The following is a 244,686-nucleotide window of genomic DNA, read 5'->3' on the forward strand; positions in this document are numbered from 1 at the left end:
TGGAATTTTACCCTCCTTTGAATTTGTTTAGCAAGTTTCTGGAGGAGAGCTGCTCTTTTAGCCAGGCAATTCTGCATCACTAACAGCTTGATATTGTTTATGCTGAAATTAGGTGCTGAAGAAGCAAATCAATTTGCAAAAAATGTATCAGCATCTACAAGAAGAGGCAGAAAGAGTAAATGGGCTTAATTAGTCACTAGACAAGGAACTAGATTAGTATGTTCTTACATATCTTTAAGGAATGCAAGCTCTTCATCCTACCCAGAACGCTTGATTCCTTACGCTGGAGAGCTCGTCTTTATAAAGACAACTGTTGGCACAGCTGTGTGGGTCAAGGACTATCTAGCCCAGCAGCTACAGCCAGAGAGCAGATGCTGGACAAGAGCATAGCCTGAGGGAAGGCAGCAGTGGAGCTTTTCCCCTGCATGCCGAGCTTCCCTGGTGCACTGATCTCTTGCAAGCCCCTCCACTGGCTTTCTGCTAGGTGTGAGATTAGGAAAACAGATTTATGGAGTTAAAAAAGAAAGAAAAAAAGTTGTCAGTGAGGATGCAAGCTTGAAAGAAAGCTCCTGGCCCAGTCTCTGACAGCTGACATCCTCATGTCACCTCTTCGCTGCCTTACATCGCAGCACATGGGCTTGCCCAGGGACATCAGCCAGAGCCCTGCGATTCTGCGAGGGACTGGCTCTCCCCTGCGAGAGGGTGGGGAGGGTTTTGGCAAGAGGGTGCCAAAGATACGCTTGATAGCTCCCCACAAGGCTATCAGATGGTCTTATTTTCCTGTTGAACGGAGAGATTTAGAGAGGGAAACTCTAAAAATAGTCTGATGAAGGCAAATACCATTCTTTCTCTCTTAGAGGAGAAGGGGCCATGTGCACAATTCTGCGCGTTTCGAGTGAATCAGGATGTTTTCTGCTCACTGTAACCTCGCTGGTTATTTACTACTATTTTTCTTAACCATGACCCAGGTCTCCACCACAACCATCCCCGCAGGTCAGGACCACTGAGGGCAGGTGTAGCAGCAAGAATGAAGAAGAATTGTGTAAGAATTATGCTGTTTACCATGACCTGGGAATTGTGAGCAGGACATCTGGTTTCTCTTCAGGGAACAGGATCCATGTGCAAACTGACTTGCAGTCATTTGAGTGTGCGATATTGGTGCAAGTGTCTGCAAATCAGTCACAGAATTTCCAGAATTTCTCTGCTTTCTCTGCACCCACTAACGACCATTTCAGCCAAAACAAAACAGGTTAGGGCTGCACAGACAGTCTGAATATTCCTTAAAAGGAAATAACCTAAATTACTGGGAAGTTGGCACAGGGTAACGATAACATCAGGAATCAATTCTCACAACTGGATGATCATCTGCTTTCTGGTGGCAACAAGAGTCTCCATTGCAAGGATCCTTGTGGCAGCATCTTCACCTCCATCAGAAGAGATTCCTCAAAGTACTGTTTTGTTCAGCTCTTGGCATCCAATCGGTTGTGGTCCTGTGACCATCCTTCCACACGCATAATTCACTGCTATTGAGGTACCTTAACCACATACAAAATATCCTTTAAATATCTTATCTACCTACAAAAGACTGTTCTGTGCAACCAGTTTTGCAGGAACAGTATCTATCGACTATTTAGGAATGCCTGAACTGCACACGACGGCCCAGGCAGGTCTGTGACTGAAGGGACACTTCACCCGGGATGTTAATGAGGGTGCACAAACTGGGTTGGACACAGCAGGAGTTGCCTTGGGAAAAATTTCTATCACTATCCAAAATTCCCACCTGGAGTCAAATATTGAATTGTGAAGGTTCAGTCAATCGCTTCATTTCAAGTCAGCCCGTGGGCTCCAGCCACTCCATCACCTCCTCACTGCAGAGAATGGCCTGGGGGTGCCTGGACCACCCAAGGAATGAACCATTTCATGCGCTGGGTGCGCGTACACCCAACTTGACAGTCTTGCAACTCTTGTAACTTAAGCCCTGTAACTCTTGTCACCTTAGTCAGAAATGGCTCCATGGAGGGTTTAAGAGGCTTTTTACCACCTCTCACGTTACTCATAAAAAAAACCACCCATGAGAGAGCAGGGGTGACTGCCAGGCTTTAGCCGCTGTGTCAGTCTGCCCGGGGCTGGAAGCCAGGACAGAGCTCGCACTGGCTCCGAGCCACAGCAAGGCACACTTGCCCACCCATGAGCAGCCCTTTTATTGGCAAGTCAAGACATCAGTTTGAAGCACATCACCGAGTTTCCGAGTGCCACTGAGAATGTACGGGAACTGACTCACCTCATTGCTAGGGGAAATGATTCACATTAGTACTTGCTTTGAGAAGGGAACACAAAGTTCTCTTGAAAACAAAAACAAATCCCAGTGTTTTCCACAAAGGCCTGGTAACATCCCCAAATAAATAAAAACTGTTCTCAGGGCAGCGGCATAAAAAAACCTGTAACCTGCTGAGATGCAATTTGTAAGACATTTGTGGGGACTAGCAAGCTTAAATTAGTTCCTATGCTATATTCATTAACTTTTACTGAGTTCATGCAATAAAACCAAGTTTCATTTCAGTATAATCAAATACAATTGGTGGGAAGGATCACACAAGTATGGCCGTTAAACATAGATTGGAGGAACCCCTTGACTTCTTTATGAAGTACAGCACAATGTATATATAAATGGACTTGCAAAAAAATGAGCCAAATTCCATTTCACCGTAAGCGTGATAAGCCCAAGCACATCAACACTGGTAACAGCAAGTTCAATTTACAGCCTGTACTTACACATGGCTTTTTCATAACAGCTTAGGTTTGGCATCAGAGGGACAAGCTGTGCATGAGAGAGAGGACTTCTGTAGCCGCGGAGAGGCCATAGCCAGGAACATTATCTTCCTCCAGGATCCCAGATGTGATTAGGAGAACAACACTCATTAGTTTCCTCTTAATGCAGCTGAAATCTCAGCACGACTACTTCTCAACTCGAACGGATTTCAAAAACTGCTCAACAAAACTAATTTAGTTTAATTAAACTTATCTATATTTTATAGACAAAACACATCTCAGATGATGTGCAAAACTTATAGACAGCATCTATCCAAGAGATTCCACTCCTGGGTAGATCCGCCAGCTGGTAGCACAGTGTAATTTAAGCAATCATTTTTACATGACTGAATCTGATGAATAGTTTTCTTTGCAAAAAAATGGCTTCTGGCCAGACATGGACAAAAATAGGCAACGCACAAGGCGTTCTTAGAACAGACCAACTTCTCACCACTTATTCAATTGTAGCTATACCTCTGAACCGGCCTGAAAAGAATCTTCTTCTGCATTAGCCTTTCTAATTCGTTGATGTTCTTGACCGACTCGTTTGCCTTTGAAGCTTGAGGAGTACTTCATTATAAAAGCGTTCACTTGATTTAGACTAAAGCCTTGATAATAGTTTTTATGATTTACGAAGATGACGACAATGCAATTTTCTGGCATCTAGTTCCACCTTTTAAAGATAAAACTTGCAGATCCTTCTGTGAATAAAAAAATTAATCTGAAGGGATGGGACTAAATTCCAAGGAGCTGCAAACACCAGAGAAGAGAGCAATGAAACAAAGAAAACTAATGAAACATGGTCAAAAAGTGAAGGCAATAGTCTTTTCTTACTAGAGCTGTTGATTGGAAATGCTATTTCTCTCGGAGTTAAGATGCGTTCTGGATCTTCTAGCTCGAAGCACGCTGGGTGCAAGGTTTGCCTACGGTCTGCTCAAGGTCCCTATCAAACACACAGCGAAAGCAGCTGCTGGACAAGAAAGTGTCGGTGTCCCTCAGCTGCCTGTTACCAGCCCTCTGCCCAGGCAGCAAAACGGATGGCGTAAGGATTCATCTGTTTCAGGACAGAACCAACCAGTTCAATTTAAACCTCAGGTTATTAGTCAGAGGAAGGTTCCAGCTCAAGAGGTGACCTCCAGCATAAAAGCAGCAACATCCCGAACCACAGCGGCCATTTCTGCAGCAGCAGCCTCCCCCAGCTGAGCATCCCTGCTACAAGGCATTCTCAATCTCTCCCAAGAAATAAGCATCCATCAGGTCAAACTAGAGAGCAGCATGATAAGGAAAAATACCCATTTGCAGCCTCTACTAAGATGCATCTTCTTCTTGTGTTTTATATCAATTTTACCATAGGTATCCGGGATTATAGGGACCCACAGGGTCACTTCAGTATCTTCAGATCTTGTACTATTTTTTATAGTCTGAATTGAATGTTCTCTACCACAGCGCTCTGGTTTTTAATGTTTTGCTTCAGGCATTTCTCTCTCTTTATGAGTCTGGCCAGAGAGCAGGACACACCAGTCAATGCTCTAGCTGGACTCAGACAGTTGCAGGAGAAATACAAATTTTTTTTTTTCTATTCATATATTATTTAAAGGAAAATACCCATTTAAAATGTTAAATATTAATTTTCAGCCACTTATGTCAGAGCCTAAATTTCTTATACTCTTCACACAATTTAATGTGCTGCATCAATATGGTCTTTACAAAGTAAGCGCCTAACAGATTTCTATGATGCTGAGGCAGAACAGCATCTTTGCAATGACACGTTTTATACGTCTCATGAAAATACTGCAAGCTGGACATCTTTCAGGAGCACATTTAGTGCCAGTCTATTTAACTAATCTAAAAACCTCAAACTCTTCAATGCTCTCATGACTTTTACCTGACTTCCAGTTTCCATCCAAAAAATGCTTCAAACAAATTGTAATAAATTATCCAGTAAACAAATGTCTCTATTGTTTTGTATGCAATAAAGAGAAAATTTGACTCTGAATAAAAGCCCACTAAACTATATCATTATATAAATGTCTAATGTATGTCTTCAGAATTAGCTAAACGTACTGGATTTAGTCCTAGCACTATACTCAGCTATAAATCAACACACCGGAACCATTCTAGCATCAGAAGGAAATCAACCACTAATAATCTAAAGTACAAATGCAAACTATATGACAATTCAGTATTTAAAACAAGATTTCCTGCTTGGCCATTTAAGGACGTCTCCTAGCCAACTGGCCTTGGAAAACACTCACCACCATACTCAATCTTTCCCTCCCCTCCTCGTGGAGGGCTACAGCCTATGGGAGTTAGAAGCAGCCTGAAACCCATTCTAGGGTGCTCACAGCACCAGACACAACACCTGAAGGTCAGGGTCCTGCACAGAGGACAGTTCAGACGCCAAGTGGGAGGCTGCTCTTGCTAAATCACAAGTGATGTAGGAGTTGTGGATTCAACTACATAAAGTCATCAATGAAGTCTTTGATTACAGGCAAGCCAAATGATTTCCACACTTCCATTTCTCCTTTATACAGCTGGGATTCTAATGCATGTGAACAACAAACTTGCAAAAGCTTGGGATTTGTTCTGATGCTACAGCAGCACATGCCATAGCTGGGACCAGGAGGGAGGGAGACAGCAGGTGGTGTCCCCAGCTGGCCCCACGCCACTCACCCATCAGCCTTGGACACGCATGCCAAGTCTTTTGGCAGCAGGTCGAGAGGGCCAGGGGTGTGAAATGGAAAGCTCCCTGGAAAACACTCTTCAGTCAAGTCAATCCTTGCATTTATGAGATTAGTATTTGTTTTGGGTGCTCTGCATTTTTTTTTCTTACCCAGAAGCACAGGTAAAAGCAGGGCTGGTCAGGAGCCTTTTAAACCAGACCTACAGCTGATGGGAGAAATAACACAGAACCACAGTCACTGCCTCAAAATACTGAATCCTGCCTTTTTTTGTCTTGTTCTTCCTAGCACATGTAGCAGTTCCCTGTTGTTAGGAATACTCATGGCACAGAGTATCTGCCTTAAGCCCCTTCCTTCTACTTTTTGACAAGGCTCCATCCTCGTGGGAGTTACACTCTATACACACGCCATCCCCTCAAGGACAGCTACGTTTGAAGTAGACGGACAAACTTTGTGAGGATTCAGGAAACAATGGCTCTTTATCAAACAACACAAATACATTAGAAACTCCATTATCCCAAAACACAAAAGAGCACTTGAAAAATTATTTTATGCGGACAACAAAAACATCACAAGAATAGAAGTGCAGCACAATCCTTCCAATATACCTAATTTAATTTTTAGCCTTTTTGCTCACTGAGTAAGATTATTTCTCTGACATCCCAGCATATGAACAAGAATGTTCCAGTAAGAAATGGTAAATAATCTGTTTTTTTTTTTTAACTTACCTGTCCCCAACAAACTCTGTTCTGCCTTCTCAGAGCAAAGATTTGCATAGAGAGATATCAGGTGATGCATAAGACAACTGATCACCACAAAGTACACTGTGAATCTATGAATGCCTCTGAATAAGATGTGTACGCCACCATACGCATTACCATCTACATCCAGCTCATCTTCAAATAGCTTTCTGCTGTCGATGCTCCTTATAGAATGACAGAGTGGTTTGGGTTGGAAGGAAGCTCTAAGATCATCTAGTTCCAACCCCCCTGCCACGGGCAGGGACACCTTCCACTACATCAAATTGCTCAACGCCTCATCCAACGTGGCCTTGAACACTTCCAGGGATGGGGCAGCCACAACTCCTCTGGGCAACCTGTTCCAGTGCCTCACCACCCTCCTTGCTTTGTTTCTGTGAGTTTTCCACCTTCCTCCATGACTGCAGAAGGCCTCTGTTACCGCAGTGCAGAGGCATTTGTTGACACCACTCATCACATTCACTGCAGCCGTTTGCACGATGCAGCGTAACCACAGTCACAACAGCATCATAGCAGATCTTTCTTCATTAATAGATTCATCAGCAATACTATTTCCAGACCACAGTATTTTCCAGGCCCACTGTGGCACCACAGACCAAACACGACTGTGCATCAGCTGCCAAGCAGGTCCCATCTTTCATGTTTAGCTGCTCGTGAAGCTTGGTGATTTCTTCTCATTCCATGTTGTCAAGAAGCAGCAGACAGCAGATGTGCTCTGCCTATGATATTGTCTTGATGATGCCCTGCCTGCCGCAGAACAGTGGAAGCAACATTCGGATACAAGAATTTGCAGTATATTTTCAGGTTTTTGGTAACTGAGCTAAAAGACAGCATGGGATACAAGGAGAGGAAAAAAGGCTTCTACTGAGTTGGTGCTGATAAATTTCTGTAATAAAAAAAAATGGAATAAGTGACATTGAAAAAAAGAAGTATTTACTTTAATATGTTCTTTGTATTGGTGATGGGAAGACCAACAGATACAGCTTTTTGAGACAACGTGTACTTTGTGATTTATTTGCTGAAGGGAAGCAACAGGGGAAAGTCTGCAGGAATCTGTACCTACTCAAGTGTTTTGCTCTCTACTTTGCCATATAAACTTCCCTGAGACGCAGGTCTGCTGAAAACAGACAAACACCACTTTACATGACCGTTCACTGTCAAAACGCTTGTGCCAGCAAACAAACCACCGGATTTTCCTGCTCTCCTTCATTTTCTCACACAGCAGCCTTCCCTTTGCCTAGCTCATTTTGGAGATGTGTAAAACTCTCAGCAGTTTTCATCGTTCTCCATATTGCCTGCAAGGGCTTACCATGCTTGTTTCTGTGCAATACGCCAACATTCTTGAGGGGGTAATCAAGAATGCAAGCAGAAGAGAGTGAATTTGGCTCACAGCTGGCACTTGGGTGCAAGCAAGAGAAGAAAATCTACTTAAAGAACTAAGAATTTAGTATTGTATTAATATTTTGTTTTGCTTCAGAGAGAATGCCTGCTTCTTCCCTTCCCCAGGAAAGGACTCTCATAGCATATTTCTTGTTGCTGTTCATCAAGGTGCAGCAGTTATGGGTAAGTACAAAATCTGCAACAAACAACCATGGTTTGATGGGACAAAACTGGAAAACATGCTCGAAAATAAATTATTTTTCTTCATTATATTTGGTCATAGCAAAAAAAAGTAGCTTACTTCCAGTTGTAAGTCTGCAACAAAATCTACCTTGTAACCAATTTTATTAGGTGGTGTTATGCTCTACCTTTTTGCAGCATGACTGTGTTCTCATTCATATGAGATCCAAATGCAAGATTCAAATTTTGAGCTTCTAAAAGTGGTTTTCTTGCCTAGCAGCAGTGACAGAATCATAACAGAAATGGCAAGTGGAGGATATAACGTAACAGTTGTAACAAAACAGTTCTCCCAACAAAGCTGAAAGAGACATCAGAAGTTTACACCAAGGCTTCAGAAATTTTTATTAAAACATTGCTAAAATATGTGCATGATACAGAAGAAAAAATTAATTTTATTCTTAACTAATATGATTTGAGCTGCCAACAGTATGTCTTCTTTAATAATTTTAGTACACATTTATCTTCTAAAGTAACAAGCCTGACATGGTCAAGAACGGAGCATTGTGTTTTTATTTAAAGCAAGATTAAAATAAAAAAAAAAAAAGAGATAATTGCTTCAAAACTAGGAAATTTTAAATTATGAACGTGTTACTGCAAAATGACATCTGGGGATTTACGTTGGAAAGTTGGTTTAGAAAGCCTTATAAATCAAACTAAATATTGTCTATAATCTATGAGCCAACCTAAACCAATCCCATTTCACGTAGAACTCATTTATCTACGTCCACTGGTACCCAGCTGCCCAGATGCCAAATTCATCTTGTGTAGACGACTGACAAAACTGCGAAGATGTCCCAGAAAAGAAACCTGCAGAAAAATAATTAGCTACGACCGCTGAGCAGATGTAGCACGAGCTCTTCGTCCTCTGCCAGAGAAAGCCCAGTGTCTAACGGCAAACAGGGGTCCTCCTCTTGGCTGAATTTCACCTTCTTTCTTTTCGGTGGCATTTCCACTGCTGCGTTACTGTTGCTGTAGCTTCTTTTCTTTCTTCCACTCTCCTCCTCACATCCACTGCAGAAACAAATCAATTAGTCTTTTTAACAACTGTGGTAATCAATATCATCCTGTAATCAAACAATTCATTTTAAACAAGGCAAATTTACGTCAAGATAAGAACAAACAAAATTACAATTCAGAAGGGTGAAGCAATAGAAGCCGATGAACTCTGAATGTCTAAATTAGAACTGCTTTCAGGCCGAGGTGGTGGTGGATGTTCTGCTGTCTTAATTGATTATAGTATATCAAGATATTACTATCTGCCTTATCTAATATTTGCTGCCTTATAGAGTGACAGACAACTTGACAAAACTGATTTAGTGATATGTTAGTGGCCCTCGACATGCATTCAGGATCTTGTCTAAAATAAATATGTGACAAAAATAAAAATACAAGAACTGTCATTTCATTGGCAAATCTTACACTTAATACAGTTTTGATCTGGTTCCATCTCATTCAAGCCAATCTTTTCCCTTCTTTCAGAATCTTTCCTTGGAAACTATTAACCACCTCTTCGCCATGAGAGGAAGAGAAAAACCCAAACTCGGTTATTTTCCCTGGTGAATTCCCATTTCTTCTGCTCCTTTTCTTAAGACTCAAATGAATTGCCTTTTGCAGCCTTCAATCTGGACAAAACAGCTGCGTATTCACTTTTATACTTTAACTTCTATCCCATGGCCACGTGACAGCAACAGGAAAAAAGCACGTATCTTCATGTGGATTTTGTCTGTAACATAGAAAATTCGCTATAATTCATCTTACCTAAGATTAAAATATTCTAATCTAACAAAATCTATTCTAAGATATAATATCCATGTAACAGAGAGCTGGCTGTCATATGCTGTAGGGTAGAATGAGAATTCATACCAAAAAAAGCAGAGTGCAACCCCTCACATCCCAAACCATTATCTCCGAACAAGTTAACTGAAACGAAATGACACTCTCAGTTTTTCATGTTTGTATTTTAGAGAATGTAACAAAAATTAAAATGGAACTTCAAAGGCTGAGTTTAGGCTTTTCTAAAACAGTTGGTTAAATTCAGATTTTCAATAAAAATCTGGCAAATTTATACCCAGAAAATTCAATTTACTTCAAAAAGATGTTTCAATAACAATTTTTTTTAATTGCCTCAGTTTTTATAATTGCTTAAGTGTTAAGTGTGATGTTTGTGAAATGTTTCATTCAGAAATCCCGTTTAGAGACTTAACAATTAGGAACAGCTGTTATAACTAATAGCCCGAATTGGGGAATGCTGTCCTTTGAACAGGAACCCCATGCCCAATTCAAACCCCCTTCAGCTAACCACCTTGTTATTGCACTAATAGGACTAGTTACCAGTACATGAAACGCTGGTTTCACCACTCATTGGAAACCAGCCTAACCCACACAGCAACCCCAAAATCTGGCTGTTTCCAAGAAGTTCCCGAACGCTCTCTGAGAAGGATCTGCAGCACAACGGTTCTTCCTCTTACTGGCTCACACAGAGTACTTTCTGGCTGTCTCTCCATCAAGATGAAGGAGTAACATGAGATCTGATGGCCTTGCACTGGACTGCAGACGTGTGACTTGCCTCCCTCTATTGTCCAACCAACCTTTCATAGCAAAATAGTGCCAACTCCTGTGTACTCATTACAAGACAAGAGAGGAGGGAAACGCTGTGAGAAACACCTTGCATTCCCGTAATTAAAACAAATGAAACACTCTACCTTTAGATTGTCCTTCCCTGTCTATCCAAAAGCAACCTAATCTAGTAGAAGGTGTCCATGCCCATGGCAGGACAGTTGGGCTTGATGATCTCTAAAGGTCCCTTCCAACCCAAACCATTCTATGATTCTACCAATAGCTGATGACTGTGCACCAAATACTTTTCCTAAAATTGAGACATTTCAACGGATATAGCAACTTTGCCGGCTTTGAGCTGTCATTTGCACGGGGGTGGCTTTTCAGCGCTTGCTACCAATGTTTATTTTATTCCTTTTCTGGGAAAAGCAGTAAGACTTCTTGCTTTTCCAAGTGGCCAGTGTGGGTTTGGGCTGGAGTTTCATGCTGTTCGCTTTGATTAGGACAGAGTATGGGGGTTCACTTTAAAAGCATAAGGCTGAAATCTCATTAAGTAAAAGCATTTTAGCTTGTTTGCAAAAGAGCCAATTATTTCCAGCATTTGAATGGACTCGGAAGCCCAGTTTGCATTCATAATTGACTAATGTTTCATCTAGGACATTAGTTCAAAACATCTTTGCAATTAAAACAATGAAGACATCTCACAAGTTATGAAATAGCAGACTTTAAATACCAAAAATGATACTGAGTTTTGGAGTTTCAGAGGCCCACAGGCCTAGATGTCTGTAAGGTATAACATTTAAACATAAAACACATTCAGAAGGAACTGCGAGATTTCTAATTTTTTCCACAAACAAAAGCACATCAACACAACTGTGATTAACTTTCATCATAAGCTTTGTGAGAAGATTATGCTGAGTCAAGCTGTTCCTTATTATTACTAAGGGAGCATGGTGCTCGATTAGTAGTGCAAAGTAACGATGTATCTACACGTTAGCAGGTGTATTTTCACACTAATTTGTCCGCTACCAGGCTGTAAGCTGGAGAGGTGAAAAAGGAGAAATGTAAAATGCAGGAAGCAGCAGTAGCAAAGCCACCGAGTGATGAAGAGAGCTCAAGGCTTGTGTATTCATGATGCACAAAAAGCAGAAGCAAACCAGTATGTGAAAAAGGAAACTTAGGAAGGAAAGCAGAGAGTCATGTGGAATGTATGAATAAGATGTTCATAATTTTGAGATGCAGAAAAGCACCTGTCCACAGAACGGTTTGGGTTGGAAGGGATCTTTAAAGATCAGCTAGTCCAACCCTCAACCCCGTTCCTGCCGGACGGATTTTTACCAGCAGCAGTCCGGGTGGTATAGAGAGGGGCTGTACTAATCCAGAGTAGCAGTCAGAGTTGTAGCTTTCACAACGGGTGAAAGTGGCAATTTTAAAAGGAAGCAGGAAAATCACCAGGAGAGATGTCTGGCATCATAATGCCAAGGGGTATCCCGTACTCCATCTGGGTGCTTCTCCTTAACCGTTTGGACAGAAAGCTCTTTGGAGCAGCTGTAATAGGTGTAATTCTCAGGTGCCATGTATAAGGGCTGAGTGTGTGAAAGCAGCAATACAGGGATGACTCCTGTGCTTACTATCAAATGAATTCATTCTCGGTCTCCACTGACCGAAGGCCTGTCAGCCCACCCTGCAGAGCCAATCTGCTTATCGTTGGTCACCTCCCATGGACATAAATGGCCACTTCTTCCTCACAAACACACCATCTGATGCACTACCAGCTGGCGTCCACAAATAGCCAAAACAAAACAGAGTTATTCTAAGGTGAACTATTTTCCAACAGAACAACGCAGTTAGAAAGCAACCCCACAATTCAGATCCAAACTGAAGCCAGTGCATCTCTTCATTTTCTATTTATAACACTTAGAAAGTGGCAGGTGCAGCTGGATTACAATTCCTTCCTTTGACCATCTGGTGCAATTTAGCTTTTCAGCCGCCTGAGCGACCCGCACGGTCTGAAGCTGCCTGATGGAAGGATTTACTGGGATGGGCTGTGCTTACACAGGCGAGGAGGTACTAACAGCCGACTTATCGACAGGCACAGTAATTTCTGTGGTCACCATTTGCACAGCTGTAACAACAAAGGCAGGTACTATCATTTGATAGGTAATGTTTACTACTCAAACACTAAAGCATGGTCTATGAATCCCGTACCTTAAATAAATGCCAGCATACAGGAATGGCATATGGGAAACCAGGGATCTAACTATGATGGCTGAACTAATAAAATAATCTCACAAGTGTGTTTTGAGGTGATACCAGGAAAAACCAGAAAGTTTTAATTGTTAGTATTTAACTCACTTCTGGGCTTCAAGGTATGTCTTGACAAGCTGTAAGGTTTAGATTTTAAGTGCTTGAGAGTCAGCCATTTGAAACGTGCGGCCACGCAGCCGTGTTGCTGCTGTTCAAACAACGTGGTACTGTGAGATCTCCAGACAGGCTCTGCTTCAGTTAACATTCACCAGAGCTGGCTTTAGAGCCCAGGTTTAATGGCACCGGCTCCGGAAACGAACCACCCTCGCCACTGAACTGCAGGCCATAAGTCACGTTTCCAGGCTGCAATATAGCACACATGAGCTCTTGCCCAAAGAAATGTACAGGAATAATGAATGAATCTGCTAATAAAATACAATTCAGAGAAGTTATGAATAATTTATCCCATAAATATTGGCATTTTGCTAATCAAACATGCTGTGCCACAAACCTTTTTCCATGTAATAAATTTTAATTCACAAGGCCATGGCAGCAATCCTAATGAAGATTAATTACTGCAGTCCCTTCCATAAAGCCCAGTGCAGCTTCTTTCTTAGTTGCTGTCAGAATGCTACAGCACATAGAAATGGTAATGAAAATATATCGTATTGTGTTATTTCCCTCACTGGCCATTCCACTGATGTAAATCAAAACGGCTCTAAAACTAGATTTACAAAAAACAATTGCAGGAAAAGGGATGAATAATCTACTTGTAATGAAATACCAGTGTAATAGTTCTAAAAGCAAAAGACAAGTCTGTCTTGGAGCTCAAGTACCATCATCTGGAGGAAGAAAAAAAAATATTTAAATGGAAATCAGACCAGCAAGAGAGTACGCTTAATATTTCTTACTACTGCATGGGAAGCATACAGAAGATTTGATGGGAAAAGCACTCAAACTAACCATCAACATCTCGCTTCTACTGAAGTTACCTTTACTTTCTTAAGGCTCTAGTGGACAGGTGGTAGTGGACTCAAATGAGATGTCTGAAGCTGTAACAGCACTTTTCTTCCCCATTCCCACTGCAGACATGGCTGACCATAACGTAGTAGTACCTGACCCAGACCTGGACCACTGGAGTTTCCGTTCAGTGTATTTGGGCTAAGCAAATTTAGCTTCTCCTTATATACCAGTCTGAAAACTGAAATCACTCAGGGGTTGATTGCCATATGGATCAAATGTCACTGCTCTGGGTTGAAACAGCTCCAGCTGGAGGTGACCGTGGCTTCACTTTGATTTCCTGTATGTCCCTCTGTCAGAGGTTTAACCTTCTCTGAAATGTGCTGCTGCCTTTGGAGATTCCACTGTAGAAAAATACCAGAAAATGGGGGAAATGGAAGAACACTGTCCCCTAAAGTTCAGCTTATATTTTACAATAAGCTGTAATATTAGAGCAACTTTGAGGCAAGATTCAGTTGCTACTCCAAGCAACAGAATGCAGTTGGCAAGGACAAGGCCTGCTCTGGCTGAGTGGAATGTACAATATCCTTGGAATGCAGAGTAGAGCAGTATAAAGGTACCACAGCTCATCCCTGTTATCAGGGATAGAGAGCGACTGGCAGAAGATAACCGCATAGCTATCAAGGAAGATGGATTGCAACTGTTGTCTCAGCAATGATGGTGAAATCGTGTGCTGTAGTTGAACTTTGCTCATTATAATGTCATTATAATGCCAAAACACACCTCCACCTCAAAAGCTACCTGCTGCAACCAACTCTCATGGAACCTGCGCCCTGAAATTTTTCTAGTCTATACCTTTAAACCAAAGTAAGGAAAATGTACACCAATCTTAACAAAGGTATGTATGACTAGAGTCACTCATGCTCCACCTAAAAGTAGAGAAATAGTATAAAATGGCAAAAGAGAAGGGAGAAGCCCTCCACCAGAACATCTGGGACCAGTTGACGGGCTGGACCTCTCGTCTCCCCCACATAGGGACACCTATTGGGTAAGAGCCCTGTGTTATGCGCACTTAGTTACTAACATCTTGCTAGCTACTGAAAATTATCACTGATCAGTTCTGTTTATCTATTGTTCCAAACCCATTTTCGCAGTCAGTATCTTATCACTGGCTATATTTCATAGATTCATAGATTTCTAGGTTGGAAAAGACCTTAGAGATCATCGAGTCCAACCATCCCTAATCCCCATTAAACCATATCCTCAAGTAGATCATCCACCCTATTCTTAAACACATCCAGGGATGGGGACTCAACCACCTCCCTGGGCAGCCTATTCCGGTGGCTGACAACCCTTTCAGAGAAGAAATACTTCCTAACATCCAACATGAATCTCCCCTGACTAAGCTTATACCCATTTCCTCTTGTTCTATCACCCAACACTAATGTAAAGAGCCCTTCGCCCACCTCCCCACCATCTTTTCTCAAGTATTTATAGGCTGTAATCAGGTCTCCCCTCAGCCTCCTCTTCTCCAGGCTAAACAGCCCCAACTCCCTCAGCCGCTCCCCATAAGTTTTATTTTCCAGCCCCTTGACCAGTTTAGTCGCCCTTCTTTGGACTCGCTCCAGGAGCTCAATATCTCTCTTAAAGCGAGGGGCCCAAAACTGGACACAATATTCCAGGTGCAGCCTCACCAGTGCCGAGTACAGGGGCAGGATCACTTCCCTGCTCCTGCTGGTCACACTAATCTTGATACACGCCAGTATCCCATTGGCGTTTTTGGCCACCTGGGCACACTGCTGGCTCATATCAAGCCGGTAGTCAACCAACACCCCCAGGTCCCTCTCCGCCAGGCAGCTCTCCAGCCACTCTTCCCCGAGCCTGTAGCGATGCTTGGGGTTTTTATACCCCAAGTGAAGGACTCTGCACTTGGCCTTATTAAAGCTCATGCCATTGGCCTCAGCCCAACGATCCAGTCTGTTCAAATCCCTCTGAAGGGCCTCCCTACCCTCAAGAAGATTTAAACTTTTATCCTGTCACAAACATATATAATAAAATTTGTTTAGCTATAAATAGAAGTTTCCAGAAACTTCAATAATTGATCCAGGGGATATGATGGATTTTGTCTCAGTGTCGCTGCCCGTGAGGGTCCCTGAATAGGTTAGACAACCACCCTCCGACCTAGCAGGCTGTTCAGAGGGATTTGTCCCAGTGACGCTGTCAGCCTACGCCTGACAGGTCGGTCAAATTGCAAAGGGTTCGAGGAAACCCCCCTTCTCCTTAAACAGAGTGTTTTAGGCGGGTCGGACACAAGGGTCTCATCTGTCTTGGGAAACTGGCAGGCTGGTCAAATTGAAAAGGGTTCACAGTAGCCCCCCCTCTCCGTTCTCTTATTGACACAATATCATGTCTTATTGTGACAGTAAAATTGGTGTAGTTGGCAGGATGGCCATGGATAAACTGCTGCAAAATGCATAAATGTGCCCCTTCCCAAGCTGGGAAGGAGTGGGCTCAAAAGTATTGCAAAGATGAAGAGAAAGTGGTAGAACGCATTGAACAATGTCAGGCTGAGCAGCAACTTAAAGCAGGTAAAGGTAAAGGAATTATCTGTGGGTGCAGTACTTGGAGCCTGTTTATCTTGTGCACAAAAAGAAGCTAAAGATTTCCCTTGTCTCCTCCGAACGAATTGCTGATGTAGAGTATACTGCTTTAAAATCAGAAAATGAGATATTGAAATCATCACTAGCCTTTGAGAGGGAGACAAAAGAAAAACTGGGAATCCAGGTTGATAAACTTATGATTGAAAATGATCATCTTAAAAATGAAGTGGACCACCTTAAAACTCTGCTTGCTGCAGCGGAGCACAGAGAGAAATAGTTGTTGGAAAAATAATCCTTGGTCTCAGTCAGACAGATCCCCCAGCTGGTACATTACACAGACCCCGAGTCTTGGGACGGGGACATTTGGTGTGACAGTGATGATGATGATGAAATCATGGGGACCCCCGATCCCAACTCTCAACCGCTTCCTTTAGGACCGTTAGTTAAGACCAAGACCGCTGTTGATAACGATGATGAAATTCACACCACTGTGCATACAGTCCCCTGGACTCGCCCTGAATTGGCAAAATTACAAGAAAAATACTCCAGATGCCCAGAGGAGTCAGAAACGGAATACGTGTGGCGAGTTTCTCTCACAGGGGGAGACTGGATTTGACTAAGTGAGGAGGAGGCAGGAGATTTCTGAGGTCCCGGCGTGTTTTTAACCACTACACCTGGAGATCATCATTACTCCTTAACTGCATGGGCGGCATACTGGGCAGGTGGTACAGATCCTCCAGAGAGAGGCAATCCGCTGGGAATTACCACCACGGGGTTCCTTGATTTGGCTTCCTCAGTGCAAAAGGCGGCATGCGTACAAGCAGTGTATGAGAGAGACCTGACAAGCAAATCCTTGATGTTGGCTCCCATTGATCCAGCATGACTAACGGCACTAACCCTAATTCATGGTCTCCCTGATAGTTTAAAAATGTTTGTGGTAAATAAATAAGATCGCTTGCAAGCCGCTGTGCAGCGTAATGCAAATATCTGGCTTGGGCATAATCCAACTCCTGTAACTGCCTGGAGCAAATTTGTACAAGACATAGTTAGTTATGGGCGCCGAATGGGCTGGATCAACATGCCCACAGAAAAAAATGTAGATCGTACATGGCAAGTTCGCCAACTTAACAATTCACAATCTAAATCTGAGAAAAAATTCCAAAACAGTGAAGAGTGGACTTACTTCTGGCATCAAGCTCGGGAGCTGGGAGTACCTCAGTACTGGCTATATGGCACTACCATAAACGATCTCTGCAGGTTAATTCAATCCTTAACTGCGGCTAAAAATGGTAGTAGCAATGAAAGACAACCCCACAAAAAATTGCCACCCCAGAATGCACATGTGCCTTCTGCACTGAGACAGGACCTCATTGATCCATCAGAATCTCAGTCAAAAAACGTGTGTCCCCGGGGAGGGCAGCGAGCCCCTCTGCCCGGTGGACACTAGCTACACATCGGCTCCTTGAGAAACGTTTTGAACCAGTTGTTTCTATCCCCATTGGGCCAAGAAAAGTTTATGCAGATTTTCTCGTTGACACAGGTGCTCGAATGTTTGTAATAACTGAAGAAACTGCTGAGGATCTAGGCGTAAAGCCCAGTCGCCGCAAAGTGAAGGCTGTTGGAATCGAAGGAGTTGTAAAAGAACGTCCAACAGCAGAAATAACTCTGTGACTTCCAGGAGAGGAAAAACTAACCCATGCTGAAATGCTGCTTGGTGCTGCTGGTGCTAACATATTAGGCTTTGATTTGTGGCATGGCAGGTCATGGAAATTACCTGATGGTTCCTTAAGGAGTTTTGCGGGACAGGACAATGGAGATAGGGTGTGGGTTGACTCTGATTTTATAAACCTGAATTTGTTAGAAGTGTCCATTCCTTTGTCCCCATCCTGGATGACAAATACAAAACAATATCCTCTGCCAGCTGCAGCACAGACAGGGATTGACGGGGCAGTGAAAGACTTAGAGGAGAGAGGTATTATTACTCCTACTCACTTTCCCCCTATAATTCTCCTGTCTGGCCAGTTAAAAAGCCAAACAGGCAATAGAGGCTCACCATCGATTACAGGCAATCGAATGCCAATACTGCACCTTTAACTGCAGCCGTACCAAACATTGCAGAATTCAGGGAGCATCACACTCCTGGATGGCAGGTTTAGATGTGAAAGACATATTTTTCATGATTCCCCTCAAAGAGCAAGACAAGGCACAATTTGCTTTCACTTGGCGGGGAGTACAATACACTTTCAACAGATTGCCCCAAGGGTATAAACATTCTCCTGCTATTGCTCATAATACACTGCCAAAGGTTCTAGCACTGGTATTAACCACTCCGAAAAATCTCTATGCTTGGGAAGCTAGAGATCATTCAGGAAAAACAGAGAATCAGTACTTGGTGGATAATACCCTCATTTCAATTAACATTGCCAGTTGTATTCTCAACTGAGCACGTTTCCTTTTTTTTTTTTCCCTCTTTTACAGGAATTTTGAATGAACTGCACGTGGACATGGTAACCTGGAAATCTAAATTCTAAAAAATAGCTAATTGACAGGTTGGGTTTGTGATGTTATTCCACATCTTACCCTTGATTTGTTAACCAAAAAGAACCAGAATGACCATGGTCTCAAGCTCTCGTCCAATATACAAACAGTATGGGATAATAACCCCAGCAATAACCTCCCAGAATTAGTCACTGTAGTGATGCATAACACTGAAGTATACCACCCACATGAGTGGAAATGGGACAGAAATGAATGGATTCATGTTCTGACAGGAACAAATGAAGAAAACATCCAAATAGGATGCAGAAAAATCAATCGGTCGACACATGAAAAAGCTTCCCAAATTACGATCTCCGGCAATCTATTAGAGGTAGAATGGCCAAAATTCAATCCAAACATCACAATTAAATCTTGTCCCATTAAAGAATGGAATTGTGTCAGACGTGACTCCGCTATAACGTGTTGCTGCCAACAGCGGAGCAGCAGCAACACATCAGACCCCAGAACAGTAAACGCTGAAGTCACCAAATCTTGTATCAGTGAACAAGGGAACTATTGGCACAATTTTACCTTGATTAAACCTGTCTATGTGACATGCCTTGGCAGCAAAAGCAACTTGCTCCGCTGGGCCTAACATTTAAATTTAAAACAAATGCTGTGGCCAACCCCTTAATGATGATTGTTGCAGTAGTCACATACCACGGCACGGATACCCTGATCACCCTGAATAGTGAAGATGGAATTATCTCCTTTTTCACTGTAGCACATGGTAATTACATTACTGTGTGATGCAGATGGATTAGTGAATCTCCTGTTGAACCCGTAAATAGTTATGTAGCTGGACCACAAGGTTCTACCATATTATGTCAAGACCAAACCCGAGAACATTGGTTAAATTTGACCTCCATACAAGATCCTTATAGGGTCACGTGTAACAACAACCACAGAAAATACCAGGGAGAATTCAAAATAAATGTTACAGCACCTAGTACCAAACCACTCATCATAAACCAACCCAAAAATTGGACCATATGTGATCAGAAATACAGGTCAGCAACAAATGCTGTTTAACCCACCGTGGTCTCTCAAATGAGTTGAACTACTAACGCAAAATGTTTCAGGAATCCAGCTAGCCTGCTCACCATTTCTAAAAACCTGTTATAAGGGGTGGACAAGCTGGCTACTGAAACGGACCCTAAGGCAAACAAAAAGAGACCTAACTAGCATCCTGGGAACAGGATTGGGAATTCTAAATAGCATGCCCTACTGGCTTTAGGAACTAACCAATGGCTTTTAACAGATACACTACCAAAACAGGAAAAAGTGAACAGGACTGACCACGAACTGATTGTAGATGCACTTGGTGCAGTCCAAAATAATGTCTCTTTGGCTCTTAGTTGTATCCAGGCTCAACTGTGGATGCAATCAGTAACAGCCGCTATTATAACAGAAGGTGAAGAAGGCACCCTACCCACTGAAATTAGAAAAGTAATTTGAGACAATGCAATTGACTTTGAAAAGAAATTCCAATCCTGGTGGTATTTGGTAAATTTTACTTATGATTCCACCACTAGCACGGTCACAGCTTTTGTGCTAATCATATAAAATGCTTCAGTATTCACAATATACCAAATCATTGCGTTAAGACTGAATCACAATGGAACTGTATTCTATCCCTTAGAGCACAGACTATGGGCCCGAAAAAACGGAAATAAATGGCAAACAGTCGATGTCAATTCATGCATTGTGCAAGAGCAACAAGGATTCATTTGTGAAGGTAACACCGTCCAAGCTCAAGACATTTGTCTTGATACTGAACAAAATGTTTGGCATTTTGAAATTCATCCAGATGAGAATCCTGAAACAATACTTGTATATATTGGCAAAGGTTGTATGTGTCTAAGAACTTGTTGTGATTCTATATTCATTGACCATGTCATTGTAGATGCAAAAAATTATTCAAGTATTTTGTTTGTAATTTCACTGAAACTGTAGGTTGTGATTTTACTTAATCAGCACCTGTCACATCCTATCAATTGTTGCAAGCCAATCACACACCGATTCATGAACCATCACCTGTATCTATAGGAATGAATGTCACTTTAATGAGGAAGTTACAACGCCACCAGGATTTGAAGTAACTACTGAAACAAGTTCAGGACAATGGGAAAAGGGCCCTGATTATCATCCGTCATGACACAGATGAGATACACCATGTCCTAGAAAAAAGATATGAAACACCGATGGTGGGATACCCTTTTCGGATGGTCACCCACTGCCACAGGAATTCTTTACAGTATGCTTCACACTGTAATTGTTCTTCTAATACTAACTTCAATATGTTTTGTTCTGTTAATAGTACTATATGCAAAAACCTGGAAAATAATGAAATGGCTAATCTATCTGATATCCATATCTAACACGCATAACACACTTGATGTTCCACATGATATAGACATTCCCAAATCTATTTAAATATCATGAAGCTTGAATGACGATAGTTATGAGGTGGATTATGTGGAAAAATAACAGAAAATGGAGAGACTGGAAGAACACTGAGCCCCTCTCTCTGTCCTCTATACACATAATATTGTGTCTTATCGTCACAGCTGCTAACGACCTACCTAACCCTCACATCTCTTCACTCCTCCTCAGCTTCATCTGACACTGACATTCTTCAATCTGTTCCTGTCCTTTTCTTTTGTGTGACCACTATCATCCTCCAATTGTTGACAGGTGATTTCTGAACCACAGAGTTTCAGTACTCATCCCATTGCTCCTTCATTCATGCAGGCACTTGCTGATGACGTACTACATTTTTTTTTTTTTAAAAGGTAATTTCTGTAGTTGACAAGTTTACAGGAACCACAGGAATGATCTAGTCTGACCTGCAGAGCATAAGTCACCAAATTTCCCTAGGAAATTCTACCACCAGGTCCATTTCATAGTGAGCTACAGAATAATTATTAGAAAGACTTTTATGGTGTTAAGAGCATCACATCTCTAGCAACAGTAATCCAACATCTCGATGACCATTTTTGCAGCAAAACAGCATGATCAAGCCCTTAAACAGAGACATTTTACAATGTCTGTCTTAAGGCGCTTTTCTGGCCATCAAACATTAAGTTCTGGCCTTCGCAAAGTCACTGATATGACCTGAATAATACATGTTAGAGGGAGTACCGCAATTTGCAGATGAATTATCTCAACAGACCATATAACGTCAACCGCACCAAGAATCACATAAAACTTAGCAGGTCACATCAGCATCCTGTTAGAAGAAGAAGGTATAAGCAACTGCAGTTTGCCCGTAATTTTCACAAATAAAAAAAGGTACACAACCAAGCAGCACTGACTGCTGACTTGCACACCTGTCAGCTGGTGACTGGCCATAAAACCACAAACAAAACTGTACCAGAACAAAGACATTTCTCCTTTCGCCTCATATCCAAGATCTTTTCCATGCTGATCTAAGAGTCAATGCAATCAGTCGCACTTATTAGAGATTTAAATAAGGTAACGGTGAGGTCAATCGTAACTTTGTTCTTCCTCAACATTTTTATTTAAAGAGGTTGAGATATTAGAAATATCAGAAACTCAATTTGACTGCAAAATTAATATCTAAGAAATCCAGCTGCTTTTATTCCACCCTATTTGACACACTAAAATTTTTTACTTCATTAGCACTTTAGATTGATGGCCTTAAACCAAATATGATGAATGTTGCTAGGTATACAAAAATTAATCTCATATTATATGCTTGAAGTCATTAATTACTCTGCTTGTAGAGGTATAGCTGGAAGGGAATTTTATTCAAAGGCAAATTTAACTCATTATTTGTATAACTCCCCTAATTTAAAAAAAAAATGCTGGGAGGGAGGAAGAAAAGATTAACAACGTTTTTGACTTCTTGAACTATGGACAGATGGTCTATTTTTAAAGACTGTTGAAGGAAGATACCGTAGGTCTCACATACTTGCTTTGAATTATCCCTTTTTGAAGCATTTTCTCCCCCTCAAAGCAAGTAGCAGCTAGTGCAGCCCAACACATTTCTATGTTAATTCAACACTTTGAGCAAAATCTCTGAATTTTGGAAATATGAGACAGAACAGAGTTGTATTTTCTAATCTCAAAGCCTAATTTCACTGTGTGCTACCATCGGCTGATTTGGTTTTGTTAAGATCATTAGGTCAGTATTTCCCAGCCCCAACAGCAACTCATCATACAGTTCAGCGACAGCTCTAAGAGAGGTACATGAGGCACGAGTGCTGATTTAACAGAAAACCCTCCTTCCTACTGGCAGCAAGATTTCTTGCTTGTTCTTGCATTTATTCTTCTTGACCTGTCAGATCCCCATCATCCTACCTCCTCCTTTCATGGATACATCCCCTCCACCTCTTTCCTTCCTCATGCAAAATCAATACCACTTCTCCACAGCCTTATGCTCACCACCAGTCTCTTCAGTTATCACTTTTCTTTACCCATAGGCTTACTGGTCATTTGAATTCTCTTGCTTTTCTTGATTTCCTCTTTCTCCAGCCCTAAATTAATTTCCTTCACTGCATCTTCCTCTTTCAGTTGTGCCTCTGCTTTCACAGAAGCCTTTTAAAGAGTGCTCAGAGCACCGCACAAGTCTCCAGACATACTGACACTGAGCCTCAAAGCTGACTTCAGAGACAGAGAACAGATCACTACAATTTTCACTCACACACACTAAAAAGAAATGTGGCTTCATCAACACTGCCTACTGGAAACAGTCCTTGGCCTGTTCTACTGCACCAAAATACACTGGGACGTTGCCCAGAAGAGCTCTAGTTGTTATCATCCAAAGTCACAGCAGTTGTGGACAACACAGACAATCACATGCCAATACTTAAGCCCGCACCCTGGCCAAATCCATTTAGCCTGTAAAGACATGACTGGTGCTCCCAAGGCAGCACGGGATTAACCACCACATGCTGCATGCACACCAGAGCCATCAATGGCTCTTCATTTTGACACACTTCTTTCAGGCACTCCTAGAAAGGTAATTTTGTCCTTGGACCCTGTCATCTTCCAAATCTATCTATTGGTATCTTGCTGCCCACAGATCTTGCCCTCGCGAGCATCCCACAGTTTTTCCTCTCCTCTTCCTTTTGCGTACCTGCCCTGGCTGTTCTCACCACTCACTTCGATTTAACTACTACCCTTAGCAATGACTGATGACTCCACTCCTGGCCTGTCCCTGGCTATAATACCATACTGGTGTCTCTGCTATCTGCTTCTGGAAATAGCTGCTGATAATAAACTCAAAATAGTGGTTTTTGATGTTGTAGAGCCAAAGAATCATAGAATGGCTAGGGTTGGAAGGGATCTCAAAGATCATCCAGCTCCAACCCCCCTGCCATGGGCAGGGAAACTTTCCACTACACCAGGTTGCCTCATCCAACCCGGCCTTGAACACTTCCAGGGATGGGGCATCTACAACTTCTCTGGGCAACCTCTTCCAGTACACTTCAAAATCTGAAATATGATTTTTAGACAAATTAGCTTCTACATATGACTAGGTTCCAAAGAGCAAATAAAATCCAATCTTCCAAATAAATGATCCTTTGCCAGGCTCAAGGCAAAATTCATAATTTAAAAAAAGAAAATTTCATTGGAGAAACCTTTCTAGATTTTAAGTTGTATTTCAAATACACGCATACAATGTATATAGCAGCGTACCATAGAAATGTTCCAATGTTGCACTTTGTTCTAAATTCACCTCCAAACACAGTCCAAACAACTTATTTACAGTACACTCAGTGAATTAAAACCTAACGAGCCTTAATGCATGGCAGAAAAAAATCCTTATCACAAGCCCAGTTGAGTCATATATATATAGAGAGAGAGAGCGTATTTTTTGTGCTCAAAGTTACTCTCTTCAGCCCAAATTATATTCAAGACTAATCTCCTTGGGATAACTGAAATACTGTAGACATCAAAGTTCCAAGAAAATATTCCCTGAAAAAGTAACTCAAGTAAGGACAAGTTCAATAAAATGGAAAATCAAAAAGGATTAAACTGTGTCTACGTGGTATTAAATTTACATGTGTAAACCTGGCATACTGAAAACAACAAAAATATTTTTAAAAATCAGTTAACACGTGATTAGTTTTAGTTTCAAGGGGAATGCTATATTTCTAGTGGACAGAGTACTCAATAGACCCTCTCAGAGCCTGTATTTTACTCCCAGACCTGTCACTGCCATGATCTTAGGACAAGTTACTACGTGACTCAATATTCCTGCCTACAAGAATCAAACTGACCTCCTTTGTAAAGCATCTTGAGATTTGCTGAGGAAAATACTTTGTCGGAAATTATTACTACCTTCCTGTTTTCCTTTTCAGTATGTTCTTTCTATTCCAGTCTACTTCATAGGAAAGGGAATGACCAAGGCCATAGACCTTCTTTGAGTCCTAGCTCTCCCTGAGAGCAGACACTCCGACTCCAGGGGGCAGAGCAGCCACTGATTCCATATAAATCTTCACCGACTACCACTGCCAAAAATCTGTCCATCTCTGTCAACTGTTATTTTTAAAGCTTAGCTGACATCTTTAGGGAAAGGATCAATACAAAAAGTGATGGATTAATACATTAAAAAAGACAGAAGTGATCTCCTCTAGATAAATGGTTATTAATAATACTGCAAGTAAACTAGACGAAATTCCTAATTTTAAACTGACTGACCCCATAACTTTTTCAAAATACTTATGAAGTAGTTACCCTACAAAACATTTTATTGTCAAGACAGCTAAGCCTAGTTAAGGCTACAAGTCGAAATAATGCAAAATCTTGTTTAAGAAATGCAGCACTAAAATACTACCTTTTCCTACAGGAAGTATGCAATAATTTAGCAGTAATTAGGAAATGCCTGAGGTAATTAAATATTTAATAGGTAATGTTGTGACACTAGGTTTCCTGTACTCAGTTGCTGGTAACTCCTTCCCACTAGCTCAGTTGTCCCTCAGCTTACTGGATTCCAGGAATCTGTCCTTCAGCAGCAACATACACACCAAGAAAGAAGGCAAGTTGTTGTTCAGTGTCCTACCACTTACCAAAGCTTTACTTCAGACTTTCCCAATAAACTCTTAGTTTTACTCCTCCCAAGAAACAAACCACCAATAACTATCAAGATTCCCTCTCTACTTTGTTACCTGCAAAATCTTTTGTCCCTACAGAAGTCAGCTCAGAATTTGGTCTTAAAGACAAAATGACAGAACTAGCACTGCCATGATACTAGATGAAGTGTTAGTATCCTGAAATACTTCTCTTGGCACCTCCGTTAATGTCCTATGTAAATGCAGAATTGCTAAATACACTTTTCTTCCAATCCTTGTCTCGTAGTTAATATTAGCCCAAACAGAGATGGCCCTTTCCAACAAAATCAGGTTTTATAGGACCCTGTAGCTCAAATCGCTGCCTTTTAGCCAGGTTTTACTCATCAGAATCTCATATATTAAAAAGACAATATTAATCATATTAAGATGTTACCTAGGGAAAGCTGAGACTAAAGTTTCATTGTACTAACGTGGTTTCACTACAAGCAACATAGCGCTAGAGGATGCATTTATCAAATATGGAAAGACATATCTCAACTCTAGTAAAATGAGAAAAGCAACCTAAAAAAACTCTTATATAGCCCTCCCCAATAAATATCAAATCTTAAACGCCATTAAAAGAGAACTTCTTTAACAAATTATGCTGCTTCCCCCCCCTCCCCCCCCAAACTTGATGGGCAGAATCAAGCGGTCATAAATACAGCAGGAACTGGAAGAATCTTGTTTAAGAAAGATGGGTCTTATATTCTGCCTGTTTTTTTTGGAAGCTGTACTGACATTTTACACAGCTTTTTCATTCATTTTACATGGAGTGCAGATACTGAATCAGCTTAGGGAAGTGAAAAAACAGAAAGAACTATAATTGATTTATAGTTACCCTCTTTCTCCCCCTTGCACAAAGAACAAGCAATTTACTGCTGCTCAGAAAAAGCAATGCGTTTCCCCCATCCTTGTCAGTTGTATTGACCAACACACTGGTGAACATGCTACAGGGGACACGGTCACTAGCCTGTTAACTTAGGGCAACCCAGTTCTTAAATCCATGTCCCAAAACCCAGTCCTACGTACTGGCCCCACAACGTGCAGTGACATGGGGCTAGGGACAATCTAGCCACTAGGATTTAGATGATTCAGATGTGAAAACAGAGAGATTTATGAACCTAGATATCTAGAAAAGAGCAAAATAAAGATCTGTTCTCCTATTTAAGTGTCAAGATCATGTTTCTGAACCCGTATCACAATAGGCAGTTTATCAGAAACACACAGATGGACTTCTTGTTGCGGTGAAGCCAATGACAAAAACCGCACAGGACTTCATGCAGCCTCCCTTTCATCTTCCTGCAGTATGCTGCCATCAACTATGGATCCTCATCTCCACCCTGTGCTTTTCTGTTTAACTACAAGAAACAAAATCTTCTGGTTTATATAATTAAAAACATTGTTTCAAATTAAGATGAAAAGCTTAATAGCGTTAATTTTATTATATATTTACTTCTAACTCAGATTCCACTTCATTTGTAGTGTTGAAGAGTCTGAGCAACACTGAATCATAAAATTTATCAAATTTCACTGTTCACGAGTTTATTTAATATAGCACAAGTACTAAGGACTCATCCAAAAACTCAAATGACTTCAATATTTTTCCTTTCAAACAGAACCTGTAATATGACAGTAGAGAAATGTATTTCTGAAACACATGACACCTCCAGGGAATTAGTCAAGACTTTTGCATGTGGAACAGTCTCACTGAGAACCCTTCAGCACTGACTCAAAATAATCTTTCTCATACAGCTTCACAAAAGAAAATAATAGCCTTTCGCACAGATTTCTGTTCAGTACCTACTTCACAAACAAACTACATACTAAGTCCCAGAAGCAAGAGGATGACTGTAAAATGAGTTCCTAACATCTAAACAAAACTGTTTCTAAAAAACATGAAAATTTCAAGATGAACGTGGAAGATGTGTACATACCTAGAGCTGTCTTCGCTTTCTGATTCCTGCTCTTCATCAGAATCTTTGAATTTATCGGGATCTGGAAGAGTACTTGGATCAAACTCTTCTTCACTTCCACTGTGAGCAAGAAAGGCCACTGTTTCCTCTTCATCCTGCCAGGTGAGAAATGGAGAGTTACAAGACAAGCAAATGAGTCCATGTTACTTGCCACAGCCCAATTCATAGGCTTACTGTAACAAAAACCATTGCCTTCAACCGCAGTCAAGGGCCACCGCTATTACAGCCAGGAAAACAGAATCGTTTCTGTCATCATCGGTGCTCTCCTCCACAGCTGTTTGTTAAAGGTTGAAGAAATATTATTCAAAAGCTAAGCACAAGGATTTACATCCAAATTCTACCTTCCCAGTATCATTATATTAAATCTACCAGATCCAAGAGAGATTTAGGCAACAATTAATCAACAGTCATCTGAGAGCAAGAGTTTAAGTAATATGAAATTTTACTGTCTCTCAGAAACACACTGGCAAAGAGATACGAGCTTGCGGACCCATTCATCACTGCTGTAAAGCGTATTTCATGAAATACTCTGATTTAAAACTCATCCAGGTGTCCTTGCAGTTGAAAATCAAAATGCTGCTTAAGCTGAATTAACTGCTCTAAGGGAGTTTCAGCCATCCACCACAAGTGATGCACGTTCTTCAGGCTTCATCCCAGACTCCCTCATCCCTCCTCTCTGGGGCTCAGCCTCCCTCCAACCCTGCAGCACATCCTGAGATGGGCTTATGGCATCAGCAAGTTTACCACTGGCCTGCCATAAGGCTCCGGGGAGATCTTACAGCAGTCTTCCAGTACCTAAAGGGGGCCTACAAGAAAGCTGGAAAGGGGCTTTTTACAAGGGCCTGTAGTGATAGGACAAGGGGCAATGGCTTCAAGCTGAAAGAGGGCAGATTTGGATTAGATATAAGAAAGAAATTTTTTACTGTGAGGGTGGTGAAACACTGGAACAGGTTGCCCAGAGAAGCTGTGGCTGCCCCATCCCTGGAGGTGCTCAAGGCCAGGTTGGATAAGGCTTTAAGCAACCTGGTATAGTGGAAGGTGTCCCTGCCCACAGCACGGGGGTTGGAACTAGATGGCACCACTTTTGTAAATTTTTGCTAACAGGCATGAAGAAAGCAGATAGACTGGAGAACATAAGGAATTGTATACGCACATGAAAGCACAAACAAAAAGCTTACAGGCATTTCTAAGCAACAAGAACCCTAGATCCATGCATATTTATGCTGAAAAGCAAAATCAAATGCAAGGAAACTATAATTAAGGACATCGCTACCTTTTGTTTATGTATCTAATCAACGTGCACACAGCTGAGTTTCCAAACCACTACTCATTTAAATGATTCTTCATTCTATGAATAACTTCACATCATTAAATATTTAAAGTTCATTTTTGTTCTGATTTTTTCACTATTTCCATCTACCACCAGGTTTTAATAGAACACTGTACTTATGTGCACACACCTCACCACAATAACAATATATTTAAAAAAAACCACCAGAACCAAACAAAAAAACACACCAAAGGTCCCTTTCATATATGCATATAGAGTGAGTGAAAGGAAAAGAGCTGCTGAAAGGTAAGATTAGTCACCACTGCAAGAGTCCCTTAATGCCTGTCCAGTGGCACTTCTGCTGTGCACTGAAAGCAAGCAGAAGAAAGGGAAAAGCCAGGTTTGCAATCAGAAGGCAGAAGAAAAACATACTAAACACACGTTTTGTTCTTGACTATTTTGAAATACTAGTATAGGTAATTGTATAGTTGAGTGTATAAATTCACTAAAAGCACCATCATACTCAGCAGCACTGTAAACTGCATAAGGTAACACAATCACCAACTAAAAAGCATTACCGGGAACTGCAGATGCTACTTCACAACAAAGTTGGTTTTGGTTTTGTGGTTTTTTAAGAAGAATTTTAAAGAGAAGTAGTATTTAAAGCTGTTGTATAGAACAAAGTATTTTTTAATATGTATGTATGACACTATGCAACAGAGTTCTGTAACACTAACGCTTATTGGCAGTCATCCTTTAAGACTTGGGCTGTTCATTCACATTCTCAGTTATTTCAGTAAAACGTTGAGACTGTATTGTTTCCTAAATTTTGTCATTTATATATGCACACATAAGACAATTACACATACACAGATCAAACCTTCGCTTTCATTACACATTCGTATCCATTTTTTCCAGCAGAAAATTTGCAGAGATGTGTTCATGGTAATGCTTACTATAACAAAAGAAATAATTGGCAAAGATGCCTCTTTAACTCATCAGGAATCATGAGGTTGTATTTCTTATAAGTATCATTGGTTACATATTCATTAAAGTATTCGTAAGATCCTGAAATTGTTAGGAACTTGAACATGAACATTTATCATCCACAGCTGAACAATAGAAGCTAATTTTTCCCCCTTTTGTTTCAAATTTGTATCAGTCAGTCAGGAAGAAGAAATCTTGTGACTTCACGTTACTCACCGCAAGAGCTGGAGAAAAAAAAGCAAAATCATAGTTCAAGATAACACTTGCAGAAGTTCTTGAGATACAAATAGGATGCAACGTACAGACTCAGGACTAGACCCTTCCTAAGGCAATCGCTATCAAAGAAGAGATTAACTGAAGGACAGATTTTGACCATCTGTACTTTATGTCTAAGGTCAGCGACAATCTGCTTGGGAGTGTGTATTTATTACAAAGTCCAACTGTGGAAGGAAACCCATTCAGACATCAAATCGGGCCAGTCTGGAGAACAGGATTCAGTGGCAATCACCTTGCTATTTTCATTCTTCTCAGAAGTGACAAGCTTTCTCTTTTTTTAAGCCAGATTGGCCCATGTATTTTGCAATCTAGTTCCACAAAACTTTGCACAAAGACTTTCCGTTTGAACATGGCATTAAGATGAAAACATTTCTGCATTCACACAGTCTTCCTCTGAGGCATAAGGAGATTCTGTTTATGCAAACTCAATACTTTAGAAAAATTCAGCAGAATTTCTGTACTGCAGGTTTTGGAAACCTTGTTGACTTCAACTCTCCACAATGTAAAAAGTCAACAATTATCACCCTCTACCTTACTGTAGGAATTTTGGAAACACACCCTAAATGAGGCAAACAGGGCAGGTTCCTCTAGAGCTTCTGTCCCGCCTCTCGACAGAATACCTCCAAATCAATTTCTAGTTGTCTCTGTTACAAGACACAAGGACAACTTCCTCTCTTCGTAAAGAAGGGTGAATGGCTGGGGGAGCTCAGGTAAACATGTTAGGCAGGCTAAGAGAGGCTTAAAATGAAGAAATTGGTGTACCTCTTTAAGAAAAGAGACACTCAAGGGACTCAACTGTGCAAAAGAGCAGAATGATGTCTCATTTCATTAGGCACTCAGGTGAAAATTATCTACCACCACGAGACAAAAAGGGAGAACTGAAAAAACATACCATGAAAACCTGCACACAAATCAAAAATATTTTATTTACCAAGATTTCATTTATAGAATACATATTTATTAAGGTATTTAATTTATATCTAATTTAATAGGTATTTTTAGAAATCCAATTAAATTGTCCAGAGTTGCAATTTTTATGTTCAACCGTTTAAGCAATTTATCAGTTCCTAGCAACCAGGTTGAGGCTGGAGAGAGAATTGTTTTGGCATTATCAGTTCTCCATTTAGTACTTTACAAAGCATGGTGAGGGAATATTTCTGATCAGCTAAAACTAAAATCTTGAAGGTTTGTTTAGAAGTTGATCAGACTTGATCTGAGTCCATCAACAGTCATACTTACACAATATTCAGTTCCTTTTGAGCTATGCCACCCTTTAGCTTTTGCTAATAATATGGCCTCTCCCAGTAAGTGCTGTTTGTCATTTTTACGCTAAGAAAAGGTAAGTTTTAAATACTGCTAGGAGGCTACTCTACACAACTACACAAGTTTTTTAAATTTAGCATATTACAGCTCATATAAAAGGGCATTTAAAAATATTCCTAACCTAAGCATTCAAAATTTTATTGATTTTCTTCTTTTTGACAATTATTTTTCAGATTAAAATGGGAGTTGTTTCTGTATCATGTTTATGATGGAATACATTCACAAACAGAGAGGTTTCCTTTAAAACCTCTTACTCTGGACTCACCTGGCCACCTTGCAGTTTGCCTTTTTTTCCCCACAGCCTGTGTCCCCAGCCCACAACACTGTGTCCCCAGCCGATGCATGGTTGCTCTAATATTTCATCATCTACATTGCCCCAGAGGAAAAGAGCTATTCTGGCAGTTCACAAATAGAAACACAGCTTTGATGTAGCTGAGTGTTTGATCCAACAGTTGCTTTGAAGCTTAAGACCAAAGCCTTAGATGATACTGAAAATGACTGGGAGCCAGTGGAATGAACCAAGTGCTGATCTGATATACGAAGAGCTACCTAAACCATGCCGAAATTGTAACAACTACACTACCTACCATCTAATGCACACCAAAAGCTTTCAAATCCAAACACAGAAAACACCACTTCCACTGAGGCAAGGAAGTTGCAAGCTAAGAGAGAAAAGGCCACCTTTCCACCACGTTTCCAGGATGCCTGCAGTCGTGTTTAAGGTTAACCTTCATGAACTGTGACTAAGTTGTGCGAGCCGCCTTCTTTGTTGTCATCTACCCTTTATCACCTGCATCAACATTGAACATTAATTCTAACAGGTGACATACATGTCATGTCCATTCCACAATTGGTTTTGTCACTCCTTCTAGGCTTGTTTCTTCTTACGGATAAGTAGGAAGTGATATACAAAAGGGTGGGAAGAGGAGAGAAGAGGTTGCTGTTGCAGGACTTTCTGTTCTCTTGGTCTGAAGCACACATGCATTCAAGGCACGCCACAGAAAGGAGATGATGTGGACACAAACGGGGTCGACTATTTCAAAAGGATTGGCCAAGTTCCATGGGTCTGGCCAGAAAGGCTGGTAACCAAAAATTGGAGAAACCAAGGTCGCAGGTTAGTCAGATAGACATAGTCTGCGCACTAAGATGATCTAACTCATCTTCAGGCTCTGAGAGGAGACAGCCATAGCTCCTGGTTTTCACACCACTTCATAGAACATCATTCTTGGTTTTCAGTAGAAGGGACAGATAACTCCTAGTTTCATCTTTCCAATCGCTAGCAGTCACACCAAGGTTCAATTTCATCCAGTCATTCTTTAGCTCTCTTTAAGCAGTCTGCCATTTTAAAAAATATCAATAATCTAGTTCAGTCAGCAGAATCTTGCTTTTAGCAGCGGTCTCAAATAATGTACATGAAAGTACCTAATTTTCTTTCTTGGCATTCCCAAACACTCCACATTTTATGATCAAGTGAATGGGTAAGCCTGTGTTCCAAACCAGTATACACTGATGCCTATATACTGACATTCAAATCTTTGCTGTGTAACTACAACAAAGCAATCTGTGCTAGAAAAGGCTCCTGCCACCAGCACAGTTCAGGATCACCGAAAACACAAAAATCATAGCAATTTCCACACATTCACTTCTGACTTTTTTATATTAGTAAAGTTTCTGTCGTTTTCATAGTAGTAAGTATATGTTTTATATGTAGACTTGGTCTCTACAAAATACTTACAGTCCATATCAGAATTAACAGCAACACAGTGAATGCATGTAGAGAAATAGAATATAATTTGTTAAATTTACAACTACAAGCTCACTCAAAATGAAATGTTGAGACTTCTAAATCTACTCAAACATTTTTTTTTTTTTTTAAGGTATTTGCTCTTATAAGACCTACGTGAAATACTTACTGTAAAGATAAGATTTTTCAAGTTCTTAACTAGCCACAATTATCAATGTGATTTTTAACAAAAGGACAGACTAATACAATATATAATAATATATCTATACTGTTAACTTAAATATAATTCATGTTACAGAGACATGAAAATACAACTTAAAAGAGACGAAGTTACTAGGTGGGTAGCACCAGAAGCAAAATACACACTGGAATATAAGAAATTTTGACAAACGGAAGAGTTTAACTCTACTGCATATATTCTTGATTTTAGAGATCGCTTGTACACAGCTTTCACAGGAGGACAAGTTAATAGATCCAATGTAATGAAATATGGGCACAAGCACACAGTTGTTTTATTTGCCATAAAAGATCAGCCAGGATCTTTTAGTACCATAAGCAAAGTCTCTGGCATTTGAGTTAACAGAGTAGTAGCTTCATCTCTGGCAAAGTATAAAGGTTCCCCCAGCCACCATGCCAGCAGCTAGACAGAGATGCTACCATGCACATTGAATCCCTGTCAAACAAAATTGATTTAAAGCATTTAATAATGCAAAGGCTTCAAACTAGAAAAGTCCAAACAATTTTTATTTTGAAATATTTCTAATAACTAGTTGTCAGATACCATTTTGCTTGCAAGTGAGCAAGAAGTACAGGAAAAAAATGGGTTTTATTTGCTGTGCCTTATAAAAAAAATAAGTAAAAAACGTCTGGGAGAATTAAACATGCCAACGAGTCTAAATTAAACATGCTCAAAAGTCTAAGGCACGCTCAAAACATCTAGAAAACTACAATGCAGAACACTGTTTTTAAACTTATATTCTCCACATGTAATCATTGGACTGTCTCTTTACACTCCCTCTTTCTCTCCACTTTTAGGTTCACAGCAGTCATGGCTGTCAGCTCAAATACAGAAAGTAATTCTCCAAAGTAGTCTCTGTGTTCAAACATGTCAACACATCAGTCTTCTCCAGGGAACCTCAGCATATGTCCACAGAGACAGTGCCTACACAAGAGATTTTTCTCTGTATCACTTTCTGGCACTTTTGAACAAGCCTGAAGGAACTGCGTCCTCTGCCAGGACGCGGCAGAGGTGTCCCACCACCACCACCCACAGCGAAGACTGGGAGCGGAGATCACTTTTTGCTCTGTGACTGGCGTATTTTTCAAGAACAAACAGATCAACGGCACCGCTGACACAAAATAATCAGAATGGAAACCTTTTAAGTCACGTAATTCTGTAAACTGGTTAGTTCTGCTCTTCTTCTTGAAACAACTGATTTGTATTCAGCGCACGAGAAACAGCAACACTGACACTAAGTGCTTGTCCCACGACAAGACTTCTATGTTTTCATTGTAATGCTTAAGTCACGTACTCTAAACGCTTGTACAAAATAGGTATGTAAATGGCACATTTACAGGGAGAAAAACATGAATCGAATTAATTCCTCACAGTGAAAGTTATTTTAACTGCTACTGGTGCTTCTACATACAGAACTGAGGAAAAGAAACTCAGAAGTAGCCTTGCTGTCACAGCACGAACTCAGCTGCTTGCTGTGAGAACAAGACCTTGTCTGTCATCATTCAGGATCTATTTAGCAGCAACAGATTCACATCTGTTCAAATATGCAAACAAGTAACTGGTAAATCAGAAAGTGCCTGACTGATGCTGTACGCTCGCAGAGTCATTTATTATTAATCTTTTTGTTGTTGTCGAGTCCGCCTTCCCAAGCCCTGAATCTGTTTACAAAATTTTGCAAAAGACAACTCCTGGCCCAAAGAGTGTAAGGGTTACGTAGAAGACACAAGAGAACGGAAGAAAACAGCCTGATGGGGTACAGCTCTGGGGTCCCCAACACAAGAAGGACACGGACTTGTTGGAGCAGGTCTAGAGGAGGGCCACAAAGATGGTCCGAGGGCTGGAGCACCTCTGCTATGAAGACAGGCTGAGAGAGTTGGGGCTGTTCAGCCTGGAGAAGAGAAGGCTCTGGGGTGATCTTATAGCAGCCTTCCAGTACTTAAAGGGGGCCTAGAAGAAAGCTGGAGAGGGACTTTTTACAAGGGCATGTAGTAGCAGGACAAAGGGTAATGGCTTTAAACTGAAAGAGAGGAGATTTCAATTAGATGTAAGGAAGAAATTAGTCCCTCTGAGGGTGGTGAGGCACTGGAACAGGTTGCCTAGAGAAGTTGCAGGTGCCCCATCCCTGAAAGTGTTCAAGGCCAGACTGGATGGGGCTTTGAGCAATCTGGTGTAGTGGAGGGTGTCCCTGCCTGTGGCACGGAGGTTGGAACTAGATGATCTTTAAGGTCCCTTCCAACCGAAACCATTCCATGGCTCTATGAAGGACAAGGAAGCAAAGCTGCCTGGGGAAGATCACCAGCAATGGGCATGCATGACACAGCAGGAGACCTGCCCTCTTGTATTTCCACAGGCATTGCTGCAAAGGGAATACTGGATGAAAAAATTGAAAAAGCTTTTGAGGTAGACTGCCAGCCATCTACCAGCAGCTTTTGTTAAGTGTGAGGAAAAGCTGAGGCCAAAAAAAAAATATCCAAGTGGTGGCTGAAAAATAAGCAAGCAGGCAATAACCAGTGAGAACTAAGCTCTTTATAGCAACTGATACATGAGAGGCCATGAAGGGTACTGAAAGTTAGGGTCTGTGGAGACACATGGAGAGAGGTAACTGCAGCAGCAGCATTTTGAATAGATACTAATGGAATAAAATAGCATTCATAAAGGAAGGCAGAGAAGATGCTGCAGAATTCAAGACAGAAAATCATAATATCCCTTAGTAACAATTTTATCTATGTGAATGAATAGGAAAGGCATGTCTTAGAAATGCCAAGTAGGAAGAACAAGAAAGATTTATATGAGGCAAGATCTTTTAGATCAACTAATCGAATGAAACACAATTTTTCAGGTCTAAAATAACATAAAGTAACTTCAAAGCAAAAAAAAAAAAAGGAATAATTGCTGAAAGCATTACTCGGGGAATTGAGACAAAATGTAACATCATGTGCGCAAATAGGGCTGGGGAATGTTAGTACAGGGAGAAGTTACAGAAAGGTTCTCTTCAGGAAAGAGACAGCACATAATTTGTCATCTGTGAAAAATGAAGGGACAAAAGGAGAATTAAGAAGGATTTAGATAAGCACCAGAAAGTGCCCATGGCAACACTAAGGCATAGGCTAAAGTGAGAGACAGCAGTGATACTCACAGTGACCATGAAAAAAGATAGCAAAGAACGTTGAACGTTTTTCTTGACAATTGCCTAATCCGTGAAACGTCAGCTAAGATTTTAATTTGGACAGAAAGGGAAAGCTGGAGCAGAGAGAGTGAGATAAGACTCATTAGTATAGACATAAATTTGTGTTCACGGACAGGATTTCTCCACAGATAAGAGGAAGAAAAAAAGCAAAACGCAGAGCTGTGCAGAATGGTTTCATAGAAGGAGGTGGAAGATCATGAGATTCCTGAAATTATGAAGGAGGAACTACTAGAGCAGACAGACACCAGAACAGAGGGCAGTCATGTCTGCAAATCCCCTAAAAATTGGAGCAGATAAAGGTCAAGTGAACAACCAACAAGTGAGAGGAAGGCTGATTAATGTCAGGGCTTTCAGAGAAGGAACTGTGTAAGAGGGAAATAAGAGAGCAGTTCCTAAAGAGCAGGATGGATTATGTCTATTGAGTAGAACTGCAACATGTCTACACATGCAAATGAATAGAAGGGCATGAAGAAATGTGGCAGCTTGAAGAGTACGAAAGGTCAGTGCAGAAGTGGGAATCAAAGATGAACAGGGAAGAACCATAAAGCAAAGATGAGAGGGACAATGAGAGGAAGCCTATCGAGAGAAGATCTGATGGAGGTGATAGAGTGATGATGAAGGGAACCATGGTGGAGAGAAGAGTTGACTGAAGCTATTTAAAAAATAAGGATGTGTAGGAAAGGGGAGGAGTAAGCAGGCATGAGAATGGCACTGGAGCTGATTGAGAAGGTAGAAAAACAATGAGGAGGGAGAAGAGCTAACAGGAGGTATAGAGGAATTAAATCAACAACAGCAAACAGAACTAGGAAACGCATGGCTGAACACCCGAAGGCACCTCTTCACGTGGCAAGTGGCAAAGCCATGAATGTTTTCTCAAAGAATGCAGAAGGTATTAGGAGTTTACATGGGCTCAAAAAGTAGGTAACAGTAATAAAAATCTGTCAAGAGCTGGTAAGCACGGCAGTGCTGTGCCTTCGCCCCTGAAAGTCCCCGAGCTGCTGATCTCTTCAGCCAAGTTGTGTAGCAAGATCACAGTTTGAAAACTACTTTGTAGGTACAACTGCAGATTTTCCTGCTAACATACTAGAAAGAACTGCCAGATCTGGCAGGGAGAAGGGGACAAGGTTGCCCTCATTTCAATATGTAGCCACTTATGGAAGGACTTTTTTTTCCACTGCTATGTTTTCTCTGTGTCTTTCAGGGCTTCTCATACAAATACCACAGTTTATTAAATGAACGTTGTGAAGAAGACTATCATCTCATTCTCAGCACAAGGACAAAACGTTTGAAACAATGCAGAAAATGGAAAGTTGAGACAACTTTCCACCAAAAGCCTAAGCCTGTGCCTAATTATATTCATCAAATACATCGGCAGTGATCATACGTAACGGCTCATTGAGGAACCCACGCTGTACTACCTCAAACAGACTTTGCGTTTTGTACTGCTGCCAAAATATTTTACCCTATTTCCAGTGACTGAGTAACAACTTTTGGGTTTAGTAATTGAAATACAAGTGGTATACAAATACTAAGACGAGAAGGTCTGGCACTGATCTGGAGGTGAATGAGCATACAGATTTCTAACCGACTTCTCGCTGCTGCCCAAAGTCCATACTTACAGCAAATCAGGCTCAAACATGCTGAAAGCATTGAACGCATCTTCACAAGTTTTAACCTGGGAAATTGCAACTTTCAGTTAAGGACATATTACACCTTAGAGCTGTTCATTGGCTTGCCTGTTCATTTCAACAACATCTGAAAAATCTTTATACTGCATAAATAATGTACTATATCCATAACAACAGGATACAGTACACTGTATGATTGATTACCTTGGCATTTAGCTCTTGCAGGAATAGTTTTTGTGAAACATGGCTCTATTGAACTCCCAGAAAATTACATTTTGGTAAAACTGTCTGAACAATCAAACTTTGGTATGGCTAGACATAACGTTATTAACATTGCACAGGCAGGTACAAACTTGAACTTTTCATACTGTACCAAAATAATGCTATTTTACATTTGTTTCTCGAGGAATCAGAGATAGTAAAGCGAGGAATCAGAGCTAGGAAAGTCAAGGTGGATCAATTTAAATCAGTGGTTTAAATTGCTAATTATCATGCTGATTAAAATCAGCAAATGTTTATTTAGCAGTGGTTTACACAAGTAACCACTGATACTTTTGTTTTTAAATCAGCATTCTGAAGCACAGTTGGTTTACAGTGGACTTTACACAAAATTTGGTACTATTTTATGCTAACTATTTAAAATCTTGAGTTTTCCTTTTCCATTTTTCTCTTCCATAATGACGTTAGCAAATGACAAAAGAGCCATCACTTATTTGTCAAGTAATTACTACTCATTTTTTAATCTCGGTTAGTGTCAAGCTGACCCTTATTCCATCTGAAATTGAAACTATTTCAACCAGAATTTTAATTATTTTCTAAAATATATATGTTACTTATATTATTTGAAAATACAGCAGATACACAGAAGAGAAGTTCATCCAAGTAGGTGCTGTATTGTAAATTTAACATTTATGAAGCTATACTTTCTCTGTTGCTAACAAGATTTTCTACTTCTGAGCATACTATCTTATGAGATTTTGGTATGGCTAACAGCCTCAAACCTAATTTATATTCACAGACTGAAAGAGGACAGTAAGAATAAACAAACACATCCAGTTCCTCAAATCCTAATATGTTTTTCAACCTTTAACTGCACATTGAATTCAACTTACCAAATATATCCAAATGAAGAAAATATTATTTCAGAACCAGGAAAGGATACAACTTGTTATGAAAACACAGTTAACTTTCCCAGTTAATAATTGTTCTCTAAATCACATCACTATCTGAAACTTTATCAGCAATTTTGTTTCTTGAATTGCTTATTTTTAGGTTATTCTAGTAAATTTCTTCATAGATCATTCCTTAATATCTTCACTTTACCTACTGTTTTTAAGTTCTCAAAGAGAAAAGAATACATCTAACAAATTAAACTATGTATTTAAATAACTGTTTTGGTCTTTTTAATGAGCTGTTGATTTTTAGCTATCATGTTCTTAATAATTATAAGATAGTTCCCCCCTCTATTTCTCCAAATACTTGCGACATACATACAAAACGTCAAGGAAAGAGGGAACAAGAAGGATAAATGTTAATCTCATTGATTTAAAAATAAATCATTGCATGCTTAGAAAGCTGTCAAGAAAAGTAATTTTAGCCTAACTTTACTGCTCATTATGAACTCCAGTGCAAACAGCTCATTTACTCCACTGACTTTTTGGCATTATACAATCTGCTTGCAATTATGATCTGCCATACATCAGTAAATACTGGAAACAGAAATAGCAAACTGAAAACAGGATCTACTGGCCTTAGTGTAGACATATTGCCAGTTCTCATTAATTCATAAGCCACAACCGATATAAAGGCGTAAGCTTTTATTGCCCTAATAGACCTCCACCAACAGAATTTAGTACAGCTCCATGACACGATTTCTCTATAGGTCACACTGATGAAAAGCACTATCTTCACTACAAATAAAAATAAATACACCATATAAAACATAAGCCTGACATTATGCAATATTCATGAGTTCATACAGTGTTATTCTGTAAAGTTTAGGCTCTAACTCTGCATTATATCGTCATCCTCCAGAAAGAACCTCTGCTTGTGTTAAATTAATAAAATGAATTGATTCCAGATTTCAGATTTGCCGTAAGAAGGTCATAGACAGAAACTGGCTGAACTGCTGCAACAATAACTCCTTAAGACTGACAGCAACTGGATGACTGGTTAATCTCACTACACCGGTAATTTCAATATCCACAGACAAATACTGTTAAGTGCTCTCTGACAGAGGACAAACCCAGTCAACAGCCATGTTCCAAAAATCAAAAAAACGTGTCTCTCGTCTTCCTAGCTGGGGCATCTCCAACCCTGACACAGAAGCCTCTCTGACACATGCTGCAGTGCAGCTGTGTCAACAGAAAACAAAGACTTCCAGAAAAACAGGGCTGGTACCGACTCCATCTCCCTTCCTGCTGAGTAAGGTACAATTCCATCATTCCCACCTTTGGTTTTGAACCCTTAAGTAAGGAAGATCTCTCCTCACAAACTTATTCCAGTATTTAGATAATCTCACCATTGGAACGTATTTCTAGAGCCTATACTGAATTTCCTTGTTAGAAACCTGCTACTTTTTGCACCAGTCTGAGAACAGATTGCTCATGTACTTTTCAAGTATTTCACCTACTTCCTTAATTTCTCTTCTCTAGATCACATTAACTAACGTACAAGCTCACCAGCCTGGATACAGGTTTGAAGAACACTTTTTTGGCCTGCTGAAAACTGAGATGCAGAGCTGCTGCTTGTCTTGCTCAAGGACAAAAGGACTCTGCAAGTCCACTTTCTGAACGGATCACCAGTGAAGAAAACAAAACATATCTCCCAGCTGGTTTGGCTTCCAACCAGCAGACAAAGACAGCCTGACTGACCAGTCCAGGAAGTGCTCATGTATGAGGAGAAATGGAGCAACTGGAGAAAGAGAGAAAAGCAATGTGCACCAACGGAGCGTGGGAGAGGAGAGCTGCTGCCGAGCAGTGACCTGCATGGGAAGTCGTGCGAGATCCATGTCAGCCACCCGCTCCAGCTGGCCTCCCCTGCTTGAGGCAGCACTGCCCACCCCCTTCAGCCTTCATGGAGCACTGAGAACCCTGATGCAGCACAAAATATATAAAATAAATAATGGAGGAAGATCCACTTTATTTGTTTTCATATTGAACAAATTCAAATCATACAGCAAGTTTGGTTTCTCTGCCATAGAATCATAGAATGGTTTGGGTTGGAAGGGACCTCAAAGATCATCTAGTTCCAACCCCCCTGCCATGGGCAGGGACACCCTCCACTACACCAGGTTGCCCAAAGCCTCATTCAACCTGGCCTTGAACACTTCCAGGGATGGGGCAGCCATAACTTCTCTAGGCAACCTGTGCCAGTGTCTCACCACCCTCTGACTGAAAAATTTCTTCCTTATATCTAATCTAAATCTCCCCTCTTTCAGTGTAAAGCCACTGTCCCTTGTCCTATCACTACACGCTCTTGTAAAAAGTCCCTCTCCAGCTTTCCTGTAGGGTCCCTTTAGGTACTGGAAGGCTGCAATAAGATCACCCCAGAGCCTTCTCTTCTCCAGGCTGAACAGCCCCAACTCTCTCAGCCTGTCTTCATAGCAGAGGAGCTGCAGCCCTCGGATCATCTTCGTGGCCCTCCTCTGGACTCGCTCCAGTAGCTCCATGTCCTTCTTGTGTTGGGGACTCCAGAGCTGAACACAGTATTACAGGTGGGGTTTCACGAGAGCAGAGTAGAGGGGCAGAATCACCTCCCTCAACCTGCTGGCCATGTTTCTTCTGATGCAGCCCAGGATGCGGGCTACCACGAGGTTTCAATGGTCTTGGCTATATCCCCTCACTGGAACACCCAACTTGCAGGCACAGGCCTCTGTGCTAAGCTACGCACCCCTGGCAAGCTACTGAAGAAGCACACCTGTCCTTTACTGCATCTCTGAGGTCCCTATGGGATTCCAGCAATACTCTACTCAATGCATCAGACTGTAGGGTGACGCTTCATCCCATAATTTCTTTTTTTAACATAAATCACCACTTCTTCAGTAAAATAAACTCACTCAACCAAACTCAGATTGATATAAGTGTTTTACTACTGGCAGAAATAAATGTGGAAAAATCTTTCCTAAACTGCTGAAGGGGCATACAGGGCCATATCAGCACCTCCCAGGAATCCGTCCTCAAGATTTATTCGGGTCTTAGAACCTACAAAGCCACATAAAAGATCAATTAGCAGTCATTGGTGTTTACCATTTCCATCTCAACAAGAGTCCAAATCCAGCAACCGTAACATACCCCATATGTAAAAATTATATTCAACTGCTACTTTCTCCACTACCTGTCATACAATGATTTAAATTTACATAATTCTTCAATTTTTGACCTAATACGTAAAATGATAGATGAAAACCAAACCTTTTTTTTTTTCTTTGCTTAGAGACCTTTTTCATCTTCTATGTTGAACAAACAAACAAACAGAAGAACTGTGACTTTGCAACAATGTTAAACATTATTATAATTTTATAGCAGTATTTTTCTGTCTGAGAAATGGTGGACCCTAAGTGCCTGGCCCTCTTTACGTAAGTCATGTATCTTTGCACAGGGAATCTTTTATCTTGAAAATAATTATTTTTGCTTTCTTCAGGGCTACTATTCTCTGCTACAGGCAGGTTTAGGATTTCAGCTTTACGGAGTAACTAAAATGATTTCTGCCTCAGTAGAGTCACCTGATCACCTGATTACAAAATGCAGTTCTGATTTGAATGCATCCACAAACCTATTTCCTCACGCATGTAACTCAGATGTGTTACGATTCCTTTTTAAGTTCTTGCAGTTTCCCAACATTTTGAGGATAAAATGCAATGACCTATTGAAAATAAATAAATCACTTGTTATATCACATTCTACTTGGCATACAATATAATAGCACAGAGAACATTTGCTAGAGGTACTGTTAAGTGAAAATCCTTGTTACATTATGCATGACTTCCCAAAGCACTGAGTACATAATATCCATCATGAAATTCAGAATATATAACTAAATTTAGAAAGAGGTACATTCAGACCTGTGATCAGCATTCTGACATCTCCAGTTACGACTTTTAATTAAACTTGCTTTTTGTATTAAGTCTATTTTTATTAAATAGGCACAGAATCATGTTTTATACATTATGCATAACTAAAAAGAGATTAAAAAGTTATTTGTAAATGCCTTTTCTTAAAGGGACTTCATAATTCAAGTCACTGTTCTATAACTCCTCTTCACAGTCGTGATGAAGAGGCATCATCGCTGAACATAATCTAGTGCTTCGAGGGCTTCAGCCACCTCACTGGCAATCCGTTTCAGCACCCCAAATACTACTTACTGCCTGCGACAACAGGCTGATAAATGAGATCATTGGATGATACTGAGCATGGATTACTTTTTTGTCAAGAAGTAAGTTATCAAAAAACAGAAACAAAAAGATCCTTGGACATCTCCAATGCATCAGACTAATCCTCAGATTCCACAATTCCTGTCCTTTGGATCTCTCACCAATCTGCAGATGAGGTCTCACTCTCTCTGTATTTTTCCACATGATAACATCATATTTAAAGAATCTTCTTAACTCCCTAATATCACAAAGAAGAAACACAAAGATGCACCTGTTCAGCCTGGAGAAGAGAAAGCTCTGGGGTGACCTTCTAGCAGCCTTCCAGTACTTAAAGGGACCCTACTTTGGGTCCTGGAGGGGGAGGACCTCCAGCTGGAGAGGGACTTTTTACAAGGGCATGTAGCGATAGGACAAGGGGCAATGGATTTAAACTGAAAGAGGGCAGATTTAGATTAGATATAAGGAAGAAATTTTTCACTCAGAGGGTGGTGAGGCAGTGGAACAGGTTGCCCAGAGAAGCTGTAGATGCCCCATCCCTGGAAGTGTTCAAGGTCAGGTTGGATGAGGCTTTGGGCAACCTGGTGTAGTGGAGGGTTTCCCTGCCCATGGCAGGGGAGTTGGAACTAGATGATCTTTGAGGTCCCTTCCAACCCAAACCATTCTATGATTCTAGATGAAACTCAGAAGGCTGAAGTCCTGACTGCCCTAAATGTCTCCTCCTTCTCAGAAGCTGCATGTCCCAGAGCAGAGACAGCAGAACCGCATAGCAGCAGCCCCGTAAGCTATCAGTTACTGCCCTGAGCATGAAAGCCACGCGACCTTGAATCAGGACTGTGCCATGGGTTGTGGTGTAACCCACAGCTGGTTCAGCTTCACCTCAGCTACTTCTACGATGAAGGCAGAAACTGCCAAGAGAAAGGTGGTTCCCCCTCCAGCCGCAGGCAGGAGAAATCCTTTCAGCAGGCTAATCCCACTCGTGTTCCCAGGCCTTCCCCACTGTATATGGCACTTACTACAAATTTCCAAGAAGTCAAGATTTTGTGCAGAAAATAAATTGAAAGATGAGCCTTCTCATAATATTTGACTACGTCGTTCCTATAACAAACAGAATGTGTGCACATCCTGATGAAATGCTGCTTATATGTAAACAGCACAAATAAGAGGAAGTAAACTGCTTTAAAAATGCGTGCGGATAAACTGAGAACTACCATTAAATAATTAGCATAAGAAGAAATTCAAATATTGGAAAGCTCTTTTGGTTCTATCTTTGCTGTTTGTGCTTCATTGCTAAAACATTGCTAAATTCATTTTATCGCAGGCATGCAGCGTACTGCACTTTCAAGATCAATTAATTTCATTTTGCAAATGTGAAATACCTAGAATTTCAATCTAGAATTTTCCTGGAGATAATTCTGGACAACCAGTTTGTCAAATTTGTTCTTAACTTTATTTTCCTATTCCTCCTCACCTTTTCAATTTATTCTGTGCTTTCGATATGGCTTGCATAACGCACACTGTGGTCACTTTCATTTTGTTAAAGAACACTTATTTGGAAATGAAGATGCACCAAATTATATTCCATAGAGTTTGGAAAGAATGAGAAGTGAACAACAATAAACCTCCTGCATGCTAAATAGAACCACTGACTGCAAGACATACAAGAACTACTGTGCCAAAACGTTCTTGCTGCTGCTTCACTGACATCTCTGAATTTGAACAAATGTGGCTCATTAAGCTGAGGCAGAATAAAGACAAAACTGAAATGGAGAATTTCCAAAGTGCTCCACTTGCAGGTACTTTATTTATGAATTTCATTTTCTTTCCAATATAGGTAGAATGGCCAGAACCAATGTATTGCACATGCTGTAGTAAGTCTGAAGAGGTTTTAGCTGATCAGTCTTAAATCTCTGGATTCTTCAAAAGGTGTAAAACAGTTAAATGAAGGGTCTAAAGAGAACAATTCTATAGATGGATAAAACTGGCATTTTAGAGGAAAAAATAAGAGTCATCATTGTACATTTGTACAAAATGCAGCTGAAAGCAGTTAATTCTGGAACCTTTGCAACACTCAGAAGATGCTGACTTTTTTTTTTTTTAACTGAAGGGTAATGCAGCAATACTGTTAGACTGTGTGAATGTTCAACTCCCTGTACCTTATTGACATTGTGATTTAAAATATATATATATTTATTCATTTTTTTACAATACAATTCACAAAGAATAATATTATGTATGCATTTTTCAGCAGGTCATAGACATTTTTAAGTGAGACCTAGTGCTCATTATTTTTCTCACTTTTAGAAGCAAGCATTAAACGGGAATTGCTCAATACCGGTACACACACACAGACTGGGATTGCTAAAAATATCAAGCACTGGAGAGAGAGGGTCAAGTGAGGTTCATACTGTTCCAAAATCACAGCCTCTGAACAGAATACTAGTCCCTCACAGATGCCATATGGAAGCCTGACTTTCCCTCTTCCTCTGCACCCTGACCAGATGAATTTTCCAGATGTTAAAGAAAAATAATTGGCTAGCAAAAAGTGAGCTGCACATATACTGAGACCTTTCATGCTTTTATAGTTTAACAAATGTTTCACTAACCTCTCCAAAATTATAATCACCAATTTGCTTGTCCTTTGAACAAAAATAATGCATGTTGGTATATGCCATTTTCAAGATTTCTTTATTGCTTTTAATTACCTGTTCCATTATTCTTTTCATTTCAACTCATTTCTGTTTAGTTTGTTAATAAGAGCAATAATTTAGTCTGTCATATATCAGGTATTTAGAGAACATTTGCATACCTACACCAATTAGATGCTTTCCTATAGTCATGAATTTATAATATTTAATGCGAGTATACAAAAGAAAATCCAGTAGGCTACACTGGAAGGGCTGAAAGACTGATTATGTCAATGAATTCACACATAAGAAACAAAACTTAGGTTATTACTCACTGTAATTTAAAATCAGGCAAGCTTATTTCTCCAGGAGTGCTTCCAATTAGAGGAAACAAACAAATCTTTTCATAGAATGTTTTACCCTATTTGAAGCTGCCCAGTAAGAGAGGATCCCCTATGGTTCAATGCAGAAGAATATTGGATCACTTCAGCTACCTTCGGTCAATAGGTGAGTTTTCCTCACACTACCGCACAGTCTAGCACTCCTGTGGAGATGGCCAGCAGCAATTTTGCATCAGATTAGTTCTATATCTACCAACTCATTCTTAATTAAATGAACTGACATCTCTCCATCAGCAATCAACACTCACAAGGCAAGTTATGAACAGAAAGCAGCCAATTTCGAGTTAGGATTGGCTCAGGGGAAACAGGCATATTTGCTTTAATCAGCTCTAAGTGAAAGCATAAAACACAGTCGTGTGTTCCAAAATATGACGGTTGTGTGTCCACCTTCTCCTAGACGAAGTTAATCCCGATCACATGCTGTTAGGTTGTTTCAACAATAGCTTCTTGCAGCATTTCAGGATCTCACAGATAATTTTGAGTGCTAAAACAGGCCTATCGACAATCGGGTATTCCACACGGCTGATCAAACTCCCGATCTAAACACATTCTAAAGTCTCGTCAAGACAAAGTACTTGAATTTTAGCATGTATCACACTGACTGGGTTACAGCTCACAGAGAAGCCTAGAACGTATCTGCCCGCTCTGTGCCTATTCAAGAAGTGTTTTGCCTGTAAAATTTTTAATAAACGTTGCTATCTGTAGTGCTCTACCTTTAATCCTAGCTTAGATGATGCTCAAAAGAAGACTAAGCTCAATTGTGCTTAGCTAAATATCTGAATAAGTACAGGCTTTAAAAATAAATCCTAATTACAAACGTTAATTAGTAGAATATGTGGTTATTCACAGCTACTTAAAAAACACTGGCAGGCATCTTTAGGATCAAACAAATTTCTCATGGCTTTGTAACAACTTATTCAAGTTTAGCATTTCTTTTCCTAAACATTAGGCCAGTTTCATAAAATAAAGGAGCCACTTTAATGCAAACAATACACTGACCTGGTTAAAGGAAACAATTAGCTACATTCCTAGAAGTCAAGGTACAACCTGGCAAATGATGGGCTACTTGCAAATGTGTTGAATTTACAAAAAAATCATGAAGTCACTTTCTTAATTTCAGTCTCCTTACTGGGAGATGAGAAGAACACTATAAATCCAAATTTCTAAACTCATCTGGAACATCCTGCCCCTGTACTCGGCACTGGTGAGGCCACACCTGGAATATTGCGTCCAGTTTTGGGCCCCTCGCTTTAAGAGAGATATTGAGCTCCTGGAGCGAGTCCAAAGAAGGGCGACTAAACTGGTCAAGGGGCTGGAAAATAGAACTTATGGGGAGCGGCTGAGGGAGTTGGGGCTGTTTAGCCTGGAGAAGAGGAGGCTGAGGGGAGACCTGATTACAGCCTACAAATACTTGAGAAGGGATGGTGGGGAGGTAGGGGAAGGGCTCTTTACATTAGTGATGGGTGACAGAACAAGAGGAAATGGGTATAAGCTTAGTCAGGGGAGATTCAGGTTGGATGTTAGGAAGTATTTCTTCTCTGAAAGGGTTGTCAGCCACTGGAATAGGCTGCCCAGGGAGGGTTGAGTCCCCATCCCTGGATGTGTTTAAAAAAAGGGTGGATGAACTACTTAGGGATATGGTTTAATGGGGGATTAGGGACGGTTGGACTGGATGATCTCTAAGGTCTTTTCCAACCTAGAAATCTATGAAATCTATGAAATCTGAGATAGGCTGTGCTTCCAACCATTTCTTTTGAATGCACACTGGACATGTGAGACTTGTCCCCTTTAGCTGTTCAAATGTTATTGGCTGCATTCTTAAGTCATTCCTATTAAATGGTCTGTGATTTAATATTCAACAAAAATATTTAAAATAGAAGGATATATTACTTCATCTTAAAAAAAAAAAATCTTAATTCTTAGTCTGCCACCATATGGCCTATTCGACTCCCTACTCAGATGGTGTCAGGTACAAGTTTTCCTCCGAGAAAGTCCACTGTGTCTCACTGAAGAGGTAGCTACATGAATCAGTTAATGTACTATTTAATTTGTAACGTTGCAATACTTAAAGAAATGTGCTATAATAGGGTTTTTATGAACTCTCCATTCAAGAAACATAAATTAAAAACTGTTGCCAGTATGCAATTCTTAAGTGCAACTATGATTAACGTAGCTGCCATAAGGACATATGAAAAAAAGATGTTTAATTTATTCAAAAAATATTCAGGATAACATTGGGATGGCTGGAGGCTACACCAGCACCTCCAACTAAATACATTTGCATCAAACCACTTGCTTTACAGTTATGTTTCCTCTTTATTTCTACAAAGTGCTACTCCACAGATCTGAGAGTTCTGCACTCTTTTCAACTGGAGTCGAACTGAAACAGGTGAAGTCACAACTGAAGAAACAAATCTTTTCAGAGCACTCAGGTTTACAACATCAACAAAAACTCACCTACCAACATGCAAAAATAATCTAGGGATTAATCATTTCAGCTTTTCTCTTGTCTGATAATATATGTAATAGGGAAAGAGAGAGATAAAACCACTAGCTCTGAGTACAGTTTCAGGTAATCCACACTACAGAGTACAGAAAATTTGAGGTGACTGTTTATAATTTTTATTTAAACTCTGATACCACCCAATCAGTATCACGTCCAGAGCAGCAGTATTTACTAGCAGTACCATACCAGAAATGCCACTACATCGACAAATATGTGCAAGGTATTTCAACTTGAACAAAACTACAATTTTATATATATTGACATGCTTAAATTTCCTTTTTGTTTGCCATCTTCACTGTCATTTGGTTCACTGAACCTCTTCCCACAACTGCCCTTAGGTAAGTTCAGACACAAGGAATTTCCTCTAAGCCAGCAACAACTTCTGGAAACAAAGAGTAGAGAAAAATAGCGCAACACAGTCTTTTGACATCTTAACCATTTATTATTTAGAAGTAACAATTTAATTGCTCGAAAATAAAATCTAAGATAGCACCAAAAAGTAAAGTAACGCAAGAATGGTAGGAGCTTGCCTTGGTCACTGGGTCCAGCATCTCCGAGTTGCAGGCAACGACTCCGTAATAACCTTGCTGCAATATACTAAAACACTTCCCAAAACTACAAGAGAATTCTCAAATCCAATATTAGCACCAAAACCCACAACTACAAAATGCCTCTGAAAGAAGATCTTTCCTAGTTCCTGTGAAAGCTAGGAAAATTTGTAGAGCCTGCTGTACCTCTAATTACAGAGCAAAACAAAAAGTAACCCTCAACCCTAATGATGCAGAGGGAAAAAAAAACCCAACAAATAAATAAAAAAACTGATAACTGGTTAAATCCGAGTCCAAGAGCAAAATGCACCCATGAGGTATCTAACAGACTTTAAACCATCCTCAGCAATATATTCTAAATTCAGCTTCCAGAGAAAGCAGAAAGAAGTCATAAACAAAATTAACATTAAAATGTAGCATTATTATATTAAAATGTATTAATGTAAAAGATATACAAACAACTGTCTTTTAATTTTAGCCCTAACTTAATGACCTGACCATAGAAGCCGAACTAATGAGAATATCTCATCATGATTCTTTTAAATGCAGTTTACTGATGCAGCTGTTGACAGCCTCTCTAACCACTTGACCATGGAAGCAGATGTCATTGGTATGAATTACTTTAATTACTTTGTAAAACCATTTCAACCTCATAAATCAAGATTTTTGTTCAGTGACAGCAGTATTATTAGTATTAAGCTACTCTAAAGTACTTTTTGTACAAAAAGAATGTATAATACCAGAAGACTTTTGGTTTGAAAAAAAACCCAACAGCCTGCTACTGTCCAAACTAATATTTACTATTGATTTCTCTAAAATTAAAGTCTATCGTCAGATATATAAAAAATGGAAAACTATATTCAGTTGTTTTTGAAAATGCTTTTAAAGAGTTTCCATAAAGTCAGGACCTTGGCTCCAACAGCAGGTTAGGACAGAATCTTTCACTTTAAATAACCCTCAAAGCTACAAGAGAAGGGGTAACCAACAGATGAATAAACTTACAAAATCTATATGCAATGGCCCCAAAGAAAAAAAAATATTCCAATATTCCGAGCATTCCTAGACAAGATGACTCAAGAGGATGCTTCACAAATGAGAAAGTACCACAATTTCAAATTATATGATTTCTCTGAAGAACTTCAAAGAAGTTCTTTTCATCTTCCGAATGAACAGTCCAGAATGTTTCAGGCAAAGCAGCCAAGGAGAAGTTATGGCCCACCATCCTTTATCTCCTCCTTCATATGTACTATGGAAGCTGCCTCTCCATGGTACATATGGCTCTCCAGAGCCTCCAGACTATTTGTTTCAAACCTTGCAGCAGCATTTTCTACATTTCTGCAATTTAAGTCCCCAAATGAGACTTAATTACAGGGGTTAAGTACCGTGTTTTTTTCCATTTTGCTGGACTAACACTGTGATGTGCAAGCTTTACTGCCACAACTCCGAGAACAGTGCCATAAAAGCACTGGCAATCAATTTTTTGAAAGTTAAGGCAGCTATATAATATTCTACCTGGAAAGGATTACATACGTTTACAAGAACATTTGCTGTTTTCAAGAAGTCACCATAACTCCTATCTGCATTTTTACTTGTCATCTACACACATCTGAATGTCAGTATGGTTTGTTGCCAAACAGTTGACAAAGCTGCTGAAATTCTGATACCCACTATATGACAACATGGCCCAGAAGACACTTTTGGAAAGGCCTCTCAAAAGGAAGATGATGTTATCAGCAACTGAATCAGAGAGTAGTGGCAACTACAGAGAGTAGTAGCCTAGCCTACAGTTACTAAGAAGAAATATTTGTATCAGCTGGAAGAAATATTTGTATCATCATCACATCATCATGTAGGCATTGTAATTTTTTTAATTCCATCTTTACATTTTCTCTCATTTTAAAAGCCTTGTCAGATAACAGAGAGAAAGGACCGTCATGTAAGCAAGCAACTAGCCTGACATCTGGGAAAACTGAATCAATTCTCTGCTGCAGCCCAAAGCCAGAAATAAAAGTCCAAGGAATTCACACAGTATCTCCCTCTGCTCTTTGCTTGCACATATAGAATAGAGGTAAATCTTGATCACAGACTGCTGTGAGGAAGAACACATTAAAAGATCATGAGGCACTCAGCACTTTTGCAGACATGGTCTGCAAAATTTAGATAGGCTAAAATACTTGGTTACAATTTATTAACCCACCTAGGCAGCACGCACAGGAATAGCATTTCAGAATTCAGAGTGAAATGACAGTTTAAAAGTTCAGCCCATGAAGACTGACATGCTACTATTTTAAATGAGGCTTACATTCACCAGCAACGAGTGTCCTAGAAATACCTTCGCTTGGACTAAAGGCAGACTCACTTCGTTTATCAGCTTCTTACAGTGGGAAAGCTGTTCTAAGGCCAGTTTGTTATGTATGACTAGAATTACAGAGGACATCTCCTGCTCCTTCAGTAAGTCAGATGGTTGTTGGTCCTGCAATACAGACTTATATAGACAGTAGTTTATCACCAGTCTTCGTCACAATTTTCCCAATAGGCAACTCAATATCTTTGCTTACAAATATCATACTTAAAATGCGTGTTTGTAACAACAGAAAAATTGTAGCTGTAATGGTTGATGGGCAAGGAGCCTCTGTGCTGACATCTTCAGCATTATACAGCTGTCTCAAAGCAGTGTGACATGCAAAAACTGACGGGCAATACTTCCATTGAATGGTGAGGGTTACAGATGAATAACTCGAGCAGCTATAGAGCTATCTGATGTTTCAAGCTGCCAATAATTAAGAGCTACAAAGAGATTAAAACGTTCTGAAAAGATGCTGTATGATTTTGTTTGACAACGAAACACAAATCAGGGCAAGTAGCTCATTTGCTTTAATACTGTTTATAACACTATTTCACTCTAGTCTAGAGCTTGTGATTCAAATATCTAAAAAGCACTTGAGCTAAAGGTGACTTTCTAAGGATGGTACTACATAAAGACAACTTCAAAGATACTAGGCATCTTACTATCAAATGTCATTTTAGAGGTCAGTATGCAGAGGGACAAAGTAAAAGCTCTACTCAAAATCACCACAAAAACAGCAGATCAAACAAACAAAGAAATAAAAAAACCAAAGCCAAACCTGAAAATTTCAATTTCTTGCTATGTGTTTGAAAATATTCTCTTGTGCATATTCTGGATATAATATCAAACACCTTCCACATTGAAAAGCTCTGCAGTTTGTTTTGAAGTCTAGCTGATAAACATCAAAAAAAGATAAAACTGCAGGACAATTCTATTTACAACATAAAACTTCCACCGTGGCCAAATCATCTCTGTTCAACAACACACACAATTACAAAATACTCTCCTTCTTTGGAATACCTCCAAACTTCAGCAACCAGGAAAAATCTTGCTGCCTGTACTTGTTCAGGGAACAGCATACTCTTCCTCGCCAGACCCTGCTGCTCAGGCTGTATCCAGAAGGCACACAGAATAGGTGAGACCACACAAAGTGAAAATGTAATGTTCATGAGAATTGGTCATTTTTTATGACTAAAATTTGTAACTTCAGGCTTAAAAATGGGACAGCAAACAACAACATAATCTGCAGGAGTCACTGGACCGGATTAGAGAAGGAACTAAAACCCATTATACGACAACCCAAGCTGGCTAGAAAGCTTACACTGTGCTTTGCCTTTCTCTGGAAGTTATTAAGCAGAAGCTAATAACAGAACAGCAACAAGGACTGAGCAACAAGGATGAGTTTCTACCTGTTAATTAGAAGTCCTCCAATAGGCCCACAGACAACCCTGGTGAGACCAACGCTGCTCCTGCTCTACCCTGGCCAGGAGCTTTCCCTGCCCCCTTGTAAAGTCACTTTGCTCTACCTCATTTCTCCACAGGGGCTTACAGAGCTGCTCCAAAACTGGCATACCATCCGTAGGCTGAAAAAGACTTCACTAGGCATATCCGTAAGCGAGTAATGGGCTACCAAGTCAGCCATCACCTTTGTTCTATCAGAAAACAGATCTGAACAAAATTTTTCTGATGCCTCTTGCTAACATCAAAAGTTAAAGATAGGAAGCAGAAATCATAACCTTTAACACAGAAATCCGTTCTTACATTCACAGATTTTAACATAAGGAAAGCCTCTAGAAGAATATAGGTCTCAGACAGTCACAAACTGATCCTTGCAGTAAGTCTTTATCTGCTTATTGAGACAGACCAGAGCCTTAGATTACACAGTAATTTATACATACTAATACACTTTTAACCATCTTTTAACAGGTGCAGTAATATTTTGTTACATATCTTCTAGGTAGTCACACAAAGTGAGATCTTTCCAGAAGTCTGAAATATTTTGATGCTACTGTGAATGCCCTCAGTGACCCAAAAAAAAACCCCACACCAACAAACACAAAAAACCCAAAACACTTTTACATATGCAGGTTGTATTAATCTTTTAAATACTCTTCTGTGTTTACCAAGAAGCCTTCTAGGAGTTTAATTCACTCAGTGTCTGACAGTCAAATGCAATCAGTGATATGTAAAACTATGAACAATTTCAAACGAAGACTGTTTTTGAAATGCAATGCCTAATGAATTATACAGGGAATTGTCTTTCAAACGTCTATCAGAAAAATATCATACAGCAGATTTTCTTTAACACCTGGAAAACTATTATCATGGATTTGTAATAATCAACTATAGCAAGTATAGTATGTCAACACCTTTTTAAGCAGAGCTAATTAACAGAATTGGTCTTTTAGTTAGTGGATCAGAAGCCACTAATATTATCTGCACAAATCTCAGTCTTTGTCTACATTGATGTGTTTTCTGAATGTTTTCAGTATCTCTGGCATTACCAATTATGAGAACAGAAACATTACAAAACACTGCATGGTAAACTAGAGCGTGAACTCGCGACGAGTCCCTGCCAACTACCCATATAGTGCCTTCACTCCACGACAATCAAAGTAGACCACCCTCAGCAGACCAATGGCCATCCAGCCTTTTTATGGATATGAATAAACACATTCGCACAGAGAAGCCAGCATGCGGCAAAGTATGACCCCAAGCTTATTCCTGACCTGTGTCCATATGGCAATTCCTTAATAGGGAAATTAAATACAGGAACCTGTCTTTTCTGCCATGGTACGGATGAACTCTGCATTCAACAGCAACAGAGGGAACTGGATGGAAATCCCCCACAAATACACTTACCAGAAAATTCCTTTTTGCGATGCAACACTATGATATCAAAAGTCCTTTCACCGACTATTCAGTGCATCATACGGTTGCACGTTTCTGGAAAGCTTCTAAGTAAATAATTTTCACAGTTCATAAATAATCTGTTTTCCTCTCCCGAGGCTCAAACAATGGCCCTCCCTTCTGCCAAAGGCCAAATCCAAACATCCTGGCCTTACCAACCAATTGTAAAGACATGCTGACTTTTGATAGACTTCAATAAAATTTTAAATGCATGTTTTTCAGCACGACACCTTTTTCTTTTCCATGAACTCTGTCTGAGCTACAGTCTGACCTAATAAACATAGCAGACCTAACTGGCAGAATTCAGCATAAATTTGTTGCTGATAAGATCATTCAGACAGCTTCCCAACCTCTATTTTTACCTCTTCTAATTTTAGCTGTTTCTTTGCTTTACATCTGTCAACTGGGACCTTTATGTAAGTTTTGTATAATTTCACTGGGAAAAATGCAACTATTTAAAGAAAGAAAATAGCATATGTAGCAGCACAGTGCTAAGACATGAGTTCTGGAGGAACAAGCAGGTGGCACAGTCATTTTTTCAGTGCCAGATTTAGCTACTGCCTGCTATCTGCTCACCTCCTACTGACTGCAAACTCCAAGGTCTAACTCTAGAAGTAGAAAGATTGGAGGAAGGTCCCAAAACTGAGTATGCTGTTTAGGGAAGAGATGGAAAGGTAAGCGGAAAGAGATATTTGGAGATCCCTAGGCCAATTTCCCACACAAAGCGGTATTATCACGAACACCAGATCAGGTCAGCCGAGGCTTTGTCCATCTGAGTCAAAAACCTCCAAGCAGGGAGGTTCAACCTCTCTGAGTGTCCCAGTTTTAGCTGGGACAGAGTTTTTTTTAACAGCCAGAAGAGCTCCCTGTTTTGGTTTCACTCAGAGACTCACTCTGAGAAGAATGTTGATAGCAAGCTGATGTTTGTGGTTGGAAGTGAAACTCCAAGGACTTTTCAGTGTGCGGAGTACAGAAACACGGCAGGATAAGGGGGGAGCATAGCTGGGACAAGGGGGACACGATTCCCCTTGTCATTTGTGTGGAACTTAAGACTGAGGGCCAAACTGGCCAATTAGCATTCCATATCATGCAGCGTCATGCCCAGTATAAAAGCGAGGGTCAGCCGGGAAGAGGGGCTTTTGCGCTTTTGCTCTTTTTTGCACTTTTGCTCTTTTGCGCTTGCTGCGCTGTTGCTCTGCTGTTTTTTTTTTTTCTTTCTCTCTCTCTCTCTTTCTCTCCCTCTCTGCCCCTCTCTATTTCGGGGCCTCGCGTTCGTCCGGGATTTGCAGTTTTCGGGACGAGACGGGCTTCGCATACGAGGGGTGGTGAGCACCTACATTGTATTAAATCATCTGTATTAAATCATTCTTATCTCAACCCACGGGTTTCACGTTTATCCTTTAATTCTCTCCCTCATTCCTGGGGGTGGGGGAGGGGGAGTGACCGGCTGTGTGTGGGGTGGTTCAACATAACCCACGACAGTCTTAATTGGCGCCCAACGTGGGGCACGAAGGGGTTGAGATAACGATGTGGCTGGCCGGAATGCTGTTTGTTATGCTTGCGTACATGTTACCGGACATTCATAATTTATTGTCTTATCTACCCTATATGATGTTAGGCGGAATGTTTATGCGGTTTTCTGGCTCTGGGTGTTGGACCGGCATGAAAAGTATGTTATCGGTAATTAAGGGTTTTGCTATACTGTACGGTGTAACTCTGATAAGATCATCGGTGCTGGGTCCGGCTCAGTCTTTGTATTCGGCGGTGCAGAGGGGGATGGTGATGTGGAACTCGTTTATTAATTTTGAGCGTCACCTGGCGGATATCATCGCCAATTATACCGGTGACTTTTCATTCACAAAAGCTTACGTTGATTTTGATAATGCCGAACATCATTGGAATAATTTAACCGGTTTGATTGTCCTGCAAGGTCTACTGAATATATGTTTAATTATCTATATATTCAAAATCAATCGGCCATTTAGGGGTGTATATCAATTTATTTCTCGGGTTATTGTGCTTGCCATCTCAACTCCCATGACAAGCACTATAGCTACTCAGACTACAACGTTATCAGTTGCCCCCGTAAGGAAAAGAAAATGTATACAAAAGTTAGACGACGAAGAAGAGGAATCAGGGCCATCACAACAACCAAATGAGGAAGAGCAACCAGGACCATCAAAGCAACCAGACAAAGAAGAACAACCGGGGCCATCACAACGATTGGAGGAAGAGAAACCAAGGAAATGTCTGCGAAAGTCAGAACGCAGAGGAGAGGATGATGATGATGATGAAGAGCGACCAGGGCCATCACGAGAAATGAAGCGGGAGCGTTCTGTTTCGCCCCAGAGGAAATCTCAATGGAGGAGGAGTGACATCATAGATGAGAGGATAACCACCAGGTCTCTAAAAATGAGCGAGCTGCGAGATATTCGAAAAGATTATGGCCGCCTTAAAGGTGAGCCCATTGTCTCTTGGTTGCTCAGATGCTGGGACATGGGAGCCAATAGTCTGGAGTTAGATGGTAGTGAAGCTAGGCAGCTGGGAGCCCTTGCCATGGATGGAGGCATTGATAAAGCAATTGGAAGGCAGACACAAGTCCGCAGCCTCTGGAGACGACTCCTGGCAGCCATAAAGGAAAGGTACCCCTACAAGGACGAGGTGCCATGTAATGTAAGCAGGTGGACCAACATAGAAAAAGCTATTCAGTATCTGAGAGAACTGGCTGTGCGAGAGTTGATTTATCTTGACTCGAGAAGCGGACCAAGACTCGAAGATCCAGATGACGTCCGGTGCACACGACCAATGTGGCAGAAGATTATACGGAGTGCGCCAGCCGCATATTCCACCTCATTGGCAATAATGGACTTCGGGGACGATGAAGCACCACTATCCGTAGGTAATCTGGTCACCTACCTCCGACGATATGATGATGACACTTCTATACGAACCTGTGTTGCGGCTGTGGAAAAGCTGTCTGAAGAGGTCCGAGAATTAAGAGAAAAAGTAGATTTCCCACCACCCGAACGTTCTAGAATTTCAGCTGTCAGAACCAGGCGTTACCCTCCTCGAGAGAGACAAGAGAGACGGTACAGATCACGGGGTGAGCTATGGTTCTACCTCCGTGATCATGGAGAAGACATGAGAAGGTGGGATGGAAAACCCACCTCCGCTTTAGAGGCCAGGGTACGCCAGTTGGGAGGAAGAACCAACAGGAATAGAACTTTCTCCAATTCCTCCAGGACAGCTGTTGCCCCAGTCTACAGTGAGCAGTCCACTAGTCAAAATGGGAGGGCTGATCCTCCTAGCCATCCTGACTCCAATCCTGCTGATTCCTCTGATGAATATGATAACAGGCATTAGAGGGGCCCTGCCTCCAGCCAGGTGGAGGAGAGGGATAATCGAGTGTACTGGACTGTGTGGATTCGGTGGCCTGGCACATCATACCCTAGAAAGTATAAGGCTTTAGTGGATACTGGTGCCCAATGCACTTTGATACCATCGAACTTCAGAGGGGCAGAATCCATCTCTATTTCTGGAGTGACAGGGGGGTCTCAACAACTGACTGTGTTAGAGGCTGAAGTGAGCCTAACTGGACAGCAGTGGCAAAAACACCCTATTGTAACTGGCCCAGAAGCCCCGTGCATCCTTGGCATAGATTATCTTAAGAGAGGGTATTTCAAAGACCCAAAAGGGTATCGGTGGGCTTTTGGCATAGCTGCAGTAGAGACAGAAGAAGGCAGGCAGCTGTCTACTTTGCCTGGTCTCTCAACGGACCCTTCTGCTGTGGGGTTACTGAGGGTCGAAGAACAGCAGGTGCCAATTGCTAATACAACAGTGCACCGACGGCAATATCGTACCAACCGAGACTCTCTAATTCCTATCCATAAGTTGATTCGTCAACTGGAGAGTCAAGGAGTCATCACAAAGACCCGCTCCCCTTTTAACAGCCCTATATGGCCTGTGCGTAAGTCCAATGGCGAGTGGAGGCTGACGGTAGACTATCGTGGCTTGAATGAAGTTACACCACCATTGAGTGCTGCCGTGCCAGACATGCTGGAACTTCAGTATGAACTGGAGTCAAAGGCAGCCAGGTGGTACGCTACAATTGATATCGCTAATGCGTTTTTCTCAATTCCTTTGGCACCGGAATGCAGGCCACAGTTTGCTTTCACTTGGAGGGGCATCCAGTATACCTGGAATCGACTGCCCCAGGGGTGGAAACACAGCCCCACTATTTGCCATGGACTGATCCAGACCACACTGGAACAGGGTGATGCCCCAGAACATCTGCAATACATTGATGACATCATTGTATGGGGCAACACAGCAGAAGAAGTTTTTGAGAAAGGTGAAAAGATAATCCAAATCCTTCTGAAAGCAGGCTTTGCCATAAAACAGAGTAAAGTCAAGGGACCTGCCCAGGAGATTCAGTTTTTGGGAATAAAATGGCAAGATGGGCGTCGTCAGATTCCGATGGACGTGATTAATAAAATAACAGCTATGTCCCCACCAACCAACAAAAAGGAAGCACAAGCTTTCTTAGGCATTGTGGGTTTCTGGCGAATGCATATTCCTGACTACAGCCAGATTGTAAAACCCCTCTACCAAATAACCCGAAAGAGGAATAATTTTGAATGGGGCCCAGAGCAAAAACAAGCCTTTGAACAAATTAAACAAGAAATAGTCCATGCGGTAGCCCTGGGACCAGTCCGGACAGGACAAGATGTCAAAAACGTGCTCTACACCGCAGCCGGGGAGAATGGTCCCACCTGGAGTCTCTGGCAAAAAGCGCCAGGGGAGACGCGAGGTCGACCTCTTGGGTTTTGGAGTCGAGGATACAAAGGATCCGAAACCAACTATACTCCAACTGAAAAAGAGATATTGGCAGCATATGAAGGAGTCCGAGCTGCTTCTGAAGTGATTGGTACAGAAGCACAGTTGCTCCTGGCACCCCGATTGCCAGTGCTCGGCTGGATGTTCAAAGGGAGCGTCCCGTCTACACACCACGCAACTGATGCCACATGGAGCAAGTGGATCGCACTGATCACACAAAGAGCTCGGATAGGAAACCTCAATCGCCCAGGAATTTTGGAAGTGATCACTAACTGGGCTGAAGGTAAAGACTTTGGAATGTCACCAGAGGAGGAGGAGGTGACACGTGCTGAGGAGGCTCCACCTTATAATGAACTATCAGACAATGAGAAGAAATACGCTCTGTTTACCGACGGGTCCTGTCGCCTTGTAGGAAAACATCGAAAATGGAAAGCTGCTGTATGGAGTCCTACTCGACAGGTCGCAGAAGCTACCGAAGGAGAAGGTGAATCAAGCCAGTTCGCAGAGGTGAAAGCCATCCAACTGGCTTTAGACATCGCTGAACGAGAAAAGTGGCCAATGCTCTATCTCTATACCGACTCTTGGATGGTAGCAAATGCCCTGTGGGGATGGCTACGGCAATGGAAGCAGAGCAGCTGGCAACGCAGAGGTAAACCCATCTGGGCTGCCCCGTTGTGGAAAGACATTGCTGCTCGAGTAGAGAAGCTGATTGTGAAAGTAAGACATGTAGATGCCCATGTACCCAAGAGTCGGGCCACAGAAGAACATGAAAACAATCAACAGGTGGATCAGGCCGCCAAGATTAAAGTGGCTCAGGTGGATCTGGACTGGCAACATAAAGGTGAAAAATTTCTAGCTCGTTGGGCCCATGATGCCTCAGGCCATCAAGGAAGGGACGCCACATACAAATGGGCTCGTGATCGAGGGGTGGACCTAACTATGGACACCATTGCAGAGGTGATCCATGAATGTGAAACGTGTGCTGCAATCAAGCAAGCCAAGCGGTTGAAACCTCTTTGGTATGGAGGGCGTTGGTCGAAATATCAATATGGAGAGGCCTGGCAAATTGACTATGTCACACTTCCACAAACTCGCAGTGGCAAGCGTTATGTGCTTACAATGGTGGAAGCGACCACTGGATGGCTGGAAACCTATGCTGTGCCCCATGCCACCGCCCGGAACACGATCTTGGGCCTTGAAAAGCAAGTCTTGTGGCGGCATGGCACCCCAGAAAGAATTGAGTCGGACAATGGGACTCATTTCCGTAACAATCTTATAGACACCTGGGCCAAAGAGCATGGCATCGAGTGGGTATATCACATCCCTTATCATGCACCAGCTTCTGGGAAGATTGAACGATATAATGGATTGCTAAAAACCACACTGAAAGCAATGGGTGGTGGAACCTTCAAACATTGGGATACGCATTTAGCAAAAGCCACCTGGTTAGTTAACACTAGAGGATCTGCCAATCGAGCTGGTCCTGCGCAATCAGAACTTCTACGTACTGTAGAAGGAGACAAAGTCCCTGTAGTGCACATGAGGAATATACTCGGGAAGACAGTTTGGGTTATTCCTGCCTCGGGTAAAGGTAAACCCATTCGTGGGATTGCTTTTGCTCAGGGACCTGGGTGTACTTGGTGGGTGATGCAGAAGGACGGGGAAGTCCGATGTGTACCTCAAGGGGATTTGATGTTGGGTGAAAATAGATGATAAAATGAATTGAATTGTGTGATATTAATTGCTGAATAACCCTGTCCCTGCATACCATCATCACTATGGTTGTCACATTGTACCAATGTCATTATATTAAGAATCATCCAGGTTAATGAAGAATGAACTTCGTCAGAATCAGAACTGATTCCAAACAACCAGCAACTTCTTCAAGATCAACATCTTCAACCTGCAGACAGCGGCCGGATACACCAACTACGAGCTCCAGGCGCCACACGCAACAAAGACTACATGTCATCCGTTCTACCGACTGAGCGAATTCCACGTCATCTTTCCTGCCCTGAGAGACTGCTGTAACAGATGAAGACACATTTTGGAGGGATGACCCATGGCTAAGGGAATAGTATATATGTAAGGTTTGAGCATGACATGCATGGTATGGAATAAGGGGTGGATACTGTCCCAGTTTTAGCTGGGACAGAGTTTTTTTTAACAGCCAGAAGAGCTCCCTGTTTTGGTTTCACTCAGAGACTCACTCTGAGAAGAATGTTGATAGCAAGCTGATGTTTGTGGTTGGAAGTGAAACTCCAAGGACTTTTCAGTGTGCGGAGTACAGAAACACGGCAGGATAAGGGGGGAGCATAGCTGGGACAAGGGGGACACGATTCCCCTTGTCATTTGTGTGGAACTTAAGACTGAGGGCCAAACTGGCCAATTAGCATTCCATATCATGCAGCGTCATGCCCAGTATAAAAGCGAGGGTCAGCCGGGAAGAGGGGCTTTTGCGCTTTTGCTCTTTTTTGCACTTTTGCTCTTTTGCGCTTGCTGCGCTGTTGCTCTGCTGTTTTTTTTTTTCTTTCTCTCTCTCTCTCTTTCTCTCCCTCTCTGCCCCTCTCTATTTCGGGGCCTCGCGTTCGTCCGGGATTTGCAGTTTTCGGGACGAGACGGGCTTCGCATACGAGGGGTGGTGAGCACCTACATTGTATTAAATCATCTGTATTAAATCATTCTTATCTCAACCCACGGGTTTCACGTTTATCCTTTAATTCTCTCCCTCATTCCTGGGGGTGGGGGAGGGGGAGTGACCGGCTGTGTGTGGGGTGGTTCAACATAACCCACGACACTGAGTAATATAGTTCACATCAGCACCACTCTCCCTGTAAACAAGCTTTTCCTCAGCGTCCACTGTGAAACTTTTGAGTCACAATTTCTGGTAAATCTACATCACTTGCCACTAGCAAAAAAACGTGGCTCCACCATCTCTGTAACTGCCCTTCAAACATGCTATTAGATTGTCCTTTAGCCTCCTCTTCACCACACTGAACAAGTCCAGCTCCTTTACCCTTTCCTTATAGATCATGTGCTCTGACTCCAGTCCATCTTGGTAGACTTCACTGGACTCTAATCACTTTCTCCATGTCCATTCTGAACTGGAGAACTCAGTACCGGACACAATATTGTGGATACAGCCCCAGAGGCAGAAAAGTAAGATACTGACTTTCCTCATCCTGCAAACCGTGTGTCTTTCTGTGTAACCCATTTTCATAGATTTTCTAGGTTGGAAAAGACCTTAGAGATCATCCAGTCCAACCGTCCCTAATCCCCCATTAAACCATGTCCCTAAGCAGCACATCCACCCTTTTTTTAAACACATCCAGGGATGGGGACTCAACCACCTCCCTGGGCAGCCTATTCCCGTGGCTGACAACCCTTTCAGAGAAGAAATTCTTTCTAACATCCAGCCTGAATCTCCCCTGACTAAGCTTATACCCATTTCCTCTTGTTCTATCATCCAACACTAATGTAAAGAGCCCTTCCTCCACCTCCCCACCATCCCTTCTCAAGTATTTGTAGGCCATAATCAGGTCTCCCCTCAGCCTCCTCTTCTCCAGGCTGTTTAGCCGCTCCCCATAAGTTCTATTTTCCAGCCCTTGACCAGTTTAGTTGCCAAATTTTGCCTTATTCATGCTTGGCTCATATTCAGCTTAGCATTCACCATAACCTCTGGTGCCTTTTCAGTATGACTGCCAGTCAGTCCTCAGCATAAGCACTTCTGTTGGACTTCATAAGCTTCAACAAATAGACTGATCTTTCATTCCATACCTCCACAGCTTTCAAATGAGAAATTTGCAGGAGGCAGGGCCAAAAGCCTTACTAAAGTCAAGGCAAATTGCATGCATTACTCTCCGCAAGGATCACTTTGCAGACACTTCATTACAGAAGGCAAATAGGTTGTTGAGCATGGATTCCCTGTTATAAATTAACACTGGCTGTTCTTGATCAATACCTTCTTGGCCATTACATGTTTGCAAGGGACTGGGTGAACATAGTCAGCCAATAGACACCCAAGTCCTCTTCTCGCCTTACTTAGGGAGGAGTGTAACATTAGCTTCTTTCCAGTTATCCATGACCTCTCATGAATATGTCACGCTTCTCTAAGTACTCTGTCCCATTGTTGGCTCTCTCATTCTTCCTCCCAAACCATACTTGTACACCCAGAGGTCTGGGATAATACTTTGCTCCAACACAAAAAAAGGAGTTGAGTACTTCATCTTTTCCCTACTGTCCATCACGAGGCCAATCTCCCTATCAGTCATATTTTCCTTGAGCTTCCTTTTGCTCTTAGCGTACCTACAGCCTTTTAGATTTTATGTCTCCCTCTAGTCTTAGCTGCAGATGGGCTTTAGTCCTCCTTTGCCCCTATATCTCTAAGGACTGAAGCAATACCTGTGCCCCTTTTCCACTTCCCATGTACTCCCTTGTTTGTTTTAGACACTGAGATGCTCCTTGCCTGCTATGAGGTTTGTGTTTGGCGTGATGTTTGCAAGCACTGTGCTGTCAACAAGCTCCTAAGCATACAGTGTTACTCATCCTCTTCCTTCTGCTTACTCTCCATGAACATCCAGTGACCACGCTCAAGTCGTGCACTATCTGGCCAGGGCTCTGTGATGCTGATCACACCACAGTCCTATGATTCTGCTGGGATTTGCAACTTTTCTTGTTCCTCAAACCATGAGCATTCCTGTTCAGAGCTCTAATGAAAACGAAGGCAAATCAGAACCAGTAACAATACAACACTGAACCAGTAAAATATGAAGACACTAAATCTGATAGGGGGAGCACACATGAAAAATAAACAGATCCTCTGAACGTGTCCATCCCTCATGTGACCAACACTTTAAGTATCCCTCGGATACTTTTCAGAAATTAACTAACAATGTCTGTTAAGAAGCGAAACAGTGACCTTAGCTCATAATCAAGAAAGAAAAAAAACCAGAGATCTCAATAACATCCTGTCTCTCTTATTTATCAGAGGAAATAACAGTTTGTAAACAAGACAGGAACAACCACCAAAAAATTCAGTAATTTCCAAAAAAAAAAGAAACAGGACAAAAGATCATTTCAGAAACCTAGTAGATAAAGCTGAGCCAAATTCTGCAAGAGAGAACCTTCAGAAGGGGGCTTCCCCATTACACCTTTCCAGCTTCAGTGAGTAGCAGATGAGGATGTCCTGAAGCAGAGGCTGCATTTGGGCAGCTATGGAGCACTGATGCCTCCCTAAATTTGTCTGTTCTATTTTTAAACACAAATCAAACTTTAGATTTCTCATTATACAGTCACAATATGATCTAAAATGTCACTATTTTTTTTGCAAAAAATATCTGTATGTATTTACAATTTTTTTGTCTTTCGATTTTTAATTTCCCTGTTTCAAACCTTCTATCAGTTCCTCCAACAGGCTGCAGTAGCACACGTGCTCCTGTGGGTTTAACTGTCCACATTCCAAGACAGAATGTTTTACAGAAATCATTCAGTACCTTTGTGCATCACCTTCTGCATCTGTCCCACTCACTCTACACCCTTTCACAGAGCGGCTGCCCAGAAACGCAGGGTTGCAGACACGTCTTGTTTTATTCTGTATTTCTTTTCTAATCATTCCTTTGCTGAGCTCAACTGAACATTGAGCTGACGTTCTTTAAGAAAATGCCATAACTGCTTAACTTCCAGAACCATGACTCTGAGGTGCAGTATCAGATCGCATCCTGGTTAAGATGAGTAGCTCCCTTTCCTTAACAATTTAAGACATGGAAGTAACATTTCAAACAATATCAAACAATTTTTTATTTTAAAACTGAGAAGTTGGAAGAGGTAAAAAGCAATGCTTTCAGCCACTTTCTGTCAAATTAGCAGAGAATCAGTCATATTTCTATGAAACTCTATATTTGAATAATCAACTGACAAGAGAAAACAAAAAGAGGATTCCATGAGACAGAGCAACTCTGTGCAGGGACCACGAAGGGAGAAACAGAAATGAAACAATATTATGTTTTTTGTAGAGCTAAAAGAAAATTTCAAACACAGAAAGAAGAAACAAAGCGTACATCAAATGGCACAATCTACTGACATATATTGTTGAGGTCCCATCAGTCAAAAGTTCTTGAGAGCACAGTTTCATCGCTCCAGATCAAGCCTCAAAATGTCTTTTTTCCATAAACTCCCTTCCTGCAGTAGCTTTTCAATCTCAGAAATTCGCACAAGGACATTTAAAAATTAGCAATGAAGAGGGTGCATGAGCATTCCTTTTTTTCCAGCTCCAGTCACTGGCAGGGCGGAATCAACATCTACTTCTTCACTTGTTCAGAAAGAAAGGTTAATTTCTTCTGCTCTTGTGTATCACTCTCAAAAGGTAGAAATTAATAGTGATGCTCCACAGGAGTCATCAAAAAGTGTACCAGGTCAACTCTAACACACACCTCAATTTGATCTACTCACAGCCAAGAGAACTAGTCTCAAACTGTAAAGTCTTTGATCCTCCACCATGGGAAGCCTCTGAATTTCGGTTAAACTTGCTCATACTTTTGCTGCTGTGCTTTCCTAATTCCTTTGTGGATAGTTCTGTTGAAATATTTAGAGTCTCTCCAAGGTCTACAAGACTGGTAATGGCTTACTGAGAGGGAGACAGAAGAAGAAAAAAAAATCACTTTTCTTTTTGGTAGTGCCTTGCAATACACCTATAACATTATTTTACTTATACATGCAACTTTAATTTTTATGATGCTTGTTATTATGGCAGCAAGGTGCTCTTATAGAGCCCTTTCACATCATACCTGAAAGATTTTGTTTTTAATGAGGTCCTGATGGAAGTCAAGGAAGGACAGGCGAGTGCCAAAATGTTCAACAAGCCTCTTTTTTCTTTTTCCCAACTCAGTGAAGCCAGTTTCCAATACTTGTTTCACCTCTTTAATGCCACAGCATCCTTCTTTATGCAGTTCTACTGGGTATAACGATAATATCACAGTAATTTTGCCACTGTACAAAGCTGTGCTGCTCAGGAAGGAACGTTGCAAACAGGTACCAAAGTGAAAAATCTGCATAATTGTGACTAGCAAACTTCTCATAATCTTTGTGGGTCCAAGATATGGCTAGAATCATTACATAACGTTTCTATTTGGCAACTGTTCAGTAATACGGTCAGAAGTAACAATAAAAGTATTTAATGTTACTGAAAACCTAATACATAAATAGAATTGTTCCTTAAAGTAAAACTACACAAAAATAACCTTTTAAGATAGCACACTGGGACACATTTTCAGATATTGCAAATGGATAATTAACATGCTCATATTTTACCATAAATAAAGAGGAAGAGCAGACTTGACCTGGGAACGTCGTACTGCATATTTGTCCAAAATAGGTATGATGAACACATGACTGACGGTCTAACTGAAACTCCATACAAAGTGATTTAATAAAATGTTCATACCTCGAAGGAGATAGAATTCATTTGGAAAAAAACAAAAACTTATATGTTTACACCTAAAAGGACAAGATCTTTTGTCAGAAATTAATAATTGAGAGCAAAGCTAAATCAGCCACACTCAGGTAGCACTAAGCACCTACACCAGTACTTCTTATTTTAAAGCACTGAGCAAACATTAATTCTTAGAATACCTCCACTTTTATACACACTATCTTCATTGTACCTGTAACAAAGCACAAGAATAGCTATTTCAAGCCCTGAGCACAGTTTTCTAGTGCTGTACAAAAGCAAGCAAGAGCTCTCAAAATAAGCTATAACTAAGACTAAGCCTAATCTACAGAGCTGTGTTCTTCCCTGGATCACGTAATCATTCAATCCACCTATTCAGTTTTCCTTGCTGTTGCACAGGAAACTAAAAACTAAGCTCTAGGAGTATAAAGTATCTTCTGACCAAAGTCTGACAAATAACACTCTTAGAAAGATACATTCACCTACAGTCTCTGCTTTGAGAGGAAAACACTTCCCAACACTCACTGCATGCTCAGATGATGATCCTGCCTAATAACTCACTGGTCAAATCAGCTCAGGGATAATTACTCCATTTGTCCTTCTCATCAAGGGTAACTAGACTTTATCCAGTTTAACTTTCTAGAGGTAACAGCATCACAGAAACAGTGGCAAGTCCTAAAGAGATATCAGAAAAATAATACCAGTGAACTTGAAAGTTCTTCTAAACGAAATATGACAACAATAGCACATGAATTATTTTTAAAATTAAATCAGAATAATATAGTATTAACCAAAGAAGTGGGTTATCTTTCCTATTATTCACAGAATTTTGCTGCACAAGTGCCTGGGAAGGATTAATTTCATAAACTCTGTGCATTTCCTAAGTTAGTCAACACCTTGAACAGTGATAATTACCCTAAGCACTACCTTTGCGGACATGAGAACTGCTAGAATACCAAATGACAGCAACTAAAAAACCCTAATAACTTTCAACATTTTTAACAGCACATGAATTATCAAAGAAAATGGACTGTTTAAGACTGCGATTTAAAACGAAGCCTAATGATCTTCATGAGCTTTCAGCTCAAACAGCCACTCATATTAATCATGTAAACGCAAGTTGACTGTGACTGTAATTAATCAATCACCTTCCCTTGTCCACCCGCAATTTCTCTCGCTGAAGATCTCAAGGCTTTGGCAGATTGTCCAACAAGAACAAACAGAGGAGAGCAATACACTTGTATAAACGAAGTCTAATCCTATTACGTGCTACTGACTGATTTTTTTAACTCAATTCATCCTTATGAACATCCATTTAAAAAACTGATTTTTTGATATAATATACTGAAATACTGTACAACAAACTAACGTAAACATCATATATCAATGGAGTACTTCATAAAACTGCTGTGTTGCTATCCATATAACTACATATAGAAAAAAATCAAGTAGCAAATAGGATTAGAGATGTTCTTTCAGCTTTTCATGGAGATTCTTCTCCTTACTGACAAATGCTTAACCTACCTTTTTATCTGTAGTAACTGTTTGCTTTGCACAACTGCTTACAAGGCAATTCTACTTATAACATAAAGCAAGAGGAAGATCAGTGTCAATGTACCGTGAAAGTGCAGTAACCCATTTCAGAAGATATGGAACCACTTTTTCACCCATGTCACAAACAGAAGGAGACTTGGTGACCTCTCATCAGTCTAAAGGCTCAGTTGACTATATTTTATATCTACCACCACAAAGGCAATGGCTGGAAAGTTCTGCACAAGAGAAGCCCAGAACAAGTACAAAACCTTGTAACTACAAGGTCCCCTTCCTGGCAGTTGCTCTAAATGGAAAACAATGAGACAAAAAACCAAAATCTCACATTATTATAGATACGGTTCAATTCTGCAGTAGTAATTTAGAAAATCTCACGTGGAAGACACTAATTTCCCCCTTCCTCAATAAAATGGAAGTTCAAAGACAAGGAGAAATACCAAACAAAAAAGGAAGAAACTGCACAAACACAAAAGAGGAAATGAGACTACAGACAAATACAGTGCAAACAGCAAACCAGGCTGTGATTATCTATGAAACAGGAATCATCACTGACACCTGGGCATCTAAGGAGCTACCAGAAAGCAAAACTATTTCCAGATTTCAGGGAGTTTCAGGTACCATGAAAAAGAAAAAAGATGGGTAGGAATGCCACAACACAGTTTTGCAAGACCTGCGTGTAAAGTTTGGCATGAGCATGGTCACCCCAGCTGTGCGTTAACTCATACACAAGACGCAGTTCTCAGCTGTCACAATATAGCAAACCACATTTCCTAATGACAACAAGGACAGAAGCCATACTAGGCAAAGACCCAAGCTAAGAAGCCCAATCTCAAACGTTTGGCAAACAAAACACTTGCAAGCCAATCCTTCATGGCCTTTGATTAGCAGCTCTTAACGTTTAAGTCTAAACTTTGGAGAACAGCACCCTACTGCTCCATGTTCTCTGCGTCCAGCTTCATGTACATGTTCTGCCAGTTTTTAACGTCATTTGCACAGGGTGGGGGCGAGGAGAGGAAGCTGAGCTCAATCCTGTCGTTGGGCCAAATCCACTGTGCCATGCGGTGCAGCATCAGCTTGGTTTCAGAAGGAACTTTATTTGGGGGACTTTTCCCTAGGAAGAATAACGAGCTGTACTTTCTTACTTCCATCAGTCAGGAAATGTCTCTGTATCTCCCCTCACTTATCTTTTTTCTCCATTAACATCAGGCTTTTTGAGTTTTTCCTCATGTTTTCTGGATCTCTTTCTACTACATCCTTTCTAGGCTGAGAGAGAGAACAGAACAGCACATAGTTCCACAACTACACTGAGGCTCCCTGGATTTACATCTCTTAGAGATAATTTAAAAAACAAACAAACAAACAAACACACACCAACAAACCAACCAGGAGTCATGTAAGTCCATGCTTGTTCTAGCACAGTTTAAAAGACAATTTACGTATCACAATTTCTAGTCCAGAAAAGAACTTGGGTTTCCTGGATCTAACTCCGCTTTGCAAAATAAATGTTAGCAAAGAACGAAATCAAAGTATTCTGGGAAATACAGACAAAAGATTAAAAAAATAATAATAAATTAAAAGATCAGTAAACGCTAGAGATAAGGATGTTAGCAACAGTCCAGCTCACAGTTTATGTGCACTTCTTTGTCAAAGGATTTTTAATCCATTTATCTAACAGATGGCACTCACATCATAAGCAAACGTAAACACTGAATACCTGGAAAGTGCACAGTCTCCTCCACTCATTACTACACTCTAAGCAGACCCCGAGTTGAGGATCTGGCTCAGCTGGAAGTGCAGGCTGGAGAGAGAGAAACAGAGTCATCTCTCTTGGTCTGCATCACTGTATTTATACAGCAAGGGACAAGCACTGACAACTTCAATTCTGGCTTTTCTTAGCTTACAAGTAATTAGCTTGGAACCCTTACTGATGCTCTTTTACTAAAAGGTTTCTCATGAGAAGATAAATATGTGCAAGGAGTAATAAAGACAACCTCTTCCAGCTCTCCCTACAATGACGGAACTGAAAAAATCATTTACCCAGCAGTACTGGAACTGCCTGGCCCAGCAAAATATAACCAGTATGTATTTATCTGAAGGAACATCAGGAAAATATGACACAGTACTGAAAGAAGAAAACAAAACAAAACAAACAAACAACCAAACACACACAAAACTTTTCCCTAAAACTACTAAGCACATTTCCTAAGGCTTTGCTCCCAGATGATGCTATTACCTTTCTTCCTGCTGTTTCCCATTGCTTCTGCTCTTGGTTTCCACAAGGCAGAATGAAAGTAACCAAATAGAAGCAGGAGCAGCTTGAATTTAGCTCCTTCAGAAGAAACAGAATAGGAGATAAGGAAATAGCAAGAAATAAGAAACCTGGAAATCCTCAAAAAATTTCATAGAAGACCAGGGAAAGGAAACATTAAATGGAGGAAAAACAAAAAACAAGAATTGTGCATTGCCTTAAGGAAAAGAAACCTCGAGGGAGACCTGGAGTCAACAAAGGAAGACACAGGTCCTAACGGATCCCTCCAAATAAAAGGGAGTGCTCCATTTGGGGGAATTACAGGGCTTACCAGACTCCCCATGCCGTCTGTTAAATAACCATATGTGTTAGTTACTAGTTTGGCATTTTCTAATAACAAACTGCTTGGTTTATCAATGCAGCTGATAGTATTAAAGAACAGAAAACCTTATATAAACACTGCACACTGCGGTAAAACATGGGATACTGCACTACTCCTGACCTAGTATATCTGGCAAAGGACGACTCTGACAAAACACTAAATCGTTAAAAACTGTCAGGAAAAAAAGAATATTGAAAGAGTCATTAAGAGCTTTTTCCCTTTTTTCTAATGCTCACATAAGACTCAGCATAAAGCAGCTGGAATCCTGGTGACTACATGACCCTGGACTATTCTGAAAACAGTCATCAGAAGAATTTTAAAATGTTGGCAACTGCAGCATTATCAGTCAGAATGCAGATAATGGTTTTCTGATTGCACAAATCAATTTTCATCACCAGTAGCAATTACGACTGCTGAGAGTAGCTACAGCAGACTACGTACAACACTGCAAGCAACACATTCCAAGAATATAAACAGGAGAGACGCTGAGAAAACAGAGCTGCTTAATTTAAAGCTAACTATGATTCCTTATTGCATGAGGGTGTCGGCATCATCAAAACACATTTGAAAGCCAATTAACTCATTCTTCAAAACCTCATACCTGAGATATGCAACAAAGGAGAATCCCCACATTGAAGTCTATAATCTAAGTTTCAAACACATAAGGAAAGCTCGGAAGTGGCTCAGAGCAATACCAGAACAAATCAAGATGCAAAATAAACTAGTTTGAACAGGAACAGTCTGATCCAGATTACTTGTGAAATGCAACCACAGAGAGAATTGAGGTATGTGAAGACACACGCTTTTCACAACAGAGGAAAACCTACCAATCGAGAAAGAACTTCCCCTGCCTAAATAAAAGCTTTGTGTGAGAGCTGCTGCAAGCTTCACATCATTACTTATGGATTGCTTGGAGTTTCCCACATCTTCAGAACTGAGGATGGAGGCAGAAAAGAGGGTTAAAATCATCAAAAGCTCAGTTCCATGCAATTCTACTGTACTATATTGGTTAAGGCATCAAAGGACTGTGGTGAAGCAAAGAGAAAAATAATGCACATTAATAAACAACTTGGTTTGCTGCTCAAAACATATACGGAACACAGGAAATGAGCTTGGTACAACTGATTCAAAAATTGTGCTTTAGAGGGAGAGAAATTTCAAATATTGGTTACTAGACACTATTAATTAGTAGCATAAAGCAGATTAACAAATGAAATATCATTATACTTAATACAGTGAGTCTGTTTACTAAGGCTAAAATGTCTAAAGGATAGTTACAACAATGGAGAGTGTGATTGAGTGCACTCTCAGCAAGATAGCTGATGACACCAAGCTGTGTGCTGTGGTTGACAGGCTGGAGAGTAGGGATGCCATCCAGAAGGACCTTGACAGGCTGGAGAGATGGGCCTGTGCAAACCTCATGAAGTTCAACAAGGCCAAGTGCAAGGTCCTGCACATGGGTCGGGGCAATCCCAAGCACAAGTATAGGCTGGACGGAGAATGGATTGAGAGCAGCCCTGAGGAAAAGGACTTGGGAGTGCTGGTGGATGAGAAGCTCAACATGAGCCGGCAATGTGCGCTGGCAGCCCAGAAAGCCAACCGCATCCTGGGCTGCATCAAGAGGAGCGTGGCCAGCAGGTCAAGGGAGGTGATTCTCCCCCTCTACTCTGCCCTCGTGAGACCTCACTTGGAGTATTGCGTCCAGTTCTGGAGCCCCCAACATAAGAAGGACATGGACCAGTTGGAGAGGGTCCAGAGGAGGGCCACAAAGATGATAAGAGGGCTGGAGCACCTTTCCTATGAGGACAGGCTGAAAGAGTTGGGGCTCTTCAGCCTGGAGAAGAGGAGGCTCTGGGGTGACCTTATAGCGGTCTTCCAGTACCTCAAGGGGGCCTACAAGAAAGATGGGGAGAGGCTGTTCAGGAGGGCCAGTTGTGATAGGACAAGGGGTAATGGTTTTAAAATAGAGGGAGGTAGATTCAGGTTGGATATTAGGAAAAAATTTTTTACCATGAGAGTTGTAGAACACTGGAACAGGTTGCCCAGAGAGGTGGTGGATGCTCCATCCCTGGAGACGTTCAAGGCCCGGTTGGATGAGGCCCTGAGCAACCTGATCTAGTTGGAGATATCCCTGTTCCTTGCAGGGGGGTTGGACTAGATGACCTTTGAAGGTCCCTTCCAGCCCTAACGATTCTATGATTCTATGATTCTATGATTCTATGATTCTGCCCCTCTACTCTTGTGAGACCCCACCTGCAAAACCACATTCAACTCTGGGGTCCCCAACACAAGAAAGACATGGAGCTGCTGGAGTGATTCCAGAGGAGGGCCACGAAGATGATCCAAGGGCTGGAGCACCTCTCCTATGAAGACAGGCTGAGAGAGTTGGGGATATTCAGCCTGGAGAAGAGAAGGCTTTGGGGAGACCTTCTAACAGTCTTCCAGTACTCAAAGGGGGCCTACAAGAAAGTTGGAGAGGGCGTGTAGTGATAGGACATGGGGTAATGGATTTAAACTGAAAGAGGGGAGATTTCCATTAGATCTAAGGAAGAAAGTCTTCCCTCTGAGGGTGGTGAAGCACTGGAACAGGTTGCCCAGAGAAGTTGTGGATGCCTCATCCCTGGAAGTGTTCAAGGCCAGGCTGGATGAGGCTTTGAGCAACGTGGTCTAGTGGAAGGTGTCCCTGCCCGTGGCACGGGGGTTGGAACTAGATGATCTGATCTTTAAGGTCCCTTCCAACCCATACCGTTCTATGATTCTGTGGTAACACTGTAGAACAGGGTTGTTTTTTTCCCCTTTTTCTCCCCCTGCTCCACTCTTCATACTGGTGGACATGCTGGTCCAGCACTGTCCATTGCCTCTTCCTCCTTGGCCAGAGTCAGACGGGGCAAAGTGACCATATGTGTTCTTCTCAGAATGGGACTGTTGAGGAGTGCATCAAATCAGTGAAGAAACTGAACAAGGAATTTTGGAAGCCAAGATGAAAAGATGCTGCCAATTTACATATAAATTCCAAACCAGATTGAAGTGGCTAATTTTGTTTAAATTGTACACTTGCCACCTTTAAAAGTGAGTATATTCAAAAATGAAATGCTTACATATTGATGGACAGTGATCACAAAGTTCCAGTGGTCTCTTCTTCACCTATTTAAGTTTACAGAACATGGTGCTATACAGTTAGCAAGAAAACATTCAATCAGTGCTGAAATGGAAATCTGAAGCTCAGGTGGAAAGGTCTTTGCTCTTGAACATATGTCTTTGCACTTTGCAATGCACAAAGAGTTATCGCCTTGTTTCTTGCATACCTACTGTTTTTCTAGATACAGGTATTGAGCTGAAATACGTTGCCTGAATTGATGAAGTGTGTATTCCAATGGAAAAATGCATATAAACTTAGCTGCTGGCGTTTAATGATTAGCCTCGGAAAAGCATCTTGTGCAAGGCTAACAGAGATCTCGTATTGCTTTCCATGTGCTCCACCACACTGTCATACGCAGGGAGGAATCTGATGGTGGAATCCTGCTCCTAATATCCATAGAAACAGGCAAAGAGGAAAAATAAATTGGAATAATATTTATCTCCGTTGTTCAAAGGAGAGACAGAGCTCAAGCAGCGACCCAGTAGCCACTCAGTTATTTGCTGATCCCCATTCAAGAGCCTGGGAGGAGCAGTGCCAAAGCACTCCTTAATCCCACGCTACCAAGAGTTATTCGTAACTATATGATTCAAATAAACTGTAACAAAACCCAGGTAGTTCAAGAGGAAGAGAGAAATGCATATATATTGCTACATACTTATTTCAATTCACAATCTTGCAATTTTGATAGCCTAAGCATTCAATAAAAAAATTCCTGAGTTTTCTTCCCCCCAATGCCAAAATATTGTAGATTCTGAAATAAACAAAAATGTTTAGTCTTTAACATGTCAAAAGCTGTGACGCTCAGCAGTAGAAGTCTAAGATGGCTTCAAAGATCTTGTTCCAATGCTATCAAACTTACATGAACATTCTAGAAACAAAAAGTTCCCTAAAGAATAGTGAATTAAACAGTGTAATCTTTCTGGAGTTTAACTTAGGTACTGGAGAAATTTCTTCAGTATCGCCTCAGAAATTTAAGAAAATCATTTGCAATCAAAGAAGACAATAACCATCGTGCTCCCTAACATACCAGAAATCCTGTTCCTCTGCTCTTACAAATCCTTATTACATGGAGCATCAAAACCTCTCCTAGAACTGCACCCCCCAAAAAAATCAGAAAAACAACAAAAGGTTAAAGAAAAAAGAAGTTTCCTCTCTTTACCATAAATCTGAAAGCACACAAAACAAAGCGCAGGGCATAGGTATGTCAGACACTGTAATGAAGATGGATTTGTGTTGATCCACTGTGCATCCACCTCATCCCAGCAGACCTTCAGGGGATAAGAGGGCATACGGAAGGTCCATGCGCTCCCTAATCTATGCTTCTGCCACGACTGTGAAGAAATCACCTCGGCAATTGGTAAAGCATCAGCTTGCTGTGTGTAGAGCAGCAGACTGACATCACATACCACATATGATTAAAAATAACAGTTGTGAATATTATACTCACAAAATTGAACTGCTATGGCCAATTATTTTAAACGGTCAATCTGATAAATATATTTAAAATCCTCAGTGCACTGGTGGTTGCAATGAAAAGGTTCACAGAAGCGTGCATAATTGGCAAATCAATCCATCAGAATCCTTCCTTGTTACTTGTTCAGGGCTATGACACAGGAATATTAGTTTAATCATATATATTCTTAATTGCAGAAAAGGCAGGACTTACTACAGCTTCAGTTAAAGCAATTCAAGTGTTACATTAACTGCAATCATCAACATGTTATGTTCAAAAAGCCAAATACAGGTAACATTTCCATACAGGCATGTAATACCTGTTTTCAAATATTAACTAAAGTATTGTAGAATACATTGATTTTTAAAATATTTCAGCATACAAGTAGTTCAGAATCAGCAATTTCTTTATTTTCCATTTAACGACTTGAACTTGAAATCATGATTTGGCCTTAAGAAATCTGTTTGAAATTACTAAATTAGTAGGTTAAAATGTTGATATTCCAAATTACTCTGTTTATCCACAGAGCTTCCAAACAATACAAACACAAAATTGTAATGAATAAATAAATAAAACTACTTACAGTTTAAAGCTTTAGCTTTTACAGCTAAAAAAACAGAGCTACTTGTAAACTAAGGTTAATTAAATCGTTTTAAGTAAGAAGTTCGACTTAATAAAAGGGACCTAACTCATGTGGCAACTTCAGTAGTAAGTTGCCCGCACAACAGATATTGAAAGATCTGGAGCAGAGCAGAAGTATCATTGCTTCATTTTTTGCTGTTCTTTGTGGTTCGCAGAATCAAGAATAATTATTGAAGAATAACAACTTTAAGCCTTTGCAACTATCAAACAATAGAGACAAGATGTACCCTGTCCTGAGGCTGTATCAGGACAACATAACCCTCTCCTGAGGTCTATGAACAAAATAAACTCCAGAATCTCTACATCCTCCAGACCACCAGAAGGATCTAGCCCTGAAACCCTGCTCCAGCTCCAGAAATCACAGGGAGCTAAAGCAATGGCTCCTCAACACCATCCATGAGAGGGTCATGAGAGGTGATCCAGAACCAAAGCACCTTCACCATTACCCATCAGTATGCAGGGGGGCATCTCATGAGACTTTCCCAAGAACACTCAGTGATAAACTGATCAAAGGTATTTGGGAACCTGTACTCACAGGAGGCACAGACCAAATTCCTCCTTCACTCCTGTAAACCCTTTCCACACTGAAATTACTGTTCACATCCACACTGAATCTAGAGCTTCCAGCCGACACAGCAGGTCGCGAGCTAGATCTCAAGAAAGTTCAAGGCAGAAGCTGAGCTGTCAGGTAACAGAAGTCAGTTCCAGTAACCACAGGAACGATACACAGTGGATGCAGAATTTTAATCACATTTTAAAGATTATATTTTTCCCAGTGGATTATTAGCAATAGCTACCCAAGAGATATGACTTTGTCCCTTTCTTGTTTGAATTTTGCCACACGGTGCAAAGATTTCTTGAGCTACATTCAACGTGCGTATCTCAAATCCCATGGAGAGTACTGAAGACTAAAAGGAAATGGTGTTTTTAAGTATTTTTCTGTTTAAAATCTCAACAGATCATGGCATAAGGTACAGAAAACAGGATGCTATACTGAGGATTATACCCTGCAGTGACACGATACAGGCAGATATCAATGCCTGAATCTGTCATATCTTTAAGTATGTGCCTCCTGCTCACCCAGGTGTATTTTTGTAGATGTGCTCACATAAATCCTTTCATAACAGAGTACAAAGACTCCTAACTTCACTGTAACTCCGTGAAAGTCTTTAAATTATAAAGTATATCAAGTACATATTTTGTAAAATACGTAAAAATCTCATATACAAGTATTAATTCCCCTGGGAATAGCGAAGTATGTTGGGGAGAAAGCAGAGCAGAAAGAGAGGACCTGAGAAAAGTTAAAGCATACTTATTATACTGCTGCTGATCTTTTAATGGTCTACAATTATTCAGCAAGAAGTCATTCCTATGAAAAAGTGCCCCTGGAGTGCTTTGATCTCTCTCAAAAGAGGTCAGTTTTCTGACCTGATAACAATTCCCATGCTCAACTTTATTCCAATGATTTGTTCTCTTCATTCTTTCCCAAAACAGAAAAATCCTCTCACTAAGGAGCATGCGTTCACACTGGATTTCCCCAGGTTTTCAGCAGGCTACATTTTTCTTATGCACCTTGGGTAAACAGCCTCTGACCTGCTAGTCAGCCCTTTTTCAGGTCTTTCTGTTTTGCTTTGGACAGCAGCATGGTGTAACTGCTCTAGAACTGCCAATGGCTGAATTGATGCACCAAACTGTCTTGATTGAGCAAGTTTTACCTCCTGGCACTGCTTACAGATGCTGCCTGAACTACTTCTAGCAGATGCTGATGCTTTCTTTTAGAGGCTAGTTGTTATTTCTTGCACGGTTGGGAGTCGATAGCTGAGGATCAGAGAGCCAAGGCAGGAAACAGCACCATCTCCTGACTTCTGCTCTGCTCCCCCACCTTGACCCACAGATCTGTTCAACTGCTCCTGGAAAATGCCCTTCCTACAAAAACAATTTTCTTTAGAAGAAACCAAAACCTTCCTCACTTCATAATTCTTAACACATCACTACTGCTCTAATGCATCAGGATAGCAAAACACTAAACTCACTAAAGGAGAAATATAGTCCTGTCCAGCTTCATTGTAGCTAACAGCAGCTTACAGAGCAAGGACCTTTAAATGCTGGTTGAAACCTAAAATAAATGTCCTTTATGCCCTCGTGAGACCTCACCTGGAGTATTGCGTCCAGTTCTGGAGCCCCCAACATAAGAAGGACATGGACCAGTTGGAGAGGGTCCAGAGGAGGGCCACAAAGATGATAAGAGGGCTGGAGCACCTTTCCTATGAAGACAGGCTGAAAGAGTTGGGGCTGTTCAGCCTAGAGAAGAGGAGGCTCCGGGGTGACCTTATAGCGGTCTTCCAGTACCTCAAGGGGGCCTACAAGAAAGATGGGGAGAGGCTGTTCAGGAGGGCCTGTTGTGATAGGATAAGGGGTAATGGTTTTAAAATAGAGGGAGGTAGATTCAGATTGGATATTAGGAAAAAATTTTTTACCATGAGAGTTGTAGAACACTGGAACAGGTTGCCCAGAGGTGTGGTGGATGCTCCATCCCTGGAGACGTTCAAGGCCAGGTTGGACGAGGCCCTGAGCAACCTGATCTAGTTGGAGATATCCCTGTTCCTTGCAGGGGGGTTGGACTAGATGACCTTTGAAGGTCCCTTCCAGCCCTAACCATTCTATGATTCTATGAAAGCAGTATGTGATACATCACTAGAAGTAAAAAAGCAAAGTCACAAGTGGAGCACTGCATGGATCAGGGATGGCCTGCTTGAGACCAGAGCTGGCTTCACTAAATAACACCCAGCTACTGCCTCGGAGCAGCTGTCCATGTTGCTGTTGCTTCTGCACAATGCTTTACTTCTTGGTCAAAAGACAACATGGTTGCCTAATTGTCTCTAGACCATCTTCAAGCACACAGTATCAAAATTTGTTTGAGGTACCTAGTGAGGACAAAATATTTACTTTTTTCATCTTGAAACACTGCATTTGTAAATATCTAATCAAATTCTCCTAAACTGAGAGACAATTAAATACCTGATGATCAAACAAAACCCCAAAAAACTAAGCTTCAAGTTTTTCTTCAATAGGAATCTAAGAGAAAACTTCTTTTATCTGTTTTCACAGCCTTTTGCACTCAAATTTAATTAATGGTCCTAAATTCCAAGAAATACTTTCTCCAAAGCATCTTTTAAGAGCCCTCACTTCTTATCCAGTTTATTTATTGCATGGGGATTTATCCAAGGTGGAGTCAATAACACTGCAGCTACCTAGTCATCTAATCCCCTGCTCAAGCATATTCAGCAGAGCGCGCCAGAATTTGGTTGTTCAATTCCAGTTGCAGGGAGCCTGCCCCGTCCCAGCACAGAAAGGGCTGAGAAAAACCTTCCCTGCAATTGCTCCTGTGACACCAGAAAAAAAAAGCAGGAGGCCCATCTCTCCTGTGATCTTTCCTTTTTATCGGCATACAGACAAAAAACTGCGCTCATGCAAGGCATCAAAGCTGTAAAGTGAAGTGTGTGTGTGGGGGACACACTCAAAATGGAGATGCTCCCCAAAACAATATAGGGGTGTAAAACTGAAGGAAAGTTGTTAGTAAAAAGGGTAGGCCATGAGTTAAAAAATTATAGGTAGAGACAATGAAAAATGTCAAGAAGTCAAGATTTCTGGCACAGGAAAGGGATGAACACGTACAGGACACAGAAATCCTAGAACTAAGTGTATCACAATCCAAGAATCTAAGATTAAATTAAGCCTAAGATTAAATCCCACAAGTTTATGGTTTACAAGGGTGAAAATAAATAAACTGTTAACTATAAAGTTTTAGTTCCAAATAAATTCTCTTTTCATTTTGGAAAAACCAGCATACATTAAGAACAACACGCCAGGCTCTGTCCAGTCAGCAACAGGGCACGACCAACGAGGACAACAAGAACTATACCAAAGCAGAGATGCAAAAGTCGTATTTGATGAATTATTATTTAATGTTTAGAATGGGAAAGTAAATTACCATTTGGGTCATGCCAGACATGGTGGGCTGCATACTAGTGAAAGATACTAAGTAATATCTCTGTTACTCAAGGAGTTTATAATGTGAGAGACTTGCAGTTAATAAAACAAACAAGGGGAATAAAGTAGGTAGACATGGAACAACAAATTATGACCACAGGTGCTTTAAAGTGACTGGCTGCTCATAATTGTTGATCTATCCTTTTCTCCACCTGCTAAACTGCACTAATATAACTGAAAATACCTTTTCTGCTTTTTTGGTTCTCCTTATTGCTTTCTCTTTTAAGAAAACGCTATTAATTGCCAAAGGATTTGTATATGGCAGAGTAAGCAGGTCACAAGCCATATTCTGAAAGTGTTAATGAAAATGCAAACATTTTTGAACTCCTGACTTAGGCAGCATATATTTTCTAATCTAGTTTCTGTTTCAATAGTTTCTATGGTTTACTGTTTCTTTCTTTTTTTTTTTTCTTCCCTGGGTGTCTCCTAGGAGCTGCTTGAGTCATATCCCACATGGACTATGGAGAAGTTCAGCTGCTGTGGCTTCATCTCTAAGATTCTGTGAAGCAGGGAGTGTTCTTAATTAATTCCTCAGACACTCAGCAGACGGAAACTGCCACCTTTATCTACTGTCTACTGCTCCCTTCCACTTCCAGGCGTGAACGGCCCAGCTCCAAGCTGGCAGCCTTTCCCAGTGGAAGCATTTTCCCTTCAAATGAGTCCTACTGAAAATGACAGGACTCGGCTGCACACAGTTCTGGCAAAAATAGCCTCTAAACAAGAGAAAAGGCCCAACAGTTTTCATCAAGGAGACATGTCAGCTCCTGAGGCTTGCACCTTCCTGCAGAGAGCGAGCTAAGCGCTTCAGGAATAAAATTAAGTCAAAGTAATAGCAGGTTCGCACAGTTGGTACTCTCACACTAAGCATATGCCAATCTCACACTAGTCTGGGACTAGTAAATCGGCTTTCCAAGTGCAAGTGTTGCACAGGAGAGGGGCAGAAGTGCATCAAATCGTGGCTTTATCTTATGGAGTTTTGGGGCTGAGGCTCCACATTTAACCCACACTGTGCCCAAAAATACACGCCCCCCACATGGACAGATCATTCCTCAATAGAGATCAATTTCATTCATTTTCCAGGAAGACAGAGACATTCATATGCTAGGCAAAGAATAGGACAGAAGTACATCAGCAAGCAGATCCTTTTGAAAGGAATGGGTTTATTTCTCCAGCTGTTGAAAAAGATGACATTGGGGTTTTTTTTTATTCCTTAAAAAGAGGCAAAATTAACAAGCAGCATTTACAAATGCAATACAGCCTGATTTGATCAATGTTTTCTCCTTAGGTTAAGATGTTTGTTAATCATTCATTCCATAATTTTCCTAAAATGCTTGCTCAATATATTAAAAAGCAGGCATCTCTATACATTCAATTACATGCAGAAAATTTCTATTGCTTGATTGGGGAGTCACGATGCCAACAGCTCTCATAGCTTGCCATCTCTGAAGACAGAATCATACTTAATACTTAGTATAACTAGGCTTTTCATCTTAAACTGTAATTACTTTCCACTTCAGAACTACAGAATGAAGCATCTTCCTACACTTAATCCTCCCAGCACACGGCCGGCTTGCAAAAATCGGACAAAGAACAGTATCGATTTTCTCAAGGGAGTAAGTTATTTGTTAACTGCCAAGAACAAACCGTAACTATTCATGTGTAGCATAAGGGGATTCAGCGTGAGAAACGACACACGTTACTCTGTCCATATTCTGGAAAAATCATTGTGGCTGAATGAAATCTCAGTTTATCACAAACCAAGCAATACAACAAACAGCCTCTAGGAAATTAGTAATGTATAAAGAAAAGGACAGCATATGTTTTATTTGTGGGTCTAACAAGGGGACGGTATAAACTTCAATGTAAATACTTGCTGTTTAAAGAAAAGGTTCAGCAGAAACAGGTTTAAATGAGATTTGACCAAAAAAAAAAAAATCTTACTGCCTGCAAGTTATAAACAAGACCAAGTATTCAGGAAAAAAAAAAAAAAAGGCATAAGCACTGCAGCTGAAATTGCAACTCACTTGATATACAGAATAAAGAGGCTGCAATTCCAAAAGGCTTCCATACATTTTATATATTTATATACACGCACATATTCATGCTTTCTCAGTATTCTTCCACAGCAAGTCACTATAACCACATGATGGCAAGGAAGTAAAAGGTAAGAAAACTAATCACAACATTGCATATTAAAGAAAGGAATGAAATAATTAAAAACCAGTTTCAAATCCACAATCAGCAGTTTGATCAAAACAACAAAAATCCATACCTGTGCATTCTTATTCCTGGCTTCTCTCCTTGCTGCTTTTTCTTTTAGCCTTTTCTCCTAAAACAAAAAAGATGCACAGTTTTAAACCAAACTCCTTTTTTTTCTCTTTTAATATTTTAAGATGAAAGCTGAGCCACCTAGATATTTTTCAATGCACACATGCTGTACTGGTGGTATTCACCCTACATGTTACTGATGAAAAATGATAACCAAAAAGCTCTGATTGAGATATTATTCATTCTTATTGCTCTTAAAGAAAATAAAACTACCAGAATGATTCAAACTCACGTTTTATCTTCACCGAGACTTGTTGACTAAAGGAACGATGCATTTTGACAAGTATTTTGACAAAGTTAGTATTTGTCTCTAAAACAAGGTAGTTAAAACGGCACCAAGAGATCCAACTTTTCTTATTTCTCAGTGGCTTAATAGGAAAATCCAATCTTTTTAACAAACTAAAGTGATAATTTTCCTAACTTCAGAATTGCTATAGCAACTGGGGAGTGAAAGCTAAAACATGTTGTCCCTCGCTTTCGTATCTCCATTATTAACAAACATTGTACAATAGCATTTGCTTAGTAATTGTATCAGTTCAGAAACCACAATATTAAATTCCGTCCACCAAAAAGATTCTGCTACAGGAAAATGAGCAAAACGCAATGAAAAAATTCATTCAAAGCTGTCTGCCAGATTTCTGAGCATATGAAAGTGGCCAAGATATTTTATTCAATTGACATATATATTGCTGCTTTTTTTTGGTTGTTGCTCTTATGGGGATCAGTTTATTTTTAAACCAATTGAAGGATTATCTCTAGTTTAGACTCTGCCAGGTCCTTGCAATTGAACATCCTTTAAATTATCTGCTTCATGAGATAAGGACAGAAATTCAGGTGAGAGCACATATCCCTTAGAAAAGCAAATCACTCCCTCTTTTTCTTTTGTCTTAGTGATGTTGACAACATTGGTGTTGAAACTTTTTTATGCTAGCATAGAAGTATTTGTGGAATACAGCTCTCAGATTCTTCAAGCAATACAGGCCATTCCTAGCATCAGCACATTTAGAACCAAGTCCACATAAAAGATGACATTAACATCAGTCCAGGGACAACATCTCAGCACAGAGAAGGCTGAAGACCAGTCACATTTTAGCTCACTTGTGGGAGTAACGAGAAAGCTACAGCTCCCGTAGTCCTGGAGCCATACCATCACGATGATGCTACCAAAGCATATTGGTAGGTACCACACACAGTTGCTTGGAAAACCAGTGTGTTTGAGTGTAGACCTGGGAAAAGGAGAACATGCCTGCCAAGATTTTCAAAATTGGTGTCTAAATTCAGTTTCTTTTGAGTCATTTGTCTGGTATATGCCATTTTCTATCCTCCCAATTGTGCAAACTACAGAAGTGTTAGCTTACTTTCAAACTCTCTTTCTAAGTAAGGCAACCTCTTCTCTCCAAATCAAAACTAAACAGATGGAGTTCATCCCTTCCACAAAAGATAGGGACAAAACTGCATGAGGTTTGTGTCTCTCTGCTTTCCACAGTTCTTCAATGCTGTGTGCAAAGCTGTTTGGTACAAACATCTCAATATACTCAGAGCTACATGTCAGGGCGTTCAACGCATGCTACGAAATAGAACAAAAACCTCCCTACTGCAGACAGGTATAACACAGCTATCTTCTTATTTCAAGTTTGTTAAAGTAAGAAAAAGCAATAAAAAATAATAATAACATTTAAGGTCACAAGGACATCATATAGGGGAAAAGAAGCCACAAGTACTGTCTGGTACGGACACTGGCAGTCTGTTCTCCAACAAGCTAGACTCAAGCGTCGTGACCTCAAGGTCATAACATGGTCAAGGTCATAACATGTTATGATTCTTTCTTTTCCAAGTCAAATTTGTATTAATTTCTAATCATTTTTACTTATGTTTTTCTACTGATTTTACTTAAGTTTTCCACTTTTGTCCACTCTGTTTTTAAAAATGTTTTAGTTGTGCATTCTTTGGTCATTGGAGTTCTCTCAATTTTCTGTGAAAACTGATCCTTTTCAAACTTCACTGCTGAAAAAGCCAAAGAAAACAGAAATAGAAAGTAACACATCAGATATTATAAAGCAGGCTAAAGCAGCTTTTAAAATGGGTAGTCCAGAAAATTTTAGATGGAAAAATTCTATGGTATATTAAAAGACAGTGTCTTAACTACAGTCTCAGGCTTAAGCCAATATAGCAGCAGTCAAAGTTCCTGCTCAAGGGATTTACAACAGAGACAGCTATGAAAGCAGGAGATTGACATAATGCCATAGACGAGGAGTATGCCAGACAGCATAATATACGTAAGTCTCTAAAGAACAGTAAAGACACAAAAATATTCTGAAGTTAACAGGTGCAGAGATTGAAATCAGGAGGACAAAAGAAAAAAAAAGACAGCAGCAATCAACGAGATGTCATCAAGACCATTTTTTTCTTTTTTTTTTTTTTTTTTGTTCGTTGGTTTGTTCGTTTTTGGGGGTTTTTTTTGAGATTGTCCTAGTTTCGGCTAGTATAGAGTTAATTTTCTTCCTAGTAGCTGGTATAGAGCTGTGCTTTGGATCTAAGATGAGAATAATGTTGGTAACACACTGTGTGTTAGTTGTTGCTGAGCAGTGCTTACATTAAGTCAAGGACTTAGGGAGGTGATTCTGCTCCTCTGCTCTCCTGAGACCCCACCTGGAATACTGCGTTCAGCTCTGCAGTCCCCAACACAAGAAGCTCTCCCAGCCTCCGCTCGCAGGACCACCATCTCAGTGACCTCAGCCGAACTCACTCGAGTTTGTCAACACCCTCCTGTACTGGGGGTAGCGGTGTGTAGGATGTAATGAATATTGAGTGGAGGAACTACTTCCCTCAAAGTGATTCGGTTCAAAGCACCAGATAAGAGCTAATCCAGTGTAACCCACCACCACACAGCACGCAATCTGGCTCTCAGCACCATCTTATGCCCCAATCTTGCTCTTAACTGGGCTATTTTTCTCGTTAATGCAGGAATAGCAATCAGGCTTCAATTCCAGAAAACAATCCTATTAAGGCACTCTTTAAATTTATATGCAGCTTCAAGCACATGTTAAAGCACATACAGCATGCTGAACAAATGCTTAAATACTTCTCCCCAGTCAGGACCTTATTTTCTGTTACCTAGAGGACAACTGTATATTCTACTGTGCCAAGGTAATACCCCCACATAATAAAGACACTCTTTTGTACGACTGCATAAAACACAGAAATTAACTACCTTGCCTTAGGTTACAAAGAAATGCTACAAGACAGCCAGAAAGACAGATCTCCAAAGACTCAGATGAGGATTTTAACTATGATGTCATTCATTCTCACATTGCTACTGCTGGGAAGAAATATGGGCCCACGCAGAACACACGTGTGCAACATACTGTAAGAGAGCTGTAAAAAGTAATGAAATGAGGCAAAGTTGAACCAGTCAAAGAGTTGGATACTGATGTATTTCATGTGAATAGATTCTGTTCATCTATGGATAAACCTGTAACTATCTGTAACTACTAAGCTGTCCAACATTAGTTTTTACACACAGGAAAAAATAACAGAGAAGTCTGGATTTTCTTGGAATACCTTAAGTGTAACACAGTAAGCTGTAACACAATAAGAGCACTAGATTTTATCACTGTTCTATCAAGCTATAAATCACTACTTGTAAAAACAGCACATAATTTAGAGATGAAAAATCCAATTTACTACAGCAGGAAAAGAAAAGATTATGTTTCGAGGTATGAATTCTTAATTTTATATATTACTGGTTGACACTCTTATAGTATAACTTCATAATCATGAGGCTATCAGATAAAGTCATACAACATCACGATCTGATTAAACACTCTTTATCTACAATGGTGAAGTCAAGCATCCATACTTTCTCTTGCATTTATACTGAATAGCTTTCCTTTGCACCCATATAGCACCTTCTTCACAGCTGTCCTTTCCAGGCTATCCACACTAAGGATGAGAAAGAAGTTTAACCAAAAATCAGTGCAATGATTTGTTGCAGCTTAACTTCTAAGAAAGCACTTCCAGCCCCTTTAGACCACACCCAAGCAATCTCACCTTAAAGGTAGTAGCCAGAACATTCATTTATCATCGTTGGTCAGCAACATAACGTACGCAGGCTTTGAACAGTGGCTAAATGCATATTATCTATACATCATTTAAGGAGCAGTTTGGATATATCAAGAACCACAAGTTCATGGGCTTATGAAACAGGAGAGGTGATGGGATCAATGTGCCTGACTAGCACAAGACAGGCTGCAGGACTGCAGTGATCATATTCTGGTTTAGAAGAACATTCTATCTAGATTTTAAAGCTTTTCACTGAAGGACAGTACCCCACAATCTTTCAAAACTAGCTACTGTTACTAGTTGCTGTTGCTACTAGTCTGAGCCTACTTATTTTTTATTTTCAGATCCTGTCTAAACTGTCTAACTGGTCTCTCAATCAGTTTGAAGGAACTTGCATTAACAATGTTCAGGTCTTTACGTAGACATATGCTGATCATGCTTCCTCTTAACTTTCTCTTTTGCAAGATGAAGAAAATCAACTCCAGACTTCTCTCAGCCCTTAGGTCTATTTTCCTAAATATCTCACTATCTCCCCAACCCTACCAGTCATTTCTGTTTGTATATTCAATAATTCTATCAGTCCTTTTGACCCTGCCAGAAAAATCCCACTGCAATAGTCCACGTTGACCTGACCAACCACCACATCATTCAAATCTTGATTTCAATGTTTATATCTCTAGAGGAAGAGCTCTCAGTCCTAAAATTCTATTCTAAATTTCTTCTTCCTAGAAACCTGTATTTCTGCCTATTTTAAAACACAGCTTGCTTTGTTTCAGTCCAACTGAGCAAGAAAGCTTTCCTCCATTTCACTAAAAAAATCTTGAAATAACACACTTCCCATGGAACAAATCCCATGCGCCCACTATAAACACCTACTCAATCAGAAACCATTGGTTTGGGATGTTCCGGTTACTGAGGTTTTGGTCCATTTAATTTGTGCCATGTTTATTTATTAATCAAAACACTTAGGTGAAATGCCTTGCAGAAATCTCAGTGTATTCCACAGATGTATTTACAAACGAGATTCTGCTCTGATAAAAATATGTATACACACACAGTTCACTACGCACCCACTTTCCACAAAACCACACTGGTTAGCATTATATTCCTTTCATTTAGTTCTTCATCAAGGCAGTCTTGTGCCAGTCATTCTACCACTCTGGTGTGGACTAGCAGCAGGCTGAGTTACCAGCTTATTTTCCTCAAGAGTATTCGCATGGTAGTTCTCAAACTCCTCCAGAGCTCTCCTGCTGTTTCGAGACCCTTTTAAAATCAACATTAATGGTATTAACAGCTCAAAGATCTTCTTGATCAGCTTTCTAATATTTGCTGCAAATCATCTTTTTGTTCTCCTCAATTACATATCTAGGTTACAAGGACGGTTAACAAGCTCAGTAATCACAGGGTTGAATTTTTTCAGTCATCATCACTGATGATGACTGATCATTAGTAATATGGCTAAATCATTTGGCGTTCAACTAAACAAAGAAGAGTTATGGTTATTGAACCTTTCTACATTTCCTGCATTAGAAGCGACAATAGAACTAGCTCTGCCTAAAAAGGAGCCAAAACCACAGATAAAACTCCTTCTAATATACAGAGAAGCTACTCGCTGTTCTTAACTCGGAAGTGAAGAAGTCTGCACTGGCTTCTTTTCACACTCACATTTCCTCTTTCTTTCACTCTTGGGTTTTAAAACAAAAAACTCACACCCCTTTTACTTCTCCCTCAAGATTACAATACACTTATTAAAAGGAAATATTCTAACATTTACATTCCATATTCTCAAGTTGAGGAAAAAAAACCCCAAACAAACAAAAAATACACCAAAAAAACCCAAAACACAATCGCATGGCAGCTCTCTCTCATTGGTGAGGTTAGGAATATGTGAAAGATAACACACATAGACAGTTTAAAAGCCAAGTTTTTAGTTATAAAAAAAGAAAATCCAGCAATTTTGAAAGCTGGATGCTCTTCCCCAGGCATCTCCTCCCTGGAAATCCCCACTTCCTTTGACTCTCTCTACAGTTGATTAAGAGTTCATATTACTTTGTCCAGAGGGCTAACTACGATATTAAAAAAATATAGTGTTTATTGTCATGTATTAACAGCTTTGTTTCATATAGTAATTTATTCTTTCAGCTTTTTAACTTGTAAACAATTAGTACAATAAAAGTCTCCTTTCTTTCTCTTAAAGAACTTGTACATAGGTCATAACTGCTCAGATTTACATTAATAAATTCCTTTAGTTGATGATACACCGCAGTTTTACCAGCCTAAAACGTCACTGACCTCTTCTATTTGCTTACCTAAAGGCACAAAGTAGTTACACTCAATGTAACTAATGGATCTCATGGCACATTTAGCCCTGAGAGCATTAAAAAAGCCTATGGCAAACCTATTTCCTGTAAAAATTTCATGTTCATCTGAGTCATCTGAAGTCCTTTTATTTAAATGCTCAAGAACTCCCACAGGTTTTGATCAAAGACTTTAACACTGTGTTTTTAATAATTGATCCTTTGCTTACTGATGCAGTAATTTGGAGCTACCAATCAATTCTACATATCAGCTGAGGTATGGTCTACCACACAATAGTTCTTAGAGGTAGTCAAGATCTGGAACAAATCACTCTGTTGCCTGGAAAAATCTGTCATTTTCAAATACATCTTGGTTGATACCAGTACCCAGTATCATTTCTTGGTATTTTACTACCTCTTGTTATTTTAGTGGGATACAGTTAGGGACAGTCAGCTGTGCTGCAGAAAATGTACACACAGCTGTTCAAAAGTTCATAGCATCTCTTATATACTGGCATCATCGTATTCAAGAGCTGGTTTCCATCCAATTTTGAAAGCACAGATGTGCTCTGAAAAATGACTTAATAACTGGCACTGTGGTATCCCACATTTGTCTTCTCCCAGAGTTCATACCAAGTTTGTGCTGCTTACATGCAAAATACGGGTTTATTATTATTATTTTTAACTGCTCAGCTTGCAAGCAACTTGGTCTGAAAATCCAGCTCTAATAAATATGGCACCAGCCCATAAAGCAAGATTACTAACTTTTAGCTAAACAATCATCACACACATGAGCCAACACAGAATCAAACTGTGCCCTCTTCCATGGTGGTTTTGCTCTGCACAGGCGGATGGAAGGAAAGCTAGAATTAGCGAGAACTATTTATTAATTGCTTAAAAATAAACTGAATGGGGGAGGACTAAATACACATTGAGTAAGAAAATTCTGTTTCAGCAGTCACTTTTTGGCCATTGCTACATTTTATATTGCTATGTAGTTTAATATTTGTCTTGTTATCCAGATTAACACATCATCTACATGCAAGCAATGCTCCAACCGCCAAAACAAACTAACACTACCAACTGAAAGATAAAATTTAATCAACTTATTAGTACCTCTTTTAATATTGTTTTTTTTAAAAAATCTGGAAATTAAGTACAAAATTGGTTACTATTAAATAAACAAATCTTAATACCTTGAGGGAAAAAAGCAAAAGCTTTTTGATTATTTTGTGTTTGTTTTGTTTGGCGTTTTTTTCATCTCTTAACATTTGGTTTTAGCAGTCTATTAAATAATCTCTTCAAGCAACAAACTAGATAAACATAAGGATGCAAACCTCATTGTTAGAGCTGACGTTTACTTTATATGTAGGGAAACTGAATGACATAGGTCTAGTATGACCTATTTAAGACAACATAGGAAAAGTGTGGCATCAAAAGCATGTGAAAGACAGCAGAAGGACAATCTCAAACATTAAACAAGCACTGGAAAAAGTCTTAGAAGCAGTTGGAAAGAAGGCATTCTCATTTAAAAGAAGAAAACACAAACTAGCAGAAACTGGCCCTTAAAATGACATTGTTAAAATAGAATCAACACGGGAAATCAGTTGACAAAACTGAAAATCATTCCTTTCTCATTTAATATCTGAACACATTGAACATGTTTTAAGGAGGGAAAAATTTTTTTAGAAGCTTATCAGTAGCCCATCTGGTTTAAACATATGTATATTTAACATATATGTGTTGTCATAAAAGCGATTTGGGATGTTCATCAACCGAGGAAGAAAAGGACACAAGGTGGGACACGTATACATACAGTTTGTTTCTGACAAACAGCCTTCCAATAAGAAAGAGATATTAAATTATAGTAATTAAAATACAGAGGCAGTCTAGTAACTATCCTTTTTGCGTGCAAATAGCGTCTGAGCCAGATTCCAAACCTATAGAAGACAAAGGGACTCTTTCAAATGAATTCACAGACCCCTCCATCCCACCCTGCATATACATACAGAAACACACAGAGAGATAAAGGCACCCCCAATTCAACTCAAAAAACAGTTTTAAAAGAACCACATCAGGAATTAAGTTAGCTAACAGTGTTTAAAACTAACATTCAAAGCTGTGAACTAAACTCTTCATGACAACAACAATGGGAGTTGCCTGCAAAACACGCTAGTATTTTCTAGAGAAAAGTAGAGGAAAGAGGCCGACGAAGATGCACTTCATCTGATTCTGTGGCTGCTTTGGGCTTTGAAGAGATGATACCATTTAAGAGTGGGAATTCATAATCTAGATAGGTCACAGACTCTTGAGCTGTCTTAATGCAGCCACTCTTAAGGAAACACCCAGGTCTCAAACACCAGATCTGAGAGAAGGCAGAAAAACCCCACAACTATCCGCACCTGCTCATACAGACACAGGTACCCAGCAGTACCCGAGTCCTCAGCAAGAGAAGGGTGCAGCTCCCACCAGAAGCTGCTATGTTGCCTCGAAGACCCCTGACAGGTAGAGGTCAGCATTCTGGGCAGTTGTGCCCAGAATTACACCCTGGGGCAGGACAAGCAGCCTGGCACTGGAAGCTCCCTTATGGCACTAAGGCTGCAACTCCACCTCAGCTGAAGTGACGTTAAGGCTGCGCTACTTCAGCCTCCACCTGCAGATGCGTTTTCTGATTCAGGTGTACACAAACAACCTACTCGCAGTTATTTCATTTTCTTATTTTGCACATCAACGAGATGAGGCAAAGAACTCTGATTTTGCTGGAAAACTCTTAGAAAACATTCAAGGGCACTTGAAGCTCTACATGTAGCTCATCCCGCTGTTGAAGTGAAAGAAAAGCAAACAAGGAGCAAGCCCTTGCCTCCGCCAGCAGCACAGCGAGGCCGGACCGATGCTGCCACTAAGACTGAAAAGGGATGTCTGTCACCCCTGTGCCAGTGTCCATTCCTCCTACCTTAATAGCTCTGCACTTGGAACATAACAGCGGCACGGCCTGCACACAATAGCTATGAAAAGGCTTTCTAACAAAGTAATACTCTCTTGATTTATTTTACACATCTCTCCATCTCCGATACTTTTCTTCTTTGCCGTTCAGCTAAACGCTCCTCTCAGCAGCAACCTCTTCCCTTTATGTTTTGCTCCTACACTGGCACACTCTTTATGTGAGAGAGTTTTATTGTCCTCACTCAGCAGCACATTAAACCAACTGTACAATTACACTGAAATCTGACAAATTTCACCTCAAAGTGAAGGACTATTCAAGTGCTTTACTTAATAAAGAGCATAATACTGCACTGAGATTTTTTTTTCCGCTTCAGATTATTTCCTTTGAAATATGATGCAATCTCTCTTCAGAATTAATGTACTGATTGATTTCAAACTACAAATACTATTTTGCATGGGTGCATTTATCTTCCAGCATACTGAATGGTTTCCACTGTATAGCATCTATTTTTCTTTTTATTAATTGCATACAATTTTTTTTTTAAATCATGAGTAAAAATTTTGTAAAATAAGAAAATCTCTGGGTTTTTTTTCTGATTCTTGAACCGTTATACACACTCAATGATCTATTACAATATGCTACAAGTACTTTTAGCATTATTTTATAAAACTATAAATGAAACATGTTTAAATCATAACTACTCTGTCATCAACAGAAATAATTTGTAAAAGCTGGATTGGGAGCAAGACAGACACTAGAGCTCCAGGTGGAAGGGGGCTGCCAAAGGCCTGCCAAAAGAAGGGGCAAGGTGCAGGGCGTTCTCCCCTGAGAGCTTTCCATGGCTCAGCCAAGGCACGGGGTGGCTCAGCCAAGGCACAGGGTGAGGATAGTGGCAGGAGCCAGAGGTAGGAGAGAGACAATGCCTACAGCATTACAGCAGGAAGTAAACTCCAAGGAATCCACCATGGCACAAGATATATAAAAGAAAAATAATCCATATATATAAATTTCATAAAAATATAAATTTCAGCTGACATCTTAACTGATTTGGTCACACCATTCTTCTCCTAATAATAAAAATTACCAGCATTACTGATTTTAAAAATCAACTCACAGTTTGATTCTAACCTTTAGCCAAATGCAGGCTGTAAAGGAACTGAATTCTTCCCTCATAAGTGAACCTATATTTCTTTTCCAAGCTCCTACATCAAGTGCATCTTTCATTAGATCAATTCAACTCATACAGATTTTAAGTCATCATGAGGTGAGCATAGCTCTCCAAGCACTCTCTTCAAGTATTCTCTTCCAAGCATGTCAGATATCCCGTATAGCTGTACAGCACCTTTTCTTCCCCTAAATGCCCCCAGAAATCTCCACGCTTTTCAAGCATCAGGTCTAAACTCAGTACTGAGGCTGTTTTATCATCTCTAGTATTATAACTCCATTCTTTTTCCTCAGAGGAAGCATCTTTTCCAAATTTTCAAGAACTGTATGTAAATTAATATGAAATCAATAAGCTTAGAGTCTCTCTCCTACTCTCCCTCCTATATACTGATGCAAAAATTATTAGAAAATACTCCTTTTCAACTTCATGTTTAAAGCTACCTGGATGGACTCCCTAGGGATACTTTGAATGTAATAATGTGGTTTGTAAGGATATCCTGTTAACAGTGAGATAAAGACAAGAAGGAGAAAAAGTAACAAACTGAACACCTAACACACTAATTCTAATAAGCAGTAAGACAGCCAGTAGCAGAGACCTGAACTCCAAAGTCACTGATAGATGAACACTAAAGGAACCACACAAGAACAATCTTGAGAAGGTTCACATAGAACTTCACAATTGATTGAGAACAAGAGAAACAAGGTTATCTATGTTTATTACTTTCATAGGAAAGAGTAAACTTATTAGGGAATATTTGAAAGGCACTGTGAGGCTGTGTGGAAAGACCAGCACCTGGAAAGACCCAAGGTCAAGGCCAGTGACTGCGTAAGGGCTCTATGGCACGGGTATAGATATTGGACACACTATTCTTCAAGGGATCAGTGAAGGTAAGTGTGTTTGCGAACCAAGGTGTCGGTAGTTCTGCTAGAAACTTCAACCTTGATCAGCCAGCAAGAAGGAATAAGCTTGTGCTGCCTGTGCTGTTGGTGCTCATGAGAGCGCTGCCTGCGTTTATCTTCTCTGCTTCTCTTGTCTCTGTGGCCATCCATGTGCGTGTTGCGTGTGTGCATCAGTGCAATACCTGTGCAGCCTTGCTAGCACTGGGTCTGTAACTGGAACAGCAGCAGTCTCCATCTCACAGACCTGCAGAAGAAACTTCCTGGGTTGAAATCCCTTACCAGTCTGCAATTTTCTATCTTCAAAAATGAATTTTAATCTGAAAGTCACTGAATAAATTCACTGGGATAAGTATACTCTTCCTGAAACTGTAAGTTTTTTATTTTATAAAAATCTTTCCACAAAGTCTGGTATGGAGAATTTCCTCTTTTAGCCTTGGAGTTAATTAAGCAATAATACTCAGGAGAGCAAATACACAAAGAGGGAAATATCACAGTGTGCTCTCCTCATTAAAACTATCCAGTCTCCCATTAACAAATGCGTTTGGGGAACAGGAGATAAATCAAACAGAGGTACTCTGCTTCAATACAGTTTCTAAAATAGTTCTATATTTTTTACGGCATTAAGAACAGCATGAGCAAAACTAAGACACCACTTAACTCTGAACTTCAGGTGGCACAAATCATCACCATTTCAGTAGCACAAGGGCCACAAAATATCGCCAGTTTCCTCCTAGCAAGAGCAGTGTCACTAGAAGACTCTGCAAGCAGTCTCAAAAATACAAAATATGGATTACATTTAAAATGCAGACTTGTGGTACAATGCTTACAGTGCACCATTTTCTGAAAGATTCCCCTGTGATCTGAAGTCTAACTGCTGTCATACCTCTAAAACATTGTTGTTTAATGTCTTCCAGGGAGGTATAGAACTACTGCATCTTGCAGTATCAGGCCCCTGAAGACAGGCTCAGCTTGTTTGCTACTAATACCTCCGAAATAAAATATGTTTTTAAACAAAATATTTCTAGCCATCTTCTCACGTTGATCACCCCAAGTTCACAGCATATCTTAGTTGCTGGAAAGTGAGGTAAGAAATGAAGCTCCTGTACATTTTTCCTTCAGCACCAATGGGCACTTTACTGAGTTTGGGTTAATGTACAGAAAGAGAGGTTATTAACAAGCGAGATGAATCCCTCTCTGCCACCATTTTCCACCTCACAACAGTGCATTTTCAGTTGAAAACTTGAAAAATGGAGTGCGAAAACATGTTCTGAATACTTTATTCACATCTACCTTTATTGTTGTTTATAACATTTTACACATTTCAAAAGAGCTCAAATCCACACCTCTCGCTGGGCTGTCATTAAATATCCATTAATGCAGAATTCTTTTCACATCATGTTGATCTGTGTTACTGCCCTTTCCCTTGTGCTCAACAGCTAAAATTTACTTTGCTTCCAAAACTTCAATAAGCATTAATGACATCACAATTATACCTCAGATTTTTATTTATTTTTATCCATCTGATTTTCAATTCTTCCCCATTTGCAGAGGAAGGAGAGGATAACTAAATGTGAGATTCATGAAGGAAACCTAATTATGGTGTAGATGCTTTGCAAGTTTCCACAAGCCTTAAGGCACTGCAACACACATCTCATCTAATTCAAGCATCTCATGAATGCACCAAAACATTTTTCTGATCACACTGAAAACTCTGCTCATTTAAATGACATTCACGAATGGATTCAAAAGCAATGGCCTGTGGATACTTTCTGAATAGTTTTGCTCTTCATCAGAAATGGTTTTTCAAGGAAAGTTCATTTTAAGCTTACAGGCCATATTCACCTAAAAAAGTCATTTTGTGCAAGTTCTGTTTTTAAGAAGCTCATTTTTTTTCCCCCCAAAGATCTTTAATCTTCAAGATTATACGGAAGAAACCATGAGAAGGATTCTCAGTGGAAGATGATCAATAAAATGACAAGCTTTATAAAAACACTGCTTTTTCTAGATCCATTCAGTCTAAAACAAAATCTGAACCCACGTGCAAGCTATTAAAAACTAGATGAAACAATATATGCTTTCATAGCCTTCCGTAAATTACTTTGTCACCATTTTAAAGCCAATGTAGAGACTTCAGGTATTAGCATACACACAGTTTCACAGGACTTCTTCATTACTGATGTACCCAATCATGTAGCAGACTGCTACATTTGGTTTATACAAAACCAAAACACATTTGTCTCTAGTGGTCTTCTAATCTACTTATATAATAACTTTAATAGAGTTAGCATGTGTCAAAAATTGATTTAAAGGAAAAAATAAAAACTGCCAAACGTAAAACCCAGGAAACTACACTAGGCATCAGCTGCAGTAGGAAGAAAAGGAATTAAAAGGAAGAAACATGAATCAAGACACAGACATTTGAAACTTGCTGAAAGTGAAGGAACAGAAGGTTAAATTAATGAAAAAGTTAAGCAAAGGAAAAGTTAAGCAGAGGAAAAATTCAACCATGGCTTTTTCAAAAAGCTAGAAAGGAGAAAAAGTTGTAGGAGAATTCCATAACCAAGATGGAAAAGCGAGAGAGAGAGTTGTCACATCCAGCTGCTAGAAAAATGTCAAATGGACAAAGAAAAGATCTACAGCAGTCTGCTTGCAGGAAGGAAATTAAAACAAAGATGAGAATGAAATAATTAGCGTTATTGAAGAAAGGAAAGGTCAGACGACAGAGTTCGTGCTATGCCATGATGTATTTTGGCTGATAGTGAATATGGAGGATTTTAAAAGAAGCAATGACAGTCACGAGTGATGGATTTAAGGCTTTGTATAAAAAGGACTGCTGAATGCCAGCGAGGGGATGTGTAAGATGGGATAAAAGTACCTGACTTTCGAAAGCTCCTTTTTCAACAACACAAGAAGGGGCACTAAAACACCTGTACTCACACGAAATCTGAAGTCATGAAGAGAAGAAAGTCTCCTAGTCTTTCTGTTGCTTTCATATCCTTTGTTGGTAACACACTTGAATCTTTTAGGTTTCACCCTCTCCCTCTGAACGAGGCTAAGACATAACTTACACCACTAGCCCATCAGGCTTACACACACAACCAAACTTTTAACAGCAATTTCGGACAATGATCAGGCACTTGATCAGGCTTCTGTAGTACAGTCATGACACATGGACTTGGGTACTTCTTCTTCACATCACTGAGATGCCAGCTAAAGGTTCAAACTCAACTAAGTATCTGCTGTGGAGTGATTATGTTATCTCTTGGGAAGGGAAACCTTATGAGGTGGGTAGTCACTGTGAAAGTGGCCACGTAATTCCTTATTACTGTGAGGCAGTTCAAATTTTTCCCTAGTGTTCTTTCGCTAATGAAGAACTGATGAGGGTAACTTCTTAAGCCAGGTAACAGACAGCCCTGCCAGAGGGCATGTGATATGGGACCTGATGGTCACCAACGCAAGTGAGCTCACTGGTGACGCAGAGATTAGAGGCAGCCTGGGCACTGGTGGAGTTTGCAGTAGTGAGGGATTTGGGTCAGGTAAGGAGTAAAGTCAGGATCTTTAATTTTAGGAAAGCAAACATCCAGCTGATCAAGGATTTAAGTCAATAAGATCCCCTGGGAAACTGCCCTCAGGGACAAGGGAGCAGAAGAGAGCTGGTGGATCTTTAAGGATGCTTTCTGTAGAGCACAAGGGCTCTCAACCCGCACACGTAGGAAATCAGGCAAACAAGGCAAGAAACTGGAGTGGGTGAGTCAAGACCTGTTGGTCAAACTAAAGGGCAAGAAGGAAACGCATGGGCAGTGGAAGCAGGGACATAGAACTTCTCCCTGTAGTGTGGATTTAACTAATCATACATCTTCTGTTATGAAAAAATTGAGTACCATCTGTCCCACATAACAACAGTGTCGCTTCTTCATGGGTCACTGGAAGAGTGGATCTTCTGATCAGTAGATCAGCTTAATATGACCCAAGAGAAAGGAGCTACTGCTTGTCTCTTCTTGGATAAGACAAAAAAGGAGGACTTGACATATTTTCCCAACTATTAGTATTACAGCTATTTCCTAAGCAGCAACAACTGACTGTCAAGAATCCCAGACATAAAGGATAACTTAGTAATAAGGCAGAGTAACAGAAATACATTCAATCTGTGTCGCAGCCTTACCTTATATAGCCTGTACTAACTTATACATAAAATGAATTGGTATCTCAAACTTGAATATCTTCTGAAATGAGGGTGAAGGATCATCTTTAACCACAAGGTTAGTCAGACTATGGGAAGGCAAACGAGGTTCTACCAAAATGAATCTTGAACTCCCATCTATCACCCTTCTGTCCTTTTAAGTTTCATCTCCTTTAAATTTAGGTAAGTGAAAAATTAGTATAGTAAACAGTTTGTAAGACCACTGCAAAAATTAAATGATAATCAGGAAACTGAATACTTCATCATGTACAGAGAATTTAACATATGAAGCATTTTCACCTTAAATTGTCAAGTTATAAATAAAAAATCTGAACATCCATGCAATGACTGAATGCAGTAATGCAGTCCTAAAAATTCAAAACATATTTCACAGTACCTCAACCAGAAGCATGGGTTTCTTTAATATAGTTCCTTTTTTTTTTTTGTCATACTATCACTTATTTCTTTTATTTCATTTCATAAAGGATAATAACTAGGTGTAACGTGAAAAACACTCACGCAGTAAGGTAGGTTACAAAAAACTTGACACCTTCCCTAATTACAAAAAAATTCAATGATATTGATGATGTGGCCAGTCTTGTTAATTTTGTCTGCCTCGCTTTTGAAAAGAGGTATTTTCTTTTCATAGTATCTCCACAGTTGAATTTATTTTTTTCAAACGCGAGCAAATATCTGATCAATGTCATTTGTCCTCCTCAGCATTATAAAGATGAAGGGGTGTTAAGAGACCAATTGATGAAGTATTTAATCATTGAAGCCTGATGTTAAACATACAACAGCATCACTCAAAGTATATGAACTTGCTAGTGAACAGCAGATTGATTGGAAAGTCGTAAATCAGTCTCTCCTTCCTTATTTATTAAGCTGCAACCTTGAAATTTGATAGCATTGTTTTCTGTAAAATTGACTACGATTTCACACATAGCACAGAAAAACTTCTTTGCAGCCTTCAAATGCAGCATGCCACTAAAGAAAAGGTGAGATTTTTTTGTAGATGTTAAATGACTACGAGAGGACTACAGGAGTAGACTTTTAAATTAAACATGTGAAGTACGCTTTGACTTCAGCTGGAACACTTCAGTGCCCTAATGCAACTTGAAGCTTTCACAAATCCGTTCCAAATTATTTTGTTCAAATACAAAACAGACACTAGAAAGTGTAGCACTAATCACTAGCAATCAGTGGATAAAGTCAAACTGGATAACGTCAGCATTTGCAGAGCAGGGCAATAAACAACACTTTTTAATGCTTTGGAAATTAGAAGCTTTGAATATAAACCAGGCCTTTAATAACACATAGTCCTGGGATCTCATATTTATCCCTTATCTGGAGAAATCCAAACCCTTCTCACAACGACTAACAGAATGATCCCCGAACTTAAAGACGTCCAGCTGTGTTCCAAACGATTGGTATGTGACAAGGTCAGAAAAGTCTGCTTTGGTTCACAACTAAAGAAGCAGTTTGCAAACTTACGGTCTGCAATTTAAAGGTTTTAAATGCCAGACAGAAGCCAGACTGCAGATACTGAAGTTTTCAAATTACAGCCAAAATTATATGAAGTTATTTGAATAATTAATGAAATAAATTCTGATAGCCCTAATAACACCGATGCAAAAAGTTAGCACTTTAGCCTATCTGCAATGTAATACTGAATGTTGAGCAAGTGGTAGTTTGAAGACAGTTCAGAGACACTCTTTCACTTCCCCTTCCTCCTAAACATCTTCAGCATTGGTTAGAGCATGTATGCCAAACACCACTTTCTTTTTGTGAAACAAGCCCTTCCACTGAACGCTGCTTAAAAAAAAATAATGCTCCCACTAAACTGTTACCAGATTTTAAAGTTGTAAGTAGAGCTCCACTGTTACCAATAACCAGTACTGCCTAAGGCTTTGTGTTATCCAGCTACTTACATCAGAGCAGTCTTCCTGTGTGCAATGTAGTCCTGAAAAAACTGATGAATTTAAATGAACTTCTATTACACTTATTTCACCATATATTTGAGTATTTTTCCTCTCTGACCAATCCATATCACAGTATCTGTTTCTGCACTTCAGTAACTGAGGTAGAAATCAACTTACCCTATGTTTTTCCTTTATTTTCTTCCTGTATTCTTCTTTGTCAAATTTGTCTTCTTCCCGCAGTATCTCTTTTGCTTTATCTAAGTTGATTCCGGTGGTATCATCTTCCTCTTCTGCTTTTGCCAAACTGGATTTTTGCACAGGTGGCCACTGCTGTACTAACTGAATTATACATGTCAACAAGAAAAATAATGGTTAGAATAATTTTTTCCACATCAAAGTTTTGATGCCCTACACATTCCAATATGTTAGCTTTCTAGATTAAGTTAAAAGGCTATTTGCAAAGGAAACAAACAAACAAACCAACTTTTTTCACAATATAAACTCGGATACCATATTTAACATCACATTCAGCCAGAAATTAGTATTTGAAAATAATGTCTCCATTACACCGTATTACTGTTTAATGGATTCACTTGAACTTCTTCCCCTATTTTTCTCTCTTTGCCTAATGGAATAAATAATTTATAATCCTGCTAGTCATTTTGGGAAAAAACCCTATATTTGCTTTCAAGAAATGACTCTCCAAAATACATGCAACAGAACAAAACACCAGTAAATCTAAACAGTAGGTTTGTATGGAAACAATCAATATTCCAACATATTAACTGAGAGAAAAATGAAACAAGCCTTCATCACACAGTACACAAAAAACCACAACTGCAGGTTCATGTTTTGAGGGAAACAAGGAGGACAGATATGAAGGGTTTTATTGGTTATTGTACGAAAACTGGATTGGAAATGTCTGATGATTCAAGTTTGACTTGTGGATGATACTTGTGATGACTGGATACATCCAGCTTCCCTTAAGTATCTAAAGCTCTAAACTGAAGACGAAGACCATATATTCACCAAAAAATATCCCCACCTATCTTATGACCTCTTGGTATGAGCAGACATCATCTAAGGGTAGTCTTTGCAAAATGATTCTTGCTTACGGATTGGTAAAGTAGTTAACTCTTAAAAAGAAACTTTATGGAAGAAAACATAGAATGTCTTTCAGATACAAATGCAAAATCAAACATGTTTAGGGCTCCTTAATGCACACATGGTGTTACTCACCTGGATACTGATAAACTCAACCTACTGTTTCCACTTCCTTTTGTAAAATGGAGTTTGTGTACTTGTATTTTCTAGGAAAACACGTTCCTTAAAGGAGTCTTATTTTATCAAGAAGCAGCATGTGCAGTAGAACAGTAAAACTTTAAAGCACGGTTTTACACAGCTCAGAAAAAAAGCAGGAACATCTAGAGATGCAAACTTTATGTTTCTTTAAGTAAGCCACCCCTTCTCTAGCGTGCTACTCTTCCAACTATAATATTTGTGCTAATTTTTTTTTCCTCCATCCTCACTCCTTTTTGCTTCATGGCATAGACACATAAAACATTTGCATATGTATTTTAAGATGAGAAAACAGTTTTTGGATATCTAAAACTATCTGAAGATATAACTTCCAGTCAATGGGGCAATCTCTAAAACCTTTTAAATTTTGTCTAGTGTCAGTAATTAAATGGTTACACCCCCTTCGCGTGCAATATAAAATGCTTTATTTTATTCGGTCACAAAAGCAAATTATATACTTGTAAAGGTGACCTCTCTTTCAGTTTACGCCTTACTGAAACTAATTTAGAGTTTTAAAAAAAAAAAGCTACATCTTTCTTAATGCTGGAAATGGAAAAACAACATACATATCATCTGAAGCTGTGAAATCAAATGTTAGAAAAATTTATGGAGTGCAGAGACTTCCTAGTGAAGTTATCACCACGATGAAACCCTACAGTGACCACCATCCACAATAGTTCCTTTCTGTGTGAAGTCAATACATTTTTCCAGGGGCTGATAAAAGCTCCAATTAAATTACTAGCAAATTTCAACGCACTGCTACAGCGCATCAGTAGACAAAGATTTGGTACTTCCTCAGGTTTCCTAACAACATTTTCAATCTAGAAATAGTGAAAACGAGGGACTTCCTCTAATTCCAGTACATTAACTTAAGGCTTGGGGGAGCTTTGGCAAATACGTACAGGAAAATTGTGTTACATTTCTGTAAGGAAAAAGTAGGCTCTTTATTCCACCTGAAATTGAAGATAATAGGCAGAAAAGTCGTACAATTCTGTACATCCACTGAGGCTCTCGTACAAGTATCCAACACGTACAAAGGTGCAAAGAGGTCAGTGCTCAGCATTCCTCTTTTTCCCAGTGAAATTGAATTCTAAATGGAAACCAAACAGTTTTGCAAAACTTAACACCATTAGAAAAACCACACACTTCTAAAAAAATGTATCTTTTTATGCAGATATAAACTATTTTTGCCTTTATAGCAACTACAACTTCAGTTCCCATCAAAATACAGTTATTTTGAATTGACCTTACCTCTCCATCTTCGGTAAAGACTATTTTTGTGTTGACTTTAAATTTCTTCTTCAAGATTTTTTTGGCTTCTTGGGTTTTAGTTGTTTTTTTCTTCATCTTTGATTTTGATGCATTCTGTATAAAAGAAAATGGGATTTCTTAAGGATTTTTTTTCTAGTCACAGAGTATATGCTTCAGGCTTTCAGGTGTCCCTGCCCATGGCAGGGGAGTTGGAACTAGATGATCTTTGAGGTCTCTTCCAACTCAAACCATTCTGTGATTCCAAAATGAGTCAGCAGAGATTGTGAAATCCAGAAAATAACATTGCTTCTAAGAGGCTGACATTCTTTCCTGGCTACCACTGAGAAAACAACACTGACCAGAAAAGTCAAGCATCAGCAAAACAGTATCACTGTATAAAACACAGCAATACTGAAGTTACATTTATTTTTCTTGCGCGTAATCTTGTTAGAAAGAAGATGTGAAGAGGTCACTTCTGGACAGAGATCGAGGATTCATCCAGATTATTTTCACATTTTAGAGGTAGTTTGCAACTCTGGGAGGATTATTTTAATTACTCCTGTAAAATGCAGTTGAAAACAATTTGTCACATCCTCAGATGGCCCGCATAGGTTTCACAGAGCATCTGGCGGTAACATCATGCAACATAACGCGGAGATTCCCGATCTCTAGCTCTTCTTTTGAGACCTCTCCTTTCAAGAACAAAGGCTGTATGTGTCCAGACACAATACATACAGAGGACATTTTAAGCAATAACTGCCTTCGCAGGATGTATTTTACAGGAAAAGATATTCCACAGGAATATGTGCAGACTCCATAGGAGAAGACCCACAACTCATTCATCATCTTGTAAAGACTGCAAAGCTCCATTACTGTGGAAAAAAATCCTGAGAAACAGTTACTAAACTGTCTAAACTTCTGATAGAAACAGAAAGTCATCAAAGCAACCAGAGAGAAAAAGGAAAAACTGAATTACTTTCTCTCACTTTTTTATTTTAGTCATTTTAATCAGTTTCATGTTCTATACCAAATCCACTATAAAAGGAAGCAAAAAAAAATTAACTCAAGAGAGTCACTGTCATTATGGTCAGCACACTAATGCACCGAAATATGAACTATAAAAGAGAAAAATTACAGTCTTCCTAACAGGAAAAATGGTTTGTGACAGCTACTGTGCTGTGTTATCAAGTAATGATCACATCTATTATAGAAAATAGTAACTGTAGCAGCACTTATGTCCTCAGTATTGTCATATGATTTTTGTTGCACTATGCAGCTACTACTGACGAGCCTCAGGCACACCTTTAATAGCTCAGAAAGCTGTGCTACTGCCTCCCTCCTGTTGATTATCCCACAAACACAGATTGTTTGAGACTCTGCATAAGCATAAAAACCTTTCTGCAAAATATGGACTACTTAGTAGAACAGCAGGAACTGTCCAGAGGAAGAATTTAAAGAGAGAGAGCTGCTTCAAGGTGGTAGGACGACACTTCTCTCTACCACAACATTTTCTTTCACTAACTTTTTTTTTTTTAAAAAAAAAATCTTTCATTTCTGCATTGCCAGTTGTCCTAGTTTTAGCTGGGACAGAGTTAGCTCTTCTTTTTAGCAGCTGGAAGAGCTCCGTGTTTTGGTTTTACTCAGAGGCTCACTCTGAGAAGAATGCTGATAGCAAGCTGATGTTTGTGGTTGGACGTGAAACTCCAAGGACTTTTCAGTGTGCCGGAGTGCAGAAGCACAGCAGGATAAGGGGGGAGCATAGTTGGGACAAGGGGGACACGATTCCCCTTGTGATTTGTGGTGGAACTTAAGACTGAGGGCCAAACTGGCCAATTAGCATTCCATATCATGCAGCGTCATGCCCAGTATAAAAGTGAGGGTCAGCCGGACAGAAGGGCTTTTGCGCTTTGGCTCTTTCGACGCTTTTGCTCTTTTGCGCTTGCTGCGCTGTTGCTCTATTGTTTTTCTTTATTTTTCTCTCTCTCCCAGTACTCCCACTCTCGGAGTACTCTCTCTCTCTCTCTGCCCCTCTCTATTTCGGGGCCTCGCGTTCATCTGGGATTGCAGCTTCGGGACAAGACGGGCTTCGCATACGAGGGGGTGGTGAGCACCTACACTGTGTATTAAATCATCTGTATTAAATTGTTCTTATCTCAACCCACGGGTTTCCCGTTTATCCTTTAATTCTCTCCCTCATTCCTGGGGTGGGGGGGGAGGGTGAGTGACCGGCTGGTGGGGGGTTGGTTCAGCCTAACCCACAACACCAGTATTGTTGGTACCAGTGTAACATGCTAATGTAAAAAACAGGTGACAGCTTAAAATTGGTACATCAGTATTTTGTAAAATTACACTTAAACGTACATGTCAGCTGTTTACGTTTCTTGGGGGGGGGGGGGGGGGGGGGGGGGGGAGTTTTCCTGGCTAAAGAGCACAAATATTCAATGGGCTGTCTCTGCATGCATACATAGACAATACTTCCAATTGTACCTTGCTCCCTCTCCTTCCTCTGTGTGATTTTGAGAAGTATTTCGATTCTGCATAGTAGCATGGAAAAAAATGGAATAGGACAAAATTTCCAAAGAAGAGCGACAAGAGGAAGAGGAAACAAATAGGAAGCTAAATTCCCTCACTATACACCTAAAAAGCATAGTTTAAAATCAGTGTATGAATTTGGCAGATTTACAGTATGCAGCATTAAGAAAACGTAAGAGATGAGAATTATAAAAAACACACAGGAAAGAGTATTAGTATAAAACTCTACACACCCCATACGTAATAAAACTTTCTTATTAGGATGCTTTTATTGCGTTACTGAATGGAACACATTTCAAAGACAACGGCTATCCAGGATTCTTCAGCTTCTGACACCATATCCTGACCAACTGTCACAGTTTAAGACTGAAGAGCATGGAGACCAAATCCCCCAGGAGGGAAGCTGGGTGGGTTAGTGCAGTGGGTCCTCTCACAAGGCCTCCCGGTCCCAAGGAGAAGGCTACACGATCCAGGAAAAGAATGAGGCAGGTCAGCCGTGTGGCGTATACAGTGCTGGGGCCACCACGGGGCCCCCATAACTGCTGCTTTGTTCCTATCCTAGGGACCTCTCACATTCTTCTGGGGTCTCTACATAGTCCTAAAGTCTCTCTTTTCGGTCATCTAAGTCTCTCCCTCCATCTGACTCCAGCGGCATCTTTCAGTGCATCTGCACACCACATCTCAAGAGCCTCTCCCCAGATCTCGTGCCCCAGTGGCTGACGCTCTATCTTGAACATCCCTGAGCCAGGAGTTCCTCCAGCCGGCTGCAGTCTTGTTGCAGGATGGGTTGTCTACATTCACCTCAGCTCATGGCCTCCTGCCCCACCCACGCTACCCCTCTGACCCCCTCACCCAAACACCTAACGTCTACACCCAAATTTCTAATGCCACCGCCTGCCTTTGCTTTGACCCCACATTTGAACAGCTGTATTGAAATATCAGTTCCTTATCACACAGGGGTCTGATTCAACCACTGTAAGAAGTGTAACACCAATAGATATGACCTCACACCTTCCTAATCTTCAGTGCCATCCCCCAGCTCCCTGTGTTTCCAAATCATTCTGCTTACTCAGGTCCCATTTTCATCTTTGTACTAGAAGATACCTGACAATTTACAAGCAACCAGTTGGCATTTAATATTCATTTTCCACAGTTTCCTCTCTTTTTCTTCACAATGAGCTCACCACACCAGCAGACAACACCAGCTGCTGGACCCTGCCAAAAGATCACAGAATCATAGAATGGTTTGGGTTGGAAGGGACCTCAAAGATCATCTAGTTCCAACCTACCTGCCATGAGTGGAAACCCTCCACTACACCAGGTTGCCCAATTCCTCATCCAACCTGGCCTTGAACAACACTTCCAGGGATGGGGCATCTACAACTTCTCTGGGCAACCTGTTCCAGTGCTTCACCACCCTCAGAGTGAAGAATTTCTTCCCTAGATCTAATCGAAATCATAGAATCATAGAATGGTTAGGGTTGGAAGGGACCTCAAAGATCATCTAGTTCCAACCCCCCTGCCATGGGCAGGGAAACCCTCCACTACACCGGGTTGCCCAAAGCCTCATCCATCCTGGCCTTGAACAACACTTCCAGGGATGGGGCATCTACAACTTCTCTGGGCAACCTGTTCCAGTGCCTCACCCCTTCTTTCAGTGTAAAGCCATTGCCCCTTGTCCTATCACTACATGCCCTGTAAAAAGTCCCTCTCCAGCTTTCCTGTAGGCCCTCTTTAAGTACTGGAAGGCTGCTAGAAGATCTCCTCCATCTGTTAACCTCAAGCGCTGCAAAGAATCCAACTGCAGCAGGAGCAATGACTGCTCTCTAACTGCTCAATACACAGCTAAATCTGGGATCACGGACATTGCAGCAGAAGCAGACATGAGTGAATGGAGGGTTTCTGCTGACAACCAGATCTTGCCCCTCATGCGAGAGCAAGACATGGGCCTGGGCATTTTCAAGTGAGCTGAGAGGGCGCAGCAGCTCCCCACACTGACAGGCTGACTCAAAAAACACTGCATCAAAACCTGCTCAACTAATATTAACTCAGTAAGTCCATTTCTAAAGCTCAATTATACCATCAAATAAGCTGTTGATCTGAACAAAGTGAGCGTTCATGGTCTGGACACAGGTTTTCATGTTGTTGCTAGATATTAAAGGCACTCTGCAGTTAACTCAAGCTGGCAACACAAGTCAAAGCACCAGCCGGGGCACGCGCACCTCCCTGGCCATGGGAAGAGGCTCCCTGCTGCTCACCGGCGCGTATGTTTTGCCCTATGCCAAATAAAATAGGCCCTCAAGTCTCATCTTTTCTTCTATGAAGATGCAGCAACAGCTAAACTGAGCAAACAAGATCAGAGAGATAATCAATCTCTTTGAAATGGTACGTAACAGTTAAGCATCGAATGTTAAAAGTCACGCAAGTTTATATAAATTTCATAAAACGTAGGCTCAGCTGCAGGGATGGGGGATTTTCTATTGTTACTAATCAAAAGCCTAAATTTCTTCTTCCTTTTGCACATGCCAGATGTCATGCTGGATTATTTAATGAGTTAGAATAAAAACTAGCTCTCAGAAGCACAGAAAATTCAGACATTTGAGATATCATCAGAAACAATACAGCTAATATGCAAGTTCTTTTCTATTTTTCTCAAGAAGGAGCAGGCTTTTGTTTTCTGGCATAAAAGATCTGATATTCTTAGCTGAATCTATGACAAAGGTTTTCTAAATGAAAATACTGACAAGTTTAAGATAAGATTTATTATTTTTCAATTATATTTTTTCTGAAATGACAAGGCATCAGAAACACAAGCATCAGTAAATTTTGCTATTCTAATATGAAATATTTTTTTATATTAACACAATTTTTAAAGTCAGTAGTTTAGACTATGTAATCCTGAGTAACTCAGGATCAAAGCACTTAGAGTCTCTTAGCATAACCAAGACAAACACACTTGCTTTGACCTTTGAAGTGTTACAAATCACCGAACGTAAAGTTTCTTTGCTTCTAACTATAATTTCCTCTTTAATTTCAAGTCAACAAGCCTGTGAAAGCAAGCACAGTATACTCACTACAGAAGCTGTCTAAAGCAGGCCTACATTATTCTGGCAGGGTAAAACATCAGTAGGAAAAATAGTTATAATCAATTTTCCAGTCACATTAGCTATAACAAGCACTACTGCTTTTCTAGGGGTTTTGTGGGCTTTTTTCCTCCCCCTTCTTATGCCTTAAAATTCCTAGGAAGAATGGTGCTGCACGTGGAAATGTTTTTCAGTCTCTCCCAATGTTATTACATTATTTTACCCAGAATTCAATAGAAACCTGCCTCTGAGAAACAACAACAACAAAAAAACATCGATGTGGTACTCAATTTCAAACATTTGTTTTGTATTCCTTCAAGAAACTGCCCAAAACAGGAGCAAATATTATCACATTTGTATTATCACTAAGCACATCAACGCCCCTGTCAAGCCACTCAGTTCAGACTCAGAAGTCATTCCCCACAGAATAAGACACAGATTGCCAGACTGAAGCTACCAAACTTTAGACAAAGAGAAGGGCCATCATCTTCCTTCACGCTGCAGAGACCATACAGACATAGTTTTCATCTGCCAGGCACTACGAAACTTTCAGATGATTATCTTTAGTCTAAAGCAGCCTAACCATAAAGGTTAACCTCTCAACCCCATAAACTTCCCAAACTCAGACTACAAGGTTTTGATTACCTGTGATGGAGATAAAGTTAGAGGAGAGAGAAATTTTCACTCCTCCCGACAAATATCTAACCACACTAAATTGGGAGGTAGTGTTGATCGGCCTGAGGGTCGGGAGGCTCTACAGAGGGACCTGGACAGACTGCATCGATGGGCTGAGGCCAACTGTACGAAATTCAACAAGACCAAGTGCCAGGTCCTGCACTTGGGCCACAACAACCCCCTGCAGCGTTACAGGCTTGGGGAAGTGTGGCTGGAAAGGACCAGAGAAAGCAGAGATGGACCTGGGGGTGCTGGTCGACAGCCGATTGAACATGAGCCAGCAGTGTGCCCAAGCAGCCAAGAAAGCCAACGGAATCCTGGCATGTATGAGAAACAGTGTGGCCAGCAGGAGCAGGGAAGTGATCTTGAATTTTTCAAGTGATGGCTTCAATCAAAAGGGTGGATTGATGGTGTTCTTGTTGTTTCGGGGTGCTTTTTCTTCAGTGTGGGTGTTTGTGTTATTTTGGGGTTTTTTAACTAGTGTCATGCAAGATTTCAGCCAAGATTCTGAAAAACCACAAGATCAAAATTACCAGTTTGTAATTCCTTACACAATATTACAGTTTGAACAAGGAAATTCTGGACAGCTAAATTACTTGCTACATCTATGCGTTATTTACTTTCTAAACCTATTGAAAGAATGTTGATTTTGAAAGAGACTTTTCTAGGGTAGGACAACCTACACAGGGAACTGAAAATGGCTTTTACAGCAACAGTTGTGAAGATAGGGATATATCCAGGTTGGTACTCAAAAGAAAAACAGCAATCAGCACAAAGAATAGGATAGATATGAAGCTTTTCAAAATCACAGCAACAGGAGGAAAAAAAATAGAGGAAATGAGAAAAGTTGTTAATAACCATTATTCAGTATTGCTAACCACATTGTGGACAAAGACCACAAGACCAGCAGTTCACTACACTATCATTCCCATTTAAATTGCCCTTTAGATCAAAGAAACGGCAACACATACAAGAAACCATAGCAAAGACACATCTGTACTATGGCAACCACATGCTTAGATGATGCTTGCCGTTGTTTTTGATTACTGTTAGGAGAAAAGATTACATCTGAATCTGAATTTCATTAGAGTTTTGTGTCTGGGTGCAATAGGTTGGTTAGAGAGGATGTCTTAGTAAACAACATACTATCATTTCTATAAAACCAATTAAATTAAGCCATGAAATTTGAGAAGAACTAAATTTAAGATTAAAATCTCAGTATTTAACACAAAATGCAAGAGTGAGGATTAAAAAACTTAAAACTTGCTAAAACAACGGAATTTTCTGCAATATAAGTACATGATGAGCTTGGTTCTATGTTTCGAAAGGCATTTGCTACAGTTCCTGGTATTTTAAAAAAGGCATTTATTTAGGAGATCGTTTCTACTTGTGGATAGATTATGACAGCAGAAAAAAGGAGAAAGAGTATTGCCCAGTATTTCTCTCCAATCACGGACAAGAAGCAAGCTTAAGAATAGAAATCTTTATTAAAAGGTTCTTCAATGATAAATCTTACTCCCATTTCTAACTGACACCGCACATTAGTATCTCTCTAGAATACTTTTAAAACACTAAAAACAAATAAAGTGATTTTCTGCTCCATTACTACGCTTTTTCTATAAATGAATGCATATTCCATGTCGTACCTGCCTGTTCATTACAGCAGCTGCTATGAAGACTTAAAATTGGGAGTTTGGGCAAAGGCTAAACGGAGAGAGAGGCTGAAGTTTCTCTTCCTAGCAAGTCAGTAAAAAAAGCAAAGATTAAAAAAAAAAAAGATGTCAATATAACAAAATTTACATTAAATTACTGAACTTATGCTGTGAATTACAACTTTAAAATCATAATCATCTAAACAATGGCAAAGACACCAGCATTTTAAACACAAACTATCTTTGCAGGCCAATGGGGGTTCCATCTATAGCTCTGTACTTTTAGCTATGAATTTAGATGACAGAAAGGCTTTTTCATTCCACACACACTCTTATTCCCTCATTCATGTTAAGAGGTTTACTTCTGCTTTAGCCATTTCCTCCTGTTGCTTTACAGGTAAATTAGAAATGCCTGGGTACCATTCCTACTCCTGAAATGTCTTCTGAAATGCAATTCCTGTATCCTCACAGCAGCGTTTATCATCTACAAATTTAAACCCAATCCTGAAAATAAAAAAGTGCATCTATACCTTTCCATCCCTGAGAAAATTTTCATTGCTTTCATTTTCTATATTGAAAAAAAAAGTTAATGTTTTACCTTGATACAAAATCCCACAATAACAGAAGGAACCATGGATGAGCAGCACTGTGCAATCAATTCCTCATGCTTTTTTCCTCCCTATCTTTCCCTCTCCCTCTGCTTTCTTTCTTTCTTCCTTCCCCCCCTCTTTTTTTTCATATATATTTGACTCCTCCACAGAACAGGATGATTTTAAGGAATGCGTTGTAGAGACAAGCTCCCCTAGTCCACAAAACAAACATTTGATTTGAATACTATGAACTATGTAACTGTATACGTAACTCTAGTATCTGCATATGACAACAAATACTTTTCATCATTGATCTGCAAAATCACTGCACCCCATTTTCCAAACTTTTAAGTATAATACTATACAAGAAATAAGGCAAAAAAATAATAAGTTTATCCTTATAAGATCTAATATGGACAAAACCACTATTTAATAAATTTGTGAGTTATAGTAGCTAGATTATAGCTCACTCTGAAAGACGTCAACGATTAAAGAACTGGACAACAGAACTTTTCAGTACAGCTATAACATTAGCCTGAAAATCTCCAGTATCTGTGACTATAAGCAGTAATGACATCTCTTTCTAAAGCATTAGGCCTTTATCATCACAAGACCATGACTCCTCAGGCAGTTTATTTAAAAGAAAGGTGTAACGGAGAATAGTGAACTACTTTATGTATTTCTAGGCAAAAAGTAAACTAAGTTATAATTGAGTATGCCTGACCGAATGAAGATAAAGATATTCTAGAAGGCTGTAATGCAAAACCAAACATATTAACATAGCTTTCATTTGTTCTTGACGTTAAGGTTGTTAGCAAAATATATTTCAAAGAAACACGTACAAGCTAAGATACCCTAATACCTCAAAGACTGCCTCAGACTGAAAATACACAAGTATACAATAATGATTAATATCACTAGCAACTGCAGTGCCAGATCAAGACATAAAATGTTTCCATTCCGCCCCTCAAGGAATGGAAGGCAATGCATCATTACAACATGATCCTTCTCTGGTAAAATCCAACAGAAATGCAGATTAACCATCAAATTCTCCAGCACTTCTACAGTCAAGAGAAGTAGGATAACTGCAAGCAGGTCACTTAAGCTGAGGATTACATCTTAGTAAATGAACGAGTGTTCCTCATACAACATCAATTAACAGGTAAAAAAAATTATTTTGTTGACTGCTATTCATCTTCCCTATTCCAGAGCTTCCATCTTCGTGAGCAAGAAAAGGCCATCATGAAGATGCTACTTCCAGCAAAATATGGTGAATTAGAAACCAGAGCATGAACATGTCTTTGATATTGAACTAAATTACAAATTACCTCAAAAGTAGCCATCTTTTGTCTGTAACTTGAAAAAAAAAAATCAAAACAAACAAATAAAACAACATAAACCAATCAACCAAATCAACCTCAACCCAAACCCTGTAACACTTTAACGAGCAGTTGAGGAGCTTGGAAAACCTGCACCTCCTTTGTACCTTGTGCTATGTAACAGATGTCCAACAACGACAACATTGAGATCTTTTCTGACCTTCCAGCAGGTGGAAGATCCTGCCTATTCATCCCCCACTAATATTCAACACGGAACAAGGCCCACACTCAAAATGGGAGTGAGTGGAGACAAGTTGGAAGGGGAAGGGAACGCTGCCTTGTTTCATATTAAAAGAACCCTTAAGCCCTTCAGGTGTGTTAAGAATGTGCTATGGTCCAGAACTTTTAATTTTTCAGTCTCCAGAAGAACCAGAATTGCTCCTTCTCTCCCAGGCTGCACTTAATATCTTAGTGCAAGACAGTTAAACTGAAATATTCAGAGAAATGTAATCACTGAATGATACAGCAAGAAGGCAACGCTGAGCTGACATTTAATGAATAGAAAATGTAGGGATTTTTTAGTTAAAGAATAAAGATCCTTTTTTTAATGCAACTGTATTTTCTAGTAATTAAGACACAATTATTCTAAAAAAAAAAAAAAAAAAAAGATTTTTCTGCATAATCATTAAGGCAGCCAAGGCTTAAAGAAATGCCATAACATCGTTAAAATCACGGCTTAAAAATACTCTGCATCTCATCTCAGGTCAAAGGTGAGATGAGAAGACCACACTTTCATGCTGTTTTTCTTCAAGGTTGAATACATTTCACCATCCGTGAGCAATGTGACATTCCCTTTCTCCCTCAAAACCCACCACACGTGGCCCCACAAACACGGCAGCAGACAAGGCTGAAGCTTTTAAAACATTTTGTTCACGACATTCTCCTCATCTGCCATCAGAAAGCAACAAAAAAGTTACTTTGCAAAGATAAATGTATTTATCTCAGCTCTCTCTCTTCCTCCTTTTGCACATGCTGAAACCAAAATTATGCTCCTTTAACCACCACACCGCAATGAGATCCTTCACAGGCTGTCACCGCAAATAGCAAAGGCTGTGTATTTTTTGAAAAAATACCCCAAATTGATTTTCGTTCATTTAAGCAGTATAACATGGGGTTTTTTTGAGCAGTAGATTAAAAAATAATGATGGTTATCACAGTGAAGAGTTTTATTTCATCTTTAGATTGACACAGCTGGCACATACTCCTTTCCCTTTAGAGGCCTCTCAACACACTCCTCCCAATGGACAAGATCCAACACAAGCAAAAGCACTCCCCTGGCCATCCACCTGGGCATGGCACTACTGGGGCTGCTCAAAAGAGAAAGAAGAGGTAATACTAGTCAGCAATCTTTGAGGGTTTATCTTCAGGATGAGTCTTGTTTGAATTTAGCTCCCAAACAGGGAGTGAGTGCACAGGTTATCTCAGAATTGCATCAGGACCTCCTCCACAATCCATACATCAAACAAACAGCTCAGCATGGGAGACCCAGCTGGGGTAAAGGTTGCAGCACAGCAAACGTGAGGAAAACACACCACAAAAAGAGATCGAGTTGTTCATTGCCGGAAAGCGACCTGAGACGAACGTAGCCATTTTCTTCCAACCAAATGTTAATCATGGATAATCATGAAAGACAAAATTTCTTCGCAACTAAAGGCTGATGGAGAAGCCACAATAATAACAACCATTAAAAAACATATTCCATGTCTATTATTTTTCTTCTTTAAAAACCTCAAGTATTTTGATTCCTTTCTCCATACATTCAGTACAGACTAAAAACGCTGCCAAAAGTGGTCTCGTAGTTCCCACGCGCTGCTCCTTCAAACACTCATTGCTGTCCTTTGCTAGAAGAAGTCCTTTCACAACCCTGAGAAAAGCTGCTTCAAGGACTTAAAATTGCCAGAAAGCTAAGGCTAAGATGGTTGCAAATCGTATCCTGTACATTATAAGGAAGAAATTTTTTTACGTTGAGGGTGGTGAGGCACTAGCACAGCTTGCCCAGAGAAGTTGTGGATGCCCCATCCCTGGAAGTGTTCAAGGCCAGGTTGGATGAGGCTTTGGGCAAGCTGGTGTAGTGGAGAGTGTGCCTGCTCATGGCAGGGGGCTTGGAACTAGATGATCTTTGAGGTCCCTTCCAACCCAAACCATTCTATGAGTTTCATTGCCAGGGTCAGACAAGCACTGCTGCAGGTTTACAGAAGGGACCAGCGCTGGCGAAGCTGGGACACGCCGCCCTCTCAGTAACCGCCAGCAGCACCTCAGCCATGCTGCAAGATGGAAACCCACCTTAAATACACTTGAGAATCTAGGTAAGAAAAGTTGCAAAGCTAACTCTGAGATCTTAAGGTACACAATGAGAACTTCAAGCATTGGTAAACATGAAGAAAAGTGCATCTACCCTGTGGATAACTGTATAGGAAAAACACGCATACGCGCCTGGTGCCACTGCCATCACAAGTACACAAAGCACACACAAAGCACACAGAGCAACACTGCTCTCCAAATCCAGTAAATCATGATGAGAAAAAATACTGCAGGGTCCAACATCCATTTGAAGTAGCACAGCCAACAAGACTGAATCAGTCTCCTAGGGTTTTGCTTTTGTTCCACTGCAGAAATGCCCTGAGCAAAATCCCTGCCAAAAAGGATGCCCACTTAGGGTTGTATGAAAGAGTTTGATAACTGTAGGCATAGCCATATATATACACACAGGTACTAAATCTCAGAGCACTAGCACCTACTTATCTTAGGGCTCGAAAATTGTCTGCAGTTTAAATCTGCCTTCCTGTATCGTTTGAAATATTTTGCCTTTGAGCTGAAAGCCTCCACAGCTCCTTTCTTCGCAGGAGTCAACTTTTAACAAGAGGTCAAATTGATATAGAAGTTTACAAAATTAATATTTTCAACCTGGTTTTTACAAGATTATTTAAAAATTAAACACATCTCTGTCTCCATCAGAAGCAATTAAAAGTTTTCAATTGCTTCAGCAATATATATTCAGATAGTTTAAACTCTGCCTAACTTCCACAGCTTAATTATGAAAGAGAGTTAAGAATCTGTTAAGAACAACTGGGAGGGCTCAGAGCAAATTTACAAGTGAAGGACGCACTGTATGGCCACACTCACCTGGTCCTCATGTCTTCAATAGTTTTCATACAATTCAGTCTTGAATGTCTTACAGGTAAAGGGATGTTACTAGAAGAAGCACTTATTAAGGTGGTGATGTAAATATTACTATTTTCTCAGTCCTTCTCACTCCTCTAGAATTCTGTGGTGGTTTGTCGGAAGTTTTCAGTTTTACAATTTTTAGACTGACGAAAAAAAAAATCAAAAACTCATGTAAAAATACTTTCAGTTGCCAGGATACAATGACCCAAGTGTAGTAGGCTGATATGCTGAAATACACTAAGATTTTCTTGCTTGCTTCTGAAGCAGCAGCAAAGATGGAAATATCTTTATGACTTCACACAATTGAAAAAATGTGCAGATTTCAAGAAGCCTGCTCAGTTTATTGCCATTTTCTTTCCTTCCCTTTAAAAACAATGCAATTATGTGTAAAAATTGTATTAATTCAGCACAGAGGTCCTCACGGTAAAACATTCAGGCAGGATTTAGACCTTTATCTATAGAGAAGAGGATAAGAAATCCAGAGTGAAACAGAAGAATAATCACCTCAAAATGGAGAACAGGAGTAGATAGAAGAAATCGGGGAACTCCTATCACCAGCCAAGAACACATCTTGACTGTGAGAAGACCAAGGTATAAAGAGAGGGTCACAAGCCAAGACTTGGTGAAGGAATCAATAAAGAATTCCTCAGCAACACAACTAAAATAAAAACAAACAAATAAGTGAGGCTGCTAAGCTGCACAAGTGAGGCAGATACTTACAAAACACAAATTTACCATGACCTCAGTGTTAACTCAGCTTTCAGTAAGACTACTAAGGCATTAGATGGGCAAAGGCAACTTAGCTTACAGGAACTACAATGTGAAAACTGTCCACTCACTTGGAAGAAAAAAAAAGCTACAAACAAAACGGGGGGGGGGGGGGGGGGAGTGTGTGTGGAATCATATCACCCTCCAATTCAGGCCTTAAATGATCACATAATCCCCATCATGGAATTCTGAAAATACTAGCACATGAAATCACAAAAGTGATTCACAAAAGTAGATGTTTGTTTGTTTCAATAATCTTTCTTACTGGAAGGGACCGGTGATACAGAATTGGAAACATCACTGCTTACAAAACACAGCGAAGGGAAAGGAAACATGACCCAGGCTACTCCAGACCATTACAAGCCCTCAGTCTGACCTCAACGGGACGCAAAGCAGAAAAGCAAGTTTTGGAGGAATGATGGATTACAAAAACAGAATAGAAATTGGAATAAGGAATATATTACAGCACAGGAATGCCCAAGGCAATTTGTAATAAAAATGTTATCTTGACTCTTTAGACAAAGCCAATATAACAGGACTAATTCATTTACATTTCAGTGGAACATTTAACACAGTACCACACTGAAAAGTATTAGCTGAAGTCAAAAAAAAGGTCAAGGACCAGAATACTTACAAATGATGAATACAACGATAGTGCTGAAAGACAAATTACCAGGGCACCAGTGATTCTCCCTGGTCAGTCACATGGTCCCAGCTCTGCCGAGGAGTTAGCGATGAAACGTCTCACCGCACAAAGCTGGGAGCTGTTCCCAGCTCAAGAGAACGAGCAACGGCTTACTGAAAAGAGCAAGATAGCCTGGAAAATGAGACACATTAGAATGAGATGAAATTCAATAGCACATAGTGCAAGGGCTATTCAGAATTCAAAATTCGAAGTGAGAGCTCAAATTGAAGAAAGAGCAAGAAAAGGAACTGGACACTTTCCATCACAGGATGACTCTGAACCCCGCTGTTCACTGAGACAAATCCAAACCCTAAGATCTCTTGAGCAAGCCTGTCAAAATCGACAAGGATTAATGCGACTACAGGTGGCAGTGGTGTGAACTCACATGGTACACTGGGTGCATCTCCAGCTTCTCAGAACAAGTCACAACAAATTCAGATGGAACATGGGCAGAGTAGAGTTACTAGGATGAAGAGCTCATCTTTTGAGAGGAAACAAAGAGCTAAACGAAGCATCAGAGAGAATATGACAGCTTTCTTGTAAACATATCTGTGATAAACCAGGAGATGGAGAAAAAACATTTAAGTTTAAGGACAATTTTTGAACTGGAATAAATTATTATAAACTCACCACAAAAATATGTTGGAAAATAAACCAGGAGAGAAAATAACGTCGAAAATAGCTCTTGCAAATAGGAATAATAAAGGCAAATCATCCTACCCTTTTGTAAAAACAGCTGAAATAACTTTCTAACAAGAACCAGACCTGTTTGATACATCTCTTTGCAATACCCCAGGGGCTGGGCTCAACCTAATCAGAGCATTAGACTCTGAAAGGATTAGGACTCAGTTTGTAGTTAAAAACAACAACAAATGCTGCAATAGAACATTAATGAAGAAAATAAAAAAACAATGTTTAATCCATATTTAAACTTATGACAAATCTTCAGTCGCTTTAGTAAATGCAGGTATGCTAAAATTTAGTTTAAAATGTTCAAATATCAGTCTTTTCAGCTGTCTTCAAAGTGAACAAAAAAAAAGTTCTGCAATGTTTTAATGCTAATATTTCTACTTTATACAGTATCTCTGCTATCATCTGTTTTAAAAAATGGCTTCGCAACAAAATTGTATCTTTAGTATTCCATAAAGGCATATACAACACTTCATAGTTCACAAGTAATTTTTAAAAGCGTACTAGTGATAAATAGACAAAAGAGACATACCAAAAAGCACATTAGAGAACAAAGTTTAATCTACCAGGATAAGAAATATGCTTTTCTTTTCTATAAGAGTGTTTATGTTCCTTATGTTACAACAAACTGTTATATTTCAGGCTCTTAGGAAATATTTATATGAATTATTGAAAGAAATCACTGATTTTACAGCAAGATACTAATTAATTTTGCTTTTGGAATTCAGTATGGCTATTATTTTGTGCAGTATCTCATATTTCTCAAATATCACTGTTGCATAAAATGATAGTCCAATATTGGCAGCATTAAGAACATAAGTGAAGAAACTGTTACAAATATTCGAGCTTTCACTTCAAACACAATAAAAACAAATAAAATATAGAAATGAAAAACTGGTAGAGCATGTTCCACAACTTTTAACTCTGAAGTACCCCACTTTTAAGGAATGCTGAGAATTCAGATTTCAAAGTTGCCTTCATAAAGCACATCTGCTATCATGAACACAGTCTATATCTGGCCAAACTGCTTGGAAAGAAGGTCAAAAGCAAACTTTGACGGATACTAAAATTAAAAAGACGGATGTTCCAGCTATGTGCTGTCAGACGTCAGACGTGGATCCAACATGTTTACAGAATTTATAAACCTTAGGACCAAACATGACTGATTTAATTATCAATAACTTCAGAAGTTGATTACTTAACCAAACTTCGGCTTCCAGAAACATTAGGGCTTAATATTTCTAAAAATTACTGAATTTTTAAAGCATTAAATACAAAAGAGCAAATAAGATGCAATACTGGGTTTCAGTACTGAACCAAGAAGGAGCACTTCCTCCCCCCTCCCCTCTTTGAACCAGCTGCACTTTTATACTAAGAAGGACTCTCCATTGTTCATGTCACAGAGATGTCATATGGGTAAGATGACTTCCACTGACCTTTAAAACAACAGAGTTTATGTTCCACGTATTTTTACAGAATTGTTCCATTCACCATGCCATGAAATTATGTACATACATAAGCTTTAACATCAAGCTAATTCCAAATCAACTATCTTTTGATTCAACTATCAACTTCTTGTATCTTAATAAGCCACAAAGTAGAGGTAATGCTTTCCCACCTTATCTCTAAACAATCTGAGATGGGAGACAAACCCCTTGACTGTAATCTAGCTCCATGTCTTCAGGCACTATAGTTTTCAAAGGCATACAAAACCCCATCAAAGTACAAAAAAAATCTAGTATAAATTCCACCTATTACAATGATCTTCTATACAAAAAAGGGAGTTTGATTAAATCTCCAGTAAGTACAGCATGCAATACACCTCTCATACTACTGAACTCAACCTATTTTTACATATTCATTTGAAGTATCAGCCACAACGAAAAGTTAAACCTTTAAGCAGAGCAGACGTTTTTTAAACAAATCTATTTTAAAAACATCTCTTTTTTTCAATTTAAAAAACATCATATGTGGCCAGCAGGAGCAGGGAAGTGATCGTCCCCCTATACTCAGCACTGGTGAGGCCACACCTTGAGTACTGTGTCCAGTTTTGGGCCCCTCACTTCAAGAAGGACATTGAGGTGCTGGAGTGGGTTCAGAGAAGGGCAACAAAACTAGTGAAGGGTTTAGAGAACTTGTCCTATGAGGAGCAGCTGAGGGAGCTGGCACTGTTAAGTCTCGAGAAGAGGAGGCTCAGGGGGGACCCTTATCGCTCTCTACAACTACCTGAAAGGAAGTTGTAGGGAGATGGGGGTCGGTCTCTTCTCCCATGTTATGAATGACAGGACAAGAGGGAATGGCCTCAAGTTGCACCAGGGGAAATTTAGGTTAGATATCAGGAAAAATTTCTTCACAGAGAGGGTTGTGAAGTATTGGAACAGGCTGCCCAGGGATTCTCCATCCCTGGAGGTGTTTAAAAACCATGTGGATTTGGTGTTGAGCAACATGGTTGAGGGACCCTGACAGAGCAGGTTGAATGGTTGGACTCGATGATCTTGAAGGTCTCTTCCAACCAGACGATTCTATGATTCTATGCCTCATTATATTTAATACTAAGACTACATCTGGAACAATAGCATTCTTCTAAGCTTAGAAGAACTTCTATGTTAATTTATGACAGTTGTTTCGAAAGTGGAACAAACATCTGTCATTCACAATACTAATTGTCTTAAAATGTATGGCAGGCAAATAATCGCATTCTAACACTCAAATGAATCTCTCCTCCTGAGCTGCATTTACAACTCTGCTACTGTCTCTGGGAAAACTTACATTCTTGTTATCCTATCTGACCCATAATACTCATATTTTAAAGATCCTTGCAGAATGTCAAGCTGAAATCAAACTAGTAATTATTTATAGAGGAATGCACTGGACTTCCCAGACATTAAGGAATGAACATAATCTACTTGTTATAGTTATTTCATCATCATAAATTAACTTTGTTTTTATATAACATTACACACTTTACTCCTCCCTTTACATTTAATTATACTACTACTACTGACTAAATGTGGATTTTGCATTCTGTGTACACAGAAAAATAAGTCTACAGGGATAATATATGAGCAAAAGTGTTTCTTGTTAGCTATTCATCAAAACACACAGCTCAGACCTAGAAGTCTCTTGTGCTTACTGAAAATCCTTAATAATTTAACAATGAAGTTTCACAAACCAGAGTTGATGAAAACGCATCACTGATTTAGCAAACAATGCTCCAAATCCAGTAAAAGCAAGACATGTGGCACTGATCAGTCATCCCCATCTCGCCCCCATCGTCACATCAAGGCCAACACTGCAGCCATGCCACATGAAGGCACAACAAGATCAGAGTGGCACTACCATTTGAGCCCTAAGTGCCAGACCATTTGCGAGAAAAGGTTCAACATTCGGTGATGGAAGATACTGCTGCCATCCAAAGAGATGTCTCCAGTCTTCCCACTGGAAGTGCTGTGAATTGTTGGGAATTCTGTTGCAGGACACATCAGGTACACAGGTCAATAGCTGGATCACACCAATTTAAGCAACACAAACTAAATACCACATTCCCATTCCCGAAGCATTTTTAAGAGTACTGCCAAAAAAGCTGCAAGTTGTCCACTTTCAGGCTTAATTCCCATTCTCATAATTGAAAGACTGTGGTCTCCTGAGAAATTTCCGCAACTTAAGAAATCCTCTCTTGACAGACACCTCTTGGCTGGACTTAACTGCACTTCACCACCAAAGAATTATCCCATTTGAGCCTCGGCGAAGCTCCTGGGTACACACACAAATTACTACGTTGCCGTAAGCGAAGGAGCAAGTTGAAGCCATAAAGCACACCAAAGAAAAGAGCCTGGAGCTGGTGATGCAGTGGAGACGCAGCCACCTGTGTCAGTATAACTGGGCCACTACAATCCAGCCATGACCCCCCAGGCCTGCCCCCTGCTCGTTCTCACCATAGTGAGATGGGAAAGCTCAACTAGCTTGGTGTAGTGAAAAATCAGGAGTTTGAAAAAGTAATTTGAAACAGATGAGAGAAAAGGAAGAAATAATAGGTTTATGCCTAGGAATGTTATCACTACTTAGATAAAAAAAAAAGTTTGCTGACAGATCTAATCCTTACAGGTAGTCTCTGTGGGCTAACATGTTGGTCCTACTGCCATCTCACTAGAGGTGTCTATTTAAAAAAAAAATTTAAAAAATCATCTAGGTAGGTAGCGTAAGAGATAAGGGAAATGCTCATTCCCTTACAAAAACCAATAGTTTCTGAAGCAGTTTCAGAGAATGCATGGGTCACGTATGGCAGATGACATTTGTTCAGTTAGGAATAATCTGTCTGAAAGTCAAGATTTCTAAGATGATGAGAAATGTTTCCCATTTCAATTGCAACTGTTTTCACATTGTGCCAGGAGCCGCTCATTGATCACAGCTGGAAGAACCCCAAACATCACTTATCTGGAAAGTATACGACTCCAGAATGTAAACAAAGGCAGCTGGAGAGAGTCTTCACAGCAGAGAAAAAGTTAGGAAAAGCAAGAAAAATAGGAACAATGGCAGGTCAACTGCCAATGTGGAAAATGTGTGATTTTAAACATGTGCATTCACATTGACATACCTTATTATAGATTAAACAAAAACATCCTCTTAAAACTTTTCAGCAGAAAAATTCTTTCCTAAAAAGACCTTACATAAGAAACAATCCTGAGTGGGAAAACATCCATGTTCTCCGCATTGCTAGCAATCTTTTTCTATTCTAAACAGTAATCCTCCAAGATGGAACCACTTGAAATAAAGAGTATTTTAAATCCCTCTTCTCCAAAGTAAGTATTTTCTCAAGTTCTGTAACTGTGATAATGCAGTCAGATACAGCTGTTGTAAACAGACCAGTTTGTAAGAACAGCCAATTTGACCTTCTGCACAAGCCACTGAATTGAAAATCACAAAGTATATTACTTTGAGATAACACAGTATTTCATACGTATTTTTTTTCCAAGATCCTGAAAGATCATATATAACAGGAAGAAAAGTCAAGGAAGTAATTTTTTCCTACTGCATGTACAGAAACTGAAGTTATCCCAATGTATTGCTGCATAGATATTGTTTTGATTTGTCTCAAAAGGGAGAAGATGCTATGACTTACTTCTACTTTGGTAGGCAAAAAAATTCTGAAATGCTTTTACAAGCACTTTGTACAGTGCTTCCATGCTTGAACAGTACAGTTTTTTACGGTGCAGTAACTTTTTATCATGCATTCAATAGATTTTATTCCTGTAGCCATTTACAGAAATGTGGGTAAGATTCTTTTTATGTATCATCTTCAACCGCTCTGAGGGAAAACATAAAAAAGCATATCCAAGTTTAGCCTAACACAGACAAGCACAGTTTGAGAGATCATTAGGGATAAAAGGTAATCTTTCATTTCAGTCCAGTGCGCAACTACCTCTTATGCTTTGTCTAACATGAAACTTTCCATATAAAGTAAGGAAATTTGACTGATTTTTTTTTAAATGGAAGAAGCAGCTCGGAGTATTCAGTGGTCAACGATCAGGACATGACAAGAAGCATAAGAAAAAGTTCACAGTACATTGCACAAGCACTTCTTTCAAGGACATAACCATAATATATTTTCTATCCGTTTAGCAGTTCCCAGAATATAACTGCCATAATTCATTATCTTTTTTATCTACTTAGCTGTTTAGAACATCAGTAGGTTTCAGTATTTAGTACAGCTATGAGAAAAATAATGAGGCAGTTACAGGTCATCAGTGCAAAGAGATCGATATTTTAGCTAGGATAAAACTGGAATGTTCAGTAATCAAAACTATATATTACACAGAGTCAGTCCATCAGTAAATATTTCCTCTTAATATATTTTACACTCGTTTTTAATACAAGCTTATGCAAAATAGATTATTAACTTTATAATTCATCTGCTCACTTATTTACACTGCTTTAATGAAATTTGTCTTTGGTAAGTCCCACTCTCACTGCTTAAAATAAAGAAAAAGCCACACTTAACCATAAAAAAATAATTCAACTAGTAAACTGATTTTTAAAAAAACAGGGAAGGAAATATTTCTTTGTGGAAAAAAAAAAAGCTAAAATTGAAAGTAGGTATTTGCCATTAAAAAAAAAAATCTTGATTTTGAATATTCAAATTGAAAACACGAGCACACTTCTCACAGCAGAAATAAATTTCTTTTCCATGAACATTTGCTCAACCTAGTTTGACTTGTTTATACTTTCATGGATTGTTCATTTGCAAGGACTATGTTTCAGACAGACTCGTTTTTTTTTTTTTTTTTTTTTTTTGAGATTTGGGACTATTAAGCCTTTTACTTGCAAAGATAAAACACCTGGAATTTCAAAGGAGTCACTATCAATTTGTTTTCTGGTATGGGATTTTCGAAACCATCATAAGGAAGTCAAAACTCTCAACAGTTAGCATGGTCCTCTGTGGAAGGATACCTGAGACATGTGAACAATCCAGCCTTTCCTGGGAGCACGTGCCTGGATGCAGAAAGGGAATTCGACACCATGATGACGTTGCTTCCGGGATGCAACCAATCATACTCAGGGGTGGGCTATTGTTTGTATTGTAACCAATCATAGATTGCCAAGTCTTGTTTAGAAAGCTATAAAGCACGCTGAGTGTATGCAAATAAAGGTTCACTTGTTTGATCACATTGATCGTGTCAGGTGTCCTCACTCATCTCCCGCAATTGGCGCCCGAACAGGGACCCTCAGAATCCTCACAGCAAAGTTGCAAGACTTGGCGAGGAAGAGGGTGGAAGGCCGACCGAATGATCCGCTGCCCCGGCGGAATGAGCAGTGACCTGCCCAGTCACTAAGTGGAAAAAGGTGCACCTGTTTAGTCGCTGGAATCTCGCCTAGAAGAGGTGAGCGGTCGGGGAGACAGATGGGGTTGGATAAGCAACAAGAGGCTGTCCTAAATCTGCTCCAACACATGCTCTCTGTGAGAGGACTTAAATATGAATCCTCGTCTCTTAAAGGGCTGTTAATGTGGGCATGGAACAAAGAATTAATCCCCTCAGTAGGAGTCGTTTTTGAACTCGCTACGTGGGAAGCCATAGGCAGAGAGCTATGGGATGATATCAGTTCGGGGGGAGCGAGCGCGAAGGAGGCGAATAAATATGCTACCCTGTGGAAGTCAATTAAAGAAGCGTTACACAGCATGAAAGTCGAACGAACTGTTGCTACTGCTGTAGGTGCTGTGGCTCCTGAAGCTGCTCTCAGTACAATAACTGGCATCGTCTTCATCCTCCATCTCTTCGGGGTAGTCAGAGTCGTCGTCGTCCTCTTCCTCCTCCATTATCTCCTCCTCCTCTTCCTCCTCGGACACCATGCTCTCCTCCTTCTCTTCACTCTCATGATCATCGTCTCTATCTTTTCCACGCGAATTTCTGTGCCTATCAAAGTAGAAACTGCGAATTCAGGGACCACGTGCTTAGAACCGCGCCGAAATGGCGGCAGCCAAAATGGCAACAGCATGCGCCAAGATGGCGGCAGCACGTGGGCAGACAAAGGGGACTCGGAAGAGAAGGCGGAAGAACTACAAAGGGGCGGGGGAACAGGCGGACGGTCCTGCCGGCCTAAGTCCCGCCTCTACCCTGACCTCCCACCACCCCGCCGAGAGCTCCACCCAGTGGAGGAACCTTTGTCCGCACCGATTTCTTTGGGAGAACAAGAGAAAAAGGAACTATCTGAGGAAGTCTTGCAGCAAGTTATGGACAAATTATCGGAATTAAAAACGACAGATGCCAACGAGAGGAAAAATCTCCACAATACACCTAATCCTTTTGCTACGTCGTTATCACCGCCAGTGCCGACTGCTCCACCACCCTTTGCGCCACCGGATGAAGAAGAAAGAAGCAGAAGATGGAAGGGAATTATTCGTGAAGCCTTAATCGAAGGAAATTTTCTACCATCTGCCTTTCCCATTATCACGGACCATGGGGGAAATAGAAAATGGGAACCTTTTGACTGGAAAATTTTAGAAAAGGCGCGTTCTGCGGTATCGCAATATGGGCTTCAATCCAGTTATACTCAACAACTCTTGCAATTTATTTTCACAGCAGATGTGCTGATACCACATGATTCTCAACAAGTTGCTAATATCCTTTTGTCCCCTTCTCAGCAGCTTTTGTTTTCCAGGGCCTGGCAACAACTATGTGAACGTGAAGCTGCACGACCTCGGCAGCAGGGAGATCCTCTATATGGCGTTCAAGCACAAATGCTGATGGGTCAAGGTCCTTTTTCAAATACGGCATTACAGCAAGGGTTTCTGGGAGAAGTATTGCAGTTGTCACAACAATTAGCTTATCAAGCAATGATTTCAATTAGAGAACCGGGAAAAGTATATTCTTTTGCAAATACTAAACAAGGCCCCCAGGACAAAAAGGGGGAGGAGCTAAGCAAAAGAAATGCTTTAATTGTGGGAAATCAGGCCATTACAGAACTCAATGTAAACAGCCACAACAACAGCAGCAATATAGTAGCAAGAAATGGTGCAAAAATTGCAAAAGGGATAATCATAATACCAATGAGTGCCGGAAGCAGGGAAACTGGAAACCGAGCGCGCCAGCCCCGCGCGCGATGATAGTAAATCAGGGAGCAACACCAGTATCAAGTCAGGAATTTGTTCCCTCCGTGCCGCCACCACAGGAAGTGCCGGAGTGGATGTGGAAACCACAGTAGATTCAACGCTCGTATCTGACAAAGTAGTAGTAATAGATACAAATGTAAAAGGACCATTAGGTGAAAGGTTATCAGCCTTATTAATTGGTCGCTCATCTACATCACGTCAAGGTATTTTTGTATTACCAGGAGTTATTGATGCAGACTACACAGGGATTATTAAGGTCATGGTATATACGTTAACTCCACCTGTTTTTATTCCAAAGGGCAGTAAAATTGCTCAACTAGTGCCTTTCCGTGCCTGTGTGCCTTCATCTGATGACTCTATAAAAAACAGGGAAGTGGGAAGGACCAGTAGAATTAAAAATAACAGGCAGAGGATATATGTGTTTACTTACAGGAAACGGACCACTGTGGGTTCCGGCGAAGTGGGTAAAACCATATATACCCGAAGCAAACTAGAATGTGGCTTCTTCCCACAGATACATACTGGTTACTGACAAGAAATGGTTCAAAAGACTCATAATAAGATTTCATGTTAATATGTAAACTGGTTTTATGTTTCTTGTTGTTTGGTGTATTGCAGGTGTGGGGGTTGCTTGTATGCTTAATAATTTGTCTGTTAAACTTGCTCACGAAAATGATTAAACGGGTTGTAAAACAAGTCTGGATTGTTCAAAAACAAGAAGGGGGATGTGTGGAAGGATACCTGAGACATGTGAACAATCCAGCCTTTCCTGGGAGCACGTGCCTGGATGCAGAAAGGGAATTCGACACCATGATGACGTTGCTTCCGGGATGCAACCAATCATACTCAGGGGTGGGCTATTGTTTGTATTGTAACCAATCATAGATTGCCAAGTCTTGTTTAGAAAGCTATAAAGCACGCTGAGTGTATGCAAATAAAGGTTCACTTGTTTGATCACATTGATCGTGTCAGGTGTCCTCACTCATCTCCCGCAGTCCTCAATTGCTTGGGTGGTTTGAGAAAGGAACTTAATTTTAAAGGGAATCAGACATGAGACTCCTTTTGAACTTTCTGAAAATCTTATCTGGAAAATTACCGCATTTCTAGAACCATAAGAAACAGAGGCAAATAGTAATTTTACTCCAAAGCATTAACATGACATTTCACCTCAGATCTTGTAAAAAACTGCAACTATGCCACTTCCACATGTAAAAGGGACAATGATTCACCAACCATTTTTGGCTAAAGATTTTCTGTAGCAGAGTTTGAACAATTGTTAGTGGGTTTGCCCATTCACCCAAACAACCCAGCAGACAGTCACTGTTTCATATGTTATTTTTCAGCTCTAGAGGAGCTATTTTTACTTAAAACATACAGGCACAATTTGCAATGCAGTACAAATATCAGCTATGTACAGGGTAGATATATTACATAAATCTCTTTTTTTTTTTCCAAATAATCTACAGAGCAAGTAGCAGGCATTCTGTAGGCAGGACGGTATACCACAGGTTTAGCACATTTCTTACCTGAAGTGCAGAATAAAAGACTTCCAACAAAGTGGGGACAAAGCAAACTGGAAGAGCAGAGAAGCACACAAGGAAGCAAAAGAGAACTATACTCACTCGGCTGCCTCTGCGTGCAGAGCGGGGTGATTTTGAGCAGGATGTAAACATTAGAAGCTGAATCAACAGCTGGAGAAGCATAACATCCCTTCTCCACTACAGGAGTAACCCTGGATGACTGGCCTGCCTAGGAGAAATTTAAGTTTGTCATTTTCCATACAGTCACCCCTATCCAGTCTCCAAAATGCGGTCCAGCCGTTTTCACTTAGACTCACACAAAATGCACTAGCTCCTTGCTAAACATTTTCTTCCCTAGAAATCTTCAGACTCTTTACATGCCCTCTGCTCCTGTACCCACACCGCAGAAAGGTGGTGTGGCACTGGACTGTAACACCAGTCATACCTCAAAGAGCACAACTTATCAGCATCAGTCTTTCCACACAAATATCTTGGACTCCTTGTTATTTTTGCTCTTTCCAGAGATGTATTTATACACCTAATGTTGCAAATTCTGTAAGCAATATAGGTCCTGCCCTGCAACCACCAGATTATCCAGGACAGGACACTGCCAGAAATCTTGCAAACATTACAGATGTGATAAAACTTTCTTGTCGTTAAGCCATGTGAAAGCCTCTCAGCTGTGCATCTTGGTACTACAATAGCCAAAAAAATCCAAGAAAATCACTAGGTAATATAACAGCTATGTCAAGCAACATTTTCTGTTGAAACACTCACAATCTTCACATTTTCCCCATGCAAAATAAGCTTCACCCATCTTCCCAAATCACATTAAGTTACTTAATCCCTACTTAACTGTAGTTTCTTCACCGATCTTTCTCTTTAAAATGTATTTTCAGCATCCTGCTATACATCCAGTTGCACTTGATCTAACTAATTGTATTAGTCACCACAGTCAGCTTGACCCTAAACCTAGCATCAAACTGCTCAGCAGTTTCCCAATTCTGATGGAAAGAGCTTTTTGAGGAAGCAGTGATATATAACAGTTCCATTATTTAGCTTTCCTGGACTCTCAGCAACAGAAAGAAAAAAAAGAAAAGGAAAAAAATATATATTAATTAGATGCGATGAGTTGACTTAGCTTATCAGGGCTTAAAGGACGATTTGGGCAAAGGAAGCCAATTACTGGATAGCTTAAAAAAAAAAAAAAATCACGTGACTACTCCAATTCAGGCACTTGGGAATGCTACATACAAGACACAAGTGCTCTCATTTATGTCCCTAGTACTTTTGCACTGTAAGAAAAATGACCACTCAGCTGAGTACCAGCCAACACTGGTCACACATATAGTTACAGACACACGTGCATTGCTACGTCCTTAAGGGAGAATGACAAAATAGTGCACTACAATAAAAAAAATGGTATTATGACATTTCTCTCTGTAGCTGGGCAGATGCTACACTGGAACTACATCTTATTACTACACTCATAATTGTCTCTGTTACCTTGTGTTTTGTCCCATTTGTCTTTTATGTCCACCTGTTTTCCAACCTTAAACTGGCAACTCTGCCACAGCATACATGCAGTATATTAAGTCCTTATGCAACAAAGTCCCAGCCTTTACTTAGGGATTTTGTAATCTATGCTAAGCAAAATACAAATTCCATTTAGTCAGGATTGTGCATGGAGTATTTAAAATGTACATTATTAACATCCACAAATCATGTGTTATATTTTTGTTGATTTAGTTAGCAAAGGAAATAGATTTTTAGTGTTCCCTTGCCTTCAAATGCAAAATTTTTACATTACATTGTAGAAGAGGAACCACTAATCTACAGAATTCAAGATAGATGCTCTCTCCTTTTTATTATCTTGCCTCTCCGCTTCCTCCAAGGCTACTTAGTGTTCAGCTTGCCTCATTCCATAAACCTCAAGGATTAGTGTCGGTCCACAGACCAAACTCAGGAACCAGCAACTTAGATACATTTCTGAGTAAAATGCTTCACTGGATTCTACTGGACTCAGCCCAAAGTATCCACAGACAAAAGATTCCCAGTGCTCGTAAGACACAAAAATCTCCATTAGCTACAGTAACAGAAGGCACAGTGAAATACAAGGTGTTTGTTTTTATCCTGCTGCTTCCCCATTGTCAGTGTTGTGATTACAGTAAGTGCTTCTCGCCCACAGCTTCTCCAGTGCTATTTGTCAGCAGCTGTACTCTGCAAAGGAAATTCTCTTTTACTGTGCCATCAGGTGAGCATCCTGGGTCTACACTCAGATGATTCTTCAGTAATCACCACTGTGAAGCAGCACATCTCCTTTGCGTTCCAACCTTCCGCTCTACCATTTACAAATCCCCACTAGTTATGTCGTGGATGCTGTACTACATAAGAAAACACAACATTAAACGCAGAACACCTTTATGCCCAGATCAGACGCCGCCTTATTGCTGAGCCATTATCAAATCACTCCGCTAAAATATCACTCCACATCAGTGAAATACATTGCCAAGACAAGATGAAAGCAAGCAATGAATCTGACAGAAAGCATTTGATCAGTTGTTTTAATAAGCAGTTAAAAAGGAAACTGGATTTGTTTATACCAGTCTCTTTTGCCCTTTATACCAGTCTCTTTTTTCAAATGCAAACTGTTAACCTCTAACTGAGGCAAGATTTATGCTTAAAAATCCATTACTGTCTTTGCCTGTGCATCATTTAATGAAGTGATAGGGGGCTATTTACTCTAATACTTTAGATTTCTTTCAAATTATATCCATAAAGCAATTTTTATTCTGATTGCAAATTTAATATCCTACTATTCTTCTCTATAAATTCTTCTTAAAGCAATAAATACTTCAGACATACCAAAGCTTAAACACTGTAGAATATTGTTTCTTCAGGAGCCTCCAGAGATATATTTCCTAAATAAATAGAAATTTCAATAAAGCTTTACATCAACCCAAAAGGTTTCTGAAAAATAATGTATTCATGAAGGGAGAAATGCAAATTTCAGCAAACAGAGGTTACATAACACAGTAAACAAAAAGCAGAGAAAACAAATAGCAAGCTCTCAGATTAAAAGCCATCTGAAAAAAAAACCCAACAACTAAACAAAAAGCATTAATCCAAACAAGCACCTTCTGAAAATCCGTTTTATTCTCTAAAGATCAGTCTACCCCAAAACATTTCCTGCATTTGCTTGTTTACTACTTCTACATATACTACTTATAGTGCTATTGCTCCTTCTCATGCACGACTTTTTGTTGTGCGTTTTTTTTTTAAACACGAGTTTATCCCAGTGTATCCGTTTAAAGATACAAAGTGAAAAGAGAGATGAAAAATAAAAAAGGAATAAAAAAGATTTAACAACAAGGTCCAATCAGAAAGGTAATAAAGTTAAGCTGCAGCACCGCAGAGCAGTAGAGCTCAGTTCTGAATCGCAGCATTAGCTCATTAGAGACCTAATCAACTGCCATAGGCAGCAAACATGGCAAGAAGAAAAGGGAAAACTTTTAAAACCAACACAGTAGTGCACAGCTAAAACGTAAAGTAACTTTTACTGAAAGACTTTCCAGTTTTATATACAGGAAGGTTATAAAAGTAATGTTAGGCTAAAAAAAAAAAAACACGAGCTCTTCAGAGGCACACAAAACATTAAAGGCCCATTAGTTGGGACAGGAATACACCGAGTATAAGGTGATAGCAGTGGAGATAAAACAGAAAGTTTAAAAATTCTACATAAATTGGTAACACAAAGATTCATGACCTGGTAAAAGCAAAATTCAATATTTGTCTCTGCATGTACAGCCAATGACAAAAATGCTTGCTTGTTTACAGCAACTACAATGATGACTTTTATATGGTTTTATTTGCACAGTCTGAGAAAAGCTTCCAATATTGGATCATTTTGATATAACTATCATAGTCATTCAGAAGTAATACACAAGAAACAAACAAAAGAATGTACACTAAGGTAAAAAAATAAAAGGGGACTATTTAGCATAATTTTTAACAAAAAACAGTTTGCCATTATTAAACTACTAAAAAAGAAGTATTTTCAGGAAAGCAAAGTAAAGTTTAAGGGCAGAAATCGGGTATATGACATCAAATAAACTTTTCAATAAATATGTAATAAAACAAAACAGGCCACAATTCCTACATTTTGATATTAAGCATATTAAGATATTTGGTGGCTATCTGAAACAAAGATTTCTTTATTTATTATGAGAACTAACAGATTATAAATTTCCTACTGAATGTACTTTTCTCAGGTCTTGGGGATTCTTATTGTCATCCTTGGCCATTAATGGTCCATAATGTCTGGTACAAAATAGACAGTAGGAAATTTCATTTCCTTTCCCCCAAGTACTACAGAAAGCTGAAAGGAAAAGCAGTACATGCACCTGTTATAATACGCTAAAGAAATAAAACCCAAGAATCAACAGAATTAAAAACTCAGTTCACACTTTAGGAAAGCAGTTTTTTGGGAACTGCAAATACTACCCACAGAGTTAAATTTGGCCTGAGGTCCCTGAAGATGGCATTTGATCCTCTCCAAGGAACCAGTCCCTCTGGACCTACGCTTCCCAGATGCAGAGCATCAGTGTCATGTGCTCTGGCACCTACTGCCTTGGATACTCCGAGCATGAAAAATTAAAGCCTCAGAAGGGCAGGTTGAGAAAGTAAACTAGAGACCAGCTGGAGGATGGATCAGCTTCATTACGAAAGAGGGTTTACCAACTACTGTGACATTCCTGAGAATATATATCTAAGCAAAATCAAACTTGCAGGACTATAGAGCTTCTTGAATAAATATCCATTACAAGATAACCTACTGGAAACCCTACAAGGAGCAGAAATAGGGCTGTGTGTGAGAAAAAGAAATCATACACATCAGCTAACAGGACTGAAGCCAAACTCATTCCTAGGACTGCACATAAAGACAGAGGAAGAACAATATTGGTGACATTGTTCTGCAGGAAGAATGAAGGATTACAGATTATCTGAACACGCTTTCAGAATGATACAGCACAGTAACAAATGGAGCCTAAGGAAAACAGAGCAACTATCACCAGGTGACTCAGTGGGATGAAAGGATCCAGAACAACATTTGCTAGAAACAGCAATAGAAGACATAAAAACATAAAATAGGACAAGATTCAGCAGGGGTTGACCAAAGATGCCAGGCTAAACCAATATTCAGTTATCAAATAAATGGTTTTAAGAACAGATATGCATAAAAACCTATCTTTTGATAAAGTTTTTGATACAGTGCCATATGGAAATTTAATACTTCAGTTGAGGCAGAGAAACTGGTGTAATTTAGTCATCCATCTACACTGAAGATAGCATGAAGGTGTTACTGCAAGTTTAAGTGCAGGAATGCAGAGGAGGTTACACATCCCTTAAGCACAGCTTAAAAGGCCCGTAGGTGCCACAAGCAACTGACAGCGTAAGTAGCCTATGAATGGATCTCCCAAAATAACACCAGCAGCTGCCACAGTGGGATGTGAGACTCCCTCAGCATAACAGAAGAGAGAAGGAAAAAGCCAAAAATCATCCATGGAAAAGTAAGGAAATATTAACAGTTGGAGGGAGGAAGGAACCGCTGACATAAAATGAGGTTCTATCGGCTTGTTTGTAGTACAAAAGAAAAAAAAAAGTGGAAAACTGTAAAAGGTGATGAAAGCAAAGGAACTGCAAACACACTTAAAGGAGCTGAATCTGCCCAGCTGACCAACGGCCATCTCCAGGCCCTCAGCTGCTCTTGGGATTATCTGCTTCCTGCTCAGGATTATCTGCCGCCAGCTCAGTTCAGTGAGCTCCTACACCAAGAGGCTCCACGCAGCATGGCTTCTGCCGGCACAGCCGAGCATCTCTCCTGCAGCTGCTTCCCTAAGAGGAGTCACCGTCCACATCCTGGTCACTCACTGCTCAGCTGCCCACTACCCACACTGATCACTCTGCCAAAAGAAATATCAGTCTTGGCATTGCTATCTTCAGAATTCTGAATAATTACTTTTGCACAAACACTATGTTAATGCTATTTTCTGAGGAAAAAGAACAGGGAGGCAGTCATAACCTGGAAAAAACAGGAAAGGGCACAAAGGAAGAAATACTGCAGGATGAGAGGGCAGACTCCCTCATATGTTGATAAAGAGTTAAGTTTAGAAAAGGGTGAAGGACATTTTTCACAATGTAGGAGGGTTGCTAACAGGATCTTCCGAGGATTTCAGCTAGGATTTATACTGCTCCACACATTCCTAAGAAATTTTGAAGCAAGAGTGAATAACAACGTCACAAAAATCTGTAGACAACAATCTTACTGAGAAGGATCACAGTGATATTGAGCAACATGACAATAAAATGACATACTGAATTACAGAAAACATAAAATAACAGAGAAAAATGGCTATACAGCACTATCCACACACTTGGGAGTTCTACATTAGCTCTATCACCCACTTAAAGATCTTAAAATCACTGTGCATAATTTTTCACAGATGAGCTAACTACTTAAGTGCGATCAAAAAGACAAATAAATCAAGAACAAAATAGAAAACTAAACATTATATATTCATGATCCACTCTGCATTCTGATAGCTACACCATTTTCTCATCATCTTGCCTCAGAGATACAGATCTTTTGCAAGAGACACAGAACAAAGCAACACAGATAATCAGAGGCATGGAGTGGCTTCAGTACAGAGCAACCACAAGCAAGTCCTACATGTTAAATAGACCACAGAGGTGAGGATGTGTAATATAGTAAACCCTCTAGAAAACTCTCCTTCACATATCACAGAATCAAACAATATGCCCCTAAAACATTGAGAGTAAATACAAAATTTAACTTATTTGTATTTAAAAATAAAGCCTGCACAGGAAGAGGTAGAAAATGCTACGAATCTGTGAACTTCAACCAAATACAAGGAAAGAGTTAAAAGAAAAACTGAGACGAAGAAGAAAATTTTGAAGGACTGTATAGTGATGAATATCCTGGTGGCATATAAGATTCAGTGTGACCTTGCAGAGCAGAAATGATAGTTACATTCAGGAAGAGAGATAAGGATATGAAGACTTTGACAAACCCAATATTGTTTCAACATTGATCTGATACTGGAAACTTCTTGCCTTCTAGCTGTATTCTAGAAATACACTTTTTTGTACAGTAAATTTCATCTGTAGAACTATTAAATTCAAACTATGCTACTTTGTAAAACTGCATCAGATAGCTAATAACATTTAAAATTTCGTGTCTCTGTCCAGAACCAGAGATTTAATTTCTTCCTTCCCTCCAGTGACGTACATATGCTTGAAGAAGGAACAGAGAAGTGACATCATCTGCCTTATCTTCCCTGTAAAAGCTGTGGCAGATTTTAGTGCTAGAGAAGACCTTACGGAGTTCTACTAATTCTCAGTACTGCAGTTGCCATGCAGGCTGGAGGCACTGGCTGCAGAAACTCTCCCTGTTCTGTCCCTATTGCCAGCACTGACAAACAATCCTGAGTAAAAGGCCAAACGCTTGACCCAACTTGACAGCTTTACTTGATCCCAAAAAACCCTCAAGTAAAACACTGAAAAACAACTGCTTAGCTCCCAGAATCTCATTACTGGCCAACCTTGCAGATGATCCCCATTTGGCTGATAGCACCAGGCAGCATCAGCCACACACTTGAAAAGCCACACACGCGTCTGGAGAAGTAGCAACGTTTCATATCGGTGCGGAGGCTCAAATTCCATGAAATACCCTGGTGCAGCTTGTCCAAGTTTAACTGCACATCATAAGCCCCACTTTTGGATACACTGATTGGGGCTCTGCATGCTCTGAAATCATTTTTCTCTCATGATCCCAGTCTTTTGTTTTAAGAGCTTGCCATTTTTTATGTCCCCAATGGAAGCACAGAATTTCAACTTAACATCTTATAGCAGCTTTGAGTATTCAAATTTTACATCTGAAGCCTTCATAAGCAAATTAGAGCAAACAATACTAAACCATTGTCTCCTTTAAATTAGAAGTCACATTACAGTAACATCTCAATATCAAAAATGAGAACCACATTGTGGACTGTGCAAACATGCAGTGAAAAAACACTGACCTTGTAAGAGGGAACAATATGTTCAGAAGTCACCACGTCCTGCTGTTTGAAGTAATCTCATAAGGCAAGGACTAATGAGAGTAGTAAGTCATGAAAAGGTACCCCAAAGCCCGCCCAAGCACAGTGCACTCTTCCATTTGCAGGGAGAGGAAGATAACCCAGTCCTAGGGAATGCAGTTACAACACCGAGCTGAAGAGGGTAACTGCCACAGTTGGTTTCAGTGCATGAAAGACACTACCAAGTGTGTGCTCTTAATGATTAATACTGGGACATCTCTCCATCCCAAATGCCTGCCTTAATCACTACCAGGACTATATTAGGTCAGAGGAGACAGACCATGGCACCTATTGACATACAAACTGTTCAGCAGAAGTGAACGCACGCGCGTTTGTGGGTACATGTATACACATTCATCTAATTTATACTCTGCTGAGAATGAAAGTAGATTGATACAGTAGATCACAGGCATTTTGTGCTGAATAAATGTCACTGATAATCAATAATATGTAGAGAGGAAAGTTATCCAACAAAAAATATGTGCTAAAAAAAGGTATAATTTAAATTAAGCCACAAAATGTGCCGTCAGCATTACAGGGTGGGTGTGTCTCCAGCAATGTTTCAGTTTGCATGCTTTTGAAGTTATTCTCCTGATTATTCCTATCTACCACGTTTTGATGGGCACACTAGAGCAGTCTCAGAGCACATGAAACAGGGTCCTTTTGGATGAAACAAGATTTGCAGATGCACCCAAGGAGTGCACCTTACCTGCTCTGACTGCTCACGGGCAGTCAGTCCGCAGGAATAGACTAGATGGACAAAAAGTAAAGTAAAACTCTGTGTGGTGTAGGCACAGCGTTGGCTCTGCAGAGTCACTCTCACTGCAGTACACTACTCGCCTCTGCAGCCACAGACTCAGATTTCTGTACTTCCACTCTATCAAGAAGACAGAACAGAAGCCGACAGATTTCACAGATTCCAAGTGTCTCGCCAGTTCATACATGCCCACTTCCCCCCTCACAGTGCCAGCTTGGTATACAGCCTTTTAAAGAACACAGCCTGCCTGCGTGCTGCCACATATGGGAGAAGGTGTTAACATACTGATCTATATTTTGGTGGAAACAATCATTTAAGGGCTAGAGACCACTGACAGCATCACGCAGTATTTGCTAGCTAAAATCACGTGCACACCAGGAAAAGCCTGCAACCTGCTGACAAAGATACTTATTCCAACTGCAACATCAGTTCCCATGAAACTAATCCATAATCACTTGGCTCATCACAAAATTCACCCTGTATACAAGAATTAGGCCTGCTGAACTCACTAATAGTGGACACTAAATATAGTAGGATCAGAGGATTTTGGAGAAACAAAGGCAATATACTAGGGATGGAATTTATTCCTACATGAAAGAGACACATCTGTGTTACTGGGGTGCCCTGCCAGAAAGGTTCATTATATCTACAGAATTAAACAAACAATGTTAGAACATGCCCTTATTAGATCTCAATTAAGCAGGTTGCTGACATGGTAAATAATTCCCAAGAAAATGAAGCACTCCTGGAACAGGTAAAGAATGAGCATAAATGTTCTAAAATGTTCTACGGATTGGATGCTTAAAGGTGTCACTTTTTTATTAAAACTCCTGGTGTGTTTTTCATGGGCAGAGTGTGCCTTTGTCAGGCTCCTCCACTTCCATTTACATTTTGTCTACCGAAAACGTGTCATATAGTCAGTCAGAAAAAATAATTCACATTAAATATTTTAAAGCTTAATCTGATTACACATGAGCATCCTGTAATGGGGAACAGCCTGGCCTCTAGAATCTACTTGTACAATCATTGACTCACTATCCTATACATTAAACATACTTCGGTTAAAGTTTATAAAATGCACAACAGAACTTCATAACCTTTCAGGGATTGAAAGATGTATCCCTGTCAGTGAAAATGCTTGATGGTATTTAAAAGAGAAGGCACTAGTTCAGACCTCTCAGCAGACTTCTTTCCTGGTAAACAAGGCCAAAAACATGTGCAACAACTGATGCTTCTTGACAAGGGACACCCAAAAGGCCAGAGCACTTGGTGAGGGCTGAGCTGGCATCCCACCAGCTCCCACAGAGCCGTGGGGTCACACCACACTCACTCTCTCCCCTGTCCCCCACCATCCTAAGGGACTCATTGCACACAGTGATGGGGTGAACTACAAAGAGCACAGTGCACCCGTGCAGAAGGCATGCAAACTTTAGCTGCAGGGAAATATGAGGTGGCAATCAACCTGGTCAGTCTCATCCCATGTGCAAGACATGGGCAACTTTGACACTTCAATATGGAAGCCAAAGTTCACTCCCCTTTTTGAGCTGAGCGCACCATCACTGAAAGGATCAGTCTTAAGGATTCAGAATAAGAATGGCAGGTTTTCTGCTGCTGTTTCTAAGAAAGCAAAACACAAAGTATCTGCAATCTGCAAACCAAGTAAAACACTTGAGCTATGCATCGGATCTTGACCAACGAAAAGATCCCTTAGCTTTTATATTGTATATGTGTGTATCAGTGCGAATCATAGAATGGTTAGGGTTGGAAGGGACCTTAAAGATCATCTAGTTCCAACCCCCCTGCCATGGGCAGGGAAATCCTCCACTACACCAGACTGCCCAAAGCCTCATCTAACCTGGCCTTGAACACTTCCAGGGATGGGGCAGCCACAACTTCTCTGGGAAGCCTGTTCCACTGCCTCATCACCCTCAATGTAAAAAAAATTCTTCCTTATATCTAATCTAAATCTCCCCTCTTTCAGTTTAAATCCATTGCCCCTTGTCCTATCACTACATGCCCTTGTAAAAAGTCCCTCTCCAGCTTTCCTGTAGGCCCCCTTTAAGTACTGGAAGGCTGCTATAAGATCACCCCGGAGCCTTCTCTTCTCCAGGCTGAACAGCCCCAACTCTCTCAGCTTGTCTTCATGGCAGAGGTGTTCCAGCCCTCTGATCATCTTCGTGGCCCTCCTCTGGACTCGCTCCAGTAGCTCCATGTCCTTCTTGCACTAGGGACTCCAGAGCTGAACACAGTATTCCAGGTGGGGTCTCACGAGAGCTGAGGAGAGGGGCAGAATCACCTCCCTCGACCTGCTGGCCACACTTCTTTTGATACAGCCCAGGATACGATTTGCTTTCTGGGCTGCCAGTGCACATTGCCGGCTCATGTTGAGCCTCTCATCCACCAGCACTCCCAAGTCCTTTTCCTCAGGGCTGCTCTCAATCCATTCTCCGCCCAGCCTGTACTTGTGCTTGGGATTGCCCTGACCCACGTGCAGGACCTTGCACTTGGCCTCATTTCCTCTTGACAAAAATAAACGGTAAGAAAAAGACAAAGAACCTGTTTTTCTTTTAAACATGTTAAAAGTTCCAGGCTGAAGAGGGAAAACTAAGCGCATATACCAGAAGGTCCACGATTTTTCTTTATAGTTTAAAATCTTCTTAAATATCAGTAACTCCTATTTAAAACAATTTTCATTAAGTCATTACATTTTCATCCAATTAAAGTTTTTAATTAAAGTCTTTAGTTTAGTTTTATGTACTTCCAACCATCCAACCATTTCAATTTAGTATCAGGTAAATTATCAATAGTTATGAGTGGAAAAGGTCCCAAATTAAATATGTATTGTACTACTCAGGCAGCAACCTGCTTATAATGACACTGGCGCAGGGGATGTAAGCTAGTATTTGTTTCAATTTACAGAAAAGGTTATTCCACTATTTCTTAAATATATACAGCTAAAGGCAATTGAAATAAACTGTCTCATCCATATCTCAAGGTTCATTACTGGGGAGAGGAGAAGGTTTAAAAGCCAAAATAGCATTTGAACATGACAGTTCTTGATCTGCAATGAACTTGGGGTCAGAGGATTTCTCTAAGGACCCACTCTGGCTCTATCATTTAAATTCTGTGAATATAAAGGCATTTAAAGGAATAGAGATCGCACTAGGTGCTCTGAAAAGACGATCAAACCTGTGTGATCCTACGTAGTAGCTCTAAGGATCTCTCTAAAACACTGAAGTACCACTTGAAAAACTCCTCAGAACAAGTACAGCAGCACTTAGAAAGCAAAATTTGCCTTCAAAGTTAAGCACAGTATAAGGCACTTGACCTGGTTCTTAGTTTGCTGACTCAATGGCAAGTGTAAGTCTGAGTATTCTGCTGAATCAGTGCACCACTGACCAGGAATTCAACACTGATTTAGAATCATAGAATCATAGAATGGTTAGGGTTGGAAGGGACCTCAAAGATCATCTAGTTCCAACCCCCCTGCCATGGGCAGGGAAATCCTCCACTACACCAGGCTGCGCAAAGCCTCATCCAACCTGGCCTTGAACACCTCCAGGGATGGGGCATCCACAACCTCTCTGGGCAACCTGTTCCACTGCCTCACCACCCTCAATGTAAAGGCATGTTTGTATTTAGGCGAGTACTTTGTTCTAATTGTTATGTGGAATACAGGAAAGTGAGGCAGAGTTACATTGTTCAAGACCAAAGGGAAGATTCATCACAGGTAGAATGAAAAATGTCTTCAATCGCATATTTTAATGATAAAACATCCCTTCAAGTAAATGAGTCAGCAAAATTAATTTCACAGATTTGATCATGAGTACTTCAGCTTTTCCCAATGACCCCTCTATAGAGCCACATGTGACACTAGGAAGTGTACGTGCTGTAAAGAACAAGCAAATCATTCTCGCTTGGTGCTGAAATCCATACAATCTCAGGAAATCCAAATAAAATCTATTAAAAAAAAAAACAAAACAAAACAACAAAACCACTCATTTTCCCCCATATAATTCAAAACAATATATTCAAGAAGAATAAAGTACATACAGGGATGAAGACTTTCTTTTTAAAAGTGATGATAGTAACCTTAAGATCCTTTTACTTAACCAGCTTCAAAATAATTTTGAAACTTAACTATTCCTATCATTCTTTAACATCTTTGAAAGAACAGAAGTAAGTTCTGTTGTGTTTTCATAATGAAAAGCACTAAAAGAATACAACATTTTTCACTCTATTTTAGGGGCAGTTGAATAATTCTGAAATTTTCTGCAAGACTTTAAAAAAAAAATAAAAAGAAAAAAACACCACAAAGAAAAACAAACTTTTCCCCCCTCAAATCTCCTGAAGGCAGCACAGCATGAAGCCATATGGGAAGAATGACAACCTGAAGCAGCAAAACTCTGGTCCCTAACTTTTAAATCTACAATCTCAATGCCAGCATTTGCACCTGCATCTAAACCAGTATGCACAGTTGTCCACACCAGTTTCAGTTTCCACTTGAAACTGGATACAAAGTCAAGCCAAAGAGAGCAACCCACGAATCCCAGAACCCATCCCAGAACTCTGCTGAAATCAGCAGCAACATTTGCTTTTTGCCTGCCTCACTGCAATAGAAGAAACGCAGAATTAAGCAACTCTAGAGCACGCCCAGGCGTCAGGCTTGCTCGTGTCTTCTCATCAGACCCCTAATGACTGGGGACAGTGGTGGCTCAGTTTAGGACAACTTAAGGTTGACTGTGCTGCCTGCCACGTTCATGCCACATTAACGTACAAAGCTGTTCAACCATCAGCTCTGGAATTCTTGCAGAGTATAACCATAAGGTTTTGGCTTATCAAAGCGTGTGACTTCCCCCCAGAAGTGCCATACCAGAAAAGGCACATTCAGGAGCAGATCGCTCCGTGTCAGGCATCCAGTAGTGGTGGCTGTGCTGCAGGCTAAGGCCATTGCACTGAACAGCTGATGCTTGGGAACCCTCACTATACTTCAGGATGCTCCTGCTACTCCTCAGTTGACATACCCATTCACCGGATATATTACCAATCTGTCACACGACCGCATTAAAATAAAATCACAGAAGGCCCTCGAAAGATCATCTGGTCCAACCTTTCATGGGAAAGGGAGCCTGGATGAGATCATCTAGCACTCTGTCCAGGCACGTCTTGAAAACTTCTGGCAGTGGGGACTCCACCACATCCCTGGGGAGTTTGTTCCAGTGACTGATTGTTCTCAAAATTCTTAATTGTTAAAATATTTTTATCTTGATATCATGCAGCTCTGAGAATTCCAGTAGAGATCAAGAAAGTGCTTAACAGAATGACAGCCTTTATCCTGAAGATCCTGCCATTTAAGACAGAGAACAGCAGGCAAACCTCAGCTACGCAGGCAAACCGGCAGTCTGAAGCTCCCCCTGCTTCCAGCATTTCCATGGTGAAACCAACACGGTCTCACTTGACAAACCACAATCCTGTTGACTGCATTGCAACAGTTAATCAAATCTACCTATTTTACTGGCACAGAACTGAAAACTGCTGCAACAATAATCAAACATGTTAATTCCAGGCATAAAGGCACCAGATTTTCAAATCGGAAAGCATTCAACAAATATGAGTTATATTTGTTAAAACATTCTGTGACATCTATGCAAATATTTCACAACCTGTGAAAAGACCAGAGATAATTACGGTTCGGATCATTATCACAAAGTCAATATCTACTACTAACTACTCTGTACCATCTTTTGAAAAGGCTTTCCCTAATTTAAGTTTCAACAAATCACCAAAAGCCTAAGAAGTTATGCACACTTGCAGGCTGGATAAGCACACAAAATATATCATGGAATATATCAATAAAACTATTCCCAAACGCCAAGTCCTAATTTTCCACTTGTCATTTTAATTACACAGTATTAATAAAATCATAATTTCAAACCCTAGGAACACAATCCAATATTGACTCTGAATAACATTTTGGCTATTCTGCAAATTAAAATCTGCTTTTTAAGCTATGACAAATATTTTTTTAGAATAATGAAGGGGTTTAAAACAGTCTAAATATTTCCTCTTTTTCTCTCTAGAGTTCATTTTTCTACACCAGTCAACATTTTTAAAAATTACTTGTACCAGAAATCCTTTTATACATTGTGTTAAAAGACAACAAAAACCAAACATTTGCTTCTGAGATGCCCTAGACAAATGTTAAAGCTCTACTTTGAGCACGTACTGGCAACTCAACAATTCAGGCTCGACTAATTTTTCATCTCTGAATAAAGAGAGAGAGGATTGTGATATACTTATTTCAGAACTGTGCTCATCAACAAATAATTTTTATTTTTGGGAGACACAGTCACACACAAACTTTGGCCAACCTTACCATTACGTCACTCTCCCAAATGGTAAGGTAACACAATGGGAGGCCTTCCATAAAGGACATCGAAATAACGAACTGAAAACAATGATATAAAGACTGAAAGGAAAGTTTACTTTTGCCTTTTCATAGACTTTTACCAAATCAAGTTACTCTTTGAGTCCTTTTTTGAAGAGACAGCATACAGAAGCTTTCTATTTAATGAGTATGATGCACTGAACTTTTTCAATCTGCCACTCCAAGAAACACCATAAAGCACAAAAGCTTTTTTTCTCCACATGAATTTGAGTGGTTTAAATAAATGTTTGTTGTGAAACAGATTTAAACAAGCCAGTGCAGATAACATATGTGCAATTTCATTGTGATTCATTTTGACTTATTTTACACAGGAAAACAAACATCTCTATACTCTCAGGTTAATACAGATATCCACATGTAATACATACTGCGCTCATTAATCTCTTCACACCAGCATTTAAATCTTTGAAATCACCTTACTTTTCAAACGACAGTACTGGTATAACTTGTTTTTCCATTCACTCCAGAAAATTTGTGAGACGGGGCACTCACTGCTCACAGGAGGACTCACACTTTCTGCATTTTCCCAACACTGCCACAAGCCAGTCCACCTTATCCTTCCACTTGAATCCTTTTCAATATCTAATTTGTAAATAGATCAACTGTCAGCACTGAAAACAGCATCAGAAATTATTGCGATTCCCCTTGAGAACACCACTCAATAGGCTTATGCAAATTGTGTACCTTTTACTTACTGCCTTAACCAAATCCAAAGGGAACATGTTGTCAGTAACAGCTCCTTTCCCCAATCCAATGCTCAGCCCACTCACTCGGGTGGTGGAGCACAGTGCTTAGATTGTCATTCAAGAAATAATAAAAGCACCTCTTGAGACGTATCACCGAGGCAAGTATACTCATGGAGTCTCAGTAAACTACGGAATTACAAATTCAATTATTTGATAACAACCTGCACAAGCAAAATGCTTTTAAACTTTTGGGTTATTTGAAGTACATCTTCACACGTGAGGAAACGCACCAATAGCTACTGCAAGCTGGCTGCTGCCACGGCTACTGAGAAGCACTTCTGAGATGAGAATCATCACACATTTAGTTATGTTACTTTACTTTTACACTTTCTGTTTCAGGTATAAGCACCTATTTTAAAAGCATGGGGCACAGGCCAGATGAGCTGAACAAGGTTAAGACTCAAGTTGGTGCAACACGAATAAATACTTTCTGAGAAAGTCTAGAGACCTGAGTTGTGCTTTTTAGGGTTTTGACACTGTTCAGAGAGACGGGACCTTTCAGATTTCAAACTACCTACACATGAGCATACCTGCTTGAGTACTGAAAACACTAGCAAGAGTGAATGCACATGCAGCAGTCTGTCAGCCTCAGCATTCAAGTATATATATATATATATATATATATATATATATAAAAAAAAGATCAGATTCGTTTCCCAGTTTATGAATATTCCAGTTGCCAAGGTCAAGGTATTATTTCCTTTTGCCAAATAAAGGTGCAGTACTGCAGCCTGGGTCACGGAGCTGATTTATGCTTAACAACAGAATGCAACATTTTCATAAAACTTCCCATAAAAAAAGCTATTCCTATGAATTTATCAGGTTTTGCTTTTATGTAGGCAAGAGAAGGAATCCACAGATTTGCATACATATAGCTACTGTCAAAGTAAATCATCCATTTGTATTTTAAACTCCAGCTCCTCACTCTGCGCATATCAGGCATCTTTTCTCACAGCTGTGAAGCAATTCGGGGTTTCATGTCAAAGATTATGTTCAGTAATGACTTTGCCAGGAACAGTTACAAGCAGTAGTCACCAAGTCACCCTTACCACGTACTACAACTCTTTTAAGGACAAGTCTGCATCCAGTAACCACTGAGTTACAGAGGCTCTTTGGCACTAAACCCATTCGGTTTCAGAAGGGGTGAGAGGAACACAAAACAGTTGTTTTAAAGCAGCAATTCAAGAAGATATATCAACCATCTTCAGCAGAATTGCACAGAGCAAGACTAAATTCTAGTAACTCCACTTCCCAGTACCCTCCTTGCTCCATCACAACACAGAGACATTGAAGCTCCAGCTGTGACTCTATTCTTTATTATTTTAATCTACACCTGTGAAATGAGACTTTTCTGTGAATGAAGTGAAGAACGGCCTCCCTTCCACACTCCTGCCATCTTGAGGAGATAGATGCACGAGAGACACATGGACATTCTGCGCGTCACCTTAGCTTGATTGCACAACTGTAGCTATTACAGCCTGGCCATATCACTTGATTTTTGTACTGTTTCCTCATTTAAAAAGAAAATACTGCATCCACTCAGATAGTATAATTGGAATGCTTTTGTTGAGTGTTGTACCTCCTCTATCTTGTCTGCCAAGTGACTACTCAAAATTACCATCCCACAGGAATACAGATGATGTGTAAGCAGGTACCACACCTTAATACAAAAAAAAAAAATGCAGCTAATAAAGGATGCTGATTCCAAATTCAAACGTTTGCCAGAAAAAAATCCTTTCTTTTAAAAAAACAGAAAGCTGCTCAAAACTAAGTAGGGAATAAATGCTGAACATTTGGGGTTGGAGGAAAGATATAGCTCTAGCTATCACATAACTATGGAGCTAAATAGGAAATAGACTTCTGTTCCCCATCAAAAAGAAAAACAAACAAAAATAACTACTTCATTCTCCCTTGCTTGTGGCTTACTGGTATCAAAAAAAGTCACAGATATTTCTAAGGCATTTACTGTAAAGAAGTTTTGCCATGTGAACAGTCACTGCTGCAATGGAACTTTAATATTTGTACTTTTGTACTAATAAAAACCCTGGTCTTGCTTCATGGCTTCTTGATTCAAATAAATCACTTTCAAATTTTACTACTTATTCCCCTAAATTAAGAAGTGAAGCTGAAAATTGTATCTTAAGGTTGGTTTAGGGAAGTTAAACAATCAATCAACAATGACTGTTACCTAAAAAAACTTAAAGCACTTTCTTAAAAGAAAGGCTCATGCGTGCCATTTGTTCCAAGGGCAAATTCAGACAGTAGTCCTTCCAGTATCAGACTGAAATATATACAGGTTTCTTCACTATAACAGGCTCGATTTTAAGCCTTCAGTTTTTTCTCTTGGAAAATTCAGAAGATAACTTGTGCCAATTTACTTCTTATATCGAACTGCTAGGAAAAGTTTGTCTAAGGTTCTAGTAGATCTCTCTACTACATTTTATTCTAAGTCTTCATTTACTAAAAGGTACAATATTAACTTTTGTATTCTGAATACACACGGATATATGCAGAATTAAAAACTGAAGGAGGTCCAGAATATTTTATTACAAACTCAGTTGAATATACCTTGTAAGAATATCCACTGATTTGTGATCCTGGAGAACGTTCTTCTTGCACAGGAGAAGTAGCATTACTCAAGACTTCAGTGTGTAGAATCACAGAATCATTTAGGTTGGAAAACACTTCTAAGATCATCAAGTCTAACTGTATATCTAACACTGCCAAATCCACCACTGAACTATGTCTCTAAGCACCACATCTACAAGTCTTTTAAATATCTCCAGAGATGGTGACTCAACCACTTCTCTGAGCAGCCTGTTCCAATGCTTGACAACCCTTTCAGTGAAAAAATTTTTTCCTAATATCCAATCTAAACCTTCCCTGATGCAACTTGAGGCCATTTCCTCTTGTCCTATTGCTTGTTACTTGGGAGGTGAGACTGACACCCACCTCCCTACAACCTTCTTTCAAGTAGTTGTAAGGAGCAATAACGTCTCCTCTCAGCCTCCTTTTCACCAGGCTAAACACCACCAGTTACCTCAGCTGCTCCTCATTAGACTTGTGCTCTAGACCCTTCATCATCTTCATTGCCCTTCTTTGGACACGCTCCAGCACCTCAAGGTCTTTCCTGTAGTGAGGGGCCCAAAACTGAACACAGTACTCGAAGTGCAGTCTCACCAATGCTTAGTACAGGGGGACGATCACTTCCCTAGTCCTGCTGGCCACACTATTGCTGATATGTCTGGATGCTACCGGCCTTCAGTACTATTACCCATTCTATGTATTTCCTTCCAGACTTCTCGTACTTCATTTCTAACCATAACCCTATTCTGCAAGTCAAGTATGAGGTTCGTTCTGCTCTTGTTTGTTTGCTTGGACACCTCTGACCACAGAGTTTCAGTATGAGAACACCGCCAAGGCCAATAGCTTTATGGTTTATACAGTACAACCTTCAATGACTTCTTTATCAAAACCAAGGGAGAATAAATACTACCAGAAAAAAACACTGTTTAAAGAAATAATATAATTCTCTCACCAAGCTACAAACTTCCCAGAAATTCATCCTTTAAAGCTTTGTAACAACTTTATTTTGACTTCTGGATGAGTTTGGTTTGTCTCTATTGAGAAACAACTATACGACGTTCACAGAAGAGAGACTGGAAGGGTGAAGAACATTTAAAATAACTTTTATATGTAGAGAAAATAAAAACACCAAGAATCTTTGCCCTTAAAAAGAAAACATATATTAAAATTTTAACAACGCATATAAGTGCCGAGATGTACTCCGTTTCATAATACAAGAACAAGACATTATATGAAATTAAAAAGACACAACTGAAGCAGAAGGCAGGAAATTCTTTTTCATATAATATGTAATTAGATTGTGAAACTCATGCACAAGTAGTAATGGATATCAAGAATTTGGTTTGATCAAAACTGCATTACACTTCATAGAACTACAGAGTACACTTGGATATAATAACATCTCCTAACAGAAATAAGTCTGAAAAAGGCATTTGTTCAACCTCCTGTCCATGCTTATTTCTAACTAATACAGATAAAATTGAATGCTCTGGAATTCTTGTGGAATCAAACAGGTATTTTTTAGCAAAACATTTTTCTTGAAATCAAATTTCGAGAGACTTCCTTCATATCAGAGAAGTGTAGAGGGAAGAAGTCTCCAATTTAAGAGTATCATCAGATGCTGGTTTTTGGTGGGGAGTTTTTTGTTAAACATAATAAAAAAATATCATCATGCTGAAATTTTCCCCACAACTAGAAATACTATTTTTTACAATGTCCACTGAAGCCATCCAGCTCTGAAGCATATGGCAGTTGCCACCACTGGTCACAGAACACAATGCAGCCAGCACAGAGGTCCTACCTGGTAAAATGTGGGGGGTGCATGCCAGAACTTAGGTAGCTTCCATCACTGTAACCATCTGAGCACTCTGAAAATAGCTACAATTTATCCTTTCAAAAATATACTATCTTCTTTTCATAGGTGAGTAAAGACTAATAATTTAGACGTGTGCACACCTGTAAATCTGTGAATGCATTTACAGGAATAACCATCTAAGCTTAAGCACACACGTTAAATGCTTTGCAAAAGGGCCAGAAAGAACAGGTGACATGCCCTGGGCCATGCAGAAAGGTCTGTAATGCTTCCTAAAGCAAACCTTCTCTCCTTCTGAAGTAAGCAGTTACCTTTTCTTACCTTCTGAGTCTACCCAGAAAACTTCATCCACCTTAACCCATGTATCTCAATGCCTTCAAAACACTGAATAAGAAAAGTATCCCATTTCATAGCTTCAAGAACTGAATAGTTCATCTGCCAAAAAATACATTTGCATAATGCAGCGCTTCACTGCACTCAGTTTGGCAACGGCTGTGTGGAGAGTAAGGGATGCTGCTGCTGCTGCTGCCTCAGTGTCTTCTAATTCTGTGCTGAGCAACAATTAAAAAAAAATATATGTGCTTCCCCCCCCCCTCCCCTAGACAGTATGAAAAATGATCTTTCCTGCTGTCTACCCCTCACCACTCTGCCCACAGCCGTCAGCTGTCAAATCCAGGTCTGGGACAGCTGGCACATTACTCTGGCTACAGCTAGGATTAGCAATACTTCTCAATTTGAATCTCAAGAGGGAGTTCTTGGGTAGGTTTGTTGTTGTTGTCATTTGTTTGTTTTAAGATTCTTTCAACTAGAGTTTTTTAAAAGTGCTTTCATCAACAACCCTCATATTAGAACAGCCTAATTAGTCTAGACCCAGTATTCAGAAGCGTTGCCTGTTGTGTATGCAACCAGCCACCAAAGCCTTCCGATACAAGCACAGTCCATTCAGATCTCAGAATTCATTTATTCATTAACAATGTGAGGGTTTGCCAATCCAATATTAAAAGTGACAGATGTTCACAAAATAATGTCTGACAACTGCAGCAGCTTTCTGACAAAACAGAAGTAGGTTTCACCGGCTTAACTGCCATTAGCATATCCAACGCAAAATAAGGAATACAATAAAAAGGTGAAGTATTAACAAGTCATACATTTTAAATTAACTCATGTCCCAGAAGAACTAAAAAATTCTAATTGCCAGTGGTAAACTCCCATTTCTCTTTACATATCCGTGTGTTTCTGTCCTCTCTCCTAAAGTTTACTATTGCTCATATACTTTTAGTTATATTTTTACTGTATATGCCTTTTGGTTGAGCAATACCTTCTCTGAAATGCGCCTAGAACAAAACGAAACCAAAAAACCCAAATCCCTTCCCTCCTGTAAGTAATTAGAAAGTAAGTAATTAGAGCTAACATTAAGCAACAGTTAAGTGATGCCTTCTGCAGCTCCTGGCACACGGGGGATGCGCCAAAGTTCAAGCTACTAACCATAACCACATACACTGAAGGAAATCATGTAGGTTGTATAATCATAGAATCATAGAATCATAGAATGGTTAGGGCTGGAAGGGACCTTCAAAGGTCATCTAGTCCAACCCCCCTGCAAGGAACAGGGATATCTCCTACTAGATCAGGTTGCTCAGGGCCTTGTCCAACCTGGCCTTGAACGTCTCCAGGGATGGAGCATCCACCACCTCTCTGGGCAACCTGTTCCAGTGTTCTACCACTCTCATAGTAAAAAATTTTTTCCTAATATCCAACCTGAACCTACCTCCCTCTATTTTAAAACCATTACCCCTTGTCCTATCATAACTGGCCATCCTGAACAGCCTCTCCCCATCTTTCCTGTAGGCCCCCTTGAGGTACTGGAAGACCGCTATAAGGTCACCCCGGAGCCTCCTCTTCTCCAGGCTGAACAGCCCCAACTCTTTCAGCCTGTCCTCATAGGAAAGGATCCAAACCAAGGATCCAAAAGGGATGACTTGGTTTTCCTCAAGTCTAGCTACTCATTACCACACACAGCCATAACATAAACCCTATCCTCCAGCATCTCAGTCTACACCTGAATGTAAACAGGACTGCTTATGTTACACTTATTCCTGAAAAGTGATTCAGGAACTCCTACCACTGTTCCCTGGGATGAATAGGAAATCTTTGCATCCAATCCTGATTACATACAAAAACAAGCTCAAGATGGCATCAACTCATTCTCTTTCCTGAAAATCTGTTGATCAACATTTCAGACTAAATACAAGGCTGGGAAAAGTCGGCAGATTTGTCTTTCTGCACAAGGAAAACTGGTTGGTGAGAAATTCTCTCTCCCAAGTCAGCTAACTCCTGCATTTTAATAGAGTCAGCAGTACGAAGGAAAAACACCACAGAGGAAGTAAGTGAGAAGGGAACATGAAGTGAGGTACAGCTCCTGTACAAAAATAAGTTTATCCTATAACCATCATATGAAACATTTTCAATACCAAAATTGCCTGAGGGGGGATATACCCTGCTTCTCTGCAGCCTTTGCTAATTGCAGTCTAAAACAGGACATCTTCCAGATGATGACAACACAAAACACGGAAAAATTCCTGTTAAGAGCTGGTACTCCTAGCTGAGTCTGTAAGGAAATACCACAAAAAATAAAAACGTTAATCATCAGATTCTTGCCACTTGCATTAGCAAAACTAACTCCATATAAAAAGCGCGGAGTTCAGGGACTCAGCAATAAGGTTTCTTAGAAGAGACACTGGAGCCAAAAGTATTTGGGCAGCACCTTTTTCATATTTATATATTTACATACACACACACACATTTCATATATATGAAATGAAATATATAAAAATATATTTTATAGAATACATTTTATCTTTATACATTATATGTTCCATATATACAAAGTGGATATGCTTATAAGGGTTCAATATTTTTGTATATGTTATATATCTTTTTTTAAAAAGTTTAAGATAACCCCAACCTGTCACACAACCTCATCATGCACTGAATCCTCGGCAGCTAGTAGCCTAGTAAGTCGGTAAATTAACTCAAGTGAAAAGAAAACAGGGTCAATGGCAATTCATCTCTGATCTACGTGCTGACCTTATTCTTATGACAACTATAAATTTAAACTACATTACCCTCACAATCCTACTACAGTAGGAGAAGAATGCAATTTCATCAGATAGAGTTTGACATTCAGATGCCCCAGGTTTCACGGAACAAGCACTGAATTTCCACTTTGTACCAAGTCCTTTCAGGCTGTGAACGTGGCAAGTACAGTAGCTATGCAATCCAGCAGAATCTCAGGAAGGACAGTTTGAAAAGGCAGATGACAGATAGCCCTAAATTGCTGTTGCTGATAGATTTTAGCCCCTTGGCTGAAAGCAAGAGAACAGCAAAAGTCCATCTCAAGACAGAGAAACTCAGTTATAATTCATCGATCTAGGTAGGATAGGTAGTCTCACTTTCAGAGACCTCCAAAGATACAAGCTAGAGCTTTTCCCTGTTAAGATATACCAAAAGAATAAAGAAAAAAGGAATGGATAACTTTAAAAAGCCTGAATGCACTGTTCATACTCACATTACAGGTTATCATAAGGCATAGGCTTTGACTTTCAACAATTTTCCATCATTTTGCAAATGTAACAGAGGCTACAGACACCCAGTTCACGAACAGCAGACATTAATGTATACAGAACTGCACAATGAATTTTAAGCAACTTAAGTATAACAAAAAAAGAAAAAGTATTTTCACGTAGCATGGAAAATGAGCTCATAGCATTTGTTCAGAGTAAACAAACCAAATACAGGAAAACAAACCGGTTACGGGTTCACAGTTAAAAATAGTAACCTGGGTTTCTCCCACCACCTTGTATTTCCTTAACTACTGTACAACCTCTAATGACTGAAGAACTTGAGTCACCCTACGTTAACGCCATTCTGCTCAAACACACAGCTATACTTCTGAAAAACTTCATGTCACCCAGATCTAAACAACCAATTTGTTATGATGCTGAGCCATCCCATTAAACATTCCCAAGGTAAACCGTGGTCACTGACATCTGTAAAGATACTTCTGAGCTTTGAGAGCTTCACACCTCTTTGCAAATGTATTCAAAGCTTCCAGCAATACATGGAACTTTTTCTGTGAACCACAAATTCCCACCACACTTTAAGGGGGATGAAATTCCAAAGGAACTGATCAAAAGCACCAAAGAGAATTAAGAATATGAAAGTTTGGGTTTATTCTTGAAACAAATTTAGCAAATGTGGCATTTGGAAATTAAATGCTCATATTTCACTGATTTTGTAGCAACCTTATTAGCCTAGCTTACAATTTTCCTTCCGTCTTACCACTCCAAACAGGAACATTACTCTCTTCCCCTTTCTTTGAGCATGCATGCACTCCCTTTCTTAGAAGTCAACGTGAGACACACTTTTTCAGGCATATTTCTTCCTATGGTCTTTCTGTCCAGGTACTGCACTTGGGTTGTGTTGGGACGTAACCTAAAGTCCTCTGAAACCCTACACAAGTATCACTGTAGACTATTTGAAATATGTACATGGAAAAGAACATTTTGATCAATAATCCAGATTTAAAAGTTTGAATATTTAGTATAAACATTAACCTGCTGAATACATATCTCTATAGAACTTCCATCTGAATTTATATTTAACCTGGTTTTGATAAAAACACTTTAATGTAGATTTGAGCCTTCCTGCTGCAAAAATGAGACTAATTTAGTTGGGAATATGTTTTTTAGAAGTACTGCATTTCTCAGATGAATAACTGAGAAGAGCTAAATAATTCTTTAGCTGTAAAAGCTTTATTTAGGCACAGTTATACATGCATAAAAATTGTTTTTGCTAATTTTTGTGGATGTGACCTACCTTCCTCCTTATGTTTAGACTTGAGAGCTAGAAGCAACAGTACAACTACCTCTTTCTCCAGTTTAAATGCTCACTTGCTTGCCATTAACTCCCCTTTATCTAACTGGGTGAGTTACCATATAACCCACCAGAAAGCACACAACAAAGTCACTCCTTCAGGAGAGAGGGAATGCCGCGGCATTCCGCTCCTGAGAAACACTAAAGCAGCAGTCAGAGGTGGGACACAAGGGCAGCCCAACCCAGGTTCCGCTTTCAGCCCCTCCACCGTGGGCTCTGGGAATCAGCAGTAGGAGCCTCCCACAGCCACGGCAGCCTCCAGCCATACTGGCACAGCCCATCCCACTCCTGCCCTCTCTCAGGGACACGGCCACAGCCACAATCCCTTCCAGGCAAAGACAAGCCACTGAAAAACACTGATCTTCAGTCTGCCACCCACCTCACCACGGCAAAACTCAAGCACCTCGAAAAGCCTCCTCCCCAAGTCCTTTCTCCTTCACCAGGAGGGGATAGTATCTTCTTAGATGTTCTTCTTATCTAACCGATATATCAGTCGCTATATCAACTCAGTAGCCAACACCTTGCACCAGCAGAGAACATGCCCTTGTCTAAATTTCCTCCCAACATTCAGACAGGCACAAAATCATAATGTAAAATAAGATCTGCTCCAATTTACTTCACATCTATTTTCAAGAAAATATCTGAGGAACTGCCTGGCTCTGTAGATATTATGGCCAAGAAGTTCCAGTATAAGGGAATACGTTGGTAGGCTGGTACAGGCACACAGGCAAGACATTCATCTACCTGAAGACCCAGAGAAAAAGGACAAGTGAGATCAGTGTTCAACTCCACCAGTTACCACCTACTCCAACACCAGCACAATGCGGATGCCAGGACAGCCTTACCCTTTTGAAAGTCCACAGCACTTACACTACAGAAAGGTGAGTACGTAACAACAGCATCATCTGAAACTCCTTTTAACTGTTATTTCAGTACGAAAGCAAAATTTGAAAACAACGTGCCAAGGCTTGTGTTTCATTGAGATGCTAACACATGACAGAAAGACTCAACTTAAAATTACATGTCAATTCTCCGACGATTTTTCACTAGAACAATTCTACATTTCTTAAACCACTATTTGCTTGTTAGTCTCTTTTCAATTTACCCAGTAAATATTCCATTATAGCTGTCTTAGTTTTAATCATTAGCAGCTGTTCTACATTACACTACGAAATGTTTTGGAAGACTATTATTGCTCATAAGTGCTTAAGAAGTGTCCAAAGGTAAAATAAAATATGAAGATGTTATTTTTCCAACCATAAAAGAAGATTAGCAGTAACAGAGAAATAGCAAGATTGATTAGCTTCAATGACCCACTGAAAAATTTAGCTAGACTAAAAAGAATAAAATATTCTTGAAAATTGAGAGAAGTCAAAGTAATTTATGCTTTAAATTTCTCACATAAAAAAAAGGATTGGGAGAGTACAGCTACAAGAACAAAACTGGCTAATGAAAACATAACATTTCCTTGGCTTAGAATAAATGCTGATCTTAAAACCAAAGAGAGAAAAATTACCTGCAGACGTGATACATAAAACTTTTTTTTTTTATTTTAAGGCTTGCCTTGTTAAGCTAATTATAATATTTGAATCAGCAAGGAGCAGAAATTTGACTCAAGTTCAGTCATTCAAAATACTCAACCTTCAACTCTCACACCATCTTCTCCGTACCTAAGGAACTATGGGATGCCTTCCAAATTACTTGCAACATTTGATAACATTCAATAACAGTGTCCCTAAGCTAAATGCTGCCTTAATTTGCATTTGCACATTGCATTTTCAGTTTGTATCATATCATTCACCTCCTCCATAACAGTATCACATTTTGTTCTCACATTCTTCTGTGTGCTAAAATAAAGTCTCTCTTGCAGGCCAAAGAGATATTTGCTGGAATACCTTTATTTTCAGCTGCTGTAGTCTTATTATGTCTTCTGCTGTCTTTATTCTTCAATCCCATACCCAACTCTTCAATGTAACATGAAAAAAAGAGTCCAAACCACTTACTAGTAGTGGTGGATTTTGAATCTCTTCATGTCTTCAGATCCAGACAGGATGCTTTTTGAAAGATGCACTTAAGCAAAATTCAATTTTTGCATTCAATACAGGAATGACAGAATAAAATATGAGAGTTATGATATCCAGGGAAGTCAGATCAGATGATGGCTTCTCTTTACATCTATAAAATGTAACTACCGTAGCACTAAAGAGCTGTAAGGAAGGGGAAAACGGGATCACATACCAGATGAGCAGTCAATATTCTAAACTGTGGTAGCAAGTAACACACTAACACGTATTTTAAAAAATCAGCACAAAAGAGGCAGTATAAATTTTCATAAAACATGATGTTAAGAGAGACAGGAATCTGCTGACAGTATCCTACAGGCTCCCCAAGGATCAGGTTAGAAAGACGTCTCAATTCATTTACCATCCCCATACAAAACTATGGCCTTTCAGCTCTGGTCTCTCACCTTATCCCTCCTTTCTCCCTTCAATCCCCGCTTGACACCAGTCCCTATAGCTTCTGTCACAGCTACTTAGCAAGCTTTCTTTTACAATGCACCTCCATCTTCTAACACTCTTTCTAAACTGGTCTAACAGCTATATGTACTAGAAACTCCCATTCAAAATACGTGTCCTAAAGCTGATGATAAGATGAATATTCCTTCTTAGCCCACTAATCAAAATACATTTTGCATCAACACCCAGTGACCCACCACAGTATCTCATCGACAGCACCTCTTGATTTCCACTACTGGTAGTTATTTTCTTGTTACTGCGTCATTCTGACATGTAGCACACATAAATACATTCCAGATGGCACACTTATTTTTAAAAAGCTTCAGCTTTTTGTCACCACCATAAAAATGAATAGATAAACAAGAACTTATTTATACTCACTTTTCAGACAACAATGTTGGGGAAGCTATTTGCACAAAAGCTATTGAAAGTAACAAATTACTATAACCCACAGCTGTTACGCAAAAAATAAAAACACTTAGTATTTTATCTGAGACCCTAACATTGCTCCACAAATGGCAATGAAAGCACCATGAAAACAAAGACTTAAAATTTCAACTTCATTCTGCAAATATACTTCCCGCATCCAATAAAAGTGACTCTCAAATTTCAACATGAACTGAAAACCTCAAGAAAGAGGACATCAGAAAACACAGTGAAGATGTGTCTTGCAAATACAGTACCCATCCGTGGGCCAGGACGTGTAAACTTCTAAGGAGTTCTGTGGAAGCTGCCCTCTTCCCATACTCCATCTCACATCAACTGGGCATTGCAGGAAATAACAGCAACAGTTCTGAGATCTATTCTTTGGCAGAGATAATGTAATTCTAGGTCAGCATGCAATTCCCAAAATACATGAGCAAACTGAGCAATTACCCATTTCTGCAAGCTCAAATCAGTGACTTCCCATGTCTGCAATATAAAAGAATCCAGCAGGATGACCAGATTACCAGTCTGTAAACAGCTATGGTTGAAGTACAGTTTGGCTTTCAGTGTATCTTAATGTAAAAAAGCTTCAAACATAAAGGCTTAATGCAGCTGCTAATATGCATTTTAGTATTATCAGTTTGTTTTTCTGTTGCCCTTTGTTAAAAAAATAAAAAATGGTTGGGAGTGACACTGAGATCTGTGATCTCACCAGAAGGACCTCCTGCCTCGTATTAACCATATATAAAGAAGTCAAACGCAAGAACATCACCCAGAAGTGCAGATCGACAAAACTCAGATTAGTACCACACATACGAGGGAAGAGTGATGACTACAAAAACAGTATTTCCCCAAAATTAGGAGGTATAAGCATTATTTCTCCACTAAGGCAGAAGAGATCCATGGAGACAGAAATACATAGTGTAATTTTATGCTCTTCAAGACACGGTACTTCTGTTGTGAACCTGGTGGAAAGCTGCCACTGCAGAGCTGGTGTGTGAGAGGACTCTGGCACTCTGATTCAGAGATAAGAAAGTGTCAACATAAGCAAAACATCAACTAATATTAATTTTGCTCAATGCAGAGATTATGGAAACAAGGAAGGCACTTCCAGCAACTCCAGTTTAAAATGAACAGTGGCAGTACTAGCTATTATTTCAAAATGATACTGGTTTGTATTTCCTTCCCAGCATGCTCATAGCAAGACTGGCATGGCACAAGCGTGCCAGACGCACTCTCTTCCACAGTGCTAGCAGATAAAGTTAATTCTAAAGTCACAACACTTGTGAGGTTGGCTTTTCTTCTCCAGACCTGCAGTCTCTCTGCAAGAAGCACAGTCAATATTAGCACAGAAAAATACCACGAAACACAGTTTTAAAAAATGCTTTGTGGCCTTGGTCACATACGGGACACATTTGAGAGAAATTATACTGCCATTTAGCTCCTGAAAAAGTTACCCTCGTCATTCTGTTCTCCCACGGGTTTCCCCTACTCAAGGACACCAACACTTCTTCCCATCTGTATTCTTTTCTGAGGTATTTACTAACACACTCCCAATTTCTTCAGGCATGTTTCCCAGACATCTGACTTCTCGGGCACAACCCTATTACAACATAGGGGTTTACACAGAACATATAGGGCCATAAGGAGCAGGCAAAGCAGTCCACCTTGATCCGGTGAGTATCAGCTAGATCAAGATTTTCTGCTGGAGGAACATACATGCGGCTCAGGCAAAGGAGAGGAACAACCCTGCATGGAAGTAAGTGCAGACCTACCACAGGAATGGTGTGGTACAGGTAATGAAGGATGGGAGGACCTCTAAGACTTCCCTGCCAGGCTGGCATAAAGCAATTTATACTTCATTTACTTTGGACTCAAATAAGGCTAGCAGCTGTGGCCTTAATTGTTTTATTTTCCCTTCACTCATTGAAAGCAGAGCTCCTTTAAGAGATTTTTATCCTCAGAGGCAGTAGCCGCTGCTTTACCCAAGATGAAGAGGAGAGAGCCCAGCCTGCAGAAGGTAAGAGACTCCTTCCCAGCTGTTCTTGCCAACACCACAATTCTTCACAGCTGGGACAAATCAAAGGCTCATGGAAACACAGAGCATCAGCCCCATGTGACCAAGCAGATTTTCTGTGATCACTGGTACAGCTTCTGGTCAGTCAGCAGGTCGCTATTCAAAAGAGTATACTACATGCATTTTTCCTTTTTAAAATAATCATTAAATTAAAATTTGTATGTTAATGATACTGTAATGAATTATCCAGGGACTGATTTTGGCTAACAGTTGATGAATCATCACCAAACTTTTTTTTTTTTTTTTCACCATAATTATCAAAAAATTCCAGCTAAAAATTACACTGCTCAGATAAGAATTCGGAAATCTGCCAAAAAATATTGTTTAAAATGTGCATGGGTAGTTTGTTAAGGGATGCTTACAGTAGCAGATGTCTGAATCAGAGAAGACATCCACATACACAATAAAGAATAATTCCCATAATTTTAACTACACACTGTTGGTCTGCTTTATTACTATTTCAGGAAGAAGCATTTCCTTTAAAAATCAGCGCTCTATAATTCCTAGTAGCATTTCACAATTTTCAATTCACTCAACTTCTAGAAAAATCACTTATCCAGAAGCTATGTCATAGTTATAAATACTTCCAACACCATCACTCAGTAAGCATTCAGGGACTAATGATTTTAAAGGAAATTGTAGTATTTTGGACTGTACAAATCCTATGGATTCAGAGAATATTGATTACAACTACACAGTTTTAATGCAGAGAATCTGGCTCACCCTCATCTATGAAACTGCTGCAACATATTAAACAAGGCTATAAATCAGTGATTAAGGACAATTAAAAACTAAGGATATTACTGAAGGCTTGAGTGACCTACTAAAAGAATTTAACAAATGATATTTTACTGAATCATATTAAATCATACAGTACCTTCATATTTCCTGAGATATAAGGCCACACATCTGTCTCAGTCATTTTAGATCTACTCAATCACAAGACAAAGCATGCCTCACCGCAACCTGAATTCGCGCCAGATGCTGAAACCTGAGCTGGTAAATAATGTTCTGGCCTGCTCGCATCACTCCACACTGCACGAACCATCAATCCACCAGAAAGATCTTCGCTAAACAACAGGTTCACAACTTACACTGTTAAACATGACTTTCAAAGTACTTCAGTGCACATTAGCCACAGAAACACTTTGTAAAACAGCCTTCTCTCCTTAGGACAGCATACGATGTGATACTTCAGCAGGTTCAGAAGAACGAAGACAACTCGTGAGGCTGCTTCAGATGGCATATGGAATTAAGGGGTTTTTTAAACTGCAGATTTAGTAGCTAAAATAAAAGGGTGGCACCGCTTAGTTCAGGAGTGTGCTACAGTGGCTGCTAACTTGTGAACACCCCTTGCTCCAGAAGACAAGCAGCACATTGTAGGTAGCTGGAAAAGCCACCGACTTGTGAACAACTCCCATCAGACCTGGGGAAGCCTTTCCTAGCTTAATGGAGAAGGTACTTTTCAAAAAGCTGGAACGAAAATGTTCAAAGCAAGTCCCCTACACATCTGGCATCCCTCTATGCCAGATTCTTACTTACAAAAGCAACAGAGGTCACAAGGTAGACTGTGGACATCAGAAATACCACCCTCCAAAACAGTTCAAAAGCACTTTCAAATGTAAAACTTTTCACAGAATCTAAGCCCAGTATAACAGAATTATGTACTCCACAGCTTACGATACAGAAAGCTAACCTGATAAGGGCAGATACTAAAATAGAATTCTTAGATTATACTTTCTATCCAGATTTTAAACACAATCAAAAATATTTAGGATAACCATTTTATGCTGCACACATACCTTAAGAGACACATAGCAGATAGTTATTCAAAATAAACAGTTTACCAGTAACTCAGAATTTTAATGCTATAGATTTTCCAGTTTTCCTAAGCATTATGGAGATTGACACGAATTAAATGCTGCCTTAAAGGTACAAGAAACTCAAATATTTATAGTGACTTTTCATACACTACAGAAGCTTTTAATAAGTTGCTAAAAAAATAACTGAAATAGAAATCATTAGAGAAATCTGAAGACGGATGTGGAGCAGACACGAGGATGCTAAAGCAGCTAACCTGAAAGATTAAAACAGTAAGTGATCTATGGATCTGGAGTTTAATATAGATTATGGGCTTTTACAAAAGACTATTTGAAAAGCCTGTTATACAGTTTAATCTAACAAGTAAGCCATGAATGTTCTACTTAAAAATAGTAATGCCAGGGGAACGAACAACCCTGCAAATCTTAAGAGCAAAAGTTGTCCAAGAACACAAGGAAATCCGTCCCTTGTGTATCTTACAGAAGCACTCCTGAATGACAAGCCTTTTTAGAACTATAAAGAATATAATATAACTGGACATCATAGACATTCTTAAAGAAACAAGTTTTGGTTGTACTTAAGGTACTGAAATTGCACGGAAAGAAAATGTGATTTCTTTAAAGTTTTCCATGTGCTCTACAGAATGCATTCTGTGTTGGCTGCTGTGCATAGAAGAGGCTCGAGGCACCGTCAGCAGGTTTCATTTCCATTCACCGCTCATAAAAGATATTTTTTCTTAACACTGTATTCTTGAAGCACTTTGGCTAACATCCAAATGTAGGCCTACTTCACTTGTATGCAAATATTTTGTACTTCACATAAATCATTACTTGCTGTAATTCAACTAGAAATACACAAGCATGCTGTTACTAGGCCGAGAACCTAAGGCACTTACGTTCTTAGGAAGGAGAATTTATGGTATGTAATGCATCACTCTACTGACTTTTCTTTAACTTAAAAATAAGTAACTTCTACATACTCTCCTCCAGAATGCTAGCTTTGCAACATGTCTCCAGGGAATAACGATCTTTCCATAGCTAGCAGGCTGCCTGAAGCAGCTTTCTTCTCTTGGACACTACACACCGCTACAGCAGGAGCAAAGGGGACTGTCCATAAGGGAAACAAGGCTGCTATCGACATCAGCCAGCTCACTCCATTGCTTCTTCCCTCCTTTGGGTACGTCCTATCTCGCCATCCTCCTGAAAGGCACCGCGGAGACAGTCACACATTTAATATGAATTAATATGAAAGCATAAGAATAAGAGCTAGTAAGAGCTGGTAAGAGGAATGAGAAGACACTTTGCACATAAAGCAGTACAAAAACACAAAATTGGCAAAAATTTATCTTATAGCATGGAACAGAAGGAGAGAGACCCCATTCCGAAGGAAAAGTCAATGTAAGAGAAGTAATGAAAATGAATCACAACTCTGAAAACTAATTTTGATTTCTCCGAGTGGTAGCAACATCACAGAAGAAAATTCTAGCGGACTATGTCCTCGCTTTGGTACACACTAAATTATGTTTCCTTGATGCATTTTCTGTGCGAAGTCCACATAACAACTAGCTATCGCTCTCTGCTTCTTGGCATAGACCCTCCTATCATCTCTAGTTAGGGAGATTTGCCCTCGTCTGTTTCCTCCTGCTTTGATAAGCATACACATAGCCAGGTTGTAATATTCTCGTCTACCACGTTCGTTTGTCTGAGAAGTATCAGAAAATGTCATTACATGTAATATCGTTGGATTACAAGGCAAGTCAGCCAGGTGAGACAGAATCATGACATATAAAATAATTTCCCTCCATAGCCACAGTTTTCAAACAGCAGGCTATTTGAAAGTCCAGACTAACTCCAAGGAATCTGCAAGTCTTAGATTACTTAGATTAGATATAAGGAAGAAATTTTTCACTCAGAGGGTGGTGAGACACTGGAACAGGTTGCCCAGAGAAGTTGTGGATGCCCCATCCCTGGAAGTGTTCAAGCCAGGTTGTATGAGGCTTTGGGCAATCTGGTGTAGTGGAGGGTGCCCCTGCCCATGGCAGGGGGGTTGGAACTAGATGATCCTTGAGGTCCCTTCCAACCCAAACCATTCTATGATTCTATGAAGTACTATTTAAGGTAGCCCTCTGTACGCTTATGCTTACTACAGTGTTCTAAGCAGACAGTAAATACTCCACTTGAAAAGTTTTAAAGTTCCATAAAATCATGAGATGAGGGAGCAGGGAGGCAGTCACAGCAATCTTAAGAACTCAGTAGTTTAATATTCTCTATTCTAAAACAGAAAATTCAATAGCAGAAGACAAGTCTAACAGTATGCAGTATGTCTGACAAGATGACTAAAATTGAAGTATAAACAAAACCAAGAAAAAACTACTATGGGCTTAATCTTAGTTCTCAAAATAAATAATGCTTGAAGTATAAGAAGTATAGCCTTTGCACTTCCCAATGCAATAACTAATTTCATAAAATTAGCATTAAAACCAGCTTGTAACTAGGGAGTATTTATGTCTTTGCAACATCAATACTGCTAATATTGTTAAATGCACTTTAAACAAATAGTTTCCATAATGTTAACACAACAGCTAAATACTACATATCTGCTAATGGCTCTATGCATATAGCTGGCCTTCTTTTTATGCATAAGAACATTGTACTTCGAAATAAGCCTCATGAGTTATACCACCAGCTAAAAGTCCTGATACATTTAAGTAAAATTCGTAAATAGGCCAGCTAGTGAGCAGCTCTTAAAAATGAGCTCAGAAGCTCATAACAAAATTGTAATATCTGCCAAGGTCTTTCACCTTATCCAGGGCGGCTTCTTTTATACAGCAGCCCAGAGAGAAGAGATTTTTCTTTCTATTTGTTGTCACAAAATGACAGAAACAGAGTATATACGTGGCCAGGGGCTGCACTAAGAAAGGCGAAGAGGAAAAAGTGGAATCAAGCTGCAAAGCACACCATTAAAAGAACTAACATCAGGTGTATCTCACTTCACACCATGACATACCTTTCACTGTTAGGTCGGGCAGCTCGGACATTCAACAAAATCAAAATGTTCTAAGAAAGTCACACAAATCCTCTTCTACTCCATCATCAGTTCACATAACCCCCACTCCTTTTGCCCAGTTCCCTTCCCTTGCTACAAAGATGGATGAGCCCACCCTACTTATGACCACCATCAGATGGCATACTCAAAGCCAGCCTAACACCTCCTCCTGCTCCTTCTTCCACCGGAGGGGCTAGGGAAGACACAAGGACAAGGAAGCGATGGTGTTTTTAAAAACAGCTATTCAAAAATTGAAACTGAACATAATATTTCCATTTGCAATAACATCCTGAAGCTCAACAATCACAGCGGGACTGTTTTGTTGTCAACAAGAAGCATAATATAAAAATAGCAAATTTGCAAAATCAATCACACACATTAAAAGAATAAATGCAAAATGAATTCAACCTTTGTGAGAATACTCATAATCTCTCAATTGAACGATCACATACTAATGGCTCCAGAGAAATCCTACCTTACTTAGGACAAAAAATAGATTTAAAACACCACTCTAACTGATCTAGTCGAGTATACACTGTGTACGTACTCCTAGAATCTCTGCAGCGTTTGATGCTCTTCATTAATGCACTGCCTCATCTTAGCAATGCAGCAATGATCCAATATGCTGTAGTCAACCTGGTTCCTGAGTCCTCCGTAGGAGGACACTCCAACATATAGCAACAGGAAAGCTGCACTCGTGCTGCTCAGTGCTTCTCATGTCCCAGAGGAATCAGTTCTTTCTAATTTATTAGATACAAACTGATCTACCTTAATGCAGCAACAATCACTTCAAAACTTTTATTCAGAAAATAAACAGAGAAAAAATAAAAAGTGCTGCAATTTACCAATTTGTTTTTAACAAAAAGTGGTGCTGAGGCATATACATGAAATAAAAAGACAGACAATGCCTGGATCTTTCTATGTAATTTCTATTACGTGCATTTGTCTATCAAAATGTTAAAAGACAATATATGGTTAGTGACAGAAACCTTTGTTCTCTTATTCCTAACTAATATAGAATCCTTACATTTAAAGCATTCCACAATTTATAATAAATGATTCTATGATTCTATATAATAAATATATTATTCTATATAATAAATCATTCTATGATTCTAATTTATCAACAATTTTCACAGTAACATTAGGTAATAAACGCCACACTACCATATGCATCGGTCAAGACTAGTTCCGCCAGTTAGGCACAATATGCTCTGCATTTCTGCTTTCTGAAAGTTACATATTGCACTATCACAGGCACTTCTGTAGGAGATTATTTAAATTATATTTAAACTCTTAATGATACAGACATTGAATTTTCCATTTTTTTGTTCACAGCTGCCTAGAAGAATAACTAAATATTTCATTATTATGCCCCCATGCACAAGAGGTTTCAGATGATACAAAGTCTTCCAAACTTGCACACCAAGTAACTCTCACCGCAGTTCATCAACGCTGCATCACAGAAAATAACGTCTGACTTGCCTGAGCATAAACTAACCTATAAATGTTTAATGCTGGAAAACTGTTAAAAGGTTACCCAGTGAGGTTCCAAATTACTTTCTAAATCACTGGTATTTTTCATTAAATTTCTTTTGTTCGTTCTTTTATGTCAAAGTTTCTCCTTTTACCATTTCCTGAAGAAAACTTCCCAATTCACTTTCCAACATACAAAAGCAAGGTGGAATTGGCTGTGTATTTTAGCAAGGAAAATCATGGGAGCACTATGAAAGCTGTGAGAACATCATTCTTTAACCAAGGCAGAAATCTTTGACTCCATTTTATTTTTAAAACAGCAATTCCTTTCTACATGAAACTGAAATCTATTAATAAACATAAGCTACTACCAGGCAGCGGCTGTGCTGGGGCTGGACAGCTCAATCTTAGAGTAACAGGAATAGAAAGGTAATTCCAGGAGCATTATCCTCCCATAGTTCTGGGACAAGATGGCAACCTGCGGCAGCATCCTCACCAGAGAGGCGAGCGAGCAGGCGGTGGTCAGGTTACTGTGCAACTGCTCATCCTCGACAAAGTTAGCTGGGAAAAAAAGTTTGTGACACTTCACTAAATACTAAAGGAAAGATGCTGCTTATATGCAGCTAGTGGGCTGATTAGCATAAGGCCATGACAAGAGCCCCGTGCTGTTAAATACCATTTAAAATACCAGTTGGAAAAACGCTTTGCTTAACAGGAGTCTCCCCTGGCATGCATGTAAGTTCAGAAAAACATCTCACTGAAGCAGATGGCTATTTCACCTGGATTTCTTTACTAGAGAGATATAGTTGCTAGATAGCAAAGGATACACCAAAAATTCACCATATGCACGGACTAAATCTGCTTTATAGAAATAATAAAACACCAAACCACTCTTACTATAACATTGTATTTAAAGATTAAATGAAAGTAACATTTCTCAGAACACCAAGTGCAGAGAAATCCTGAATTATAAAGCTACTCGCCAAGGAAATGAAAGATCTACATGAATACATTTAATAAGCCTTTATAACCACGCTTCTCAAGAAGTGTGTGCGCTCTCTCTCCCTGATACTGGCTCAATTCCTAATAGCAAAGGTCCTGTTGAAAGTAAAAATTATGGTTTGAAGGGTACATTACTGTAAAGATCGTTTGTTACGATTTGTATCGGGAAGTGGCTCATCATGTATTGCAATTTGCTTCCCAGTGCCATAAACTGCGGTACAGCGTCAAAATTATGACTGAAAGTGGCAGCTATTTTAGAGAGGTACAAGCAAATTAGTAAGTGGTAGGAATTAAAACTGTCAATTTTCCCAGGCATTCAAATCATGTTATTCATAAATCAAAGCAACTACAAGGACATTTGTTATGCAAATAAAATTACTTTCTGCTAATAACATAAAATGATAAAAGCGTAAGTCACACCACTCATCTTTTGGGAGCAATTCTGACCTCTGACACGTATGGACAACACATCTGACTTCAAGCGAGTATTCTGCTAAGAGCAGAATTTCCTCCTTTCTCCTCCTCCTTACTTGGAGTATGTCCCATATAAAATCATTAATATTCATAAGCCTTACTATAAAGTGAACTTACCTGAGTTGGATTATCTTTAGATTCCACTCCAAAAACATTCTGCCGTTTCACTGTCAGCAAATCAAGATCTTTCATATCATCATCGTCGTCGTCATCATCATCTTCAAAGAACTGCATGGAGTCTGGGTTTGGAATCCTGCTTGGTACGGGAGCTTCGTTTTCCTCCTCCTCCTCCTCAGATACCTCTTTCGACTCATCCTCAGACTCACCACTCTCCTCAGTGTCTTCACCGTAAGCAGAACATTCTTCAGTTTCTTTCCTTCTCGCCATTTCCTTTGTTTTGTTAACAGGCACCTTTCCACTGACATTAGTTCCACATTTCTCAACTCCTTCCTTGTCTGTCGAGCAGAGGGTATTTTTATTTTGCTCTGTCTCCTTCAAGTGATCTGTCCCATCAGCTGTCTCATTCGCACACAACTGTTTCCGAACTTTTTGAAGAAATCTCACACGAGGTGCCATTGCAAGGCCAAGTGATCTAAAGCGTGGAATTAAACGTAAATTAATCTGAAAGCTAGATACAGAAAAATTGACTAAATTAGAAGCCCTCATCGATGACTCAAGTGATTCCACTTTAATTATGGTAATTCATATTGATACATTTTGACCAACATATTTACAAAACAATATTTAGCTTAAAAAAATGCAAGTGAACACTGGGAGAGGAAGGAAGATGAAACAACTGAGAACTCTCAAGAACAGTTACCAATCCTCCCAGAAAGGAAAGCAAACAAAGAATCTGAAAGGCTGTAGACAAATTATCTGTGATTCACAGTAAAATATGGTGGAAGGAACACCAACGTAAATTGGTACTGAAGATACACAGATGTCATGTCAAGGACATATATAGTACTGATGTTTATCAGTGTCCTTCACTGCTAGGAGTGCACCCAGAACATTTATCTCCACCATCTCATGCTGATGGAAAGATCAGAAGAATAAACACAGTATGGATAAATGACAAATTGCAGAAAAAGCTAAGGGAGATACATTTCACCCTTAAAGGAAATCTCACCTGCCTGCATCCCTCTACAGCAAGACTTTAGCTTCATGGCATGTGTAACTAGCAGTGCCAACAATGCTATTATTTTACCCAGTTATTCATGACAATTCAAAGTTACACTGACATCTATAGTCAGGCCCACCGATTACTACCCTCTTCTTATTTTCCAAGTTGGTATGGATGACATTAGGAAAAGAAACATCTGGACTATTAAGAAAGATCTCAGGGTTTTGGGAAGAATGTTGAAGGGATCGGCGGCCCAAGTAATATTCTCTTCTATCATACCGACTCTGGGACATGACACGGGATGGAAAACAAAGATCGAGGATTTAAATAATTGGCTACAAAAGTGGTGTGAGGAAAACAACCTAGGCTTCTTTTACCACGGGCTGACCTTAATGCCAGATCTTCTGTCTAGGGATGGGGCAGGTTTGTCTCCACAGGGGAAAAGGCTGCTCGCTACAGAACTAGCTGGGATCATCAACAGGGCTTTAAACTAGATGTGAAGGGGGTGGGGGGTATTGTCAGACTTAGAGGATTAACAGCCGAGGACGGCCCTCCAGTGTCTGATGAGAGGAGTGTAGGCAGGTGCCTTCGGCCTGCTGCCTCAGGGATAGTAGGGGGTGATATGTGTAGTCAGGAGCAACACACAAGTTGCCCAGAGGTAAAAGAGAATCCCAAAAATAACAGCTCAGGTAATAAAACTTCCCCCCCTAGGGGTGCAGTGGGGTCGAAAGCCCAACTTACGTGCTTCTATACGAACGCACGCAGTATGGGCAATAAACAAGAGGAACTGGAAGCTCTTGTTATCCGGGGAAACTATGACATAGTTGCCATCACTGAAACATGGTGGGATGACTCATATAACTGGAGTGCTACCATGGATGGCTACAAGCTCTTCAGGAGGGATAGGAGAGGTAGAAGGGGTGGGGGGGTTGCCCTGTATGTAAGGGAAGGTCTAAACTGTTTAGAGTTAAATGTTGGGGATGACCTAGTAGAATGTCTGTGGGTGAAAATCAAAGGGGGGCCTATGAAGGCGGATATTGTAGTGGGAATCTGCTACAGGCCACCCTGTCAGGACAGTGAAACTGATGAGCTATTCTTTAAACAACTGGGGGAAGTCTCGCGCTCACTAGCCCTTGTCCTTATGGGTGACTTTAACCTACCTGATGTTTGTTGGAAGTATAACATGGCAGTCAGGAAACAGTCTAGGTGGTTTCTGCAGAGTGTGGAGGACAACTTCCTATCACAACTGGTCAGTGAACCGACTAGAGAAGGTGCTCCCCTAGACCTGCTGTTTGTGAACAGAGAAGGTCTTGTGGGAGATGTGAAGGTTGGAGGACGCCTGGGGCATAGTGACCACGAGATAATAGAATTCTCAATTCTAGGGGAAGTTAGAAGGGGGAACACTAAAACGGCCAAGCTGGACTTTGGGAGAGCTGACTTTGGGCTGTTTAGAAGTCTGATTAACAAAGTCCAATGGGAGATAGCTCTCAAGGGTAAGGGGGCGCAGGAGGGATGGTTACTATTCAAAAAGGAAATTCTGGAGGCACAGGAGTGAGCTGTCCCTGTGTGCCGGAAGTCGAGCCGCCGGGGTAGAAAACCAGCTTGGATGACAAAGGAGATTTGGGAACATCTCAAAAGAAAAAGGGATGTCTATAAGTCTTGGAAGAATGGGCAGGCATCCAGGAATCAATACAGGGAGGAAGTTAGGACATGTAGGGAGATAATCAGGGGGGCAAAAGCCCAATTGGAACTTAGACTAGCCAGCTCTGTAAGGGACAACAAAAAGTCTTTCTATAAATATATTAACACAAAAGGAGGGCTAAAGATCACCTCCAGCCCCTACTGGACTCAGGGGGTGCGTTAGTCACTAGAGATGAGGACAAGGCTGAGGTCCTTAATGCCTTCTTTGCCTCAGTCTTTAATAATAAGGTTAGTAGTTCCCAGGTGAGCTGGCCTTCGGTGTCTGAGAGCAGGGAGGGAGAGCAAATCGAAGCTCCTGTGATCCAAGAGGAACGGGTCAAGGATCTGCTCCTCCGGCTGGATGCCCACAAGTCTATGGGGCCTGATGGTATCCACCCGAGAGTCCTGAGAGAGCTGGCGGATGTCATTGCCAAACCCCTGTCCATTATCTTTGGACAGTCTTGGCTCACTGGGGAAGTTCCGCTGGACTGGAGGCTGGCGGATGTTACCCCCATTTACAAAAAAGGGCGGAAGGAGGATCCGGGGAACTACAGGCCTGTCAGTCTGACCTCGGTGACGGGCAACGTCATGGAACAGGTTATCTTGAGTGCTATTAATGAGCACATACAGGTTAACCGGGTGATCAGGCCCAGTCAACATGGGTTTATGAAAGGCAGGTCTTGCCAATCAAACCTGATCACCTTCTATGACAGGGTGACCCGCCTAGTTGACGAGGGAAGGGCTGTGGATGTAGTTTTCCTAGACCTCAGTAAAGCCTTTGATACAGTTTCTCATAGTGTTCTGGTTGAGAAACTGATAACTGCTGGCCTGGATAGGCACACCCTCCTTTGGGTTAAAAACTGGCTGGATGGCTGGGCCCAAAGAGTGGTGGTAAATGGGGCTAAATCCGGCTGGAGGCCGGTCACCAGTGGGGTTCCCCAGGGCTCAGTGCTGGGTCCAGTTCTGTTTAACATCTTTATCAATGACCTGGATGAGGGAATTGAATGTACCCTCAGTAAGTTTGCGGACGACACCAAGCTGGGAGGCTGTGTCGATCTGCTCGAGGGTAGGGAGGCCCTTCAGAGGGATTTGAACAGACTGGATCGTTGGGCTGAGGCCAATGGCATGAGCTTTAATAAGGCCAAGTGCAGAGTCCTTCACTTGGGGTATAAAAACCCCAAGCATCGCTATAGGCTCGGGGAAGAGTGGCTGGAGAGCTGCCTGGCAGAGAAGGACCTGGGGGTCTTGGTTGACTACTGGCTTGATATGAGCCAGCAGTGTGCCCTGGTGGCCAAAAACGCCAATGGGATACTGGCGTGTATCAAGAATAGTGTAACCAGCAGGAACAGGGAAATGATCCTGCCCCTGTACTCGGCACTGGTGAGGCCACACCTGGAATATTGTGTCCAGTTTTGGGCCCCTCGCTTTAAGAGAGATATTGAGCTCCTGGAGCGAGTCCAAAGAAGGGCAACTAAACTGGTCAAGGGGCTGGAAAATAAAACTTATGAAGAGAGGCTGAGGGAGTTGGGGCTGTTTAGCCTGGAGAAGAGGAGGCTGAGGGGAGACCTGATTACGGTCTATAAATACTTGAGAAAAGATGGTGGGGAGGTAGGGGAAGGACTCTTTACATTAGTGATGTGTGATAGAACAAGAGGAAATGGGCATAAGCTTAGTCAGGGGAGATTCAGGTTGGATGTTAGGAAGTATTTCTTCTCTGAAAGGGTTGTCAGCCACCGGAATAGGCTGCCCAGGGAGGTGGTTGAGTCCCCATCCCTGGATGTGTTTAAGAATAGGGTGGATGATCTACTTGAGGATATGGTTTAATGGGGATTAGGGATGGTTGGACTCGATGATCTCTAAGGTCTTTTCCAACCTAGAAATCTATGAATCTATGAATCTATGAATCTATAATACTCTATACACATGGAGTATAGACAAAATTTAGTTTTTGTCTACATGGAGTTTTTGACAAAAATTAGCCAAAAAGCAAAAACACTGTATAGCAACAATACTGGAGAGCACTGCACAGGAACAGATACTCTGTCTCCAACATGTGACTTCAGTAAACCTCCTAGTTGCCCATTACTATTACACCTAAGTCCAAATTCAAAACAGCAATATTTAAGTCCCTCTCAGAGTTCATGTGCCTTCTCACTAGGTGAATAAAAAATGTGGGGGGCCACCAGTACTGTGCATGGAACACAGGGAGACCACAGCTACATTTAAAACCACACAATATAGAACTGATCGTGTTTGTAATACTCAGGGCTTGTACGTACACTTAGCAAAGGAGTAAAACATTTAGTCAACTAAAATGGCTACATATATACACGTGTATACCCAGATATAAAAGACTAGTCTCTTCTGATTCAGATTATGCAGTTATACACCACCTCTCCTCTCAGTGCTGCTCATCTCAAGTTGACAGCATTATGTCTTCTCTTCACCACACAGCTCTGAATAAAGAAACCTGAGTTATGTCACAGGAGAAAAATCAAACCTATGCTCCCTGGTGAAAGTGTCATTATAAACAGCCCATGAAGCATCTGAACGGCACTGCAGAGCAGCAGGAGTGGACTGTAGACCCTGGAGAGCCTTGAACTGTTAACAGCAGTCAATAGGACAGAGTAGTGAACAGGAGAGGCACTCTGCTTAAATAAACAAACAAACAAATGAAACTTCAAAAATAAATAAATAGAAAACCACCCAAAACCCAACCAAAAAAACCAAACTCAACCACACCTGTGGTTAAATGGGGCCGTTCTGGTACTGGCCACAGATTAAAGGACTGAAAAAGTGGACAGGCACCCAAAAAGCAGCTCACACTGTTAGGATGAGGAAGAAGTTTTTCAATCAAAAAAGCTGTATGTGAAATAATGTTATTTTAATGTGAAATAATGTTAATTATTTAAGATAACTCAACACTGTTCTACAACCAATTAACAGTAATAGTAAAACAGTTTTATGAAAAAAGATCAAAGTAAGATTTATCCAATGTATTTTGCGCATTTACTGACGGTGCACTGCTGAGAGGATAACACAACACATCTGGGATCTGAAATTGGAGCAACCAGCAATCTTAAACTTGTTTCAGTGTTTGACAGCTAACTAATTACCTTTGCAATGAAACTGTGTGTTAAAGTTCGGCCTATTGACGAACTGAAACAAAAATAACCAAACAAAGCAGATGTAATGCTTCACTGCAGTAGCTGGAGGAGATTCAAACTTGGAATTGGGCCTTAACACTGGGCACGGTAAAACACTTACAAAGAGATTGCTGCAATCTCAATGAACGTGCCGTCTCTTCAGCAAGGGGATCAAAGCAGCAAAACAAATCCTTTGCAAGAAGAACACTTTCTTGCCTTTTGGATTTCACATCATTATTCTACATAAAGTATTGCTGTCAACTGTTGATAAAGTACTCCAAGTAGTAGTACTGTAGGGCAACTATACAATCTGCGTTCACACCTCTTTCTCATGCAGACAGGCACAACGTGCACAGGGTTGCAAATTCCGATTCTACCACAGCTTCTCTTCTACATCTCCAGAACTAGTATCAAAGATCAGGATTCACGGCTGCTGAGAAGAGTTTGACAAGGTGAAGAAACTACTCTCTCCATAGCAAAAGTTTAAAAAAGCCAAAAAGAGCAGCCCATGATGTGAAGGAGACTTCAGCACAGCTCTTCTCATTGAAACATGAAATCCCATCCACCAGATTGCTGTTCTGAACTTATATCTTACTTTAATAATTCCTAAAATTAATTATCAGTTAGCGTTGGCCAATTTTTCTACACTGCTTAGCAATCCTACCAAAAAAGAACAGTGCTATCAGAATTCAAATGACATCTGAAGCAAAGGAACAGAGCCCTTAGACCTGAGGGAGAGGGAAGGTGATATGGTCGAATTTGGTAAGAAAGTAATAGTAGATAAGCTTAAACAAAGATGTGTACAAACAATCCCCGAACACTTTTAATTACATAACTTCTCAAAGAAATGTCAGCCTTTTGGCTCATTACTGCCTCTTTTCTATAGTATATTCTAAATGGAGAACAATTTGAGACAAACACATTCTACTACTGCTAAAAGTTTCCTCATATGGTAAGATTCAACATTTTCTTCAGAATTTATTTCTTCATCATTTGCCAAATGTAGAGTTCAGTCATACTAAAATACCTGAATATACGAACCAGCTTTTCTTTCTAGCAAGGGCAATATTCGTTTTCATTAATTCATTAGATGCTGCTCAGACCACAATGCTACTCCGACTGAAGTTACAGCTATTCTTTGATTTTAGTTCTAGTATTCACATAAGAAACGTGCAAGGTTCTCAAAGACTGACAAAAAGCAGGTCTTTAGTGAGATTTCATAAATCCTAACAAAGAACACAAAAAAAACATGCTAATACCACAACGTAGTCCTCAGATTACGGTAGCATAAAAATGGCAACAAAAATTCAGCTAACAAACCAAAAAAACAATCCTCTTTCATATTTTAGTGTGAAATGAAATGACTTCTTGAGAGCAAGCTCTTCTAGAAAAACATTTCAAATCAGCTTCTAAAAGCAATATTGAAACCAATGGATTATTTTGCTACAATAAATGAAAGTACAGCTGACAGTTCTATTCATCGACAGAAACTGAGGTGGCCAGACATCATCATTCCCTAACACTGATCAGGGAATGCATAGAAGTAACTGAACAAAACATCTACAATGCTCAAATATCTCCTTCAATTCAAAGCAAGTTGACAGTGATTTTCAGGACATAAGTTCAAAAACTCCAAAGAACGAACATCATATGACTTTAAGAAGAATACCACTATTTTTTGCTATTGAAGGGCGACCAAACTGGTCAAGGGGCTGGAAAATAAAACTTATGAGGAGCGGCTGAGGGAGTTGGGGCTGTTTAGCCTGGAAAAGAGGAGGCTGAGGGGAGACCTGATTACGGCCTATAAATACTTGAGAAAAGATGTTGGGGAGGTAGGGGAAGGGCTCTTTACATTAGTGATGTGTGATAGAACAAGAGGAAATGGGCATAAGCTTAGTCAGGGGAGATTCAGGTTGGATGTTAGGAAGTATTTCTTCTCTGAAAGGGTTGTCAGCCACTGGAATAGGCTGCCCAGGGAGGTGGTTGAGTCCCCATCCCTGGATGTGTTTAAGAATAGGGTGGATGAGCTACTTGAGGATATGGTTTAATGGGGATTAGGGATGGTTGGACTCGATGATCTCTAAGGTCTTTTCCAACCTAGAAATCTATGAAATCTATGAATAAGGAAAATCAAACATTAGTAAACATTTTTAAAAACTAATTCAAATGGATGGTGTATCAGACTTAAAATATTGCCTTCTCTGAGGTTTGTTAATCATGCTTACATAAAGATCTTGAATATGTTTACATTAACACAGTAACTTCACTGTGCCTCCATTTGGATTGGTTGAAAAGCTGGGCCCCTCTCCTAACTTCTCTTAACTCTTTAAAAAGACATCATCTTAGACACTCCGAGCAAAATCTGTTCTTGCACAAAACAAATTAAACAGGAAATTTTAGACCACTACAAGCTTTGAATTATTACGTGTCACAAGAGTTCCTAATTTGCACCTAGATGATTTCCAGTCCATTTTGAAATATGAGCTGGTTGTAAAGAATCTGAGGTCACTTCTGCAGAACTGCTGCACAACAATTTTACACAAGTTAGTGCTTCATTCTAATATTAAGTTACTACATTACTAAATATAAGACATATTCCATTAGTGAACTCCTTCAGACGATTTGAACACATAAAAACACAGCACAGTGATTTCTTCTACTGTAGAACAGGTTCAGACAAAAATTTAAAACAACCTGAAAAAGGTTAAATACTCCCAGAAGCTATTTCAAGAGAAGAACTGCATATTACTTGCCTTACAATACATGCTATATTTGAAAACATTTAAAATGTTAAATGTAGAAGACAGGATGAGCAACCATTTGAAAACAAGATAAATCAAATCAACTGAAGTGACACAAATCTGAATTAACAGGCTTTCCAGATGGTCTGATTAATAGCCAAAACGGACAGAGAAATTGCTTTTTCTGTGTTATTCATTTGACCAGCCAGCTTTAGCCCTCTACATTAAGGAGCTCAAATCCATGGTACTCTACTAATAAGGAAAGCCAAGCTAATCAAGAATTTACGGGTCAGAATCAAAGAGAAGGCCAACAAAGAGGATATCATGGTTGGAATTCAATCACTTGGAACACCAATATGTAGCCTTCTTTACAAAAGTAAAAGAAGTCCCCACATTACAGTTGCAGGCCCTGGTGCTTTTGGTACCTGAGCCACCCTGACACCCATTCAAAGGGCAACATAGCAGAGCACAGGCAACAGAGATTTCTAGAGTGCTTTAAAGATCATTTCTCCAAGTTAACTGGATGAGCCAACTCTGAGATGCGATCTACTGGAACCGCTACTCATGCATAAGCAAGTACATTTACTTCTAAGGTGAGTGAAGGTCAATAGTAGACTTGGCTGCACAATGAGAAAAGGTAGTTCAAGAACCTAGAAGAAACAAGCATGATGACTAAGAGAATAATGACCCTGGACTTTGAGAGAGGAGACTGCAGTTTGTTCAGAGGTCTGCACGGCAGTATCAGAAAGCTCAGAAGCTTACAGAAGTATTACAGAAAGCTCAGAAAGGGATAGCTAGATCTCCAAGTGGTTGAGGGAGACTTGCATGAGAAATGCCCAAACTCTACAGATTATTGGAGGGAATATAAAGGTCCGTAAGAGTAATACCATACAAAGCTGAGATGAACTAGGTAACATTTAGAAATACTAAATCTGGTTACAGGTGTATGAAGACTAGAAACAACTGGGAAAAAGTAATTAGGGGCAGGCTTTTTAGTTGGAAGGAGACTGGTGTCTAGAAAAGGAAGTACAAGGGCAGTGAGAAAGGGGACCAAGAACCAGCAAAGGGATGATGAGATGTGCAAAGCCTGTGATGGGCACTGTGTGGGAGACATGCCAGGTAGCTCCCCGCTTGCTCACAGCAGCCGGAGTGAGACGACAAACCAAACCCTCTGTCCTGACCATGCAGTAAGGGTCAGGTCTATAGCCAGGGGGGCTGGGATGACAGTGCAGTGGGTGCTTTCCTTGGTCAGTGAGAGGACAGACAGATGTGGACAGATGGATCATGTATCCTGGTACTGCCCGTTTCAGACCTGACAGTACCTGCAGCTACCTACTGCTTTGTAACGCTGATCTGTAAGAAATGCTTGCAAAAACAGACGGGTACTAAGTTATGTTTATCAGACATGTCCCAAATAACTTGGCTTCAACCTGCTTTATTTATTCTCTATGTACCAAAACAGGGATAAACAGAGAAATATATACTGCATTCCTCCTGGAAGGCATGATGAAAATTACAGAGGAAATTACCTTTCTTGGCAGCCCCTTAGAGCTGTGACTAACCTGCCCATCCAGTACGCTCACCTAATAAGATCTGCTCCTGGAGACTGATATATATGTTAGCATTTAACAAAATTAAGTGTCTGAGAAGAAAAATATTTCAAATCCTCCTCTTTACTTCATTTCCTATCCAGAAGGCCAGACTAACCAATTATCCCTTTCCACCCTGTTTTTGTTTACATTTTCTTATATTTTCAAAGTTGTCTTTTACAACAAAAAGACAGATTTCTCTTCCATGCAAGCATTAAGTTTCTCCTTCACCACACTTAAAGGCCTGTACAAATCTTCCTCCAGCATATTACTCTTGATAGCAATTTGGAATTAGAAGATACTGGAGAGAATATTAGTATACCATAGCTTAAATATGATCAATCTCTAGAATATGTATGTGTATAGGTGTACATAAATGTACACACACATTTTTTATTTTTTATACATATTGCTTTTTATATATATATATAAAAAATAATTTTATACAACATATTAAAACAAAAAAGACTACTGCTTTTGTGCAGATTCAATCAACAGAGCTGAAGAGATTCTCAGTGCACAGACATGCCAGGCAAGAGAGCAAGGGAGACGGTGGGCAACAGCCTGACAGACTGAAATGCAAACCTGACAGGGGCATTAAGCAGCCTCTTTTCTCTGCAGGATTTTTAGTGGAGTAACATCTATCAAACTAGCAGTAAACCTCCACAGAAAGGCTGAAATATGTTTCAGAGAACACATACAGAAGGGAAAGGGAAGAAAGGATTCTCATTCCGGGTTCAGCCATGAGTTCGTGCGCAGGACATAAACCAAGGTTGCTTTTAAATGCAGAATTCAAATGTACCAGCCTTTGAGAGCCTTTCAGGTAAATTAAGATGACTGATCCACTCTATCGATGGATATGCACTGAATTGAAAGCCAGGGGACTGCAGGGTGTATTTAGGTAGACTAGCAGTCTGGAGAGTGAGAAAGAACAGTGCCAATACACCGCTCATTTACAGCAGAATCTCCAAATTATCTCCCAGGTTTATTATCTTCTGACTTTTTGATCACACTTCCATATATTTCACAGTCTTGACTAAACCTCTCCTACCCACTCCAAACAACTGTCCAGTTTCTTCCCTTTTAATACAGGAATGACTTATCAGTAACTGCAAAGTTGGGATTAGATATGACTTTGATGAAGGACTAAATCCTGGCACAGAGGCCTGAGAAGAACAGAACTGCAGACTACTCTGTCCACATCAATATCAGATAATAGACGGCACACCATGCTGAAATCCAGAAAGAGACATCGGGATTCCAAAAATCCAGCATTACCACCACCTGTCAGTTGGTTTCTTAGCACATTGGTTAAATTTATGTGGCTATCTCTCTTAGTACTAATCTGCAACTATCCCTTACACTCAGCATAGTAAGACTTTAAAACCTTTTTGTAAGACGCTGACAAATCACACAGGTGAAGGGGCAGGCAATGCATGTAGTTAAATTTTTCAAGTTTTTGCTAGTTCTCCTTTTTAAAAATTTGCCAGTCCATAAAGTAAGAAAGTATCTTTTATAATAGGCTTATGTACCTTAAAAACCATAATCATGTTAATTGCAGCACAGCACAGGAAGACCAGGTGTTCTACAGTCTAGTAATTTGTCACATTTTAGTTCATTATGCCACATGCTGACAAGTTTGAAGACTTAAGTCTTCTCTGTATGAAATTCTAGAGACGTAAAATTAATTTACCATACATCTTCGAGCACCTTCCTGCTCCCTTCTGACTACCCTAAATCCCGTGAGATTATTTGAAAACTTCACATTTTAAAGCAATCTCAGATGGTTGTCATCTGTAAAGTCTACCTGTCAAAATTAATTTTCCTGTCATACAAAATGTGGAATGGTTCACACATACGTACAAAAATACACATAGTAAAATAGATACTATTCAGTCCAGTGCAGATGTTTCATTTTTACCAAGCACACTGAATCTTCTGAAAAGTAATTTATGTCCAAGTAGCAACGTCCCAATCACAGTCAAAATGAGACTGCAATATATCATCTTTAGATACTCCAACTTCTTTTTAAATAATACACTTTATGGGTTGGCATTTAGCTATGAGGCTGAAGGGCAAATCAGGAGAAAAAAAACAAAACACAACCAACAACCCTACTGCCCTCTATCCTTTTACTTCACAAGTTTTGTCTTCTATTGTATGTAGCGAAGGAACCTTCTGCAGTAAGTTATTTCTCTATACAGAGATACATTATTTCTATACATAATTTCTATTTAGAATGTTTTTGAAAACATGCAAAAGCACAGCATAAACATGAAACTGTAAACACATTACAAGATTGTCCAATTCTATGTTTTAACAGAGACAAACAGTTATTTAAAGCTATTATACGCTGCAAAACTTCTCACTATAGAGTTTTTACTTTCCAAGTTGATCATACTTACAGGGCATATTCTGCTAGAGGCAATTTGAAAACATCGAATACTTCCTTATTCTTCATTAAGTAAACTGAACGCAAGTAGGATACAAAACACTGAAAGAAAAATAATAGTATTTCAAAAAAAAAGAAACCATTCAATTACAAACCAACGAAACTAACATCATACTGTTGCTCTAAACACAAAATAGAATTCCACTATTAAGTGGTCTAACATCGATTTCAGACTGCTATTCTTTTACCGACTACCCATCAGCCAAAATTTACCAGTACTACAGAAGTGATGTGACTTCAAGTACTCAAACATTTCATTAAATGCACATTAATTGGCTGAATTTCCCAACGGTATGTCATGTTATTTTCGCTAGAAAGAAAATATGGCAAATTAGTCAAAAGGAAACATTACTGATTCAATTTTTTTTTCCTCCCAGCTTTTCTGAATGTTGTTATGATAATCTGACATCTGAATTATGTGGAAGCAAGAACAGACTGTGTTGCTATCAATCTGAGGTTTCCTGACTTAATCTTAGCCACTAACAGAAAGTGATTCAACTCAATGTAGCTGCCTTTCACTGTGGCCCAGGATAACACGTATTACATTGCGTTTGCCATCAGCTCATTTCACACACACAGTCAATGAATGCAACCCAGCTGACCAATGTAAATCAGTGGAAGTTTCAATTAATCCCAGACTTTCATCAAGAAAACTGGAAGCACTGCATAACAGAATAACTTCATTTGTTGTATTCAATATGTTGTATTTTCCCTCCATCCTTCACAAAAGGAAAGATTCTTATTCTTCCCACGTTTCTTTTACTAGTCTATTTCTGCCTATCAGCAGCAGCATAAATACTGGAATATTTTAAGTACCAGAAAAGATCCTTGGATATCTGTTGTTTGTAACCTGATTTCTAACATGTGCCAAAACTCCTACCACGAGGCTTAAACCACCAAACACTAGTAACAATAGCAAATTAAGTTCACAAGGTTATATTCAAGCATGCTACAATCACACCCCTGTTCTGCTATGTACAGATAACTGTTGGAGAAAATTATTCTATGAATAATTCATGTAGAATTAAAAAAAAAAACAAACTATTTCTTGCTAGCCTGATGAGAAAAAGACCCAACAGTTAGGAGCATCGATCTCTTATGGGGATTCTTTAAATGCTTATAAGAGAAAAAAGATTTCCAAAGGCGAAAAGAGAGGTAAGACAGTAAATTAAGCAGTGTCATGAAGTCATACTTTTCCCCTTGGCAAACTGAAATAAAAACTATTAATTGTAAGATAGGTAGAGCTAAGAGATATATTTTGCAAGCTGCCCAGCACCTCGTTACAGAAATAAATTTTCATTTGCTTATTTTTCCAAATGCTAAGTTTTTGGGTAAAGTTTCCTGTCCAGACTATGTCTTTCAATTAATTTTAGCAGGAGAATGTGCTAGTACAATCCATTCAGCTGCTACAAAGAAGGAAGTGTGGAATAAAACACTTGTTTGCTTGCATTAAATTATGTTACAAAGAAAGTAGAACCTTCAGGAAAAGGCTTCAAATTTGACAGACCTCATTAATCTATTGCTGTCTAGCAAGAAATGACAAAAATAAATGACAGAGCCTCTTCCTTCTCTATAGCAACAGATGGAAAAAAGCAGGTTAAACAAGAACTATCTTTCCTGTGAATCTAAGAGTTGCAGATCTGAAGATGTACACAAGTCACTACCTGCCACAGGGTAGAAACCTCATTCTGCCTTTTGGATAACCTATAAAGCCATCCAATTACTTTACTAGTATTTCTTTGGTATGTATGGCCTAGAAATTAATACATCACAGAGAAGAGGCAGAAATAACACGTCTTTCGCACATGTATCAAGCCCTACAACAACTAAGAATGAACCACCAAACAAATAACTAGATGTTCTAACTTACGTTTATCAGCTGGCAACAGGTTTCAGCCCGCTGAGATTCAAAACGACTTTGCAAGTTTGTCATGGACTGTATGCAAGATGGTATTGGTCTATGTTCAAAGAAATGGGCATCTAATTAAGGTAAGAGGCTTCAAAGATCATTCAACAGTAATATAATGATTACTGAAGTCTTCAGCTGACCTCATTGTTTATTATTTTAGGCATTGTGAACACTTCCAGCAAAAGACATTCCCCACTCCAAGAGCTTACACCCAAACTAGAAAAGTTAGATACAGCATAGAAGAGTTCTACTTTACAAGAAGAGAAAGTACAGAAAAAGCAAATGACTTCTTTGATTTTGATTTGACTTCGGTACCTTCACTTCAACCTCCTTCTAAAATATTGGCATCTCTCTTGTATTTGATTCAATTCTCCTAAGACTTGGTCACTCTGTGCACACACACTGGACAGATGAAGGAGAACAAGTTGAATCAGTGTGAACTTCTTCCCTGCTCTTCTATTTTTGCTGTTTTGACATCAATTTTGAGGTGTTTTGTTTTTTTAATAACTGAACATTATAAAAATATTATTATATGAAACAATTTATACCATTATGGAAAATGTTAACGTTGGGCAACAGAAACACAGTATAGCTTTATTGTAACAGCAGCTAAAGGCCCCAAAACCACCTGAGAATACTGTTCAAGTACTAGAAATACATAAGGCAACAAGTACTATGCTCTAGTAATTAGCTACATTTAAATTTTTATTTATTGATGTATTTGTTGGATAATTGTTTTAAATACTAAAACACACACAATTCAATTTATGTGCTGTTTTGACAGAATTCAAAGTAACAGACCGGAACCTGGACCCTGCACGTCCCTCTGGGTGCAATGAAGAATGTAATGGACAGACACTCCTCCAGTGTCTCAGTACCCCCTACACCGTAACATTCAAACTAGCCAGAAAAACACATTATTTTTTGAACTGTTTTTCAAAACGGAATGAATTGACATATTAAATATTAAAATCACAAGAAATGTCGAAAGGCAGCATCAGTCCCTGAGAGGAACTGCAAAAGTTTCAAAGCAGCCCCAATACGATTCACCTTCTCTCTTTCCAAGCAACAGCAGAGGAATCATGTCCTATCAAATGAACCATGAAGTTTGTTGAAGCGATTAGTAATCAGGAGTTTTCTTTTTCCTTTTTTCCATTTTTTACTTTTTTTGGACAAAGTAAAAGCATCTTGACGTAAATCAAAAAGCTTAGAGGACACAACCACTTAGAACTCATGTCCTCAACACAGTAAACTACATCCTACTTGAACTTCCGTGCACAGCTGTGCTGTTTCACTGCTATCTGATCCTTTCAGGCAGAGAATTTTTCTTACAAATGTCAAAAATTTGGCAGCTTGCAACAGACAGGCTAGACAGTATAAGGCCCTGCCTTTGAGAAATCCAGTATTCCAGATAAGGATCCAAGGTCAGGATTTCATTTCCATTATTTTTATTGTTTTGTTCACATTGGTATGCAAGACTACTGGGGCACGTTTGCATAGTAAGTCTGAACACTCGCACTTAAATCTTATTAAGGAGGGACCCTTCTATGTTAAACCACTTGTCCGTACTTCAAAGTTTTCAAAGATGTATATACAGTTTGTCTGCAAGATGACACTGCACTGCTGCCCATAAATGAAAAATTGCAACAAAAATGGCTTGAAATTAAATGTAATTAAATGGCAATTAAAATTCCAAATGAATTTAAGTTTTTATCTGTAACATTGACAGACAGTCCATGTTTGATTTTATTCTTGTGCTATTTTGAAAATCGATCATTCTTTTCTTTTGTCCAATTCAGAATGATCTCTCTCTGCTTATTAAGAGAACTTAAAAAGTCAAAGCCAGAAACAGAGAGCTCTTAGTATTTTCATTTCAAGTAAGATGATGCTGACTTCCTCCTACTCTTGTCCTCCCCCAACCAGCTGCTCTGTCACTTCTGATACAAATGGGTGTAACTGCAACTTCCTGTGGCAGTTGCAGATGACCGTAATATGTCAACAGCACATCTGGCCTGTGCAACGTCAGGATGAAGCTTACACTGACATTCCGTACGCAACAAGTACTACTTCACGCACTACAAAACCTCAGATACCTAAACGCCAAAAATAGTTTTAAAAGTAGTCCCCTGAACATTGCCTTAGACATTTTATTCACAGAGCTCCCACTGACTTCCTCAGGCACTTCGATTTAAGACTCCTTGTTTAGGAAAGTAAGAATGACATTCCCCGGAGCCGGTGTGTGTCTTTCCTTTAAGCATCCAAAGTAGGCCACCTCACACAGGTTACCTTTGCCACACAAAGAAACCACCATTCATACATCCCAAAGGGTTTTTAAGGTATTTATGTCAGGACCCATCCTAGGAGTGCCTATTTCTCTCCATCAGCTATAAATGAAAGCTCAGGCAGACTAGCTCACATCGGACATCTAAACTTGGGTGAGATGAATTCACCTGAAGAGTTCTAAATATTACAACTTGCCTCATTTTACATCTGAGTTCAGCAGAAAGGCTACAACTCAGTCTATCTTTAAGCATTCATGATTCCCTTTTCATTTTATCCTATCACTCAGGTTTACCAGAGTATCTTCACATGTCATAAATCACCATGCTAGCTCAGACAAATAAAAAGTTATTCACACTAATCCAGAATTTCTGCAATCTTTTCCTTGCATAGAACTTGTATTTCCTAGGCTTTGGCATTTGCGAATTTCTGATCATTTGGCCTTTGGCAGTGCTCTTTAAATTTGACCTGTATGTATAACAAAAGAGTGACCTGAAAGATTTTCTTATTTTTCTTCTAATCACTTTCTTTCCCTGCATCTCAATTCGAACTCCTGATTTTGCATAGTTTGGAAGACACTCAGTACAACTACAGAATTCATAGGCTCATGATATCCACACTGTTTAAAAACAGACTAACAAACCAACCTCAGAAAACTAAGATACTACAGTGCTTCAATAACACAAGTAGTAAGCTCTGTCCCAAAAAGTTCACAGCCTAAAGATATTATAAAATGAAAGGTCAGCAAAGGTGTCTAGTGATGGCAAGAAGAGGCAGCAGGACGCCCCGAAACCCTTCACAGACCATGGAAAGTCTATTTTACAACTAGCTCATTGTAGTCCAGGAACCTACCTAGTTTTAAGTTTTCCTACCCTCCCCAAACCCGCTAAAATCTTGGTGAAATTCATGTATTGTGAACATTGTATCTCAACATTAAGCAGCACAGCAAAGAAATCCCATTCATCATCGTATTCACACACTTCTCCCTCTAACCCAGAAGAGCTATTCTAAGCTATTTTGCTTCTCATTTAAATCCAAATTAAAGTTAAAATGCTTTATTTGATGCATTGGATTTTACCACTGAGAATGGATAAACTGTCATATATATTCAGGAGATATGACAATAAAAATTGATTAAGCAAGTGAGCACATCAGGTCTATATGGTTTCATATTTTTAACTTTTTAAGCCAAGGAGTGAGATCTGCTACTTTTCAGTAATCTTTTTTGATTATTTCGAAATGTTCTACTTCAGCTCCCCAAGAAAAGCCCTCTCAGGAAGAACTACCAATTTACCTATCCACTTCAATCAGATGGTCCTATTCTCCATCGTGCTACCAAGGATACATGATGAAAAAAGATGTATTTGTACTGATTTAACACCTTTATGCGTTACAGAATCACAGGATAGCTGAAGTCAAAAGGAATCTCTAGATCTTGGACTTGGAGATCACCTAGTCCAAACCCCTGCTCAAAGTAAGGCCAGCTAAAGCAGGCTGCTCAAGAATGCACCCAGTTTTTAATATCCAGCAATGGACATTGCACAGCCTCTATGTGCAACCTGTTCTAGTGTTCAACCATCCTCACAATAAAAGTTTTTTTTCTTGGGTTTAAATGGAGGGGTTTGTAGATAAATTTCTGCCTGTTGCCTTCTCTCCTGTCACTGGGCAGCAATCAGAAGACTGGTTCCGTTCAGCTTATTACTTCTCTCCTAACACAGGACATACTCCAAGTGCTCAGTCATCTTTGTGATTCTTCACTGGTCTTGCCTCCAGTACGTCCATGTCTTTCTTGTACTGGAAGCCCAGAATGAAGCTTTGCACTCCAGATGTGTCTCACCAGGGCTGAGTAGAGGGGAAAGGAAGGATCACCTCCCTTGACCTGCTAGCAACGCTGTACCTAACACTGCCCAGGTTGTGCTTGGCCTTCATTGCTGCAAAGGCACACTGTCACCTCGTTTTCAGCCTGCTGTCCACTAGGACAACCTGTTGCTCCAGGTCCTTTTCTGCAAAGTTGCTTTCCAGTCATTTGGTCCCAGCCTGTACTGATGTATGGGATTACTCCTCCCCAGGTTCAGGGATTCAAACAGCTGGGAATGACCCAAATAAAACAGTAAAAACCCTTAAACAGCTAAGAAGCAGTGACTACTAAATAAAAAATTACTTTCATACTCAAGACTCTAAAATAAATGTCCCCACCTATGCCCTAACTTTGGCACAACAGCAGTAAGTCAGGTCACTCTTCAGGCATTAGGGCCATGAGCCTGTGTTGAGAATCAACTCACACAGGCTACACAGGCGTACTTACCACCAACTGCTAATACACAATTATTGTTTCTACTGATGTCATGTTTTAAAGCTTGAAAATCAGAACAAATTAGCAGTTCCAAACACTGCTGCTACGGCACATACGTGTCGCTGCCGTCTCAGGGACGGAGAGAAGAACGACACAGAATTCAGGTGCAGGAGAAAGAGCCAACGCCAACAGCAGGAGCAGCAGCAGCAGTATCAGCAGCAGCAGCAGCAGCAGCAGCAGCCATTTATTAATTACAAATCCGTATATATATATAAAATATGGTTCACAAGGATGGCCAAGGCAATTGGTCGCTTGACCATCCACCTCCCAGAGTGATTGGCTAAATGCTACAACACCCATTTCAAAACAATTTTCCCAGTGTGCCATAAACAAGACTGCATAACAAGCTACAGGTGCAAGATAAAGTCTTAGTTTACAAAAACCTCAAACTGTTTCTCAGCTAGCCTGCATGGGAAAAAGAACTTTCACAGGATGCTGCAGTAGCTGGAAAATTTCTGCTTCTAGCCTTTTTGTATCCACACATACGAGCAGGTCAGTTATTCCAACAGCAGTTCTATTCAACTAGCATGCCTGAACAAGTATAGTGCAGCAGATGACTTACCCTTTGAGCTTTGTCTTTTAACTCCTGATCTTGAGCTAAGAAAGCTTGCATCCTCTTTTGGATATCTGTAAGTTTTTCAGGATTAATTCTAATAAAAAAATTTAAAAAAAGGAGAGTTAGCTTTAATTATTAAGTTCTCAGGAGTATCTTCATGTCTTTTGCATTGCTTTCACATGCACAAAGCTACTACCACTTTGAACAAGCTTAGAATGGAACCATATTATGGATGAAGCATACGCTCCTCAAACGAACAATAAAGTATTGTTCCATACAATACAGTATGGGAGCTCAGACTTTTTATCCAGAGACAGTTTTCGATGAAGGTGGTGAAACTTCTTCCAAAGCAATGACAAACTCAGCAGTAAAGAACTTCTCGAATTCATAAAAATGCTGAGAAAAAAAATTCAGAAGCAGCATAATGAATTACAGTACTACTTCATACTGAGATAGCAGTCTTCGTAAGGAAATTCTCAGCATTTCTGAAAGCTTAAATAAGATCCATTGCCCTGAGAATACTGACATTTAAGTATTTCTTTCTTACAGACAGATGAGCAAAAATAAAGGACAGTGAGATTAAACAGATTTAAGAGCTCCTCAAGATATTGATCAGATGAATAAAGAACAGTGACTGTACTACAGAAAATGCCATTAAACCTAGTAAGAAGTTATGAAAGTCCTCTCCCAGACTCTGGATTTTTACACGTATTCCAATGATAACACTATTCCGGGTTTATTTCCTCAGATCTTCTCTTATCTACTTCTGGTTTCAATCTGCTAGTGTCACACAAGTGTATCATACAACCTACCAAACATGGTAGGAGAGCATTCCTCAAGTAGAGGTCAAGAGATGCACCACTACCAGATTTCTTACTCTAGTTCTTGCTGCCGCGTGCCATGTCATTCCATTCTGTACAACAAAACACAGCCTTTGCCAAAGGAAGTCAAGAAAAAAAAAGAATCAAAATCATGCTTCCTCACACAGTACTAAGTTAGTCTAGAAAACACGACTCTGATTAAAAAACATTTTATAGCCATGTTTTGTAACATAAGCCATTATGATCATCTATGATTCTTACTAAATATCAATCCAGCAATTAAGCAAGGGGTTGGATGGTATTACCAAAGAATACTTGAATTTATAAAGACATCAAGCTTTATTCCTTCACCATTTGAATTTTTCATCTCTGTGAGATACAGTCAGTAGAATACTGTAGTGCACACATGAGCTATTTAGCTATAGTTTTAGTGAAAGATCAAAAAGCCTCACGAGTTCCAGATTCAAGCCAGCACATAATTCATTTTGAAAGTGTAAAGACATAAGAGGTACGAAAAATTCAGTTGGGGACAAACTGACCCAACAAGTCTTTGAAATGCAACACAGGATTGAATGCATGCAAGACACCAAAGACAGAAAAAGTAAATAGAGAGAAGGCTCTTCTAGATTTTATTCTATAAACAAGATTGAGAAGGTGACAATGAAAACATCTATGATCTTCACAAAGGAAACATGGTAGAATAGCAAAATAAAAGCAGTGGCTTGCTTAATACCTAATTGTATTAGAAGGTACGAAAATAAATTACACTACCTCACCGCAGAGGAAATACTGGATGAAGAGTAAAAAGATCAGCTAGATTAAATCAACATGTTTACAACGATCTGAAACTCAAGAAGGCTTAAAGTGGAACCGAAGACTAGTATAAAATCAGCACAAACGTACTGGGCTAAAATAAGAAATACAAGCACAAAATGAGATACAAAAAGCAAAGAAGGGATAGCATGATTAACAAAGAAAAAGAAAATTAACGTGAACACCAGTAGTAAGACAGCCTAGAGGAGTTGTTGTTAAGTTATAGGAAAGCTATTAAGAGATGACCTCAAGGCACTTAAACTAGCCAGTCTCTTTTTTCCCTTGTCTTCACTCAAAGTGGCAGCTGCAGTCAGACAGCTAACAACAGCTACAGCACAGTCCAAGCTCAAGCCAGAGTCACAAATCACGGGATAACGGTTACTTAGATAAATCAGCTGGGTCAAAAGAAATTTGCTCCATAGCAACTAGAGAGAAAGTCAGAGCACTCTGAGTCATAGTTGCATCTATTCTTAAGAACAGGTTTGATATAAATAAAAATCTATGACACAGGGCAGGTAAACGTAGTGCTCATCTTCAAAGGGGACAAAAAAATAGAAGTTACATTATTAACTTTTTTTTTGATACTGAAAAAACAATTTGTAAGCACCTAAAGAAAATAAGCAAACACAATGGCCAGCATAGCTTAGTCAGAAGCAAAACATGACTAATCAGTTTGATTATTCTTCATAGGAGCCTTAACGAGCTTTAAGAATAGGAAAGAAACAGCAGGAAAGAAACAGCAGATATCATATCTTGATGTCAGCAAAGCATCTGGCTGTTGCACACTCTCACAAGCTAAGGAAATACAGTCTACATGAAATCTTTGAGTAAAAGCAAAACTGGCCTTGGAATTCTACTCAAAGAGCAGTTGGGACTGACTCATTGCCAAACTCAGAATGCATACCGAGCTCCAATTCTCACCTGGGTCTGCTATTACTCATTATTTCCTATAACAGCTTGGTTATTGCATGAATAAAATTCATTATTTACAGGAGACAATATGTCACTGGGGCTCTAAGCATAATGGATGATAATCTTAGACAATATGTAACAACATTTTGTTGACTGCATATAAATTTTAGTTTAAGTAACTTGGTTGAAATTTGCAAGAAAAGGGTTTGAAAAAGAAAGAAAACACAAGATGCTTTACAGTCAGAAGCAAGGCAATATACTGTGGTGTAATTCTAAGCAATGCCAACCAAGAATATGCTGTCCCAAGCACATTTTGAGGTTATGTTTTTGGTAATGAATGACTAAATTTGCAACACTGAATATTATAAAAAAGAGCCATAATACTGGACTTTCTCCTCTCGAAGGCTGTATCATGACAACCGCCCACTGTCATCTTCGTCTCATGCTGGGATTTCAAAAATAAGAAAGCTGATCATTGTTAAACTGGATTTTGGTTTTAAAGTTATTAAAACCATGTTCTTTCTTTCTGAACAAATAAAACTCCTTACAATAATTATATACAGACTATTTGGAGAGACAAATCTAAGATCTAAACACTTAAATGAATTATCGTAACTTACAGGCTTGCCTAAACAGTTAATAACCAGTGAGCTAGAACCAACTAAGCAAAGCCTACAAGGGGATTTTATGATAGTATCTGTCGTTTTAACACAGCTGTTTCTTCCTTTTCTTACACTGAATACAAATCTTGGATGCCCTTGTAAAAACCCCCTCTTCAGCTTTCTTGTAGGGCCCCTTTAGGTACTGGAAGGCTGCTAGAAGATCACCCCGGAGCCTTCTCTTCTACAGTCTGAACAACTCCAACTCTCTCAGCCTGTTTTCAGAGGAGAGGTCCTCCAGCCCTCGGATCATTTTTGCGGCCCTCCTCTGGACTCGCTCCAACAGCTCCGTGTCCTTCTTGTGTTGGGGATCCCAGAGCTGAATGCAGTACTGCAAGCGGGGTCTCATAAGAGTAGAGTAGAGGAGCAAAACCATCTCCCTTGACCTGCTTACCTACTTCCTTTGGTAAAATTTTCTAGATACAAAATTTGTTATAACAACGCCTTAGGAAGCAGCTCTTACCTTGTTACTCAACAAAATCAGATGCAATGAAGTAGTCTCAAGATGTTACAAAAAATTTCAGTTTACAGATTGCATCTAAAACTTTGAAATCGTAGAACAGTTTGGGTTGGAAGGAACCTTTAAAAGTCATCTAATCCAAAAGTCATCTAGTCCAACCCACCCTGCAATGAGCAGGGATATCTTCAAATAGAACAGGTTGCTCAGATCCCCATCCTATAGACTCCTTATAAATAAGAACATAATAGTTCTTATTTCAGAGCCACTTTTTGCCATATTGGAATGCTCTAAAATACAGTATTTATTATTGCATATTTTGCATTTTCTCTTGCTCTGTTTGAACAATGAAAGAGAGATGTATTGTTAAAAGCACTGTCTCTATATTGGCAGCTTGTGCTGATTAGAAAGGAATGGTGTAACAGAAGAGAGCTTAGATTTAAAATTGAAAATCAAGAAATCAACCCAAACCCTAGCCTTTTGAATAGGTATTCAGAAGTTCTTCCCCTTCCTCCTTTCACATTATGGAACTGTTTTAAAAGCTCTGTCTAAATGAAATAAAGAAACGTTAAGAGCTATTTGTAGGACAGAAAATACAAAACAAGGAAAGTAACAGAAAACTGGTTCTTGCAATCTCTATGCAAGGTAACAGGTGAACAAGAACAGCAAAACAAACACATAAATTGACAGCGATTTTTTAATAAAAAGGTTTCACAACGAATTTTGAAGGGTTAAACTCTGTTGGCAGTGAGCAATGCTCATTACTTTTTAACTCAAAAGTTAAATCAATTCTTGTGAATCTATAATGAGGCAAATATGCACAAACACCACCAGAAGACTTCAACAGAAGACTTGGAACATGATCCATGGGTTGATGGAACATCTTCCACAATTTATCAACTGACAAAACACACTAGGGTTGTATTAATTGGGAAACTGGCTAAAAGTAAACAACCTAAAAAAATTTGTAGTTAAAAGCTTTTAGGATGAAACTGGTTTGCAATCCACAAGTAATTATAAGATTTATTTTTTTTTAAGGATTTTAGTTAGCCTCTTAGAAGTACAATGCTAAACCATTTCAGCCTTAACTACACTAGGTAGACAACGCTAAGTAAAAGTATTCCTCTTCATTATGATGCTACAAATACTAATAAGGTATGTTTTGCAGGTTGAAAAACTTGATCTCAGGGCAGGCTGTTATAATATATTATCAATCAAAAGCCCTGACTTTGCTTATAATGATTCTCATTAAGAATGCTACTTAAATGTATTTATGACATACGTACCCTAATGGCTTGGCAAAACAATGAAATTTTGGAGGGGTGTTAAAAAAAAATATAATGCCAAGTTTTCCATTCATGTAACATCATATTAGCAAAAATATGTTGAGATGCAGCCATGGATTTCTCTCCAGAGACACATCTGACTTGGATCATAAATAGAAGATGCATTTATTAGGGGGGGTGAAATGAAATATTTGCCTTATTAAAATTGAATTGTTATTCTGGTACGAATTACCTATTTGGATTTACACGGATAAACAGAGGCTGAAGAGGCTTTTTTACCATATTCTATGGTAAGTTGTTGAAACAAGTAACTGCATTACTCAAGAAATTAAAAGCTTAGCTGTCAAAGAAAGGTGAAATACATATAATAAAGGTGAAATATTTATAATAATATGCATTATTATGAGATCAGATAGTTATTTAGTGAATATCAGAATCAGACAAATTATGTGAATAACTACCATTTTAACCTAAAAAGATGAAAAAAATAAAGTTTGGAAAAAGAGACAATTTGCTTAGGCCGTGGTGGTTGTACAACAGATACTTTTAAAGCACTTAAAGGAAAAGAAAAAATTAGATTTTGATTCAGTTTTCTTACTAATTTTGTCAATTTTTTGTTTGGGTTTTTTTTTGGTTTTGCTGAGTGGTTTTCTTTAAACAGCAATGCCAAAAGAAAGCTTTAAGCACAATTAGACTTTTGGAAGTTGACTCCGTTCTAGTCTTCATTTTCACTGTTTTAGCAAAAATTATCTAATGTTTAAAGTTCACACATGTGCTACACAGAATTGATACCCAAGTTTGACCAGAAAAGGTGGTTTTGTTACACAGGGACATCATTCCCAAGTGCCTCTGAAATGGCATATCCCACACATCAAAAAGACTTTAAAAAAATAAAACTAAACCTTAAATCTCAGAAGTGCTATATGCATGTCTCTATTCTCTGCAGAAGTGACAACTTGCGTCCAGGTGTGGCATGTCTGGAGTGATGACACCCAGCTGTGGTATCAAAAATGGCAATCCTCAGGGAAACCAAAAAGAAAAATCAGCCCAGTGAAGCTGAACACTGGAGCACTCATAAAAGAGTCAGATTCAGTAGGAACTGACAGTATTTTGCAGTTATCATTCCAAGCTCTTACTTTTTTCCCCTTCACTATAGCTGATCACACAAGCCTTCCTTTTCATTTGCAAAAACAAAGAAAGAACTTTGTTAGAACGCACCATCACATCAAACTGCAATTGATCAGGCTATCCTGACTTACGATAATATTTAAATATTACTGAATTTACAATAGAAAAAGCTAATGAAGTTAAAAAGATTCTCATTTAGTAGATTTTAATAATGACAAGTCCCAAAGCATGTGGTCAATTTTATTCCTTAATTCAAGTTTTGACATAAATGTATATGGAAAGTGTAACAAAAACTAGGTAAAAGTGTAAGTAGTGGCAATTTCTTACCATCCTTTGTTACACTAAAATTCAAGGAATACAGTATAGTTAATTTTGAGCAGACCTAAAGGTTTAATCAATGAGATAATAATAAGCACTTAAACTTTTACCCGATTTAGATTTCTTCTCAAAAACAATTATTCCACAAACACTTTCTGCATGCAGTTAATTATTTTCTTTGCTTAGATATGCAGATCTTCACTCTCAAAACAGCTTTTCAAAGAAAGAGTCCTAGCCTTGCTCATACCCACTTTTACAGAAACTTTATACCTTGTCATCCTTCTCTGGACTTTGTCTAGCTCCACGCAACAATTTTCGGCATGGTGTAACCCAAACTATGTAAGTATTCAAAACAGAGTCAGGCTCATAGCGTATTTTTTGGCTTGCTTTCAATTCTTGTTCCCTATGTCCTTCACATTCTGTTTACTCTTTTGATTTAGCACAAGACTGACAGGCTCAAAGAACAACGAACTCCTTCCTACAGCTGCTAATTACGAAATTACCATGGATTCTTTTTAGTGGTGAGGTTTTTTCCTATAACTTCTACAGTTAGGGTTTTTGTCTTTCCTACATATTCATTACCCTACATTTAACAGAAATTGGAAATATAAGTGCTTTTTTATTTTTACATGGTATCATGACATGCTTCCGCAACTCTTTCAAAGTCAGTTCTCTTTTGTACAGACAGCATAGCTCTCTACAGATCTCCATTGGAATACTCTCTCTAGTATGTAAAATGACCATTTAGCCACATCTTTTATTTCCTGTTCAACTAACTCATTCAGAAAGATCATGACAAACTGGAGAAATAGTCCAGAACTAAAGAAAAGACAGGTAAGAGAAACAAGAATGATAAAAGTTGTAAAAAGATAAAAGCACAAGTTAAGGAAATTGTAATTGTTTAATCTGAAAAGAAAAGAAGATAAAGAGAGAACATGATAATGATCAATTACATAATAAGTAGTTGCAAAGAGTAAGAGAATACATAATTTTCCATATATTCTTGGCACAGGACAAAAGAAATATTTCACTTAAATTACTTACAAGGCTTACCAGACACCAGAAGAAAAAACATTAATGGCAGGAACTATTGAGTATAGACGAGACCACTTTGGGAAAGTGTGAAGATATTCATTGGCAAGTTAGGCAAGCATCTGGTAAGAATGATTTGTATAGCTGATCCTGCCTTTGGGAAAGGGGATGGAATAGGTAACCTCTCAAGGTCTTTTCCTTCTACAACACTATCAAAATGAAATTATCTCCCTTGTTTGTCCAGCTCCAGGCAATTCAAGCACTTTACTCCATCAGAACTGTCACAGACTCATCACTCATTATTCCTGTCGAAAGAAGGCTGAATAACAGAAAAGCCATTAGTCACTTACTTGATTTCACTGACAGGTACTTTCCTCTGTGTCAGCTGTTCCACCATGCCTTTTTCTTCTGAGGGAAGCAATACTAACAAAGCTTCACCACCTTCTTTGTATCTGATAGGGGAAAAAACACAAGAGATAGACCTCAAGCAAACATGGAAAAGATACAAATTTTTGTTGATGTTTTCAATAACCAATCAGAATTTACATTTCTTTCCTTATAAGCAGCCCAAAGAGCAGACAAAAACCCTCACTTTATGAATGGAAAAGAAAAGGCAAACCAGTTAAGTGACTTGCGTGTATCTCCACTTGAGCTGACTTCAAAACTACACCTAGAGCCCTAAACGTCTGTGATTAAGACAGATTCAGATCAGTGGATCTTTTCTTCCCTAGATGAGAAATATTTCTGTAGTAATCAAACGGCATTTGATCAAAGCTGACAATACTAGAAGATCCAGCCACCTGCAATCATCCTTTACCAATAGTCAAGTCTTAACACGTGGTAACAACTGATTCTCCTTTGCACATCCTGCAGGTGAAAGAAGGTAAAGGCTAGGAAAGGATCAACGTCTTGATCCCAAACAACTCCTACTTGCATGTTTAATAAAGGTTACTCTTCTAACAGATCACAGAGGCATCACTGAAAGAAAATCATAAAAATAGGAGTTTTCATTTATAGACACAGTTTTTAGGTGCAAAAGAAAAGATACAGTCAGATTGAGCCCGTAAGAATATATCTAGTGTTCACTCTTCAATGCAATTAACAGCTGTATCAAATGTAGTTGAGTTGATAATTACTTAATAGATACGGTTGGCAAAAAAATAAAAATTCTTCTATTTAATTTTTCGTGTAAGAAAATGTCAGTTCCTACTCCTGGCAAATTCAGGGACTTGAGGACGCTCATGAAGGAAAAAGTACCCAACAGCATTAGTAAACAAAGAAGACAATGGGTTTAAGTCCTGAAGAAGTAGTAATGATGAGTTAGCTTGGCTGCATTATCTAAGTCCATATCCATCATAACATATATATTGTTTCTCCACTTACAAATAGTTCTTAAGAGTACAGATTGATGGGAAAATATTGCATAAAGCCCTCCATTATACAAAAAACAATCCAACTAAATTTCAGAAATATGCCAAAATTGGCTAGAATTCAACTCCCAACCAACTGATGAGAGCAATGTGTGAGACAAAAAAAATAAGACAGTGGTAAGTTACTATGTAGAGCAGATGTAGAGCAGCTCTAAACTGACAAGAGCTATTCGTAGGGAAGCCCCTAGGCAGCAGCAGAGTGTAAGCCTATGCATAAACTGCTATGACTAGGAGTATTCCATGCATATGGAACAGAAAATACTTATTGTATTGTTTTTCAAGTGTCATTTTATATCAAATTATTTACTACCCTAACAAGCCTTTGATTTAGGCCCTACTCCACTCATATTCATCTTTTTTTCCCTATGCTGGTAGAACTTTTCATCCATCTTAAGCATATTTGGTTTGTCCTTTCTATTTGCTATAAAGAAAGTTAAGTGTTTCCACTCAGTCTGTTGTCATTCCATAAATCTCTACTTTCTGTTACTCCATCATACATTCTCCTGTTGGTCTTTACTCCAGTTGCATTCACTCTTCTCCATCAGAGAACCATCAAGGAAAGGACATTATACAAAAGGTATAAGCTGTCAGCAGAAGGGTGGGAGACGTTACTGATTTTGTCTTTGGGTCAGAGACCCCAGACAACAAGACTGTGCCAGGGTAGGTCACGTATCTTTGCAATAAAAGCTTAGCAATGACAGAAGAAAATACCAGCTCAGTCTTTGCAGATAAAAAAGGGGACATAAGTGCTATTTAAGCATAACATACACATAAGAGTGAAGATTCCTTGGCTTAAGAGAGCTTTTAAGTTGGAGACCAGAGAGCTCAGGAACATCAAACAAGAATCATACCATTAACTGACAAAAATCATTTCAGATAGAATATAGAAAGCCCACATTTTTCCATGTATGAACAGCTATCACTTGGCAAAAACAGTACTGCAGAACTGTTTGAAAACTATAAACACTATCTGTCACAGCACAGTAAGCAATGCAAGCAGCAACAAAATGTGCAGTTAAAACAGTCTGACAGCTTTTATTACAGCTCTCTGCTTTCATTTGATGAATTTGAAAAATCGTAACAAAATGCTCTCAGATGCCCCTCCCCTCCAATGCTATATATATGATGGGTTTGGGGACTGACTTTTAAAAGATAATTTTAAAATGTTTAATAAATGTTTTCATCGTGAGATTTTAGCCCTTACATTCCGATTTTGAAATTTAACATGGAAATCAAACTGATACAAGAGGAGAGTCCCTGCCACATAAGAACACTGAGTAAACTTACTAGTTCTATACTATTTGGTAAAAATACCAAAGAAACAGTAAGACATTTGGACTTTGTCCCAAAAAATACTGCTTTAGGGTTGTGGGTGAGGAAGAGATACTGTATAAAAACTACACTAACTCGATTTTAATCATTTTAATCAGCAGATCTAAAATGTTCTTAATGCACTAATACCAGATTAGAGAATCTTTCTATAAAAGATTTCTAAAGCAACCCATATGCTGGTTTTAAGGCAATTTATTATCTTTACCAACAGCATAGGAGGACATAAGTCACTGCTGACCAAACATTCCACAAATATTTGAGTCCTTTATATAATAATTAAGGTTGGGAATTACTGACTTACATAGACCAAGTGCACTTTGTAAGAAAGGTCTATATAATTTAACCCAGCCAAATTCCACGATACTTCCACAAAGTGGGTGCATGTCATACACTGCCACTGCCTGAGCGAGCAATGAAATCCTGGAAAGCCACTGAATCTGAGAGGATTTTGCACTTTATGGCAAAAATTGACCATCACCATTTCAAGGCAGCTAATTATTCATCGAAAGAATTTGAGCTCTCAGAGCACTGTTGGAAAGATGAAGGAAAATAGTCTCTTTTCTCCACCCAAGACTTGAATCAGACATGAAGACAGAGATAATAATAATGCTGCCAATACCAGTCTCACCAATTTAGAGCACAGAATAACACACAGCTCTGCTCTTCTCTTCAAAACAGATGCTACAAAAGAAAAGGTTTCAGAAAAGAGCCATGAGAATGTTCTGATATCTGGAAAGAATGTCTGTTTAGTCCCTTAACAAGAATCTTCCTCATTTGCCAAGACAAAAAAAGTCTTTATCACACCATATAAACACCTACAGATTCCTTAAATTTAGTCAAAGCTATGAAGTAGTTTGTGTAGTTTTGTTGCTTCTGGCATTTCTTACCCTGGAGTGCCTGACTTGGCATTCTTCAATGGTTGCTTTAACATATTTATTATATTCAGTGTGCAACACAGCACGAAAGACCAGTGCCACAGAAATCATGGAAGATACACCTTATCAAGGGCCAAAGATTGCTGATATTCTCTACAAGTCACAAACCCAAACTCTGGAATTACATAGTACAGGAAATATCATTCTACATTAGTTTTGCTTTTATAGCTTTTCCTTATTACCCACGAGGTCGCTCTCAAACCAGGATGCATGATCAGATGAGCCTTCAATCCAACCCTTGAAAGGTGTTCTTGTGTCATTAGTGCTAGACACACTATAGGCTAAGTCAGTTATCTTTTCAGAAAGTACAAATTCAGGAGATGTCAATTCTAAAGGCACATTCTTTACATAGTGCCACCGCCACAATTTCGAGTGTTTGGATACGGGGATGGCCTACAGGGCACCAGGCTTGCAGGTGCCAGACTGGATTCCACTCTCTCACAGGGGATGAGGGTCTTTGCTCAAGAGCTACCGAGGCTCACTGGCAGGGCTTTAAACTAGACTTGAAGGGGTAGGGGGATAATATCAGGCTTGTCTGTGACAAGCTGAAAGCACCTGAAGAGCAGCAGAAAGGAATTCCAGCCACTCCAGCCAGGAAATCAGATTCATTGGGGGCCCAACTTAAACACCTCTATGCAAACGCACGTAGCATGGGGAATAAACAAGAGGAGTTGGAGATGAGTGCATGCCTACAGGGCTGTGATCTTATTGGCATCATGGAGACGTGGTGGGATGAATCCTATGACTGGAGTGTCAGAATGGAAGGATACAGGCTCTTTAGGAAGCACAGGCAGGAGAGACAAGGAGGAGGTGCTGCTCTCTATGTCAAAGACCAGCTGGAGTGCATGGAGCTGCATCTGGGGATGGATGAGGAGATGACTGAGAGCTTATGGGTCAGGATTAAAGGGAGGGCAGGGACAGGGGACATTGTAGTGGGGTCTGCTACAGGCCACCTGACCAGGACAACCAAGTGGATGAGGCCCTCTATAGACAGACAGGAACAGCCTCACATTCATGAGCCCTTGTCCTCATGGAGACTTCAACCACCCCAATATCTGTTGGAGGGACAACACAGTAGGGCAGATGCATTGATGATAACTTCCTCCTCCAAGTGACAGAGGAACCAATGAGGAGAGGTGCTTTGCTGGACCTTGTTCTCACCAACAAGTTGGGGCTGGTGGGGAACGTGACACTTGAGGGCAGCCTTGGCTGTAGTCACCATGAAATGGTGGAGTTCAAGATTCTTAGGGAGGCAAGGAGGGTGCTCAGCAAGCTCACTACCCTGTATTTCAGGAGAGCAGACTTCAGTCTCCTCAGGATCTGCTTGGTAGAGTACCTTTGGATAAAACCTTAGAGGAAAGAGGGGCCCAGGAAAGCTGGATAATATTCAAGGATCACCTCCTCCAAGCTCAGGAGTGATAGAATCATAGAATCGTTAGGGCTGGAAGGGACCTTCAAAGGTCATCTAGTCCAACCCCCCTGCAAGGAACAGGGATATCTCCAACTAGATCAGGTTGCTCAGGGCCTCATCCAACCTGGCCTTGAACGTCTCCAGGGATAGAGCATCCACCACCTACCTCTCTGGGCAACCTGTTCCAGTGTTCTACAACTCTTACGGTAAAAAATTTTTTCCTAATATCCAACTTGAATCTACCTCCCTCTATTTTAAAACCATTACCCCTTGTCCTATCACAACTGGCCCTCCTGAACAGCCTCTCCCCATCTTTCTTGTAGGCCCCCTTGAGGTACTGGAAGACCGCTATAAGGTCACCCCAGAGCCTCCTCTTCTCTAGGCTGAACAGTCCCAACTCTTTCAGCCTGTCCTCATAGGAAAGGTGCTCCAGCCCTTTCAACATTGATGCATTTCAACAAAGGGGAAGTCAGGTAGGAACACCAGGAGGCCTGCATGGATAAACAAGGAGCTCCTGGTCAAACCCAAACACAAAAAAGAAGCCTACAGAAGGTGGAAGCAAGGACAGGTAGCCTGGGATGAACACAGAAAAATCGTCTGAGTAGTCAGGGATCAGGTTAGGAAAGCTACAGCACATGGACCTGTCAGAACAGATCCAGAGGAGGGCCACAAAGATGATCAGATCAGAGCGTTGGAGCACCTCTCCTCTGAAGAGAGGCTGAGAGAGTTGGGGCTGTTCAGCCTGGAGAAGAGAACGCTCCATGAAGATCTTATAGCAGCCTTCCAGTACTTAAAGGGGGCCTACAGGAAAGATGGAGAGGGACTTTTTACAAGGGCGTGTAGTGATAGGACAAGAGGCAATGGCTTTAAACTGAAAGAGGGGAGATATTTATGAGATCAAAGAAAGAAATTCTTTCCTCTGAGGGTGGGGTGAAGCACTGGGACTGGCTGCCCAGAGAAGTTGTGGATGCCTCATCCCTGGAAGTGTTCAAGGCCAGGTTGGATGAGGCTTTGAGCAACTTGATATAGTGGAAGGTGTCCCTGCCCATGGCAGAGGGGTTGGAACTAGATGATCTTTTAAGATCCCTTCCAACCCAAACCATTATATAATTCCATAGACAATTAACAAAAAGAAAACAAGCATTAAATCTAGTACCTATGGACAAAAATTAATTCCATGTTTACATTAGTCTTGCAAAGCCTTTATACAGAGAAAATAGTATTATAGCTAAGCGAAGAAACTATCACACAAAAATAAACAAAGAAACAGAGGTTTCCAAACACCTATACTATCTCACCTTTTGGCAACTACTAAGGAAAAAAAAAAGGCAGTATTAAAGATATTTCTCAGAGCTGATGCCTTCAGAAATTCAAAGGGACTGACAGACATCAGGTAACTATTGATGCAGTGTAATCTTCTTCTTTATCTTTGAAACATTCTCTTTTTTAAATGCCAATATTTTAAATGTACTTAAAGTTAAGTAGGAACAGTCTTTGCCCAGGTTTGTATTGTAAGTGTGATTTAATTAATTAAAACAGACAGCTTAATATTAGTGCTGTTCTTCAGAGCTAAACATGAAAACAAAATCATTACAGAATTGAGAAAGCTGAAAACTAAACAATCTTAAGTACCACCTGGGAAGGTTTGTATCTGTTCAGTGTCCCCAGTGGGTGTTTAGTTAAAGAAAGCAAAATGCAAGCCTATAAAAAAAGGGGTTTAACTTAGGCAGAGTATTATCTTATTTCTCGAAAAAGAAAATAAGAGCTTAGTAATGTGCTAGTAAGAAAATTATGGTCTTAAAGATAACATCAAAAAGAGAGGCTGCCCTGGAAAACTTCAGTTTTCAAAAGTGTTTCCTCTGTATCTTTCATACTATAAGCTTCTATATTGGCAAACTTATAAAAGCACAAGCTACTAAAAACTGGCATAAACAATAAAGAGAAGAACATTTAGATCTTTTGCTCAAAATTTGTTTCCATTACAATGCCTAAAACATAGAAGAAAAGAACAACCCCCAGTATCCCAAGGGAATAAAGTTCTCCACCAAAGCCAACAAAAGAACATTTCTGTAATTATCTTCAGTAGACAGATAAAACCTTTAAACCTTTTTAGACGATAAAGCAGCAAAGAGTCAGCCTCATCTACTGAAACTCTTTAGCAGGAGGACTACTTCTGAGGATGAGAAAATGAGAAGTTCTCCCCATTCTTGCTGATTGCAGCCTTCAAGCTGTCCATCATCACCAAAACTAAAAATCCATCCTTTTTAGGCTTTTGGCTAATTCACTCTGGTGATTTATCATTCACTAAGCATGCACCTCAACTGTGCCGGAGAAAAGTAAATTAAAAACCTCAAAGTAATCAAACGTTCTTGGACTGTGTAGTAATGGATGATATTACTTATCTTGTCGTCATCATCTCAGGGTGATCAAGAAATCAGAGCAGGGACTCATCTTTGTGTTGCGATTTTAACAGCCTCTTAGGATACTAGATTCATTTCAATTCTTAAAAAATTGCATCTTACTTGCAGAAAGTCTTCAGGAAAAAAATAATTCACATACTTCTAGTTCACATCTGTCTTATATTCTAGAGTCTGTTTGGCTTCAATACTTATCAAAAAGGCAAGTAACTTCTCTGCAACTCAATCTTGACTTACAAGCAAGGAAGCTGTGACAAATCATCATTAGCACTATAAATCAAAGGGTAGGTATGATACATTCACACTGACCGCAGATGAGGAAAAGGATGCCTACAATCAAGGGCAAGCACCAAAGGCTGGATGAGAAGGAAATGGGATAAATTATTTAGGACAATGTGGTACTGGCTAATTAGAAGTAGAGCAAATTTGTTTAAAATGTCAAAAGCACCATTTCCCTAGCAAAGAAACAGAAAGAGTTGTCAAATAGTTTCATTTCATACAAAAAAAAAAAAAAAATAGAAAAGCTAAAACCAAGAGGATAGTTTATTCACTGTGACAGAACCTATCTTAAACTGCTGCTAAAAATCAGGCTGAGCTGACAGCTGGTATCAAGCATGAAGAAACTAACAGCATAGCAGCAATTCAGTGAGGACAGGATGAGAAAAATGCTTTTTGTGCAGGTCAGACACTCAGTTTTTGCTAATCTTAACCTACCCATGATCCGATCCAGCCAAAGGCTGCACACACCCCTAGCCAATACCATTAAAGCAAACAATACTACCAGTATCGCAAAAGCAACAGATGAAAACCTGTGGAGATTAAATCAATTCCACCTTGCCATGCAGCTAGAGTCCAGCTTGTTCTAATTACATTCAGAGTCATTTGACACCTTTACCACGACCACTGTAACATCTAGTTCAGTCAAACACACCATATTTTAATGGTCAGTGACATGCAAGCCACGGTAATATCAGCAGGACAGGAACAGAAACCATCTGACTGATGGCCATCAGGCACCGGTGTACTGCTGTAGGGCAGACATCCAGTAGGAAAAGAAAACGATGGGAAAGCAATAGAAAGTGAACTGTAAGGACAGCCTGCGTGGATATGCAGACCTTACAGGAAATGTTATACAGGTTGTCTTGAACAGATGTATTGCAACATGTTTCCCTAACATTTGTGTTTCAGAAGATAAAACTTGATGCCAAATTTCAAGAGAGCTAAAGGCAGTATTTCTGCTTTGTTTGGCAAGAAAAAAATAAATCTATTTTCAAAACTGGCAAAGGAGAAGATGGAGATGAGATAATCGCAAAAATTTGGGGAGGAGGACTGCGGATATACAGATACTTGCATTACAGTTTCCTGAATTGGAATATTTCCCACTACAGAAAACTCAATATAAAGGAAGTGATAATAAAGGAAGTGATAATGTTTTTAAAGATATTTACCAGACAACAACATGCAAGGAACCATAACTACACAATTTTTATGTTCTGGAAGTCACACATCTACCTCCATACTCAAAAAAAACCCCACTGTGTTTTATTAGTTTTTCTAAGCTGTAACTTAAATGGGATTTTATGAAGTTGACTTGATTAAAGTTCTAATTTTAGCCTAACTGGGCAAGGATGAATAGTATCAACATATCCTGTCATTTCATTTGCCAATAGACATAGAAAGAAGCATGGTATCACTGCAAAACTTGTGAGCTTAAATAAAAGCCCATTCCTAAAAAGGCTTGCATTCCAAGCCAACAGGCCACCTTTGGATACATTAGTATTGCAGAAACTCTCCACAGTAGATTCCTTCAGGGAAAGGAAATCAGGCATCAAGGAAGCCAAATCAACTTCTCAGCTGTCTCTTTCTCACCCAGATCAAATTTGCTAGACACTTACCAGAAGGAAAAGACTACTTTCCTTAAAACATTAAGGTCAGTAAGTTAAGCATTTGGAATGGCATCAAAGCCAAGCCCACTAAATTTGCCTGGTTTTTCATTTGTGTTGTAATACACTCTAAGTATGTACTTCCACTCTTCTTCTGACGGACCCTCTGTTCATCGTATACAGTTGCCAAACTATTAATACAAAACTATTTAATAGTTACTTCCACTATGAAGCCAAATTATCCCCCATGTAAGGTGATCATTTATTCACTGTGCACCTTTCACATCCTTCTCAAAACATAAATATTCCGGAGCACTTGAGTTCGCAACAATAATGTCCTTTAAACCTTTGCACACAATTTTAGTTTTCATAAAGAATCCAGAACAAGACAATTCCATCACGTGTCATAACTAACAAGCAAAATTCAAAAACGAGCACAGATCTGTGCTTCTACACCAAAGATTTACCCCTGTAAAGACTGGAAGAATATGCCAGTGAAATTATATAGGTATTTGTTTAGACACACTATTGCAACTGAGACTTGAGAATGAGGAAAAAACCCTGACACAGCACAGTTCTTCAACTGTTGTAAGAAGTACTTGAAAAGAGAGAATGACCATCTCAGTACGCAAACATACATCTAGTTTTTGGAAGCTACGTTACAAACATTGACTTCCCCACCTACAGGCTAGCTAGAAACCTAATCATCATGCTTAATATAATATGGACTCGAAAAAAAGTCAGAGTGAGTCAAGTTGTACTATTTCTAGCATGTAATTTATATTTTATTTTTAAGCTATTTTCAATTCCTTGATAAAATAACTATGGTAATGAAGGAAAAAGCATTTCACTGATGCAGATGTTTGTCTGTGCGGCACTCTTTTCGTGTAAAGAAACGCTATAAGACATCTATAAAAATATATCCAAAAAATATCAAAATGGACAGTTTCATTCTGAAAAAGACCTATTTCAATCTGATATGTATACAAATAAATCTGTTCACCCATACACTATCTTCAACAAAGAGAAACTAATATCCATATCTACCCCTAAGGCCTTCCACAGAAACACAATAATCCATAGTTTTGTTTTAAAATTCAACTATTAAATCTGATTATAAAAGCTACTGTTTTTAACCATGTTTCTTAAAAAAAGTAACAGCTTTAGGTTTCTCATATTGGGCTTAATTCAGGCCAAAGTTTGTTTCCAACTATCCTACCTTCCAGGCCTTCTGACACAATGAGGACTGGTGAAATCCAAGCTTCAAAACGAGAAAACATTATTTTTCCAAGCCCAGGAGCAAGAAGAGTTTTATCTACTCTTTATCATACCTTCTACACTGCTGGGTTTCTTCCCTAATATGGTAATTTGTTCTTCTGGTTTTTAAGTGACAAATGAGGATGGAAAACAAACGCATGAATACCAGAATTTCTAGCCCATCTACATGATCAATGTTCTCTTTTGAAATAGGTATTTTTCTTTAAAACAACAAATCTTTAGGAAGAGATCTGCTTGCAGTGCTAACTGAAACTAGGCTGTATCATCTACAGCAAGTCCTATTAGCAGGTCAACAAAAATTACAAGAGACCAGAAAGAGTGCTTGCTATTTACAGCTGAGCAAATGCTGCAGACAGCCCCTGTTCACTGCTGGTTCCTCGATCCAGCCAGGAAGAAGAGCTGTTGCCCATGGGCTGTGAACAGTCCAACATCCCACAGAGCATTTAAAACAAACAGCAAAACGTGAACTGGCTTCATTTTTTGGTTTTGCTTTAGCTCACTTCTAATGCTTTGTTCACTTCTATTTCTCCATTGCATAGACTTTAGTTCAGTGTCCTAAAAAAACTATCAGTAAATATTACGATGACGCTAGAGATTGCTTTGGGGTTTGTTTTGTTTTCCTTCTATCATGTAACATCCTTTTCCTTCTCCTGTCTGGACAGTAGCCCATTTATATCTACTGCCAAGTTCTGAGAACTATGCAACTGGGTTTTATTCATACTACGAAACCATAATCCTCTTCATTCAGTTGTATTGGCTAGGTGTCCTTGTTCGCCAGACAGACTTAGTCAAAAGAAATAATGGACAAGAATAGGCAGTGGCTCACCAGCCTCATCATGCTAGTCTCAGAATAAATTGAATTCAAAAGGCCTTGGGAGGTTGTTGGGTCCTCCAGCCTAAACTGTAAGCAATCCATTTTCCACAGCACCTGTGTTCACTCTATTGCATTAAAATACATGTGCTTATTTTTATTACAGCTTACAGGATAGCTTCATGTCAGCAGGTAGTAACCTTAGCCACTTAATATTTCAGTGCACTGGAACATTCATAGCGTGCCATTATGAAAAAAATTCTAATGGCTAACACAGCGCCCGTCAGTACAACCACGGCATCGCAGGCCACTGGCAGGAACGCAGCTAGGGTACAGCGTTTCATTTTAGAGAAGTTAAAATGTGAATTGCAAGTTAAATATGTGGTGTCAACAATTTCTTGTGACCTCCACTAGCAGCTATTTTTACTTAACTTGAGTTAGGATAATGACTTGACTGCAATATGAGATGGTCTAAACACCACATTTAGTTCTACAGAAACATCGGTAAAAGTGTTTCAGTGAGCCTTAAATACAAAAAAATAAACAAACAAGGAGCTGTCATCTTGTCTTGGGTCCCGAATAAACCATACAGTCATGTATCCCTGGGACATAATTCCCAATTGAAAACAAAACACCAAAAAAAACCCAACATTCACCACAAACTTCCAGCATTGCAAAATCGTTCCATTAAGTCACTCACATTTTTAAATGCTTTAGTGCCACTTGCAAAGATTACTATAAAGGCTTATTAGTCTCATTTTCACACACATCATGTGCAATTATTTAAGGAGAGTCCCAACAAGCATGCTTCAAAGCATTTTAATTCATGACAGAATAAGATCATTAGATGATCTGCTCCTTTCAGCTTTCCAAAATTCGATGTGTGTGTATTCTTGTTCACAAGGCATCAAAAGACTACAGATTTTTAAACCTTTACTCACACTTCTTAGCTCTAATCATCACACCAGCCAGTACAAAGATAGTAAGCAATGGAGTATCCTGCTCTGGGAAGATGGACTATTATTCTGTTTGTTTTCAGAATATAATTTACCAAGAGGAGAAAAGCATATGCAGTGCTAGACAGAACATGCATGCCTGTATGCACACTACGTTTAACGACAACAACAAAATTACAGTGATTTTCCTAAGTCAGCTTAAGCATCAAAGAAACCAGTCTGAATTAAATGCCATCAGAAGTCTGAGCCTGAGTCAGATCTAAAGCCTATATAAAGTTCTGGACATACCACGGATAAAAACTGCAAAAAGATTTATTCTTTCTGTTTAACATTCCACTGTCAGTGTCTTTTTTAAAAAAAAAGACTCTTGACAGAAAAATCACTAAACTCAACTAACAGTTTTTAACAGTCTCCTCTGAAGGAAAAAAAAAAATATGGAGTAGAGGGAGGAATGTAATGCTAAGAAATAAAGAAATTAATTACTGAGGTGCCAGGATACAGGTACATCCAAAATAAAAGATATTTACGCATGAATAAAAAGATAAAATAGACTTTTCAGTGTCTTTTCTACTTATCGATGCAATCACAACTGAAAGAAAAACATCTCTATATATGTTCCTTTCATGCCACACAACTTACAAGTTACATTTGGAAAAACAGTTGGGGAAAAATGCGAGTATCAATGTGCTTCAGAAATCATTATCTTCTGCTGTCCCCTAGTGGCACTGTAACTTGTTTCACAAAATTGATCAAAGAATATTTCCAACTGCAGGCTTCATAGGCTACAGAACAGAAGGCATCAATGGAAATTAAAAGCCAGAAGAAATTAGTTTTGCAGACAATTGCTACAAGTAGCTCTTATTTACTTAGAATTTTTAAAACTAAAACCCACAGAAAAACACTGTGATCTAGTATTTTAAATTACAGCCTTTGCTAAGAGATTGTGCGACAAAAATATAGCTAAAAATATTGAGGAGCATGGCCATGATATTGCCAATATTTTAGAAATTCTGTTACTGAACTAGTTAAGACTTGAAATAAATATTTCCAATTGCAATTGGAAGAAATAGCTTCCAATCACTTCAGTTGTAGCATACCCTTCAATAAAAAAAAAATATATATATAAAAAAACACACCCTCCTCAAGATATGCCAGTTCAACTATAAAGTAAAGGCATTACCAGACAGCACTCACAGCACTCAGATTTTCTTGATCTTACTTTACTATAAATCAAAAATGCAAGAGTTGCAATTTATATTTTTCAGTAAGATAAAATGCAAATGAAATGCTACTTAGGGAACACAGTGGTGGTCTTATCCACTTAAAAATCAATCGTTATCTTTCATCTCAGATAAGGCTTTGCAAAACGGTGCAACAGAACTGTGTGAGAACACATCCAGAATTGCTAGTCAAAGGTTTCAACCTCATCCTCAACATAATTTCTCTCTTGACTTTCGTATTTACTTTTGTATCACAAAATAATTTGATTTCAAAAGTAAACAGTATTTGGCATCCTAGTTTTAATTACAGTCTAACACAGTCTCTTAATTAGCTGAGATATTTAATTTAGCTTTCATTCCATGCAATTATACACTCTCATAACCCATGAAAATTTGTAATTATCTCTAACCTCGTTAATGAGGACTACTAAACTGCAGTTCATTTTTATCAAGTTTCTAGAAGAAACAGGAGCTTCTCTCATACTAACTGTAGCTATTGAAAACAAGTGAAGCTTCCTACTCAACATTTGGAGTTCACTGAGAAGTATATTCTCGATTGTCCACATCTAAAACTGCATTAGCATATTTATTCAGCACACAGTATTTACCTACAGGGATTAGACATCCCCCTTGTTTTATTTTCAAAGATTTGTTTCATGCTGTTAAGTTCACTAAATGAGTATCTTTCCAGGGCTGCTTTAGTTTAAGGACAGAGAGATCCTCCTCCGTGTTTCTCCAAATGAAAGCTCAGTGTAGACAGAACCTTCCTTGATCTTTGTATGAGATTAAGAGACACAAAATACCAGTAAAGCTTTTCCTACAGAAGGAATTTGCTTTCACTATCACTCACTACCCTGCCAGCTCAAATAACTTGCTCAGACACACGCTCAATTTCAGCAAGGTCTGGCTATTGAAAAATCCACATAAATGACAGCCCGGCAAAGCAAGGGGCATGCATTTAGCACAGCCTGTGGCCTGTGGGCCAGACTGCCCCAATTTTCTGCCTAAATCTGTCCCTCAAGCAAACACAGAAGGTTGTATTTAAGAGGCAGCTGCAGACAGACCCTTAAGGCTGCAAGGCTAACATCCTCGTCAGAGACATTTTACCAAAAGCGCTGTGGAAAAGGGGGTTGCTCGTCTTCATGGAGATGCTTCCGTCTCTAAACCTACTTACAAATCGCTCTTCTCAGTGCTTAATGAGAATCAGGGAAAGGTCAAGAACTGTAACTCCAGGGAGGTACTTTAAATCAGTGACATGGCTCAGACAGACCTCAACAAGCCTTCCAGAAACCGCCAATTACACACTGCCAAATATATTGTTTTCCCTTCCATAGTGATAGTGCACCGTAAAGACAAAATTACAAGCCTTCTGTGGAAGCCACACTGGATTTTGGGCTGGGGGATGGGGGGGGAGGGGGAGATGGAAACACCACACAAAAAAAAAAGTAACCACCCTAACCAAAACAAACAAAACTCCCAAATTCTAACCAAGCCCATAAGCTTTTTTTCTCAACTGAGACCCATCAGATTGGCTAATTCAAATCTACATGTAAGTAGCTACATGTTTTACCTAATTATACATAACATTTGCTGATTTTGTTGATAGTGGTGGGGTTTTTTTTCAAACGCATTTAAAACTTTATTATTCCCGTCTATTATGACAGGTAGATAGGAAAATGGAGAACAGAGGAAAGAATGGGGCAGAAGCTCTACCAATTACAATGAAAACACAACTGGAACTTCCACGTTCTGAAAGAGGGCTGAAAGTACACACTCTTATTACAGCCACCAAAATTTAATGCCATCTGATCCAAAAAAACAGATTTAAAACTCCTGCAGTACAGAGTGCTGAAGTCCTATTCTACAAAACCGTTCTGTCATTAGGTTTGCCAACTGCCTATATTGCAAACCCTGCTACAAACAAATTAAATTATGTACAAGACATAATGCCAGCTTTTGCACTTCGTCCTCCAGATAATTGCAAAGTTCTTGATCTACTGAATTATATGCAATAACAATTCCTGTTTCACTTAAAAAAATCTATTTCAGCGATCAAGGACCAGGTTTGCAATAGTAATCCTGGTAACACCCTTTTGTCATAAAGGCTTAGCCAAAAACATTTCAACTACAGCTATCCCTAAAACGTAATTCTACAAAAGACTTAGAAAATTAAAAAAAATAACCCATAATTAACATTATTCAATTCCTTCCTATCCAAATTAAAATAAGGAAGAAATTTGAAGAGTCTTCAATGACACAAAGAAATTCGATCCACAGTCCAAAGCCTTATTTACCTATAAATGTCAGTGGCAAAACAAGCTTTTCCACCCACAAACATGCTCAACTCAGCCTTTGAGGTAATTTTGCCAAGTGCAAAAGATGATTTTCACCTCCTCACTATTTATCTTCCCTGATCAGACTGAACAACTGAGTATGTTTTTTTGTGGCTGCTGTAAGGAGCCTCTGAAGCTCACTAAGAAATTATTAAGTCAAACCACTACTCTTAAGTAATCAGAAGGGTCTTTTGGTGATAATAGCCATTCTTTCTTTCCAATTTATGTCTTGATTTTATAGCCATCTAGTTTTAAATATTAAAATATTAATGAAAAGTGAAAACAAACCTGGCTGTTCTTCCCACTCTGTGGATGTATGTGTTTGCATCTTCTGGACAATCAAACTGAATGACCCAGTTCACTGCTGGAAAATCTGTGTAAAGAAGAAACATGCCAAAATTTTAGCTCATTGTACTCAAAATCCTCCTATACAAGAGCAACGTATTATTTCGGAGCATTAATTCCTGTAAGAACCATCATTTATACCAATTCACAGACATTGGGTGCAACCTTTGAAATAAAAATAAAATTAATTACACCTATTAGCATATCATAAACAATCACCCTCTTCATCAAAGAAAGCTAAATTAATGGTGTCTTCATTTCCTAAATTATGACAGTGCACTGAATGGAACATAATTTCACACTTGACAAGAGCAGACATGCTTTGTGTGGCACAGATGATGAAACACCACTACATTTAATAATTAAGTAAGAATATCTGTCCCACTTTTCGCATAGACTATCAACATCCAACACCACTGGGGTTTGAAGCTAGCTGTGGTAAGACAGCATTACTTTAGCTCTCTACATGCAGAAAAATTCTAGTCCCTCTCAAAGACAGGAGGGGGTGACCACGCCTGACAAAGAAGTCAACACTGAATGTGAATTATATTATTAATAAGCATTTTCTAACTGTAGCACTTCATCCGGCAGCAGCAAGCTTCGCGTTTGAGTAAGGCTGTGTTAACTTCCTGACCAAGTCTGTAGCTACACTGAATTCCACAGTTATCCCTACACTCCAAACCCAAACAACCATACGCACATTAGACTCTCACTAGTGCGATTTCAGCAGTGTAGGAGGTATGACAAACAGGTTTCATTTCTGCCTTCAGTTTTTAGAGCATCTTCTTTCCTTTTGTAGCATACTGACAAAACTTTACATTTTGGACAATGGAGTTTGCTATCTGAAAGAAGAATGAGTACACTCCTGAAAACAGTCGTATCATACTTAAACACCTCCAAGTACTAAAAAACAAAAAAAATGTCCAAAAGTATCCACAGAAAATATAAAGAGAAGTAAATCATAATTCAGCAGACAATGACCAGAGGAAAGAAACCCAAGCCTGTTGGTCCTACACATATTCTTGCTTTTTCCCTCATCTGTTTTTTTTGCCTCCTTAAGAATACAGTCCTATAATGCCATTCATAGGTCAGACATTTAAATTCCTTCAAGTTTTCATTTCCACATACTGGTAGGTTAGTAATTTTTCATATCCTTTGGAGTAACCCACAGAATACAGGCATATCGGAAATACTTAAAAATGCTGAAATCTTGCCTTAAGGAAAGTACTAAGTCAATACATCATCATTTCCATTTTCTCTAGTTCCAGGTATTTGTCACGGCACATGGCTCGAAAAGCTAGATTGTCTGCAGACTTAGGAATAAAAACAGACAGTTTCCACTGACCACTAACAAATGTCATTACAAAACTAGTGACAATATAGGTCTTTCTGGAACAAAAACTACAGACAAATGGAGCGGGCCTCTTCAGTAAAGACAGCAGAACTCCAAAATGCACATCTCTTCTGAGATACCCTAATGAGCTCCTAAGCAAACTACAGCTTCCTTTCTTACAAATCAGAGCACAGTCTGATAAAGTCTCAATAAGGTTAGATCATGACTTTGTGAACAACTTTTGCTTCTGCAGGTACATACCCAGGCCACGAGCTGCAATATCTGTAGCAAAAAGTACTGCTGCCTTTTTCCGAACAAAACAAGTGTAGACTTCCATCCTCTTCATCTGCTGCTGCTTGCCATGGAGTGCCAGTACAGGAAGACCAGGCTGAAGCTTACAGAACACTCTGAATAGATACTGGACCTACCCAACAAATCAGGAAAAAAAATTTACTGTGCAACGTTAAACTGGCTAAGATCATATCCAGTATATAGGAACTGACTTAGCACATCAAATAAAACACACTTTTCTCTACATCAGAGACAAGAGATGCTATTTTGAGACTTTGTCTAGACTTTTGTCTTTACTAAAAAAGGAAATTAACTGTGGCACAAGACTCGTGTGCCTTTTGATGATATTTCTTAAAAGCAACCAGAGTAGGTAACAGCAAGAATGACTTGGGACATGACTAGTTGGGCTGTACGCAAAGGACCAAAGCATCAAAAGTCCATCAGAAGCACTGCTTTTAGACAACACCGGAGAGGTGCAGTGCCTTATGCTTGCACTCATAGCAGTCTACACAGTCTCAGTTTACTATTTCAAGCTTCAACAGTTTCTCTTATAAAAGCAATGTCTTCATCCTTCCACACAGTACCACAATGTAGCATTATTTCATAGCAGGCAGCTACCTAATATTTTTTTAAGATCTTAGTTACAGAAACTGCATATATTGCAGTAGCAGCTGCAACTCAAAGAATTGCTGTACAACTAAGTCTACTACCTCACTGTACTCACCAATCAACTGCAGAACCACAAAAATATTGTAACCCCCTGCACAAGTGGAAGAACTGCAATGAATATTTACTACACCATTGTATGTTGCAAAATATTTGATGTATGTAGTAGTTACAGGAATAAATATCTGTACCATACAAACACATACAAATAACTTCAATGGAATAGTCCCAGGACATTTACACAAGTAGATACTGGATACAACCATAAGAAAAACCTTTCCCTACGCCATATCACAGTTATAATTTCTTATACAGGCAGATTTAAAAGCTCGTAAAAAAGTAAGCACAACTATTAAAATGCTCTGTAACCCAACTACAAAATGCGTCATGACACAAAACTGAAATAGCTGGCCCTTAGTGACATAACTTTCAGCATTCATTTTTAACAGCAGAGCACAAAAATAGCTGAGTACACTGAGGTCTCCAAGACCTTCCTGCATCGAGCCTGGGTCGCTGAGCTTCCCAGCAGCCAGGCCCTGCACGACACGCCTACAAGAGTAGGTGATGTTTGGTTCCTCCCCCAATTTCCTGTTGCAAACTAGTCCTGAATCTTACTTCTCTAGTGCCCTGACATCTATATGAATACCTTAATTTTAATAGATTTAAAATACTACAGGGGAAGGGGGGCAATAGCCATACCTCTTTACAGCTTGCAAAGAACACAATGATCTTCTTTTTCAAGTGACTTCTCAGGAAAGAGTATAACATGTTTACTTTTTGCTGAAGCTCACAGACAACATAGTTCTGATCCAAAGTTGCTGGGGTACTAAAAAAAAAAACCACACCAAACCAAAAAGTACATTTAGATACCATTAGTTCCCATAATATTAAAATAAGAAAGAAAAGAAGCAAAGAGAGAGAATATACAGCTATACAATACCTACAGAGCTGTTTGTCCTTTCTTTTAAATCAAGAGCATCTGACAAATACCCAGAAAAAGGAGAAGGAAGTGGGGAGAAGAAGACAAAAAAAAGTCAGGCTGGAAAGTTCTCCTACTTTGAGGAACAAGTCTTAACAGCTCCACCAGAAAGCTACTCTTGAAAGATGAAACAATTTCCTTACTAAAAGCCAGTGGGGAGGAGGGGATGACTTTTCACATTACTTCTAAATTCATTTACCACTAGCAAGCCAAACTCCTTCCATGTCTAAGTAGTGACATTCAAATTGCCTTGACTTAAAATGCAATTTTGTCTATTAGTCCTATTAAAGCATCATTTGTGCTTAAGGCAATGTCAAAGCAGTCTAATCATGCACCAAAAAAAGAGCATTGATGTACTTGTACTGATCACACTCTGACATGCAAAGTGACTTTGTAAAGCTCTGAACTGTCATCTTAACTCACCTTACTGTTCTTTACAAAATGAAATAAACTAAAAAAAAAAAAATCCTTTGTCATATTTTCCTTGAAATAAGTCTAAATGCTCAGCTCTCATAGTTCCTCTGCTTCATCCTAAACAGACCACGGGTATTCAAAATTATTTTATTGAAGGTACCTTCAGCCTCCGAGGTGGCACAAGACACTGCTCCAGTTTTTATTCTGCTAGTCAATTAGAATTATGCCATAGCACCTTTCGCTTTCAGAGGAAACTGTTTTCATAAGGCAGTAACCTATTGCACAGTAATGCAGTAAAAAACACTTTCCTTTTTTTGATTCCATTTATTACCCAATTGCACTCTCCCACATATTTTTAAAAAATTAAATGTAATTTAAAATAGACAAAAAATGCGAGATTTGTGAAAGAGATGCATAGTCAGTCCTCAAACCAAGACTACATACTAGACTTTTACATCTCCTTCTGCTAAAAGGCTATTAACCACTCAATTTCTTCAGACAATCACGCTTATTTAAGATGCCTTGATAGCGCTACTGATTAAAAAATGGTACTTGTAGTACAATACAGAGATAATCAAATCAAATAGTTAAAGCTGCCTCAGGATTCAACCTGGTTCTGCTGTTCATTTTGCTGATGAGTTCTCCTTTGCTCTTGGGAAGCCATTTTTATCACTGTGCTTCACCTTTGTCCTGTATCTTACATTTGGCAATATATGCATACTTCATAGAAAAGCAAAAAAAAAAAAATCTTACATGTTCATAAGCAATTCGACACTTAGATGATAGATCCCATAGAAATGCAAAATAACATTCTTCACTTAGATTTCAAAAGAAAAAAAAATGTGCCAAAAAACAACATGCTGCTTTTTTTCCCTTTAGTGACACATTAAGCTTTTTGAGCACGGCAGATCACATACTTCAATTCTCACAAGGCCCTCCCATTATCATCCAAATTGTATGGCATGACAAATTTATTTTGTGTACACAGTAAACCCAGCACATCAGGAAGCCAGGAGACTTACTGCACAGGGACTAAAGCCACATGCTTTCTTTTGGGCACCTAATATTGAATACATAAATCAGACTGCCATTCTGCATTTTCCCAACAGAGAAGCATTTCCTTGGAAAGCCAGATTTATGAACGGCACGCAGAAGAATTGTGTTTGTGCACCGTATCTGGTGGCTCTGTACAGTGTATGCACACACAAGAGGCGAGGATGTCAAACAACAAAAAAGTAGTAATTCAGAAGTGAGTGATACAGCCCAGACACTACTCGGTCCAGGCTATAACTCACTCTGGGGCTTGCTCCTAAGGAAAAAAATTTCCAGTCTGCAAAGCTGCCTGAGGAGCCACAAAGAAAGTGCAGGTTCAGCCTCCTTGTAATGAATCAGTCAGAACTAGTATCCTCATCTGGAAATTCCTTGCTTTCAGGAAGGCATGCAGCAGGATCAGACACTGCAGGAAGGAGGACGCACGACATAACTTCTGATTCAGGGAACTGACAGTCAGAGAAGCAGTTAAGTAGGATCACCATCTCTTTAACCTCCCCAGAAAAGAAAAAAAAATTATCCCAACATACCTGAATTTGGCTACTGACAGTCAGAGAAGCAGTTAAGTAGGATCACCATCTCTTTAACCTCCCCAGAAAAGAAAAAAAAATTATCCCAACATACCTGAATTTGGCTTTCTCATGAACCCAAACATATTCCGGATCTTTCAGACTCAGCCGTGCAAGATCCTTCACGGATTTTGTTTGTGTTGCAGAAAAAAGCAAGGTCTGGCGTTTCTTAGGTAGATTTTCTATGATTGCATTCATTGTGTCAGCAAACCCCATGTCTAGAATTCTATCAGCTTCATCGAGAACTGAATTGAGAGATAGTTTGAGAAAATCTGGTTTTAGCTTTAGTTATATTTAAAAAAAAGGTACATCAAATCTGTATAGTACAAAAATCCACACCTACTTAAACCACAGAGATTAATTACTGTACATGACAGGATTCTCTTTAGATATTCATGTGCTCCATAAAATATGGTTTTTAAAAAACTGCAATAGAAGTCACAGCATTTCCCTTAATCTATGCACTACGGCCCTCAGCTTCACATCCTGACGCATAAAAGATCAGCATTTCAAGTAGAGTTCAGCAATTTGCAGACAGACTGCAAATTACAAACTCCCTAACCCATAACTGAAACAAAAGCATGGAATATAAGGCAGTGATGTACCACTGATGACAGAGCAAAGCAGACTCTCCTGTAGGTAAGCTGAATTCACCATTAAAACAGGCTATAAACAGATACCACAGAGACAAAGCTTTAAGAAAAGGGTCTACGTTTAATGCAATTCTTGTCTAACTGCCATGAATTGTACTAAGTGTTGCAAGCGTAATTTCACATTTTGTCAGCTTCATTAGCTTCTTAATTGCTTCTAAGTTCCTCAAGCTATGCTAAAGATTATGCTGTTCTTAGTGGCAGGCAAACATTTCATTACACTGAAATTTTTATTCAGGTTGGAAGGATGAAAAGAAACAACGTTAACAATGCTAACAAAACAATGAAAGGAGCAGCAATCTGTCTTCAAACTCAAAGAAAAGTGTCTTCTAGAACTGGCCCAAAATACACGCACTGCAATGGTTAGTCCATATAGTTAATTATCATGTCAGGAAAAACACAAGAGCCATAGTCAGAAAGGAAAGGCCAGTGTTGGCCAAGACAGGTCTGAAGGATTATACGGGCCACTACATTTGTTTTTAGATTCCTTACTAACTCACTCACTTATCATCTTAAGAAAGGCATGCTCAGCAACTGTTTGAGAGAATGTACGCACAAGAAAGGGTGTTTTTGTTGTATTCTTTTCTAATTTGTACATGCATGAACTTAAATGCCATTTCATCTACATACCTTGGCTAGGATAAATTTTTTACCCATAGAAATGCTCCACACAATTATGAACCGTTACAAAATATTTAAGTACTTTCAAGTACTCAAAAAACTTACTCAACATTTGCAGATCAGATGCATAGAAATATGATGTTTCATCCATGTGCTGTAGAAGCCGTCCTGGAGTGCAAATTAGCATATTTATGTGGTGGATTCTTTCAGACTCTTCTTTCAGATCCTGAAAAGGAGTTAAACCAGCTTAGCTCTAGTAGCTCACACTAGAAGCCCAGTATCAGAGATGGTCACGCCATCTTAACCTACTGATGAGTTTTTAGAAAAACAGTCAAGGATCAGCCTTTCCTCTTTCTACAGATATCATAATTTCTTCAGTACGCTTACACTTGTGGCTTGAGCAAAAAATATTTCAGAATAATCTAAACTAACAGGATAGTCCTGGAAGGTTTGGCAAGAAGGTCCATTCAGTCACGTAACCAGAAAAGACTGTAAATGTGCAAAAGCTTCAAAAGACACATAGTACACAGAGAGGAAAACGAGTGGGTCATTGATAGGTTCCTATCTTCCCTGACTTTTCCCTGCCAGGGTTTCCTTCTTCAGCTAGCACTTAATATAGCACTCATTTATGCTTCCATACAGCAGTCTCCAAGACAGGACACACCTTTCCTCCAATGATAAGGCCAGCTGAGAACTCATGATTCTTTCCTACTTTACGCAGAACCTTGAAGGTTTGATATGCCAGCTCCCGGGTAGGCGATATTATCAAAACTCCCAGTCCATCAGCTGAAGTCCACTGATGGCGATACAGGAGTTCCAAAGCCTGAAAAAAAAAATACCACATTCCATTATAAAAACCTCAGAAGAAAAATATGTAACAACAAGAAGTGTCATAAAAAAAGATAAAGCCACACTAATTAAAAAAATGACTTGAAGAAACACCAGTGTACGTTTCACATAGTTTGATTATCTATCAATTCTAACTGATGGTAATGATACTTGCTGTAGCAAAGCTCCCCAGCACCAACCTATGGCAGACAGTAACGAGTGATAAATATAAACATTTTACTGCACAATTAATCCTACTCTGCCAAACTCTGGAAATTAAGTCTTTATCACTGATACAAGAATAGAAATCAGATGTAGCAAAACACATGAAAATTCCCTGTTCATAAGGTTTTGTGGGATCCAGAAACAGAATGAGCAACTAGAAGAAAGTCAATTATCGCAACTTTAATTCTGGTTATAGACTTGAAACAGTACTATCCACACGTGCTACATACAGAGCATTCTAACTAAAGGTGCCATACACCTCACACCAGGATTATTCCTCCTCTTATGAATTCATACTGCAGAAACACTGTCTTACTCAGCTAATCCTAACACAAAGATTTTATAGGTATGAATACCCGAAACATTCTGAAATATTGAGGGCTGTTACGCATCCTTATTCAATTAATGTTATTTTTTCACTCTTCATCCATCTCCATCATCTCCTCTTTTATCGCTTTTCTCCCTCAAAACCATTTTAGAATAAGGTTTGTAAAATAACATACTTCTAGATTAACTAATTGAGCAATCTCACTTTTATTTCTCAAGTTCACAAGACTATTTTTTGAAGCCACCTACTTTTTTTATGCTTTACTAATAAATAAAATACTTTTAAAAGCAGCATAAAGCATAAATCTTCTCAAGAGGGTACTTGAAACACCTACTACTGTTCTCACAGTTAATGACAGAATAGGCTCCAGAGAAATTTATGCTCACAAAACCACAAGTAATATTTAAACCAAAAACACTCCATAATTGAATCAGTATTTATTTTTCCCTTTATCTAATCATAACATGATGGGGTTTGTATCCACTTTAAGCACTCTAGATAAAATCTAGAGCATGATATCTTGAGTAAAACAGTTAAACATGTATTATCCATGACAGGGGATTTCATTCTGTTTTCCCACTTGCACCTAGAAGTGATTTCCAAGGACCTCACAAAACACAACAAGGAAATAGGAGTTCACAATCACTAAGCTTAAGTTTGCTATATAAGGACAAAACTCTAAAATTTTAAAGGGGTGAAAACCACCCATCTAAAAAAAGTCTAAAAAACTTAAGAAATTTCATCATTCTATTTCATATACATAGTTTGAAATTTCAAAAGAATTGGACAACTAGAGTTGGACCAGGAAAACAGATTCCTGAGAGAAAAACAAAGCACTTCCTAAATTACACAGGGTCTACTAATATAAGGATCAAAAGGGAATTTCAAAGCGTCAGAATATTCCTAGAGCCAAAAACATACTTCTTTCAGAACCTCAAGCAGTTTTATCAAATTAGTATCTTGGCTGTCTTCAAACATCTAGATCAGCTGAATCATAACTTTTCTCCCAGGACCTATTAACCTAAGCTGTTTGACATCCCAGATAACTAACTTGGTTTAAGTACAAATGGAAGGACGTAAATTACTTACTGGGACAATAAAAGCCAAGGTTTTGCCAGATCCAGTCTTTGCAGCTCCAAGAACATCTTTACCTTGCAAAGCCAAGCCTATGGTTTGCCTCTGTATTTCCGTTACCACGCGATACTGAGCTTCCTGCAAACCTAGTATTGGCAACGAGAGAAGAGGAGAGGGAGTGTAGGAGGGGAAGGAGAAAAAAAAAAGAAAAAAGAAAAGAAAAGCGAAAAAAGCCACTTTATTTTTTTCTTGCCCAGAGATGTATTCCAGTGTTTAGAAAACATTGTACATAGCAATATTTATCTCAAACTTAGTCTAAAGTAAAAAAATCTTCAGATGTGGATAAATAATACATTCGCTTTTACTTAAATTACTTTCCAAAGAAAACTTTTGCACTCACCTCTCAGGGTTTTCTTTGACAATGGAAAATCTGAAAATCTTTGAATTTCACTTGCATTTATCTGAAACAAATTAAGTTTAATCAGTGCTTACAAGCTAACCATAACTGAGAAATTAAATAGAATTCTTCAAGTTGCTGTTACCATCAATACGTAGTAGTTCAGTAATGACCTGATCCAAGTTAGCTGGTCAGGCCATCTATACTAGTTTGACCTAAGCCAAACCACTCTTCTACCATAAACTGTTTATTAAGTAATAAGATATATTTTAACCATGCAGGTTAACAGCACAATTTAAAGCTCAGATCATCATGAAATCACTGAACAACTTAGGCTGAAAGGGACCTTAGGAGGTCTCTGCTCCAATCTCTGCTCACAGCAGGTCAGCTCTGAGGTCAAGTCAGGCTGCTCAGGGTTTCACCCCTTGAAATTGTTCAAGGATGGAGACTGGTCAATCTCTCTGGGCAACCTGTGCCTCTGCCTGACTGTCCCCATGGGGAAAAAGTGTTCCAGGCTGAGCCCCTCTTCTGTCAACTTACACCTGCAGTCTCTCATTCTTCTGCCCTGTGCCATCTCCTCAATAATCTCCCCATGGGCAGTGGGGGCTTCTCTAAGGTCCCATCCCAACCCCAAAGCCATCTCTGCTACAGACTGACAAGCTCAGCTCCCCAGCCTCTCCTCACAGAGCAAGTGCTCCAGCCTCCACCATTTCAATGGCCCTCCACTGATCTGGATCCATTTATTGATGTCTTTTTCATATTGGGGGTTCCAAAACTGGATGTAGTATTCTTCAGGAAAAAAAAAAAATTAAAACTTTTTTAAAATCACATTTTAAAAAAATACTGCAGTATGCAAGCAAGGTCTAAATTTTCTACAAGGCAACGTGCCACAAGCCCCAGACATAATTTGCAAGTAAACCTCATGTTAAGCATTTCACATACATACACTATCTCCAAAAATCAGAACTTCTGTAGCTCTCTGACTTCGGGATCCAGAACTGCAGCAATCTTGCATCTACCTGACTGGGATAAGAAGAGTCCACATATGTCCTGAAGCTCACCAGATTCACCAACCTCTAGCACGTGGTATACTTAATTTTTCAGAGCTGTCTTACAGAGTACTAAACATAGTAAAAAAAATAGTTCATTGTCCTGACACCTAATTTACTCCTCTATATGCATCCACCTCTATGGCATAATTGAGAGCTGTTAATTACACACACACAAAAATCCCAAGAGCATGTGTTTGAGTCCATGAGCTGGCTTAATGATTTACAATAATGTTGAGATATCAAGTAGAGATCTTAAAAAAAACGTAAGATTAAAACGTAAGATTAAACGTAAGATTTTTTAAGATTAAAAAAATCTTAAAGAAAAACGTAATACTTTCAAGTCTGTTCTAGCAGAGGAGATCATCAAAAGATGTGGACAGCTTCCACTGGCAAAGTTCACAACAGCCAATAGCAGCAGGGCAGAAAAAAAAAACACAGAACAGAGGTGGTTCCCTTCATCTGGGCAGATGAAGAGGAAGGTAGACTACACAGCTTGGAATGCATATTGCCTAGCATCCATAAACTGAGATTTCCAAATGTTAAACTCTGAGCTTACACAACACATGCATTTCCAATAGGTATCGTTTATAGACTGCTGAACAGAAATCTCTCACCACAGAGACTACCCAAAGTGGTCCTCAGATGTTCCTGACAACTTGTGATAAAAATTTTAGAGAAAGCCTCCAATGAAGAGCTACTAAGCCGTCAGATCAGCCTCACACCTACTTGAAGAACCAAGCCTTCTACAGGCTATCACAGAAAACTGATGGTTTATACCTGTTTAAAGCACCTAGATGACAACACTACTCTTTTCAGTCTAGCTCTCTCTAGTAAAAACAAGAAAAATAATTTAATGCATGAATTTGATCTCCAGATAAAAGTTATTTACACCCTTATTAAAACCTATTTTTGACATATTTCAAGACAAAGCTCTCGCAAGGTAGATTTCAAACCTTCACTGTGTCCTAGCAGAGCAATTAAACTTTTGCCAAACATTATTTAGAAATCTTAAAGGTGAGTTACTTTTATAAAACCTACTTGTGCTGAGATAAACCTACTTTAAGCTAGTACATTTCTGGGAGGGGAAGGAAACTCCTATCAGAAATCACCATAAAAAAGTCTTTATTCAGTTTTCACAAATTGTAATTTCTGACAAATATTTCCAAATTGAGTAGATAATTTTGAAGGTATACAATATCACATGTAATATTCCATATTGGGTTAATTCTCAGTCTTATTATTTTGCATGCTAAAGGATCACAACTCAGTGATGTATACAGATTCAGCTTAATTTCAACCAAGAGACTGTCTGCATCGGAAGACAGTGTGCCTACAAGAGGGAAAACTGTCTTACTAGCATCAAAAAATAATTCAAACAACCCATTATTTGCAACTAAAGGGATAGATTTTAATAGGTTTGTGACAAATGAAACGGGCTATTGCAGCAATTAAAGCTGCTTTAAGTATTTCAGTGATTAACTTCTTTTTAACTCTCAATGACCCAGTAAGAACTCGTATATCAATCACAAAAGAGACAATGTCCTGCCCTTCTGCCTTAAACTCCTCTAAATCAATTTAAAAATCATGACAGGCATAAGCCTAGCTCTTTTAAAGATGTCCAAGAAGGAAAAAAAAGAGAGAACTGTATTAAAAGAATGAGGCACAGGAATGTGAGGAAAGGCCACATCATAAAGCGTCCTATATTATTTCTCTGCCCTACAAACTTCCAGGAGCACAAGAATGATCTGTTGTAGCACCCTTAAACTCTAAAGATACTAGTTTATTTTTAAATGAAGTCTAAATGGCAGGAGTAAGAAGGACTTGTGTTAGAGGTAGATCTGCTGATGGATCTGTTCCTTATCTATACGTACCAGTGGAAAACACCACCAACTTCTGCTTAGTTTGTTTCTCTGTTGGAAGTTACTACCTTCTCTAATCTTCTGGGAATCCGTACTTAGGAGCTCTCTCTAATCTATTTTAGGTGAGGGCAGCCAACTAATTTCAAATATTTCAAATGGTATTCTGATCTAACTTGACTAATTTGGCATAAAACAGACTAGAAAGAGTTTAAAAAACAACTCCCAGCACATAAGTCAGCTGTTAATGCTTCTCATGAGCACAGCTGGATGGAGAAGACAACTTTTACCAACAGCCTTACAGTTAGGCAGCAAAGTTGGTGGATCAACAGATAACAGATCACCTATCAACATGTAATACAGAAAATGGTCCCAAGATTTGGACAAACTGAAACTAAATTTCACGTTTCCATCTACGCTGCCACACATTCATCATCACATGTCAACAAATGACAAAAAAAAAAAATCCAGTAACAAAGTATCTTGGTTATCTCTTTGTTATTGTTTACTTTTGTCTCATTTATCTATTGCAGTCATTCTCACACTGGAAATTATAGGTAGTATGCTCTAAGAGGGAGGCCAAGGTAGATACTCTTGCATCCAACAGTCATGCTATCCCTATTCTATACCACATGCAAGATGACTAAAGACATGAAGCCCTAAACCATTGTGCTGGGTTTATGTGATGGGGTTTTGATAGCAAGCGAGGGGCTGCAGAGATAGTCCATGTAAGAAGCTGCAATAAAAAAAGCTTCCCCGGCTCCAAAACCAGTTGGACCAGCCTCTGGCCAGGTCAGACCTTCCATCCCCCTCTGGCCAGGGCTGAGGCCATCAGCACCTCTGCAAAGTCCTATTTAAGATGGGGACAAAGGAAACCGAACTGAGGCTGGACCTACACTGAAGAGAGAGGGAGAGGTGGGGGGCTGGCCCCCCAGCCTCCCGCACAAGTGACTGCCCACTCTGGGCCACTGCCACTCAACTGGAGATGGCCGTGGCAGCGTGGCTTGGAGAGCTCCAAAGCTCCCCGCTCCCAAAGCACCTGCTGGGTGGGGCGAGTCCTGCTGGGACTGCCATCAGGCCCAGCATGGCTGCAGCGGAAAGAGGACTGAGATCTGAGAGAAACAGCCACGCAGACACCAGGTCAGTGAAGATGGACCAGGAGGAGGTGTGCCGGAGCTGAGATTCTCCTGCAGCCCGTGGTGAGATGGCAGGCAGCCCCCCTGCTGCCCATAGAGGTTAACAGTGGAACAGAGCTCTGTCTGCAGCCTGTGGGAGAGAATCCCACACTGGAGCAGAGACACTTGTGCTTAAGGGAGACCAGAGATTGTCTCCATGGGATGGATCTCACGCTGCTGGAGACTGACAATGAAGCAGAGACGCATCTGAAGTCCATGGCGGACCCCAGGCTGGAGCAGGCAGCTGCACCCTAAGAAGTCATGACTCTGTGGGAAAAGCCCACGCTGGAGCAATCTGATGGGTAAGGACTCACGTTGGAGAAGTTCATAGAGAACTCTCTCCTGTGGGAAAGGGCTACACACTGGAGCAGGGGAAGAGTTTAAGGAGTCCTTAAGCAGCAGAAACAGCATGTGATGAAACACAGAATGGTTTGGTTTGGAAACGGACCTTAAAGATCATCTCGTGTGGGAATTTAATACATACACAGAGCATAAATATGGCAAAACTGTATGTGGAAAACTTATACACTGTGTACAGGGAAAACAAAGAGGGAAAGGCAGCATCAAGTGGAGGAGACGCTGGCTTCCCAGAGATCATTTTTCAAAATATTTCTGCCACTTCATTTCTGAGACCAAACGCCCAAGATAAATTTTTCATTTCAAGCTTTCTCGCTGCCTCCTTCTAAATAATTAGATTATTTTCATTGTTGTCATCTTCCTCAAATGAATCCGGAACTAAGGGAAGACGACAGATGAACAGGAGTCAAGTTTCTACATTCAGTCTCACAGATGAAGTGGCTGTTATCCACTCCAAAATTCCAGCATCTCCTCCAGTTGATAATTCTGGTCATCTTGCTCCTGCACATCAATACATCCATGCCACATATGTACAATGTCAGAACAAAGGAGCAACACGCTACTTAAGCTTCTGCACACATCTGTCTACTACCTTAGAAGAAAAGCTATGCCCTGACCTCAACTACTTTATCTACGAGACGGATGGTGGTTGACTGCTCGGAGTATTACATGACCAGTGATGGGGCTCTAAAACAAGAGACAGAGAAGAAAGAACAGCTAGATATTGCCACAGTATCCCAAGATAACACAGCAGTCTAATTTGTATATGGCATTATAAAGTAAATGCAAGCTATTATCAAATGTAGAAATTATTAGGGCCTGACAACACTCCAAATTAATTTCACTACACATCTCCCTGTTGGTGTTCAAATACAACAAATGCATTAATCATTTATGTAGCTACCATTTTTAATTTTTATCACAAAACCAATGAATGATAAATTCATTTTTTCCCCTGAGAAATAATCTGTGATTCAAAACAGTAATCTGACCATCTTTGGAAGCATAACATTTGCCTTCAAACCAGTAAAGCAAATGATTGTGTGAAGCTTCAGAATACTAACTTGCTGAATCTTAACCAAAGGAGCTATCACGACTTCTTAATCGTAGCAATCATGTTTTCTCTATACCTATTGTCATTACTTTCTGTGCAATCAAATTACAACCACCAAAAAGTCTCTGCTATCAGCTGTGCAACCAAGTACAACTGCTGTGCTCTTCCCCAGCAATAACTGCAAATTCAGCAAAAGTTGGCAGGACGTAGAGGCAGAGGACATCTCAGCCTTTGTCCACAATTACAGTACCTTCCGCTAATCCGTATGGCTCAAAAGCCAGCCATCTCACAGAGGAATTCAAGGCAATCTGGCTGACAAAACCAACATCACTAACCCTGGCTCTAATGTTCAAACAGCTATCTCCCGATTTGAGGTTAATTAACATACTCCTCTAGTGTGATGTTTGCCTGTAGGCTGTCTTCCACGGAGACAAACGTGTCCTACCTCCAGCAGCAAGACATCCATGCTGCCTGGTCAGAAGGGCCAAACAGCACTGGTTACAATCATCACCACCATCTACTTCAACGTCCTCCTCACTGCGCTCTCAACCACTCGCTCGTCTCCTGAGGGTCTCACCACCACCCGCTCCACAGCCTGCCCACAGGCACTCCACCCCAAATCACTGGGACTGCAGTCATTGTCCTCTTTTCCTCTGCCTGGGGGGAGAAAGGGAAGGAATGGAGGACCAGCCCTGCCTCATGGAGCTGAAAGCCCTTCTGCCTGCCACTGAGTAGTGTCACCCAGCAAACCCATTACCTACAGGCACTGCCAACAGCCAGAAGAGCAGCCCTGCCAACCAGGGGTGCCCCCCACCCCTGCCCAAGACACACACCACCACCACCCTCCAGACCCCTCCCTCCTCCTCCTCCTCACAGCCCTACCGCTACACACGAGGGGAGAAGCCGCTTTTTCGCCCCCTCCCAGGCCCGCCATGGCCACCCGCCGGGTACCCACCCATCCCCGCCCTACAAAGCCCCTCGCTCCCCGTCCCGGCCCAGCAGCACCAGCCACCCAGCCCCGCCGTACCTCGGGGTAGCGCTGCACCAGGCGGCCGATGCCCTCCCGTTCCACCTGCCACTCGGGCCGCTTCCGCTCCTTGCGCTGCAGCCGCAGCCTCTTCGTCCGCCGGGTGTACTTCTTCTTCCAGCGCTCGAAGTTGCGCACCGGGTCCACCGCCGCCGACCCGCCGCCGCCATCGCTGCCGGACCGGCCCATCCTGGCCCCGTCGCCCCGCGTGGGACGCACACTGCCGCCGGAGGCGGGGCGGGGCGCAGGCGAAGCGCGTCAGCGAGCCGCGCCGCCGGGGGAGGGCTGGGCTCGGCGGGGCTGGGCTGAGCTCGGCTCGGCTCGGCTCGGCTCGGCTGAGCTCGGCTCGGCTCGGCTCGGCTGAGTTCGGCGCGGCGCGGCTCGGCTGAGTTCGGCTGGGCTCGGCGCGGCGCGGCTCGGCTCGGCTGAGTTCGGCTCGGCTCGGCGCGGCTCGGTTCGGTTCGGTTCGGCTCGGTTCGGTTCGGTTCGGTTCGGCTCGGTTCGGTTCGGTTCGGCTCGGTTCGGCTCGGCGCGGCTCGGTTCGGTTCGGTTCGGCTCGGCTCGGCTCGGCTCGGCTCGGCCGCTAGGGGCACGGCGCGGCGGCCGGTTTCTTCCCCAACGTGTGGGAAGGGTGAGAAGTGGCACAAGAGTCGAAGACAAGTCACGATTCGTGTAATATGACCAAAAAAATGATCTCCTGGCACAGGATGCAAGGTGTGCTCTGTGATAGAGATTGTAAAACGGAAAACAAAAATAAAGCCTTAATAGGAAAGGGGTGTGTGCTTGGTACCATCATAAATTTTGTTCTCTAAAATAGTGTTGGAGTGGCAAGGGAAAGAGTTCAGTGGTAAGTCTGTTCATGCCTTATTTGCTAATTCATTACAGTGGAAAAAATGACAAATTTGGAAAAATCAAAACGGGAGTGAAAGACATATGGTGGGCTTTGTGTTCAAGATGGTGCATTTGATGTGTGTTCTTCATAACACAGTTGTAGTTGACGGCCTCGGTCCTGCACAAAGGGTTGGCAGAACGTCACAGGGAAAACTGCAGACATTCCCAGTTGTTTCACACCGGGTGGTGTAAGAGTGGTATCTGTAAGAGGCACATATCTCTCAAATTAACTGGATTTGTTCAACCTTCAAATTTATATTGCGCCTTCTTTACGTGCACCGATTCTTAGCCCCCTCCCTGCGGGGAAGGTCTGCACCGCTCTGCAGTTGTTCGACGCTCAGAAACGGTTCGCTGGGTCAGTTTTAGGGCTTCATCAGCACACAGAATTAAAAACAAAAACAGGCTGCAGTTATTGTGCTGCATCGGGAAGAGAAAATTACAAAAATATTTATTCAATGTCATAAGAAGGAAGTAAACACGTTGTTGAGGGGAACAGCAAAAGACTCCCAAAATAATTACTGTCTCTGATGAGGGTTTGGAATTCCAGAAAGCCACAGGGAAAGGGAGTGTCTCTTAATGAGCTTCACTTTTGCCATACATACATTGAGTGTATCACTGAAGATGTTTTCCATCTTCCCTGAGATCAGGGAAACCTGTGATCATAGAGATGTTTATTTTCCCTTTAAAATACATCAAGTTCCTAATTTCAGGAAAGGCTGGAAAAATCTCCATTAAATATGCCCCACCGGGATCTCTCCCCCCAGGTACAGCTTTGAATGCAATGTTTTTCTCCAGGGTTTTAATTGCTGTTAAGATGAATAAGGAAGGATACTGATGGTTTTCTTCTTGAAACAAAATATTTTTTTTCCAGAAGTACCTGGTGAAAAACTGATTGCCGGAGGTGCTGTTCCACTCCCAAGGATGTGCTGCTGGGGGGTGGCACACCTTTCCCACAATTACAGCACATTAACTTGACGTACAAAGCAAGGTCCCAGCCTAACACGATCAGACTGTCGCAGGGCTCGGAATCCCCTCTGAGCGCTTCTGTCTGCTTGCCTGTATTAGAAAAACAAACAACCCAAAACTCTCCTGTGTAGAATTCATGCTGTTGCAGCGCTAGAGTAAGTTTAACCTTTTTGTAAGTAAATCTACAGGTAAAAGTGTTGTGTTTGAACATGCTGTTTGCTCACCTGGTCGATGTTTTGCCAACAGGCTCATCTCTCATAGCAGAAGAGCAGCAGTGGTCTGTGAGTCACCACGGACAGAAATCCTCAATGAAAAAAGGTTATATGGAAAACAATATCTTGCTATCCTACTTCTAAAACAACTTTTTATGCTTGCTGTCATGAAAAACACTGTTAATTATGCTTATATATTTCTGATGCTCTTTAATAATTTGTTTGCTTGTTGGCCAAGAGGTCCATATTCCAAGAAAGGAAAACCAGAAAGTCAAAAGCAGCCTGTCCTGTGTCCCACAGTAGAATGTGAAATGTTGGAGAGCCTCTGGGCCCCGTGCTGGAGGTCTGGGAGCCTGCGGAGGCCCGGGAGCCACTTCTCTGTTTTCTCTGCTGTCCTCTCACCCTGAGGGGCTTGCCTGAGAAGCAGCCAGTGGTTTGTAAAAGTTCCCCATTTATACAAGAACGAATTCTATCGCGTTAAATTTGATTTATTTGTAGTGTGTAAGACTACCTCAGTTGTCTTGTAATAGTACTATCCCTAAAACCTTGGTAAAACCAGAGATCCTTCTGAGTAATAAAGAGCAAGACACAGAAGAAAAAACTGTTTTTACAAGCTGGAAATAAATGATTCAAACGCTTTACTTGCAGTTTGGAGAAACGAAGGAAGAGAGTATGGTTATAATAATAAATGTAACAAGGCTCTGTACTAGACCAAAGAGAAGGCAGTGGCAATTTTTTATTTTAAACAAGACCTGTTTCAGGAGCAGTCATTTTCCACAGACTTCACTCTCATGTGTACTCAGTCTTTCCTACTCATTTGAACAGACATGTATGTGTGTGAACAGGATTATTTATAGTGACAAGGAGGACAAGGGGCACCCAATATCAAGGTCAGGGCCCTGAGGGCACTTGCAGACCTCAATGGCCCGACCAGCCTCACCTGAGGTCTCCCTCTGTGCCCTGGCCCAGCTCCACCATGCAGCTTCATGCCCTGCCCAAATTATGTCATGTGTCATGTTGGTCCCCAGCTCAGCCACAGCTGTGCTTGTCCTTGGCCATAGACCCCACTGGATGGGACTCTGAGCTGCAGACTGACTTCCTGGCTTGACCTGGGACCTGCTTTGTCACTGTGGACCTGCCTGATCATCAACAGCTCTGTCTGACCCTAATTATGGCCACCAGACCTGATCCTCATCCTCATCCTAATCCTCATTTTCATCCTCATCCTGACCCTGACCAGAGAATTATTTCTCAGCTTGACCTTGGACCTGCCTCATCACCACAGACCTGTCTGATGAGCTGGACTCTTGGTTGACCCTGGCTGCCACCCATGAGCATGCCCTGCTCATGGCATCGTTGCCACGATATCAGACTTAGCTGACTGCTCCTGGCTCTTAGGGAGCAGTCAGCCCTTGCTGTGCCCTGACAATCGAGCCCTCATCACTCTTTCTGGGTTCATCCTGAACGTTGACAATGGTGCACAGTCTTTGGTATACTTCATATTCTCTCTTGACAAAACCTCAGGGCCAAGTTGAGTTGTATCACACTGCTGTTGCTCTGTTGTGGGGCTTTCTTCACGGCATGGACTTAGTACAATTGGCCCTACACCCAAAACCTGCCAATTCCACTTTCTTACCTATATTCTTTCTTGCATTTCATGATTGGTCTTAATCATGTGACTTGCTGCACGTGCATTACTCTGCACTCTTGCTGTGCCATTTCTTCTCGTACCTCATGCTGCTACATAGACTCTCATTTACATGCGATGTAACCCAGATAAACATTTCCTTTGCAAATCTCTACAGGAATTTAAGATAACTAGGGGTTGATTTTATTTAATAAATAACAAAAAAAAAGTAACATCATGTGTGCTTAAGTTAAACTTTGGAGTTTCCATTAAAATCTTTGATCGTTTTGTACTAACCTGTTTTCTTTCCATTTTCCACAGTCTTGATCATCTATCTAAAGAAGTAATTGGCAAACCAGAGGAAGTGACCCCAGAAGTACAAGATGTCAATGAAATACCACTGAAGCCCTTCTCAATGAAACGGCCAAGTGCTAGAGGAATTTCCTCAATTGAGAGGCTCTCAACACTCTTCTCCTTATCTTCCAAGTGTTACTTGCTATGCTTCAGGAGATTTGAGAGAAAGCACGTAAGAATTTGCATCTGAAGAATGCACTTGACTGTCTGTAAATGAGACATGGAAGCTTGAAAACACCCACAGTGAAAGGATGGATCTTTAATGTAATATCTGCAGTACTACATGTAACTTCAGACTGTTTTGAAAAAAAAATACAGAAACAGCAGTCAGATTTGTGAATGTTATTTTTAATAGAAGTAGTGTTCCTGTAAGAAATTATTATGACATTTTATCTGTCTAAAGGATGTACAGTATGACATAGAAAAATGGCAATCCTACCTGGAAAAAGAAAAATCCCTTTAAACAAGCATTATTAGGTTTGGTGGCCAGAATTATTCAGATAATAGGTGCGTGTTAGGGTGGGTGTCAGGGTCCTGAGGGCTATTGGACCTTACTGTCCCTGCCTGGCCTTCTCTGGGGCTTCTCCCAACTCCTGCCCATGGGCTCAGGACTCCATTTCAGCTCAGCATAGAAGTATTACTCTGAGCACTACAAGCTGAAAAAAACAAAATCAATGCTGTCTGTTTAAAAGAGAGATTTCAACACTTTTATGTAGATCCACGGTAAGCAACTTTACAAAGGAGGCACACTAGGTGTCTGTAACAGGGAACAAAAAATAAAAAGACAGTACAGAAAAAAAAATTAAGGAAACCCATAGAATTGGGTTTTCCTGTATTGAGTAGCCTATAATAAATGGGCTATGACCCAAGAAATTAAATTTTAAAAGTTAAAAGTTAAACTGGATTTTCAGAACCACAGTAGAGCACTCTGTTTCAGTAATTCCTGGTCTGAGCAAATGGGTAAATTGTGATGAATTAATATTGTCAGTTATGACCAAGAATATTTTGTGTTGTAATTGAGAGCTTGTACTTTCCTCGTAGTAATGAAATGCTATTTCCTAACAATAAAATAAATACGATTTTGTAGATGACATTATGGGCTCTTCTTGTGGTGGTAATAAAATGAAAATTCTTTTACCAAGTATATAAATTACAGGAATTCGGTTTTGTGTAGACATTCCAAAATGTATTCTGCTCTGGAAAAAAAAAAAAAAAGTAGTCATACTGTTGCTGTAAACATAAATGCATGGTCCAGCTTAAAAACTCCTAGGACAAACTACTGATTGCAACTTTGGCAATACAGATGTAGTAGGCAACATGGAGTTAATTCTGAAAGATTTCTTACAGGTATCTGGATTTAAATGTTTCCACCACAGAAAATTTTAGAATTAAGTCTCTTCCTTCCACATTGGTAAATAGTTCTATAAGCCAACTATCCTATATAAAATAATATTAGAAAGTAGCTGCTTCTTTTCCAAGCCTGAGCCTACAAGAGGACAAACAACATCTTCATGGAGAGAAATATGGCCCTCTTCAATCCAGTCCTTCACTCATTCTCTTTGGCCATGGACAATTTAGTAGCCACCACTATGGAAACAGCCCTCAGTCCTCAAAATTGTCTTTCAAAAAGTTTCCAAATTGAGATTCTTTTAGGACACGCATGTTATAAGCCTGTTATCCTCTTAAAATCTGGGTCGAAACAGACTGGGAAAAGTGCAGGAGGAGAGAGGACTTATGCTTTGCTGTTCTCTTGATTGCCAGGATTTTGACTAAATGCCAATTATATTGATCAGAATGACAGCAAACAACTTACTAAATGTTTAGATGAAAACCACCCTCCAAAGGACAGATTTACGTTTACACAATAAAATCAAACTTTGCACCATGATACTTCAAAAACACTCGATATATGTGAAAAACAGCGATGGGGAAAAATTAACCAAGCTTCTTCAAAATCAGAAGCAAAACCAGCTTGTCAAGTCTCTAGAAACACCGGAGAATATTGACACTGTTGGTCAGGAAGTGTTGGATGATCTTGTGTAATACAACAGCATGCTTTAGGAAAAAAGCTAAAGAGCTCTTTTATAAAATGACATAAACACATTTCTTCTGGAATGACAAAGGATTTTTTGTGTTCTAGGGGACTGCTCTTGGGGATTCTAATATTCAAGATTTAGTCTGCAGGGCCCTCAAAGTGAACTTTTTGCCAGTGAAAGCTCACCTGAATGTTGGGAAAGTTGGTATGAAAGCCCCGGTCAAAGAGAACACTTCCATAGTCAAGGAAGAAGCTTCCACTCAGACTGTCAGACAAGGTGACCACTTATAAAATGGAAAGTAATTTTAAAAATTAATGACTTACTGTGTCATACTATCAGCCTTTAAATAAAACCATCTATCTCTTCAAAATGTTATGATATGTAGTTTTTTTTATAAAGACACAGGATGGAGATTAAAGCAAATAGGAAATCAAAACGTTTTTCCTTTAAGCCAACAAAAGTGTCTGTATTGAAAATTATAAGCATGACAAATCTTGCAAGAAATATATGATGGGTTTTGCTGAAACTTGTTTTCCCTCACAGAAGTGCCAAACACACCCAGGCTCTGCAGGCCCTATCACTTCACTGCTTCCTACCAGTTTGCCCTGTAGCACTTTGCACTTCTCAGAGCTTTTGGTGCTCATGATTTTTGGTGATGATGTTCGGGTATATCTAAGCCACTAGAGGCCGTAACAGACCTGTAGAAATAAAAATGACTAATAAACTGTCATCATAATAGATACTTGCTATGAAGATCCATTAAATAATCAAGCCTGGTTTTTTGTGATGGCTCGGATCTGTGTACAGTCCCAGGGCACGGGCTGTTATTCCAGTTCAGGGAACTCCATAAATATGTGTTGAATTTTGAACATGTTTGACAGTTCTTTCCCAAACTAAGCTGATTTCCTGACTCAGATACAGAGTTGACAAATTGAATTACGAAAGATTAGTTAACCTTTCAGACAATCACACATTTTGGAAGAATGCCATTTCCAAAACAGAATGATATAGAACAGGGTGCTACTGACGCTTAATATAAAAATGACACATTCCAATGCTGTCCTTTAATTAGAAAATAACTTCATGGAAAAAAGGACTTACCCTTAACACAGTTCTTGGGCTCTTTGTGTTTCAGAGTCATTTCAGGAGACAGTTAATGTATTGTTTTTCCCAGCCCATTAGCATAGTACAATATATTTAGTTTGTAAGATATGTAAAAAATAGCACTGCACCTTTATGCAGCAGATATTGATGCCTTATTATTCTTGGTTTTATATGCATGATTATTCTTGCATTTGGAGAAAGAGCCATAGCTCATTATTTTGATTCTGTAGTTTATTCACTAGGTGTATTGCTCAACTCTGAGGTACACATTTCGCTCCCATTTATATTGATTTAATAACATCTTTTTGTGTGGCTATGAAATGTTATCCACCCAGCCTGTCCTATCTATCTGCATATTTCTGGCTGTAGAAATGAAATTTGGTTTAAATATTTATAGTCATTAGACAATCCTCTTTCAGTTTAAATCCATTGCCCCTTGTCTTATCACTACATACCCTTGCAAAAAGTCCCTCTCCAGCTTTCCTGTAGGCCCCCATTAGGGACTGGAAGGCTGCAATAAGATCACCCCGGAGCCTTCTCTTCTCCAGGCTGAACAGCCCCAACTCTCTCAGTCTGACTTCATAGCAGAGGTGTTCCAGCCCTCGGATCATCTTTGTGGCCCTCCTCTGGACTCACTCCAACAGGTCCATTTCCTTCTTATGTTGGGGTCCCCAGAGCTGTACTGCAGGTGGGCTCTCGCAAGAGCAGAGCAGAGCAGAGGGGCAGAATCACCTCCCTCGACCTGCTGGCCACGCTCCTTTTGATGCAGCACAGGATACAGTTCGCTTTCTGGGCTGCAAGGGCACATTGCCAGCTCATGTTGAGCTTCTCATCAACGAACACCCCCAAGTCCTTTTCCTCAGGGCTGTTCTCAATCCATTCTCCACCCAGCCTGTACTTGTGCTTGGGATTGCCCCGACCCACATGCAGGACCTTGCACTTGGCCTTGTTGAACTTCATTAGGTTCTCACAGGCCCACCTCTCCAGCCTGTGAAGTAATGGGTCATGAGACCAATTTTAGAGAAGAGACATGGGCTGGGAGTCAGTCACAGAAATGTCATGTGGGAAGGCAAAAGGAAATTGAAGATAAACTACCTTGGTAGTACCTGTTTACACTGGCAGAGGTGAAGCCGAACCCATGTCCATACCACTCAGCCATTCCTACTGACAATCCCTATTCTTGTGCTCTGGTAGGAATCCAGTGTGGGCCCATATGGGTAACAGCTCTATGAACTGTAAAGCTGTCAAACCAGTTTCATCCCATATATAACTGCAAAGTCACATCAAAAAAAAATTCATCTTTGTGCTTTGTTATTTCAGTTGTACTAGATGTCTCAAGCAGGAAGTGTTGACAAGACTCGGGTGAAAAGGATACTATCACTATAGCATGAGTAGCCACACATGACCTCCAAAAACCAGAGCGATTGCAGTGTTCTGAAAAATGGAGACAGAAAAGCTGCTGCACTAAATCCCCTCATCTACACGCTCACTAATGCAAGGAAAGGGTACAAGATTTTCTTTCAGGGGAGCAGTACGGAGATGAAGCTGTGCAGGTTTGTCTGCTGTTCCCTACTGAAGGTCAGTTCATGATGGATGGAGTACAATCATTTGTCTGAATAGTTGGATTTCTGAATCTAATAATAACATTTCTGTACTGCTGCTGGTTGTAAGAACACAGGAAAAAGCAAAACCAGAAACATCGTTAAGAAAACCAACGTTTTTTATGGGAGATTCTGAATACTTTTGTTAGACAAACCAACATAATGATTTAATGTTTCTAAACAATCAAATCCCAGGGATGGGATCCACCTCCAGACTGTAGATACATACATACAAGCATCTAAATGGAGGGGCAAATGTTCAGTTGCTTTGTTGCCATCTGAGATGCTGAAGGCATCCTGCCAGAGCCTCAGCTGCTTCTCCAGCAGGGCACAGTTCTCCCATATGCCCCATGTCATATCTGCCAGCGTCATGCAGACGCTTCTATACCCTAGGGCACTAGATGCTTATGTGTAATCCCACTGGAAACTGTAGAGCTATTTGGCTCATTTTGAAAGAGACATCTCATTTAGTCATTTGAATCCCCCTCTAGAGTCCATTAGCTGTATTGACCAGATCTCCACTCACTATAATGGGAGCATGACATGTAGACGTAACATTTAAGCGCCTGCAAGCTGGAACTGACTGTCCCACATCCCTCCCCAAATTATTTAATGTTCACTAAATGTAAAGACTCAATAAGAGGCATGTGAAAACATGGACCTAAAAAGCTTCACTGAGCCTCTCAGCAGATTAGTGTTCCAGTTTCACTTCATTTAGCAATTCTTTAAATCATTTTAGCGTCAACAATAACACTCAGGAAACAGGTTGTTTCAGCAGATGTGGTTGATTCACAGGCAAAGCAAACAAATCTTTCAGTGGCTATTTTTTTGATCCAGTTCACAAAATGTTCAGTATTTTTTAATGAAATTAGCATCTCTATTTCAGATTTAAGTTATACAGGTTGAACAGCTCATGAAAACAAACAAACAAAAAATCCCTAAGAGCTCTACGCAGCTCTACAGAAGATTGATTCCTGCCAAATTCAGGAGCTTGACAGCGGCCACCGCTCAGTCTCAGCTAACAGGCTCTGCTGCTCGGTAGAGTTTGGCAGCATAAACTTCCTACCGCAGAGCTGGTGTTCATGGCTTCCAGGGAGGATGTGGATAACCATGCAACTGTCAGCACTCATCTGTGCAGATGTTACTTGACAGTCTCCTATTTTGCACTCAAAGGAACAAATCAAATATGCCCAAACAATATTTAAGCTATATTTACAAGTGCCTCTTGCGTAAATAAATATTTTGAAGAGTAAACAGAAAGCACCACCGGCAATCTGTAGGGTCTTTTCTGGCCCATAATTTTCAACATACTCAGAAGTGATCGGAAAATGGAGTTAGGAGTGCGGAGGCAAAGCCTTAGTACTGGTATTTGCCTGAGCTATGATGCGAGTATGGACATGTGCGGCCATGCACCTCACGTACCCTGATGCGCTGAGTTGACTCCTTGGCTTGACCTTGGACCTTGGATCACCACAAACTCATGTGTCTGGCAATCACTGGCATGTAGCTGAGCTAGGTGACCACCACGGGACCTGCTCTGCTCACCCTGCTCAGGCACTATGGGACCGTGCCTTGTCAGTGAGGAGGACACTGTCCCTGCCTGCCTCGCAGTCGCTCTGCACTCCCGGCTCACCGTGCCTTGCAGAGCAGCCTTGCTGCTCCCAACAGTGTGTTACCTGGTGTGATAAAGGATTTCCTGTGAAGTCTGTAGAATAACTGGCTAGGTAATAAACCAGCAATTAAAATTCCATATAAATAAAGGTGAAATCATATACATGGGGAACAACCGTCTCAACTTCACATGTACCAAAGATGGGCTCTGAGTTGATTTTTACAACCCATAAAATCTGAGTGATGTGAAGAGACTGTTTCTATTATAAGATTCTTAGTCAGGCATTCACCATCTATCTAGTTATCTAGCTAGAAATTATCCCATGAGGGACCAATAGGAGCTACTAAAAGTAAAAGCAGCAAACGCCCCAGAGCTATTGCTGTATATCATCGTGTGTGTTGTCGACCTGCCTACACGTAGAGCTTTAACAGCAGCAACAGTCGGCTTTCTACCTCCGAGACTGTAAACGGCCTGCACAGAATTTATGCTGCATGTCCAATCAGCAAAGTCCAGAGCAAATATTCTAGGCTCTGGCTTTCCTTGTCTGGCACAGAAGAAAACTGCGTGCATTCATTCCCATCAATCTGTATCTGTCAGTGTGGGTTTTCCATACCATCCCGTCCCTCAACAGCCTTGTGACGTCAGGAAATAGTGGCACCTTCACTGCACAGAAAGGGTAAATAAAGCAGAGAACGTCTGAGTTGCTCAGCTTCTCTTAGAGGACAACCCAGAACACTTGCATCCCTTTAAACACAGCAAATCAAATACTGCTAAAACTTGAAATCGAGTCCTCACTGGAGTTTTGCTGTAGGTGTCCACGAGGCTTAGGTTTCACTCTGCAATATTTCAGACATGGAAGGACAGTAGCTCCTTTTAGGGATGAATAAAACTGTAAGAAGCACATCAGGGCAACAATGTGTCCTGTCATCAGGCATTGCTTCTGTGCTTGGAATAGTATATGGGGGTTCAGAGAAAACCAAACATGAATTCAAATTTGGAGTGACAAAAAGCTTCTGTTCTTCCTACCATTTTTTATTGTTATTGTGTTTCATCATAAATTTGTGCTTACTGTTTGTTATGCCATAAAAATTGGCATAATACACATCAGCATAATATGGCATGTTATGCTATTGAATGAGATACCAAGATAATACAAAAGACAAGTCTCGCTTAAAAAACACGTGCTTGAAAATGAACTCAAGAACAGAGGAGAAAACCCAGGATACACAGTGAGAGATTACAGTTTAAATTTAGGAAAAAGGAAGAGGCATTTGAGTTTCTATTTATGTATGAGGAGAAGAAAAAGATCTATTTTCCCTAATGTGTAATTGTTCTAAACAGTGCAGCACGAATGAACTTGGTGGACTGAGAATCCAGACCAATAGCTTTAATTTACTTATAACAATTTGTGTGTGTGTGTGTTTTGCTTTGTTTTCCCTTCAGTCACCTTTCAAAAGCAATAACAACCAAAACCACCCATTCATCACCTTCTCTTTGATCTTCGCTCTTGATAGCAGCTATTTTGCATCTCGGTTCTAATCACTCCACCCCATTCCTTGCAGTAATATTAAAGAAAAGCTTCCTGCTCATGGATGCCTTTCTGCAATGAATCCAATTACTGCGGCTCCAGGGAGGGGTTCAAGACAGATTGGTGTCACAGATAGATTTTTAAAAGCTGTTCACAATCCTCAAGGTTGTGAGGCAGGCAAGGCAACTGCTACAGGTCAGCATAGGCAACTGCATTTTCTTAGGCCCCTAAAAATGCTTGTACAGGATGAACAGATTCTGTGTCAGTTCTTGGCCACTATGGACTGGAAAATGTGCTTTGCTAAATAAAGATCTTGGAGATATGATATAATTCCTGAAGGAAATGAGCATCAATTCAAATCTTAAAAAATGTAATGAAAAATAAGCTGTTGAATAATACACTCTTTCCAGAAAGACAGATAAGCTTTTATAAATCCCGTGATAGACATAGTTAATTGTATCTTTTAAAGGCATTACAGACTAACCACATTATGAACTATCAAATCAGCTCTCTATGTGCTGATTTTATGCACATGGCATTTATCTGAAGAGTTCAGGCCTCAAACCCTCCTTGCCAGCATACTGATGGGATGCTTAAATCCAATGCATTTCCTTGACTCCCCAACAGCTCAGCCCCAGGTTGCAGGGGAGCATGGAGGAAGCGAGTCTTCTGCAGTTCTTAGGGCTGCCAGGAGGAGTCCGTAGTCGGAGTATTAAAACTTTTGTGAGCTGCAGGTTTTTAAGGGTCCTTACTGTAAATTTATCACCCTTTCCAATGTCTTTAGCAGCTTAAATGTGCAAGAAGCATTCACGGTGTATTAATTCTGAAGTATCTCAATGGTCTCAATTGACATTCCTGTGTCAGATTAACTTTTTACTGAATAGATGGAAGCTGCCCTGGAAACCTTGAAGCTTATTTTTCTTTCATATTCTGTGGTCTAGGATTGACATGAACAGGGTGGAAAATTTGCTCTAATAATGGTTTAAATTTACTCAAGAATAAATGTCTTGGATTTATTTCATGATTGTCTTCAGCACTAGGAAACCATTATCTGAATGTAAACTCACAGTTTATTACCCTGATCACTTAACCACATCATTTTCCTCTGCAGCATGTAAATATAGAAACAATAAAAGGAGGAAGAACAGATTATGATGAGAGGAACAAAACCCAGAAGCGTTTGAGACTTCCATTTTACCACCATAATGCAACCTTCAAAAGTAAGTTGGGAAAGTACTTTATAGGCTGGATGATCTCCCAAAGCTACCGGGCTCCTATCAACGGTTATCGAAATATCAGTATTAAAGTAGTTTCTCATATAATATTCAACATTAACAGTTTTTTGGTGAAGAGTGCAGACATAGAAGCTGTGTTTGTTTATGTCATATACCTTCGCATGTCTTTAGAGACCTTTCTTCTGTCTCAAGGCCTAATTTTGTGACACATGAGGAGATAAGAACTGGTGGCATATAAGTTCCCCTCTTCTCCTGAGTTTCAAAATAAACAAAACCAACTTTTGCTTTCTTAGAAAATGGATGCCTCAAAACCAGTGGCATGTGCTAGTTTGTTTCTAACTAATTTTACAAGAATTTATGCACTTATTTAGTAATTTGTCATTTTGGTCTTCCAAGAGCTTCCAGTTAGAGCAATAAAGTTGCACTGTAATTTCTAAGATACCACTGTAGTTTTTTGCCACGTTGCTGCTTACAAGATTCATAGCATAGCCACATACTAGGATATGTAGGTTGTTATATAGAAGCTCTACAGCTGTTGAAGTGACATCATTCACAAATGTTTAAATGGATACCTGCATAGATACCACATTTAGTGAGATGAATTTATGTCATTAGTCTTCTGCAAAGGCTTATATATAATGGTGACAGAGAAACAAACTCTTTCCAGATACACATAAACAGTACCAGAAAAAAAAAAAAAAAAAAAACCACTAGCAATTTGACTTAAAGAACACTGCATATTTAATTATTTATGATTTAAATCATCCAGAAATCCAGCATTGCAGTAAAATCATATGCAGTTGCACTGGAAATACGGGGTTTATCTTTTTATCAGAAAGACAACTTAGGGAGAGTGGGTGGAAAGTAACAGTAATATTCAGGGGACTGAAGAATAGGCAGAAGATAAGAAAAATCCTCAATGGCTTCATTGCCTGGTACGTTGAACAACAGTTTACATTATCACCACATGAACATAATACACTAGTATTGTTATTAACAGTGCCTCCAATTTAGAGTCACTTTGCACTGGAGCAAGATCTTATTTTATAAAGTTACTAACAAGTTATTGACATTAAGTGTGTGGTTAAGTGGATCTCTGTTTATCAAAGTTACTCAACCAGTCTGCAGACACCTCAGTATGTATAAACTGTGTTTACCCTTAACCCAAGCAGATAGTCGGTATTCAGGATTATTTTATTGGATCTTTTTCACTGGAAGAAAAACATCCATTCTCTCTCTGCGTATCCTGGTTGTGCAAATCATCTATCCAAAGTCCTGTTCTTAACTACAGCAACAACACACAACAGCAGGAGGGTGACTTCCACATTCAGAAGCCTAGCTCTATTTCCAAGTAGGTCTGTCTGATTTCAGAATTTCTGATCCATGTAGAATTACAAGTACTGGATTTTACTGTTTATTTATTCCTGTACCGGAATACAGGCATGAACACAAATTTGACATTTAATATTTTCTGTTAAATGGGAATTATATAATTCTGTGACAGTAATAATAAAGAATTATATGTCATCAAGTAAAGTGAATTAAAAATCCAACAGAAGCTTTGAAGAAGGCTGTAAGCCAGTGGCTAAGACTTATCCCTTCTTTTGGGTTCCTCTTCAGGCCACAGTACTAGTACTCTCCAATGCTCTTTCTAACCTCCCAGTTGCTTTCATACACTCACAAAGTCTGATTGTCGTGCAACAAAATTAACATTCTTCCCTTTCCCCATTCTAGGAGGCACTCTGGTTTGATCAATCCTCTAGAGTGGAGCTAAAGCCTCCTACAACTAGGTCAATACTACTTCACCTTCATGACACAAACCAATGACCTAGTCAAAAGTATTCTCCCAGTTCCAGCAACTGATCTCAAAACCAGGCTTTCAGGTAGGCCAGCACCACTGCATAAGGATCCCCACAACGCAATAGGACTGGTATCGAAGGACCTGCAGGGTAGGCAAGTCCTTGCAAATGAGCCTGTGATACTAGTTAGAGTATCTGTGCTACATGTGGCACTAAATCATTATTGTGCAATTGTACTAATTGGGTGATGACTGTTGCCATGCTGATCATGTGGCAACATTTCCACCGTCAAATCCAGCAGAGTAGATGAACATGATTGTTTACGGAACATACAAATCTCAGGGAAAGCCCAGCCGTTGCTAAAGGCTTTGCCATCTTGGTTCTGTATTTTTCATTTGCTTTTAAGAAAGAAGTTTCTATGTAGTTCATGTGAGCTGGTAAATAAAACAAGAGGCTAAAACTGATTAAGTTATTTTGACAGCTCTCGAGCCATCAATATGCTTTTACTAGAATTTTTGTGCTAGTAATTAAGAAAGTGAAACTCAATCTTATGTTTAGAGTGTTATAAAACTTGTGTGTAATACTTTTGTCTGATAAAGTAGACCTGTATAAGACAAAATGTATGGATGGTATTACAGGAAAATGGGATCATATATAAATTCTTCAGCATGTCACAGTATCAAAAGTCACCAGAAAATGCTGCAGTTTTATCTATATATATATATATGCAGCCAATTGATACAATTTCTCTGTTTTTCATTTTTCCTTGTAAAAATAACCTAAGTAATAGATTACATATCACTGTCACTCTTAATTCACACAAACTTCATGTTTCTTTCAGCATGAAATATAAAGTCTGCAAGGTTCATTAACAAAGTGATAATTTGCAGGAAAACTACTAATGTAGTTAATTCAATCAGAACAGGAAAGACTTCTTAATTCTGCATCCCTTCAGGACCCAGAGTTTCAGTTAGTCTGCACCAAATTTTCTTAAATACAGGTTGACACAATTAGAACAATTCAAGCATAGACTTACCTGGGAGGAGAGCACCAAAGGTGCTCAAGTTACCCCACTAGCATTATGTGCTATCATCTTCGGTACTCCCCATGAAAGAGCTCTGCAGAGCACAGTTCTCTCCCTTACACACTTACACAGACCGACTATTCAAAAGTGGCTGGATTTGGTCCCATAATCAAAGGCAGGCCGGATGTTGAGCAGATGAAAGCTAGGAATGGCACAGCAGAGCTAGTCTACAGGAGAACTGCTTGTTTAGCAAAAATCTCATGTCACAAGAGTGAAGTGGCGAAAATAAAAGTAAAAGCATTTGATTTTGCATCATTGTTTGTTTCTAACCTCTCGAAGCTGCTTATATTTCCCCATCTAGTTAAATCCTCTTCTTTTACTACCAGAGGCACTGGAGAGAGTCCTTTGCCTCCAGCCACTCCCATACTGATCTCCTTCTTTCATTTAATCCTGTTGTTAATATGCAGAGTTGTTACTTGAGTTTTTAATATGTTTCAAAGAATCCTTCCAAGCTGACCTCTTTTGCCTTTGCACCAGGGTTGTCAAACAGGGGTTGGCTGGGTCATGCACAGCTCTCAGTGCAGCGCCAAGGAAAGACAGCCTTCACTCTCACACTGCTCACACAGCTCCTGGTAGTGTTCTGGCTTCAGAGTCTCAAACCTGTAGTGCTCTGAAACAGATTTTCAGATAGAAATAGAAACTGAATTAGAGAAAAGAAGTTTAGAGTTCACTCTAACTTTAGAGTTTGTAAATCTCACTCAGATGCTCACTCCTTCCTTTGACAGAATTCCCTCTCTCCCCTCCTTCAAGACCTCTGTACCAGTTGCACATGCAAAGAAATGAACTGTGAAGCCAGTTAGATAGTTAGCATGAATTCAGCAAGGAGGAAAGAGAACGCATCATTTGGCTTCATCTCTCCCACTAGTGCCAGCAGAGGCTCCTGGTTACATATCACGGTCGCAGTCATGTAAGTACATGCCCACTGTTTCCTCAACTCCCCACGCTGAGATCAGGACTGGATGGCACTCAGGCTGCACAGTAAATCTTCAATAGTTTCATTTAGATAGCCGTTCATTTTCATCACTTATACTAGGCTCCTAAAAATTTTATCAGACTTTCTGACTACAACTCCATGGTACTCTGTGTTATAAATAGTACTGCAAGCCTATTGCTATCTGGGGTCCAGCTCTGAGGAGCTCTGCAAAACTGACAGTGCAAAGCAAGTTTCAGAGTCATCAGTTAAACCGAGCAATAACATCCTGCTGGACTTCTTTTTATATATTACACATATTAATTAAAGGGCTCATCATCCTGCGGAAGGAAACAACATCTGTACTTTCTGGTGTTACTTGAATTGGAGTTATTAAATACATTTTTCACTAAGGATTTATCTATACTGCTCACATAATTAATTTAAAAGATGGAAGGGAAAAAAATTAATTTAAAAAAAAAAATCCTGTTCAAAGTATAACCTGTATTTATAGAATATCCTTTCTCATTAAGCATTGGGTATCCATTTCTCATTTAATTTAATTAAGTATCCTTGATGAGAAAGTAAACAAAAATAATTGACAAGCCTCATTAAATTCCTCTTAAAACATACAACTATTGACTTCAATGGGAGTTGAATCAAACCCTAAATTAAGAGCTGAATTGCTCAAGATTAAAACAACTTGTTTTAAAGCCTGGGGACAGTTTGTTCATTTTTATACTGTATTGGTATTCTTCTTCTATTAACTGTACAAACAGGTGGGATAGGATTCCTCTCACCTAACTTTAGACATACGCAGTGTACACTTCTGAGCTAGTCATGCCAGACTCTCTTTATATTAAATGGAGAGAAAGAGCTTCTTTCAAGGCATGATTCATCTGACCTATATTAGATGTCTACTTCAGAATGAGATAAATTGTTTACTATAAGCATTTGGGTTTCTTCACAGAAAATAAAGATAATTAGGCAAACTCATTTAAAGGGAGCTGTCTACACTACAAGTGTTTACATTTAGTAAAATGAATACTTTCTCTGGCAGCTGAAGATACTTAGACTTGTTGTCAATGTATGTAGAAGAGGATTAGCTAGTAAGCTGAACTGAAGCACAAATGTGTCTTTTACCTGATCTTCCAGGTGGAACTTGCTTGCTATAAACAAAGCAAGGGTAAAATATTTTTTAGTCAACAATACTCTTTATGTTTGTTCTTCTGGCGTACTATATTCATAGCTGACCAACACCAACAGCCACTGATATTT

General features: G+C 39.8%; 1 protein-coding gene across 1 annotated transcript; it reads right to left on the minus strand.

Moving 5' to 3' along the window:
- Positions 1–8,463: 8,463 nt before the first annotated feature.
- Positions 8,464–226,638, minus strand: DDX10 (DEAD-box helicase 10). Its single transcript, XM_086621671.1, has 18 exons — positions 226,450–226,638; positions 219,932–219,992; positions 219,547–219,677; positions 217,741–217,899; positions 217,182–217,302; positions 215,861–216,050; positions 213,493–213,619; positions 212,098–212,260; positions 210,447–210,531; positions 194,503–194,604; positions 186,733–186,820; positions 179,582–179,670; positions 167,015–167,489; positions 103,276–103,389; positions 100,903–101,064; positions 83,201–83,257; positions 27,785–27,918; positions 8,464–8,878 (listed from the first exon to the last, which is right to left on the minus strand). The coding sequence occupies exons 1-18, from the start codon at positions 226,636–226,638 to the stop codon at positions 8,689–8,691; spliced, it is 2,637 nt and encodes an 878-aa protein (XP_086477797.1). The 3' UTR covers positions 8,464–8,688.
- Positions 226,639–244,686: the final 18,048 nt, after the last annotated feature.

The sequence above is a fragment of the Tauraco erythrolophus genome, chromosome 1 (genome assembly GCF_009769465.1).
Source record: "Tauraco erythrolophus isolate bTauEry1 chromosome 1, bTauEry1.pri, whole genome shotgun sequence".
NCBI classification, from domain to species: domain Eukaryota; kingdom Metazoa; phylum Chordata; class Aves; order Musophagiformes; family Musophagidae; genus Tauraco; species Tauraco erythrolophus.

Excerpts from the sequence above, each read along its gene's own strand:
- DDX10 (XM_086621671.1), bottom strand. The coding sequence starts at position 226,638 with ATGGGCCGGTCCGGCAGCGATGGCGGCGGCGGGTCGGCGGCGGTGGAC. Across the intron at positions 219,678-219,931 it reads GTCAAAGAAAACCCTGAGAG|GTTTGCAGGAAGCTCAGTAT; the intron begins GTGAGTGCAAAA and ends TGCCAATACTAG. Across the intron at positions 210,532-212,097 it reads TATTGCAGCTCGTGGCCTGG|ATTTTCCAGCAGTGAACTGG; the intron begins GTATGTACCTGC and ends TTCTTTACACAG.